The sequence below is a fragment of the Heloderma suspectum genome, chromosome 13 (genome assembly GCF_057233095.1).
Source record: "Heloderma suspectum isolate Gila_16-S chromosome 13, 16-S_ref, whole genome shotgun sequence".
NCBI classification, from domain to species: domain Eukaryota; kingdom Metazoa; phylum Chordata; class Lepidosauria; order Squamata; family Helodermatidae; genus Heloderma; species Heloderma suspectum.
Genome location: NC_139470.1, coordinates 11838172 through 12082027, shown reverse-complemented (window position 1 = coordinate 12082027; position 243856 = coordinate 11838172). Strand labels below are relative to the sequence as shown.

The 243856-nt window shown below is 47.6% G+C and overlaps 1 protein-coding gene across 1 annotated transcript; it reads right to left on the bottom strand.

Annotated features, from left to right (window-relative positions):
- Positions 1-26415: 26415 nt before the first annotated feature.
- Positions 26416-189955, bottom strand: MMP17 (matrix metallopeptidase 17). The gene is made up of 10 exons (XM_084820123.1): positions 189100-189955; positions 65742-65874; positions 57714-57840; positions 49348-49631; positions 47863-48039; positions 46898-46997; positions 41901-41983; positions 34480-34632; positions 31622-31879; positions 26416-30111 (listed from the first exon to the last, which is right to left on the bottom strand). Exons 1-10 carry the CDS (start codon positions 189229-189231, stop codon positions 29777-29779), a joined length of 1782 nt encoding a protein of 593 aa, XP_084676249.1. The 5' UTR covers positions 189232-189955; the 3' UTR covers positions 26416-29776.
- Positions 189956-243856: the final 53901 nt, after the last annotated feature.

Here is a 243856-nt window from a genome sequence, read left to right as displayed (position 1 = left end):
GGGCACCAAGTTACATAAATTTGGCATATGCTAATGTATATGGGGCCATGGTGGCTTAGTGGTTAAGATGCTGAGCTGCAGACCGGAAGGTCAGCAGGACAGCAGTTTGAGACCCGAGTGCTGCGTGAAGGAGTGAGCTCCCGTCTTCAGTCCCAGCTCCTGCCAACCTAGCAGTTCAAAAGCAAGACATTGCAAGTAGATAAATAGGTACCGCCTCGGCGGGAAAGGTAACAGCGTTCCGTGCACCTCGGTGTTCAGTCATGCTGGCCACATGACCACGGAAGCGTCTTCAGACAGCGCTGGCTCTTCGGCTTAGAAACGGGAATGAGCACCACACCCTAGGGTCGGACACGACTGGTTGGGGACACCTTTACCTTTTTTTACCTTTAATGTATATGTATAGATGCAAATTTAGGAAATAATTAATAAAATTTCAAAAGAAATATAGCACATCTTGACATAGCATGGAAGACTGTGACCAGATGACCTGTGTGGTTTGCTCCGTCTCCTGCCCAGGTGTTCTTGACAGGCAACGTCAAGGCCCCGCTCTTCCTTCTGAAGCCCTTGCATGGGAATTCATAGGGAGGTCTGAGAGTGATACTGTCTAGCACCTTGGATCACTCCTTTAGAGTTCTGACTGAAACCCAGAGCGGATTCACTGCCCCACTGACATCGGAGCTACCAGCCTCCACTGGACACTAGAACTTTAGCTTTAGGGCAGTATAGAAATGCAATAAATAAATAAATAAATCGGTGCCCCCTCCAACCACTAGGTAAAACTACCCAACTTGGCATCTATCAACTTTTTCCTTAGCACACCATCGACAACTATCTTCAGCTCTGTCACTAAGAATGACTGCCTATTTTCTCTCTGCTTCCGCTGCCAAAGGAAGCCTGTGTGTTTTACCCAAAGTGGGGAAAATTCTAAATAAACAGCTGGATTTGGGGGGAAGACTTTCTTTCTCCCATCAGCCTTATTTGAATGTCTGCAGACCCTTCCTCCTCTGTCCCATCTCAAGATTGTGATCATGTAGACACCAGACTTCAACGACAGGGCAGTGTTTTTTGTCCCCCCCTTCCCCCCCTCCATCCTCACCCCCAACTTGCTTTTTCTGACATCTTGTCTAATGAAGAGATCTGGAGATCTGGTTTTAAGGTGCCACAAAACTCTTTGCTTTCCCCCCATACCCTCTCTCTCTGAGATGGCCTAATAAAGGTCTGACACTAATATGGGTCTTGATATCTGATCTTGGGTTCAACAAGGAATAGAAGGGGTTCACTCCCCAGGGAAAAGAATTGACAGCCTTGAGGTTTTTGTTATGCACACTATTCATTTTGCTGTGCCCGTTCATGCCTGATTGGAGCTGGCTTATCCTCCTCACACTCTGTTTTCTGCATATCAGTGGGACACACCTACAGTCAGGGCCAGAAATATTGGAACAAGGATAACTGTTTTGGCAGTTGGCCTCTGTACACCACCACACTGAAGTTGAAAGGAAACACACCCAGATGGGAGCCAAGTCAGGACTTTCAGCTGTAATTCAAGGGGTTTGACAAAAATGGGGCATTAACCATTCAGGAAACACACTGGAAAAGACCCTGATGCTGGGAAAGATTGAAGGCAAAAGGAGAAGGGGACGGCAGAGGATGAGATGGCTAGGTAGCATCACCGATGCAAGGAATATGAACTTGAGCACACTCCGGGAGAGAGCGGAGGACAGGAAAGCCTGGCGTGCTGTGGTCCATGGGGTCACGAAGAGTCGGAGACAATGACTGAACAACAGCAACCATTCAGGAAGGACAGCCAGTGGCAGACATACATACCCATCCTTGGTGGCTCATAAGTAATGGAACAAACCAACATCATTTCAAATTTAAGGATCACCTTTAATACCTGGAGGAAAATCCTTTGCAGTCAATGACTGCCTGAACCCATGGACATGACCCAAATGCCGAGTTTCCTCCCTCGAGATGCTTTGCCAGGCCTTTACTGCAGCTGCCTTCAGCTGCTGCTTGTTTGCTGCTTTCTGCCTTCAGTCTTGTCTTCAGTAAGGGAAAAGCATACTCTATTGGGTTGACATCAGGTGACTGACTTGGCCATTGAAGAACATCCCACTTCTTTGCCTGGAGAAACTCTTGGGTAGCTTTTGCTGTATGTTTGGGGTCATTATCCATCTGCAATATGAAGCAGCGTCCTATCAGTTTGGCAGCATTTGGCTGAATCTGAGCAGAAAGTATAGCCCTATACACTTCAGAATTCATCCTGCTGCTTTTATCAGCAGTCAGGTCATCAATAAACACCAGTGACCTGGCTCCATTGGCAGCCATACATGCCCATGCCATAACACTGCCTCCACCATGTTTGACAGATGATGTGGTATGCTTTGGATCATGAGCTGTTCCTTTCCTTCTCCATACTTTTCTCTTCCCATCATTCTGGTACAAGTTAATCTTGGTTTCATCAGTCCAAATAATCTTATTCCAGAACTGGGCAGGCTTTTTTAGGTGTTTGCTGGCAAAGGCTGATCTGGCCTTTCCGTTCTTGAGCGTTACCAGTGGTTTGCACCTTGTTGTTACCAGTGGTTTGCACCTCTGTATTTACATTCATGAAGCGTCTCTTGACTGTAGATTTTGACAATGACATGCCTTCCTCCTCAAGAGCGTTCTTGACCTGGCTAGATGTTGTGAAAGGGTTCCTCTTCACCATGAGCAGAATTCTGCGGTCATCCACTTCAGTTATCTTCCGTGGTCTTCCAGGCCTTTTGCTGTTGCTGAGCTTGCCAGTTAATTCCTTCTTTTCCAGGACGTTCCAAACTGTTGTATTGGCCACTCCCAATGTTTTTGCTATCTCTCTGATGGGTTTAGTTTGTTTCCTCGGCCTAATGATGGCCTCCTTCACTTGCATGGACACTTCTTTGGACCTCATGTTTGGAGTTCCAGTGAATAGCTACCAAATGCAAATGTAACACTCAGAGGCACCTCCAGGCCTTTTATCTGCTTGATTGGTCATGGGGTACCCAGGAAACAGGCCACACCTGGCCATGCAGCTGCTTGTCAGCCATTCGTTCCATTACTTATGAGCCACCAACGATGGGTGTGTGTGTATGCCACTGGCTGTCCTTCCTGAATGGTTAGTGCCCCACTTTTGTCAAGCCCTATGAATTACAGCTGAAAGTCCTGACTTCGCTCCCATCTGGGTGTGTTTCCTTTCAACTTCAATGTGGTGGTGTACAGAGGCCAACTGCCAAAACAGTTATCCTTGCTCCAATATTTCTGGCCCTGACTGTATATCTTGCAATGCCGGCAATGGGTTGGTGGGTTCGACTGAAACTCATACGAACATAAGAAGAGCCCTGCCAGGTCAGAACAAGGGTCCATCTTGTCCAGCATTCTGTTCTCACAGCTGCCTGTGAGATGCCCGTAAGCAGGACTTGAGCACAATAGCACCCTTCTGCTCATATTCCCCACCGACTGGTATACAGAGGCATACCACTTCTGATAGTGGAGGTAGCATAGAGCTATGAGCACTTTGCCTTTGATAGCCTTATACTCCATGAATTTGTCCAATCCCCTTTAAAAGGCATCCAAGTTGGCGGCCATCCCCACAGCCAGCATGGGCGCTGTAACAGCGTGGCCGTTGTGTCAGGGAATGATGGGCGTTGCAACGCAATACCAGCGCAATGCCAACCCAATGAAATGTGTGTGTGTACACACTGCTCATCTGACAAGTGCGCTCTCCTGCTCACAAAAGCTTATGCCACCATGAATTTAAGTGCCAGCAAACGCCTCTGCAACAGACCCAACACTGAGACCGAAAGAGAAGTCCAGCAGCCAGAAACGTTACAGCCCTAATCAGGGCTGGTTTCAGCACCTAGCATCTTTGTAGGGTGGCCAGGTGTCCTACTTTACAAAGGACCATCCTCTACTTGAAGGGCTGTCAGAGGACATGACATGTATTACAAGAGGGACAGCTCACAAGAATCCCCCCCCCCGGAAAATCCATCCCCCCCGCTACTGGTAGCAGCTACACTCACAGGGAACAGAGAATCCGGAGGGGTGATAGTGGCAGATGATGCCACCTTTCCTGCTAATCCCAAGGTCCCAGCGTTTCAACCCTGTGAGCCCTGGCTGCGCTACACAAGCTGGTGGCCTCATGTCCTACTTTACAGTGGACAGTCCTCTATTTGAGGGTGTCCACTGCAAGTCCAATTTTAAGGTAAAGAACTATCAGGAGGGGGAGCAGAGCAGTGGCCTTGAAGTTTTATGTATGTATGTATGTATTACACTTCTATACCTTCTATTAACTGAAGCTCTCTGGGCGCTTCACAAAAAATAAAACCACTAGTATAAAAAACAATCTAAAATATAAAAGCCTAAAACTACAGTATAAAGTACAACCAGCATAAAACCTAGCAGCAATGCAGAGATTTAAAATACAGTAACAGATTTAAGACAGCAGAGCTAAAAAACCCATCATCGTCATCATCTCTTTGCAAATAGAAAACAAACACTGTGGTAGAATGACCTGCGCTAGAACATTTCCTCCTGAATGCTACCTTTCTGCTTGCATGGAGAATGCTACCTTTCTACTTGCATAAGGTTCTCTGGGAGGTTTTAAAATAGTTTTTGGCTCAAAGGAGCATTCCAAAGTGGCATCTTTTGCCTGAATTCTGAACTGGTGCAGTCCTACCAACTCTGGATCTTTCCTAGGTTGGCCATGTGCCCTACTTTGTAGAGAACAGCCCTCTGTTTAAAGATGCTTTTTATTTGAAAGGCGGTCTGGTCCAAGTCTGGTTTAAAGATAAAGAACCCTGAGAAAGGTGAGCAGCGGGGGCCTTGAAGTTGCTCATCAACGGCACCTGGATAGCAGACTGATTCGGCACACAGGTTACCCGGCCACAGTCTTCTCTACTGTGGTGACGTGTGCTGTATTTTCATTTGTTACAAAATTATTTTTAAACATGTATCTTCACATATAAAGTGACATCTGCAGATTTTAATGCAAACACGTGCCCTCTTTTCTCCCTTTCTTGCGGCGATGCATTTTGTCTTTTTTGGCAACGCATCCGTGGCCATCTTAGTCCTGCTGCTGGCCCATTTCTGCACGGTGGTACAAAATTGTGCTCGAGAAGCAACACAGGCTCAGCTGTCTCACTCGATGGCTCAGCTTTGTCCACGCTCCGCAAGCGTTCTCCTGCAGTTCCATTTCGCCAGCACCAGCCCATTATGAAAAGCCAACATCGAGCTCTAACGTTGGAACGGTTGCAAATTTCCAAAGGAAACACCAGCTGAATACGCAAAGCTTGGCTAAGCCTCTGTTTAGCCTGGATGGGGACACATGTCAACAAATCTCTGGGGTCCGCCAGAGCCAAAGATGACAAGGGATGGATGGTAATAGGAAGCCCAGCTGCCAGCGAACAGCTTGAAAGGATCCTCGCCTGCCCCACAGTGAGGGGCTGAAGGTCAGATCATTGCCTGCTACATCTCAGAGCCATTCTATGCATTCAGTTGGATCCAGACTTTGTCATACACACAGTAGACCTGGGGTGGGTGACTTGTGTCCCTCCAGATGGTTTGGCCTACAACTCCCATCAGCCCTAGCCAGCACACCCAGTGGCAAGGGATGATGGGAGTTGCAGGCCAAAACACCACTGCAGTAAACACACTGAAACCGATGTATTTATTTATTTACTTTATATCCTGCCTTTCAGCCAAGAAATGGTGCTCAAGGCAGCTAACGATAAAAGAACAGATTGAAAAATAAAACCTGAATCAAAATGTAACATACAAAACGAAGCAACGAAAAATGCAATTAAAAATACAACGCTAAGGGTGCAATCCTATGCATGTTTAGACAGAAAAAAATCCTACAACTCCCAGCATTCAACACTGGCAATGGGACAACCTCCTTCACCCCACCTGAAGGCAGCAGGATAGCTTAGGGGGCACAAAGCCAACCATGTTACCCACAGCTGTCTGCCCTAACACCTTGCTGCCGCCTTTCAGCCTCTGCCGCCTGAAGCAACTGCCTCACTTTGCCTCATGGTACACCGGCCTTGTACACCTGTCATTGGTAAGTTTCTCCTTCCAGGAATGCTCAAACCCAGCCGGGGATGTGAGCACCCTCAAGTTTGGAAATGACAACTGCCATGTATTACTGCTGACCAAATCCCCTGTCCTAAGTGCTGACGTTTTGTGGTTGTTGTTTTATACCAGGGGCAGCAAACCTCTTTTAGCCCATGAACTGGATTCACTTTTGGAGAAGCTCTTGCAGGGTTGGGGGGGGGGGTTGGGGGGATGCATTCCAGGGGTGGGCGGGGTCAAAGGAAAAGGGGGTGGGTGTCAGAGATGGAGCATCCTTCCCCTTTGCAATCAACACCACAACAGACCATGCTTCAGGCTAATAGGACTTTATTTTGCTAGAGCTTAGTCTCTCAACAAATGCAGATCCAAGGAAAAATCTCAGGCTCCCCCAGGCTCTAAACAACTAATCAACAATCTCTAAGCAGAGGAGTTGAGCCAGAGGGAGAGAAAATTGCCAGCCGTTTGGGGCATGAAACTCCTGGCCAAGCTAGCTTTGCAGTGAAGCCCCTCCCTTAGGGTGGCTCCCTCCTACTTTGGCTTCCAAGACTGGCTATCCAGGCGGAGCATCAGAGCCCTGCCCCTAACTTTTTCTGCTTTGGTTTGCACTGTGCCCTAGAGTCTCTCAAGTCACACCCCTCTTCCTCCTCCTCCTTGGAAACTTGCGTTCTTACGGAGGAGGGAGGGGGCAGGGACTCAGCCTGGGCCATCTGTTGGTCAAGGTCTTGGGAGGACTCCCTTCCATCATCTTGGCTCACTAGGGAGGGTCCCTCCCCTGGCTTCTGATCTAGATGCTGCCCCAACTTTGATTCAGAATTGGAGCTGTCAGACATCTCATGGTGCTTAGACTCATCCACGACAGAGGGGCCAATGGTAAAAAAGGGGAGGCCAAAACACCAACGATACTGGCACATTTTAGCTTGACACACTTATTGCCAGTAACTCAGCTTTAGGAGAGGCATTTCAACCTTTTAGAATGGGGGAAAACTGCATGAAAGCCAGGAAACCAAGAAATGATTGGCGGCCGGGAGAAAGGGGGTGTGGCCAGGGGAAGGGGGCAGGGCCACCTGGAGAACCCTCGAGGGCTGGATTGGGACCCCAGGAAGACCAGATTTCCCCCCCTCTGCACCCACCCTGGCCTGAGGGTCTCAAGCCTGCTCAGGAATCCTGCCGCTTCTGCACTTCCCAGATGAGGTGTGGGTTTAGAAAATAGAATTGGAGAGATTTCGGCCAAAATGTGCCGTATCAGCCCCAAGTCCCCTGGCTCGTAACCCAAGAACCCCCTAACACGTTCCAGCACCCTTCCCTCACCTGGAATGCTCCAGAGGGGTTGGAATACAACTCCCATCATCCTGAGCCATCATCCTTCTTTCAACCATCCCTCAGCTTTCTGTAAAAAATGAAAGTATCGTTCTTCTCCAGCCTAAGCGTGGAAGAAGCCTACCCACAAGTGTTGGATAATAGGAACAGCTCCGCACGCTGTGGTGTCCAGCACCAAGTCCCAGTGGGCCCCAGAATGCCCACGCTGGTCCAGGTGCTGACGCCAGAACTGTTTCAATGTCCGCATCATCTGCCACTCTCTGGGCGGTCATTTGGCTCCCCTTTGGCCTGGAGATGCATCCAGCCCTAGCAGCAACAGGGGTCTAGGTGCCTGCAATATCAAATTTTGAAAAGGAAATCCCATTTTCAAAATATTCCAGAAGGCAAAACAGGGGGGAAATGAGGACAAACTTGTTCCAGATTTACCAGATTACAGAAAACCGTAATTGACCAGTATCAAGAAGGACAGGTTGAGCCTATGTTTTATTGCTAAAGAAACTGACCATCTGAGCTTCCCAGTTTGGCCTTTTGCAAACTGTTGCTCACTCCACTCGTAACCTTAGATTTTTTTTTTTTTTTTAACGCAGGAGAGGAGTCAGGGGTGGTGTGGGACATCTTGCTGGAAGCAAGTGAATTAATGTACCTCCTGACATTTTGAAGCCTTGAGGACAGGTAAAACTTGTCTGCTCTCCTCCTTCGGTGAGTCAGTTTCATTCAAATGTATGAGTTTGGCTCATTTGTCAGGTCCACCAAGAATAAAGCGAAAGAAAAAAATAACAAAATTAAAGCCAGCCACCGAGCGGCTGACGGATCACAAGGGCCTGTTTCAGAAAGCGACACAGAATGTTCGGCATCCTTTGCCTCGGTGATGAGCTAGGAAAAGTTTTAACCTGACTCACACTTGCCAGCTGAATTATGTAATTAAAATAATGGATTGGGCCCTGGAGATGCCCTTGATCTAAGGAATTCATCGGGAGTCATGTGCTAGGCAGCGGTGTCATGGTAAATTTCGAAGTATAGGAGTTCATCATGACAGTTTATGTATACAGACACACATACATCCACCAAAGAACAGCGAGCGGTACATCGCAGAGTGCTCAATTTATTATGACAGGCATAGTTGTAAACCTATGCATAGTTAACATAAGAACATCAGAACGTCAGAAGAGCCCTGCTGGATCAGACCAAGGGTCCATCTAGTCCAGCATTCTGTTCACACGGTGGCCAACCAGCTGTTGACCGGGAACCCACAAGCCGGACACGAGTGCAACAGCACCTTCCTGCCCACGCCCCCCAGCAACTAGTGTACATAGGCTCAGGCGAACTCCAGCCCCTGGATGGATTCCTCTGACATCCCTACTCTTATGTCTCTGCTCAGGTCAGGAGGAGCTGCTTCCTCCCAACTCAGAGAGGGACACCTTTTGAAATCATGGATCTGGCCAGACCTGAGTTTTCAAAGTACTCTGGAAGGGTATGGAAGGGGTTCCAAGAGTTTTTGAAGGGGCAGAGCCTGCCAGAGATGCCCTTGGCTTCATTTCTGGCTTTGTATCTCCTTCCCCTGCCAAGCTTCTACAGGGGTCTGGATCCCACGGCTGGAGTCCTTGGTTAAGAACATAAGAACATAAGAAGAGCCATGTTGGATCAGGCCAAGGATCCATCTCGTCCAGCATTCTGTTCACACAGTGGCCAACCAGCTGTCGACCAGGAACCCACAAGTAGGGAATGAGTGCAACAGCATCTTCCCATCTGTGTTCCCCAGCAACTGGTGTACATAGGCTCATTGCCTCTGGTACTGGAGGTAGCACATAGCCATCAGGACTAGTAGCCATTGATGGTGTTCGCTTCCAGGAATTTGTCCAAACCCCTTTTAAAGCCATCCAAATAAGTGGCCGTCACTACGTCCTGCGGCAGCAAGTTCCACAGTTCAACTCTGCGCTGTGTGAATAAGTCCTTCCTTTTAACTGTCCTGAATCTCCCACCAATCAGTTTCATGGGATGACCCCATTGGGTTTTAGTATTTTGAGAGAGGGAGAAAATTGTCTCCCTATACACTTTCTCCACACCTGGAGGGAGATCTCCAGGTGCAGAACTTCTTTCAGCCTGAGGCCCAATTCCATTTCAGAGAAGCTCTCAGGGGCTGCATTCCAGTGATGGGCATGGTTGAAGGCAAAAGGGGTGTGGCCAAGAACTAAAGACATTAAAAATACCAGCACATTTTAGTGTAAAGTTCTTCCTGCCCATAACTAAGCATTAGGAGAGGCATGTCAACCTTTTAGAATAGGAGGTTGGGAGAAAACCATGCAGAAGCCTGCAAAGTAACAAACCATGGACAGTCGGGAGAAAGAGGTGTGGCCTTCTGGGAAATTCCTGGACTGGAATGCCAGGTGGACAGCATTCGTCCCCCAGGACCTGAGTTCCTGCCCTCTTGCTTCAGACCATGGCCTTAGATGGAGGAGGAACAAGCACAAAAGGAATTTCGTCTGATTTTGTTTACATGTTCCAGGATTGAAACAGAGCTTCAAAAGAATTGTTAATCCTGGCAAGGCAAAGATAAAGGCCCTTCTCACTTGCCCACCTGTGAGACCATTGAGGTGGGTGACCACATGTGAGAGGGCCTTCTCTGCACTGGCCCCACACCTTTGGAATCAGTTGCCATTGGGGGTCTGCCAAGCTCCGTCATTGCAGGCTTTTAAGAAGGCTTTGAAAACATATTATTTTACTCTGGTCTTCTCTTGGTATGATCGCTGTTGCTGCTGTTTTTGTTGCTGTTTTATTGTGTTCTTACTGCTTTATTCTGTTTTTATCGCTTTTACTATTCCATTGGTTTTATGTGTTTTATTGATTTACACTGCCTTGGGAGGGCGTCTGCCCTGAAAGGCTGCCAAGAAATACTTTAAATAAATAAATGAAAGACAAATAACCCTTTTGTCACCATGACATCATGTCAATTTTGTTCGATCATATGCAAAGCAAAATGCCACGGAGCCAAAGTTGCCTGTGCGGGTAGAATATAACAGGAGTGACATCACTGAGAGAGATTCTCTTTTGTGATACATCCAAGAAGCGGGTCATGAGCATCATGCTGCCCTTGAGAAGACTGGAAATGGCAACAGGGCAGAAATTAATTTCAGGGTGTGATGATTCTGATTCATGGGAACTCTTTGTCAGATAACAGAGAAGGAGAAGAAATGCAGGTTCATACAGAGGATAAAATGGAGAGGAGGAGGATCGTGTATGCTCCATTGGGTTCTTTGGAAGAAAAGGCGGGATATACATGTAAATTAAATACTGCTACTACTACTACTGATGATGATGATGTTGGGGGGAAGGTCTGAAATGTTCTCTGACTCCAGTGTTTACCTTTTTTGTACGTATTTGCGACTCAAAATGGATTGCTACTGAGCACCCTTTAAACACACAGAATTTTCTTATTCCTGGGACTGTGGTCCCAGCCAATTAGGGGTCACATTTCCACATCACCAATGAGATCTGACAGTGCTTCCTGTACTCGCTCTGAATGTACGATGCCACATAGCCAATCCCGTTTGCCTACACAGTGACATCATAAAGCCCATTCAGAGTGAGGGCAGGAAGGGCTGTCTTGCACCAGCCTACGTTGTTTCAACCAAACATTTTACCCACCAACTTGGTAGCTCCTGTTTAGGACCATCCATTACAAATTCACTGTTATTTGCCTTATTTATTAATGTAATATATATCCTATCTTTCAGTTGCCAATGGGTGTGTGTGATGAAAGCTCTTGGTGGGTGTAGTGCGGATGATGGAAAATGTCTGGTACTCAGGCCTCTGATACTGTTGCTCTTACTTTAGGCACTATGCAGTGGAGGTCTGGTGGCTCCAATGTCGGTGGGGCAGTGAATCTGCCCCTGATTTCTGTCTGAACCAGTCGGAACTCTAAAGGAGCTATCCAAAAAGCAAAGCACCTTGGATAACTCCTTTAGAGTTCGGGATGGTTCTGTCTGAGACCCAAAGTGGATTTACCGCCCTCTGACATCGGAGCCACCAGCCTCCACCGGCCCTATGAATATATTAATATGTTGATGAAGAAGATGAAGATGAAGGAGGAGGAGCTTGACACAAGCACTCACAAAAGCTCAAAACTTTTGTAACATCTATCAAAGGGGTCCTTAAAGGTCTCTTTTCCCATGGACTGCTTGAAAGGGGCCGTGAGAACCACGGAATCAAGTCCCCTCCCAATCAAATCCCATAACTCACAGTGCTGTGTTTTGTTTTGTTTTTTTAAAAATATCATCGGCCCCAGGCCTGGCTGCCCAGAAGGGCTGCTTTGAGTGGAGGTTTTAAAGGGACAGATTAATGGACTGCATCAGGACTGTATTTTGAAAATCATGGGCCCTACGCCAGGGCTTGGTTAGCCTGTTTGAACATTGGTCAAGATGGTCTTGTTCTCCGTTGGCAGAGCTGGCCCTACACACTTGGCTGCCTGAGGCAGAGCAACGGCAAAAATAGCCCCCCCCCCCCCCGACGCATAGTACCCAAAGACAGCCAAGTGATTTTGGCATGTGAGGCACAGGAATGTCTCACCCCATCCCTGGCTGTAAAAATATAATAATCCCACATGAAATAACAAACACTTTGCTGCTCTTTCAAGACATCCCAATCCTGCTGCCTGATGCAGCCACCTCACTCTGCCTAATGATAGGCCCGGCCCTGTCCGTTAGAAGAAAAAAAATGAATCAAGTGCCAAGGACAGGTATTTCTGACTGTTCTGCAACCTTCCTGCAGCCCACCTGGGTGGAACTTGTGGACCACGATCTGAGAGCCTCTGATCTGTAATGCCCCCCCCCAACATTCCCCCTGCATTGCAGTATTTCAGACAGGACACCAGAGAATCACCCAATGGAGTGGGATGATTGAATATAAGCTTGATTATTGTCTGGGTGGGAACCACCCGGAGCTCCCTGCAGGGTGTCATAGAATTATAGAACAGTAGGGTTGGAAGGGGCCTATAAGACCATTGAGTCCAACCCCTGAGCTTTTCAAGGGAGAGTGAGAAGCAATTGTAAAAACCTCTCTCAGAAGCCATGGGCAGATCGGTAGACTTGTTGCCCGACCTCAGAGCTGTAAGAAATCCTCCCGCCAACCTGGTGCCCTCCGGATGTTTTGGACTTCAGCTCCCGTCAGCCTCAGCCAGCATGGACAATGAATGCTGAGTTGTAGTTCATCAGGAGGGCCCCAGGTGGGGAAAGACTGCTAAAAGAGAGTATCTCTGCTACTGTCAGCTCTGTCACTTAATTAAGGTAGGGTAGCTAGACCTGTTTCTTTAAAGGCATCTGTCATCCTGAAAGAGCAGTTTGAGATGCAAAGACAGAGGTGAACAGACGCTTCGTATCTGGAACTCGGTGCTGCACCATGTGTGTTGGGCAGGGAGAGTACCTTCTTAAGGTGACATCTCCTTTGAGTCACTGATGGCTCCCAAGTTCCTTAGGCTTGGAGGCTTAAAGGCTTCAACCAGCCCTTCCCCCATCCTGCCTTTCCTTTTAATGGCCTTGGCATCTGCACGGGTTGCATGAGCTGTTAGTAAAAGTGGCCAGGTAGTCACTCAGCAGGACAAAGAAGAACAACGTGTGTGTGTAATTCAGCATCATTACACAGGAAACAGGGCAATCTTTTTCATGTAATAAGCATGATGTCATTGTGCCCAGAGAACCTGCTATACTGCTTCACGTTTGCCACAGTCATGAAATGTCATCGTTGTTCTCTCCTAACACAGTTGTGACTGCTGGTTTTCCTCCTCCGTTTCCTAACTGGATTGAGTGCCTCCATTTCTCTAGCAGATTTATTTCAATCCATCCAGCTTGGATTGATTGATTCTCTCTCTCTCTCTCTCTCTCTCCCCCTCTCCCTCTCCCTCTATCCATGCCATCTCCATCCACCCATCTCTCTCCCCCTCTCCCCCTCTCCCTCTATCCATCCATCCATCCATCCATCCATTCCTCTCCCTCTCCCTTTCTCCATGCCATCTCCATCCATCCATCCATCCATCCATCCATCCATCCATCCATCCCTCTCCCTTTCTCCATGCCATCTCCATCCACCCTTCTCTCTCCCGCTCTCCCTCTCTCCATCCATCCATCCATCCATCTCCATCCACATCTATCTATCTATCTATCTATCTATCTATCTATCTATCTATCTATCTATCTATCTATCATCTAATCGCCTATCACTTTTATATCCCAACTTTTTCCACTTAGAAGAAACCTAAGGTGGCTTATATAGTCCTCCACCTCTCCATTTTATCCTCACAACAACCCTGTGAGGTAGGTTAGGCTGAGAGTCGGTGACTGGCCCAAAGTCACCCAGTGTACTTTGTGGCCGAGTGGGAACTTGAACCCGGGTCTCCCCGGTCCCAGCCCAGCACTCTAACCACTACACCACACTGGCTCTCAAAACGGATGGTGCTGTTTGGGCTGCATAAGGATCCACATGCAGAGAACCAAGTTTGCTCAGAGTTGTCATGACCTTGGGGTCTCAGTCCCCCTCTTTGAGGGATGAGGCTGTGGATTCAGAGGAAGAGAAAAAGGGTGTTTTCTTGGAATTGTGATTTTAATTTATCTTGGGCTGCAATCCTATGGATATCCTTGAGTCCATAGGCTAGAGCAGATCTTCTTCTTTGAAGGTGGAGATGGAGGTCTGTGCCCTCAAGACTCCCAGTTGTGGGTGTGGAAACCGCCACCGCCATCCTTGCTGCTCTGCCGACAGTGCTCTAATGACAAAAATGGGGTGTCCTGGGGGCAGATCCAAACCTCTCCCACACCTTCAGAATGGAATGAATGGGAGGGGAAATCTTGGAGGGTGATATCCTCCCATATGTGCCTGCCCGGACCCTAAGGTCATCTTCAGCGTTCCTTCTCCGGGAGCAGCTGCCAAAGGAAGTGAGGTGGGTGGCTACTAGGAAGAGGGCCTTTTCTGCTGTGGCACCCCAGTTGTGGAACAAGCTTCCCAGAGAGGCTCTTCTGGCGCCTAAGTTGTCCTCTTTCCGGTGCTGGGTGAAGACCTTCTTATTTTCCCAGCCATTTTAGTCTTTAAGTTCTGTTGTTTTAAATCTGTGAACTGTATTTTAAATCTCTGCATGGCTGCTAGGTTTTATTTTGGTTTGTACTTTTATAGTTTTAAACTTGTAGCTTTAAACTTTTATGTTTTATATTGTATTTTATGATGTATTTTGTGGGTTTAATTGTTGTGAACCACCCAGAGAGCTTCAGCTATTGGGTGGTATAGAAATGTAATAAACAAACAAACAAATAAGACTAAAAAAAGAAGGAACCCCCTTGAAAATCCCCCCCCTCAACTTCTCCCACTGGCACAAGTCCAGCATGCTTTGAATTTAGCTGTACCTCAGTCTTGGATTCTCCTTGTGCCATCCCTCTGGTTGGAGGGGGAAACAACCCTCAAATAACCCATGGCCTGTTGTTGGGTTATTTGAGGGTTGTTCCCCTCTCAAACAAACCATGCTGCCCTGGTTCAGGCGACTAATAGCGCCCCACACGTGTCAGCATGCATGGCCGATTCAAACAAGCCATGGTGGCTTGTTTGATCATACGAACAGGCCCACTAACTGGGTTCACACAACCCACACTCAAGGTTGAACATGGGTTGCTGTTGAACTGTGGGTTGTTGTTGGATCATGGCTTGTTGTGTTGTGTGAACACATCTGCGCTAACAACCCATACTTTGTTAACCACAAACAACCCACGAAGAGAACCCATGGCTTGTTTTTGGGTTGCAAACTGTGGGATGTTCGTGGTTAACAAACCATTCTTTGTTAGCACAACGGGGTTCGCACAACGCAACAACCTATGTTCAACCCTGAGTATGGGTTGCCATGTTGTGTGAACCCAGGTATTGTCATTTGACAACTCTAGTTATGGGGCAGCTGATAAAACCAGGCTGATAAACACTCCCTCATCAATAAGCATTTCCTCATTCGTATAGTGGTACGTATCCCTGCCTGTCATGCAGGAGACCGGGGTTCGATTCCCCGATGCGGAGGCTTGAATTTTGGCAGGGGCTGTTGCTCAGTGGCAGAACACTTGTTTTGCATGCAGGAGGTCCCAGGTTCAATCCCCAGCATCCCCAGGTAGGGCTTGTAAGGAATCCTACCTGAAACCTCTGCCAGTCCTTGTCGACAACACTGGGCTAGATAGACCGAAGGTCTGACTCAGTCTAAGGCAGCTTCCTATATTTCTAACCAACCAACCAATAAACGCACAACACAGCTTCCCCCAACCTGATTCCCCCCAGATGTTTTGGACAACATCTCCCATCAGCCCCAGCCAGCATGGTTTGGGCTCACAGATGATGGGAGTTGCAATGCAGAAAATCTGGAGAACACAAGGGTTAGATCTACATTAGTGATTTTTCTCGGTGTTGAAGTGCGCCAATAACCGTTGGGGCGCACCACGCATTCTGTTAGACCACTTTTCTACCGTTGTTTCTGGCTTTTTATCCCGCCTTATCCAAAATACGGCAAGAAATGCCATTGTGTGCGCTACAAGGTATAAATGCGCAAGAAGGATACAACGTCACCATGATGGGATCATACTGACATGACACACGGTGTAGATTTAGCCCGGGTTGGAGAAAGCTGGTACAGGGCATCCAGATGCAAAGGAGTAATCTATGCCTTTAATCATTGCGTAGGATAATTTTTGCAAGTGCAGCTTCTGCACCTTTTTTGTACAGCGAGTCAGGGTCTAGGGTCCTTCTTTGCATGCGATGAAAAGGTTATCTGTCCTTTGCTCTCCACTCCCCTGCCCCCGGCACCCCTGAGACTTTGCATAAAGCCTCCCTGTATTCCCTCTTACTCCAGATAATCAAGCTCTCTCTGATGTTTACATCATCCGAGTGTAATGCACCTTATCAGCTGGCTCCGTTGTAATGGCTTTGCTTGGTAAAGTGCATTTTCCAGGAAACTTTCCAACCGTACTGTGCGTGCAGATTCCGAGAGTTATCGATTGACTGTTGAGGCTGCGTTCTCTCTAAGGCGGCAAAGCTTTGGGGACAGGAACACAGCCCAGTGGCAGAGCACGTGTCTTGCATGCAAGACATCCCAGGTTTGATCCCTGGCACCTCCAGGCATTGTAGAATTCTACAACCGGAAGGGACCTTGGAGGTCATCAAGTCCAACCCCCTCATCAGGACTGGAATGCACAGTGACAGCTTCCCTGGCAGATGGCCATCTAGGGGAGATAGGATTTTTTGGTTTCCCAGCTCCGAGCTCATAGACAGTGCTATGAGCTTGTAGTCGGAAACTGTGCTCCTGGCCCCTCTCCCTCCCCCTCATAGCTGGGGTGGAGAGGCGGCTTCCCCTCCGTGCCTGTCCATGCTTGTAACACAGAGCATGGTCAGGGCAAAAAGGGGGCGTTCTAGGGTGGGGAGGGGAGGAGACTGTGGAAGCTGTTTTAGACAGCTTCCTATGCGGTCTTCAGCCCCGTTTCTGCCCCCTCTCTGAAGCCACGCTTAGACACCCAAAATTGGGCATCTAAGGCAAATTGCAGGGCAGCCAGAATCCTCTCCTCCGTGCTTCAGCCGTCCTGCATTGGTTAGGCACTCGCCTCCGACTTCAGAGGAAGTTGGAGGCAACTGTCTGTCTCAGCAGGATTGCGCCCTTAAAGCTCTTACTGCTATAACTAAGGAGGGTTGAAACCTTTTAAAATGGGGAACAAAACTGCACAAATGCTGGGAAAGTGCCAAATGATCAGTGTTGGGGGGAAAGGGGGCGGGGCCATCTGGGGATCCTCAGAGGGCAGGATTTAGCCCTTGGGTCTGAGGTTTCCCATCCCTGTCCTAAGGTTTAGCCAAAATCTGTTTCCTCGCCATTTCCACTCATTGGCTGTAGAAAGTCCTTCTGAAGCAATGGAGAACAAGTCTGCTCCGTTTTCTGCATGACAGCCATATCAAATATGCCTTTTCTGTAGAAAGCTAGCATGTCAGGGAGCCTAGTCTTCTCCTTGACATGCTAGCTTTCTATGTACAGGGATTTTTTTTTCATTTAAAACATGATATAGAGCAATATTCCATCATGTGTGCTCCCATCTGCATGGGTGATCTAGCTCAGACCCAGGCAGCTATCCTGGCAGCTACCATGTCTTTCCTTAATTTTCCCTTCTCCAAGCTAAGCATACCCAGTTCTGAGACCCTGAAGACCTACTGCCATAGAACCTCTGACTTAGCTGGGCCAATGGCCACATGTTCAAACCTGGGTCTGGGCTGGATCACATCACAATGCAGATGGGAGTTCCCATGATGGAATACATAATTTTTTAAATCAAATAATTTTAAAATATCACATAATTTTTAAAATAAAAAATCCTTGCACATAGAAAGCTAGCATGTCAAAGAGAAGGCTAGGCTCCCTGACATGCTAGCTTTCTACCAGAAGGGACTTTTTGATATAGTTACACATGCTGGGTCTTATGTCTGTTGGGAAACACTAGGCTCTGATCAGGAAGCCCCTTCTATCCAGTCCTTGCCATTTGGAAACTCTCTGTAGCAGTGAATTAAATGTCTTCAAGGGCACTTTCATTTATTCTGATATTGTATGTTAGTGTTGTATGTAGTTAAGCTCTAGCATTGAAGCCAGACATCGGGGCTGAGCCCTAGGCAGCCCCACCACAAATTAAGCACCAATGGGAGTGCATGAAAACATACAACCTCCCCCCTAGAGTCTGAAGTGGTACAGTCCAGTAAGGCCTGTACAACCTGATGCAAGGGCAGAAGTGGGCAGGCAGGGACAAACCACTGTGGGGAGAGGGCAAAGGTGATGGTGTTGACTTCAGAGGTTTAAGACACTTGCAAGCAAGAAAGGATGTAGGATTTTCCAGCCCACACTGCCCCAAGGTTTCTGGTGCGCAAACAAAATAACTTAAGTCAACCCTATTTGGTGGGTTTACCAGATGAATAGAGCCGTACAATTGTGGGCTCACCCTGGGCCCCTTCTCCCTGTGTCAAAATGTTTTCCAGACATTCCACTTTAAATCCAGTACAAACAACCACAACACTTACGAACACATCTGAACTACAGCAGTGAACTGCTAATGTAGCTTGGAGCTGGAGAAAGTTTGTCTTGGATTATGCTTGTGGTGGTGGAGCCTTCAGCACTGGCTGAACCACCCTGGCTGCGTGGAATGTTGTACGGCTCTGGGAACAAAACAGTCCTCAGTCCAGCTTCTGTGAGCGAAGGGAACATTGGCAGTCTGGCTGAGATTACAACCTCTCACATTGTTGGGAGCTGAGGGTGGGGAAGAAATCTCAGGATGTAGGGAGCCCAGAGGCAAGGCGGGCTAAAGAAAGGGTGCTGGGTATGGAATGGATTGAGAAAGAGGAACTTGAAAGAAAGGAAGGTAGCTTGAGGAAACAGATAGAAGAGATGGAGAATTGAGGCAAGCAGAGGCCAATTAGGGACTCTGAATTAGGGAAGCCAATTAGGGACTCTGAATTAGGGAGGCCAATTAGGGGACTCTGAAGAGACTACAAGAAGGGAGTGTAGGGGCCTTGAAATTGCCTGTCAACAGGCAGCAGCACCTGGACAGCAGATTGAGCAGACACCCGGGTCACCTGGCCACAGTCTTTCTCCCTATGGTGAGATGTATGTACTTCAATTTAAATTACAGTATTTTTTGTAAATATTTGCATCTATACATTAGCATATGCAAATCCCTGTCCTTTTTGGGATGCGTGTGTTGCATTCCCTCTTTTGGGGGGGATGCTTACCTGGCCACCCTATCTGGGCCCAGGGTCAGCTTCCCTGGGGTGCTTACAGGGGACACACTTGCCTTGAATAAAATGACCTCCGAACGTGCTCAGTGTCAGGGTGGAAACTGAGCCGATGGAACCCCAGAGCAGTCCTGATTCTGAGGAGGAGCAGCAATCTGTGGGAGAGGAGCCAGCTCATCCCTCACAGGCACAGCAGCTGGCAGAGATTCCTCCTGCTGGCATTCCTGAGATAGATAGTGATCTTAGCAGTGAGCAAGTGCAGGAGGGGGGCTTGCTAGATGCTCGACGCAGACGCAGGGAGCGACGAGCGATGGAGGGCTCGGAAAGGAGGCGTAGCGCCCGTTTGGCGCGCAAGCAACGGCTGCCTCCCATGGACCCAAGGGAAAGAGGGAGGATGTCTCCCTAGCCCATAAGTTCAGGGTCTTCAAGGGACTCTCCTTCAAACGGGGATCAACTGCCTACTCGGCGCAAAGGCCACTCCGCTGTTCCTTGCTTAGTCGCTGGTGATTAGCATCTGAAAGAGTCATTAAGTTGTAAAAGGATTAAAGCCTTGAAAAGAATCCTTTCGTCTGTGTCTTGAGTTGGCTATTGGAGTCTACTGAAAGAGGCCACTATGGCGCTCCTGTCACTCAGCCATCTCCAGTAGCAGTGTACTGCCGAGGAAGACTGGTGTTTTGGAAAGCTCATCCACCGTTACTGATCCTCTCATTAAAGCACCCCAGATAAGCATTCAAGGAATCCCAGTGTTATTGAGGGGACACCCTTTCAAAGGCACCGAGCAATGGTGGGAAGTTGTTCTGAGCTTCTGTATCAATGTAATAAATTGCCTTGCTCCATCAGAACAACGTCCATCTAAGGACATGAGAAGAGGCCCACAGGATGAGACCCATCTTTCCCCAACCTAGCACCATCCAGATGTGTTGGACTACAACTCCCATCATCCCCAGACACCATTGCCATTCCCTGTTGCTTTTTCTCCCCAACAACTGAAGTGCAAAGTTATACTGCTGGGCTCAGAAGCTCCATGTAGCTTTCTTGGGCTTGTGGCTCTCGGCAGACCTTCAAGCGGGCCCCAAAGATCGATTTGCTGACCTCAGCCTGTAACTCAATCAGGACTTTATCAGGTGCCATCGTGTGTCTATATTGTTGTTATCTGGTTTTAGGTGGCTATTTTTGATTTGATTCTCGTTTTCTCATTGCATTATTGCGTTTTGTTGTTTAAAATGTACCCGTGGGAGGTTTTCTCCTGAAAAGACAACATATACACCTTCTCAGTCAATTGATTGATCCAATGATCGATCAGTCAGTTCTCTCTGCTGCTGGAGGGATTTTAAAAATGTTGCAGGTAAAGTCTTGGTTCGATTTCATTAGAGCCATGGAGCTGGCCACAGTCCAGAACCGGCCAAGCTAGCGATAAGCCAGGTGGCTGAATGTTCTCCACACCTGCTCTTAATGTTCAGTTGACTTTTTGCTGGGATGCAGCTGGCTGCCAGGCATGCAAGGCTTCCTAGACATTAGCCCATGGAACAAGCATGGCCACCAATCACGGGTAAGAGCAGAGGGGAGCCAAGAGGCTAGCAGATAAGTTTTCATTCAGGCCCTAAATGTAGCACACGAGAGGGGGGAGCTGCTTCACAAACTGATTTAGGGTGATGCAACTTTGTAAAAGCAGATCCTTTACCGACAGCAGGGTCCTGACTGCACAACTTGACTTACACCAGGGGTACAGAACCTCAGACCTGGGGGCCAAATCCGGCCTTGCCTGGGGTTCCAATCCAGCCTTCTGGGGTTCCCCAGACAGCCCAGCCTCCTTCCCCTGGACCCCTTTCTCTCCACCACTGGTCACTGGATAGTTTTTGCCAGCTTTTGCATGCTTTCCTCCATTCTAAAAGGTCAACATGACTCTCCTAAGGCTTAGTTCCTGGAAGTAAGAGGTTTAAGCTGAAATACACTAGCATTTTTTATGGTTTGAACACACCCCTTTTGCCTTCAGCCATGCCTACTGCTAGAATGCAGCCCCCAAGAGCTTCTCTGAAATGGAATTTGGCTCTCAGGGTGAAAGTGGTTCAATACCCTGATTTATGCACATAGGAAGCTGCCTCAGACTATTCATCTATCAAGCCTAGAATAGCTTAACTCTGTCTGGCATCTGTTTTTCCCATCACCTGCTACCTGATATAGATAGATATAGATATTTGCGCAGAATTTGGGAAAGTTAGAAAACTGGTCTGCAAGTTCCATGGAATTGGCCTGACAGTGGAAAAGCCGGTCGGCTCCAGAATCCATGGGTCAGATTCATGAAAGTCCGAACTCATTTGGTTCAGTTGAGGATTTCTCTGACATCGCTAATCTAAATACTGCTATTACGATTAAGCAGCAGCAGCCACAGCACTGGAGGTGTTAGTAAAATGGTGTCTATTCTTCTTCTATCTGGATCAAAAAGCTGACTGGATTCTAAAATAGGTCCTTTCCAACATGGCTGCTGTATTCTTCTAAGCAGTTGACACTCAACCAGAGGTGGGTGGAAGGTAGATCTGGATCTACCGATACAGTCTCTGGCTGATTTGCAGTACATCAGCAAGGGTGACTGACTCTCACATTTTTAACCATAGCAGCAATAAAACATCTTCCTCCCCAACCCCTAAATTATAATGCTGAAATGAAGAAAGCATGGGGTAACCAGGGCTGGGTTTTTATGTGGAAGGACAGTGAATTCTGTTCAGTTTTGGCCTTCGAAAGACAGTCCCGGGCTTGGGAATTCTTTAATTCTGAGTGTATCTTTTGCAGCAGGCCCCGATCGGTAGATCTCGTGGTTCTATTAGATCCCGCAAGCATGACGTCTGCCCACCCCTGCACTAAACCGAGTGCGATCCAGCCAAAGCAATGTGCATTCAGCCCTGCTTGATTTTCGTGTTTTGAGCGTGCACTTAATTTCCCCAGTTGATATCAATGGGGCTCAGAAGTACGTCGACACTGGCTGGATTGTGTCTCGCATTTCTATGACTAATGCACGCCCGAAGTTAGACTTTCCTGCTGGGTCCATTCCATTTCTTTCAGCAAAATCCAGGACCCTATTATTATTATCTGTTGCAGAAAGTCCAGTCTCTTTAGTTTCTGTCTCTGCTGAATTGTCTTTGCTGCCCCCGGCTGGCAGCATTTATTATCCCCCCATCCCACGAGTACATTTAAGGTCAAAGCAGACATCTGATACAGGAAATGGAATTACCCAACTTTAATTTTCTTTTCTTTTTCTTTTTTTTAACTCCAATCAGCTTCTTGTGGCTCCAGGTTGGATCTGAGCAATGGCTTTCAGGGATTCACTTAATACCCCCCTCACACACACAACTAATTTCACAATCTAAATCATCCTTCCTCAACCTGGTGCCCACCAGATGGTTTGGGGCTCCAACTCCTAGCATTCCTGACCAAACCAAATTGTCAAACCAAGGGCCATGCCAGCTGCTGTTGACCATGCTGCTATAGAGCTATGCTGGCTGCTGCTGTCAAATCAATGGCCATGCTGGCTGAGGCTGATGGGAGTTGGAGTCCAACACACGTTGAGTGCATCAGGTTGGGGAAGACTGATCTCCCCCCCCCCCGCTCTCCCCCCAAGTTTCTATTAGTCCCACTGGAGGGATGCTCTGACTTGGACTCCTGCATTGAGCAGGGTTGGACTCAATGGTCTTGTAGGCCCTTTCCAACCCTACTAGTCTAAGATTCTATGGAGGGGAAAAGGTACAATATAGGTATATGTAATTTTTTAATTACACATTGAAGCTAATAACGATTTGAGCCGGAGGAGGTCATTTAGATGTGGAAAACAGTGTGTGTGTGTGTGTGTGTGATTTCTTTCCCCAGCACCACTGCTCCAAGTCAGTGCCTGCGGAGACTGCTTTAAGTTTAAATTTATTTATTTATTTTATTTGGCGATCCACTCACAGATTTACTTCATCAAATCTGTTTTAGCCCTTCATGTAGGGCAGTCTTCCCCAACCTGGCACCCTCCAGATGTGTTGGACCACAACTCTCATAATCTCCTTGGTTTGACAGTAGCAGAGCTGCCGCCAATGCCCAGTATGTTTGGGCAGTTCCCAATGTCCCGCAGCCCTGGGAGGCCCACTGCTGATACCTAGTTCAAGCAACGGGATCACTGCCACACCATAAGAACCTGTGAAGCCACTTTATACCAGATCACACTATTTCTCCATCCAGCCTGCTGTTATCTACTCTAACTGGCAGGAGCTCTCCAGGATCTTAGAGAAAGCTGTTCCGATCCCCTACCATCTGGACATTTTAACTGGCGCTGTCGGCAGTCGAACCTGGCAGGGGCTCCCCCATGGAGCTACAGACCCTCCTGAATCTTTAGCTGTGGTCCAGTCTTCAATTCTGGACCTCCACAGACTGTGACGGAATTGTATAAACGGGTATAGCTACTCAATAGATCTCACACACATGTGGGTACAGAAACTCTGTTTTAAAGTAGTAACAGCAATCTTACTTAATAAGCTTTCTTGTTTTATTTATTTTTAATAAAATACGATATACCTTTGTTTACTTTCCTGGTACCTCTGATCTGTTTTGTCTCATGCCTAGTGACCAGTTACTTTAGGGGAAAAGGTGTATTTTCAACAACGGGGTGTAGTTTAAAGATGGCAGAGGGAGTGAAGGGAGGAATTGCACAGTGGTGAGGAGTGATCCTCCACATTTGGTGGTAGTGGTGGGATTTGCCCTAGCATAGAGGGTCCCACCTTAAAGAGAAGTTCTCTACATTTGGTGGTAGAAGTGGAGTTGCCCTAGAGTAGAGGGTCCCACCCTAAGACCAGGCTCTCCACATTTGGTGTTAATGGTGGGATTTGCCCTAGCATAGAGGGTCCCACCTTAAAGAGAAGTTCTCTACATTTGGTGGTAGAAGTGGAGTTGCCCTAGAGTAGAGGGTCCCACCCTAAGACCAGGCTCTCCACATTTGGTGTTAATGGTGGGATTTGCCCTAGCATAGAGGGTCCCACCTTAAAGAGAAGTTCTCTACATTTGGTGGTAGAAGTGGAGTTGCCCTAGAGTAGAGGGTCCCACCCTAAGACCAGGCTCTCCACATTTGGTGTTAATGGTGGGATTTGCCCTAGCATAGAGGGTCCCACCTTAAAGAGAAGTTCTCTACATTTGGTGGTAGAAGTGGAGTTGCCCTAGAGTAGAGGGTCCCACCTTAAGGAGAAGTTCTCCACATTTGGTGTTAGTGGTGGGATTGCCCTAGAGCAGAGGGTCCCACCCTGAGAGGTACTTCACAGTCTACCATGGCCCATGACTGCTCCAGTGTGCCCCCCCCACACACACTGCCCAGCTGATTGGCTCTGGGAACATTCCAATCAGCATGCTCCTCAGCTTTTCCTAGCACCAATCCACTGGGAAGAGGTGTGTGTGGTGAGTGGAGTGGAGGGAGGGAGGGAAAAGCGGGGATGACTCTTTGCATGGACTATCCTCCCCATGAAAATGGTGCTCCCCCCCCAGCCCTCCAAAGAGCTATCTGGTGGCCTGGGGGGTATGATGGTGATGGGGCAGAAGGTGTGCAGTGTGAGACATCTCCATGCACCATCCTCCCCGTTCTAATCATCGGCCTCCCCCCGCTGCCCAGCTGACTGAGGCTGGGAGAAGCTGAGGAGCCCTGCTGTTTGAGCTGCTCTTCCAATGTCTACAGAACCGATCAGCTGGGCAGTGGTGTGGGAGGCACAATGGACTCTCAGTGTACAGGGGAAATTAAACTCCCCATCCCTGCACCCTGAGAGGAGGGGAGCACACCAGTTGCAGGGGAACACAAGTGGGAAGATGCTGTTGCACTCATGTCCAACTGGTGGGTTTCCCACAGACAGCTGGTTGTCCGATGTGTGAACAGAATGCTGGACTAGATGGACCCTGGGTCTGATGCAGCAGGGCTCTTCTTATGACTTGTGTTAAGAGAGAGAGAGTAGGAGAAAGAGAAGCCTGCATTTGTGTGTGAGAGTGGGAGGCAGACTCTCTCTCTGTGTGTGTGTGTGTATGTGTTTGAGAGAGAGGGAGGGAGGGGGGTTTAATGGGGACACCAGCCTTGGCCACTCCCACTGCCAACTCAGGACCTGCCCATCACCACCTGTGGACACACCCACCACCGCCATGCAGCCAGTCACTGCATACGGCCCTCTGGGTCAAACACATTGCCCACCCATGGACTCTTAAGGCAGGGGTGCAGAACTGCTTTCAGCCTGAGGGAGGGTTTCATTTTGGAGAAGCTCCTGGGGGCAGGGCAGATTCCAGTTGTGGGCAGAGCCAAAGGTGAAAGAGGCGGGGCCAAAACTGCGAGGGCAAACTACCAGCATATTTTAGCTTAGAACCTCTGGCTGCCGGTAATGAAGCCTTAAAAGAAACATTTTTCGAATGGGGAAAAACCTGTGCACAAGCCAGGCAGGCACCAAACCATAGCCATCTGGGGAAGCTTGGAGAGCCGGATTGGGACCCCAAGTGGGTCAGATTTGCTCCCTGGGTCTGAGATTCTGCATATCTGGTCTGAGATGCTCAGATTGTCAGGGGAGGCCTTCTTTTGTATCCTCAGACAAGATCAAAAGAACCTGAAAGGTGCAAAAGGACCCAACGGTGCAAAAGGACCTTTGCACCCCAAAGGACTGGTGCACAGGGATAGGTGCAAAGGGATTCAAAAGTTTTTGGGGTGCAAAAGGACCTTTGCACCCCAAAGGTGCAATAGGGCCCCAAAGGTGCAAACTCAGAGGGCTGGATTGGGACCCCAAGTGGGTCAGATTTGCCCCCTAGGTCTGAGATTCTGCATATCTGGTCTGAGATGCTCAGATTATCAGGGAAGGCCTTCTTTTGAATCCTCAGACAAGATGGAAAGGACCCAAAAGGTGCAAAAGGACCCAAAAGGTGCAAAAGGACCTTTGCATCCCAAAGGATTGGTGCAAAGGGATAGGTGCAAAGGGTGCAAAGGGATTCTAAGGTTTTTGGGGTGCAAAAGGACCTTTGCACCCCAAAGGTGCGGAAGGACCCCAAAGGTGCAAACTCAGAGGGCCAGATTGGGACCCAAAGTGGGTCAGATTTGCCCCCTGGGTCTGAGATTCTGCATATCTGGTCTGAGATGCTCAGATTGTCAGGGGAGGCCTTCTTTTGAATCCTCAGACAAGATCAAAAGGACCCGAAAAGTGCAAAAATGTCAATTATAAGACTATTGGTGCTTGTGCAGAGCAGACCATAAATATGAAATACCCAAGATTTGTTCCAAAGTTTATAAACCAATTCAAAAAACAATTCCAAGATTTACTTGTATATCCCATTGTCTCAAGTTAATAATTTCTGACAAGGATAAAGGCACTCATGCCCAGTAAAGTCAATACAATTGATGGTTCAACCAAAATTGTCTAAGGTCCATTTGGACAATTAAGAGAGCGATGCTACTTGGTCAATGCAATTATCTTTTAAACCAAAACTGTCTTAGGTGAATACACTGTCTCAACATAATAATATTTAACAATACTTATACATCAGGCTGTCTCAAAGTAATACCAGACAATGATAAAGGTGGTCATACATAGGGATGCTGGAGAAATTTGAGATGAACTAAAATGAGTTCCGATTTCTAAGAATCTGACTTGCTGAATCTGCTGCGGAATGACCCCCTCAGGCCATGGGGAGTCTGTGGACTTTTGGATCTTTTAAAAAACTTTTTTTTACTTTCCCGAAATTTACACATATTTGTCGGAAAATACGCACGTTTCTGCTGAGGAAAAGCTGCATGGAATGGGGGACAATATGCTAAATGTTACGTACTAAGGGAAATTATATAAATTGTTACGAAACCTCTTATGTAATTATTTGCGTATTTTTCCGCATGACCCTCCCAAAAGTTGCATCTGTCTGTGAGCGGACGATGGAACAAAAGGCCCCTGACAATCTGCGAAACACAGACGGAGAGGATTTCATGCAGTCCCTAGTCATATATCATAAATAAAGTCAATCTTGGAATCATTTTTCGAATGGGTATATATAAACCTTGGCACTAATCTTGTGTATGTCGTATTTCTGCTCTGCTCCACATAAGCACGAATTGCCTTATTTATTTAATTTAATTTGCAATATTTATAAAACTGCTCCGCATCAAATTGACATTATTGCACCTTTGGGGGTCCTTTTGACCTTGTCTGAGATTTCAATCGGGGGCTTCCCTCCCTTTTTCTTATCTGCATCTTCTTTTGTATCCTGCCACCATCCGGGACATGTTTTATATTTCAGAGCCTGGGAGCGTGCCGTCTGCATTGTAGCCACAGCTGGCATGAGGGACTTGGTGTTGCTGGGCCCCTGCCGAGGCGGACATCTAGGCACGGGGGCCCTCTGCTGGCCACCAGATTTCTCAGGCCGTGTCATTGGTCCTCCTGCTGTTGCCACCTGCCTAGAGGGAGAGCAGAAGCTAGTGGCGGGAGAGAAAAGCAGTGTCAGGAAGTGCCATTGACGGCTCGCTTGTTTGGCCTTCCCCTTGGTGTGGCAGCAGGCGCTGTCCCCTTTCAGCATGCGACTCCTTTGCTGGGGGTACTGCACTGGCTGCATGTTCGCTACCGGGCCAGGTTTAAGGTTTTAGTACTAGAGTACAAGCCCTATACAACTTAGGATCAGGATACCCGAGGCAGCACCTTCTCCCGTACCAACCTGCCTGCTCACTGAGGTCATAAGAACATCAGAAGAGCCCTGCTGGATCAGACGCAGGGTCCATCTAGTCCAGCATTCTGTTCACACGGTGGCCAACCAGCTGTCGACCGGGAACCCACAAGCAGGGCATAAGCACCCTCCCGCCCATGTTCCCCAGCAACTGGCGCACATAGGCTCACCGCCTCTGGTACTGGAGGTAGCATCAGAGGGCTTGCTCCTGGTGGTTCCACCTGGACCTAGGACCCAATTGGAGTCCACCAGGAGAAGAGCCTTCAGTGTGGTGGCCCCCCTTTCTTTGGGACTCCCTGCCCCTGGAGGTCAGGCACGCACCAACACTACGCTGTTTCTGGCACCTCTGGAAAAAAGCACTGTTCCAGGATGTATTCAATAATTGACCAGTCACGGTTTCTACTGGTATTGTTTTTTAAAGTAGCATAATTTTAATTTGGTGTAAAAAAGATTTTAATCTTTTTATCCTTTTACTGTTTTATCTCTTGTGTTCACCACTCTGAAATCTGTTCTAGATTTTATTTATTTGTTTGTTTATTGCATTTATATCCTGTCTTCTTTCCTCTTGCAAGGAACCCAAGGCGGCTTACATTCTCCTCCTCCTCCCCCTCCCCATTTTATCCTCACACCAACCCCCCTGTGAGGTAGGTTGGGCTGAGAATCTGTGGCTGGCCCAAAGTCACCCAGTGAGCTTCCATGACTGAGCGGGGACCAGAACCCGGATCTCCCAGCTCCCAGTCCAATACTCTCACCACTATGCCACGCTGGCTCTCATATGGAGCGGTATACAGATATTGTAAATAAATAAATGTGGCCAATTGTTGGGGAGGAGGAATGGACACCACAGTGGGAATCATGCCCAAAGTCTAAAGAGTGTGGTGACTCTCAGCCTAACCTCCCTCACTGGGTTTTGCAAGGATAAAATGGAGAGGAGGAGGGCCATGTAAACTGCCTCGGGTTTCTTGCAGGAGGAAAAAAGGCCGGATTTAAATGTAGTAGTAGTAATAATCATAATTTTTTTTAAAAGCCTGGAGCCAGCAGACTTGTGAGGAGCTGGCATAACCCTGAGAACTGAACGGACATTGAAGGTGCAGGATATAAATCTCAAAAAACAAAACAAAAAACCCAATCGAAAGGAAAAGGAAAATGCTGGCACCCGGGCTATGGAATTCCCTGGCCCAGGAAGCCCAGTTGGCTTCTGGCAAACACGTCAAACTGGATGCCTCCACGTTAGGCGCAAGATTCAGTATAGCTGTTATCTTATTGCACAACAACTGCGCCATTTCACCCCCCCACTCCGCACATGGAATCCTGGTGCATTTCCACAAAATCCACAACTGCATTTTTGCAATCACACTTTTTTTGTTTTTGCAGTTGCCATGGCAATGGAATCAGCTACCAACACATCCGTTCTCTCTTTCTCTTCAGCCCGGAGTGGTTCTCCGCCTGTGCGCGCGTGTGTCGGTGCGTGTTTTTAATGCCCAAAGTGAGATAATCACCCCTCAGGAATATTTCTGACTACGAGATGAGTCAGAGTCTTTATTCTTTCAACTGTCTGGGGGCAAGGGAGTGAGGAGACGAGGGGGGAAAAGTGAGAAACCCGCAGAGCCTGCTGTTAAAGCTCATTAACTCAGAATAAAATTAAAAACAACCACCACCACCAAAACAAACAGATAAGAAAGAAAGAAAGAAAGAAAGAAAGAGAAAGAAAGAAAGAAAGAAAGAAAGAAAGAGAAAGAAAGAAAATTAAAGGCTGTTCGCTTCTCATGGAGAATCTGAAACTGTTACCACCACGTTCCTAGGAATGTTATGTGTCGCTCATTTAACAGTGTTGCATTCTGTGATTTGTTTGTTTGTTTGTGTCCCGTCCCCCCGCCATTTTGCATCCCTGAATCGCTGCAGCATCGTCTGGTCCATGGGAAGCTCTCGGTCATAGAGGTCCGCGGACCAAAGCCGCTGTCCAAAGGCTCGCCAATGCGAGGCCCGTGTAGAGTCTGAGCAAGGAGCGTGACGGGAAGGCGATGGAGGAGGAGGAGGAGGAAGAAGTGCAGGAGCAGACCTCGCTTTCGGATCGGCTCTCGTCATGGTGCCCCAACTTGGAACGCACCCCGGTCCTGGTGCTCTCGGCCGGCTCGGGTGAATCTGCCTGCATGTCGCTGCACACCAGCCAGTCTCTGGCAGTGGATTGTGGGTAACCTGGCTCAGCTTCCAGGTCGCTGTCCATGACTTTCCAGTATTCCTTGCCCTTGAAGAAGTAGGTTGCTCCTGCAAAAGGAGGCAAAGGGAGATGGGGAATGAGCTCGTATGTGCCAGCGTGATGTGGTGGTTAGAGTGCTGGACTGGGACTTTATAGATCTGGGTTCTAGTCCTCGCTCGGCCATGAAGCTCCCTGGGTGACTTTGGGCCAGTCGCTGACTCTCAGCCTAACCTGCCTCACAGGGTTGTTGTGAGGATAAGATGGAGAGGAGAATCATGTAAGCCGCCTGGGGTTCCTTGCAAGAGGAAAAAAAGCGGGGCAGAAATGTAACAATAAACGAAATAAATAAAAATATGCGTGGATCCCACGGCCAACCAGATGCCTATGGGAAGCCCACACGTGAGATGGGAGTGCAATAGCGCCTTCCTGGGAATAGGGCATGCTCAAAGAGTACAACATGTCGAGTGGCAAGTGTGTGTGTGTGTGTGGGGGGAAATGGAAAACTTGGAGGTTGGGGGAATGGAATGGAGAAGCCTGGAGAGCGGTATGGCCAGCTGGGGGAAAACCTGGAACGCTCCATGGGGCCGGGGCCGGCTCATTTTTGTGGGCCGTTGGGCGAGGCACCCTCAATGGGCCTCCTCCCTCACCGGGTCCACCTTCTCGCCACCACTGCCCGCAGCTGCTGCTGTCCCTCATCCTCTTTCTCATCACTTGCTTGCTTGACAGGCCGAGAGCCAGTGAGCCAGCGGGCCCTGGCATCTCCTGCTCCTCCTTCTCACCACCTTCGTTGTCCGGGCCGGAGGGAGAGGCAGGCGAACAAACAGGCTGCAATGGTGAAGAGGAGGAGCAAGTCCAGGGGGCTGTTGTCAGTGCCCCCTGCTGGGGGGTGGGCCCTTGGGAGATGCCCAACTATGCTGACCTTCGATGCCAGCCCTGGTGGGCCATCCCTTCCCACTCTTCCCCCATCTCTCACTTTCTCCTGCTCCTGCCTGCGTATGCATGCTGGTGGGCACAGCCTAAGCTAGCAGTGGGCGGAGCCGGAGCCAAAGTAGGCGGGGTCAATGCCGGCTCCAGGTTTTGGGGGGCCCTTGGGCCAGGCACTCTCAATGGACCCCCTCCCTCAGTGAGTCCACCTTCTCACCGCCATTGTCACCAGCTGCTGTTGCTCCTCCTCCTCTTTCTCATCATTGCCACAGCTTGCTTGCTTGACAGGCAAGAGAGCCAATGAGCAAGCAGGCAGGGAAACCGCTCCTCCTTCTCACCACCACTGTTGTCTGGGCCAGAGTGAGAGGCAGACGAACCAGCAGGTTGCCATGGTGATGAAGAGGAGCATCTCCAGGGGGATCTTGTCGGTGGGCCCCTCCTGGGGTGTGGCCCGGGGGCAAGTGCCCAACCATGCCTACCCTGACATTGCAATGTTTTGATGCAGGCCTCACTTGTTCCCGTCCAGTTCTGTAGCATTCCGAGCACAAGGCTGTCCCCAGACTTATGCTTTGTATCGCTCCTTACCCCACGCCCCTCCATTCCAGCCTGGTTTGCCCCAGAGAAGCTCCCGAGAAACTCTCCCCCACCACTCACCGTCCGACCACCGCGTGGCATCATCCAACCTGCTGGGAATCCCCTTCCACAACATGGTCTCTGAAGGGTAGCCCGGGTCCATCCTCCGCTGGTGGTCATCGTAGCACCAGTAGAGATTGTCCTTAAAGAAATAAGTCTTGTCGTTCTGGGCCCAGGAAAACGCAGCATCGATGCCTCCCGGTGGCAAGCCAAAATCCGAGATGGGCCGAGGGTAACCTTCTTCCACATTATTGTCTTTGAACACCCAGTATCTGTTTCCTGGGGAGGAGAAACAGGCAGGTAAGTAGCAACGTCATTTCTGCTTTCTGTCCAGTGGAGAGTGGGCTTCTCCCATAAAGCAAGGCTGGACCACCCCATCAGCCACGGTGGCAACCTTCAGCTTTGATTCAAAAATTCAAAAATTTTGAATTCAAAAATTCACCGCCCCTTCAGCCACAGTGGCAACCTTCAGCTTTGATTCAAAAATTCAAAAATTTTGAATTCAAAAATTCACCGCCCCTTCAGCCACAGTGGCAACCTTCAGCTTTGAATTCACCACACACCAGGAAAGGGGAATGAGAAAAGATTCAAATTAATTAATTAATATCCCGCCATTTTTCCTCGTTAAGAAACCCAAGGCGGCGTACATAACCCTCCTCCTCTCCGTTTTATCCTCACAACTACCCTGTGGGGTAGGCTGGGCTGAGAGTCTGTGACTGGCCCAAACTCACCCAGTGAGCTTCCATGGCCGAGTGGGGACTAGAACCCGGATCTCCCGGCTCCCAGTCTGACACTCTAGCCACTGCACCACACTACACCACAAATCAAATACAAATTCACAACTTGAGGATGAATGTTTTCACGAGGATGTGTGTGTTTCCTGCCCTTTATTTCAGTTAGTGATCATATAATAGCAACCTCAGTTCTCTGAGTGCTGATTCTTACATAGCCAAAACAGCACCATCCATGCCCTAGAGGGAGGTATCAACAGACTCAGGGGAGACCTAAGGTTTCCCTGCGGAAGTACAAAAAATCTTTAGGGGAAAAACCCCTTACAAGGCAGGGGAGCCCCAAAACATCCTAACAGAGACTGCGGATGCTCGGTGAGCAGGGAATATTGACCGACTGTTGTGAAATGTGGGGTGGTTGTGAATGAAATGGAGTATCCTGAACAGGAATACTCCCACTGCAAAATTTTGTTTTGGCATGGACAGGAATGTTAGCTGTCCTTCCTAGATTAGCCAGTAGAGGGCAGCATTGCTCGGCCAATGGAAAAAAAACACACAGCCCTTCTAGCATTAGACTTGACATGTATGTTGTTCCATGTGCATGAAATGTTCCCAGGAAAATACGTTTGGAACAGGACCCGTCCCGCAAGTCAGCACATTCCTGCCCTGCCGTCATACTGCAGAGGGAAGCAACAAGGGGAAGAAAAGGAAGAGGATGCAATTCCGGGTCGCTCCAGCTCTTTTGCACAGGAGGTTTCGATTCCAGGTGAGGGAACCGCAGGGCTGGCAATCGCTCTGTGCACGAGCGACAGAACGCAGTGTGGCAGGCCTCTGCGTGTCCCTGCAGGTGCCAGGCGCTGGTGGCAAAGGAAGGCGGCTCAGTTGGAGGCATGCAATGGAAACGACGGATTGAAACATCTCACGGATGGCCAAAGCTTCCTCTAACATGCGTGCAGCACAATGATGTCATCAGCCTGCATCAAGCATCGTTGGCCACCACAGCAGTACTATGCAGCCCAGAGCCCAGAAAATAAAGGCGCGTTCTGCCTGAACCTCTGGAATTCAGTAAAAATACCTGCCGTTAATGGAAGCCATGGGCCTATCTAATCCAGCATCCTGTTCTGACAGTGGCCAGCCAGATGGCCATGGGAAGTCCACAAGCAAGACATGAGTGAAACAGGACCCTCCCACCCACGTTCCCTGGCAGCTGGCACTGAGAGGCATACTGCCCCTGGTACTGGAGGTAACATCAAGCCATCACGACTAGTAGCCATTGATAGCCATGTCCCCCATGAATTTGTCTAGTCCTCTTTGAAACCCATCCAAGTTCATAGCCATCACTGCCTCCTGTGGTAACGCGTTTCATAGTCTGACTATGTGCTGTGTAAAGAAGTCCTTCACTTTTATCTGTCCTGAATCTCCCACCATGCTACTTCATTGGATGATCCCAGGTTCTAGGATTACGAGAGGGAGAAAAAGGTCTCCCTAACCACTTTCTCCACAACATGTATAATTTTATACACTTCCATTATGTCCCCCTTTACCCCCCCTTTTTTCCTAATCTAGAAAGCCCCAAATGTTGTAACCAGTGGGGGCTGGGGGCTCTGATGTCAGCGGGGCAGCAAACCCACGCTGGGTTTCAGTCATAACTCTAAAGGAACTATTGACGTGTTCCACACCTTGGAAAGCTCCTGTAGAGTTCTGAGTGGTTCTGTCTGGAACCTGGAGCAGATTCAGTGCCCCACCGGCATCAGAGCCACCAGCCTCCACTGGTTGTAACCTCTCATCCAAGGGGAGTTGCTTCAGCCCCTCGATGGTTTTGCGAGCCCTTTTCCAGCTCCACAATGTCCTTCCTGAGGTGGTTCATCCAGGACTGTGCACAGTCTTCCAAGGGTGACCGCACCATAGATTTGTACAAAGGCATCATGAACTTGGCAGTTTTATTTTGGATTCCTTTCCTAATGATCTCCAACATGGCACGGGCCTTTTCCACAGCAGTCACACACTGGTTCCCTTCCAGCTGCATACTCTGGATGTTCAAATTTAGTGACGCAGCTTGAACGAAGCTGAAATAAAACGGGGGGAAACAAAGAGCTCTGGGAAGAGAAAGCGGGGGGGTTGTTTTAAACCCCGGCACATGCTTCCTCTCACCTTTGAAGAACACGATCTTATGGTCGTGGGTTCTCTCATACACGGCATCCACGCTGTCCAGGTTGAGAGGCAGGCCCCGCCAGAAACGGTGGATCTGAGCCGGCTGGAGCGAGACCAGGTGCTTGTTACGAGTCAATCTCCAGAAATATTTGCCTGAATGGAGAGTGGTGGAAGAAATGAGTCAATCTCCAGAAATATTTGCCTGAATGGAGAGTGGTGGAAGAAACGAGTCAATCTCCAGAAATATTTGCCTGAATGGAGAGTGGTGGAAGAAACCTGGTTTTAATGTAGCATCTAGAAGTGTGGATTAGGAGCTTGCAAGGTGTCCCCCCTGTGTTTTAGTTATTGTATTCAATTTGTTTTTTAAAAGTTTTATTTGTTGTCATTATTTTTGTTCTTTTTTCAGTGGGCTCTCCCACCCTGGAGGCATTCAAGATGAAGCTGGACAGCATCTGTCAGGGATGCTTTGACTTGGATTCCTGCATTGAGCAGGGGGTTGGACTTGATGGTCTTGTAGGCCCCTTCCAACCCTACTATTCCATGATTCTATGTTCTTATGTTCTTAGAGCAATATGACAATGGGGCCAATTCCCTAGGGAGGTGGTGGGGTCTCCCACACTGGAGGCATTCAAGATGAAGCTGGACAGCATCTGTCAGGGATGCTTTGACTTGGATTCCTGCATTGAGCAGGGGGTTGGACTCGATGGTCTTGTAGGCCCCTTCCAACCCTACTATTCTATGATTCTATGATTCATTTCCCATTGCCTTCAATGGGAAACACAGCTAGCCTTCTGCTGCCTGTATCTTTAGTGCTTTTCATCCACATAACTTGACATTTTCAAACATTCCAGTATCCCCTCAAGGCATCAGGCCTGCCAAACTTCAGACAGATGAGTGAAAAGGGTCCCCATTTCAGAGGCTATCCAAATAAAAGCCCCCCCATTGCTTTCAGTGGGGGACTCAGCCATTCTTCTGCTGCAGGTACCTTTGGTGTTTCCAAACACCAAACACCACAATATTTCCAGGCATTCTGCCATCCTTTCCCAGGATCAGACCTGCCAATATTCAGATGGGTCAGAAGGCTCTCCATTTTATAGGCAGTTTTAAAAGGCCAGGCTGCAGCCTAACTATTATCCCCCCCTCCCCAAAAATGATCTTGCTGTGATCTGTACAGGCCACTCGAGCTGGGCTGCAATTGAAATGAACGGATTTTCATTCAGAGCCCATCTGCTTGAATCCCCATTCGTTTCTGTAATGAAAACAAATGAAACTGAGTTCATTCGTTGTATTTTCCGTTTGCTTTTCAAAACAAATCCTAGTGCAAATTGAATTTGCCTCCCACCTATGATCTTGAAATAGTCTTTTCCAGCTAAGCTAGGATTTCTCTGACCCCCTGAATGCTACAGTAGGTATCAGAGGCCCAAATTCAAGTCAGTGTGTTGTACTGGTTAGAATGCTGCACTTGGGGGATCCGATTAAAGTTTCAGCTTTAAGTGAACCTTGGAAGAGTAGTGTGTGTGTGTGTGTGTATGTGTGTATCTCCTAACATTTGTAGCTTTTAGAGAGGGATTCATCTAAAATATTCAGTTAGGACTATGATGTCAAATCTTAAGTTATTCAGGTATCTTCTGATGATGCTGTGTGTGTGTCTCTTCATAGTGCTGCATTTGCTTTTTAAGGCACACTGCTTTTGAGCGACAAGATTAAAACTCCAAATGCTAGAGCCACATCGAGAGCCAGTGTGGTGTAGTGGTGAGAGTGTTGGACTGGGAGCCGGGAGATCTGGGTTCTAGTCCCCACTCAGCCATGGAAGCTCACTGGGTGACTTTGGGCCAGTCATGGACTCTCAGCCCAACCTACCTCACAGGGTTGCTGTGAGGATAAAATGGAGAGGAGGAGGATTACATATGCCGCCTTGGGCTCATTGCAGGAAAGGCGGGATATAAATGTAACACATAAATAACAAATAAGTCTACCCCTCCTCCATCCTGCAATGTTAGCTGGCTGGCGACCAAGTGGAGGGCCTTTTCAGCTGTGGCACCAGCTCTGATGGTAGTTGGGTGTGGTGTGCCCTCCCTCAGAGAGACTTGTCTGGCATCTGATCTGATGTCTTTATGGCACCAGGTGGTTTTTCAAAAAATTGCCCAGGTCTTCCAGCATGCTACCTAAGCTTGCCTTGACCAGAGATCTTGTAATGATACCACTGTTTTTATTTTTATTGCTCTGATCTATTTTTTTTTACTGTTTCTCCTGAGTTTAATTATATAGATATAAAAGTGAAACCTGCAACAAGGATGCAATGCTCCTGTTCAGGGTTCCAGTTGGCCAGTAAGCCATGCCCGTGTGCTTGCTTGCTTGCTTATTTATTTGTTTATTAATTACATTTCTATACCACCTAATAGCCAAGGCTCTCTGGGTAGTCCACAATGATTAAAACCATAAAATACAACAAGAGAAAACATAATATAAGATTTTAAAAGTTTAAAGGTAGCAGGTAAAACCAAAGTAAAACCCTACAGCAGTTACAACCCAGGGAAATCCTGGGTGAAAAGGTGTGTTTTTAGGAGGCGTTTGAAAAATGCCCCATTTTCTGCCTCCTGAACTGCACGGGGGGGGGGGGGTCCAGAGGGTAGGTGCCACTAGAGAGAAGGTCCACCATCAGGGCTCTTCATGGTGACATCCTGCTCATTTTGGGATGACCAGCAAGGCCTCCTCTGAAGATCTTAGATGTCACCTGGGTATATGTAAGGGAAGGCATTCTGCTAGGTATCCTGGTCCCAAGTTGTTTAGGACTTTATATAACAATAACATAACCTTGTATGTGGTTTGGTAGCTAATAGGCAGCCAGTGCAGTTCTTTTAACACAGGTGTTATGTAGGGATGCCAGAGATATCCGCAACAGAACCAAATGAGTTTGGATTTTTATGAAACCAACCCATGAATTCCACAAGGAACCACCTTTTCCCCCTTGGGTGGATTCTGCAGGCTTGGGACCATTTTTTTTTAACTTTCTGGAATTGAATGCAAATTTTGCCGTAGAAAAATATGCATAAATTACAAAAAAAACCCAAACCCAACAACAACCAACCCTTGCCCCAAATGCCCATTTCCTCCATAGGCTAAAGCGTGAAAATGCACATTTGGGAGAATTTGCGCAATTTCACATAGGGGATTTGCGCAACTTCAGAAACGAGAAAAGATAGGGTTCATCGATGGGCGGACGACGGAACGAAAGGTGCCAGACAATCTGCGAAACACAGAAGGAATAGTTTTACACAATCCAAACATCCTTAGTGATGTGAACGTAGCTAGGTGTTCCAGGGAACACCCTAGCTGCTGCAGTCTGTACTAGCTGTAGTTTCTGAACCATGCACAAGGGCAGCCCCAAACAGAGTGCATTGCCGTAGTCTAGTCATGAGGTTACCAGTGCATGGCTCAGCATGGTTATGCTAGGTTATGTGCTACTCTGTTACCAGCCCTCCTTCTGCAATGCCACTGTTCTATCTGTTTTTCCCTTTGCACCCACTGACCACAAGCTGGTGGAAAGAGACAGCTGAAACTTGTACTTGAATAGCTGAAGGTCTTTGAGGTTTGGCCACCTCTCCAATGGCAACCGCCCGATCTCTGCTTACAGAGCAGAAATCCCAGAGGGGAAGAAATGCTCCACTAACTCAAGATGGTCCATCTGAATTTGTACTCAAGATAGCCTGGCTTTTTACTTCTACAGTTCCAGCAGCTGGTGACGTTGTCTTTCACGACTTTAATGGAAACTGGATCCTAGCCTAATACCGCAGGAGGCAAAACTTCCAGCCCTTAAACATCTGCATGGCAGTTCAGTTCTCTCTCCCACCCCCTTTTTAAATTACAATGATAAGGATTTATGTCGTAGACTGGTAATTATGCACCACTTTGCATATTTGCTCTATATGACACCAAGAAATGTATGAATAATGCATCAGAGTGCAGTCTGGATAGCAGCAATTACAAATTCGTAGACGATCATTTTTTAAAAAAAGGATGGAGGGGAAAAAATATCCCAGTACTCGAATTCAGTGCCCTTTGCATGTTTATGGGAAATACATGCCATTAAATAAAGATGTTCTCTGCATCCCAAATGAGGCTTGCACAATGAAAGGGCCATGTTCTCCACCAATATTTCTGGAAGACATACTGTTCGGTAGAATCATTTCTTTTTTTCCAAATGGGATTAAAAAAACCCAAATTCAAAATGCTCAAAAGCAAATTTGTCGTAACTGTCAAAAACATGAGCGATGCGGAGCTCAGTGGCAGAACACCGGCTTTGCATGCAAAAGGACCCAGGTTCAATTCCCGGTACTTCCGGATAGGGCTGGAAAAGATCCATGTCTGAAATCCTGAAGAGCTGCCAGTCAGTGTAGATATTCCCTGTGGGTAGAGGGACAAGATCTGGGGAAGAAGCTGGCGGGCTGGATGGAGAGTGCCTGCGGGCTGTATGTGGCCTGTAGGCTGGAGGTTCCCTACGCCTGGTAGAGACAATACTGAGCTCAATGGATTGATGATCTGACTCATATAAAGCAGATTCCTCTGTGCCACTGATCTCTTCGGATACATTTTTTCTTAGGCAGTAGCTTTGCCTTGAAACTATGTCTGGGGAATTCTGGCATTCCTTTGATGTTTTTTCAAAGTTGCTTCTCAAGGAGATTAGCAGCAGAGGACAAACTTCCCCCAGAAAATACCCTGCCCACTACTACCATAAATTCATACGTAGCTGCCTGCTGGATTAGACCAAAGCCCGAAGTCCTGTTTCCAACGGTGGACAGCCAGATTTTGTTGTTGATGATGCATATGATCTATGGTAAGTTGTGGCACCAGCGGACCACCCGGGCCCTGGCATCGTGGCCAGGTCTGAGTCCCAAGCCCAATGGATCGGGGCTCCTGAGCCAGAGACCTCTGAGTCAGAAGGTTTGGCATCCATCCAGAGGAAATGACCTTCTCAACTCAGGGACTGCATCCCTTTGTCAACCCAGCAACACAGAGAACATGCCCAGAGCGATCAGTCAGAATGGAGGAGGAGTGCTATGCTCCAAACCAGAGTCCTGTCGCTTTAAACCTTTCATTCATCAAGGAAGGGTGGAGCCAGGGCATCCTGATCTCACTTTTGAAGCATAAAGGCCTACAATTCATTCTGAGACTTCTTTGGAACAAGTTGCTCACTTAAGAGCTTTCCCTGCCCCGTTCTGTCCTGTTTGCTCCTTGTTAAATTCAGACCAGGTTAGGATTAAGGATGTATGGATTTTATTAAATCCATTCCATCGGTGTTTCATGGATTGTCAGGTGTCTTTTATTCCATTGTCTGCTCATTGGCAGAACTGGATTTTTTTAGGGTTGTACGAGAATTGCATTCCACTTGCGCAGCTGTGTATTAGCGCTAATGTGCACTAGCACAATTGTGCATTAGCGTTAATGTGCATTAGTGCAACTGCAAATTTGTGCCCCCCTGACAAAGTAAAAATTGGTCTGCAAATCTGCATGACTCAGAAAAATCCTGTCCGCTGCAGAATCTGCAGGTCAGATTCATAGAAATCCAAATTCATTTAAATCCATTGCAGATTCCTCTGATATCCCTAGTCCAGATAACATCCCACAGAATCAGACTTTGTGCCCTTCTTGTGGGCTTCCCTCCTTCTTTTCTGTCTCCTTTGCATCAACTGCTAGATCAGGAGACCTCAACCTTTTGGGGCCAGTGGGCATGTTTGGAATTTTGAGTATGTGTTGTGGTTGCTCTCACAAAATGGCTGCCACGGTGTGTGTGTGGCCAGTCACAAAACACCCATTTTCCAGAAGACAAATTGGTGAGGCTAAAAGAAAAAAAAAAGTTTGTCCAAGAATGTAAGTACAAGGCAGAGGTGTGGTCTGACTTGCAAAATGCAAAACCTCTGTTTCTATAATTTCTAAAGCACCATGGATATGGGTGGCACTTCTTTATTATGGCTGATGATTATTACCATAACTACTGCTACCATTATTATTACGACGACCCCTCACTGGTTGGCCTTAAGGAACTGATTCGCTTTCAGCCTCAGTTCTCCCATCTGCAAAATGGGGCTAAAGATACTGGCCTGTCATCAGGATTGCTGCGATAAGGTCTGAGAAACGCTTTGAATACTGAAGGCACAGCAGAAATGCTGTTATAAAAAGAGAGAGCTAGCCGAGATGTGCCTGGAAATGAACTCTTGAAGGAAGAAAATATCTTCGCCAAGGAAGCACTGGAAGCTGTCCAACTTTTGGCAGCAAAAGAACTCTCACGGGAGAGCAAGCAGAGACGAAACGGGCTGTACCTAGTTGAGGAGGCTGCTCGGGGGGGGGGCCTCCGTTGCAGCATTCCCCGCCCCCTCCCCCCATCCTGGACACAACTTGCTAGCAGATGTTCAGAACTGTGAAGCCAGATGGGCCACATAATTAAGGTGAGCACCAGGGTGACATTTGGAGTGGTGGGGGCATGTGCAGAGCCTCAGGCTGGGAAGACGAAAGCTTTAGGAAAAGAGCTGAAGGAGGCTCATTGCACCATACTTGGGCAAGTGTTTGGGTCCTGGGAGGGCCCACTGGCGGGTCTGCTGCTCCTGGTGTTGCTGGGTGGTGGCCACGACTGCTGCTGTGGCCCAGGTGAATCACAGAATAGTAGGGTTGGAAGGGGCCTACAAGATCCTTGAGTCCAACCCCTGCTCAATGCAGGAATCCAAGTCAAGGCATCCCTGACAGATGGCTGTCCCGCCTCATCTTGAATGCCTCCAGTATGGGAGAGCCCACCACCTCCCTAGGTCATGCGTTCCATTGTCATATTGCTCTAACAGTCAGGAGGTTTTTCCTGATGTTCAGCCGGAATCTGGCTTCCTGTCACTTGAGCCCATGATTCCGTGTTCTGAACTCTGGGATGATCGAGAAGAGATCCTGGCCTTCCTATCTGTGACAGCCTTTCAAGTACTCAAAGAGCGCTACCCTATCTCCCCTCAGTCTTTCTTCTCAAGGCTAAGCATGCCCAGTTCTTTCAGTCTCTCCTCACAGGGCTTTGTTTCCAGTCCCCTGATCATCTTTGTTGCCCTCCTCTGAACCCTCTCCAGTTTGTCTGCATCCTTCTTAAAGTGTGGTGCCCAGAACTGGACATGGTACACAGATGAGGCCTAACCAGTGCTGAGTAACCAGTGCTGAGGTGGAGAACTTCTGGCTATTTCAGCAGGCTATACAGAGGAAGATGGGAGGGGAAGTGGAGCCATTCCACCAGGCCTGCTGAAAGAATACCGATTTTTTCCCCTCTTCCCTCCCCACCCCTTTTACCTTGTGTGTTGTGTCTTTTTTACACGGCTGCCTCCCATCACATCTACTTTGGCCCTGAAGTGGGGGGCTTAAAAGCAGCATCGTTCAAGGGGGAAGAGGCACGCGCTCACCTTTGAAGAAGAACGCCTCGCCTCGGATCTGAGCCACGGCGTCAAAGTGAGTGTTGCATCTGTTGGGCACGTCTCTTCGGAGCCTAGGGGAAAGAAAAATGGTGTCGTTTATCGTTAGTGATGTCACAGAGCAAGGGCGTCGAACCTCTCTCAGCCATTCAATTCTGCAGTAGCTCTCAGGGGCCACATTCCAGTGGTGGGCGGGGCCAAAGGGAAATGAGGCAGAGCCAAAAATAGCAGCTTCTTTTAGCTTAGCAGAGCCAATGAGGCAGAGCCAAAAATAATGAGGCAGAGCCAAAAATGAGGCAGAGCCAAAAATGAGGCAGAGCCAAAAATAGCAGCTTCTTTTAGCTTTTTAGCTTTAGCAGCTTCTTGTAGAATGGGTGGGTGGGGGAACCCCGGCAGATCGCATACGGCCTCCAGACCTGAGGGTCATATAAGCCCTGTCCAATTGGGCTGGGGTTCCCAAATGCTTGATACCCAGAGCACAGTTTTGTTTTGTGTTTTCCTCGGAGGCACACTTTGCTTTTGCACTCAAAAAGGTTTCTTGGCCACCTCTGAGAACAGTGGTCAGGCACCCTCCTGTAGGATTGTCTGGGGCAAACATCGGGCTTGCTGGATCAATTCTGTTTTATACTACAACCCCACAGCTCACCAACCACAGCCAGATGCAAAATGTTCGTTTGGGGGATAGAGCCAATTACTTAATGAAGGCCATGAGCAATAACACCGGAATGATCTGTGTTCACAAATGAAAAATCTACCTCAGGCTCACTTCAGATCAGGAATGCTCAGAGTCAAACTTAAACCAAAACATTGCTATAGTTAAATTACTGGGAGTTGGGGACCCAGCAAATCACCCAGAAATCTATCCATAGATCCTGATTTACCTTCTGGCCTAGGGGAAGGACTAGGGATGCTGGAGAAATCTATCAATAGATCCTGATTTACCTTCTGGCCTAGGGAATACTTGGGGAAGGAGTAGGGAAGTTGGAGAAATCTGGAATGGTTTCAAATGAGTTTCTATCAATCCAACCTGCAAATTCCGTGGCAGGCCATTTTTTCTGGGTCATGAAGATTCCACAGACTTCCAGACTGGCTTTTCGCTTTGGGGGGAGATTAGTGCTACCACACATTAGCACCAGTACCTATGAGTGCTAATCACTTTGATTTCAGAAAGCCCCATTCTCCCTCTGCTTCAATGTGCTGAAATTCATCCCAAAGTTATCTGAAGACTGTGTCTGCTGTCTAGGCCCATGACCAGGCAAGCTCGGATGCATTCCCCCTGCCCCCATCTGACACATTGCCCTTGAAAGGGCAGAAAGGGATTCTCTGCCTCAACAGAGAATGACGAATGTGGTGAGTGAGAGATCGTGCTGTCGCAAGGAAGGAAGGAGCAAGCTGGATTAAAATTTCATCAAGGGTGAGTTCGCCCAAGGGTGACCGTGAACGAAATGTCTCTGTTACATGCTGAGCGAGTTGCCATGATGCAAGCTGACCTGAGGGCACAGAGAGGGAGCTGAACTTCTCTTGATATCCCTTGAAGGACAAATCTTCCTGCTGGAGAGCAATTTGTTAGGTATTGCCATCTTGGACCTTCACCGGAGTAGCCAACGTTGTCATCTTTTCGGTGCCAGGTTAAGACTTTCCTCTTGTCCTTTCCCTCTTTTCCTAACCCTCTTGTCCTTCCTCTTGTTCTTTCGGACTTTCCTCTTGTCCAACTTTCCTTTCAGTGCCAGGTTAAGACTTTCCTCTTGTCCTTTCCCAGTTTTCCTAACCCTCTTGTCCTTCCTCTTGTCCTTTTGGACTTTTCTCTTGTCCGACTTTCCTTTCAGTGCCAGGTTAAGACTTTCCTCTTGTCCTTTCCTTCTTTTCCCAACCTTCTTGTACTTTCAGACTTTTCCTCTTGTCCTTGTCCTTCCTTTCCTTTCCTCTTGTCCGACTTTCCTTTCGGTGCCAGGTTAAGACTTTCCTCTTGTCCTTTCCCTCTTTTCCTAACCTTCTTGTCCTTCCTCTTGTCCTTTCCTCTTGTCCTTTTGGACTTTCCTCTTGTCCAACTTTCCTTTCGGTGCCAGGTTAAGACTTTCCTCTTGTCCTTTCCCAGTTTTCCTAACCCTCTTGTCCTTCCTCTTGTCCTTTTGGACTTTTCTCTTGTCCGACTTTCCTTTCAGTGCCAGGTTAAGACTTTCCTCTTGTCCTTTCCTTCTTTTCCCAACCTTCTTGTACTTTCAGACTTTTCCTCTTGTCCTTGTCCTTCCTTTCCTTTCCTCTTGTCCGACTTTCCTTTCGGTGCCAGGTTAAGACTTTCCTCTTGTCCTTTCCCTCTTTTCCTAACCTTCTTGTCCTTTCCTCTTGTCCTTTCGGACTTTCCTCTTGTCCAACTTTCCTTTCGGTGCCAGGTTAAGACTTTCCTCTTGTCCTTTCCTTCTTTTCCCAACCTTCTTGTACTTTCAGACTTTTCCTCTTGTCCTTGTCCTTCCTTTCCTTTCCTCTTGTCCGACTTTCCTTTCGGTGCCAGGTTAAGACTTTCCTCTTGTCCTTTCCCTCTTTTCCTAACCTTCTTGTCCTTTCCTCTTGTCCTTTCGGACTTTCCTCTTGTCCAACTTTCCTTTCGGTGCCAGGTTAAGACTTTCCTCTTGTCCTTTCCCAGTTTTCCTAACTCTCTTGTCCTTCCTCTTGTCCTTTCGGACTTTCCTCTTGTCCAACTTTCCTTTCGGTGCCAGGTTAAGACTTTCCTCTTGTCCTTTCCCAGTTTTCCTAACCCTCTTGTCCTTCCTCTTGTCCTTTCGGACTTTCCTCTTGTCCAACTTTCCTTTCAGTGCCAGGTTAAGACTTTCCTCTTGTCCTTTCCCTCTTTTCCTAACCCTCTTGTCCTTCCTCTTGTCATTTCGGACTTTCCTCTTGTCCAACTTTCCTTTCAGTGCCAGGTTAAGACTTTCCTCTTGTCCTTTCCCAGTTTTCCTAACCCTCTTGTCCTTCCTCTTGTCCTTTCGGACTTTCCTCTTGTCCAACTTTCCTTTCGGTGCCAGGTTAAGACTTTCCTCTTGTCCTTTCCCAGTTTTCCTAACCCTCTTGTCCTTCCTCTTGTCCTTTCGGACTTTCCTCTTGTCCAACTTTCCTTTCAGTGCCAGGTTAAGACTTTCCCCTTGTCCTTTCCTTCTTTTCCTAACCTTCTTGTCCTTCCTCTTGTCCTTTCCTCTTGTCCTTTCAGACTTTTCCTCTTGTCCTTGTCCTTCCTTTCCTTTCCTCTTGTCCAACTTTCCTTTCAGTGCCAGATTAAGACTTTCCTCTTGTCCCAGGCATTTGACTGAATATCAAGGGCTTCTTAATGCATCAGTTGAATTGTTTATGGTTGTCATTGATGTTTTAGTTGTTTTATGGAGTTGTGGTATTTTATTGATCATTGTTTTTAGTTTTTAATTTTTTTGTATGGTTTAATTTTGGTGTAAGTCAACTTGGGACTTTTTTTTTTTTTTTGAAGAAAGGTGTCAGAGGGAGCAATCCTATGGCCACTGGACAGCAGCTAGATGGCCACAGGATATGGTGTTTTCCAGGAACTGACCTTGGAGTCCATGCTTCAAGGTTGGTTCCCAGAGAACTGACCTCCCCACACTTCCGTGCTGCCCTGGAGGCAGCATGGAACAGCCCCATCTTCCGTGCTCACAAGAGGAGTGTGAAGTGGCTGAAAAGGAGCATGGCTGGGGGCATTCCAGGGCGGGGAGGGCGGAACTGCCAGTATGACACATCCTATGTGTTGTACAGCAGCCTCCTTCCCTGCTTGGCCCTCCCGCGGCTAGACAGCCGAAATCGGTGGTCTAGCAGAAAATGCAGGGCAGGAGAAGCGTGGAGGGAACAATCCCCTCCGTGCTTCTCCTGCCCTGCTTTGGTTAGGCGGCCGCCTCCGAGTTCATTATTATAACTTCCCTAAGAAATTTTAATAATGATAAGATGATGATAATGAAGATGATATCTTGAGAATAAAAGTGGCTCCTGTAAGTTCAGAGTGCTTGATTATCGATGGTCAGTTGAATGTTGTACCTCAGCCAGAGAGAACTGTGTTCAGATTCATTAATTTCCTTATTTGCTATGTTTAAAACTCACTTTTTAGCTAAAAATTGGCTCCCAAATCATGACATTTTCTAATATGGATATGTTTATGCTGCACAGAAGGTTGAAGAAACAGCAAATGCAAATTTTGAAATTTTCTTCTTTCTGATATTCCTTTAGGGACCATTAGGATCCCATATGTGTTGGACTACAATCGATAGATTGATAGATCGATAGATACTTTGCCCCACTGTTTTTTCATTTTTGCTTGTCTGTTTGGGGGTTCCCAATTTGTTTTTCCCCAGATCATGTTCAGATAGATGTTTGGAAGTTTATTTTAACCTTAGTTCCCTATCTGTAAAATGGGGATACTAACAAACAACAGGATCTAAGAAACCCATAGGTAGGATTTTTTGCTATTAAGCCCCTTTCCTCAGTGCCCAGTGGGTTTCATCTGCTCAATTCAAATTCTAGGCAGTTGCACTGTTCATCTTTTTAAAACTAATATTTTAACAACATTCCAAGTAAAGGCCCCAGAGGTTTCAGCTGATGGGTGGTTGACTTGCATTTGAAATTTGCCAAATGTCCTCTCTTTAAATTAAAACAAAACAAAACTCTGAGAATTCAAAATGTTTGTCATTTTTTTTCCTCTTGGCGCTGGTTGCTAAAAACTGGAGTGTAGACCCAGAAATACACATGCATCCTTTGTCAAAAGACAAAACGTGCTTGCATGTGCTCACATGAACATACACGTGCATGCTCACACAACCCCCCAGTGAAATTCACCCCCCAGATTTGGATTCTGCAATGCAGCTTTTGGAACTTTGGGTTCTGTAATCTGAACGCAACATTCGGTTCTGGAATTCTGATTATGAGTTCTATGTTCATTTCTGCTCTGGTTTCCACCAAAAGAGATAGGGATGGGTTGCTTACACCTGAGGTCAACTTACGGCACAGTGGAACGATTCTCGGGCAAGTCCGGCAAGAGGGGGTGGTCATTGGTTTTTGAGATTTCAGGTTTGGCTGTTGGGGACACAGACTCCCTGACCCCTGCATGCAAAGACAGGGATGAATTAGAGCAGCAACAGATGACTTATTCAGCAATGGGGCAAGCTTCTCAGGGGCTGGTGTCTCCCCTCTCCCAGCTACGATGTCATCATGCCCTGTCCTGAAGAAGGTCCAGATCTCCGGACTCAGGTGATACCAGTAAGCCTATATTTGAGATAGGGTTCAGCACCTTGGATAGCTCCTTTAGAATTCTGGCTGGTTCTGACTGGAACCTACAATGGATTCATAGCCTCAACAAAAGCTGAGCTGCCAGGCTCCACTGTATAACCCCCCCCCACACACACACACAGAGAGAGTTATGGGGAACTCATAATTGAAGAATGCTACCAGGCTATCACATCTCTGTCACCTGACTTACTGCCTGCCCATCCCAGGTACATGCTAGCCCCTATGTCTCATCTCAAAAATTGCTGACCACTGTCCTCTGAGGCAAGCTGTGACACTACAGCTTTTCAATGAAGAACCTTCTGGGCTGACTCCACCCAGGCTGGCCGTTAGCTCCTCCTAGGCAGGAAGGAGTATGAGAGGGCTTCCTGTGTGATGCTTTCCTTCACCAGTAAGGTCTGCTCTACCTGAGCTCTGGCATGGGTTATATTTCTAGTCTTGCTCTTTGGTCCTCACTCCTGTCTTATTCTCCAGTCCTGCATTCCGGCTCCTGCCCTCTGATTCTGATTGCTATTTAGCCCTGACTCCTGACTCATTCCATATTATTACCCACAACCCAGCCTTGACATCTGTGCACCTTACACCTCACCGTACTGGAGAACTATGCCGTCACCTACTGGTTTCTCCACCAGTTCTTCACCCAGCCCACTCAACAAATGGGCATGAATTAACAGCGACTCACCGTACAGCTGCCAGATTCGGACTTTGTCTTCATAAGGGAGGTCGTACTTCAGGGGATCTCCAACAGGTCCCTGGTAGTATGGCCTCATGATGGACTCTATGGCGGAGATGTGGGTCAAGCCAATGGCATGGCCAAACTCATGGACTGCCACAGCAAACAGGTCCATCCCGTGGGTATCTGAAAATAATTGGGGGGGGGATGTGAATGAATAATTATAGCCCATCCCATATTTTTGTAGCAGCATATACGTATCAGATTCTGTCTGTCTGCGCATCTGTCCGTCCATCCATCCATCCATCCATCCATCCGTCCATCCACACACACATACACACACATATTCAGTATGTAATGTGTTCCTGCCACTCAGATCTTTCCCATCTCTCCCTCCTTATTTCAAGTTATAATTGACAACTTTATACCTAGTTTCTATTTCAAAGAAGAAGACGATGAAGAAGACAAAGAAGAAGAAGAGAATCGCAGGGTTGGAAGGGGCCTATAAGACCATGGAGTCCAACCCCCTGCTCAGTGCAGGAATCCAAGTCAAAGCATCCCTAACAGAAGAAGAAGAAGGGGGAGGGGGAGGAAGTTGTTTGGATACAACCCAGAGGCCACAAGGGAGATTGATGAAGCAAACGCACCAAGGAGATCTCTCTCATCCTTCTTAACCCAAGCAGAAAACAGGAGCGGTCTTTTAGCTTTTTATGCTCTCTGAGTAATGAAAATTTTTTGCTTCTCTTACGACATGTATGTATTTCTGAATTTCCCCCTTTCCTTCATGACGACTCATTGACACCATCCAGAAAGAGATTTTCAATTTTTTAAACCCCGCCACCGTTACTTGTCCCAGCAGGATATAGGAATAAGACATCATCTGCTTTCAGAAGACCCCGTGCCAAACTGACAACCTTGGAAGTATTTTTGTATCACCTGCCAGGGTCGGCGGGACAGGGTGGGATGAAATCCATAAAAGATGAGGCACCAGAGAACTCTATGCTTTAGTATGCAGATGGAGCTTTGCTTCTGGCATGCTTGCATCTGGGAGCTGCGGGTCCCTCTTGACATAGCCACTCACAACCAATGGCCCTGGATTAGACATCTGCAGCTTTAAGGTATGTGACACACATAGCTATGGGGGAGCAAGGTGGGGCCAAGCCCCTTTCCTGGCCTCTTCTTGAATGAATCCAGCTTTCATTTAACCAAACCCCCCAAGGCCCTAATCCTCAAGTCTAGTCTGAAGCTGCTGCCTGGCTGTTGCTGGTCCAAGACCTCCTTCAACTTGAGTCTAACTCCTTGGATGGACAGCTCCCCTGCTGCTTAAGCACACCTTTACTTGGACCTATTCTCGCCACTAGTTGTCCCACTGGAAATTCTTTATTTCCACAGTGATCTATCTTCCTTTCCCCCTTTCCCTTTCCATTTGATGGCACAAATGGAGGGAAATAAGGCACTCCCGAGAATGTCTACTTCTCTCTTACCCTGACGTACCTGATGATCGGAAAGTCCAGTATTCATCATCATCAAAGTGAGTGTCTCCAGCAGTATGGTGTTCCCCGGGGAAGAAAGCATGCGCCACTGTACCACCGGGACCATCGAAGGGGTATCCATCATCGTGATCTGTTTTGGAAAAGTCAATCTGGATGTCTGCATTGTTGCCGGCGACTTCATGGAAATTCAGCGGCGTGATGTCGCTCCACACCTTCAGGGCGTAGTACATGAGGGCACGGACAGTGTCATGGCCCAGATGAGATTCCTTGGGGAAAGTTCGGACTCTGGAATGAAAGAAGCAAGCCAGTGATCAGAAAAGTAGCCCTTCTTTTGATAGCCATGCCAAATTGACCACCTCTTCCTTCCCTCACCCCCACGTGCTGCTACCCCGAGCAAATTTGGGGCAAATTCCACAGTCAGCGGGGAGTAGAAAAAAAACAAGAAAAGAATCGGGAGACGTTGCCCATGTCACATTGAGCTTGACCCTATGAAGTCACCTTGTTGGTTGGAAATACTGTGAAGGTTTCTGTGCGTGGACGTGCGCTGTTACCTGGTTATCTACCGGCAACAGCTTCGTGCTAAACCCTTTCAGACTGACGGCAGAAAGACAGCTGCAGTATTTGATGGTGAAATGAGTAGAGGGGAGAAGCTGAGAAGCTGCACTCGACTCCGGAGGGACTCTGCAGTGTGCGTGCTCGGGACAAACCACAGCTACTGGCTGATGAGAAGAGCAATGAGCACGGAAGTCCCCTGGCACGTTGGTCAATGCCACTGGTTTTAGTCTTGTTGCGATAAAGCCCAGGGATCCTTTTCCGGAAACCTGTTGCTTTTAATTTGGTCGGTGCAAAGGAAGCAAATCCAGTTATCTCCCAGCACCATGGGTCTGGAGCTGGTTAATAGTTTATTTGTGCAAAGCCCAAGAGTCCAATTGGACCAATTCATTAGTCTGAAACGTTAATTAATGGATCCCCATGGGACGCACAGAAAGCATCGAATGCTTTGTTATCTCTAAATGCAGGTGAAGTTTTGCTTTCTCTGCCATTGATGGCATGTGAAAGTAAGATCTTCCAGCCCCCCGCTTCCCCCTGCCCTGACTGTCCATCTGCCCCACTGCAGGGATGCCTCAGTCAGACTTTCTTGTATAAAATAAAATCCCGCTCTGGGTGTTAGTTCATTTATTTAAAGCAGGGGTGTTAAACCTCAGTGCTGCAGTCAAATCTGGCCTGCCCAGGTCCCAATCCAGCCTGCTGGGGTTCCTTTACCCTGTCTGCACCACCTTTCTCCCAACCACCGACTGTTTGGTGGTTGCCCAGCACTGGACACTTTTCCCCCCTCTGGTCTAAAAGGTTGAAATGCCTCTATTAAGGCTTAGTTGCTGGCAGTATGAGTGAAGCTAAAATATGCTGGTATTTTGCCCCACCCCTTTGCCTTCGGCTCCACCCACCACTGGAATGTTGCCCCTGAGAGCTTCTCTGAACTTGAATTCAGCCCCAGGCTGAAAGAGGTTCAACAGCCCTGACTTAAAACATCTACATGCTGTCTTTTATCTTTTATCCTATTAGATATCAGGACAGTGCCCAAAGCATCAAAGCAAACAATTCACAGGGGCGTTGCCAGGAGTGGGCATCACTGGGCAAGTGCCCCCCAGACTAGTTGCTCTTTATCTGAGTGCTGGACCCCTGTGGTTACGTGCAGGAAAGTCACTTTTCCCATGCCCAGGGTGCTTTTCTTTATTACTCTCTGTCTCTCTCTATAAGGGGCAGTTCTCCATGACATCACTTCCTTCTGTCAGTGACAGAATAGGCTGGGGAACAGAACTTTGGAGCTGGGAAGTAGCTGATGAGAGGTTCCCCTCCAAACAATGGACATTGGCATTCCGTGCTGATTTCGCTGCCATGATTTTAACAGAGTCAGAGATGGATGTGACCAGAATGCCGTCTAGCCATGTTATCACGGGTATCTTTCAGCGTGTACCACCTGAGGAAGTGGACAAACTGCTTGGAGGGTTGAGGCCCACCATTTCCCCTCTGGATCATTAGGCCGGGCTTCAGAGCTTCTGACCTCTCCATCAACCAGTGGAGGCTGGTGGCTTCTATTTCAGTGGGGCTGTGAATCCGCTCTGAGTTTCAGCCAGAACCAGTCAGAATGCCAAAGAAGCTGTCCAAGGTGCTGAACCCATTTTGGGGATAGGGTCCAGCACTTTGGAGAGCTCCTTTAGAGTTCTGACTGGTTTGGACTGAAACCCAGAGCAGATTCATTGCCCCACTGAAACACTGAAAATTGCCCCAGCCTCCACTGGCACTAACAGACATTTTTTAACAGCCCCACATTCCTGACTTCTGCTTTTGTGCTCTCTGCCACCCCTCCTCTGCCTGCTTCCATTTCCAGCCTTCTCACAGAGCCAGGAAGCCTTCTGCAGCTCACTCATCAACGACATATGGACTGACAGCAGGAGCCATTGATCCATCTCAAGGAGCACCTCCAGCAACACCAGACAGGCCGCTTAACAAAATCAGCCTTGGATGGCCTTCTCTGTGTCCCATCAGCCAGGACAGCTAGGCTGGTGAGGACAAGGGAGAGGGCCTTCTCTGTGGTGGCCCCCACTCTGTGGAACTCCCTCCCTAGGGAACTCCGCCATGCCCCCTCTTTAATGAGCCTCCGCCATGCATTAAAAACGTGGTTGTTCAGACAGGCATTTGGGGTGGGTTAGGGTATTTTTAAAAATATGATGTTTTTATTGTAGAATTTTATTGTTTTAAACTGTTTTTATTATTGTACATCGCCCAGAGTGGCTGGGTGGCCAGCCAGATGGGCAATTAATAAATTTAATTAATAAATAAAATAAAATAAAATAAATAAATAAAACGGCAGCTTATGCTGCAGGCAGCCCAGGAACATGAGGCGTGGGGCTCTGTTGCTGTGGGGACAGTCATGGAAGTGGCACACGCAGGTCTTTTGAAGGCTACAAAGCCGTTCAGGAAGGGACAGCAACTTGGTGGTCCTCCTGAGTGTTGTGCTGGCATCCCTGGTGTGCCCCTCTTTGGTGTGCCCCTCAGGGCCAGAGGATGCTGGTGGCTCTGATGTCAGTGGGGCTATAAATCTGCTCTGGGTTTCCATCAGAGCCAGTCAGAACTATAAAGGAGTGATCCAAGGTACTGGGCCCAACCCCCAAATAGGTTCAGCACCTTGGAGAGCTCCTGTAGAGTCCTGACTGGTTCTGATGGAAACCCAGAGCGGACTCTCAGCCCCACATTCATCGGAGCCACCAGCCTCCACCGGTTAGGACACTCCTTCCGCAGAGATGAAGACAGGCGCCCAGAACATTTTGAAACTCAAGCCTGAGTCATATGCTTCCCGACGGGCGTGGGTGCCGCTTCCTCGTGTCTGCATCCAAAACATACTGTGACAATGTCTAAATTTGCCCCAGAGCTTAAGAGAGAAGCTTGGCGTGATGTAGTCAGCTGCAGGGAAGAATTATTTTAGACTGCAGGTCGGGGAATTGATGACTCAAGCGTTATCCCGGGTGCTGTCAATTTCGGGGCTGGTGCCAAAGCTTGGCACTGCTGGCCACTTGCTGAGGGACATGCCAAAGTGGGGGGGGGCACTGGCAATCCCAGAGCCCCCTGGCTGTCCTGCTGCTTCTCTCTAGTGCTGTTCCTGCCTGCTCACCCCACCTCTCTGCATGTGCAAGCACTTGCTTGCTTGCCAGGCAGAGAGCCAGGGAGCCGGCAGGCAGGGGCATCTCCCGCTCCTCCTTCTCACTGCCACCATTGTCTGGGCCAGAGCGAGAGGCACGTGAACAAGCAGAGTGCAAAGGTGAAGAGGAGGAGCAACTCCAGGGGGCTCTTGTCTGTGGGCCCTTGCTGGGGTGTGGACCCTTGGCAGGTGCCCAACCATGCCTACCCTGGACGCCGGCCCTGAAATCAAGCCCCACTTGTGTGCAGTCATGTGTGATGAGAGCCAGTGTTGGACTGGGAGCTGGGAGATCCGGGAGATCTGGGTTCTAGTCCCCACTTGGCCGTGGAAGCTCACTGGGTGACTTTGGGCCAGTCACAGACTCTCAGCCCAGCCTACCTCACAGGGCTGTTGTTGTGAGGATAAAATGGAGAGGAGGAGGATTATGTACGCCGCCTTGGGTCCTTGGAGGAAAAAAGGCGGGATAGAAAGGCAATAAATAAGTAAGTAAGTAAGTAAGTAAATAAGGGCAGGTGTATCCATTTCATGCTGTGCGAACATGTAGCAGGAACTGACAACAGCTGCCACAATGTGCCTTTGCGTGGGTATTAATACTGAGAATGGTGGGTTGGGGAGGGAACACTTCCCCTCCACCCCTGATTTGCTCCACGGTTACTTGGTGACTCCACAGTTACAGATGGCAGAATAACTGGTTCTTTCTGGGTAATGCTGTCAGCCCCCAATTCATGTTAGCAGTAGGGGGTGTTTCCTGCTCCTCGCTGTGACGCAGTATCCTCCCCCCGCCCCCGCTTGGCTGTAGGTCTAACTGGCATTTCAAAGCAAGCTGAGAGGCCCCGAGCCTGAGGAGGCTGTTTTGTCTTTGAAAGAATTTTCAGATTTGATGATTTAGAAACAGAGAAATTTGTCCTTTCAATGAGATTGACAGCACCCTGGGATGAGTCTCCAGGAAGGGGAGGACCCACTCGCTGCTAGACGGAGAACACTGAGTCAGCTTGCAGGCCAGGGGAGGAAGCGGCTCCCGCTTGCTTCACTGTATCTATGCAAAAGAAATCTGGCAGGCAGTGTTATTTCTGGGCCACGTCTTGGGAAAGATGAGGAATGATACCTCCCATATGCTCTAATTGTCCCTGTTAATCAGGGGCAGTATCTGTGTTCCGGTAGATCAGTGTCCTAATTTTGCATCTATTTTTGTCTTTGGATGATGCCTTCTTCAAATGTTGTTTAGTGGTTGAAGCTGCTGGAGCGATCGTTCTTCAGGGTCTGTTCTGCTCCCTCCCCAGGATCTGTACAAAAACTGTTTTCAACTGGTGGGATAAAAATCTGAGGTGAGCCAGGAGCTTTGGGACAAACCAGTAGTCAGGACCAAGGAGTAAGTCTGGACCAAAGCACAAACCAGGAGGCAGGGTTGAGAAGCAAGCCTGAAGGAATGAAGAACAATTCAGGACTGGAGGATGAACCAAGAGGCAAGACTGAAGGCCAAGCCAAGGGTCAGGGCTGGAGGAAGAACCGGGAGGCAAGACTGAGGAGCAAGCCAGGAGTCAGGAGGACCGGAGGATGAACCAGGAGGCAAGACTGAGGAGCAAGCCAGGAGTCAGAACCAAAGCACAAACCAGGAGGCAAGGTGGAGAAGCAAGCCTGAAGTCAGGAACAAACAGTAAGTCAGGACTGGAGGACAAACCAGGAGGCAAGACTGAGAAGCAAGCCAGAAGTCAGAACCAAAGCACAAGCCAGGAGGCAAGGTGGAGAAGCAAACCAGGAATCAAGATCAGACAAAGAACCAGGAGGCAAGATTGTGGAGCAAGCCAGGAGTCAAGACTGAAGGATAAATCAAGAGGCAAAACTGAGGAGCAGCCTGAGTCAGAACCAGAGGAAGAACCAGGAGGCAAGCTTGAGGAGCATGCCAGGAGTCAGAAATTAAGGACAAAGTAGAGGGCAGGGTCAAGAAGCAAGCCAGAGCTCAGGACTGAGTGCACGGCAGGCCTGGGGCACAAGCCAGGAAACAGAACTGAAAGTATCTAATCCAAGATGCTTTTGAAGTACCAAAAGTGAACACATTTTTTTTTAAACAAACGCTCTGCTGGGAAAGAACTCTCAGAACATGCCTTTTCCAAATGTTCACGGAGAAATCTCCTAATTATTGAGACAATGCCAAGTTGAGCTGAGGAAGCTCAGTACTACACAGGCATGATCAAAAAACAGAATCCAGGCATACAGAAAAAGGCCCTTGTCCATTAAGCACAGACTAGAACAGAACACTGAGGAACATACCACTGGGAACAAAGCCACATTCCCAGAGATGGCTCTAAAGGGCTGTTTTCAGCCTGTAATTTCTATGACTTGAGTCATTTTCACCATCTTCTCTCGGGCTTCATATTCCCCAAACACCCACATTTCGCCAGCAGCGGTAGAGGGCAATGTTGCCACACCAGCAAATTCTGAAGAGGTCGAGGATGGAGAGATTTGCTCTGCAGTGCCCTAAGTTCCAGAACACCTTATTCCCCATGGAGAGAAGAGCTCCAGCTAATGCACCTCTTAAAAGTCCGAATGACGGAATAAATCAAGTGCAAGCCCCGGATTTATCTCTTTTCCACTTGATCTCAGTTCAGCCTATTGAGGACTTTGGTAACTATATTTTTCCGGAGCTTTGTAGGACCATTAAACAGAGCGTCTCTCATTGGTCTCCTTGCTTGAAAGTGGTGCTAGAAATGTCCTAAGAGGAGTCAAGACCCATCCACGGATGACCATCCATTTCTGCCCTGGGCCCTTCCTATCCAGATCCTAAGTTCTTAGAACTTCTAGTTGGGGATATGGATGCTTGCGGGTTTCATTCGGTCTGCGTTTTTAAGCAAACCAACCAGATTCACCCTTCTCAGATTGACGTGTGGATCAGAACACAGTTATCCTTAGGGTTTTGGGCTTCCCCGAATGTTGCAATCCAGTTTGCTGCTCCAGAAACCCCCAAAACAGAAACAGGATGGATGCAGAAATGCACATTTTAGGGTAAGATGCATACAAAAATATGTATTTAAGATAAAATGCACAGAAAAATAATGTAAATTTTCATGTTATTTTTTCCGTTTAACTGCAGATTGAGGAAGAAATGAGTCAGAACTGATTTATGAATGAACACATCCCGAACTGGAAGGAGACTGCTCTGTTCATCCCTAGTTGGGCGGCTCCTTATGAACAGATGAAACTGCCTTATACAGAGCCAGACGATTGGTCCACCTAGCCCAGCATTGGCCAGTGATAGTTATTTATCATATATATTATATCTTGCTTTTCAGGATAAAGCCTTACAAGGTGAGTTACAATATGCTGGTACTTTTGGTATCTTGGCCACACCCTTTTTGCCTTCAGCCCTGCCCATCACTGGAATGTGGCCCCTGAGAACGTCTCCAAAACTGAGCTCTGCCCCCAGGCTGAAAGAGGTTTGGCAGCCCTGCGTGAAACAAACCATTTTGTTTAGATGATCCCATTAGTGGGAGGAGCCAACAATCCCCAGAAACCCTGGTTTACTGGATCTCAGGCAGAGGCCTTTGTCATGACCCGGGAGTCCAGCAGTGAGATGGACTCTGACGCCAAAGATCCGGTGGTGCCAACAGAGGAAACTCCAGGTTTGAGCATCGCTGCAGAACTACCAGAGACCCCTGAGCCCAAGCCTTCAAAGACCCCTGAGCCTCCAGAGACCCCTGAGACTAGCTCCAGCACCGGACTAGCACCCTCATCTTCAAGAGCCCCACATTCCAGGGAGCTAACGTGCCAACGCCGGCAGCATGCCAGGCATGAACTCTTGGAGAGACGGAGGAGTGCTAGGCTACAAGCCAGGGGCCTGGCCCTTGAAGGCTTCCATTCTGAAGGAAAGGGCGGAGTCTGGGGCTGCAGCATAAAAGGCTCCAGACTGGCCGCAGACTTTGTTGGAGCAAGCCACTCACCGGGAGCTCTCCTGGGCGCTGCAACCCCTGCCTTGACTCCTTGAGTGGCGCTGCAACCCCTGCCTTGACTCCTTGAGTGGCTTGTTGGAGCAAGCCACTCACCAGGAGCTCTCCTGGGTGCTGCAACCCCTGCCTTGACTCCTTGAGTGGCTTGTTGGAGCAAGCCACTCACCGGGAGCTCTCCTGGGCGCTGCAACCCCTGCCTTGACTCCTTGAGTGGCGCTGCAACCCCTGCCTTGACTCCTTGAGTGGCTTGTTGGAGCAAGCCACTCACCGGGAGCTCTCCTGGGCGCTGCAACCCCTGCCTTGACTCCTTGAGTGGCTTGTTGGAGCAAGCCACTCACCGGGAGCTCTCCCGGGCGCTGCAACCCCTGTCTTGACTCCTTGAGTGGCTTGTTGGAGCAAGCCACTCACCGGGAGCTCTCCCGGGCGCTGCAACCCCTGCCTTGACTCCTTGAGTGGCTTGTTGGAGCAAGCCACTCACCGGGAGCTCTCCTGGGTGCTGCAACCCCTGCCTTGACTCCTTGAGTGGCTTGTTGGAGCAAGCCACTCACCGGGAGCTCTCCTGCGCGCTGCAACCCCTGCCTTGACTCCTTGCTGCCCTGCCTCTTGCTGCCTGCTATTGATCACTGTGGGCTTCTGCTCAGCCCAGAACAGGACAGTCTTTTACATCCCCCACTACCCAGCCCTTTTTAAGCCAAACTCCCCACAACACCAAAAGGCTTTAACTCCTACCTCCAAGACAAATTCCTCTTGTTCCACTTAGTCACTGCCTGAGCGTGCCGCTTCCTCCTCGCCTCCGATTCAGCAAGATCAGGTAAAGAGCACCGAGGCGTCTTCATCAATTTCAGTGTGGCTTTGTCTGTGTTTCCAAAAAGACCCCCAAAAGCAAGCTGCTGAGAAGATGGGTCTCTACCTTAATTTATATATTCGTTTACGACATTTGTAAGCCACCCCACAAGACAAAGTTTTCTGGGTGGCTTAACAATAAAAGAAACATGAAAGGCAATTTAGATACGAAGCAGAACATCAAACCACAAAGTCGAAAGCAACATAATATATGTCAAGAAACAAAACTCACAGCAACCCCCTGAAGTTAAAAGCACACACATAGATTTGAAAATTGAGAGTTCCAGAATACATGAGTCATTTAGGGCACAGGCATATGCATGTTTAGATAGGAAGAAGTCCTACAACTCCCAACATTCCCCAGCCAGCCATGCTGACCGGGGAATGCTGGGAGTTGTAGGACTTTTTTCTTTCTAAACAAGCCTAGGATTGCACCCTTAAAAGGCTAAGTGAAAAGAACAGGATGGCTTGCCAACATTACCAGTCTTTTCCCATTGTGGCATCTCATCTATGGAATAGCACCCACCCCACCCCAAGAATTTCCTTTGCCCCTTCCATTGCCTTCTTTTAAATGGGTTCTTAAGACCATTTTACTCTGGAGGACATTAAACAAAATCAGAACCTATGGTTTTATTTATTTGTTTTGCTTTGCTCTCTGCCAATAGAGGGATTTTTTTTAAGTACTGCAGTGTGTGTGTGTGTGTGGTGTTTTGTTTGTATGCCACCTTGAGTATGATTTATCATAGAAATGTGAGAGATAAGTGCAGAATCAATTATTCAATCAATATGATTTGCTCAAAACCAGGAATGGAGAACTGGAACTGGAGCACATGCATGTAGGAAGGTGTGCGGCTGCGCAGTGCTTGTTTCTAATTCAGGGTTGGGAAAATTGCCTAAACTGCTTCAATGGAAAAGCTTCCCTCCCCCAGCGAATGCAGGTCTCTGACTCATTATGCGGCTATTAATGTCACAATAGTTCCATTTGCTTCTTCTATCCTTTTTGTGATTAGAATCAGGGGTGGGGGGAAAGGGGGACCCCTTCCATCACATCTCCATCCCCTAGCCCCTCCACAAGTCAGGGGAGCACATGATCAGTGGAGGGAGTGTGCAGGAGAAGCCTGATGTACTCCTGTAGCAGGGGTCATAGAATCATAGAATAGTAGGGCTGGAAGGGGCCTATAAGACCATCGAGTCCAACCCCGGTATGTTGAACCTCTTTCAGCCCAAGGGCCAAATTCCATTCTGGAGAAGCTCTCAGGGGCCAGGGGTGGAGCCAAAAATGCCAGTCACTAAGGATTAGGAGAAGCATTTCAAGCTTTTTGGGATGGGGAGGGGGCGGCGAACTGCACAAAAGCCAGGAAAACACCAAATGGTTGGTGGTTGGGGGAAAGGGGGTGGGGCCAGGGGATGGGGGCATGATCACTGAGGGAGCCCCAGAGGGCCAGGTTGGGAAGCCAGGCATGAAGTTGTGCACCCCTCTCCCGTGGGCCTCCCATGTTGATCAGCGTTCTAAATTGCCTAAACAAGGACATGCAGGGCGGCAGGGCCTGGTGACAGGGATGCGATGGGAAGAGTGGGATGAGCCAGCAGGAACCCATTCTCCCCCTCATCATGTGAGCCACAAACACCTGAAGAGGGCTATAACGTTATCTGAGAGGGCTTTAACATTAGTATCTGCAAAATGAAGCAGACATCCAGAATTATGGGGGAGGGGGTTCTGTTCTGTTTCTTAAGTAAAACCAACGTAATTCCCAACATGAAAACATTAAATGTAATATATATCTGGATCATTAAAAAGTAATATACATGAAGGGAGGGAGGGAGGGAGAAAGAAAGAGTACGAAGAAAAAGAAAGTGAAAGAATGAAAGAGTAAGAAGAAAAAGAAAGTGGAAGAAAGAAAGAAAAAGAAAAGAACGTGAAAGAAAGAAAATGCAAGAAAGAAAGGGAAAGGACGAAAAAGAAAGATGCCCTAACTTTATTCAGCCAGTCACTTCTGCAAATTTTCTTTCAACCTGCCTTTTAGAGGCAATGGATTACATGCTCTGTTTTAAATTTAAGTGGTGTGCAGTTCCAATTTCAACAGAAGTGGAGGCCAACCAATAAAAACAAACCATCCCTACTTTTTGCTCCAAGGCACCTTAGTGCATCCGATAAGACAGAGAAGAAAAATAATTACATGTATTTAATTAAGAGCCAAGAAGGAGAGTCCCAGCAATGTGGTGATATGGGGCGGGGGGAAGAGAAATGGCCTGGAGAGCTATTGAGAAAGACTCCATGCCTGCTGCTCAAAGTCTGAGTCACCCAAAGCTCCCAAGGCATCTCCCCACAGCTGGCAAAGCAACAGGCCTCTGGAATTAGGAGATTCTCTCCAGACCAAACATGACTTAGATGCAATCTGTGCTCAAAGTCTGAACATTTTGCGATGTGATTTGTGGACACAAAAAATGTGTTTGATAGCATGCTTATATTTGAAAAATGCACATAAAAAAAGAGTCATTTGAAAAATGTGCACAAATATGCTTTAGTCAGTGGGGGAAGGGTGTGTCCATTTCAAAGATGCGCACAACCGATGTGCACATTTGGGAAAATATGCACGAAAATATGCACAGATATGCATGCAAAAAGGACCCCCCACACACACACAATCTGATATGGACTCGAGTCGGAATGAGCTTTAAGATAGAATTCGGAAAACGTCAGCAAGCTCAACTTTTTCTGGTTCGCACATCCCTATGCAAGCCTAGATGGACTGATGGTCTCACACTGGAGAAGGCACCTCCCATATGGTTTCACTGCATATCAGCTCAACTGATATTGACCAGTCAAGTCCTATCAATCTGTTTTGGAGAGGAGCCATCATTCAATGGCAGAGGGAAAGCTTTGTGTGCAGAAGGTCCCAGCTTCAAACCCTGGCGTCTCCAGTTTGAGAACACAGATGAGGATTGGGTAGTAATGTATTTCCTTCTATGATGTATGTCACCCTGGGACTTTTGGCTGTAGGTGACATATACATTGAATTAATCATCAGCATTAGGTAGTAGATGATGGGGAAGAACTCTTCCTCCATGAGACCCTCTTCAGCAGAGGGCTGGATCTGAGAATGATGGGCAAGAGAAGAGTGTAATCTGTAGCGGTAGGGGGTATAGCATGTGGGATGGAGAGCTTAACACCCACCTCTTTTCCCCCGCAACCCACATCTCCCATTTTTTTCCAACTTCATAGCAGCAGTTTCTAAAGCTCCACTTTGGATTAAATCCTATCCACGTTTAGGCAGAGAAAAGGCCTACAACTCCCAGCATGCCCCAGCCAGCCATGCACATCCTTGTCCCGCATGTACCTGCTCAGACCCTTAGATCATCTTCAGTGGCACTTCAAAAGGAAGCTAGGCAGGTGGCTACAAGACAGAGGTCCTTCTCAGTGGTGGCACCCCGCTTATGGAATAAACTCCTCAAAGAGGTTTGCGTGGCACCATTGTTATCTTTTTGGCACCAGGCAAAGACCTTTCTTTTCTCCTAGGCCTTTTAGAGTCCTAGTTCTAGGTTATTCTGGCTGTTTTATCGATGCCTGTGCTGTTTATTGTTTATAATATTGTATTTTATTCTTTTAAATATTTGTATAGTATTTTATATTTCAAACTGTGTTTTAAAATGGCATTTTAGTTTTTTAGCTGGGTATAATCCACCCAGAGAACAGTAGTTAGTGGATGGATTAGAAATATACTAAACAAATAAGTAGGATTGCCCCCTTAGTGTGTGTGTATGTGTGGGGGATGGGGTGGTGGGAAGTGAACACAGAATCACAGAGTTGGAAGGGGCCTAGGAGATCATCCAATCCACCCCCTGTGCAATATCAGAAGGGTCCTGACTTTTTTCTGGACTGCACCCAGGTTGGTCATAGCTGCTAACCAGAAATCAGCAAATGAACTTTCTCTTATCTTATGGAAATAGAAAAATTGGGAACTTGCACTAATGGAGAAATTCTCTAAACATCTTCAGGTACAAAGAGGCCAAGAAGAAATGGCCACTTTTTAATGGAATATGGTATCCATTCATTGAATTCGCTAATACCGAGAAGGATACATGACAACCTCGTAAGACACACAGAACTCTATGGTGTGATCTAGTATGATGATGAGGGATAACTTTATCAGATAATCTTGCTTGTACCAAATAGAGATCCTGAGTGGTCAGAAAGACTGTAAAGAAGTTAACTTACATGTGATGTACTTAAATTTGTTACTGTTCATTGTTACTTTGAAAAATTCAATAAAGACATTTTAAACATCCAAAGAAGAAGAAGAAAAAAGACGGGTCCCGTTGGATCAGATCTAAAGGTTGGTCTAGTCCAGAATCCTGTTTCACATGGTGGACTGACAGATGCTTCTTGGAAGTCCTCAATCAGGGCATGAAGGGAGCTGGCCTCCCCAGAATTTAGGATTTGGGGGTACACTGCCTCTGAACCTGGAGGTGCCATTCAGCCACCGTGGCCAATAGCTACTGAGAGACTGCCGTCTCCACATCTCGTGGCAGTGAGTTCCGTAAGTGAATGTGCCATTTGTGAAGAAGTATTTTCTTTGGCCTATCCTGAAAGTGGTGTGTGTATAGGGGGGTGGGGCTTGCAGGGGGAGGAGTAAATGTGGGACGGAGTGGGGGCTAAGCATCTCTCTCTGGTCATTGCAAATTCTGTCCCCTTGCTACTTCGCAGCTGTTCAGCGACAACATGGGCTCCCTGACCCAGATCTTCTGCTGAATGCCTGGTTTGTTTGTTTGTTCCGTTCCGTTCCTTTCCTTTCCCATCTCTTATGAATATAGCAATTATACTTAACCTTGATTAGAAACCTCCAGGGCTAAAGAGAAAAATAAAAGTAGAGGACAGGATGGGGCGACAGCAAGGAGAAAACAGCCAGGTGTGGAAGGATTTATTTATAGACAGATGTCATAGTCTAACCCAAATCCTTAGAACTGCGTGTCTTTCAGCAAATCTGTTTACTGGCTGGAGTTCACCACCCCCTCCTGATGAAAACACATACAAAAACACTCCTTTTTCTCACCACAAACCAGAAGAACAGGGACATTTAGCCACAAAAGAAATGACATTTTAGCTCTGCTGAAGGTCAGCTTTGCTGGAGTCATTAGTAGGGACTCTTTTCCCCCCCTTCAGTTTTGTAAAGCAATTAAGTTTGGGGTGGAGGAAAGGGAAGGGAGGAAAGGAAAAAGAAAGAAAGAGATATCTGTATGGTTTGTGTGTCACAGATGGGGTCAGGAGAGGGGGGAGAAGCACAGAGACAAAACACACTATGAAACACCACACGGCACCCCCCAGAAGCGTGCAAGGCTGGTGAAATAATTGCCCGCCTCGGGTTGTCGACCACGTGGGGTGACAAAACACCTGAGCCATGTAATTGCTTCCTCGAAACGGCAAGAGCGGCCGTATGGCTCTCGCATGCGTGCACACAACCTCGCTCTTCCAAAAGAAGCTGCAGGCTGCCCAGGGGAGCAGAAGTGGGAGAAAAGAAAGCGGCATCCCCTTTATTCTGGATGCCTGCTGGGCTGGAGGATGCATGCCGGGAAAGGTCACTGGCTGGCCGGAGACTTGGTCTGATCCCTCGATGTGAGTGCCGACTGTAGCTCCCTGCCTGGCCTGCGCCACATTATGAGTCTCTGCACATAGCTGTGTGCAAAATACAATTCTAAGGTGGTATTGAGCGCTGCCTGCAGCTTCCTGAGAATTTCAGCTGTCGTAAAATGCATCAAGTTTCTAGCCCCTACGGAGGAGAAAAATTATGTTCGGGCAACGGGTGAAGGAATCTAAAAAGCCAGAGGTGTTGTTCAATAAGATTTGCAGTGGTGGGGGTTGAGGTGGGGGCTTCAGTGCCATGCATAGCTCCTGGCCCCTTCCCATGACTACTGAGAGGCAGCGTGGTAGAGTAGTTACACAGGACCAGGGGAAACCATTCAAATTCTGATGTGGCCAATGAGGCTTACTGCGGCTACAATCCTACGCACATTTATTTATTGAGTTCAGTGGGACTTACTCCCAAGTAAGTCTGTAGAGGACTGCGGTCTGTGTGGCCTCAGCAAGTCATTGACTCACAAGCTAATGCAGCCTTCTGCAAACTGATGCCCTCCAGATGTGTTGGACTTCAACAACCATCAGCCCCAGCGAGTATGGCCAATCGTCAGGAATACTGGGAGTTGCAGTTCAAAACATCTGGAAGGCACCAGGTTGGAGAACATAGGCCAACATGACCTGAGAAGAGCTCTGTTGAATCGAATCAAAGGCCACCTCCCCATATCTACTCCAACTTTTTGTTTCCCAGTGGCCAAAGAGATGTTTCTGGCAAGTCCAAAAGCAGGACATGAGGACAATAGCCCTCTCCCTGCTCCTGTTCCATGGTGACTGGCATTCTGGCCTCTGATCCTGGAGATATAACCCTACACTGGATTTTTCCCTCTCCCATACTACTAGAATATTGGGTCCTCCCATAAAGCCGAGTAGTGGGAGATCCAGGATGGATCAAAGGAAGGACTTCTTCTCCCAGTGCATCGTTAAACTATGGCATTCGCTACCACAGGATGTAATGGTAGCCACTGGTTTGGATGGCTTTAAAGGGGGACTGGACAAATTCAAGGAGGACACGGTTGCTACTTACAATGGCTCTGTACTACATCCAGTACCTGGGGAACACGAGCATCAGGGTGCCCTTGTGTTCTTATCCTACTATGTGCTCCTCCTGGACATCTTGTTTGGCCACCATGGGAACCAAAAGCTGGACTACATGGGCCTTTGGCCTGAGCCAGCAAGCTCTCCATATCTTCTTAACAAAGTTGATGCGGTATCTTAAAAGCTAACCTACGAAGGTATACCATTTGTGGAGTTGAGTCCAATTCGTCAGATGCAGCTCATGAAGTGGGCTGTAGACCAGGAAGTCTTGTGCCTTCATAAATCCGGTAGTCTTTAAAGTGCGATGATAGCACAGTTGGGATGTTCACTCATGTGATGAACAATTGCATGTAGGGAGAGAGTAGCCCCATCCCTGTTGTCCATGCATCAATGGTGGTGGTGGTGGGGGGACACATCTAGAGAGCAAAGCCTGCTATCCACACCTTAAATTCTTCCCCTCGTGATTTGGGATCCTGTGTGATCAGGGTTCCAAATCACTGGGGGTGTTTGTGTGCAATGCGTATGCAGTAGGTTCCCTCTACAGAGAATCCCCTGACATGTGGATGCTGGGAGGCAAGTCCAGGAGGAGGGACCCATGATGGCAGAGATGGGGCCAGTGTGTGGGGTCCTGCTCTCCCCCTCCACATTTTTGTCAATCACATGAGCGAACACCCAAAGTGGGGTATGAGCAGGGGTACAGAACCTCAGGCCTGGGGGCCTAATCCAGCCTGCCTGAGGGCCCAATCCAGCTCTCTGGGGTGCCCCAGATAGCCACACCTTCTTCCCCTTGCCCCAATCCTTTCCCCCCTCCCACCAATCATTTGGTGGTTTCCAGGCTTCTGTGCAGTTCTACAAGGCTGAAATGTCTCCCTGAAGACTTACTTACTGGAAGTATGAGTGTTAAGCTAAAACAAGTTGGCAATTTTGACCTTGCCCCTTTAACCTTTGGCCCCGCCCACCACGGGAATGCAGCCCCTGAGAGCTTCTCCAGAATGGAATTTGGCCCCTGGACTGACAGAGACTTGATGTCCTTGGGCGTATAGACTATCGTTCTGCCTGGCTATGGTTCATCCTGGGTTTTGGGTGGAGAGAATTCTTTCCCATTGGCTGCTATCTCATCCTTTGAACCAGAGGTGGGCAGGAATCGAACCCGGGACCATTTGCCCACAAAGCTTGCACTCTACCCTGAGCCACTGCACAATGGAAGTGGCAGGTTATTTCTTCCATTCCCACCCCGATTCCTCACTGACCTAGAACACCTGTGGCGTCGAGGCCCCCGAACTGTTGCATGGCCATGATGGCCTTGGTGAGTTCTTCTTGTGTCTGCAGCTGTCCTGTGATGGGATCCGGAGGGGGCAGATAGCCGAATTTCGTCAGCCAATCCTGTTAAAAACAAAGCGAGGGGGGGTGCGGGGAGGGGGGGAGAGAAAGAGAGAGAGAGCGATTCAGTACAGCAAAGGGTCTTTCCAGTTTCACTGCAACCGGTCTCTCTCATTTGCATGTTTATACCCAGCTTCCCTATTGAATGGCCCGGCCCTTGTTAACAAATGGATGCGTCACAACGGATCTCCGTCCATTACTTTAAGTAATGGAATCCGCCGACCTTCACGCATCCGGGGGCTGATGTTTAATTTTCCCAACCAGCGGTGAAAACACCTCTGATTACAGCGAGAGCAGTTACATCAAACCCGGGATCGCACCTCCATCTTTGGTTTCCAGCCTTGTCGTCGTCTGGGGCTCATCAGAGAGCAGCTGAACCGGCGGGAGGGAAGCAGAGAGGCCAAAGTTAGATGCTCCCGATCTCCCAGTTTGGATGAAAGGAAGGGTTCCTTTCGGAAACGCAGGACGTGCTGTATACAGACGGCAGGATGATACATTACGACAGACAAATGAAGCCACGGGCAGATGCTCTGGGACCTCACGGAATCAAAGGGCAACTCACGTCTGACTTGGGATGTCAGAGGAATCTGGTCGGAGGTTGGAACTCGATGAGCTTTCATTGGCTCCCCGCTCCCCTTCTCCAAACTTTGGCTCATCTTCCGCTAGCTGGCCCGACTTGGTCTGCAGCGAGTTGGGTCAGCTAGCGGATTTTCTGTATTTTTAATTTATATGCGGAAATAGACATCTCCGCAAATTGTGCCCGTGATTCCTGCAAAGGTCTATTCCCACAAATTTAAAACAGATGGGAAAAGTTCATAGATTTGGCGGGAAAGCTCACAAATGCATGCTGAGTTGGGTGCACCGTGGCCGTGGAACGTCAGTGAGCCCCCAAACAGCTGGATTTCCCAGTGATGGACATCCCTACATCGGACGTTTAAATGGTCTGTTGATGTGAATGAGAGGCAGGTGCTGATCATGGATGGGACAGCCAGTTTGGTGTAGCAGTTAAGAGAGCTGGAGCAGCATTTTAGGGGCCCTAGAGCAGCCAATGCCCTCAAGAGCTGTTGGATTACAACACCCACCATCCCCAGTCAGCTGGATGATGGGAGGTGTAGTCAAACCCATCTGGAGGTTGCATCAGGCTGGGAAAGGTAGGCCCTACAGCATGGCCTCTCTGTCACCCTCTGTGACTGCCTGGGCGGTTTTGACGGAAAGGGAAGAGGGCAGTGGCTGTGGCAGGAACTGAGGTGTAGTGGTTAGAGCAGGCTTCTCCAATCTTTTGCACCTTCCAGATGCCTTGGACCCAGATGCCTTGGGGGGTCGGGTCTGTGGGACCCCTATGAGGTCTGTTCTGCCTCAAAATGGCTGCCTGAGGTATTGTGGGTCTGTGAGACTCCTACGAGGTCTGTTCTGCCTCAAAATGGCTGCCTGAGGTATTGTGGGTCTGTGAGACTCCTACGAGGTCTGTTCTGCCTCAAAATGGCTGCCTGAGGTACTGTGGGTCTGTGAGACCCCTACGAGGTCTGTTCTGCCTCAAAATGGCTGCCTGGGGTATTGTGGGTCTGTGAGACTCCTACGAGGTCTGTTCTGCCTCAAAATGGCTGCCTGAGGTACTGTGGGTCTGTGAGACTCCTACGAGGTCTGTTCTGCCTCAAAATGGCTGCCTGAGGTACTGTGGGTCTGTGAGACTCCTACGAGGTCTGTTCTGCCTCAAAATGGCTGCCTGGGGTATTGTGGGTCTGTGAGACTCCTACGAGGTCTGTTCTGCCTCAAAATGGCTGCCTGAGGTACTGTGGGTCTGTGAGACTCCTACGAGGTGTGTTCTGCCTCAAAATGGCTGCCTGGGGTATTGGGGGTCTGTGAGACTCCTACGAGGTCTGTTCTGCCTCAAAATGGCTGCCTGAGGTACTGTGGGTCTGTGGGACCCCTACGAGGTCTGTTCTGCCTCAAAATGGCTGCCTGAGGTATTGTGGGTCTGTGAGACTCCTACGAGGTCTGTTCTGCCTCAAAATGGCTGCCTAGGGTATTGTGGGTCTGTGAGACTCCTACGAGGTCTGTTCTGCCTCAAAATGGCTGCCTGAGGTATTGGGGGGGAGTCTGTGAGACCCCTACGAGGTCTGTTCTGCCTCAAAATGGCTGCCTGAGGTATTCGGGGTCTGTGGGACCCCTACGAGGTCTGTTCTGCCTCAAAATGGCTGCCTGAGGTATTCGGGGTCTGTGGGACCCCTACGAAGTCTGTTCTGCCTCAAAATGGCTGCCTGAGGTATTGGGGGTCTGTGGGACCCCTACGAGGTCTGTTCTGCCTCAAAATGGCTTCCTGAGGTATTGAGGGTCTGTGAGACTCCTACGAGGTCTGTTCTGCCTCAAAATGGCTGCCTGAGGTATTGGGGGTCTGTGAGACCCCTACGAGGTCTGTTCTGCCTCAAAATGGCTGCCTGAGGTATTGGGGGTCTGTGGGACCCCTACGAGGTCTGTTCTGCCTCAAAATGGCTGCCTGAGGTATTGGGGGTCTGTGAGACCCCTACGAGGTCTGTTCTGCCTCAAAATGGCTGCCTGAGGTATTGGGGGTCTGTGAGACCCCTACGAGGTCTGTTCTGCCTCAAAATGGCTGCCTGAGGTATTGGGGGTCTGTGAGACCCCTATGAGGTCTGTTCTGCCTCAAAATGGCTGCCTGAGGTATTGGAGGGGAGTCTGTGAGACCCCAATGAGGTCTACTTTGCCTCAAAATGGCTGTATGGGGGGGTTGAACATGTGACCACAGTGCTGGCAGCTACAGAGGCCAGTTTTTTTAAGCCATTGGAGGTTGGTTGCTGTGGGATTGACTGCACAGTAGGCAAAAGCAACTGCTCCCAGAATTAGCAATCCTTGGCTGCCTACCCAAAAGGTAGATCCTATGCCTGCTACAGGATGAGTATGATGGATCTATGCAGCAAGGGCAGATTTTCCTGCTGTCCCACTCACCCACCCCGCACCACACAGTTCGAAGGGGCCAAGTGTGCTCTTTCGTTTCCATTGCTCCTGCATTTTCATCCTACGTCTGTCTTCCATCCACGGAGGAGGCAGGGGCTCAGCGGTGACTGGCATGGCAACGGCAGCTTTCTTGATCGGTAGACAAGACGTATCGAACTATTGAGCAGCTAAGGGTTGCTGTTGCGCTGGGCTTTTAACTTGGTCAATACCCCATTAACTTCTCTCTTGCGATGATGGATGTCAAACGTCAGCATCAGGTTAAAACCTGAGCGCTGGGCTGCTTCATAGCTCAGTTACACCCCAAAATGCTACTGGGATGGCATAGCTGATAATTCTCACACTCATACTGCTGTGCAGGGAACAGTGGTGTATGTACAGGTCTCCCTCCCTTCTTAGTGAAGGCTGGTGGCCCCGATGTCAGCGGAGTGGTAAATCCGCTCCAGGTTTCAGTCGGACCCAGTCAGAACTCTAAAGGAGCCATCTAAGATGCTTCACACCTTGGATAGCTCCTTTGGAGTTTTGACTGGTTCTGACTGAAACCTGGAGCGGATTTACCACCCCACTGACATTGCAGCCACCAGCCTCCACTGTTCTTTCCTTCCTCCCTGCACCCGTCACTTCCTTTACTTTGTATTAAGTATTAAGGCCACGGGTGCAGGAACTCATCATTGAAATGCCTCTCCCAAGGTTTAATTCCTGGCAGAAAGAGCTTTAAGCTAAAAAGGCTGGTATTTTGAGGTTTAGGGCTTGCTCCCTTTGCCTTCGGCCCTCCCCGCCACTTGAATGTGGCCCCCCAAGAACGTCTCCAAAATGGAAACCAGCCCTTGAGCTGAAAGACAGTCTGCACCCCTGATTTAGGCCTCTACCATCTATTCGGTCACCCCACCTCTTGTGCAAAACTGAGGCAGCGTTGAATGGAACCCACACCATTGCTAACACAGCGACCACACTCATAAGAACATCAGAAGAGCCCTGCTGGATCAGACCAAGGGTCCATCTAGTCCAGCATTCTGTTCACACACTGGCCAACCAGCTGTCGACCAGGAACCTACAAGCAGGGCATGAACGCAACAGCACCCTCCCACCCATGTTCCCCAGCAACTGGTGTACATAGGCTCACTGTCTCTGGTAGTGGAGGTAGCACATAGCCCTCAGGGCTAGAAGCCATGGATAGCCTTTTCCGCCAGGAATTTGTCTAACCCACTTCTAAAGCCATCCAAATGGGTGGCCATCACTATATCCTGTGGTAGCAAATTCCATAGTTTAACTATGCACTGACAGCAACCCCCTGGATTTGCTCCTCCATTTTGCCCTTGCAACCTGCTTGTTCCCCGGCCTCTCACTCTGGCCCAGACAATGATGATGGTGAGAAGGAGAAGCAGTAGATGTCATGGCCTGCCTGCTCCCTGGCTCTGCCTGTCAAGCAAGGAAGTGGTAGCAATGATGAGAAAGAGGGAGTCATTGCAGCTGGTGACAATGGCCATGAAAAAGTAGACTGACTTAGGGCAGAAACCTGGCTAGCTGGTGTTCAAAGTAAAGCACGGGAGACACCTTCCCCAGCCTCATGAGCTGGGAACTTTTCAGCTATTATTGTTCTTCGGATTTATTTGGGCTACAAGGTCCGGGCAGTATGCCAGTGCAGAGAACTGTTTACATATATCCCCCCCTTTTTTCCTCTCTTTTTCTTACTTCCTCTTTTTTATATTAGACACGATATACTGTATAATAAAATTCCTGTTTGTGTGTGTATAGATATGTACACATCCATATATAGATTTAGAAATGTTACTAACTAAAATATAGTTAGTATAAAATATATTAGTGATTTGTTATTATTTCTTATCCTTTTTAATTTCCTTCCTTTTTAGTATTATTACTATCATTATTATGAGACTTTGATTAGTATTATTTTTGGCTGGCTAAATTGTTAAGCTTTACTATTATATGTTAACTGAAGGGCAATATATGGTTCTTGGAAATGAATTGTAGGCTTGCTCCCTTGCTATAAGAGTGATGATGTGATACTGAAATGTAAGGTTGATTATCTATACTGTACTGAATTGTAATATTGGCAATGTTATAGGTATAACTTTTAAGTAGAATGATATTTGAAGTTCGTGTGTAATGGAGTTTAAATTGAATTCTTTTAAATAACTTTTAAAATATTTTTTCTTTTTCTTTCTTGCTTTCTTCTTCCTTTTCCTGTCCTTTCTTTTTCATTAATGCTGTGTCCTCCTAAGAATACTGTATTGTTGGACACTGTAGATAATGACTAGGTTGTTGGTACTGTTTATTTCATTTATAAAGATTAAAAATAGAATTAAAAGTATTTTTTTTAAAAAAGAGAGAAAGTAGACTGACTTAGGGAGGGGCCCATGGGGGGTGTCTTGCCCAAGGCCCACAAAACCACCTAGCACCCCTCTCTCTCTCCCCCTCTCTCTCTCTCCTTCTTTCTGACTTCCAAGGCCAGCCCAAGACATTTGGCTGTTTGAGGATGGTGCCCTCTACCATTCCATGTTCAAAATCCAACTGGACTGTTTCCTCAACACTGACAATGGGGCAGCATCCTTCGCCACACCAGACAGCAGCAGGCTAGCTTAGGAGGGGACAGAGCAGGCTGCTTAGTATACAGCTCTATCCATTGAGACCTTGCTGCCCCTTCCCAGCATCTGCTGCCTAAAATGACTGCCTCGCTCTGCTCAATGGTAGGGCTGGCCCTGAAGCCTTCTCTCCCTCTTCTTCCATTGCATCCACCCATTCCTCCTTGTATCTATTGCCTTCCCTCCCTCCTTATCCAATTCACTCCATCTTTCCTTCCATCCATATCTCTATCCTCCTTCCTTCCTTCCTTCCTTCCTTCCTTCTTTCCTGTGCAATCGATCCAATCCAATCCAATCCAATCCATCCCCCATCCCTTCCTCCTTCCTGATTCCATTAGGAACCACCCTGCCAGGAGAACGCCGACCGCTCCAACGCCCGGCAAGGTGACGTCTTGATCACGCTCTGAGTGTACTCTAAAAGCCAGCCCAAATGCTCCACATCAGCAACTCCCCTCTCCCTCTGCCCCAGAGCTGCAATGATTTGTTGCTTTGCATGGCAAAAGTATTTGTGGCAGAAATTAGATATACAGTTTGCGCCTGATGGTTCCTGAGAAATCATCCCTGACATGCAAGCCGACGCGGGCCCATCGATTGCCAAAGCTTGGCGGAGTGTAATTTGGTTTTCTCCGCAACTATGGAGCCGCTGTCATTTCTCCTCTAATTGTTAAGGAATCTTTGATATGTGGCAGAATTTGCTAATTTGGCTACATTTGGAGCATTTCTGGAAGGATAACATTGCCAGTCCCATAGATAAAGAAAGCACATATTTCAAAACTCTCTCTCTCTCTTTGCACGTGACAGAGAATAGAAATGTTTAGCATTTAGATTGTTTTCCAAATTAAGAACATAAGAAGAGCCCTGTGGTATCAGACCAAGGGTCCATCTAGTCCAGCATTCTGTTCACACACTGGCCAACCAGCTGTCCACCAGGAACCTACAAGCAGGGCATGAGTGCAGCAGCACCCTCCTGCCCATGTTCCCCAGCAACTGGTGTATATAGGCTCATTGCCTCTGGTACTGGAGGTAGCACATAGCCATCAAGACTAGTAGCCATTGATAGCCTTCTCCTCCAGGAATTTGCCTAACCCCCTTTTAAACCATTCAAATTGGTGGCCATCACCACATCCTGTAGTAGTGAATTCCATAGTTTAACTATGTGCTGTGTGAAGAGGTCCTTCCTTTTACCTGTCCTGAATCTCCCACCAGTCAGCTTCATGGGAGGACCCCGCTGGTTTCTACTATTTTAAGAGAGGGAGAAAAATGTCTCCCTGTCCATATTCTCCACACCATGCATGATTTTGTAGACCTCTATCCTGTCTCCCCTCATCCTCCTTTTTTCCAGGCTAAACAATCCCAGCTGTTGTAGCCTTCTCTCATAGGGGAGATGCCCCTTGTCCCAGCCCCTTGATCATTTTAGTTGCCCTTTTCTGCCACAGTCAGTGTGATCTGGTACAGCCCTCCCCAACCTGGTGCCATCTAGTTGCCTTGGGCTGCAGCTCCCATCATCCCCATCTAGGATGGCCACCAAATCCCCAATCAGCCAGGATCTACTGAGCTCATAGGATGACACTGGGCCAGTCATTATCCCTTTGCCAATCACAATGTGAAATTGCTGAAGTACAATTCATCAAGAGATTTGACTGGGTCTCCTGCGGTTTGAATCAGGACAAAGGATGTGTTGTTGTATTCAAAACCACACGGCCTATGTCAATCGGCTCTCCGCTACAACGCTGTCTGTGTTATCACCCAACAACATTTTGTGAATGGCTGCTGTAATCATCACTGTCTACACATTCCGTATTTCAATTCCCTCTGACAACACAGTTTACATCTCCCCTGACATCCCCCATATCCTCAGGATGTGTATATAAATCTGCCAGATTGAGGTTCATGCTTCTGATGAAGGAGACAGTCTCCACAGAAGATTAAGCCAGAATAAATGTGTTGGGTCTTTAAGGTGCCACAAGATCCTTTGTTGTTTTGGCTACCTCACAGGATTGTTGTGAGAATAAAACAAGACGCCCCCCCCCCCAGTTTCTCATGAGAGCTGGGGACTTAGATTTGGCCCCTTTAACAAAGTTGAACCAGTGAACATGTATTCCTTAGTAATAACATAAGAACCTAAGAAGAGCCCTGCTGGATCAGACCAAGGGTCCATATAGTCCACCATTCTGTTCACACAGTGGCCAAACAGCTGTCGACCAGGAACCCACAAGCAGGACACGAGTGCAACAGCATGCTCCTGCCCATGTTCCCCAGCAACTGCTGTACATAGGCATACTGCCTCTGATGCCAGAGGTAGGTAGCACATAGCCATCAGGAGCCATTGATAGCTTTCTCCTCCAGGAATTTATCTACCCCCCTTTTAACGCCACCCGAATTGGTGGCCATCAGGGAAAATAGTGTCTAAGATATGTGGGTTCCATGCCACGTTGGGCTTTATTGGTCAACACCAGCACCTTGAAGTCCACTGGCAGCAAAGACAGTCGACAAAGTCAAGGATGCTGCATGTGTCTCAGTCTTCTGAAATGTAACACAACAGCTCCATGGGGCAGGATAGATTGAAATTAAATAGGCTGCATCGTTCTGCACCAGATGAAGCGTCGGCATCATCTTCAAGGGCAGCCCCATGTCAAGCACACTGCAGTAGTCAGGTCTGGAGGTTGCGGTGGTATGGATCAGTGTGGCAAGACCCCCTGTCCTTACAATAACCTTACAGAAGAGGGTAAACAGACACACCTTGACTTTCCCAAAACCATGACTCTCCAGTGAATGGGGATTTGGACCCAGGTCTCTCCAATCGAAATCTATCACTCTGTATTTATTACACGATACTGCCTGGTTCCAGAGTCTCTTGAGCTCAACGCACATACTAATGCAACACGGTCTCGTTTTCACAGCGTCTGCAGAATATTTGACATGCAGAATGGTTTTCTTCCAGTTCTAAAAGTTCCCCCCGGAAAGCAACTTTTAAATAATAATAATAATAAAAAATCAGATGTTCCAAGATTATTGCTGAATGCTAAAGAGTTTACCAAAACAAAACAAAAAAACCCTTCTGCCATTGTTTTGACGTTCAGAAAAAAAGAAAGAAGTTAGAAGTGCTGGAATGGCAAAAATGTTCAAGATGTTTTTTTCTTCTCCTTGAAACTTTGCTTTGTGTCACTCCCCATGGTAAACACAGCTGGGGCAGCATGCTGTCGCATCCTTTGGTGCTGAGCAGAGGGCTGATTTAGATTAGAAACATATCTTCTAGTGGAATAGTGGTGACATATGGAGTTTGACCCTATGCTTACTTTAATCAGAACGCCCCCCCCCCCGCCCTCCCCAGGTCCATAGGTCCCTTCAAATATCCAGGGAAGATAGAGAAGATTTGTTCTCTTTTGCTCCAGAGGGCAGGCCTGGAAACACTGGCTGGAAATGGCAGGGAAGAAGATTTTGGCCGAGCGTTAGAAGAAAAGTTCCGAAGCAGAGTCTGGACAGACGTCTATCAGGGAAGTTCAAGTTGTAAGATTCCTGCATGGAGCAAGAGGGGTGGACTAGAAGACCTCAAAGCACCCTTCCAACTCTATAGCTCTATGATTTAATGGCAACAATGGTAGTTCTCCTAGCAGTTTGCAGGTTGGGGGGAGATCTTCCTCAGGAAAAGCACTGGTTAGGCCTCATCTGGAGTACTGTGTCCAGTTCTGGGCACCACACTTTAAGAAAGATGCAGACAAACTGGAGAGGGTTCAGAGGAGGGCAACAAAGATGATCAGGGGACTGGAAACAAAGCCCTATGAAGAGAGACTGAAAGAACTGGGCATGTTTAGCCTTGAGAAGAGAAGACTGAGTGGAGATAGGATAGCACTCTTCAAGTACTTGAAAGGCTGTCACAGAGAAGAAGGCCAGGATCTCTTCTTGATCCTCCCAGAGTACAGGACACGGAATCATGGGCTCAAGTTGCAGGAAGCCAGATTCCGGCTGAACATCAGGAAAAACGTCCTGACTGTTACAGCAATACGACAATGGAACCAATTCCCTAGGGAGGTGGTGGGCTCTCCCACACTGGAGGCGTTCAAGGCGAGGCTGGACAGCCATCTGTTGGGGATGCTCTGACTTGGATTCCTGCATTGGGCAGGGGGTTGGACTCAGTGGTCTTGTAGGCCCCTTCCAACCCTACTATTCTATGATTCTATCCTTGATGCTCTGACTTGGATTCCTGCATTGAGCAGGGGGTTGGACTCGATGGCCTTGTAGGCCCCTTCCAACCCTACCATTCTATGATTCTATGAAAAGGCTAACCTCTCTCCCTGCATGTCCTGCTGCTGTTCTTAATTGCACCCTCCTTCTGTAGAGCTGGCTTCCCACCTTACTTTAGTCTCCGTGTGTGTGTGTGTGTGTGTGTGTGTGTGTGTGATTTAGCAGGGGGGCGGGGAGAAGCAGCTGGGTGGGAATTTTTAACCACCACCCAAACTTGGTGGTCCTGATCCCGATCAGGGCCCCACATGCTTACACTAAAATAAAGAAAGAAATGAAAAGAAGTACTATCGACACGCTATGCGTTTACCATAGCGTGTAGCTTAGCCCTAAATGCAGAAATGTCTATCATGCATTGTCAGTATTGCCCCTTACTCTGAACTCTCAGCATCTGCACAGCTGAAATGGGGACCTCTGCTTTGGATTCGAAATGGCTCTATAATTTTGTCCCCAAGTACTGGTTATTTAAAGGTGAAGGGTTCATACATCTCTGTCACTCTCTGTCTCTGTCTCTCTCTCTCTCTCACACACACACATACACACTCCCCATGAGACATATAGTTCAGTCTCTGATGTTTCATTACTGACATTGCTTAGTTTCAAATCAGCATTTTGTTTCTCTCTCTCTCTCTCTCTCTCTCTCTCCTGCCAGGATGCAGTTTAATAAAGCACTTTGATAGCCCTGGGGCTCAGTATGCATTTCTTTTAGAAGGCAGATGCATGGATGGAAATGCTGTAATTTTCAAATCGCTCGGTTTAATGTGTTTTCCCTCTATGTTTCCCTGCTGCTTTCAGTGACCAACGTACATTATTGGAAAAGATGTTTTAGAGGGAAATGCTTTCAACCTTCAAATGCTGAAGTTAAAAGTGACCCCCAAACGAACGGCACCTGCAGCTCAAGCTGGAGTTATATCAGCTTCTTTTACTAACCAGAGTGAAGTTTTATTACTCTGCTGAAGTTCATTTGTTTGTTTGTTTATTACATTTTTATACCATCCAATAGCTGAAGCTCTCTGGGTGGTTTGAGAGATAGAGCTTGGTGTCATCCACATATGGATAACACCTCTGCCCGCACTTCCGGATAACCTCCCCCAGAGGTTTCATGTAGATGTTGAACAGCATGAGGGATGGAAGAGAACCCATGCTGTTCAATGGGCACTTAGAATCATAGAATCATAGAACAGTAGGGTTGGAAGGGGCCTACAAGGCCATCGAGTCCAACTCCTTGCTCAGTGCAGGAATCCAAGTCAGAGCATCCCTGACAGATGGCTGTCCAGCCTCTACTTGAATGCCTCCAGTGTGGGAGAGCCCACCGCCTCCCTAGGTAATGGGTTCCATTGTCGTATTGCTCTAACAGTCAGGAAGTTTCTCCTGATGTTCAGCCGGAATCTGGCTTCCTGTAACTTGAGCCCATGATTCCGTGTCCTGCACTCTGGGATGATCAAGAAGAGATCCTGGCCTTCCTCTCTGTGACAACCACAGAAGTTCAGTGGGTGCTTAAAGAAGCTGTGCATGGCCATGGAAGAATGAGAGTCTCACACTGTCAGTCAAGAGTCGGACGTACTCATTATGCAGAATATTATTTATATTTTTTTATATATATATATATATGTGTGTGTGTGTGTGTGTGTGTGTGTGTATATATATATATATATATATATATATATATATATATATAAAATTATTATTAAATTTATTAATCGCCCATCTGGCTGGTCACCCAGCCACTCTGGGTGATGTACAGCGTATTATAAAACAGTTTAAAACAATAAAATCCTACAATAAAAACGTTTTCTAAAATACCCTAACCCACCCCAAATGCCTGCCTGAACAACCACGTTTTTAATGCACGATGGAAGCTCATTAAAGAGGGGGCATGGCGGAGTTCCCTAGGGAGGGAGTTCCACAGAGTGGGGGCCACCACAGAAAAGGCCCTCTCCCTCGTCCCCACCAGTCTAGCTGTCCTGGCTGATGGACAGAGAGAAGGCCATCCAAGGCTGATCTTGTTAAGCAGCCTGTCTGGTGTTGCTGGAGGCACTCCTTAAGATAGGCTGGGCCAGAACCATATAGGGTTTTAAAGGTCAAAACCAACACCTTGAATTTGGCCCGGAAAACAACTGGTAACCAGTGTAACTCCTTCAGCACTGGAGTGATATGATCTCGCCGGTGGCTGCCTTTAATCAGGTGAGCCGCCGCGTTCTGTACCAGCTGCAGCTTCTGAACCGTCTTCAAGGGTAACCCCATGTAGAGTGCATTACAGTAGTCTAAACGAGAGGAGACCAGGGCATGTACTACCGATGGGAGCAGATGGGCGGGAAGGAAGGGGCGCAGCCGCCGTATCAGATGGAGTTGATACAGTGCTGTCCGGCTCACAGCTGACACCTGAGCCTCCATGGACAGCTGGGAGTCCAAAATGACCCCCAGGCTGCGGACCTGGTCTTTCAAGGGTAGCCGTACCCCATTCAACACCAGGTCAACACCCCCCAGCCTCCTCTTGTCTCCCACCAAAAGTACCTCGGTCTTGTCAGGGTTCAGCTTCAGCTTATTCCTCCCCATCCAGCCACTCACCGTCTCCAGACATTTGGACAGGGATTCTACGGCCAACCTTGGTGAAGATTTGAACGAGAGGTAGAGCTGCGTGTCATCCGCATATTGATGACACCACTCCCCAAACCTCCTGATGATAGCCCCCAGAGGCTTCACATAGATGTTAAATAGCATCGGGGAGAGGATGGAACCCTGTGGCACCCCACAAGTGAGTAGCCACGGGTCCGAAACCTCCTCTCCCAGTGCTACCCTCTGGTACCTGCCGGAGAGGAAGGACTGGAACCACCGCAATACGGTGTCTCCAATGCCCAACCCCTCCAGGTGGTCCAGGAGGATACCGTGGTCAACGGTATCAAAAGCCGCTGAGAGGTTGAGGAGAACAAGGAAGGAGAATGAAGTGGGGAGATAGAATTCTGCAGTGCAACACTGCAGACTCTAGGGATGGAGGTAGGGATATTCTTAAATGCATAACCTGATGTAAAACCAACATACATAAAACACCCTCCCTGCATGTAGTAAACAAGCACAATGGAGGCAGAGCTATGCACAAAGGCGTTCTCTAGAATGCTAGCTAACTACATGCATGGATGTGTGTTTTTATACCTGGGGGAAGGGTTAAAAGGTGCCATCTCCCCCATCTGCAGTCTAAAGTGGTACAGTCCAGCATTTCACCAGCACATTCTATTATTGGTTGATCAATTTTCAAAACTTCTAATGTGCACCTTCATCCAAACATCTTAAAAAAATCCAAATATCCATCCAATATTAAAACAAGAATAATCAGCCAAAGCAACATTACAAGAAAGCTAGTGTGGTGCAGTGGTTAGGGTGCTGGACTGGGTTCTGATCCTCACTCAGCCATGAAGCTCACTGGGTGACTGACTCTCAGCCTAACCTACCTCACAGGGTTGTTGTGAGGATAAAATGGAGAGGAGGAGGATCATGTAAGCTGCCTTGGGCTCCCTGGAGGAAAGGCAGGATATAAATGTAATCAATCAATACAATTTGAGAGGTAATAAACAAAAACTATTCAAACCAGCTAAAACGGGGGGGGGACTTTTGGGTCAGTGGGCACATTTGGAATTTTGAGACAGTGTCATGGGTGCTCTCGCAAAATGGCTGCCATGGTGGGCATGGCCAGTCGCAGAACACTCATTTCCCAGAAGACAATTGGGTGAGACTAAAAGAAAAGTAATTTACCCAAGAACCTAAGTACAAGACAGAGGTGGAGTCTGAGCTCCGAAACACAAATCCACCCTTTTGAACCCAGATAAAGATGACGCTGGATGGCAGCACTCCACTTTGAGAAATGCCAGATTTCCAGGTTAAAAAAAAGTTTTACTTTTTAAAAAAAAGTCTTAAGAAATAAAATAAAAATCAGGAGGGGCAGGGAGCCTGGCAGGTGCCAGGTGAGGTGTCCATGGGAACATTGGCCCTTACGGACACCATGTTGGAGACCCCCAGAGCTAAAACCATACATTTAAAAGAAATTTATTTCTCCTATTTTAATCCTGTCCTTCCTCTCCAAGGTGCTCGGGATGGCGTGCCTTGACCTCCTCTTCACTACAATTGTATTCTCACAGCAACCCTGCCAGGTTCTCAGGTTAAGCTGAGAAATAATGACTGGTCTAAGTGAGCTTCATAGCCGAGTGTAGGGGTGAAGGTTGGAGCGCTGCTTTGTGTTCCATGGGTAGCTCTTTGGCGTCCTCCTTTCAGGAAAAAAAGGCTGTTCCTTTGAGAGGAAAAAACACTCTGCACATGCCCAGAGCTACCCAACCCAAGATGCCAAGTTTTCTGAATGCTAAAGCCAGCAACCCTGCTCTCTATAGCTGGGGGTCAGGTCCCTCACAGACACAACTGCCAACACAAAGTTGCATCCCATTAACGTCTGCTCCAAATATCCAGATAGGAATTTAGTTCACCTTTCAACCCTTCAGCTCGGCAGAAAGAGAGTCCTGTCTTCATGCCAAGGGAACAGCTTTTGTTGATGTTAGTTTGGCAATTTTTCCTTCTTCGTGCTAGTTCTTACAATTATTTCCAATCCAAGCTAGGAACAATGGCCATTAATTAGAAGAACACATATGGAGTAGTGCTCGCTTTCGCGCTCTCTCTCTCTCTCTCTCTCTCTCTCTCTCCCCCCCCCCCCCAAGGAAAACGTATTTTCTGGTGAATTTAATTTCTTCTTCTTCTGCTCCTCATTCTTCGGCCATTCAAGGGCCAGTGCTTTTGCTCCAGAGGTTGATACACACCTCTCTAATGAGCCACCATCTGCAGATCATCAGCTGATTAATTCATTAGGAGGAGGAGAAACAACATTGGACTGGGCCCAAGTGGCAGTCACTGAACCAAGAGGGTGGCTTCATTAGCTGAAGCCAAAGGAGTTCACTTGAAGCCTGGAGGGTTGTTGTTTTTTTTGAAAAAAATGTTATCTCAGCTTGTCTCCAAGACTGGGATGCCACTGATAGAGGAAACATAGCTTCCAAAGAAATCCCCCAATCCCGCCTTCCCCAAATTGGAGCTCTCCAGATTGTTTTGGATAACAACTCCCAGCATTCCTGTCCATTAGCCATGCTGACTGTGGGGTGATAGGAGTTGAAGTCCAAAACATCTCAAGGTCACCGATTTGGGAAAGACTACCCCGATCTCTTTCCAGCCCTTTGATGAAGGTGCAACTAGGGATGTATGGATTGTATAAAATCCATTCCACCTGTTTCATGGATTGTCAGGCACCTTTCGTTCAGTCATCTGCTCGTTGGCGGAATCAGATATTTTTGTTTCCATTTGTTTCCAAATGCACATTTGTGCAAATGTGCATTTGCGCAAATTCAGACCTGCAAAAATGCACAAATTCCCTCCAAGCATGCATTTTCACACTTCAGTCTATGGAGGAAATGCACATTTTTGTCTCTTTTTTTAAAAAAAATGTGTATTTTTGTATGACGAAATTTGCACAAAATTTGGGAAAGTGGAGAAAACCAGTCTGCAATTCTGCAGTATCGGTCCGACAACAGGGGCAAAGCCATTCTGCTGCGGAATCTGCAGGTTAGATTCATGAAAATCCAAACTCATTTGGTTCTGTTGTGGATTTCGCTAACATCCCTAGGTGCAACTGATACTTCCTAGCCTTTGCCATGCTGCAGAAAACGCTCCCTGAACCACATAGTTCTCAGGGGACACGTTCCAGTGGTGGGTGGGACCAATAGCAAAAGGGGTAGGGTCAAAACACCCCAAATATCAGCATATTGTAGCTTCAAGCTCTTAACTGCCAGGAACTGAGCCTTAGAGAGGCATTTCAACATTGTAGAATGGGGAAAAAACTGCACAAAAGCCAGGAAGCCACCAAACGGTTGAGAGTCTGCACTAGTAAACATGCACTAATCAGTTAATAGGCTGAGAGTCAGTGACTGGCCCGACGTCACCCAGGGAGCTTCATGGCTGAGTGGGGACTAGAACCCAGGTCTCCTGAGTCCCCATCCAACAATCTAACAACTAGGGATGTATGGACTGTGTAAAATCCGCTCCTTCTGTGTTTCGCAGATTACCAAGCGCCTTTCGTTCCATCATCCGCCCACAGTCAGATGCGAATTATTTTTTCCGTCAAGGGGAAAAATACGCAAATAATTACATAAATATTTACCAAAGTATTTACATAATTTACCTCAGTACGCAATGTTTCGTGTATTGTCCTCCATTCCATTCAACGTTTCCTCAGCAGAAACGTACGTATTTTTCTATGGGTTTATATGTGTAAATTTCGGGAAAGTAAAAAAAATCATCTGAAAGTCCACGGCCTCCACATGGCCTGAGGGGGGCGTGCCACAGTAGATTCCGCAGGTCAGATTCTTAGAAATTCAAGCTCATTTTGATCTGTCTCAAATTTCTCCAGCATCCCCACTAACCGCTACACCACACTGGCTCTCTTCTGGTCCGGAAGCATGCAGTAAGATACTGGTGGGGCACACATTACAAGTAGATATCCCTCTTTTCTTTCATGGAACCCATGAGTGTACAGGGTACTCCCCACCTGCCCATTTATCCTCACAACAACCCTCTGAGGTAGGCCTGAGAGACAGTGATGGGTCCAAAGTCAGCCACTGAGCTGATTTTAACCTGAGTCCCTGTACATCCTAGCCAGATGCTCTCACCCTAACACTTCAGTGGTACTCAACATCCTCCCTAACAGATAATAATGGGCAAGACCAGGACTGGGTTAGACCAGATAATAAAGGGCTAGACTGAATTCTGCAGCTTGGGGGGACCTACATGGGCCCCTTTGGAACCCTGTGTGAGCCGCAGCCCTCTCCCCACTTCCCAAAGTGGCTGCCAACACTAAAACATAGCAATTCTGCTGGGAAACAGAGAGTGCAGGGAGTGGGCACCTTATTTCCCAGCAGGACCAGCCCACCAACAGCCCATCGGCCTGCTGTTTGGCGGGCTGTCTGGAGACCCATTCGGCAGTGCAACAGGGTGCATGAGGGGAGCGCACACCTCACTTCCCAGCAGAATTGCTGCGATTTCAGCAGCAGCAGCAGCAACAGTGCTGGTGGGTCCTCCACAAATGGCTGGTGGGCCATGTGTTGCCCACCCCTTGTCTGGATGGGCCAATCGTCTGACCTGGTAGAAGGGAACTTCCTATTCATGCTGTGCCAAAAAATTTTCCGGACCATTTTCATTCAATTTGATAGAAGTGGCTTTTGAAAAGAAATTCAATGGTGAAGACATTTCAGAGAAATTCTCATGGGTTGGGTTTGGGTTTCTTGGGTTTACCTTGAGCAAGAGGTGCCATGTCCCCTCCCTTTGCAATCAACACACTCCGGGAAACAAAGCTTCAGGCCAACACTATTTTATTAGTAAATGACTAGCTTCTTTACAAATGCAGATTCTAGGACAATCTCAGACTGCAATGAACCAGCTAATCCACACATCTACGAACATCAATACAGGATATGAAGTGGAAGTTAGAGACAATGCCAGCAGCCTGGGCATGAACTTCATGGCCAGACTAGCTTTGCAGGGATGCCCCTCCTTTAGGGCGGCTTCCTCCTATGTTGGCTTCCATGAGTGGCCAACCTGGTGGAGTGTGAGCCCTGCCCCTAACTTTTCCTGTTTTGACCACAACAGACCCTAGTGTCCCTCAGGTCATGCCCCACACCCTTCTCCCTCCTCCTCCTCTGAAACTCGAGTTCTCATGGTGGAAGAAGGGGGGAGCAGTTCAGACTGAGCGATCTGTGTGTCAAGGTCTTGGGAAGAAAGTCTCATTGTATCTGGGCTCACTAGGGAGGGTGCCTCCCTCTGTTCTGGCTGTTCCCATTCTGATTCCGAATCTGAGCTGCCAGACATCTCCACACACTCAGATTCATTCCTGACAGGAGGTGGCCAAGGAGGGAGTGCAAATGTCCCATTTTTCATTGTACAATCATCTCTCTGGCTGCCTGTAGCCTGCTCAGCATCCTTCACTTCAATTGAAGCCCAGTTTAAGGCACCATGAGGTAATTCCTCCCATGGGGCTTTTTCAGATCAGGATGTGCAGGCAGCCTGGGAGGCTCACTTTTCAGATCAGGATGTGCAGGCAGCCTGGGAGGCTCACTTTTCAGATCAGGATGTGCAGGCAGCCTGGGAGGCTCACTTTTCAGATCAGAATGTGCAAGCAGCCTGGGAGGCTCACTTTTCAGATCAGGATGTGCAGGCAGCCTGGGAGGCTCGCTGTGATGAGGTACACTCAAAACCACCACAAAAATAAACTATAAAACATCCTGAATGAGGCAGAACAATGGAAGCCTCTTTCATGGAGGGGGGGAACTTTCAGGACATTGGAGGACAGATTTTGGCAGAGCATGAGCTCCCCCTCATCCCTGGAGCTGGGCACAATGCTCCCTCACCTGCCCTGAGGTGGATGCAAACTGGGGCCCAGCCTGCCAAGACAGTTGATGCTGTTGCAGCATGAAACCCCCCAAAGCCCTTACCAAGAATGAAAGAAGCTGTGCTACAAGCCCTGCCAACGGGGAGCCCGAGCTGGGAGAAACGGTTGAGAATTTCTCTTTCCCCCGGAGAAGTTTGTTTAATTTTTCCCCTGGTGGGCAGAGAAATTGGGGAGATGATTTCAAGAGGCCATATGCGCACAGCTCCACTTCCTGTGCTCCATCTCCAAATGTCTCCTTTGCCAGTTTGACAAAGCACTGAATGCAAGACACTCGGCTGGGACCAAGCTGGTTCCTGCCCCAGAAACTCCAGGCCTGGATTTCCCAGGTCCGCAGGTGGTTAGCGATGCAGATATCATCACCAATCACCTGGAGAAGAAACAGGCCATTCGGATGACAGCCCATCATCTCTAAACATGTTACGGCTGACAGGAGAGAGAGGGAGAGAGAAAGTCACTATCTTCCTTCGATACCTTTCCCTTTATTCCTAGCCCGCAAGGGGACAGCTGACTTTCCACGCCACTCACTGCTTGATGCGTTTCAACAAACAGAAAGTCCGAGTGGCCTACTCAATAAATCTGCAGCCGCAGTTTATGAATGCCGTGACTTTTGCTTGGCTTCCAAATCTTAACAGGTGCGTGCTGGTATCCCTCCATCTAGATCCAACAATCCTGCCACTATGTCACTCACCATATGCTGCTATTTATTATTGTTGTTGTTATTATTAACTTTTTAATTATTATTATTTTTTACTCAGTGAAATCATTAATAAGCTAGTCAAAATGCCATGTGTGAAGGCGAAGGTGTCAAAGAGGTCACACAGAAACAGATCCCACTTCTCTAAAGGGTGAAATATTTAGATCAGCCTTTGCCAGGGGAGATTCCTTTGTGTGTGTGTGTGTGTGGGGGGGGGAACCCTGGAGAAGTTTATTTCTGAAATCTCTTTATTGGCAGATCAAGTTCCCAAAAGAAATAAAATAGACAACGTGTCTGGATGGTGCAGTTTTTGACTGCACAAGGAATGGCACTCAGAACCTAAACACTGGAAATAGAAGGATATATGGCTGTACATAGAACCATAGAATCATAGAACAGTAGGGTTGGAAGGGGCCTATAAGACCATCGAATCCAACCTCCTGCTCAATGCAGGAATCCAAGTCAGAGCATCCCTGACACATGGCTGTCCAGCCCCATCTTGAATGCCTCCAGTGTGGGAGAGCCCACTACCTCCCTAGGGCATGTGTTCCATTGTCGCATTGCTCTAACAGTTGGGACATTTTTCCTGACGTGCAACTGGAATCTGGCTTCCTGTAACTTGAGCCCATGATTCTGTGTCCTGCACTCTGGGATGATTGAGAAGAGATCCTGGCCTTCCTCTCTGTGACAGCCTTTCAAGTCCTTGAAGAGCGCTATCCTATCTCCCCTCAGTCTTCTCAAAGCTAAACATGGCCAGTTTTCCTAGAATTTGCTTCATAGAATCATAGGGTTGGAAGGGGCCTACAAGACCATCGGGCCCAACCCCCTCCTCAATACAGGAATCCAAGTCAGAGCATCCCTGACAGGTGGCTGTCCAGCTTCATCTTGAATATTTGAATCGAATTTAGGCATGACATATACAGAGGGCGGGTGCTTGCCTCTTAAAGGGCTGCACAATGATAACAGTGTGTGCTTTCAGCCTGATGGGGGGAAAAAAAGGTCCTGGATTTTTATTTTTTTATTAAAAAGAGCTCTTTGTCTTATGGTCCACTCAGGAACATGTCATGACACACCTGAAGATCAGTGTCCAGGTACAGTTTAGCAGTGCCAGCTCCAGCTGTTTGAGTGTCCTTGGGCAAGAGACCCTCAGTGGTACTCTCCCTCATTGAGTCTACCTTCTCACCACTGCGGACACTAGCAGGTATTGCTCCCCCCTTCTCATCATTGCTCCCGCTTGCTTGCTTGGCTGCTAGGGAGGTGGTGGGCAAGTCAGCCGTGGCATCTCCTGCTCCTCCTTCTCACCACCTCTGTTGTCTGGGCCAGAGTGAGAGGCAGGCGAGCAGGCAGGTTGAACAGACAGGTCACAATGATGAAGAGCCAGGTGGGTCTTGTCAGTGGGCCCCTGCTGTGGTGTGTGCCCTCACCAGGTCCTCGACCATGCTGACTCTGGATGTACCATGCTAGCGCTGGGTTTCGCCAGATCATAGACCTGACACTAGGGGTCTGTGTGTATGTGTGTGTGTGTGTGGGGAGAGAGAGAGAGAGAGAGAGGGAGGGAGGGAGGGGGAGAGAGGGACAGAGGGAGAGGGGGAAGGGAGGGGGAGAGGGGGAGGGGGAGAGGGGGAAGGGGGAGAGAGGCAGAGAGGGAGAGGAAGGGGAGAGAGCAGGGAGGGGGAGGGGGAGGGGGAGGGGGAGGGAGGATGGGGGGAGAGAGGTGGAGAGGGAGGGAAATTTCTGCCCTTAACAGAGCACCTAATGAGGAATCTTATATGTATAATTCAAAGTTGGGGGTGAGTTGCTCATCCCTTTTTGACTGCCTTCCCTTTGACCAGTTCTCGTGAAGCACACTTCATCGGCAAGCTCTTGAGATGCAGTTTCCATGAATAACATCAGTTTGCACTATAACTCATAGTTGGGAGTTTATTTATGTCCATAAACTCTGATTTCATTTTTCTCTGCAAACTCTGTTTGCAGGAAACCAACTGCTTGCTCCAAATCATCTGAAAACTTGTTGGCATTATACAGCCCAAATGATCCAACGGAACAGGAGTCCACTATTCTGGGCTGTCCTTGGTAGCCAAGCCAAAAATTCTGATCCCCCGCATCCTACCCCTGATCTTCTGCAGTACCCCACATCAGGTCAGGAACAATCCCCCAGCCCCACCTGGACACAGGGGCAGTGAGCACCCCCACAGTTGCCCTGCATCAGGGCATAGTTTTGGCACAGGGTCCCATAAGCACTCCCAATGCCTTAGCAGCCCAGCAACAACATGGCAACCCCCCAGCCTTCCTTGCCAGTTTGGAGCTGGGGAGGGGGACCGGGATGCACTGCCTCCTCTGAAGCTCCATGCAATGGCTGGGGATGGTCTGTATCCCCTCCTCAGATCCAAGCTGAACAGAAAGGCTGGGGCAATTCTCATCAGACTCGCCAGAGGGTGATGAGACACTCACCGTGGCGAGCTGAATTGTGGATCCCTATGCGAAAGATACAGAAAAAGGGCAACAAGTTGAATCCTATGTGCCACTGGTCGACAACATTGAACAGTGCTGCTGCTGGCTGTTGTTCCCCCCGCTCCAAATCTCTGTGCATTTAACGGTACGCCCTCGCTCTCTCTTTCGCTAGGTTAATGAGTTGCTTTTAAACCCTGCGTTTCCCCCTTCGCTACTCAATTAGCCATGTCTTTAGCGATGTGGCAATTTCCTGTTAATGTAGGCTAATAACCTCCTTTGCTCAAGAGGACTGTTCACTTCACATTGGCCATGTTCATTTCATCCCCCTGTGGCGTTATGTGTGTGTGTGTATCGCTGTCGTTGTTGCACACCGCTGCCGTTCCCAACAACACGACGGCAGCAGTTCTGCCCAGTGCAGGAAAGGCAACGCATCAAATCCAGACACCTGTGGGATGCTTCCAAAAGGGGAATAAGTGTGAGCTTGCAAATAGCCACTCGCCTACAGCAGGTTGGCTTGACCTGCAGGCAACGAGGAGGAGAGGGGGGTTGTTCCCCCTTCTTCCAGGTGGTTGGTATGCAAGAGATGACTCACACTGATGATGCGTGGGTAGCAGCCAAGCTGGTCACCTCTGTGATTTGTTTGCAAGGCTGTCTTAACCAGTATGCCTGCAGCCGAAAGCTATGCCGCGGGATACAAGGACACGGCAGCCTACAGAAATCAGCGGGGGGGGGGGGGCTGCCCATGCAGAATCTCTGGATAGTGCACATGCAAGGTTTGAGACGTGCTGACGGTGCTTATGGAGACTCATCATGGCAGTGCCCATAACCAGTTGAGGCTGGTGGCTCTGATTTCCGTGGGGCTGTGAACCTATTCTGGGTTTCAGTGCAAACCAGCCAGGACTCAACAGAGCCATCCAAGGCGCTGAACCTATTTTGGGGATAGCATCCAGTGGCTTGGACAGCTCCTTAAGAGTTCTAGCTGGTTCTGACTGAAACCCAGAATGGATCCGCAGCCCCATGGAAATCAGCGCCACCAGCCTCCACTGCTTACTGATGTGCACAAAAGCATCCTGTGTCGAAAAATATCCAGGATGGAATTAGATGAGATAAATCAGGCGTGGGCAGAAGATAGATCCTGATTGACTGGTTTTACCGTGGCCTTCTCTTAATAGGCCTGCTATTGTTGCTGTTACCACCATTATAATTGTTGCTGGTTTTATTGTTGGCTTTTATTGTTGCTTTTATTGTTATCACTTTTAATATTTTAACTGTTTTTATGTATTTTCTTGCTGTAAGCTGCTTTGGGAGGGCTTCTGCTCTGAAAGGCAGCCAAGAAATGTTTTAAATAAAATAAAATAGATAGATAGATAGATAGATGGATCTCTGGGTGATTTCCAGAAGGCCAGCAAGGATTTCTGACACCCAGTGGTTCGGCAATTGCAGCAACGCAACACCTCTCCCCACCCCCCCGAATTGTGCTGCTGAAATGAAGAAAGCTTGAGGTAACCAGGAAGGTGCTTTGTGCATGGGAGGCCTGTGAGCTCCATTCAGTTCTGGTCCTCAAACTAAATTTCTGGGATCAGAATTCTTGGATTCCAACTGTACGTCTTTGGCACCAGGCCCTCCTTGGTGGGCCTCAGGGTTCTAGTAAAAATTAAAGGAGATCCTGCAAGCCTGAAGTCTGCCCACTGTGGTCCATTGAAATCGAGGAGGTAGGGTGATGGGCAGATATTGGGGACAATTGAAATGGCTATACAAGGGGTAGGCAACTTGGTGCTCTCCAGATGTTTGGGACAAAAAAATCCCATAATCCCCGATTATTGGCCATGCTTGCTGGGGTTTATGGGAGCTGTAGTCCAAAATGTCTGGAGGGCACCACGTTGCCTAACCACAAGAGCATGCAGAAATGCAGCATCTTCATCTTAGCTTTCCCCAGTCTGACCTTCCCATTGGGCTGCATCCAAGACCAGTGGGCTGAAATAATACACCCCAGAATCTGTCATCTGGGAAAACTCCATAGCTATTATGGAGTAATCATAAAAAACATACATCTGGGATATAAGAAGAGCAAAGCAAAAGTCCCTTTAGTTCAGTCTTCCCCATCTGGGTGGCCTCCAGATGTTCAGGACTTCAACTCCCAACAGCTACAGACATCATGGCCAAGGGAGTGGATTTCTGAGAGTCCAAAACATCTGGAGGGTACCAGCTTGTTGGGCAAGGCTGATCTAGTGTATCTGGTGCTCTCCAGATGTTTCCATAGGAGCCAGCCAGATGTTTTGGACAAGCCCACAAGTAAGGCATGAAGGCAACAGCCTTCTGCTGCTGTCCCCCCCCCCAGCACTGCCCTGGAAATAGTACACTGCCTCTGAACATGGTAGCTCTATATAGCGATGGTGGTTAACAGCTGTTGACAGTGAGACCTGCAACAGAATGTTGCAGCGTATCATCACCTCCTAACATGCAGTGCTCCTGTTCAGGGTTTCTGCCAGCCAGTCAGCAGCGCCCTCCTCCAGGATACTCTATGGCAGCCTTTCCCAAGCAGGTGCCCTCCACATGTTTCAGACCACACCTCCCAGCATCCCTTGCTGGCTGGGGCTGATGGGAGCTGAAGTCCAAAGCACCCGGAGACCACCAGGCTGAGGAAAGCTGTAAGGAGCTCATTTTATGGTGTTCCATTTTATAATTTACTTATTCATTTCATTTCTACACGGCTCAATAGCCGAAGCTCTCTGAGTGGTTCACAGAAATTAAAACCAGAAAGCACACAGTAAAACAATATGAAATATAAAAGCGTTAAAACAATATAACAATCCAACCAGAATACAACCAGAATAAAACCTAGCAGCAATGCAGATATTTAAAATACAGATTTAAAACAGAAAAGCCAAAAGGCTAGACAGCTAAAATGCTAAAATGCCTGGGAGAATAAGAAGGTCTTCACCTGGTGCTGGAAGGAATAAACTGTAGGCGCCAGGCAAACCTTACTAGGGAGCTCATTCCACAGCTGGGGTGCCATAGCAGAAAAGGCCCTCTTCCTGGTAGCCACCTGCCTCACTTCCTTTGGCACAGGTGTTTTCCCCATCTTTGCCCCATTTTCCTTTTTCCAAATAACACTTACAATTCCATGGCTACTAATCATGCTGTGCCCTTACTGGGATGTTGTTTCCTCCAGGGTCAAGCACCCTCCGTTCCCTGCTACCTGATCCCTTCAACTGGAGATCAAACCTGGGACCTCCTGCATGCAAAGCAGGTGTGCTCCCACTGTTGAACTACAACTCCCATTATCCCCAGCCAACATGCCCAGCGGCCATACTTGTCCTATTTCCACCAGTGTGCCGGCGGGACTGGGGTCTGGCAAATCAGTCGCTGAAGGCACAGTAGAGAGGCAAGCAGAGCCAGAGTTGACAAACAGCCTGAGCCAGATCCAGAGTAACAAATTGCAACCCAGGCAGTACAGATCAAAGGGATGACGCAAAAACAGTAGCCAAACCCAGGCCAAGGTCACTTACAAAGTGAGGTCCAAGCAGAAGGAAAGGTCCAGAGACAGCACAGCAGACGGGAGCCAGAGTCCAGCCCACACGTTGTTTCCATCAGCTTCTGTAAGCCTCTACCGGGCTTTTTGTCCCACCTAAGCCCCAGCTGCAGTCATTCACTTTGACTGCAGAGAGTCCTCTCCCCATGAGGAGGGCCCTCTACTCATGTGTAGGGATGTACAGTTTGTGTAAAATCCATTCCATCTGTGTTTTACAGATTGTCAGGAGCTTTTCATTCTCTCATCTGCTGATCAACCGAATCGTAGTCCCCCCCCGCATCTGCACAAATTCGCATCTGCACAAATTCGCATCTGCACAAATTCGCATCTGCACAAATTCGCATCTGCACAAATTTGTGCTTGCAAAAACGTGCAATACCGTGGGGGAAATGCGCGTTTTGGCCAGTTGTTTTTTTTAATGCATATTTTTCTTTCACTAAATTTGAGCAAAATTCTGAAAGTTGGAAAACCAGTCCGCACGTTCATGGAATCCGCCGGACCAGGGAAAACCAGTCTGCTGCAGAATCCATGGGCTGGATTCATAAAAATCTGAACTCATTTGATTCCATTGAGGATTTCTCCAACATCCCTACTTGTGAGAAGCCCCGTTCCTCCTGGGTAGACTTCTGCTGCAGCCTGGCACTTTGTCAAGGTTCTCTGAGTTGGGCTTGCCTCCTCTGGTGCCAAAGCTCCCTGGTACTTGCGGGAGGGCACTCAGGCTCCTCCTCTGAGACAGACCCCCCTCTCCCCGAAGGGCTGGGACCTCAGCAGTCTCCTCTCACGGCACGAGCCCTGGTAGGGCCTGGGCATCGTCCCCTGTTGGGGTCTCTAAATCCTCCTCCTCCTCCTTGAAGTCTTCCAATGGGGGCATGACAATGCTGGCTGGTGCTGATGGGAGTTGTAGTCCAGCACATCTGTTCAACCAAAAGCTATCCTTCTAGAATGTAAACCCATTAGATCCAATCCTGCCTTCTGGAGAGGATTGGATCTAATGGATCCAGTGTAGAGAACAAGCCTTTGCTTTCTTCTACACAAGAGTCCCCAATGGTCTCCTTACGCATACCTTAAGCATGGAGGATGAAGGTATTGACAAGAAGGCCATAGCGCAGAGGCCATGCATTACATGGATGCCTCTTCTGCTGAACATCTTGTCTCACTTTGGGCTGGACAACACGTTATCTCTGGTGCAGCTGGCTAGAGAGACGATGCAATCTGCTACGATGTTCACGTTGGGACAATCTGACCCTGGGGTGCAATGTTGTCTTAATTTATTTCCAGCAGCAGTTTTGACTGCACGTGTCAAAAAGGGAACATCTGCACCTTTCCGAGTGGCACTGGGCTCTATAAACACCCATCACACCACTTTGGGCAGGCGGGCCTATTCTCCTAGGCCTCCTCGATCACGTTCCGTTTGTTTAAGCGCACGGAAGGCAACTGTCGGGGCCCTGCTGTCTCTTGCCCAAAATGCCAAGAGACTAGGGCGGAATCCAATCGAGTCACACGGAGAATCTGTTCCCACAGTTATGCTCACAAACTATTACAGCTCCAAGCGCTGCCAGATGGAGGGAGGAAGAATAAATGCCAAGAAAGAAAAAGAAAAAAGAAAAAAACACCCTACACGCTCCCAAGTTCACAATTAACACACGCCCTGACAAATGTAAACATGCTGTTACTTATATGCAATATCAGCATCAGTTTCGGGTTTGGGGGACCTTTGGGCAAGATGCCCTGGGAGGGGAGCTCCCTATGTAGACTTGGCTTCTTCTCATCGCTGTAGCTGCCTCGCAATTATTTACCATGTCCCTCTGGGCCCACAGGGAGAGACAGAGGTGAGCAGAGGCTGTTGGGTTTTCTCTTGAGCCCTATTTCTGCTCACCTCCTGGTGCAACAAAGAGCTCACAGGGTCAAAGCACCAGGACCCTTTGAGTAGCAGGGGTGACAATGCCATCTGCCCTACCTCCCAGACTGCCCTGTTCCCTCTGAGCTTAGCTGCAAGCACTGGAGGCTGGGGGTTCCAATTTTGGTGGGGCTGCGACTCCATGCTGGGTTTCAGTCAGACAGTAGTACCCAATGTTAGTCCTACATAGAATAGACCCACTGAAATGAATGGGACCATGATGTAGCTATCCAAAGTGCTGAAACCAGCTTGGTGACAGCGTTCAGCACTTTGGATAGCTCCTTTAGAGTTCCAGCTGGTTCTGCCCAAAACCCAGAATGGATTCACAGCCCCACCAAAATCAGAGCCACCAGCCTCCACTGGTTACAGGGACGGTTATGATGAGTGTCTGTACTTCAAAATGTAGCGCTACACCATGCTTGCTAGTAGGACTGTGCATGGACCCCCCGATCCTACTTGGAGGCTGCTTTGGGGCTTCCGAGGCGGGCCCGATTCACCTCGGGCTGCTTTAGGGGTCCCCGACTTCCTTCGGTCCATGAACCGAAGTGGGATTCGGACATACAAATCCTGCTTTGCCCCTTCCCAAATTGCCGCCAAGCCCCCAGCTCCTTTCCTGGGCCCTTGTTCCTTGTGGGGGGAAGCCACCGCCACCGGGGGGGCTGCTGCTGCCCCTCACAGCCTGCCAACTGCCTTTTCTGCCCTCTTTGCAAGGCGGGAAGAATGGGCAATTGGCGGGAGGCACTGGCCATCCGTCCAGCCTGCATGGCCTCCTTCCATGCATGGAAGGAGACCATGCTATTTGGACAGGCACGAGGGCAGGAGTTGTCTGCCAGCCGCACTCTCTCCCTTCCTTGCAAGGAGGGCAGGGTGCCCGGCTGGAGGACGACTCCTGCCTCTGCTCAAGCCTTCTGCTTGCAAGGAGTCCCTGAAGGCTTGAGTGAGGCCAGCACCGGCAGTTCATAATGAGGGCGGGCTGCTGCCGGGCCACCAGTGCTGCTGGGGAAGCCGCCGCTGCCGCTAGTTCCTAGGCCCTCCTAGGTGCAGACGCCAGAGAATGGGGGAGCCATTTTAAAATGGCAACATGAAATACAGGGAGTCTCCATTTTGAAAATGGCTCCCCTCCTTCCGGAACAGCAACATGGCTGCTGGTGCATGTCCAGAGGGCCCAAGGAAGGAGCTGGGGGCTGGGTGGCGGCATGGCAGCTGGGCCTCCGGATAGCTCCAAAGAACACTGGTGTGCTTCAGAACAACCCAATCCGCTTCGGACTGCTTCGAGCCCCCTCTGCCTCGCCTCGGAGGCTGCCCGAAGCGGCCCGAAGCGGCCCGCTTTGACTCGGAGCTCAGGCTTTGGGCTGAAGTGGTGCACAGCCCTACTGGTTGCCAGTGAAACCAATGCGCTAATATTGTCCAACATGCATTTTGCTGACCACCAAGCCTCAGGAAAAACATGAAGTGTCAGGAAAGGTGGGGAATTATTCCCTGGCTCCTTTTCAGGGAACGAGGAGTCTGACAGCTTGGGGAAGGCAGGTTTGCCGACCTGGCCAGGCCCTGTTCATCCATTTCACAGCTACGTGGATGACTGACAGATGGGGAGGTCGAGCGATTGCTCCTTGCGGTTCTTCAGCAGCCGTAGCTAGAGAAGAGCATCCTTCCACGCTCCCCCGACCCCCGCTCCGGCCAACAGGCACAGTGAAACAGCGAGAAGCTTTGGGAGCTAAAAACACGAGGCAAACATAATTAATTTCCCCCACCTTACTGCTGTTAAGCGGGCGAAAGCTCTGCAGAAATCAATCATGCTAAACTCTTGTGTGTGGTTTAGCGGTACGTATTCTACAGGCTGGGAGATAGGAGGGCAGAACCTTTAAAAGGAGCGCTCCTGGGCCTTGATCTAAATTGGAAATCAGCCATGGGGGTGAGGAGCAAGTACAGACGGCTACAAAACAGCGGCAAGCCATCACAGAATCATATCTATTCTGTGAGTGACCACAGCTGTGATTTTATCAGAACTCAGTTGATCAGAACTGTGTTTCTTTTTTAAAAATCGTAATTACGCGAACGTGGTTTTTATTCTTTTATCCTATCTGATCCTATCTGCTGTTCACCGCTCCAAATCTTCGGATGTGGAGTGCAAAACAGAGATTACATTTTCAGACTTTCTGGCACAATGTGTGACTTCCTTTGGTTTCTTTCACTTTTGCATTCAAGGATGGTTGCCCACGTTCAAAACACATCCAGGGGCGTATCAGCTGTGAGTGGTGGCTCATGCACATTTTAAATGCATCAGCTTTTCCTAGATATATTTTTCTTCAGAATACATTGTGTTTTCACTTCCCATGGACTGACACCTTCCTGACGACGCATGAATGCTAGCTGTTGCATCGTGCAGCTTTAGATAATATATCTTACACGACAGGCCTGCAACAAAATGTTGCAGCATATCCTCGCCTCCTAACAGGAGTACTTCAGGTTCAGGGTTCCAGCCAGCCTCCCCTTGGACACTCAGCTCCACCACCCCCTTCCAGTCTCCCATTTTTCTTTTTCAACTGACACACAACATTCTGTGGCTACGACATCTGCTCTGTCCTCACTGTGTTGTTATTCTTTGTGGGGGGTGGGGGTGGGATTGCACCTTCAGGGGTTTTAAACACATTTCTTTTTGTATTACTGCAAACCTCAGGGTTCCCCCATGCATGCTGATACCTACCTCTCGGCTCTCGGCAGCCCTGTTTCGGCTCCATTTCTATCAACACTCACCACCGGAGTTTGCTTTTAGAAGGAACGATTGTTCTTTTTAAGTGAACTGCGTTGATTATGCTGAAAAGCAGTATAAAGACCCCTTAAATAAAATGCACAAACCATAACATAGGCTTATGGGGTGCAGGAGGTAACGAGTCTGCCTCCTAAGCCGGGGTGGTGTAGTGGCTAGAGCGTGAGACTAGGAGTCAGGAGACCAGGGTTCTAGTCCCCACTCAGCCATGAAGCTCACTGGGTGACTTTGGGCCAGTCACAGACTCGCAGCCCAACCTCCCTCACAGGGTTGTTGTTGTGAGGATGAAATGGAGAGGAGGAGGATTATGTGCGCCGCCTTGGGTTCCTTAAGGAGGAAAAAAGGCAGTATATAAATGTAATGATATGTAAATAAGCCCCAGTTTTGCATCTGGCTCCACCCCTCTGCAGGGCACTATTTTGTACTTGGCTTGAGTTGATGGATCTTGGGTTTCTAGTAAAAACAGAGGAGACCTGGGAATTCTGAAGTCTGCCCACACCTGTTCTCAATCATACTGTAAATGTCCCCTTGGATACAATTTTACCAAAGGTGGTATACAAATGTCTTAAGATGATGGTGATGATGGTATAAGAGTGAACAAGCCCTTGGTTAGCTAAGCCGAGTCATCACTCCATTGCAGAGTGATGGGAATGATTTGGTATTGCTGCCTCCTGCTAGAAAGGCAGCTAGCAGAGAAAAACAACCAAAAAGCAGAGCAGAATGAGTGTTTACCAGCCCCACGTGCACACAGACGATTTAGTAAAAAAAGAAAAGAAAAAAGGGAGACCAAACTCTTTCTTTGGTGCAGGAAAGAAAACAGCTATACTCACAAGTATTCTTGCACATACAAATGCAGGCACAGCATAGGGTTTCCAGAGAGTTTGTTCAGTCCATGTTATGTTCTTTTATACAGACATGAGCAAGACAGAAAGCCACATGCTTTTGGCAATGGTGGAAGATTGGAGGTGGGGAGGAGAAGCAGGAAGCCACACCATAGGCTACAGAGATTCTAAGGCCAGCTATGCCCCCAATTTCCATGAGCTAACTGCAGCACTGCCCCCTTCCTGTAGCTTGCAGACGAGGTTGCAATATTCGCAACACGGAGCATATGCTTTGCACAAAGAAGGTCCTGGATTCATTCCCCAGCATCTCCAGTTAAAAGATCAGGAAAGGGTGGGAAGAACCAGCGGAGCTTAGGGCAGGCAGTACCTGGCTAGATGAACCTGTGATCTGACCCAGTAGAAAGCAGACTGGTATGTTCATATACCCATCCTTAACAGCAGTCAATGTCAGATTATTCGCAGCATGGAAGACCCACTCTCGATTGCTTAACCACCGCTCAGACATCAGGATTGTTTCATCTGCCTTGACCCTTATCTGCAAGGCTGACCTAAATCATGTAGCAACAGCTCGTTTCTGACTGCGAACAACTCGCCAAGGAAATGGTAGTAGGTGGAATCACACTGAAAGAAGATTGTGGGATGGGGGGTGGGGAGAGACACACACACGACAGACAGACAGACAGACACACACACACACACGTTTGATGTGTCTGATGTGTTTGATTAATGGGATGCTTAGGAGAACAACAGAAGTTCAGCTCCCAACAATCAATCTTGATTAAGAGGAGAGAAGGACGAGGGAAGTACTGAGACAGCTTCACTCCATCCTTTGATGATCTACTTCTTCAAAACATATCCCGATGAAGGGCTTTTTTTTTTTTTCCCCCTCCCAGGAAGACTGCTCCAACTTCAGAGTTCATGAGTACGTGTAGGAAGTGAAGTGTTAGATATATCTTAATGAGCAGCTCTCTTGAGAAATCTCAGGTCAGCAGCAATTCTCCTGTACAGCAATTTCAGATGGACAGTCATTTCATACAGGCAACCTCTTCGTTTCCCAGGGAATGGGCCATCGCGATGGAAAATCTTCACTATGTTGGCAATTGGGTTATTGCCTTAAAAAAGAGGAGGGGGGGCAGAGCCGTCATGCCATCAACAGCTATGCAACAGGCATTCTTAGCTGCTTGATAGCCAGAGAAATGTGATTAGAGAGGGAGTCTTGACTAGAGGGGAAACACTTGTTAATTCCTTTACAAATTTCAAATTGTGGTCTCGTCCCCATGTAATCCCATGTTAAGTCACTGGGGGGGGGTGTTGAAATTGACTAGATAGGACTGCAAAGTTCTGGTCTAGTCAACTGCACAATTAAGGAAAATAAAAAGGAAGAAAGAACGAATGAAGGAACGAACGAAAGAAGAATGAACGAAAGAGCGAACAAAAGAGCAAATGAAAGAGCGAACGAAAGAATGAGGAAGGAAACCTGAATGATAGGTAAATACTGAGATGGAGAATTATACTTGCTTTTTTCTGTCCCAAATTTTATTTATTTATTTGATTTATTAGCCGCCCATCTGGCTACCCGGCCACTCTAGGCGGCATACAATACTAATAACAAATGTACATAATCAACTGAACAACAACAAAATAACAAAACAACACTGCTCTAAAAAACCCTAACCCACCCCCCAAATGCCTGCCTGAACAGCCAGGTTTTTAAAGCTCGGCGGAAGCCCATCGAAGTATTCCAAGTGTAGCTGCACCATAGGTTTGTATTAAAGCATTATATTGGCAGTTTTTGTGTCAACGCCTTTCCCAATGATCTCAACACTGAATTGCCCCTTTTTACAGCAGCCGCACATGAGGGGACATTTTGATCAAGCCATGTGCCCCAACCTCACGACCCCTTGCTTGGTCAGCCACAGCCAGCTCCGCACCCCCCCCCCCCGGCCAGGAAGCCAATGCCCTGGCTCTGCTGATCTTGAGCCCCCCAGGCAAAGGCGCAGCACAAAGCCCTCCGTTCTCCACTTTGACTTTTGCAGAGCATTCATGATGTTTTCCTCTGTTATATGCGCCACTTTGAACCTGTAGTAGAAAAGCACGTCTAGATATCCTGGAGTTGAGCCCGTGTCCACCCTTGGTCGTGTCATTCTTTTTTTCTTTTCTTTTCTTACTAAACTAAAATGCCACGAAGCATTTCACCTTCTCAGAGATGGTGGCCAAGCCCCTGATCATTTTGATCAGCCCTACAATACCCGACTTCCACATGAAGAGAGCCAGCGTGGTGTAGTGGCAAGAGTGTTGGACTAGGATCTGGGAGATCCGGGTTCTAGTCCCCACTCGGCCATGGAAGCTCACTGGGTGACTTTGGGCCAGTCACAGACTCTCAGCCCAACCCACCTCACAGGGTTGTTGTTGTGAGGATGAAATGGAGAGGAGGAGGATAATGTAAGCCGCCTTGGGTTCCTTGCAAGAGGAAAAAAGGTGGGGTATAAATGCAATAAAGAAAGAAAGAAAGAAAGAAAGAAAGAAAGGAAGGAAGGAAGGAAGGAAGGAAGGAAGAAAGCTATGCTGGATGGGGAATACTGGGAGTTGTAGGACGTTTTACTGTCTAAACATGCAACGGATTGCAACCTAAGTCACCGAATGTTCACCAGCTAATTTGCTTGTATGAGTAACTAAAGGTCATTTTTGTGGGCTGACTCTGCTTTGGGTGGTGCCGTGAATCATTGCAACACTGGAACAAAGGAACAGTGCTAGCTTCAGTTTTCAAAGATACACTATATTAGTATTCCAGTTTATTTCTAATGCACACAACACATGGCATTTTTATGTCCCGGAACTGACTGTCTGTTGTTAGTCACAAATGTCAACTAATGTATTCTTTTAATTAGCTCATTGCTGCACCAGTCCCTTATCAATGACATGATTCTCGTTGCTGGCTTTCCCCCACTCTTTGCCTTTATTTAGTAAATGCCGTGAGAAGACCGTTTGGCCAGGATTAGTCAGAGGTGGGCTGCAGGATGTTTTCATGCAGGAGAGGATCACACTATCCTGGAGGTCTAGGGCAGGACTCAAGAGGGAAGGAAATAAACAGAGGGAGCTCAGTAGGAGTTAAAATGTGATGGGTAGTGGTGGTGCTGGGTGGATAGGATGATGTGATTATAAGGACGTATTTGGAAGGTTTAGATGAACCATGACATTCTATCACTCTCATTCCCTCTATTTCCAATGTTCAGGCATGAGTGCCGTTAATTATATAGCCATAATGGCACCCTCTATGCACAAGAGGGAAGTATAAGCAAGGGGAGTTCAGTAGGAGTTAAAATGTGACTGGCAGTTGTGGGGGTGGTGCGGTGCGTGGATAGGATGATGTGATTATCAAGAGGTACTTGGAAGGTTTAGATGAACAGTGACATTCTATTGCTCTCATTCCCTCTATTTCCAATGTTCGTGCATGAGTGCCGTTAATTATGTAGCCATAATGGCAGCCTTCATGCACAAGAGGGAGGTATCGGGAGGAGTGGGAGAATTCCAGGGTTTGCAGAAGTACAACAACAACCTTGTGGGGAAATAAGCCCTAACGGGGGGTGGGGAACCCCAAACAGCCCAGTGAGGGTGCAGCGAGCTCAGTGGCCACAGAATTCCAACTGACTGAAACCAGATGGGAGAATGGAATGAAGTGCGTGTGATGCCAACCATGCGCATGCAAGTAACCCAACAGGGTCAATCCCATGAAGCTGATTGGTGGGAGATTCAGGACAGATAAAAGGAAGTCCTTCTTCACATAGCACATAGTTAAACTATGGAATTTCACTACCATGAGACATAGTGATGGCCCCCAATTTGGATGGCTTTAAAAGGGGGGGTTTGACAAATTCCTGGAGGAGAAGGCTCTCAATGGCTGCTAGTCCTGATGGCCATGTGCTCCCTCCAGTATCAGAGGCACTGTCAGAACTGCAGCCCTCCCTCTATGCAATCAACAAAACAGAGACTCAAACTTCAAGCTGATAGCGCTTTATTATGCTAATGGAAAGCTTTTCCGCAATACCGACTCAGTGATGCTCACAGGCTGCCCCAGGGCCTAAATAGCTAATCCTGAGCAATCTATTAGGTATGACTATCAGGACGTTGCCTCTAAATTGACACCTATGGTGTCAATTTAGACTTGAAAGGCTGCTTAAGCCCCCCGCCCCAAGATGGATCCCTTCTCCGTTGGCTCCGGTGGGTGCCTTATCTGACGCAGCATCTCAAACCACTCCCTAACTCCACCCTCTTTGACCAACGATTTTGACTTCGCATTGACCAAATCGTGCCCCCCTCCTCCTCATGGTTTCCCATGGAGTGGGGCAGAGGAAGCGACATCTTGGTCTGGGCCAACTGTTTGTCGAGGCTTTGGGAAGATTCTTCCCCAACTCCTGGAGACTCTTGGGGAATTTCCTACCCTGCTCTCTGGTCTAACTGTTCTAGTTCCAACTCTGAATCAGAATCAGAATCATCAGAAAACGGAGGAAGCCTAAGCGTGATGCCTAAGCCCAATCCTAATAGGCCGTATGCTGGGGATCATGGGCAAGAGAGTGATGTTGCACTCATGTCCTGTTCATGGGTTTCCCACTAGATCTTATGGTAGTGAATTCCATAGTTTAACTATGTGCTGCGTAAAGAAGGGCTCCCGTCCAATGAAGGTGAGTTAAGTTTGCTTGGGAAGGGAAGAACCAGCTCATGCTGAACTCAGTTCAACACAAAAGCATGGGATCTTATTTGGGAAAGAGGAAAAAAGCAGAGCCTGTCTAGGAGTGGGCAGATGGCACTAGGCCAAGTGGATCTGTGCACTGCAACCGACTGAGCCTTCAAAAGCTGGGCAGGTCTGCCCTTATGGAAGGACACAGGTGGCAGATTTAATTCAGGAGTCTTCAAAATAGCAGGCCATCAGATCAGAATGCATTGTAAACCGCAGCAGTGTTAGCTTCTGATGGACAGGTTTGGGGGGAGTCAAAGGAACAAAATGTATTCCCATCATTTCGGTGCCATTTAATCTGACTAAAAGCAATAAAGCATGCACATACACAGACACACACACACACGGAGACACCAGCTGGAAAAAAAGCCCATGGTAACTCCAGCCCACTTAGCTCAGCAGGTCAAATTTTAATGGGCCTCTCCATTCGTGTTGAGAAGTTACTGTGTTACGGGTGGCTGTTCTGTGCTCCTTCAGGTTTTGGAGTGGCAGGTGTAACTCCTTCAGAGCTATTCCCGCAGGGCGTTGCTCTGGGATGGCTTTGTAAGGTGACCTTTTCAAAGGTGCCGAACACAGCACGTGTGGAGTGGGCAGGGGAGAGATTGCTAACAGGCAGGGAAAAAAAGCACCCGTCAACGCTGATAAGGAATGTCGCAGCCAGCTTGATAAAGGAAGTCCAGAGTTAAGAGGGAAAAAGACGACAGAGGCCTACAGAAGGGAGTCTGTGCAAATGATAAAGGGAAGATCTCTCTCTTGATAGGAACATACAGATGGAGAGAGACGTCGGGGAGGGATAACTGAGATAAGGCGAAGGCTTAGAAAGGAAAATGGACAGAGATTTGGTCTTGAGGGGGTGGGGGTGGGGGGAAGAACCAGAGAAGTGATGGGTAAAGAAATGTGCTGCTTATTTCATTCCCAGCCTGCCTGTCACCAGGCCCCTGAGGCAGCTCACAAACATCAATTAAGACCATACATAAAATCAATACAATAAAGAACCATGCTAAAATTCAGCAGCTGGATGTTAACATCACAAAAAGTGTGTGTGAGTGTGTGTGTGTATGAGTGCATGTCTGCATGCGTGCATGTCTGTATGTGTGTGTGTGTGTAGTGGGGGGAGAGATGAAAACAAAGCCAAAGCAAAACAGGAAGGCTGGGCAGCATGCCGAAATGCCTTTAAAGTTGGGGCCAATTAGGCCTTACAGGTAAGGTTTCCCACAATCTGGTTGCCACCTCCAAGAAGGCCTCATCCCACATCCCAGCCAGCCAGACCTCTGATCCCAACAGTATTCAAGGCAGAGCCTCTGATGACCATCAAAGGGGTAGGGGCAGGCAAGTTATGTGGGAGAAGATGGTCCTTCAAATGTCTTGAAGTTAAGTTCAAATGTCTTCAAGTTATGTGGGAGAAGATGGTCCTTCAAATGTCTTGAAGTTAAGTTCAAATGTCTTCAAGTTATGTGGGAGAAGATGGTCCTTCGAATGTCTTGAAGTTAAGTTCAAATGTCTTCAAGTTATGTGGGAGAAGATGGTCCTTCAAATGTCTTGAAGTTAAGTTCAGATGTCTTCAAGTTATGTGGGAGAAGATGGTCCTTCGAATGTCTTGAAGTTAAGTTCAAATGTCTTCAAGTTATGTGGGAGAAGATGGTCCTTCAAATGTCTTGAAGTTAAGTTCAAATGTCTTCAAGTTATGTGGGAGAAGATGGTCCTTCAAATGTCTTGAAGTTAAGTTCAAATGTCTTCAAGTTATGTGGGAGAAGATGGTCCTTCAAATGTCTTGAAGTTAAGTTCAAATGTCTTCAAGTTATGTGGGAGAAGATGGTCCTTCAAATGTCTTGAAGTTAAGTTCAAATGTCTTCAAGTTATGTGGGAGAAGATGGTCCTTCGAATGTCTTGAAGTTAAGTTCAAATGTCTTCAAGTTATGTGGGAGAAGATGGTCCTTCAAATGTCTTGAAGTTAAGTTCAAATGTCTTCAAGTTATGTGGGAGAAGATGGTCCTTCAAATGTCTTGAAGTTAAGTTCAAATGTCTTCAAGTTATGTGGGAGAAGATGGTCCTTCAAATGTCTTGAAGTTAAGTTCAAATGTCTTCAAGTTAAGTGGGAGAAGATGGTCCTTCAAATGTCTTGAAGTTAAGTTCAAATGTCTTCAAGTTATGTGGGAGAAGATGGTCCTTCAAATGTCTTGAAGTTAAGTTCAAATGTCTTCAAGTTATGTGGGAGAAGATGGTCCTTCAAATGTCTTGAAGTTAAGTTCAAATGTCTTCAAGTTATGTGGGAGAAGATGGTCCTTCAAATGTCTTGATCCAAAACCATTTTCTGCTATTATGGGTGGATGAACTGTGTCATGGGAGCAGGTAGTGAAGGTTTGTGGCACATGTGGACAGGAACGGGAGGCCCGCGGGTCACCAAGATACCCACTAGTCATGTGGTCTGCCACAAACGTTGATACCCCTCCTCAGATTTTGCAGTCCCAGGCAGGCAGCAAAAATCAGGAGGCTCTTTGAGCCCCCATTCGGCTACCACATATGGCCAGCAGGCTGCATTTGGCTCAGAGGAACATAAGTTTTGCAGGCCTGGCAGAGATTGAAGCACATACTCCAAGGGATGCCTGGATTTTGTGAAATCTGTCGTGTGTGTGTGTGTCATGGGTTGTGTGGTGGTGTTTGTTCCAGCATTTGTTCACAGACGATTCGAATCCTCCCATTATGTGGAAAAATACACAAATAATTCTGTAAGAGCATTCACAACAATTTACATAGTTTACCTTAGTACATAACATTTAGTGTATTGTCCCCCCATCCCATTCTACTTTTCCCTGTGTATATTTTCCAGTCTCAGCAGAAATGTGCATATTTTCCTAGGAATAAATGTGCATACATTTTGGGAAAGTAAAAAAAAAGGATCCGAAAGTTCACGGACTCTGGGCAGCCAGAAGAGGCCAGTCAGCAGCGGATTCCACAGGTCAGATTCTTAGAAATCCGAAGTCATTTTAGTGTGTCTCGAATTTCTCCAGCATCCCTATATGCTCCTGCTTGCCTCTCCTGCACTGATGCTTCCGTCCAGTAAAATAGAACCAAAAACACGGACTGAGGATTGTATTAGACGCCCCAGTTCTCCTCAAGTGCGTTCCCTGAGGCTCAAGGGGTGGAGCCTGGCAGTTAGGGGGTGGAGCCTGGCAGGAGAGGGTGGAGCCTGATAAGGTAAAGGCAGAGCCTAGAGGTGCCTGAAAGGGACAGAGGATTGCACCCAGTGGGTGAAGAGAAGAATCTGGCTGGACATGGGCAGAAGGGGCAAAATGAACAGCAGAAGTTCTCAAGCCAAGAATAAAATATGCCCCCCCCTTCTGATGCTAGTGTCAGGGTGGAAACTGAGCCGATAGAACCCCAGAGCAGTTCTGATTCTGAGGAGGATCAGCAATCTGTGGGAGAGGAGCCAGCTCATCCCTCACAGGCACAGCAGCTGGCAGAGATTCCTCCTGCCGGCATTCCTGAGATAGATAGTGATCCTAGCAGTGAGAAAGTGCGGGAACGGGGCTTGTTAGATGCTTGACGCAGATGCAGGGAGTGACGAGCGATGGAGGGCATGGAAAGGAGGCGTAGCGCCCATTTGGCACGCAAGCAATGGCCGCCTCCCGTGGACCCAAGGGAAAGAGGGAGGATCTCTCCCGAGCCCATAGGTTCAGGTCTTCAAGTGACTCTCCTTCAAACAGGGATCAACTGCCTACTCGGCACAAAGGCCACTCTGCTGTTCCTTGCTTAGTCGCTGATGATTAGCATCTGAAAGAGTCATTAAGTTGTAAAAGGATTAAAGCCTTGAAAAGAATCCTTTCGTCTATGTCTTGAGTTGGCTACTGGAGTCTACTGAAAGAGGCCACTAGGGTGCTCCTGACAGCTAGCCCCTCACCCTGAAGATGCTATGGAGAGGACAAACCTCCTAGAATGTCAAATAAAACCCTGAAACCTGGCACTTACTTGGAGTTCTGCTTGTATATGTCCACATGCTATACCATCACAACACAATAATCAGCGTTCACCTCCTTAAAAAGCCATGTGCATCTCAGAAGCACTATTTCCATTTAAAGTAGGTTAGAGTCAAGTGAACGGTACTAAAGTGCACTGAAGTGCATTGCACAGTTACTCCTCTACCTGCCAGCAGATGGCACCAGTGCTTTCCTTGGTTCTGTCACAAAGAAATACTCAAGTTCAAGGAACAGTAAATGACTTTGTCGGTGTGGGTGTATGCACACGCCCTGAAATGGCAGAAGGAAAAGAGATGATGGTGGGTGGGTTTCACACACTGGTGCGGATATTTTCACCGCTACTGAGAATTCAAACTAGCCACGCCTAAATGCATTGTTGGCGAAGCTGCTGAAAAGCGGAGCCAAGTTTCAAAAGGTTCATGTCCAAAGAAAATGCCAGCCCGCGATGCCTAGACGTCGAATGCTGTTTGGGCGAGAAACTCCGAATAGCTTCCAAATAGCGGCCGTCTTGCTCCCCAGTGCATCACACAACGAGGCATGACATCTGGTATCAAAGTGGCAAATCTGATCGGGAAACAAATTTACGCCATATGGACCAATTTCACACCGGTGTGCTCCTGAAAAGATGGCCGTCTCCATTGGAGCTTGCCTAAACATGTGCAAAACCCACTGAGCCTTGAAAAGGGAAGTGAAGAGATACTTGGGGGGGGGGAGAGAGAGAGAGAGAGAGAGAGAGAGAGAGAGAGAGAGAGAGAACGCTGCAGGCAAAGTGTCACCATGCCTGGAAACTTTGAAATGTGCGATGCAAGACTGAGTTGTGTTCGAGGCAGAAAACAGACAGATCTTCGTCATGATGGGCCATGATATTGTTCCCAGCAAAGAGGTATCCCTTGTGTACTGATTCTGTCAGGGCCCGGTCAAAATAGATTCTTTTAGATTACCAAGATGAAGCAAAGCCACTCATGCAAAAGGATGACAGTTTATTGACAGAAAATAGATGCAGAATCAATGCGCAAAGGAAGCTCACACCTGTCCTCAGTTGACAAAGCAGGTGACAGTCACAAGCTGGGTGTCCACCTGGGACCCCAAGATAGCCGAGAAGTTGTTCCTAGAGCCCCAAGTTTCTCCAGGCTGGTAGTGCACCCATGGAGTGAGACCAGAAAGCAAACTAGCTTGCTTGATTTTATAGGTTTCTCCTTCAGCTCAGTTCAGGAGCCGATAGGCTACCTCTGCCTATCCCAGATGGAGGTGGAGGAACGACTCTCTTTCTCATGGAAAGTGAAACCTATCTCATCTTGGATGAGCTAATACAGCTGGCCAGAACAGCTCCAAGGTGAAAGGTGTGAATTACTAGCCTGTGTGAAAGGGCTTCTTTAATTATAAAGCTGCTGGCTAGGCCAAACTACACAGGTCTCTAGGTGGCTACCAGCAGCATACAGGAATTTATTTATTTATTTATTATTAAATTTATTAATCGCCCATCTGGCTGGTCACCCAGCCACTCTGGGCAATGTACAGCATATAATAAAACAGTTTAAAACAATAAAATCCTACAATAAAAACGTTTTCTAAAATACCCTAACCCACCCCAAATGCCTGCCTGAACAACCATGTTTTTAATGCACGACAGAAGCTCATTAAAGAGGGGGCATGGCGGAGTTCCCTAGGGAGGGAGTTCCACAGAGTGGGGGCCACCACAGAAAAGGCCCTCTCCCTCGTCCCCACCAGTCTAGCTGTCCTGGCTGATGGGACGGAGAGAAGGCCATCCGAGGCTGATCTTGTTAAGCGGCCTGTCTGGTGTTGCTGGAGGTGCTCCTTAAGATAGGCTGGGCCAGAACCATATAGGGTTTTAAAGGTCAAAACCAACACCTTGAATTTGGCCCGGAAAACAACTGGTAACCAGTGCAACTCCTTCAGCACTGGAGTGATGTGATCTCGCCGGCGGCTGCCTTTAATCAGGCAAGCCTCTGCGTTCTGTACCAGCTGCAGCTTCCGAACCATCTTCAAGGGTAACCCCACGTAGAGTGCATTACAGTAGTCTAAACGAGAGGAGACCAGGGCATGTACTACTGATGGGAGCAGATGGTCGGGAAGGAAGGGGCACAGCCGCCATATCAGATGGAGTTGATACAGCGCTTTCCAGCTCACAGCTGACACCTGAGCCTCCATGGACAGCTGGGAGTCCAAAATGACCCCCAGGCTGCAGACCTGGTCTTTCAAGGGTAGCCGTACCCCATTCAACACCAGGTCAACATCCCCCAGCCTCCTCTTGTCTCCCACCAAAAGTACCTCGGTCTTGTCAGGGTTCAGCTTCAACTTATTCCTCCCCATCCAGCCACTCACCGTCTCCAGACAGTTGGACAGGGATTCGACGGCCAACCTTGGTGAAGATTTGAATGAGAGGTAGAGCTGCGTGTCATCCGCATATTGATGACACTGCACCCCAAACCTCCTGATGATAGCCCCCAGCAGCTTCACATAGATGTTAAGTATCATCGGCGAGAGGATGGAACCCTGTGGCACCCCACAAGTGAGTGGCCATGGGTCCGAAACCTCCTCTCCCAGTGCTACCCTCTGGTACCTTCCAGAGAGGAAGGACCGGAACCACCGCAATACGGTGTCTCCAATGCCCAACCCCTCCAGGCAGTCCAGGAGGATGCCATGGTCAACGATATCAAAAGCCGCTGAGAGGTCAAGGAGAACAAGGAAGGAGCATTCACCCCTATCCAGAGCCCTCCTCATATCATCTACCAAGGTGACCAAGGACATTTCTGTCCCATGCCCAAGCCTGAAGCCCGACTGAAATGGGTCTAGATAATCAGTTTCTTCCAAGTGTGCCTTCAACTGCATCGTCCCCACCCGCTCAATCACCTTGCCCAAAAATGGCAGATTTGAGACTGGGCGAAAGTTGTTCAGAACTTGAGAATCCAAGGAGGGCTTCTTTAAGAGTGGTCTTATCACTGCCTCCTTGAGGGCTGATGGCATCACTCCCACCTCAAGGGATGCGTTCACCACCACCCTGATCCCCTCACCCAGTCTCTCTCTGCAGCCCATAATGAGCCAAGATGGGCAAGGATCAAGTAAGCAGGTGGTCGGCCTTACAGATGAAAGCACCTTGTCCACTTCATCAGGAGGAAGAAGCTGGAACCAATCCCACAAAACCGGTTTGCCACAGGCCGCCTCTTGCTCACTAACTGTATCCACAGCGTGCAGAGTAACACTCCTAATCTGATCAATTTTATCTGCAAAGTGCCTTGCCAAAGCCTCACAGGAGGCCTTAGAATGCTCCAGTGGTTCCGGAGCCACAGGACTGACCAGGCTCCGGACTACTTGGAACAGCCTCCTGGGGCAGCACTCTGCAGATGTGATAGAGGCAGCATAATATTCCTTTTTTGCTGCCTTCACTGCCACGTGACAGGCTGAAGATACAGCTCTAGCCTGTGTCTGTCTTTGGAGCGAGACATCCGCCACCGGCGCTCTAGCCATCTCACCTCCTGTTTCAGAGCTCGTAACTGCGGATTGAACCATGGTGCAGTCCGAGCCCTGTTCAGGGGGAGAGGGCGTTTCGGAGCCACCTGATCTAATGCCCCAGTGATTGCGGCATTCCAGCCACCCACCAGGGTCTCGACCGAGCAACCATTGGCATGCTCCAGAGAATCCCCAAGCGCGTTCAGGAATCCATTTGGATCCATAAGACGCCTGGGGCGGACCATTTTAATGGGTCCTCCACCCCTGCGGAGGGGTTGTGGAACCGAGAAGTCCAACGTCACCAGATAGTGATCTGACCATGACAAGGGGTGTGTGGATATACCCCCAACTTCCAGATCACTCCCCGCTTCTCCAGAAACAAACACAAGGTCTAGTGCATGACCGGCTACATGGGTGGGCCCAGTTAGAATATGGTGCAGCTCCCAGGAAGCCATGGTCTCCATAAAGTCCCGAGGTGCCCCAGTGAGGATGGCCTCTGAATGTACGTTGAAGTCTCCCAACACCAATAAGTTAGGGGACTGTACACGCACATCAGAGACCACTTCATGCACCTCGGCCAGGGAGTCAGTCGTGCAGCGGGGTGGATGGTACATGAGCAGAATCCCCAAACTGCCCTTCGGGCTCAACCATGCTGTGACGCCATGCTGTGACGTCCACCTTATTGCTCACCAACAAACTCACTACACCCTGCTTCTTCGAGGTTCTTGTGTAGCTAGTTGCCAGGAAGCAATAGGGGGGGTTCTTAATACAGCTGTGCCCAAAGGGCCTCTCAAAATTCTCCAGCCTATTTGTGGGCAGAGAAATTGGGGGGACAATTTCACCCAATTTCTCCTAGGGGAGGATAAATTCTTGGACCGTTTTTCACAGACGGGGCTCACCACTGGCAGGGGTTGTAGCACAGTTTCTTCCATTTTTTTCCTGAGGGTTTTTGGTTTATTGCACTGCTTCTGCAGTGGGCAACGGCACCAACTGTGTTGAGGCTTCCACTTTTTGAGGCAGGACTTTAAATTGTTTCAAAGTTTTGTCCTCTGGCCAGGGGGCAACCCTATTCCTTTCAAGGAATGGGAAACAGCTCTGCCCTTTCCCAGGGTGCTTCACTGCACCATGGAGAGAACAACATCCTGTGTAGAAAGCTCAGCTGGATTCTGGTACACCCTCCCTGGGGGTTTCTGGATGTGATCTAGCCTGTGAGGAAAAACTGGGGAAATGTACTGCTGCCCATGAATCTTACATGTACGGGGCAGAAGGCAGCCCATTCCTTTCCCTGAACAACTTTTACAGGAGCGTTTGCACAACATGTTTTCATGTTATGGATGTTTGGATTCTGTAAAACCATTCTGCCTGAGTTTCGCAGATTGACAGGTGCCTTTCGTTCTGTTGTCTGTTCATTGACGGAATCCAGTTTTTCCAATTTCATAAACTGGCACAAATTTGCGTTTGTGCAAATTCACACTTGCAAAAATGTGCAAATCCCCCCCCCTTGCACATTTTCATGTCTTAGCCTTTGTGCATTTTCAGCCTGTGTTGTTTATTTTACATATTTTTCTACAACTAAATTTGCATGAAAATCCGGAAAGTAAAAAAAAAAAAGGTGCACAACTTTGCAGGATCTGTGTGACTCAGGAAAACTCATGAATACATAGGTCAGATTCATAGAAATCCAAACTCATTTGATGCCATTGCGGATTTCTCCAACATCATGCCATTGATGCCATTTGATGCCATTGATTCCATTTCTCCGACATCATGCCATTTGATGCCATTGTGGATTTCTCTGACATCATGCCATTGATGCCATTTGATGCCACTGATGCCATTTGATGCCATTGATGCCATTTCTTCGACATCATGCCATTTGATGCCATTGCGGATTTCTCTGACATCATGCCATTGATGCCATTTGATGCCATTGATGCCATTTGATGCCATTTCTCCAACATCATGCCATTTGATGCCATTGCGGATTTCTCCAACATCATGCCATTAATGCCACTGATGCCATTTGATGCCACTGATGCCATTTGATGCCATTGATGCCATTTCTTCGACATCATGCCATTTGATGCCATTGCGGATTTCTCTGACATCATGCCATTGATGCCATTGATGCCACTGATGCCATTTGATGACATTTCTCCAACATCATGCCATTTGATGCCATTGCGGATTTCTCCGACATCATATCTCTGACATCATTCTTTCTCCATGTGGACATGGATCAAGAAAGCTACCACCGTCCCTGCATTTCCAGCCTTCCCCCTTCTCCTGCTAAACAAGGATGTGTAGAGAGGGAATGGTTAGCAGTGGCAGATTACTCATAATGTTAAGAATTACATAATGTAATCCTACAGAAGAGCATTGAACAACTGTCACCACCTCCGTCCCCCCATTCTCTCTCTCCCTTTTTTTCACCATTATGCAGAGCACTAGTAATTTCTGGCTGATGGGCTGAGCATTTTACACTTCCGGAGGAAATAATCTACTGTGCTGCTTTCCAGAAATAGCCCCTGAAATGCTGGATGCACCCCCAAATCTTCCAGTATTTCTTGCTGATGCTCCCTCAGAGAGGAAGTGGCCAGCACAAAAGGTTCAGGTGTGCAAGCATCACGTTGAAATGGACACCTGCAGGACACAGCCCATGATAATGGAATACCCCGCTGTTCAGAAGTCTTTCGAGATGCTTTGCACTTAAAATCTCATCAGCCCCACCCAGCACAGCCAATAGTCAGGAATGCTGGGAGTTGTAGTCCAAAACATCTGGAGGACGCCACGTTGGGGGAGGCTAGTATAAGGCAATGTCTCTTTTGTACCGAGCCTACGATGCCAGTGACACCGCATCAGCGACTCTGGAACTGTGGTCTGCATTGAGCTTGCAACTGTTTGACACAGCTTAAGGTTAGAGTGCCTACTTTGCATGCAGACAGTGCCAGGTTCAATCCATGGCATCTCCAGGTAGGGCTGGGAAAGCTTCCTGTTTGAAATCTTAGAGAGCTGCTGCCAATCTAGATGGACCAATGGTCTCATTTAATATAGCAGAGGCGGTCAAATGTCAACCTTGCAGCACCTGCTTTGCTGTTTTTCTAGAACCACAGCATCCACCAACTAGAGCCAGGTGCAAAACAATTGTGTGTGCAAGGTGGGAGGAGCTAGATGCTTCCGTCCTGCTTGCTCCTTCCTTTGCTAGCTTTCTACATGCAGGGAGGTTTAAAAAAAATGCACATGAGAGTTCAAACACATGATCCCCCTCCTACAGTTGGAAGTGGTATAGTCCACTCTACCACCACAGGACTCTACCACCGCGTTCTGCTGCATGGGTGAACCAGGCCTAAGATGGCTTTAAAAAGGGGATTAGACAACCTCATGGAGGAGGTGAGGACTACGAAGAGCTATGAGCCATGACAGCTTCAGGTTCCTTGTCAGTCTACCAGGGAATAGCAGCCATTGGGTAACAACAGCAGGAGATGACTATTACCTTTACCTCCTGTTTGGGGGCTTTCTGGAAGTTTCCCTACCAGTAGGGAACAGGATGCTGGACTTTGGGTCTGATCCAATGGAACTCTTCTTCTGTTTTATCATCTGGAGGGAGGGGAGGGGGGTCATTACCCCTTAATCATGGATGAAAAATCTCCCCCAGAGGGAAAGCGGCATGAACATAACACGAGCTCCCATACACCTGAAAGATGGCTGATGGTTATAAACACAGATGCACAGCAGCAAAACAGAATGAGCTTGCCTCAAGCCAGGAACGGAGTACACCAAGAAATCACACAACCATGGGAAGCTTCCTTATACCGCAAGGGCAGGCAGATCTATCAGTAGATTTCTGGGTGATTTGCAGTCAATTGGCAAGGGTTTCTGACTCCCCATACTTTTAACAATATAACCACGGCGAGTAAAATTGCAAGTAAAAAAAAGAATACGAATTCTCTGCTGCTGCCTGATGTTGACTGCTTATTTCCCAGCCTCTGTGTTCATTGCCTGTAAAGTAGCTGTCTTTGACAGAGACTTTGTACAGCTCTGCTATCCAGTTTCAGTGCTTCATTAGAATCCCTGATCTAAAGTAACTCAGATGCAGATTTGTTTATGAGAGGTCATCCCAGTTTATGGCTCACGAGCTGCAATCGATAATTGGCTCCAGTCTCTTAACCAGCATTTTGCAACTAGCTCCTTTTACTGGGACTCCCACACTCACAAGCTCTAGTTGCTGGATCTCTGAGTTTTAGTAAAACAAACAAACAAAAAACATAGTAGATCCCACAACCATGATGTCTGCACAGCTCTGGAGTAGACTGAGAAACAAGAGGAAAGGCAAGAATCACCAACTCCTTCTCATAAAAACGGACATCAGAAGTCATAGGAAGCCGTAGAAGGAGACAGAAAGTAGACTGGGATCTGCTGAAGGTCTCTGGGTGATTTGTAATAGATTGGCACTCACACAGGGCTTGGATCTAGACTTGCTTAGGGATGACCCATTGAAATCAATGGGGCTTCAGTCACTCATGACTAACTTAAGTCCCTTTGATTTCTATTATTATTATTATTATTATTATTATTATTATTAAATTTATTAATCGCCCATCTGGCTGGTCACCCAGCCACTCTGGGCGATGTACAACATACAATAAAAACAGTTTAAAACAATAAAATTCTACAATAAAAACGTTTTCTAAAATACCCTAACCCACCCCAAATGCCTGCCTGAACAACAGCATTTTTAATGCACGACAGAAGCTCATTAAAGAGGGGGCATGACGGAGTTCCCTAGGGAGGGAGTTCCACAGAGTGGGGGCCACCACAGAAAAGGCCCTCTCCCTCGTCCCCACCAGTCTAGCTGTCCTGGCTGATGGGACAGAGAGAAGGCCATCCGAGGCTGATCTTGTTAAGCGGCCTGTCTGGTGCTGCTGGATGCGCTCCTTAAGATAGGCTGGGCCGGAACCATATAGGGTTTTAAAGGTCAAAACCAACACCTTGAATTTGGCCCGGAAAACAACTGGTAACCAGTGCAACTCCTTCAGCACTGGAGTGATGTGATCTCGCCGGCGGCTGCCTTTAATCAGGCGAGCCGCCGCGTTCTGTACCAGCTGCAGTTTCCGAACCGTCTTCAAGGGTAACCCCACGTAGAGCGCATTACAGTAGTCTAAACGAGAGGAGACCAGGGCATGTACTACCGATGGGAGCAGATGGTCGGGAAGGAAGGGGCGCAGCCGCCGTATCAGATGGAGTTGATACAGTGCTGTCCGGCTCACAGCTGACACCTGAGCCTCCATGGACAGCTGGGAGTCCAAAATGACCCCCAGGCTGCAGACCTGGTCTTTCAAGGGTAGCCGTACCCCATTCAACACCAGGTCAACATCCCCCAGCCTCCTCTTGTCTCCCACCAAAAGTACCTTGGTCTTGTCAGGGTTCAGCTTCAGCCTATTCCTCCCCATCCAGCCACTCACCGTCTCCAGACATTTGGACAGGGATTCGACGGCCAACCTTGGTGAAGATTTAAACGAGAGGTAGAGCTGTGTGTCATCCGCATATTGATGACACTGCACCCCAAACCTCCTGATGATAGCCCCCAGCAGCTTCACATAGATGTTAAATAGCATCGGGGAGAGGATGGAACCCTGTGGCACCCCACAAGTGAGTGGCCACGGGTCCGAAACCTCCTCTCCCAGTGCTACCCTCTGGTACCTGCCGGAGAGGAAGGACCGGAACCACCACAATACGGTGTCCCCAATGCCCAACCCCTCCAGGCGGTCCAGGAGGATACCGTGGTCAACGGTATCGAAAGCCGCTGAGAGGTCAAGGAGAACAAGGAAGGAGCATTCACCCCTATCCAGAGCCCTCCTCATATCATCTACCAAGGCGACCAAGGCCGTTTCTGTCCCATGCCCAGGCCTGAAGCCCGACTGAAATGGGTCTAGATAATCAGTTTCTTCCAAGTGTGCCTTCAACTGCACCGCCACCAGCCGCTCAATCACCTTGCCCCAAAATGGCAGATTTGAGACTGGGCGAAAGTTGTTCAGAACTTGAGAATCCAAGGAGGGCTTCTTTAAGAGCGGTCTTATCACTGCCTCCTTGAGGGCTGATGGCATCACTCCCTCCTCAAGGGATGCGTTCACCACCGCCTTGATCCCCTCACCCAGTGATTTCAATGGGGCTAATATCTAGAGTGGACACATCGAAATCAAATGGTCTCAAGTTGGTCATGGGATCCAACCCACAGAATTGAAACTTTCACTTGTATAACATCGGACCAGTATATTTTCATGATACTTTTAAAAAAAATTGAGGTATTCATAGAGTGGAAAAATAGAATACCTATAAATGGCCTGATACGTCAATCTAATTCATTTTTCAACAGTCATTAGCTGGCATACACTTAATTCATTGCCTTTCCAATTTCCCTTGTCATCTTGCAGTCCCCACCATTTCCTCTGTTCTTCTGTACTGTGTCATCCTTTGCCTCTCCTAAAATATTCATACCAATTCTGTTACTCTCTATGAAGAGAGAAAGAAAATGAACACAACATGCTTCACATGCTTTTATAATGCACCCAGCCAAAGATTTATGCTAAAAAAAATCAACAAGCCACACACACACACACACACACACACACACTAAACATAGACATCTGTGCAGTGTTGAAAGACATTCCCTTCATTTTGAGATGTCAAATGGGATTAAACTGCAGAGGTCTTTTTCTATGAAAGGATGCCCTGGTTTTTGCCTTCTTCTGAAATATTCAAGACACACCTGCATAACCTGCATTTATTTTTCAGTCAGGTTAATTTTCACACAGCCAGTTCCTCCCTGCCCCCCTAACATGTGGCTGCCTTGATGTGGTGCAAGGCATATCTTGTAGCCTTGCTGCTAAATTGCTCCACAGATTCTGGGCAGTGTGTGTGCTCCTCTCTAAGCAAAATTCCAGATGGATTATTATTTATTATTTAACAAGTGCCTTCAAACCTTTGTCTGTTGTCTTTCTGCCTGACAGCAGGCTAACAGTAAGGGGAAGAAAATTAATACGCCATCAACAAATATAAAGTCCTGAATTTAGGTACACGTTTTCTTCAAAGGCACATGTATAGCATGAAGGGAGACCTGTCTTGGCAGCAGTTCATGAGCAAAGGATCTAGGTGACTTGGCTGATCAGAAGGTGAATATGAGCCAACAGGGTGATGCTGCTGCTAAAAAAGCTAATGCAATCTTACCTACTGTTCAGCTCCAGTTCACAAGTCCCCTCTGTTTTGAGCTGCTTAGGTGGCATTGGGAGTACTGCGTCCAGTTCTCCTTGCCGCATTTTAAGAAGGACTTTGACAAACCGGAGCATGTCCAAATGGAGTTAAAGGGGTCCGGAAACCAAGTCCTAAGAGGAACCATTGAAAGAGCTGGGGATGTTTAGAACGGCGAAGATTAAAGGGAGGCATGTCTTCAAATATCTGAAGGGCTGTCATGGAGCTGACTTCTTCTCTGTTGCTTCAGAGGGCAGGGCTAGGACCAATGGGTGGGAATTGTAGGGAAGCAGATTTTGTCTGGGGCCACGGTGGCTTAGTGGTTAAGACGCTGAACTGCAGACTGGAAGGTTGGCAGGTCAGCAGTTCGAGACCCGAGTGCTGCGTGACGGAGCGAGCTCCCGTCTTCAGTCCCAGCTCCTGCCAACCTAGCAGTTCGAAAGCAAGAAATTGCAAGTAGATAAATAGGTACCGCTTCGGCCGGAAAGGTGACAGCGTTCCGTGCACCTCAGTGTTCAGTCATGCCGGCCACATGACCACGGAAGCGTCTACGGACAGCGCTGGCTCTTTGGCTTAGAAACGGGGATGAGCACCACACCCTAGAGTCGGACACGACTGGTTGGGGACACGTTTTAGATTTTGTCTAAACATTAGGAGAAACTTCCCAATGGTATGAGCTGCTTGACAGGGGAGTAGACTGTCTCAGGAAGTGATGGGCCCTCCATTGTTGAAGGTTGGACAACCAACTGTTAGGGATGCTGTGGGTGCTCTCCGCATTGCAGATCCAGCATTGTGCAGGAGGGAGGACTAATTGACCTCTAAGGTACCTTCCAGCAAGAAGATGTGATCATTTAAAAAAAAAAACTCACTTAAAATAAATTAAAAACTAGGTAGGACCTTTGTGCCCCAGAAGGACACCCCCTTTTGAACATTTTTTTAAAAAAAAATCATAGGTAAGAAGTGGATAGGGAATGAAGTTTAATCGGTTGAGGGGGAACTATGATGGTGGTGGTGCCACCCGTGTTCACAGGCAGCCTAGACAGGTCACTGCTCCCAAGGAACTCACAATCTAAACTATATTATTTATTACTACATTCCTATCCCACCTTTTTTCCTCTTGCAAGGAACCCAAGGCAGCCCACACAGTCTTCCTCCTCTCTGTATTTTCCTCACAACAACCCTGCGAGGTAGGTTAGGCTGAGAGTCAGTGACTGGCCAAAGTCACCCAGGGAGTTTCATGGCCAAGCGGGGACTAGAACCTGGATCTCCTGACAAACGGAAATTGAGAGATTCCTTCATCCCTACCTCTGACAGCTGCCAAGGGGTCAGCCCTGACACCCTTCCTTCCTCATGCCAGGACGTTCAACTGACCCAACCTACAAGTCCTCTTCCATCTCCTCCTAGGGAGAAATGAAAGAAGTGGAAAGACCTCCCCTTTCTTCCAGCATTCCCCAACCTGCTGCTCGCTAGATATGGAGAGATGTAGACATAGATATATAGAAAGACCTCCCCTTTCTTCCTGCAGTCCCCAACTGCTGCTCTCTAGATATGGAGAGATGTAGACATAGATATATAGAAAGACCTCCCCTTTCTTCCTGCATTCCCCAACCTGCTGCTCCCTACATATGGAGAGATGTAGACATAGATATATAAAAAGACCTCCCCTTTCTTCCTGCATTCCCCAACCTGCTGCTCTCTAGATATGGAGAGATGTAGACATAGATATATAGAAAGACCTCCCCTTTATTCCTGCAGTCCCCAACCTGCTGCTCCCTAGATATGGAGAGATGTAGACATAGATATATAAAAAGACCTCCCCTTTCTTCCTGCATTCCCCAACCTGCTGCTCCCTAGATATGGAGAGATGTAGACATAGATATATAAAAAGACCTCCCCTTTCTTCCTGCATTCCCCAACCTGCTGCTCCCTAGATATGGAGAGATGTAGACATAGATATATAAAAAGACCTCCCCTTTCTTCCTGCATTCCCCAACCTGCTGCTCTCTAGATATGGAGAGATGTAGACATAGATATATAGAAAGACCTCCCCTTTCTTCCTGCATTCCCCAACCTGCTGCTCTCTAGATATGGAGAGATGTAGACATAGATATATAAAAAGACCTCCCCTTTCTTCCTGCAGTCCCCAACCTGCTGCTCCCTAGATATGGAGAGATGTAGACATAGATATATAAAAAGACCTCCCCTTTCTTCCTGCATTCCCCAACCTGCTGCTCCCTAGATATGGAGAGATGTAGACATAGATATATAGAAAGACCTCCCCTTTCTTCCTGCAGTCCCCAACCTGCTGCTCCCTAGATATGGAGAGATGTAGACATAGATATATAAAAAGACCTCCCCTTTCTTCCTGCATTCCCCAACCTGCTGCTCTCTAGATATGGAGAGATGTAGACATAGATATATAGAAAGACCTCCCCTTTCTTCCTGCAGTCCCCAACTGCTGCTCTCTAGATATGGAGAGATGTAGACATAGATATATAGAAAGACCTCCCCTTTCTTCCTGCAGTCCCCAACTGCTGCTCTCTAGATATGGAGAGATGTAGACATAGATATATAGAAAGACCTCCCCTTTCTTCCTGCAGTCCCCAACTGCTGCTCTCTAGATATGGAGAGATGTAGACATAGATATATAGAAAGACCTCCCCTTTCTTCCTGCAGTCCCCAACTGCTGCTCTCTAGATATGGAGAGATGTAGACATAGATATATAGAAAGACCTCCCCTTTCTTCCTGCATTCCCCAACCTGCTGCTCCCTAGATATGGAGAGATGTAGACATAGATATATAAAAAGACCTCCCCTTTCTTCCTGCATTCCCCAACCTGCTGCTCTCTAGATATGGAGAGATGTAGACATAGATATATAGAAAGACCTCCCCTTTCTTCCTGCAGTCCCCAACTGCTGCTCTCTAGATATGGAGAGATGTAGACATAGATATATAGAAAGACCTCCCCTTTCTTCCTGCAGTCCCCAACTGCTGCTCTCTAGATATGGAGAGATGTAGACATAGATATATAGAAAGACCTCCCCTTTCTTCCTGCAGTCCCCAACTGCTGCTCTCTAGATATGGAGAGATGTAGACATAGATATATAGAAAGACCTCCCCTTTCTTCCTGCATTCCCCAACCTGCTGCTCCCTAGATATGGAGAGATGTAGACATAGATATATAGAAAGACCTCCCCTTTCTTCCTGCAGTCCCCAACTGCTGCTCTCTAGATATGGAGAGATGTAGACATAGATATATAGAAAGACCTCCCCTTTCTTCCTGCAGTCCCCAACTGCTGCTCTCTAGATATGGAGAGATGTAGACATAGATATATAGAAAGACCTCCCCTTTCTTCCTGCAGTCCCCAACTGCTGCTCTCTAGATATGGAGAGATGTAGACATAGATATATAAAAAGACCTCCCCTTTCTTCCTGCATTCCCCAACCTGCTGCTCTCTAGATATGGAGAGAGATAGACATAGATATATAGAAAAACCTCCCCTTTCTTCCTGCATTCCCCAACCGGCCGCTCCCTAGATATGGAGAGATATAGACATAGATATATAGAAAGACCTCTCCTTTCTTCCAGCATTCTCCAACAACCTGCTGGTCTCAAGCTAGGACTGACGAAAGTTGAAGCCCCAAAGATCTGAGGGGCACCATGTTGGGGAAAACTGCCTTAATCGCTCTTCTGCCTCATTTTGTGCCACTCCCATCAGGAGTGACATGTTCAAACTGCCCCTCCCTGAACAACACTGGTCCAGCTGCAACGATGACCCTAACTCAGGGGTGTTGGGCCTTGGCTTCACTTTTCGACTGCAGATGCTGTCCCAGCACAGGGGAAGGCATAAGTGCACAACCCTCTGCCAGAGCCCTGTCCAAGCGCTGGCATGCCGTGGTTGGTGGCATGTGGGTCCGCCTGTGTCTGGCCGCCCACCTCCCTGTGGCTTGATTAAGGAAGCCCGCCTCCATTTGCAAAACAGCATTTAAACAGAAAATTAGCTTCCCGGGCACTCCTGCAGAGAGTAAATAGGCTGTCGCCATGCATTTGCCAACAGATTGACCCTGATTGAATGTGACAGCTGAGCCATTGGCTCGAGAGAGAAACAGGGAGCCAGATCCTGGGAATGAGCCCCCCCTCCTTCTCAAAAAGCGGCATGACCAAATACATTCTTTATTTTAAAGAAAAAAGGCACGCTTTATCCTGTTAACCATTCATTCCTGGGCAGTGGAGGCTGGTGATGCTGTTCTCAGTGGGGTGGTGAATCTGTTCCAGGTTTCTGTCGGAACTCTAAAGGAGCTCTCCAAGATGCTTCTGCGCCTTGGAAAGCTTCTTTAGAATTCCAACTGGTTCTGACTGAAACCCAATGAGGATTTACCACCCCACTGAGAACAGTGTCACCAGCCTCCACTGTTCTTGAGCCAGCATCCCTATGGGAGGAAGCGTTGACGGATAAAAGAGGCCAATGGTAGACAGGAGGTGTTGGTGAGGTGTACCGCCTCAGTGAGAACTAGGCCTCAGTCATGACTGTATCCCTTCAGAACCCTTCTCCTGACCGGCATTCTCCCCTCTTCATCTATTTGTCTGTTATTTGTTACATTTATATCCCACCTTTTCCTCCAAGGAGTCCGAAGTGGCTTACATGGTCCTCTCCACCTGTTCTCCCTTTCATCCTTACAACAACCCTGTGAGGTGGGTTGGGCTGAGAGTCTAGACTGGCCCAAAGTCACCCAGGGAGCTTCATGGCTGAGTGGGGACTTGAACCCGGATCTCCCGAGTCCCAGTCCAACACTCTAGCCACTACACCACAACTGGCTCTCAGAACCAGAGTTCTGTTCTGGTTCAGGAAAATGTCAAGGTTCAGTCTAAATTTTGGTTCAGGCTTGGTTTGAGAGTCTGGTTTGAATTCTGCGGTGGCTGCATTTTATTTTTATTTTGCGTGGCCTGGGTTTTTTGTTGGTTTGAATCATCTGTTTTATTTTACCTGTTTCCCATTGAATTCTAGTTGCCTACACATTTGGAAGCGAGAATTAGAAATTCAGGCCCCTCCCAAGCCTTGCACAAGCCTCTTTGGGGGCGGGCGGGGGGAGATGGCCTGGGCCATTTGTAGCAGCCAGAATTAGGGACACCTTAAGCCCTCTCCGCACTTCTCCTGGCTGCTCTTTCCTCCTCCGTAAGTCAAGTGGGTGGGTGGTGGCAGGAGAGGAGGGACCCCCCCTCCCGTTTTGCCTTTTATATTTTTTATGGAGGTCTATTAAAGATGGAAAGACTCTCCTGGGAACAAAAATTGGCCCATCATTTAGCAGTGTAGCTACCTTTACAGCAAGCTCAGACAGCTGTCAGTTTAAAAAGAAAAAAAAGGAAGAAAAAGGAATTGAGTTATTCCTGCTCTCCCCCCCTCCCCCAACAGTCCATTGACACCTGGCAGCTGAGAGATGTACCAAAAAAGACGATAAGGCTTCAGATGGCTGAAAATCTGATTGACTTTGATCCAGCTTGGAAAATAGCCACAGGTCGGGCTACTTAGAAGGGGAAATTATGCTAAGTGGAAGGCGGTGGGGGGGGGGGGGGTTGAATGTATTTAAGAACTGCTCTTTTGAAAGTTTCCATTCTTAAGTATTGCAGAATCTTTAGGCCACATGTGGTAACTCAGCCAAGTAAGTTCTTCCCTGAAAGAGAGACGGTGGCCAGTTTTGTGAAAGCCGACAAAGGGTTGGATCCAGATTTAGAGAGAGTCGGGAGTAGGGATGTCAGAGAATTCCGCCACAGATCCCAGGGAGGCCGAATTCCAGTGAATTCAGCCCCCTGGAATCTGTGGCAGAACAAAGCAACCCCCCCTGCCACCCTGCAAAATGGGCCCGGAACGGAGCCTACCTTGTGTTGGCCGTCCGGTGCTCTGCGAATGGCAGCCGTGTCTGCGGCCGCCATTTGCATTCCGTCAAATGGCCGTGATAGGCTACGTAAGTATTTACGTAGCCTATCACGGCAATAGGCAAGAACGCAAATGGCGGCCACCATAGCCGCTGCCATTTGCGCCCCTGTCTTTTGCCGTGATAGGCTACGTAAATATATACACAGCCTATCATGGCAACAGACAGGGACGCAAATTGCGTCCCTGTGCAGCCCACTGGCCGGATGTCTGGCTGTGGGCGGCCCTGGCCAGTGGCTCTGTGGAGTCGCTGCAGAGCGGAGCTGGCTGGGGAGAATTTTGGGGGGAGGAACGGAACACCTCCCCCCAACCGCGAATGACTCCACGCAGAACAAGGTAAGGGATTTGTACATCCCTAGTCGGGAGGCCCTGATGAATGGGGTGAGCTGTGGTGTGTGTGTGTGTGTGTGTGTGTGGAGGGGGGATCCTGCAAAATTGGGTGGAAAGACCTTCTGTGAGCAGAGCCCTTCTTCTTGCAGAAAGTCCCTTCCTTTTGTGGAAGGCCAATCCTGGATCCATCTCAAATTCTTTTACTGTCCAACAGCGATAAATGGTGCCCCAATATATCCATGTATCTATTAAGGCTGTAGTCTTAAACACACTTTACTGGCAGTAAGTCCCATTGAGCACAATAGGACTTACTTCTGAGTAGACATCCACAGGATTGTACTGACAGTCCCTAGGGCAGGGATAGGCAATAGGGTGCCCGCCAGATGTTTTGGGCTACAATTCCCATCAGCCCTAGCAAGGATGACCAATATCCAGGGATTGTGGGAGTTGTCACCCAAAATATCTGGAGGGAACCAAATGTTTTGGATGAGAAATTCCATCAGCACCAGCCAGCATGGGTCATAGTCATAACTATGTGAGTCGTAGCCCAAAATGCCTGGAGTGCACCAGGTTGCCCTAGGGATTAAAGCCCATTGATTCTTGCTTGTCTGATTACTGATCAAGCAATTGTCATATATTTCATATCGATAGATTTGAAAAATATTTATATAAACTTGCAAACCAAAAGCACTGACCAGCTTCTCTTTGCATTTCAGACTGCAAATGGCATCAAAGAGTCCAAGTCAGGTGGCAACTCTAAATATTGAGTCCCAAATTTGCAAAAAGTTGGAAGTCAGAAAACCAAAACCCATTGTAAATAAACGGCAGCCTTCCCCTGGAATGGTGGAAAGCTTAATAGGAAGAGACAGCAGTGACAAGAGGAACAAAACAGGTCTGAGGAGGGACAGTGTACCTGTTACAAGGAGGAATGGGGAAAAGGTTAGGAGTTAATCTGTTTACATAGTGTGGCTATACGAAGGAAGAAGGCCAGAATGAAAATTGCTGGTTAGAGATCAATCTTTGTTTGCTGAGCGCCTGGCAAGGGAGAGGTACAATTTGAAGCCATCCCACAGTTACAGTGTTGTCTGCCTCTATCAAACTGATCTGTTGTATCCCCCAGAGGCTAACTGGAGAACTTGCGTGGCGTGTAGAATCTCCAAATAGAGATGTGAAGGTCCAGGAAAAAAGATATGGAAACATCTGGGAGGGTTTTGCCTTCGTGTCTTTTTCCAAGTCAGAACAATAGTTCATTTAACCTGGTGGTCCCCAGCTTAGAGTTCCCATTTAGCCTGGTGGTCTCCCACCTCAGGTTGCTGGACTCAGGTTGGCATCAAGGGTGGGCATGGTTGGGCACCTGGCAAGGACCCACACACCAGCAGAGGCCCACTGAAAAGAGCGCCCTGGACGTGCTCCTCCTCTTCACCGTTGTGGCCTGCTTGTTCACCTGTCTCTTGCTCTGGTGGTGAGAAGAACGAGCAGAAGATGCTGGTGACTCCTTGCTCTTTGGCTCTCGGCTAGGCAAGCAAGCAAGAGGTAGCAATGATGAGAAAGGAGAAAGAGGATGAGGTGCAAGAGGAGTTGGTGACAATGGTGATGAGATGATAGACTCACTGAGGGAGGGGGCCCATTGAGGGCATCTTGCCCAAGGACCCTCAAAAACCTAGAGCTAGCACTGCTTGGACGACCCTCATTATGCTGATCATTGGATATGCTGGCTGGGGATGATGGGAATTGTATTCCAACATCTGATTTGGGAAAGGCTGATTCTAGCCCAACATTTTTTATTCCAGCCTCCCCCAAACTGTCACTCCCATCATCCACAGCCAGCATCTCCGGTAGAGAAAGGTCTTCCTGCATCAACTGCTACCTGACCCTTTTAACTGGAGATGTTCAGGATGGGGCTTGAGGCCTTTTGCATGCAAAACAGGTACTCTACCATATGCCCCCTTCCTTCTTTCCAAACAACCTGTGAAATACTTAGAAAAGCACTATTTTGAAGAATATCGCAACAGCTAACACATGCTGCAAAGGTCTTAGATCCAAGATGCCAAACATAAGTCATGTTAGCGATGGTGTCATGGTTACCATCTTCTGGATTACGAAGGATAACTCTTGAGACTTGACAACGGAACTGTTTTCTGCCTTGCCGCCTCCAGCACACCTCCAGGGGTTTGATCCCAAATTAGGAATCTGCTAAGCATATTGCTCCTGTAACATGGAAGGAAGGCCTTTGAACAACACATTTTCTGTTTCCTCCTGCTTCTCACTTGTGTCAAGGTGCCTCTACCACATCACATCTAATAAACAACGGATGTTCACAAATACAATCAAAGAACAGGCTAATGTGCGCAGAAGCTTCTTCTCAGTTCAGTCAAATCTTCTGTTCAGAAAAAACATGCCATGGGCAACGAACACACACAGCGGTTCCAGGAGCTGCTGGGATCTGTGTGCCGCTGCCCCCTGTGGGAAGCCACTGAACTGCAGTGGCAGCTTCTCAGTGAAGCACCTTCAGATTCTGGACTGACTCCACCCACCCAAGCTGGCCGTTTAACTAGCCATTGGACTTCCTGGACTGGAAGGAGTATAAGATGGCTTCCTTTTGTAGTTGCATCCTGCTTGAGCAACATCTCACTGAGCGCTGGTATGTTCCTCTATCCTTGGTTAGTCTCTGGTCTTTACTTCTGGCTTGCGATTGTGTCTCCTGGTTTAGCCTTTGGATGTGACTTACTCTTCAGTTTTGACTACTGGCTTTGTTCCGTGTCTCTTGGCTTCTTGATTCCTGGCTTACCTCAGAGTGCTGCCCAATCTGATCAGGCATGGCATCTTTATTTCAGGCTCTAAATACATGCTATTGCATTCTTAAGATCATCTGAAGAGAGCCCACCATACACACAGGTGTATGGGTGTGGACTCTCTTCAGATGTTCTCATAGACACATTGTCATGGACCATCCTCCTCAGAGGATTCCAACCCCTGATCCTCAGAAGGGGTTCTGGAGTCAGCAGGAGAACACTCAACCACAGAAAGGCATCACTAGGCTTCAATCTCCCCAGGACTTAGTATTCCAGAGGAACCCCAGCAGAAGGCCCCCGCTGTGCCCAGAGAAGGTTGCATTACCATCCTCTAACTCTGAAGACGTGGACCATGAAGACACGAGCATGCTACAACCACATCATCGCAGCCTGAGGTTGCTGATAGGGATGGTGGAGAATTTCGCCACGGATTCCAGTGAGCCTCCTGCCCCCCAGCAGAATCCCCCTGGGACGGCACTTGCCTGGGGCGGACGCGGCGGATTTGGTGGTGGCGGCAACTCTGGCAGCTGGTCTCCTGGCTGGCCGCGGCAGGGCTGCTGCCGCCGCCATTGTTGTTGGCGAAAAATAGAGAACGCAAATGGCGGCCGCTATAGCGGCCGCCATTTGCGTATGCTGCGGGTTTTTTTTGCTTTGAGGTTAGCCGTGATAGGCTACGTAAATTCTTACGTAGCCTATCACGGCTGTCTGGCTGGACGCAAATGGCAGCCGCTATGGCAGCCGCCATTTGCATCTGCACCAGGCCGTCCGCAGCCAGAAATCCAGCTGTGGACGGCCCTGGCCGGCTGCTCCACGGCCTGGCTGCGGAGCGGAGCTGGCCGTCGAGGATTCCAGGGGGGAGGAGCGGATCGCCCCCCCATCGAGGATTCCGGGGGGAGGGACGGAGCGCCCCCCCCCACGAACGATTCCGCGAAAAGGTAAGTGACTTTCGTACATCCCTAGTTGCTGAAACATACCAGAGCCCTTCAAGGATCAGAGTCTCAGTCAATGTAGAGACAGAGCTAACCAGCCTAAAGGCTCGTAACTTCCTACTTAAGCCTCAGTGCTATACCTTGCTCTGCTCTTTGTTGCAGCGAGGCGTAGACAAGCCTGACCGGCTTCTAGCACCAGCATCACTCAGAGCTTTCCATGGTGCTGATCTGTTCCTGTTCCAGAAACCAGTTCTTGCTGATTGTTTCCGAAACCTGACCTTCCAGAAAACCCCATTTCACAGAAGTACTTTGCAATACCGGCCTCACCAACACCCCAATGATGCTGAGCCTTTGGCACAACAGAAACAGAACAGAACACACATCTGAATTGGGGTGGATCCTGCCACTTCTTTCTTCCCCCCAACATCTGCTACTTTATTGTCCATGCTTTGTGCTCTGCCCACAAATTCAATGCCGCCCCTCTCTAAGAGCCTCCTCCTCCTCCTCCTTCCCACCACTGCCCAATCATGGAATGATCTCCCCACCAAGGGCCTTCTTGGTGGTGGCCCCCCAATTAGGGAATGATCTCCCCACCAAGGGCCTTCTGGGTGGTAGCCCCCAAATTAGGGGAATGCTCTCCTCACTGAGGGCCTTTTTGGTGGTGGTCGTTCTCAGTGTTGGTCCTCCAATTGTTGAATGCTCCCCCCACTGAGGGCCTTTTTGGTGGTGGCCCCCCAATTCCCTCTCCTCCAAAGATGGCCTTCTCGGTGGTGACCCCCCCAATTAGGGAAAAATCTCCTCAATGAAGCACAACTGGTGCCAGCATTGTTATCTTTTTGGCATCAGGTTAAACCTGCCCTCTTCGCTCAGGCATTTGGCAGCGTAGAATGAGTCTTTAATCAGGACTGTCTCTGGCTGATCGTTTAAATGTTGTTTTCAGGTTTACATTGTCTCTGTGTGTGCTCTCCGTTAATATGGTTTCATGTAAATGGTTTTGCACTTTGTATAATATATCTTTAATGGCTTTTTAATCTTTGTGAATCACCCAGAGAGCTTTGGCTATGGGGTGGTAGAGAAATATAATAAATGGAATGAAATGCCCATTCACTTGCCTCTCCCTTTGGGGCCCAGTGAGCACCCCCTCCCACGGATGGTGAAGAGGAGGCGTGTGGAGGTCCCTGCTCCCGCTCTTTGCTCCTCTCACGATGTGCAGCTTGGAGAGGGCAATGGAACAGTCTGAAAAGAGCCCTTCAGGCCTTCAGCTGAACACATGGAGGTCAGGTTGGTGCAATCCCATTCTCTCCCCCACCCCCAATGTGTTGGGAGGGGCTGTGGCTCAGTGGCAGAGCCCCTGCTTTGCATGCAGAGGGTCCCAGGTTCGATCCCCGGCATCTCCAGGGAGGGCTGGAAAATGTCCTGCCTGAAACCCCGGAGAGCCGCTGCTGCCAGTCAGCGTCGACAATACTGGGCTAGATCGACACAGGGTCTGACTTGGTATAAGGCAGCTTCCTGTGTTCCTGTGCTCATTAAAAGGCCTCAATGGAGCTTTCAGGAGCGATGTATCTTTCAGATTTGGGAAATACTTCCAAGTGAGCCTATCATTTTCAAGGCAACCATATTTATATAGATAGCACAGGATATAAATAAGACACTTGGAAGGAACTCCCACTGAGCTGAAGGGGGGCTCATAGGAATGGAATTTACCGGGAATAGTGTAGAGAAGTTCAACATTACTCTGAAGTTATCCGGACATCCAAATTTATCACTACTTCTTAATTATACGGTAGGACTATTTATTTTTCTAAGCTTTCAGTCTAAAAATATATGTGCTCCATCTGTTTCTACATGGTAATGTGCATCTGTTTCTAAGCCCAAATAATTACGGTGTTGATGGTTTCTATTTTCAACTTTTATTTCCCCCCCGACCCTGATTTTCTTAACTGGCCAAAACTCAAATGTAGTACGTGTTTGGCAGCTCTTGTCTCTATCACCAACAATAATTTTAATTATCATTCGATCAACATTACAGGATTCATACTTTTTGATTTCATAAATGTACTCAAACAGTACAATTTTGCACACTCAGGTATACACCAGAGGTAGGTGATCTGGTGTCTTCCATAAGGCTTTGAACTACAAATTCTATCAGCCCCAGCCAGCATGGCCAACTCCAAACATGGGAGGTGTAGTCCAAAATCTCTAGAGGTCACTGGGTTGCCCATCCTAAGCAATACAGGATTCCCAAGTGGTTCTGGCGTGGCTTCTCCTTTCGCAGCTGACCAATGTCTCTGCTCCATAGGAAACGCTTTAAAGGCTTCCTGTTCACGCTGGAATTTCACTTGGGCAATTATCATGTTTCCTGGCTCTTGACTTGGCCCTGGGCTTCTGCTCAATAGCTGCTTACAGCTCAGCCCTGTCCATTTGCTTGCATTCATCCCTTTTTATATTTCCTGCCCGTCTGTTGTCAGTACTCTCAATATTTAGGTTGTAAGCTCTTTGGGCTAAGGACTATTATTATGTTTATTATTATTCTGCACCTGATGGGTCTATGTACATTAACAACAACAACAACAACAGGACAGGGAATAATTACATGGTTCCATTTGATTAAACTTCTTCACTGGATCCAAGAACAGGAATTCTTCCAAGTCCTCCTTTATACTCAGCTGGCTAGTCCTAGGCTGTACTGCCAACCCTATGTGACATCAGAGCAGTTAAGCCAATGGCTGTCTGTAGGAACAGCAGGAACAGCGTGATATCAGGGGTAATCATCCATTTGTAGCCACTGGCGACGACCTTACAAGTTTTGTTTTATGCATGTTACCGCTCATGCAAGAACTCAAGCCTGATGTTGTACCACTTAGTCAAACAAGGATGAGTCTGTTGTCATACAAACTGACCTTGCATTTTTTCACAATGGACAATTGCAGGCATTGTTTACTTGCTTCCTTGACTGTTTCGCTCCCTGCAGGCCCCAGCATATAAATTACACATTCCTTTCTCTCTTCATATCATGTGTGCTTGGCATCACTGATGTTCAGGCTGACAAGGAGACAGTTATTTTGAAAATTATGCAACCTGGGAGCAATTTGAGTGTAAACAATAAAAAGCGGTGGTAGAAATGGGAACATACTATTTATCACAGGAATTCAGAAACAGGGAGAGAGGGGGAGAAACTTCTAAGCACAAGGAATAATACTCCTGCTACTCCTGCCACTGTCTTGTGGATTGGCAGTGTAGAAAATGGGTTAATGCACAGACCTGGAAAGTGTAATTTGTCATGAACACCTGTTACTATTTCTTTTCGGTTGGATCAAGGTACAGTCACACTTACAATAGACCCATTGATATCAAATGGACTTATGTTGGTCATGACTAATGGAAGTCCCATTAATTTCAGTAGGTCTGTTCTAAGTAGGACTCAGTCTGGATCCAACCCAACATTCATTCATTCATTCTTTTATATTTTTACATTTTTATCTCCTCCAAGGAGCTCAAAGCACTGCACATAGCTCTCTCCCCTCCATTTTGTCCTCTCAACAACTCTGCGAGGTAGGTTAGACTGACAGAGCACGACACACACAAGGCTGTATTTCCCTGGTCCTAGTTTGGCACACAAAACACACCATTGTAGATTTCAGCATGTCCCAACCTGGTGCCCTCCAGATGTGTTGGACCACAACACCCATCCATTTCCAGCCAACACGGGATACTAGATGATGTTCCAGGACAGCAGCAGCTTTTGGCCACTTTTGTTCATTTATTCAAAAGATGTATCTTGGTCGCCTTGGTAGATGATATGAGGAGGGCTCTGGATAGGGGTGAATGCTCCTTCCTTGTTCTCCTCGACCTCTCAGCGGCTTTCGATACCGTTAACCACAGTATCCTCCTGGACCGCCTGGAGGGGTTGGGCATTGGGGACACCGTATTGTGGTGGTTCCGGTCCTTCCTCTCCGGCAGGTACCAGAGGGTAGCACTGGGAGAGGAGGTTTCGGACCCGTGGCCACTTACTTGTGGGGTGCCACAGGGTTCCATCCTCTCCCCGATGCTATTTAACATCTATGTGAAGCTGCTGGGGGTTATCATCAGGAGGTTTGGGGTGCAGTGTCATCAATATGTGGATGACACGCAGCTCTACCTCTCGTTTAAATCTTCACCAAGGTTGGCCGTCGAATCCGTGTCCAAATGTCTGGAGACGGTGAGTGGCTGGATGGGGAGGAATAGGCTGAAGCTGAACCCTGACAAGACCGAGGTACTTTTGGTGGGAGACAAGAGGAGGCTGGGGGATGTTGACCTGGTGTTGAATGGGGTATGGCAACCCTTGAAAGACCAGGTCTGCAGCCTGGGGGTCATTTTGGACTCCCAGCTGTCCATGGAGGCTCAGGTGTCAGCTGTGAGCCGGACAGCGCTGTATCAACTCCATCTGATATGGCGGCTGCGCCCCTTCCTTCCCGACCATCTGCTCCCACCGGTAGTACATGCCCTGGTCTCCTCTCGTTTAGACTACTGTAATGCGCTCTACGTGGGGTTACCCTTGAAGACGGTTCAGAAACTGCAGCTGGTACAGAACGCGGCGGCTCGCCTGATTAAAGGCAGCCGCCGGCGAGATCACATCACTCCAGTGCTGAAGGAGTTGCACTGGTTACCAGTTGTTTTCCAGGCCAAATTCAAGGAGTTGGTTTTGACCTTTAAAACCCTATATGGTTCCGGCCCAGCCTATCTTAAGGAGCGCCTCCAGCAGCACCAGACAGGCCGCTTAACAAGATCAGCCTCGGATGGCCTTTTCTCTGTCCCATCAGCCAGGACAGCTAGACTGGTGGGGACGAGGGAGAGGGCCTTTTCTGTGGTGGCCCCCACTCTGTGGAACTCCCTCCCTAGGGAACTCCGTCATGCCCCCTCTTTAATGAGCTTCCGTCGTGCATTAAAAATGTTGTTGTTCAGGCAGGCATTTGGGGTGGGTTAGGGTATTTTAGAAAATGTTTTTATTGTAGAATTTTATTGTTTTAAATTGTTTTTATTGTATGTTGTACATCGCCCAGAGTGGCTGGGTGACCAGCCAGATGGGCGATTAATAAATGTAATAATAAATAAATAAATAAAATGTATAAGCCGCCTTTTAGGGAAAACTGTCCCGAAACAGCATACCAAATTTACAAGCACACTTAAGGATAAACGATGATAAGGGAGCAATCCTACGGCTGCTGGACAGTGGCTAGATGGCCATAGGATTGGTTGGTTCCTGGGGAACCGCCTCCCCACCCCTTCCCCCTCCGCCTCATAGGCAGTGGGGATCGTCCCCGCACTTCACACTCAAAACAGCAACACAGAGTGGGGGAAGGGGGGTGGTCCCGGGAGTGGGGTAGGGAGTTCCGAAGTGCTGGTACGACACTTCCTGTGTGTCATCTGGCCTCCCCACCTCGCACTCCAAGGTCTTGTGGCTAGACAGCTGAAATCGGACATCCAGCTGTAAATGCAGGGCAGCTGGAGCATAATAGCATAATTTTAATCTGGTGTTTTAATCTTTTTATCCTTTTACTGTTTTATCTCTTGTGTTTACCACTCCAAAATCAGTTCTAGATATAGTCTACAGATACTGTAAATAAATGAAAAAATAAATAAATCTTGGTAGGGGCTGATTATCCCCATTCTAATGGCAGTCACTCCTGGGGAAATTCTAAGTTCTTTCTTGGTTGGTTCCTGTTCCTCTGGAAATACGTTAAAGCTAGGGTGCAGGACCTCAGGTCAGGGGAGCAAATCCACCCCCTGGGGTCCCAATCTGGCTTTCCAGGTTTATCCAGAGGACCCACATCTTTCCTCCAACCACCAACAATGTTGGTGTTTTCCCAGCTTTTGTGTACCTGCCTGCCCCCAATCTAAAAGGTTCAGGTGCCTCTCCTAAGCTTAGTGACTGGGAGTAAGAACTTTATGATTAAATATGCTGGTATTTTTGGCCCCACTCTGTTTGCCTTTGGCCCTGCCCACCACTGGAATGCAGCCCCGAGAACTTCTCCAGAATGGAATTTGGCCCTCAGGCTGAAATAGGTTCAACACCCCTGCCACTACCCCATCTAGTTTAGCTCTAACTCTGCTAGTCTCTGTAGCTTCCATGCTATGATAGCGCAGTGAAATCAAAGGCAAGGATGCACGCTCCATCTTCCAAAGGTGGGCAGAAGAGGGGATTTTTTAGAAACCGCACCTTCACTCACCTTGATAGAACAATGACATGATAAGCAGCATCTATTCCCTGCTCCAAGATTTCACAAGAGATCTGGGAGGAGGCTGAAATGTTGAACTTTCGCATGTCCATGTACATATGTGAACAGCTTTTTAAAAAGGCACCCCCAACCCCTCTCCTCAAACGCCTTGGTGTTCAATTTCATTGCACTGACAACCAGTCATTTGCAAAACAGTGAACTGGTCTGTAAAGCTAAAACATATTTGACTAAAATACAGCCACTGGTTACATCCAGAAAAACAACAAACCTTAAAATGTAATATTTTAAACCTAAGACCAAACCATCTTAGCTTGTCTTACGTTGAACTAAACAAAATTTGGGTGTTTGAACTCAAAGTCCCTTGTCTCACTTTCAGAGCAGAATTAATATATTTCGCCGTTCAAAAAGCAGCATAATAATCCAATCCATTTAATAACATAAACACCTTATCCCTTGATGTTTCCAACCTCTTCTTCTTCTTTAAGGAGTGGAAAAATATATCTGAGTCTCAAATCATCCTATTTAGCACACTCTAGCAGAAAGTGAATGTGATCTTCTACTGTCTTGCAGCCAAATGGACATGGTTATACCAGAGAAAGGGCCAGAAAGGGACTATTATCCATTGTCAATAGGGACAGTTTTTTAAAAAGGAAAATACAGACAGCCCTGAGTATATCACAGACAATTCACAGGTTGTACAGTGTCTCTATTATTACTTTGGCATTCGACTACTAAAAGGAATGTTATATAGGCTTCTGCCCCAGGGAACTCCATGGCAATGAAAGATCTTCTGGCTGCTGCCAGCCCTACCATTACATTGCCACTCAAATCCCACCACCAACCACACACACACACACACACACACACACACACACACTACCCCTTTGAACTATTTATTCTGCCCTGCAGGTCTGTAAATCCATTGTGCTTCCTCTCTGCCATCTCTGTCTATCCCGTCTGGGTCTTGGAGCTTCTGACTCACTGAAGTAAAGCCTACAAATGTTTGACACAGGAAGCTGCCTTATAGCAGGGGTGGGCAGAAAGTAGACTGGGAACTGCTGGGAGATCCGCAGCTGATCTGCAGTAGATAAGCAGGGGTTTCCGATTCCCAATCATTTTAAAATCGCAACAATGAAAAGGCCTCCCTCTGTTAAATTAGGCAAAAAAGCTTGGGGAAAATGTCTGTGAAAGCATCTGTGTGCAAGCTCCAGTTCTGGACCTGAAAGAAATCCCTGGGCTGATGCTCAGAGGCACCTTGGTGCAGGAATCTACGTCCACCTACCTGAGTTGCTGTTTTGCACCTGAAACTTATGGTGCATTGGTGGACCTCAGGTTTCTAGTAACCCCCTGCCCCCAAACAACGTATCGATCCTGGAAACCTAAAATCTGCCCACTCCTGCCTTATATCCATCTAGGGCATGGATTGGAGGGGCATGATGCAGCCACCTTGCTGAAGCTAAGCAGCCCTAAGTCTGCTCAGTGCCTGGATGGGTGACCATCTGGGTACCCCACATACATCATCTTTCAAGGAAGATAGATGGGTTTATAGCTGTGTGCAAATGGCCTATCAAAATCCCCCACCCTATGTGTGGGCAGAGAAATTGGGGTTACCTTTTCACTGAATTTCTCCAGGGGAAGGAGAAATTCTTCTGCAGTTTCTTGGAGATGGGGATCACCATTTTAGTGCTGGTTGTAGCAGTTTCTTCCTTCTTTTCCTTAAGTGTTCTTGGGGTTTTTTTGTGCTGCCACTGCTAATGTTATTGTGTGGGTTTTCCCCCCTCTTACGCATCTCCCCATTATGCAGCCTCCCTAGCTGCCCACATGGGAAAATGCCCATGGGAGGAATTAACTCATGAAGTCTTCCTCTGGGCTTTAACTGAAGTGCAGGAAGATGGGGAGGCTGCTGGAGAGATAACTGTACAACAAAAGGGAGGATACTCACACACACTCCTTGGTCGCCTCTAAAGTAAGATAAGCACAAGAACGCTGAATCCCACCCATGAGAATTCCTCCAGAATTTTCTTCTCCTTTGAGCTGTTTTTTTTTTTTTAAAGCAATTCATTTTCTCTCACATTGAATGAGAATGGTCCACCCCGCACACCGCAAAAACAAAACACAAAAGTAAGGAAATGTGTAGCAGAGAACAACAGACGGTTGGTCCATCTCTGTTCAAAGTTATTTACTTGTATGGCTGCTAAGTGAGCCATTGGGAAGAGTACCATCTGCATGCTTTTCTGTATATTTGCACAAGTCTTGGGGCTAGGGACTTCCTTTAAACAAGAAAAGAAAAAGAATAAGAATGCTGAAGATTCAGGCCCAAGTAGGTAATTCTCCAAGTAAGGAGATCAGTGCCATCTCCAGTTTTTCGAGGGCCCTTGGCCAAGACACCCTCAATGGGCCCACTCCCTGACTACGTCTATCTTCTCACCATTGTTGTCACCAGTTGGAATGGCTCTTCATCCTCTTCCTCGACCTTGCTACCGCTTGCTTGCTGGACAGGCAGAGAGCCAGTGAGCAAGGAGGCCGTGGCATCTCAAGCTGCTTCTCCTCCTCACCGCCTCCGTTGCCTGGGCCAGAGCGAGAAGCAGGTGAACAAGATATGGCGAAAAGGAGGAGCAACTCCAGGGGCCCTTTTCTGTGGGCCCCTGCTGGGGTGTGGGCCCTTGGCAGGTGCCCAACTATGCCTACCCTTGATGTTGGTCATGGCTATTTATTTAGTACATTTCTAATCCTCCCAATAACCCTGGGTGCACTACAACCAGTTCAAAAACTAAATTACAACCAGTTCAAAAACTAAATTACAACCAGTTCAAAAACTAAATTACAACCAGTTCAAAAACTAAAATGCCATTTTAAAACAGTTGAATATATAAAATACATACAAACATGTTAAAACATAAAATACAATATAAGAAGCAACATAGAGTACAAGAATCGATGAAACAGCCACAATAGCCTAGCACCAGGTCTTTAAAAATGCCTGGGAGAAAAGAAAGGGCTTTGCTTGGCTACAGACCTGCTTCCCATTTACTCCCACTCCTTCCTACCCTCTACCTGCTATCCCAGCTGCACCTTTGGGGTTATAAGGGGAGGCTTGACACTCCAAAGGCAGTGAATCCTACTGGCACAAGGAGCCAGTAGCTGGTCGAGGCCTCAGAAGACTGGAAATGAGATGCGTGGGAAAAAAAACAACCAATGGTACACGCCAAAGAAGTGGAAATTTAGCCAAGGCCCCCAGAAAATGGTAGTAATCCTGTATAATTAGTTTATTTACCAGTTATTGGTGCCAGCACCATGGGTGAAGTGGAGGCCTAAAAGCATTTTTGAACAACAAAAGTGAACTGCCACGGATGACCTAAAAAAGCATAAAATTCAGAATTCCCCATCTGAACGCCATTCCTTGGCTTTCCTTAGAATGCAGAGGAATGGATGCCATGATGATAGTGTGTTCTTCAGAATTGTTTTACACACACACACACACACACACACGGAGAGAGAGAGGGAGGGAGAGAGGGAGCTACTGTGTATTCTCTAACCAGGCAGAGATCAAGGAAAAGGGCCCAGCGTAGGATGCCTTTCTGATGCTAGATTCTGCTTTTTCCTATAGTACTGAGAAGTTTTTTAGCCATTGCTCCAGGGGACAGCGGGAAAGGGATACACAACTGAGAGTGTCCCTAGAAAGCAAGGAGGATATGCCTCCCCTTCACAGATTAGGGGTTAAAAAATGCAACAGGAAGCCAAGGACACTGGAGGGAGGTGGAAATACGTTCTTTCTGCCACTGCATAAGAAGCCCACATGGCACAAACCACAGTGCTTGGGAAAGATTCAGGAACTGCCTTCCGCAAGAGGAAGGGTTCTGCTTGCAGAAGGTCCCTCTGCCTAATTTGGGGGGATCACCCCCCCCCACACACACACACGCACTGGAACACATCCTATTCAGCAGGGTCTCCTGACTGTCTGTGTAGCATTTTCAGGGAGCTTGAGGGGCTGCTGCAAGAAAGAGGGGGTGGTGGGGAAGTCTGCTTCCATCAGCTCGGTTGATCCAGATTAAATCTGGATCCAACCCCTAGTGTGTGGCATAATGGCTAGAGTGTTAGAATTTGGAGGCCCACCTTCAAATCCCTGCTCAGCCATGAACGAAACTCACTGTACCAATCTCAATCTCTCACTCTGTCTTTCCCTCAACCTGCCTCACAGGATTGTTGTGAGGATAAAAAGGGGGGCAGGTGGAAGGACCATGTATACAACCATGAGCTCTTTGGAGGGAAGGCGGGATAAAATCTAAAAATAAACAAAAGAGAAAAGGTGGTGAAACAGTTTCTGAAGATGTGCTGGACTACAACTCCCATCATCCCAGCCAGCAAATACTTGGTCATGCCGTTTGGGGATGATGTTGGTTGCAGTCCAGCATATCAGATGGCATTGGGTTGGGAAAGACTGGAATGAGGCTCTCTCCTTTGCCCTTCTCATTATTCACCCAATAGCCTATTTCTCTCCCCTCCAGCAAGAAGATAAAAGCTACTTACCTAAAGATTGTTTAACCCATTTCAGCTGAATGTTGATTTTCAGCGCTCTACCACTCCACTCCTTGCTGCCCTGTTTCACCGTGCCTGAGTATGCCTAGAATGCATTTTCCAGCTGGGAGCATGGAATCTGTAGCTTCCCCTGCCTCCCGAAGTGAATCGGGAGGCAGAGAAAACCACACATCCCATGCCCCCCCTCGAGGAAACAGACACTCCTGAGGATGATTTCCACTCCTGAACAAGCCCTTCCCATCACTGCTTACCCTTGTTTCTTTCTCAAAAGCACGGCGGGTGCTTAAGAAGTGGGTGAGGGGAACTCTGGGGCAGCCTGCCGCACTCAAGCCAGTTGTTGTTTTTCAAGCTTGGCTCAGGAATAGTCTCCAACATTATCAAGGAAAGCTTGAAAAGTAACCACTGTTTTCCAAGGGGAATTTGTCTCCCATCGTTACATATATCTGATGAAGCTCATGAATGCTTATGCTACAATAAGATGTATTAGCCTTGAAGGGGCCATAGGACTCTCTTGTGTTATTTCAGGTGGCTCGAAATTACCGCATTTGTCAAATGCCTGATGACGTTTCGTTTCAGCCACCGATTCCCCTGAGGAGCATTGAGGGCTGCCCCTGGTGCAGGTTTCCTCCTGCTGCCGTTCCCCTTTTATCAAGGGCTCGGAAGTGTACTTTTGCTCTCAGAGATGGCCACTCATCTCCATCACAGATGGCTGCTGTCCAATTTCTGCAAAATGCTGCAGATCTCTCCCCGCCTCCAACACGCTCCTTTGACACTCATGAGTCCCGCGGCCGGTGCGGGGAGCGCATGAGCCTGAGTGTCGTCCAGCAATGATTAATTGGCCTTGTTCTCCATGCACGGATGGCTTGCTCCTCTGGAGGTCACGCTTTGCCCTTCTCTAAGCGGAAAGCGGCAGCGTTCAGTTCCACCTCCTCTTCCACCTTAGCACCTTTCAACCTTCCTCTGTCACTTTGAACATAAGTACATAAGAAGAACCGCGTTGGATCAGACCCAGGGTCCATCCAGCCCAGCATTCTGTTTACACAGTGGCCAACCAGTTGTCGACCGGGAACCCACAAGCAGGACATGGGTGCAACAGCACCCTCCCACCCGTGTTCCCCAGCAACTGGTGTACATTTCCCCAAGCATGCTGATACCTCTGTCTTATGTGTGGGTGGTGCCATTTTGTCAACAAAAGGAATGGCACTCCCAGCCTGAAATCAGAAACAGAAATCAGAAATAGAAATCAGAAAAAGAAAATGACTTGGAGGAGGAGGTGCAGGGAATGCTGATCACATTTGCAGATGACACAAAATTGGGCGGGATAGCTAATACTTTGGAAGACAGAAACAAAATTCAAAGTGATCTGGATAGACTGGAGCGCTGGGCAGAAAACAACAGAATGACTTTTAATAGGGATAAATGCCAAGTTCTGCATCTAGGAAAAAGAAAGCAAATGCACACTTACAAGATGGGGGATACGTGGCTCAACAGTAGTACAAGTGAGAAGGATCCTGGAATTGTTGTAGATTGCATGCTGAATATGAGCCAACAATGTGATGTGGCTGCAAAAAAGGCAAATGCTATGTTCGGCTGCATTAATAGAAGTATAGCTTCCAAATGACGTGAACTACTAGTTCCCCTCTATTCAGCACTGGTTAGGCCTCATCTGGAGTACTGTGTCCAGTTCTGGGCACCACACTTTAAGAAGGATGCAGACAAACTGGAGAGGGTTCAGAGGTGGGCAACAAAGATGATCAGGGGACTGGAAACAAAGCCCTATGAGGAGAGAATGAAAGAACTGGGCATGTTTAGCCTTGAGAAGAGAAGACTGGGGGGAGACAGGATAGTGCTCTTCAAGTACTTGAAAGGTTGTCACAGAGAAGAAGGCCAGGATCTCTTCTTGATCATCCCAGAGTGCAGGACACGGAATCATGGGCTCAAGTTACAAGAAGCCAGATTCTGGCTGAACATCAGGAAAAACTTCCTGACTGTTACAGCAATACGACAATGGAACCAATTCCCTAGGGAGGTGGTGGGCTCTCCCACACTGGAGGCATTCAAGATGAGGCTGGACAGCCACCTGTCAGGGATGCTCTGACTTGGATTCCTGCACTGAGCAGGAGGTTGGACTCGATGGCCTTGTAGGCCCCTTCCAACCCTACTATTCTATGATTCTATGATATACCGAAGCCTGATGCCCAGGAAGTCTGTGTGAGAGCTTTATTACATGGCCAGGAGGAGATATTTTGTTATGTTGCGAGGCTTGCCCCCAAATGGGACAAATGGGATCCTAATGAGATTTGTTTGAAAAGGGAAGGTGCCATGTATGCAGCGGGAGTCCTGGACTACTTGATCATGGTCAAGCGATTGTAGGCAAACAGACAATATTGGCCTGGTGAATCGATCAGTCTGTCAACTCAGGCCCAGTATCCTGTTTCCAACAGTGGCTGGCCCAAATGCTGTCAGGAAACCTACAAGCAGAGTACAGAGGCAATAGCTATTCTACGTTTGCCCCCAGCAACTGATATTGGGAGTGGCATTTCATGCTTTGCAGACGGTTTGCAAAATTTGAGCAAGGTGAAATGTTAAGCTAGTAACCACAAGCACTTTAAGCCAAGGGTGGGTAGGCGACGGGGATACATAGGCAGACGTCTGGGTGATTTGCACTAGATTGGGCAAGGGTTTCTGACTCCTTCATTTTTGTTGGACAACAAAACGACTTTCCCCCTGAACTAAATTAGGCTGCTGAAATGAAGAGAGCTTGGGATCATCAGGAGGGGACTTTTGTGGGAAAGGACTGTGAACACAATTCAATTCTGGTCCCGAAAACCAGAAAAGGTCAACTAAAATTATCAAGGGGCTGGAGCAACTCCCCTATGAGGGAAGGTTATATCAGCTGGGGTTGTTTAGCTTGGAAAACGGGGCGAGAGAGGGGAGATGTGATAAAAAAAAAGGTAAAGGTGTCCCCAACCAGTCGTGTCCAACTCTAGGGTGCGGTGCTCATCCCCGTTTCTAAGCCGAAAAGCCAGCGCTGTCCGAAGACGCTTCTGTGGTCATGTGGCCAGCATGACTGAACACCGAGGTGCACGGAATGCTGTTACCTTTCCAGCCGAGGCGGTGCCTATTTATCTACTTGCAATTTCTTGCTTTCGAACTGCTAGGTTGGCAGAAGCTGGGACTGAAGACGGAAGCTCACTCCGTCACGCAGCACTCGGGTCTCGAACTGCTGACCTGCCGACCTTCCAGTCTGCAGTTCAGCGGCTTGAGACCTTTTTCTCCCTCTCTCATAGTATGAGAACCCAATGAGGTCCTCTCATGAAGCTGATTGGTGGGAGATTTAGGACAGGTAAAAGGAAGGATGTCTTCACACAGCACATAGCCAAACTATGGAATTTGCTTCCACCAGATGTAGTAATGGCCACCACTTTGGATGGCTTTAAAAAGGGATTGGACAAATTCTGATGGCTACATGCTACCTCCACTATCAGAGGCAGTCTGTCTATGTGCATCAGTTGCTGGGGAACATGGGTGGGAGGGTGCTGTTGCAGTCATGCCCTGCTTATGGGTTTCCCGTGGGTAGCTGGTTGGTCACTGTGTGAACAGAATGCTGGACTAGATGGACCCTGGATCTGATCCATCGTGGCTCTTCTTATGTTCTTAAAACCATTTCCTAGGCTCAGTATGTGTTCAGAGGCACCCTGTTTTCCAGTTCCAAGTGGATATCTTTTCCACCTTGCATCTGCTTGGTGGATCTTTGGGTTCTAGTAAACAACAAAGTAGACTCAATGAGAATGAAGTCTGTCCCGGCTTAAGGCACTCCAAACAGCTGGGACTGGGAACAGAAGCCGTCTGAGCTGTGGCAAAGGTAGAAAACTTCCTTGCCACCAGGAGGTTGGTTACAAGTTTGTGGTGCTTGTCACGCTCCACGATGCTCAAAACGCCCGCGATAGCAGCACGCCCAGGGAGTTTGACAGAAAGGGCAGTTGCTGGTAAGCCTGATGAACATAAGGATGCATGTCATGTATTGAAGTGGGCAGGAAAGATGAGTAAACTCACAACATATCACCAGGAGCTGCGAGGCAGAGCCTCGAGGCAGGGGATATGTTGCATTAAATGGTATTTGTGGAAGCATAAGGGGAAATCTGGCTCTGATGTGACCCTTTCTGGCAGGCAGAAATTTTGTATGACATAGGAAAAAAGAGACAGTTGCCAGTTGAGTGGGTGGGGAAAACACGTAACCGACCATTAAGTGCAGAGACAAAAGTAGAACCAATTCTGTACAGAAGTTGGAGGGCCATTGCTATCACAACTCCTCTGCATTTATACGTTTAACCCCCCCCCCCCGGCTTCTCTTCCTTATTTCTATCATCTCAGGAAGGATATTTTATTATTGTTACTGTTAAATTTAGGTGTCGCTTCACACTGCAAAAAAGCACCCTCGAAGCGACTTACATGCACAACACAGGCTGCCTTTACACTCAAGAAAAACCCCACAGTCCTCCCGTTGTAGAGCCTTTCCGCGTTTACAACGGGCTCCCAGACAACAACCACGTGTTTGCTGAGAATGGAAGCTGTAAATTTTCAACGTTCCATAGAGATCAATGAAACAGCGCCATCTAGTGGCTGTTTTAATCACGTAACAATCCAACTTAAATAGATAGTTCATTATTCCCGGATCTTTTTGAGATGAAATCACCAGGAAATACCTCTGGATGTGCCTGGAAGTTGACGATGTCATGAAAGGGACCCGCAAACGTCCGTGAGTGAGCAATCTCAACAGCAGGATAAAAGCTCTGTGTGAAGAAGCTCACAGAAATCCATAATTAATATAACAGAAAAAAGCCCAAAATCACTATATGCCATATCCAGCACAATAATACAAATAAAAATGAACACCATAAAAACATAATCTAAAAACACTACAATACAATAAGTGTTCATTCACAATACACAAAAACTCTCCCCTCCCACCTCAGTACAGCCTAGAATGAACAACACAAAAGCAGACCACAACAGTTGAGCCATAACTAATGCCCAAATACCCAGGGAAAATAAGAACTTATAACTTCTTCACAGGCCTAGTGTAAGGAGTTTGGCTTGCCACAAAAAGATAAACATGACTGTGGGAGGTAAAATGGTTTTCCTGCTAAAGCCAGCAGGCTGCTTTGGGCTAGTTTCTCTCTCTCAACCTAACCCACCTCACAGGATTGTTGTGAGTATAAAATGGAGTGGAGGGGGAGAGGATCCTGTATATTGCATTGTGACCCTTGGAGAAAAGGTGGGATATAAATGGAAACAATAAATAAAATGTGCATGATTGAACTCACAGAAAGGGGTACAGAGACAGGGAGAACATCTGATAATCTCTGGGAATTCGTAGAAGACAAGGCTCCTGATTTAGTGGATCAGGGAGAGGGCTCAGTCACAGAAAGGCATTACGATGTTTTCACCTCCTTAGGACCTAGCTCTCCTGGAAGGTCCCAGAGATCAGTTCCCTGGTGTCCAGAAGAGGCTGCATTGCCGTCCTTGGATTATAGCCATGAAGATGCCATCATTCATTGCAACCCAAAGCTGCTGAAACAGACCAGGCCCCTGTAAGGGAGAAGGCCTCAGTCAATAGAGAGGCGGGGCTAACCAGCCAAAATGATTCCAAAACCATACTTAAAGCTCACTCACAATCTGCTGCTTGTTGGAGCAAGATATAGACAAGCTTGTGTCGCTTCCAGCCTCAGCCTCACTCAGAGTTCTCTATGATACGGTTCTATTCTTGTTCCTACTTCTCTGGGAAACCTGACACCTGCTTTGTCAGAATCTAACTTAATATGACTTGTCACAAGTCCTAAATGTGAACCAGATCCATAGCAGACATCTTGTAATCTGGATACCATAGTGGTAAATGATACTAAGCCCTCTGTGTGAGAGAGTTCATTGGTTGAAACACAACAATCTAACTGAAGATGCACCAACATGACCATGTAATTAATCATCCAAACATCTTGTCCAGACATCAGATCCAAGTGTATTCAGCTACACTGAAGGGATGTTTTACACATGCCCATTAACATGACTTGATTTCTCAATGCTTGAGGACACACAGCTGAACATGTGAACTAATTCTGTTGAAAAAAAGCACTGTGCTCAAAGAGCTAGGAGGTAATATGAAAATTTGCATAATCATGCTGGATCTGTTTTGGCTTGTTCATAACCACTTGATGAGGCAATTGTTCACTAATAGAGATGCATGTGTGAACCAGACTTGGGTACTTAAATGGCCACCTTCTCCCATCCAAACCTGCCTGATCTTTGATTCATGCAAAAGCAGCTGTGACCTCATAAGAGAATCGCGCCTAAAAAAAAAAAAGTATTGTAGAGCTGGAAAAAGTGCAGAAAAGGGTAACTACAATGATCAAGGGGCTGGAGCAACTCCCCTATGAGAGGTGACAACAGCTGGGATTGTTTAGCTTGGAAAAAAGGAGGGTAAGGGGGAGACATGACAGAGGTGTACAAAATTATGCATGGTGTGGAGAACATGGATAGGGAGTCATTTTTCGCCCTGTCTCATAATACTAGAACCCAGGGTCATCCCATGAAGCTGATTGGTGGGAGATTCAGGACAGATCAAAGGAAGGGCTTCTTCACAAGGCGCAGAGTGAATTTGCTATCACAGGATGTAGGGATGGCCACCAATTTGGATGGCTTTAAAAGGGGGCTGGATAAATTCCTGGAGGAGAAGGCTATCAATGGCTACCAGTCTTGATGGCTATGTGCTACCTCCAGTACCAGAAGCTTTGAGCCTATGTGCACCAGTTGCTGGGGAACATGGGTGGGAAGGTGCTGTTGTGCTTGTGTCCTGCTTGTGGGTTTTCTGTGGGCCATTGTGTGAACAGAATGCTGGACTAGATGGACCCTGGGTCTGATCCAGCACGGCTCTTCTTATGTTCTTATGAAGCTTTCCACTGTGGCAATGGCTGGGAGTGGGGAAAGAAGGTCCATGATCAGTTCTCCTCTTCTGCACTTGTAGCTCTGACAACAAGCATGGAGGAGATGATCTGCAGCTTCCTATGGTGCCTCAGACGCTGTTTAGGGGCCACAGGATTGCTCCCTTAAACTAAACTATGCCCGTATTTTGGCCATGCCCCCTTTGTCTTTGGCCCCACCCACCACTGGAATGTGGCCCCCAAGAGCTTCTCCAGAATGGAATTTGGCCCTCAGGCTCTAAGAGATTCAACCCCTCTACAATTGACAGTGTAGGGAAACCAGTGAAGGCTGGCGGCTCCGATTTTGGTGGGGCTGTGAATCCATCCTGGGTTTTAGTTACAACCAGCCAGAACTCTAGAGGAGCAATTCAAGGTGCTGAACATATTGGGGGGATAGAGTTTGGCACCCTGGATAGCTCCTTTGGAGTCCTGGCTGGCTCTGACTGAAACCCAGAATAGATTCACAGCCTCACTGAAATCGGAGCCACCAGCCTGCAGGGCCAACAGCTAAAGTCCATCAGAACCAGCCAAGGCTTGAACTGAGAGGCTCTCTGTGCTGGGGTCCCCATTCCTCCTCTACTTCCTTGCTCTCCTGCTCTCATCCTGGCTCCGCCATCTGCTCAGCTTCTCTGCTCCTGCTTGCATCCAAGCTCCAATTCCCCTTCGGACAGATATCTGGCCTCATCTGCTAGTCTGTAGTCAACACTGTCTACGGACCAGTCCTCCTGTGGCTCTGCTCCAGTGCTGGCTGAGGTCCCCAACCCAACCAGGACCACTACACCCGTTCTTAACGTGCCCGGCTGCCAGCAGCCCAGCTCCGACAGCTTTTCGGCTTGGCAGTGCTAATGTTCGAAGAATGTGCAGCTGTGGAAATCAGAAGAGAGAGGCCACGGCTTGCGAGGGAATGACCTTTTTCTGGCGTCCACCAGGGGTCGCCAGGGTACAAGGGAAAGAACGATTTCTCGGGTTCCCTCCCTGCGGAGAGTTGCTCTCTGTTCCCCTCTCCCCTCCCCCAGCTTTCCAAACACATGCAAAAGCTGCCTCGAGATTTATGGGAGTTGTAATCCAAGCCTCTTTGGCTGGAAAGCCGAGAGGAACTAAATCACAGGAGGGCTTTGACAGGCCGGCAAGCAGACGTGAGGGGTGGAGCTCCCCAGAGTTCAGTGCAGCTCCGGTGGCATTTTGTGGGCCATCTTGAAGAACACCCCGTAAACCCTTCCTGTGGGATTCCTTTCACGGGGTTGTGGTGGAGCCCTATTGAGCCCTTTAGCCATGTCTGGAGGGCATCACGTTCCCTACCCTTGGGTTAGAACAGGTATGGGCAACCTGGTGCCCTCCAGAGGTTTTGGACTACAGTTCCCACAATCCCCTGGCAATTGGTCTTACTGGCTGTGGATGATGGGAGTTGTGGGTCCAAAACATCTGGAAGGCACCAGGTTGCCTGTCCGTGGGTTAAAGCATCAGACAAAGGTAACCCAAGATTAGTATCCAATGTTAGTCCTCCATAGGGTGTTGTTGTTCAGTCGTTAAGTCGTGTCCGACTCTTCGTGACCCCATGGACCATAGCACGCCAGGCCTTCCTTCATTGATCTTACATTCCAGGTTCCTAAACAATATTATTCTTTACAGCATCGGATTTTCTTTTCACCACCAGACACATCCACAGCTGAGTGTCCTTTCGGCTTTGACCCAGCCTCTTCACTCTTTCTGGCGCTACTTGGAAATTCCCTCTGCTCTTCCCCAGTAGTATATTGGACACCTTCCGACCTGAGGGGCTCATCTTCCGGTGTCATCTCTTTTAGCCTTGTGATATGTTCCATGGGGTTTTCTTGGCAGGAATACTGGAGTGGGTTGCCATTTCCTTCTCCAGTGGACCACATTTTGTCAGAACTCTCCACCATGACCTGTCTGTCTTGGGTGGCCCTGCATGGCATAGCTTATGGCTTCACTGAGTTATGCAAGCCCCTTCGCCACAACAAGGCAGTGATCCATGAAGGGGCCTCCATAGGGTAGACCCACTTAAATGAACAGGACTTAAGTTAGTCATGACTAACTAAAGTCCTATTCGTTTCAATGCATCTACTCTAAGTAGGCCTAACATTGGATACTACCCTCAGATTCTATTCTCAATTCAGCCATGAAACTTGTTGGATGACCTTGAGCGAATCACTCGCTCTCTCAGCCTAACTTACGTCACAGGGCTGTTGGCCTTCCAAGGATAAAACAGGGTCTGGAAGAACTATTCGCTTTTATTTTAAAGAATTCTATCCAGCCTTTCTTTTCTTTTTAAAGAACACCCCCCACAAGTGGCTTACAGAAACAAGACTGCATCGTAATATTTAAAAACAATTGATCACAACACCACATATCTAACGATGAAAACAATCTTAAAAACCCATGTTTTTCACACTATCATCATAACAAAAGCAGCAGCAACAATAATAATGTAGCATTTTAAGACAGAAGAAGCATTGGAAGGTTTCTTTGCTACACATTTAGAGGAAGATAAGTGTCACCCCACCGCCCCCAGGAATGAAAGTCCTTTTCAGAGCTCAGTGGGCGCGATGAAAGTTTTTTCAGGCACCCGAGAATCTGTTCTCTTCTGTTTGGGGCAACATAATAAACCAACAGCCAGTATCTTTCTTTCTTTTTTAGTACAGCAATAAAGAAAGGGAAACATTTAAAAAAAAAATCAAGTGAAAGATCAACTAAAAGCTTTTTATTTTTAAGCCATGTTTTTATAAGCCGCTGAAAACACTAGGGTGTCGAGAGCTGATGGATCTTGAAAGGCAAAGTGTTCTATAGATAGGCGCCACTAGAGAAGTGACTGTTAACTCCCCCTTGACTTCTTCCTAATTTAAATTGCCTCCCAACCCAGAAGCTGGTGCTTACTCTACTGGGTAAAACAACAATGGGTTAGGTTCCCTAAGCTTCCCAGCAGGCCTTACTGGGGAACCTGGCTGGCTGGATGAGACTCACGGGCCAGGCCTTCTGCGCCCTGCCTGGTTTTCTTAAGGTGCAATCCTATGCAATTTTTAGACAGAAAAAAGGCTTACAATTCCCAGCATGCCCCAGCCAGCATGGCTGGCTGGGGCATGCTGGGAGTTGTAGGCCTTTTTTCTGTCTAATCATGCATAGGATTGCACCCTCAGAGGTTCATATTTTCCATTTTATTGTTGGTTGTTTAATAGTGTTGTTACCTGTCCTGGGATTTTATTTGTTTATTATTATTTTTGTTGAAGGGAGGATATAAGTAGAACTAAATTAATAAAATAACATGGACCAGGATACTTCCCGCCCCTCTCATAATACTAGAACCCGGGGCCATCCAGTGAAATGATGGAGAAATGTGAGATGGACTAAAATGAGCTTGGATTTCTAAGAATCCGGCATGTGGAATCCACTGCAGAGCGCCCCCCTCAGGCCGTGCGGAGTCCGTGGACTTCCGAATCTTTTTTTTTTACTTTCCTCAAATTTACACATATTTATCCATAGGAAAATAGACAAGTTTCTGCTGAGGCTGGTATATGCAAGGAAAAGTTGGATGGAATGGGGGACAATACGCTAAATGCTGTGTACTAAAATAAATTAGGTAAATTCTTGCGAGACCTCTTACGGATTTATTTGCGCATTTTTCTGCACCATGAAAAAAAATTGGATCTGTCTGTGAGCAGACGACGGAACAAAAGGCACCTGACCATCCTCAAAACACAGACAGAGCGGATTTCTCACAGTCCAGCCATCCCTGCTGCTAGTCCAGTATCAAAGCCAGGTTGTCTCTGCATGCCAGTTGCTGGAGAACATGGGGGGAGGTGCTATTGCACTCACATCCTCCTTGTGGGGTTCTCATGTGCATCTTGGCGGCCACTGCGCAAACAGAACACTAGAGTAGACAGCCCTTTGGTCTCATCCAGCAGGGCTCCTAATGCTTTAATACCACATTCCTGAGCCAGCTGGGTGTCTGAATCCATCAGATGCTGCCTGGATGATCTCAGCATGTTTACTATGGCCCTTTACCTCTTTTAGGAATTCTCTCCGCTTGCTCCACCATTAGCAACACAGTTGGCTTCTTAGCCCTGCCTTCTCACCCAACGGCTGCACTTGGAAGATGCCGTTCCAAATGCCTCTTTTTCCTCTTCATTTCCCCTCCCGCCATGTGGAAAGAAATTAACCAGAGAACAGTTTCCCGGCAACGGGACAATGCACACCACAACGACCGTGGTGAGGTCACTGCCGAGCCGGTTCTCAAGGCAGCCTCAGACCAATGGCAAGTGAAAGACAGAACGAAGGAAAATTGGCACAAGACACCAAAACGGCGCATGGCTGACCAGCAAGGCTGCTCTCACACATCTTGGCTGTTGCTGCGAAAATACACCAGACCTTTGCTTCACCTTTGCAGCCAGTGTTCCCCAACCTGGAGCTCCCGAGATGTGTTGGACTGCAACTCCCAATTATGGGAATTGTAGTCCAACACATCGGGAAGGAAGCCAGGTTGGAGAGGGCTGATCTAAGCAAGGAGAGACTTTTAAACATAGGAAGAAATTATATATGCTGCCTTTCAGCCCAAGAAAGGCTGCCCCAAGGAGACATACAAATCAACGCATGTAAAAGAATAAGAACAACATTACAATAAAGAAAGACGACGAGAAAGGACTTAAAAACAGGAGGAAAATAATCTTTAAAGGGCAAAGAGCAGCCTGACATTTCAAAGCATTCAGATGCCCACCAGGTCCAGAACAAAAAAGAAGCTGTAATGAGAGCCAATGTGGTGTAGTGGTTAGAGTCGTGGACTGGGGAGAGCTGGGTGAAGCTCAATGGGTGACTTTGAGCCAGTCATTGACACTTAATCGAACCTACCTCACAGGGTTGTTGTGAGGAGGAGGGTTACATAAGCCACCTTGGGTTCGTTGCAGGAGGAAAAAGGGTGGGATATAAATGTAAGAAATAAAAATAAAATAACTAACGGGCAATTTAAAACTAAACAATGGGGGAGTGACTCTAACATAATACTAAGAATAATAAATAATAATCAATAGTTACTAACTCACACTTAATAATTAATAATTCATTAATGTTGATGTATAATTAATTAATATTGAATACTGGTATTTAATAACAATGGCAGCAGCATTTAAATAGTCATCTACAAAGTAATCCTAACCTCTACTGAAGGCTAGGCTGAGGCAGAAGTGCCTGAAGCTGGCATAGTTTCCTCTCATTGGCTTCAAAGGGACGGTTGGGGAAGAATTAGATGTTTTAAAAGCCAGGAAAATGATCCCCCCTTCCCTTGCTGGCCGCAGTGAGTTAAGAACATAAGAACATCAGAAGACCCTGCTGGATCAGACCCAGGGTCCATCCAGTCCAGCAGTCTGTTCACACAGTGGCTAACCAGCTGTCAACTGGGAACCCACAAGCAGGGCATGAGTGCAACAGCACCCTCCCACCCATGTTCCCCAACAACTGCCTCTGGTAGTGGAGGTAGCACATAGACATCAAGACTAGTAGCCATGGATAGCCTTTTCCTCCAGGAATTTGTCCAACCCCTTTTAAAGCCATCCAAATGGGTGGCCATCACTACATCCTGGGGTAGCGAATTCCATAGTTTCACTCTGCACTGGGTGAAAAAGTCCTTCCTTTGATCCGTCTTGAATCTCCCACCAATCAGCTTCATGGGAGGACCTCACTGGGTTCTAGTAATTTGAGAGGGGGAGAAAAAGGTCTCCCCATCCACCTTTTCCACACCATGCATGATTTTGTAGACGTCTGTCCTTTCTCCCCTTACCCTCCTTTTTTCCAAGCTAAACAATCCCAGAGGTTGTCACCTTCTCTCATAGGGGAGATCCTCCAGCCCCTTGATCATTTTAGTTGCCCTTTTCTGCACTTTTCCCAGCTAAGTTGCTAAGGCTTGGAAACAGATAAATCTTTCAACACCCCCCCCATCCCCCAACACATACTTTGCCAGGTGGCAATGCTGTACCCACTTACCCAGGAGTAAACCCTACTGCAGTCAACTGGACTTCTGAGTAGACATGCATAGGATTGCACTGCCAGGGTGTTTAAACACTCGCTTACATGTACATCTCAGGAGTGCTGTCCCCAGAGAGGTTCACCTGTCACTGACTTAGTCATGGACTTTCTGGAGACAGGTGAAGACTTTTATATGTGTGTGTTTCAATGTATATGGACCTTTTAGTTGCTGGTTGAAATGCATTCTCACCCTCTTGGATCAGACTTTATATGATTTTAACCTCTACCCATGTTGTTAATTCAGTACCATTTTAAATGTTTTAACTGATTGTTTTATTCATTACTAACTACTCTGGGAATACTTTGGGGTTGGAAGACTGGAGTATGATGGTGTGTGTGTGAGAGTGTGTTTACATATCAGTAACCTTTATAACAAACCTGTATGTTACGTCAGTATAATCATCCCAATATTGCAGATGGGAAACTGAGGCTCAGACTTTGTGGCCTGCCTAAGGCTTCCAAACAGCAGAAACCAAGATTCCAACTGGATATGTCCTCATTCATAGCTCAGTCTCTTAGCCACTATGCTAATTTTTTCAGGAAGATCTTAAACAATATAGGCTAATATTTAGAGGGTTTAGGCTTACTTATTTTTTATATTTCTAATCTGCCCAATAACTAATGCTTACAGTATACACATTTATTTTCTCCTACTGTTCAAGCACGTTTTGTAGGCTTTTTGAAAAACCATCAAGGAACCCCACACAACCTTTCTACCAAATGACAAAAAGAACACAACGGATATACCACACACAGAGATAACTTTTTTTCCCCAAGTGCCTTCAGTTCTCTGGCAAAAACACAACACAGTCTGTCTCCAGCTTGTTAGAATGACACTGGGAAGATCCGAGATGGTTCTACGTTGCCTGAAGCAACGGTTCGTTCTGCCTCACTTGGAGAAACCTGCTAGGAAAAGTCAATTTAGTTTTGTTTACACCAGCATTGCTTATTGGCAAAACTAAATTGCCCAAATCCAACTGATGAGAAGTGTGTGTGTGGGGGAAATCAGCCATCTGTGCAGAGCTGGACAGAAGATTCCAGAAAAGGTCTTATACCCTGACTGATCCACTCCGCTCAAGACATGCCTGTGCTACAAATTCCAATGGACCTAACTGCTGCAATGTCTTTCGCAAGGATACCTTGGGAGTTCTAGCCTCTGCCGGTTTTAGGGATTGGAAGGGCCCTGGGGAAGACACCCTCAAAGGGCCTCCTCCCTCACTGAGTCTACCTTTTCACTGCTCTTGTCACCAGCTGCTCTCAGTCTCTTTCTCACCATTGTGACCACTTGCTTGTTTTATAGGCAGAGAGAGCCAGTGAGTAAGTAGGCTGTGGTATCTGCTACTCCTCTTTACCACCGACACCATTGCCAGAGCAATAGGCAGGGGAACTTCAGAAGAGCCATGCTGGATCATACCAAGGGCCCATCTAGTCCAGCATTCTGTTCACACAGTGGCCAACCAGCTGCCCCAATGGGAAACCCACGAACAGGACAGGAGTGCAACAGCACCCTCCCACCCATGTTCCCCATCAACTGTGTACACAGGCATACTGCCTCTTACACTGGAGGTAATCTATAGCCATCAGGACTAGTAACCATTGACTACCAGCAATTTTTGCTTCTGATGTCCTTGCTTCTGCTCAAACATGCAAAAAGAATATTTGAAGGCCTCACCCACTGTGAGATCTGAGAGCCACAGATGACCTCTGGAATGCACAGGACAGCAGAAACTGTAATCACTGATGCGTCTGCTTTTCCCTACTGCTTGGAACATCCAAACTGACTACAGGGACATTCTAGCTATGCATTCTGGCCAGCTGGACAGAACTAATTGGTCCCTATCATGTGGCCATGCACAGTAACCCAAACAATGCCCCTGAAATGATAAGAACATCAGAAGAGCCTTGCTGGATTAGACCCAGGGTCCATCTAGTCCAGCATTCTGTTCACACAGTGGCCAACCAGCTGCTCACGGGAAGCCCACGAACAGGACAGGAGTGGAAGAGGGACAGATCACTCTTGTCAGAGATCTGAACTGAACCTTTGCAGAGGTCTTTTGAAGTCAGTCCAGGGACCTCAGGTTGACCACCTCTGCCCTTGGGAAGCCAGACAACAAAGGAAGGGCTGAGAAGAGGGGAATCTGAATAAGAACATAAGAAGAGCTCTGCTGGATCAGACCCAGGATCTGTCTAGTCCAGCATTCTGTTCACACAGTGGCCAACCAGCTGTCGCCCGGGAGCCCAAAGCAGGACACAAGTCCAACAGCACCCTCCTGCCCAAGTTCCCCAGCAACTGGTGTACATAGGCACACTGCCTCTGATACTGGAGGTAGCACATAGCCATCAGGACTAATAGCCATTGATAGCCTTTTTCTCCATGAATTTGTCCAACCCCCCTTTAAAGCCATCCAAAGTGGTGGCTGTCACTACATTTGGTGGTAGCAAATTCCATAGTTTAACAGGTCACAAGGGTGAAGAGCAACTCCAGGGGCTCTTGTCAGTGGGCCCCTGCTGTGGAGTGGGTCCTTGGCAGGTGCCCGACCATGACTACCCCTGACACCAGCCCTGGTTGAAGCTAAGAAGTCTCAAATTCAGGAATGTACCATCTGCAGCACATCTAAAGCAGGCATGGGGAACCTTCAGTCCACAGGCCTTATCCAATCTGAGAAGGCTCCCTCCCTTGCCCTGACCCCTTCCCGCCTCCGAAACCTCACCTCCGGTTCAGACAGGGAGATGCTGGGTCAACGGAGCACAGGGAAAGCAATCAAAAGATGCCCAGAAACCCAGGAGGGGATAGTTTAATGCATTTTGTTTATTTCACCTGTGATTTGGGTTTGTGAGCCTTTATTTTGTTGGAAAGGAGATTGTCACACCAGGCTGTTGTATCTCTCTGAGTAAACAAGAAAGATCACAGCCGAGGCGTGATATGGATGTGTTAACAAAATGCTGTCAACAAGAAAAGAAGCCTTTTGAGCAATGTCCCCCCCCCTTTTTTTTGCCAGCTGTCAGAAGTGCTTTTTGGAGGTTGCCTTTTCTCCCTATAAAACTCATGTACGTGGTTTCACCACTCTTTGCTTTAAATACATCAGCAGTACAAAGAAATGGAATGGGACAATCCAGTCACGTCAACCTGCAGAAATATTACATAGCAGAGGTGTGTGTGTGGGGGGGGGGGGCAGGGCGGCGGGGGGGCTAAGATACAGAGGGAATAAAAGCCAATTTAACATCAGAGAATTTATCAAACCAACCATGATTTCTCTCAAGCGGCCTTGGCTACTGTCGTTCTGTAACCCTAATCTGCTAAACGGGGAACACAACAGAATAGAAGATAATAAGCTCCCAATACAGCGATGTGGTAACAAGACTATCACACCTCAACTGGAGCCAAGATCCAGAGTTCCAAACTTCTCTCTGAAAGGATCATCTCTTGGAAAAGGACATTAGTATTGCAGGGATAAAGAAGTCTTTGAATCATGCATTCACCCCCACCCCCCCCGGTCAAAATAGCAGTAAAGACAAAGCTTCAAGAGGCCTTGCTTGACATATTGCATCACAATACAGTTTTGCCTCACCTTCAACAAGGGTGCGAGGCAAATGAAGAACCGTGTTGGAAATCTAAAGCCCAAGGCCCAGTGTCACGAGCAGCTGGATTGGGGTGCAGCTGCCTCATGAGGTGACCAGGGGAGGCAACCTGGTAAGTCTCAGGTAGCAGAACCAAAAGGTAGGGTTGGTGGGAGCTGATGTTCAAAACATCTGGAGGGCCTCAGGTTGCCTATTCATTTGTGTGGCTGCCCAGTGTGATGAACCACTGAACTCCAAGTATCAGCCTTCTCAGTAAAGTACCTTCAGGCCCTGGACTGAATCTGCCCACCTGGGCTGGCCATTGGATCCACCTGGGCAGGAAGGAGTATAACAGGGTTATCAATCACGGGGCCTTCCTGTACTCTGCTGTGCTCCTGTATCCCTGGTCGTTCTTTGGCCCTGATGTCTCCCTTGCTCCACAGCTCAGTGGTAGAGCCCCTGCTTTGCCTGCAGAAGGTCCTGTCTTTGATCCCCAACATCTCCAGGTAGGGAAAGGAAAGAATCCTGCCTGAAACCCTGGAGAGCCATTGCTGCCACTCAGTGCTGACAATACTGGGCTAGCTGGACCCAGGGTCTGACTCAGCATAAGGCAGCTTCCTATGATTCTGCCTCCTGGCTTACCCTCTGGTTCTGACTTGCTCTTCAGCTCCAACTATGGGCTTGTCCTTTGGCTGCTAGCTCACTTCGCACTGAGCCTTTCTACATGAGGCTTTTATTGTGCACTTGTGATTGCTCACTCACGGTGGTTTGCGGGTCCTTTATACGACATCGTCATCCTGCAGGGCCTCTCCCCTGCTTTGTGGCCATTATCATGGTTTTTTTTTTCTTAAAGGGGAAAGTCTGGTCTATCCTGAATGGTGCCATAAACTCTCCATGTAATTGCACAATTCTGCTATATCACAGCACCATCTAGTGGCTGTATAATGAAACATAACAAAAGGCAGAGAAAGAAACCCCCCGGGGGAAAAAAAAGAATGCATAAAGGAGCAGATCTTAATCCCACAGAGACTCTGGAAGCAGAAGTCCTGGTAAAGGAGCAGGATAAAAGCCTCATATAGAAATGCCCACTGTCACAGCCCAGCGTAGCCCTCACAGCCGGAGACAGTGAACAGGGTTTTTAAGAAAGCTGAAAGCAATTTCAGATAGAGATCAGCTCTCACCATGCTGCACATGTATGTTTTGTCCCACTGTCATATGCAGCCACACAGGAAGCTGTCTTATACTGATTCAGATCAATACTAGTCTACTCTTGTCGAGCTTGAGTGGTAAAAGCTCTCCAGCGCTTTAGACCAGAGTATTTTCCTAGAAATGCCAGGGACCGAACCCAGGACCTTCTGCATGCAAAGCATGTGTTCTACCACCAAGCCTCGCTGCTTTCCAAATCACCATCACAAGGGGTGGGTAGTTCTGTTGCATACCCTGCAAACCCCTCCATATGCATATAGATGCTGTAAAAAGTAAGCTTTGGAGATGTGAGAGTCAGACATGCCCCCAATTTCCATTCAGGGACAAACAAATATGTGCCCCAGTTCTTAGCAGTTTGCAGTGCCTGCACACACACATGCGCACACACACACACACACGCACGTTTTCATGAGGACTAGAAACTTAACTTGTTTCTTTCCTCCCCCAAAAGAAAACGGAGATTCCCAACATGCTGGATTTTGCACCCAATACCAAATACCTGGTACAGAATCATACAAGCAGAAGGAACCTTAAACATCTTCTAGTCCAGCGGTGGGGAACCTCAGAACAGGGGTCAAATCCAGTGGAGGATGGTGGCTCCAATTTCGGTGGGGCTGCAAATCCATTCTGGGTTTCTGTCAGAACTGGCCAGAACTCTAAAGGAGTTGTCTGAAGTGCTGAACCCTAGCCCCATAATGGGTTCAGTGCCTCAGATAGCTCTTTTAGAGTTCTGTCCGGTTCTGACGGAAGCACAGAATGGATTCGCAGCCCCATCAAAATCAGAGCCACCATTCTCCACTGGAAATCTATCACACCCGGGGCCCAAATCTGGCACACCCAGATTCCTCAGATGGCTACCCCTGCCCTCTTCCCCCAGACCACTCATAGTTTGATGGCTTCCCAGCTTTTGTGCAGATTTCCCCCCATTCTAAAAGGTTGAAATGCTTCTCCTAAGGCTTAGTTACAGGCAGGAAGAGTTTCAAGTTACATTATGCTGGAATGTTTTTTGTATTTTTGGCCCCACCCAATTTGTCTTTGGCCCCACCCACCACTGGAGTGCAGCCCTCGAGAGCTTCTCAGAAACTGAAAAATGTTCTGCACCCCTGATCTAATCTAACCCTCCTGTTGACATGTTGCAGCACCTCCAATGGATGGCCAACCAGTTTTTGCTTAAAAACATCTTAACATTGCAGATACACAGGTTTCCTACCTCACAGCTTGTCTTCCTGAAATGGGGAGGTGGGGGAAAGAGAGAGAGAGAGAGAGAGAGAGAGAGAGAGAGAGAGAGAGACAACCACCACCCTGGTTTTTGTACAAATACTTTTCATCTCCTTCAGAGACTTTCCTGCTAAATGTCACATCCTACTCGGTCATTAAGGCCAATCAAAGCATCAGCATCTTCCTTAAAGGCTTCACTTCTTCGCGAACTTCCACATCTCCTCCTTGTCATGTACCCTGGATTTCTTCCGCAAAACGAAAACGTCACTCGCAAGTCCATTAATCTAAATCTTGACTGTTTCGGCTTTGCCAAAGTACTTCTCTCTCTCTCTCTCTCTCTCTCTTCGCCCCCGCACTTGCGTGCTAAACCTTTGTTCCGACTGGGGCTGCGGTGTTTAAGTGTGCCTGAGAAAGTGGCTTTACTTTTCTCCTTCTTTTTAAAATATATTAAATCTCTTAATTCTCTGACCCAGAAACCACAGACAATCCTTATTAAAATAAAAATAAAAATCTGGGACAACCCCGCCCCCCCGAAGTCAGATGCAAACACACAGAGGAAGATTCTCAGAGAGTTTCCCAAATCTGCCTATTTAAAGTGATTCCGATTAACAAGGAAGCATTGGTAGGAAAACTCTTTCCACCCAGATCTCAAGTTATTTCCTCGCCATGACCGATCTCCTGTTTTCAGCATATATTCTTCTGCTCTCACAGATGGTGGAATCTTTCTTTGCTGCCTTCCCGGTGACTTACACACCACACGGTCACACAAAGATCTGTCTATTCACGATGAACCAAGAGCGCTAAACTGGGCACTTTTCGAGTCCACAAAGAAAGAAATGCAAGCCCAACACCTGTCTGCTTAAAAACACACAATAAAAAGACTCCTTCTGTTGCCTTAGATCAGCCTTCCCCAGCCTGGTGACCTCCATATGTTTTGGACTTCAACTCCCATCAGCCCCAGGGGCAGTGGTCAGATATGCTGGGAGATGTAGTCTGAAACATCTGGAGAGCACTAGGTTGGGGAAGGCTGTTGTATACTGAGAGAAGCAGGTGTAGGCAATCCGGTTTGGACTACAACTCCCATTATTCCCAGCCAGCATGACCAAGGGTCAAGGATTAGGAGAGTTTATGCTTTAATTAGAGTCAGTGTGGTGTAGCGGCTAGAGCGTTAGACTGGGAGACAGGAGACCCAGGTTCTAGTCCCCACTTGGCCATAGAAGCTCACTGGGTGACATTGGGGCAGTCACAGACTCTCAACCCAGCCTACCTCACAGGGTTGTTGTTGTGAGGATAAAATAGAGAGGAGGAGGATTATGTCCAGAGCCTTGGGTTCCTTAAGGAGGAAAAAAGGTGGTATATAAATGAAATAAATAAATAAATAAATACCATGGAAGTATATATATATTTATGTATTTATTTATTATTTTAGTATATATGTATGTATCATATACTTACATTATATTTTTATGTATCTATTCATTTATTGATCCACCCAAAAACAGATGTATTCTGGGCAGATGACAAATTGTAGTCCAAAGCATGTAGTCCAAAGCATCGGTTGCCACCCCCTGCTCTGGCTCGAGGATTTCCTCCCTTAAACAGCAGCCTGACTCTGGTGAAGCTTTTCCTGATACGGAGAAATATGGTAAGCAAAACTTCACTTGTTAAATTAGTCTTTGCCAACTTCTCTTCCTTCAGGTTCCTGTTTCTCAGCTCATCATGAACTCCATCGTCTTCCTTCACCCCCATCCCTAGCCCTGCTTATAGAATCCTTGCATGTTTACGGAATGATAATCTCTGCCAAACTGAATATTAGTCCTTCCCTCACAGAAGCTGAACTGCGTACATTCTGTTGCCGAAGGTTTTCTTCCCTGAGCTGCTGGAATGTTGACGACATCACATCAGCTTAGCCAGTATGAGGCTCCGCTGCAGCAAAAGAAAAAAAAGGGGGGGGGCAATATAATCTAGATGAAGACATGTTTTGGTCTTGTGTCTGTTTTCTTTAGACATTTTTGAGAGCAGCTACACATGTGGAATACAGATGGCCCCAATACTTTCTGATGTGTTTGTACAGGTGTGAGTACAGAAAATCCGAGTAAACACAACTTCTGCTGACAGTACTGAAGGAATTTATTGGATTCTCTCGAGGCTTTGCTGGCTCTTTCGGACTAAGCAGAACATAGTCTTGGCCCAGACACTGAAGTCAGCAAATCTGATTGCTGAGAGCAGACATTGTGGAGAAGTCGCACGTTCCAAAACCAGCCCGGAAAAGCAGAAGCCTCTGCCAGCAAAAATGTGGGAGCCAGTTTGCTTAAAGGTGGAAACTGTAACTTGTGTCTCAACAGCACGCTGATGGCAGAAGGGGTTTAAGCTGCGGCCAATGTAACTGTCAGAAAAATCAGGATGGGGGTGGCCAGGACTGTGCACTGCCTCCCCCAGTTCCCATCAGGCACTGCTTCAAAAGTCCACCGGACTGAGGGAACAACTGCAATTCAGTGAACAGCCCTCCTCTGCATGTTGTGCTCGTGTCACACATTAACTCCTCCATGGGAAGGGGTCGGCGATCCTTTTTCCTCCACCACCCCCTGTCCAAGAGCCCAGCTGGTTGAAGCCCTATGCATGGAGGCCAAATCTGGCCTGTCCAAGATCCCAAAATGATCATGCTCCCTTCCCTTGGCCACCTTCCCTTGGCCACATCACCTTTGCCTCACCTGTTCAGTGGTTGCCCCCCCCCATTCTAAAAGGTTGAAATGCCTGTCTTAAAGCTGCCTTACTGGCATTTTAGCTTCACACTAAAATATGCTGGCATTTCTCCCTCTCCACTTTTGCCTTTGGCTCCTCCCACCACTAGAATTTACCCCCTGCCCTCCCGCCAAGGGCTTTTCTGAAAGATCCAAAGTCTCCAGCCAGCACGGGTGAGGGATGAGGGGACTGTTGTCCCAAACATCTGGAAGACACCTCATTGGGGAAGGCAGGGCTAACATCTTAGAAGGTGTATCTTGACATGTACTTTGCCACTCCGGTAGTCTACCGTTGGGAAGATTGTAGAAAACCAGCTTGTACCAGAAGAGACCCTTGGTCCATCTAGCCCAGTATTCTCTGGACACAGCTTTTTAGGGCTTTGGAAGAGATCTTTCCCCATCAAGCACCACCTGACCCTCTTAACTGGAGATGCTGGGGATTGAACCTGGGACCTTCCGCATGCAAGGCAGGGGCTCTGCCACTGAGTTATGGGCCCTTTCTAGCTTCTAAAGCAGTTTATACTGAGTCATTGGTCCATCTAGCCCAGGATTGATGACTTTGACTGGCAGCCACTCTCCTAGGTCTCAAGCAAAGGAAGTCTTCATCACCTGATCCCTGATCTTTTTTTTAAAATTGGAGATGTCAGGGATTGAACTTGGGACTTTCTGTATGCACAGCAGCTGTTCTACCACTGAGCTATACAAGGCACAGAGGCACAATCACTTCACCATCTGTAAATGCTCTGGGGAAAGGTTGCCTCATCCATATTTATTTGCCCACTTCCCCCCACAATTGCATGAATCAACCTGAAGTACATAGGAAGCTGCCTTATACTGAGTCAGACGATTGGTCCATTTAGCCCAGTATTCTCAACACTGACTGGCAGCAGTGGCTCCCCAGGGTTTCGGGCAGGATTCTTTCCTAGTCCTACCTGGAGATGCTGGGGATCAAACCTGGAACCCCCTGCATGCAAAACAGGGGCTCTGCCACTGAGCTGTGGACCCTTCATTCCTAAGAATTTAGGAATGAATATAACACCCTTGTCTAATTAATAGTCCAGGTGCATATTTGGCTAAAAAGGAGCCCCTGTTCACATTGGCAGTGTGGACTGCATGGATCCAATGCTCAATACCCAAATGCCACCAATTAACCAGGTGTCAGGTTCATGCCAGAATCAACTCCAGATCAGCCAAGCAACACCAGACCAGCCTAAAGTTAAAATCTTGTGCTGTGTGGATTTGCCAGACAAATATCAACACAGCTTCCCAGGAGGCAAACACAGAAGAAAACTTTATTCTCAAGTTATCTATGGGAGTGGAGGAGGTCCCTCTGGTTCTACTTCCCAAATTATCACCTCAACATGGTCACTTCGGGTTAGGATGGGCAAACAGAGTCAAAGTAACGGATCAGCCCGGAGTTTGGGCCAGATGCATGCCATGTGAGAATATAGCCTTTTGTAACATCGGGGAGATGTGTTGGCAAAATTCCACTGCTTCCCCTCTGAGTTCCCGGGAAAGGGCTTGTTGAAAGCAAAGTCTCATTATCGTGAGTAATTTAGCTTAACTACCCACAGACATTCAAAAGGCCAAGCTCACAATAGCAACTAAACAGAGGACAATAATTGCATCACCATTTCAGGACGTCCATTCCCAAAGCTCAAAAAAAGAAGTTGCCATCTTTACCAGACAGAGCTTAACCCCCCCTCCACCACCACAAATCCACTAAATTAAAATACATGATTAAAATGCTTTCCACAGACCCCCCCCCCCAACCTGGCCTGTCTGAAAACTCCCAGCCAACTCTTTGTCAAACTGATTTAGCCTGCACTGTACCTTGGCTCCGCAAGTAGCCTTAAATCGTAGCCTATATTTTAACGCGGAACATTTAAACAGATTTGGAAGAAACACTTGAAGCAAAACGACCGGCATTACTGATTAGAGATGCAGTTATGTTGATCATTTTAAAGACCGTGTACATTATTCACATTTGTCTTCTCAAAAATTTGTCTCACTTAGAAATTTTGAGAGGTCTCCTCAAGCACTCACCAGCATGACAAAAATGTATTTTCTCCTTAAGGGACATTCTAGGTTGGGTTACCTGTGGCTCTTGGGATGTTGTTGGACTACAACTCCCATCAGCTCTAGCCAACACAGGCAGTAGAGAGAACTGATGGGAGTTGTAGTCCAACAACACTTGGAGGTCCACAAGTTGTCCATCCCTGACTGAATTCAAAATGGTACATCCTTTTACCACAGACAACACCCTAGTTCCATACAAAGATTGAGGCTTCATGAATTTTAAAGGAGATGCTTCATCAGTGAGCTAAATAATAAAACAGATGAGTGACAGGCACTTTTTCAATTATATATAATTATAAACCACAAATAAAAGCACAGAAGCAAAAAAAATTGCAATGCAAAAAATCCCACAGCAGGCCATCAACTCAATTATGACACCATTGCTAAGATATCCAGTACAACTGATAATTCCAACCTAAGTGGATTCCAATAACTTCAGTACATTTTCTTTAAAACACGGCTCTGTTGAATGAGTCTTTCTGAGCCACAGATGTTTATGGTTTGCAGATTTCTTCTTAAGAATGATTTTCCATATTTTCCTTCTCCAAGTTTTCACAGATGGAAGTTGATCTGTTCTCTGTTCTTGCCAGTAAGATTTGTATCGTTAATGTATGAGTAACCACAACTATATATTCTTTTCTCAACTGTCATTTTACACACCCCAAAAGAACAGACCAAGTGTATTGCATGACCTATATCTTTAATACTTTGTAGGATAACCTCTCAATATTTCTTGACACAACTAACTCCATTCCCACAAACATGAGCAAAAGTGCCTTTGCCTTCTCCACACCTCCAGCATACATCTGAAACATTTGGGTACATTTTTTTGATCATCTTACTGGAATAAACAGCCATCTATATCAGGGATATTGAACTGCAGGTCCACAGGTCAAATCTGGCACACCTGGGTTTCCCAGATGGCCACACCCCCTGGCTACACCCCCTTTCCCCAATCACCAATCACTTGGTGGTTTCTCAGTGTCTGTGCAGCGTTTTCCCCATTCTAAAAGGTTGAAATGCCTCTTCCAAGGCATTACTAGCAGTAACAGCTTTAAGCTAAAACACACCAGAATTTTTGGTATTTGACTGCACCCTCATTGTATGGATTCTATATAATGAGTGCATTCAGACATAATGCTAAACCATGGTTTAGTGTTACCAGAACAATCCTAGCTTCCCTCTGGGCTCATGTACCGTCCTCCCTCTCCAGAGCAGTTCTGAGGAAAACATTAGAAACTCCCATTTCCATCTTAGATTAGCTGCAGTTTAGTGTGTTATCTGAGTCAGGAACTGTGGTTCTTTTTAACTGGGTGAAAACAAGCCAGCTTCATAAACTATGGTTTGAAGTTGGCTTGTTTTCACTAACCAGAATTAAGATGAATCACAGTTTGTCCAGGTTCGGATGACACAGCAAGCTCCAGTTAATCTCAAATGGAAGAAAAACCTTCTGAACTTCTCTTTACAGACACACCAGAGGGAGAAGGCCCAAGCACGGGAGAGGTTAGCCTTGTTCACATCATGCTAAAGTACGGTTTAGCGTTACATCCAAACCAGCCCAATCTCTTATCAAGATTTGCTTTAGAAGTCACATGCAACAGAGGCCTTGTTGAATCTTCCCATACTTCCACCCATGAATCTCTACTTGTATATAAAGAGTAAATTCTCTTTCCCTATTTTCCTGGAAAGAATTGTTCCTCTCACCAACTTCACTCAGTATAACAATCCTTTTTTCTCCCGAACCCTGAAATAATTAACCTCTTAAAAGCAGAAAGAGATCTACCGATTTCCATCGCTCATACAGCATTTCGATATGACTTCTTAATGGCAAATATTGGACAAAATGGTAGTTGAATATTGCCAACCCTCCAAGAGTAAGCTGCACATAAAAGAATACAGACCCACGAGAAAGAAAAGTCACACATCTGGGTAAAGTGGCCCTCTGCTTTACCTCTCCACAAACCAACCATGTTTACTATGACAAGAGAGAAACATCTGGGACTAAAGCCTGCGTATATTTATCCCATACTTTCTACACAGTAGTTCTGACCTCATTCAACCCAGCCTTCCCTCATGCTTGTCTGTTCATCCATATCCAATCTGATAATGGGATATAAATTCTCAGCTGTTTTACCGCCCACGGTGGTGAGCCCTTGAATATGTGAAAACACTGTACCGATGCTGCCAAAACATCTGCATGATTGCCAGTTGACATTTTCCATTCCCCACCCCAATGAAACAGTCATATCCATACATTCAATGGAGATCAGCATCTTCTTTCAGGAGGTGTTCAACCCTCCCCTGGTCTGATGAGGACGGGGTGAGTGTTTGAAGAAGGTTTCCTCTGTACTGGAATCCTATCCTTCTTTGGAACGTAATGTATTCCCTTCTCCTCACTCTTTCAAGTGTCCCATTCACCCCTTTGAAGGGAAAGCTACCCAACACTTTGACAGCCACGGAATTAATAAGAAGAATATTTATATCCTGCAGAAGCCCACATGTCTTTGCTTCAAGAGCTCACACTCCAATAGGTTTCTTAGGCCTCATAACAGCAGCCACTTATGAGCTGCCCCAAATGAGGACATGTATCATCTAAAAAGAAGACCAAGAGAACAGTGATTTGCATAACATTTGCATATACTAATTTATATGTATGGCTGCAAATTCAGAAATCCTTATTCTAATTTATTTATTTACAATATTTATATACCGCTCCACACCAGAAGATTTTGAAATGGTGAAAAACAAAGATAAAATAATAAAACACCAGGTTAAAACAGTCAAAACATTCTTTTTAAAGACAAATTCCAATAAGGTCGAATTTAATAAACTGCAGCTGGTCATGCAAGGAAGACCTCTTGAAATAACAATGTCTTCAGGAGGCGCCAGAAGGGAGACAACATTTGCACCTGCCTGACCTCCAAAGGCAGGGAATTCTGCAGGAAAGGGGACACCACACTGAAGGCTCTTCACCAAAGATACAGTTCCTCTTACTATACTGTGGAAGACTGTGACCAGGTGACCTGTGTGACTGTTCAGCCTGCTCTCCATTTGCTGCCAACTGTTGATGGGGGACAATGTTAAGCCTATAGTAGGGAAGAGCCATGGCTCAGTGGTAGAGCACACACTTTGCATGCAGAAGGTTCCAGGTTCAAACCCCGGCATCACCAGGTAGGGCTGGAAAAGTCTCCTGTCTGAAATCCTGGAGAGCCACTGCAAGTCAGTGCAGACTAGGGATGGTGCGGGTGCACAATTCCATCCGGGAATCCGGCGGACCCCCCCCCCCGCCCATACCCCCAAGCCTCACTTGCCAAGCCCCTGCCCCTGCTCTCTCCCAGCCTGTGCTCAGGGAGTGGCCTGTACTCACCCCAGCAGTCTCATCGAGCTCCGTGGTCACCATTTCTCAAAAAATAAAATGGTGATCGCAAAATTGTGCATATTTGCATACCTAAAATGTGCATTTTGCAAATGCGCATATTTGCGTGCGCACAAAATGTGCATTTTTGCAAAAATTTTGCATTTTGTGTGTACGCAAAATTGTGCATTCACAAAAATGTGCATTTCCGGGCATACGCAAATATGCGCATTTTTGTGACCACCATTTTATTTTATTTTTAAATGGTGACCACGGAGCTTGACTAGGCTGCTGGGGAGAGTGCGGGCTGCTCACCCATGCGGGAAGGGCTTGAGCATGGTCCGGGGACTGGCGAGTGGAGGCAGGGGCTGTGTGGGCATCTGGATGGGGGTGGGTTCACACATCCCTGGTGTAGACCAAGGGTGGGCAGCTTGTGGCCCTCCAGGTGTGTTGCTTACAATTCCCATGATCCTTCACCTTTGGCTATGCTGTCTGGGACTGATGGGAGTTGTAGTTAAAACATCTGGAGGGCCACAAGTGGCCTGCCCCTGTTGTAACCAACTTGGTGCCTTCATCACCTTTGTTTCTCTAGTAGTAGAACTGGGATAAGGCTTGTAGACAGAAGTGTTGATCGCCTTTCGGTCAGGAGGCCGAATTCAAGGTTGGAGAAGCTCTTAGAGGCCACATTCCCATAGTGGGTGGGGCTGAAGGCAAAATGGGGCAATGCCTAAGAGAAAACGTTGGTGCCAAGATACCAAGACTACCCTAAAAATGCCTCCATATTTTAGCTTAAATCTCTAACTGCTTTAACTAGCAACTAAGCTAGTGCTGTGCCGGAAATTTCTCACACATGTTTTTCGACCATTCTCATTCAATTTGAAAGAAGAGAAATGGCTTCCAAAAATAAATTCAAAGGAGGAGACATTTCAGAGAAATTCTCATGGGTTGAAGTTGGGTTTCTTGGGCTTACCTTGCTTAGGAGGTGGCCGAGGAGTGAGCCCAAGTGTCCTGTTTTTCATTGTACAGTCATCTCTCCGGCAGCCCGTAGCCTCCTCAGCTTCCTATACTTCAATTAAAGCCCAACAGAAGGCAACATGAGGCAATCCCTCCCATAGGGCTTTTTCAGATCAGGATGTGCAGGCAGCCTGGGAGGCTTGCTGTGATGAGGTACACTCAAAAACATCACAAAAGTAAATTATACAATACCCTGAATGAGGCAGAACAATGGAAGCCTCTTTCATGGGGGGGGGGGATGTCAGGGTGGAAACTGAGCCGATGGAACCCCAGAGCAGTTCTGATTCTGAGGAGGATCAGCAATCCATGGGAAAGGAGCCAGCTCATCCCTCACAGGCACAGCAGCTGGCAGAGATTCCTCCTGCAGGCATTCCTGAGATAGATAGTGACCCGGGCAGCGAGAGAGTGCGGGAGGGGGGCTTGCTAGACGCTTGACGCAGACGCAGGGAGCGACGAGTGATGGAGGGTGCGGAAAGGAGGCATAGCGCCCATTTAGCGCTAAAGCAACGGCTGTCTCCCGTGGACCCAAGGGAAGGAGGGAGGATCTCTCCCTAGCCCATAGGTTCAGGGTCTTCAAGTGATTGTCCTTCAAATGGGGACCAACTGCCTACCCGGAGCATTGGCTACTCTGCTGTTCATTGCTTAGTCGCTGGTGATTAGCATCTGAAAGAGTCATTAAGTTGTAAAAGGATTAAAGCCTTGAAAAGAATCCTTTTGTCTGTGTCTTGAGTTGGCTATTGGAGTGTACTGAAAGAGGCCGCTAGGGCGCTCCTGACACGGGGGGACTTCTAGGAAATTGGAGGACAGATTTTGGCAGATCACGAACTCCCCCTCAGCTGCACACAATGCTGTCCCACCTGCATTGCAGTGGATGCAAAGGGGGGGCCAGACTGCCAAGACAGTTGATGGTGCTGCAGCAAAAATAACCCCAAACCCTTAGGAAAAAAAGGAAGAAGCTGTGCTACAAGCCCTGCCAATGGGGAGCCCTAGCTGGGAGAAACGGTTGAGAATTCCTCCTCCCCCTGGAGGAATTTGGTGAAATCGTCTCCCAATTGTCTCTGCCCAGAAGTAAGGTGGAGAATTTCAAGAGGCCATTTGCACACAGCTCTAAAAAATACCACCATATTTTAGCTTAAAGCTCTAACTGCTTTAACTAGAAGCTAAGCCTTTAGGAAGTGTGGGAAGTAGGACGTTAGGCTAGATGGACCTTTGCTCTGATCCAACAAGCCTCTCCCTATGTTCCTCATCTGTTCTCCCAATTCTCTGGAGCAGCTTCCCACTTGGAAGACAAACAATGACAACCCCCCCCCCCGCACTTCATTGCAATTCCAGTATAGGGGACAAATATCTGGTCCAGAGGTGCTGAACCTCAGGTCAAATCTGTCCCTGTAGAATCCTCACATAGTCACTGTCAGGAGCGCCCTAGCAGCCTCTTTCAGTACACTCCAATAGCCATGTCAAGACACAGATGAAAGGATTCTTTTCAAGGCTTTAATCCTTTTATAACTTAATGAGTCTTTCAGATGCTAATCACCAGCGACTAAGCAATGAACAGCGGAGTAGCCTATGCTCGGAGTAGGCAGTTGATCCCTGTTTGAAGGAGAATCACTTGAAGACCCTGAACTTATGGGCTAGGGAGAGATCCTCCCTCTTTCCCTTGGGTCCATGGGAGGCGGCCGTTGTTTGCGCGCCAAACGGGCGCTACGCCTTCTTTCCACGCCCTCCATCGCTTGTCGCTCCCTGCGTCTGTGTCGAGCATCTAGCAAGCCCCCCTCCCGCGCTTTCTCACTTCCAGGTCACTATCTCAGGAATGCCGGTAGGAGGAATCTCTGCTAGCTGCTGTGCCTGTGAGGGATGAGCTGGTTCCTCTCCCACGGATTGCTGATCCTCCTCAGAATCAGAACTGCTCTGGGGTTCTATCGGCTCAGTTTCCACCCTGACAGTCACCCCCCCTTCCTCCTTTCCACAATCACCAATGGTATGGTGATTTCCCAGATTTCACACAGTTATTTTCCCCATTCTAAGAAGGTCAAAATGTCTCTCCTAAGGTTTTATTACTGGCAGTTAAGAACTTTAAGCTAAAATATGCAAGCAGTTTTGCTTTTTTAGTATTTTTGGCCCCACCCCTTTTGCCTTGCGAGAATGCCTATATATGCCTGCCCGAGGTTTGAGATCTGTTGGAGGAGCCCTCCTCTGTGTCCCACCAGTGCGAGACATATACTATGGTGGGACATGGGACAGGGCCTTCCGTGCTGTGGCACCCCGCTTGTGGAATGCCCTCCCCTTGGAGGCTCGATTGGCACGTACATTGGTTTCATTTCAGCACGAAGTGAAAACATGGCTTTTTACCAAAGCCTTTGAGGGCTAAATGCATAAAGTAGCACACTGTTTTAATTGTTTTATTGTTTTAGCTTTTAAATTGGCATGAGCTTGCATAATGGTTTAATATGTTTTTAACTGTTTACATTATTTACTGTTTTATACTGTCTACATGGATTTTATCTGCATGCTGCCCTGAGATCCTAATGATATGGGGCGGGATAGACATGTTTTAAATAAAATAAATACATAAGTGCAGCCTGCAAGAGCTTCTCCAAAACAGAATTCGACTTTCGGAATGAAAGAGGTTTGACAGCCCTGGCCTGGTCAATGCAATTCCATTATAGAGGAGAAACATGCAGTCAACCCAATAAACAGTTCAGTCTAATCCCCAAAGAAAAGCCTGCTGCAACCATCCAAAAATCCTGTCCCCAAAGGGTCTCTCTCAACCAGCCTCTGCTTGATCGTCTCCATGGATGAACATCTTAACTTAGTCACTATTGTTACACTGCGAAGCGATGGGGTTCGGAGAGGGGCGGGGGGAGAGATAGTGTAACACCTGCTGTTTGCTCTGTCTCTATCATCCAGCTAAGATGCAGAAACAAAGTGCAGCCTGCAGCCGTGTCTCCTTTGGGACAAAGCTGTTGCAAGGGAGTCTGGGAGAGGAAGATGCTTCCGTGTGGCCTCTAGTTCTGAATACAAAAGTCTTTGTATTCCCCTTAGAACTTGGATTCACCAGAGGGGAACTGACAACAGCAAAATGAAAGGAGACATTTGAGCAAGCGAGTTTCAAAGGGAAAGTTGGATCTAGGATTGCTAATTTCTCAGCAAGTGAGAGGATGATGGTGATGACGACAATAATGTATTTATATTAGGGATGTATGGATTATGTAAAATCCATTCCATCTGTGCTTCCTGGATTGCCAGGCACCTTTTGTTCCCTTGTCCATTCATCGACGGAAAAGGAGTTTTTTTCTTTGCTGAATTTGCACAAATTTGCATTTGTGCAAATCTGCACTTGCAGAAAGGTGCAAATCCTCTCCAAATGCACAAATCCTCCCCAAATGTGCATTTTCACACTTTAGCCTAGGGGGGAAATGTGCATTTTTGACTGTTATTTTTTTTTTTATGTTGCATATTTTTCTATTACCACATTTGCGCAAAATTTGGGAAAGTCAGAAAGACAGTCTGCAGGTCCATAGAATCCACCCCACTGGGAAAAACCCCTGTATCTGCTGTGGAATCAATGGGTTGGATTCATAACAATCCATACTCATTTCATTCTGTTGTGGATTTCTCCGACATCCCTAATTTATATCCCACTAAGGGATATAAATACATAGCGCCCAGGGTAGCTAACAACCTGTATTAAACACAGTACACCACATTAACATTAAAATAGTAACTTTAAAATCACAAAAATATAATAAAATACAATAAAACCGTCAACACTATCAATCATTATGCAGGAAGGAGAGAGAATTGCCCTTTGCTTCAACAGACAGGGAATGAACTATGTAAAACAGCAACAGATCATTTTTTCTTTGAATGGAAGTCACCTCCAAATCACAAAGAAGTGGGAGTTTTGGGGGGGGCAGGGGGATGTCTGAGTGCTAAGAACAATAGGGGGCAAAATATTCTTCCACTGTCCCTATTGGATCAGGAACCGTTCCCGTTTCCTGATCTCCTTCTCCAGTGGTATAGTGGTAAATTGTGAATTGCAGGAGCTCATCATGATAGTCCCCATAGCTACACCCCCAAAGTGAGGCAAAATATGCAGGCAGCTGTCTATGAACCAGTTCTATGTCAGGGTGGACACTGAGCCCATAGAATCCCAGAGTAGTTCTGATTCTGAGGAAGAGCAGTCGCTCCTGGGAGAGGGGCGCTCTCCTCTTTCCCAGGACCAACAGCTGACGGAGATTCCTCCCACCAGCATTCCTAGTTTAGTTAGCAGTCCAGGGAGTGACCAAGCACAGATAGCAGACTTGGTGGATGCGCGATGCCGATGCAGAGAGCGGCACCAAATGGAGGGCGCGGAAAGGAGGCGTAATGCCAGGTTGGTGCGCAAACAACAGCTGCGCCCAGAAGATCCAAGGGAAAAGGGGAGGGACTCTCCCTAGTCCTTAAGTTCAGGGGTCTGCCAGTAATTCCCTTTCAAACGGGGACCAACTGTTCCAACGTAGGGCATAGGTACTGTGCTGCTCAGATCTAGTTGCAATCAGTATAGTTGTTAAGTTGTAAAAGAAGAATAAAACTTTGAAAGGAATTCCTTTGTCTGTGTCTGGACTTGGCTACTGGATTAGACTGAGAGAGGCCTCCAAGGAGCCCCTGACATTCTAGCAGTTTTCATCTCCACTAGGAGCAGGTCTTTTGGAAAGTGAGTGGGTCTTAATTGTCCGTTCAAGATCAACCACCACAAAAGTCTTTGAATCCCAGCATGGAAGAATACATTGCTACTGGGGAAATAATCCATTTTCTCCCAGCTACTGCAGGGACTGCAGCTAAACTCAGAGGGAACAGGGATGTCTGGGAGGTGGGGGGAGGTGGCAGCTGACATCAGCGTCCCTGCTCATCAAAAAGTGCCGGTGCTGCGAGCCCTGGTTTCACTACATCACTGACCACTCCTGGCAAATCTCTTGGCCCTATTTTGCCTTCTGCAGAATGCCTTTCGAAAAAGAAACTGAGGATGCTACTAGCTTCCTTCCTGCTAAGTTAGCCAACGGACCGCAAAAAAGAAAGAAAGAAAGAAAGAACAAGAATCAGTTACAGTTGGTTTACTAGCAAGTCCTGCTTCAAAAGCCAATGCAAGACAGACTAAATCCTACGGTTTGCATTGCCAACTATTCAGCCAGTCACTGGAGCCGCACCTTTAAGAGCAGCCCCATTAGCTGCGGGAACAAGTGAACAATAGCATTATCCTCTACGCCATGACCCAGATGAAGAGAAAAGCACAGCAGCGAGAGCTCATTGAGAAGCCGGCAACCCATAGATCCAGCTGGTAGAGATGAACATTCAGCAGTCTTTAAGAGTGGAAAGTGATCACTGATGGGAGAATGGTGGAGTTAGGAGCAGACAAGAGCATCTGTTAGGTGTGTGTTGGAGGATATGGGGCAAGTGGGTAAGAAGTGCTGAACCCTCTTCCCCTTCCATCAGTGGCTAACTTTCTCCTCTGTCCCATGCCCCTGGTCATCCAGTACTCAGAAGTATACTGCCCTGTGCTTATGAAGACTCCATTCCTAACTATTGTGGCTCATGAGAACAAAAGAAGAACCTTACATAGGAAGCTTGCTCATACTGAGTCAGACCCTGGGTCCATCTAGCCCAGTATTGTTGACACTGACTGGCAGAAACTCTCTAGGATTTCAGGCAGGATTTCTTCAGAGCCCTACCTGGAGATGTCAGGGATTGAACCTGGGACCTCCTGCGTACAAAGTAGATGCTCTATCGCACTGAGCTATGGCCCCTTCATTCCTAAGGAAATTTAGGAATGAATATAACTCACATGTCTAATCAATAGCCCAGGTGCATATTTGGCTAAAAAGGAGCCCTCGTTCACGTTGGCGGTACAATTGGGCAGATCTTATACTCAGTACTGAAATGCACCAATTTATCTTGGGTCGAGTTCTTTCCGAGCCCTACCTGGAGATGCTGGGGATCAAACCTGGGACCTTCTGCCTTCAAAGCAGGTGCTCTACCACTCAGCCACAGCCCCTCCAACTGTGTATATGCAAACTGTGTATATGCTGATGGTAGCTGCAAGCCAAAACAACTGGAAGGCCACAAGTTGCCCAACCCTGATCTAATCCGATATCTTTTTTTTTAACCATAGCCTACCAGGTGCTTCTGTGAAGCCCACAAATGAGGCAGGGTGAATGGAAGAGCAGTCCTGTTGAATCAAACAAAAGGCCATTATCCTGTTCCCCATGATGCCTCTGGGAAGCCTACAAGCAGGAGATGAGCAGGATATGGCCACCAGCAACTGGTATTTAGAGGCATGCCACCTCTGATCCTGGAGGTAGCTTATAGCCATCATGACAGTCTCCATGAATTCCATAGAATCTTATGAGTTGGAAGGTACCATAGAGGCCATCTAGACCAACTCCCTACTCAGTGCAGGACCTGCAATGCAGGATACAGTTACAGCATCCTTGGCAGATGGGATCCGTTCTGCTTAAAATACCTCTTGCAGAAGAGAGTCCATGACTTCCCAAGGCAGCCTGTTCCACTGTTGAACAGCTCTTCCTATTAAGACATTTGCCCTAATGTTTAGTGGTAATCCACTTCCCTACCATTTCTACCTATTGGTTCTAGTCCTGGACCTCTGTCTAAACTGGTGGCCATCACTGGATCTTGTGGAACTGAATTCCATAGTGGACATCAAGAGTGGGCAGAAAATAGATCTCCAGATGTTTTTGAGTTCGACTTCCTGCATTCCTGACCATTGGCCATGGTAGCAGAGAATTCTGGGGGTCCAAAACAACCTTCTACCCACCCTGGGTTACATGGTGCACTGCATAAAGAAATATTCCCTTTTGTCCATCATGTATTTCCCATCAGATTCCCCAGCAACTGGTATCCAGTAGTTCATATTACTTCTGAACCTGAAACAGCTAATCACCATCAGTCTTACCATCCTTGGAAAAAATGTAGGAAAGGGCAAATAAAATGATCAAGGAGTTGGACCAACTCCCCTATGAGGAAAGGTTACAATGACTGGGACTGTTTACCTCAGAAAAAGGCGAGTAAGGGGAGACGTGATAGAGGTATATATTATTATGCATGGTGTGGAGTTAATGGATAAGGAGACATTTTTCTCCCTCTCTCATAATACTAGAACCTGGTATCATCCCATGAAGCTGATTGGTGGGAGATTCAGGACAGATAAAAGGAAGGACTTTTTTTCAAACAGCACATAGTTAAACTATGGAATTCACTTCCACAGGATGTAGTGAGGGTCACCAATTTGGATGGCTTCAAAAGGGGATTAGACAAATTCTTGGAGAAGGCTATCAATGGCTACTAGTCATGGTGGATGTATGCTATCTCCACCATTAGAGGCAGTATGCCTATGTACACCAGTTGCTGGGGAACATGGGCAGAATAGTGCTGTGGCACTCATGTCCTGCTTCTGGGTTTCCCACAGGCAGCTGGTTAGCCACTGTATGAACAGAATGCAGGATGAGATGGATCCTTGGTCAGATCCAGCATGTCTCTCCTTATGTTCATATGTTACGTGAATGCTAACCATCAACTTGATCCCTTCTTATTCGAGGAAGTGTCTGATTCATTTCATTGGCTGGGGCTGCTCTCTCAAAAACTAAGGGCACAATCCTATGCATGTTTAGACAGAAAAAGGCCCTACAATTCCCAGCACTGTAGGACTTTTGTCTGTCTAAACATGCACAGGATTGTGCCCTAGCTAGTGAAGAATGTAAAAGGTTGTAAACAACCTGGATCATAAGACAATGCAAGGTAATGAAAACGTGCATGATCGGTCAGTTTTAATATTGCTTTGGGCAGCTTTGGAGATGTCATGCCATCATATTAAAAAATCAGTTGGGGGGCAGGGAACAGAGAGAAGGGAAGGATTCCAAAGTTTAATTTGGTTAATATCATCGGTATGCTTCATCCCAATCCGTTGCAGTGCCGGACGAGTCTATAACTCTGCTGCTGGCTTTACTTCTTCTGATCTTTTTTTTTTTTTAATCACGCGGAATGGTTTTTGAACTGCAATTTTCAGAAAATAAGAGATGGGGGGGGAGGGAGCCATCATCTGAAGTGGGAGAGAGCTCTATTGACATTGTATTTACTGCAGAAGGTATTCGGAGACATAATATTCCTCCAAAGGTTAGTGTGGCATTCTATTGCTGTCGCTTTCATGCTTCCTGGTGTTCAAATATTATGGCAGAAACCCTTTGGCGGCATTGCCGGGAGGTCATGCGTTTGACAGGAATGGATCCCCAAATAAGACGTCTTTGAGAGAGATTGTGGTCTCTACAAGGAGACCCCCCTCCCAAGCGCCAACCCGCCCAAACAAGCTGCTTTTGTATCTGTCTCGTACTTTCCACTCAATCACCGCCGATTATCGCATCCTCTGCCAAAACAAAGACCTCTTTATTCGCCCAAAGTGCCTGCTTCATTCCCAGTCCCACCCAGCCAAGATGACCCGACGGATTCATCGGCTCAGCTGTGAGCCACTGTGGTGAAGTACATGGGTGGGCGGAAGGCAGACTGGGATTTCCTGCTGGATTTCTGAGCAATTCGCAGTAGTTCAGCAAGGATTTGAGATTCCCCATAGTCTAAGCATAGCAACCGCTAAAAAGCATTCTCCCTCCTCCCTCCTGAGTAGATTGCTAAAAAAGAATGCTGAGGGAGGGGGAACCAGGAGGGGATTTTCGTTGGAAAGCAGGGCCGGCACCAAGGGTAGGTATGGTCGGGCACCTGCAGAGGGCCCACACCCAGCAGGGGCCTGCTGACAACAGCCCCCTGGACTTGTTCCTCCTCTTCACCATTACAACCTGCTTGTTCACCTGCCTCTCATCTGGCCTGGGCAACAGTGTTGGTGAGAAGGAGGAGCAGAAGATGCCATGGCCTGCTTGCTCCCTGGCTCTCTGCCTGTCAAGCAAACAAGTGGTAGCGATGAGGAGGAGAAGGAGGAGGAGGAACAATAGCAGCTTGTGAGAAGGTAGATTCACTGAGGAAGGGGGCCCTTTGGGGGTGTCTTGGCCAAGGGCCCCCTGAAACCTGGAGCCAGCACCATTTGAAAGGACTTGTGAGCTTGGCTCTGGTTACGGATCAAAAATTCCCAGGCTGAGCATGTGCTCAGAGGCGCCCTGTTCCTTAAGGCTAAGCCTGTCCCGAGCCACTGTTTTGCACCAGGCTCTGCTTGTTGGGCCTCGAGGTTCTACTCAGTAATAAAGAAGACCCCACAAAGTCAAATGTCTGCCTGCTTCTGGGGTAGAGGGTAGAGTGTTCGACCAGGGAAGCCCACCTTCATTTTTTGGTTATATTTAGTGTTCTGTGACCTGATCACTTTTGCTGAAAGGCGGTTTATAAATATCCAGATAAATAAAATAAATGATCATTATCTCCACTCAGCCATGGAGCTCAGTGGGTGACCCTGGATCAGGCATTCGATCATTCTCTGTCTCTCTCTGCCTCTCCCTCTGTCTGTCTCTCTGCCTACCTAACTTCCATAAGAAACTGCCTTATACTGGATCAGACCTCTGGTCCAGCTAGCTCAGTACTGCTGACACTGACTGGCAGCACCAGCTCTCCAAAGTTTCAGGCATTCGATCATTCTCTGTCTCTCTCTGCCTCTCCCTCTGTCTGTCTCTCTGCCTACCTAACTTCCATAAGAAACTGCCTTATACTGAATCAGATCTCTGGTCCATCTAGCCCAGTATTGTCGACACTGACTGGCAGCACCAGCTCTCCAAAGTTTCAGGCATTCGATCATTCTCTGTCTCTCTCTGCCTCTCCTTCTGTCTGTCTCTCTGCCTACCTAACTTCCATAAGAAACTGCCTTATACTGGATCAGATCTCTGGTCCATCTAGCCCAGTATTGTCGACACTGACTGGCAGCACCAGCTCTCCAAAGTTTCAGGCATTCGATCATTCTCTGTCTCTCTCTGCCTCTCCCTCTGTCTGTCTCTCTGCCTACCTAACTTCCATAAGAAACTGCCTTATACTGGATCAGATCTCTGGTCCATCTAGCCCAGTATTGTCGACACTGACTGGCAGCAGTGGCTCTCCAGAGTTTCAGGCATTCGATCATTCTCTGTCTCTCTCTGCCTCTCCCTCTGTCTGTCTCTCTGCCTACCTAACTTCCATAAGAAACTGCCTTATACTGAATCAGATCTCTGGTCCATCTAGCCCAGTATTGTCGACACTGACTGGCAGCACCAGCTCTCCAAAGTTTCAGGCATTCGATCATTCTCTGTCTCTCTCTGCCTCTCCCTCTGTCTGTCTCTCTGCCTACCTAACTTCCATAAGAAACTGCCTTATACTGGATCAGACCTCTGGTCCAGCTAGCTCAGTACTGCTGACACTGACTGGCAGCACCAGCTCTCCAAAGTTCCAGGCATTCGATCATTCTATGTCTCTCTCTGCCTCTCCCTCTGTCTGTCTCTCTGCCTACCTAACTTCCATAAGAAACTGCCTTATACTGGATCAGATCTCTGGTCCATCTAGCCCAGTATTGTCGACACTGACTGGCAGCAGTGGCTCTCCAGAGTTTCAGGCAGGCATTTTTCTAACCCTACCTGGAGATTCCAGGGATCGAAACTGGGACCTTCTGCATGCAAAGCATGGATTCTACCACTGCTCTACTTCTACAAGCCCTACCATGCAGGGTGGTTGAATGAAAATCCATGCACGGGTAACCTCAGGATTAGACTACTGTAATGCAACCCACGTAGGGCTGCCCGTGTGCGTGGTTCGGAAGCTGCAGCTACTGCAGAATGCAGCAGCCAGGGTGTTCACTGGGACCCCCGGCTATGTTCACGTAACAGCTGCGTTCAAAGAACTGCACTGACTGACTATCAGCTACCAGGCAACGTTCAAGGCTGTGTCGTTGCCATACAAAGGCTGAAACAACTTGGGGCCAGGATATCTAGCAGAGCCCCTTCCCCTATGTCTACCCAGCCGACCTTAAAGATCTTCAGAAGGGGCCTTGCTGGTCCTTCCGCAAGCAACAGAATATCGCTGAAAAATTATTCCCCGCGCAGCTTGGGAGGCAGAAAATGTTTCAATCACCACCAGAAAACGTACTTGTTCACCCAGGCCTCCTCCGGCTTGTAACGATTTACAAAGTATTGTATGCTGTTCCATCTTACTGCTCCTTATATGGTTATTGTAGCCATGATGATTTTTAATAGTGCGTTTTAGATGTGGGGATTACATTGAACGGTATAGAAGTATTTCTAACAAAATAAATAAATAAATAAAAATGGAGGAGTGGAGAAAAACTACGCAAGCAGCTCTGCACTCTTTGGAGGAAGGGAGAGATTAAAAAATAGTGGAAATAAATACATTGAAAAGTGACCCTATGAGACAAGACACATTCAACTTTTCGGGATGTTTCCCTGACCCTCTTTTCCAGGTATTGAGAACTGTAAATGAGACATAGCTTCTGGTACCAACTGAAATAAGACCGAGGCTGCAATCCTATACACACTTCCCTGGGAGCAAATCCCATTGAACTCAATGCAGCTTGTATGGGAGTAGGAATGTATGGGACTGCACACCTTGAATATTTTTGTGTGTATGTACGGAATTGCATCTATGGGATTGTATGGGAGTAGGCATGTATGGGATTGCTCTGCAGATCCCATCGAGTCCGATGGGCTTATTTCTGAGTAGACACGCACAGGAGAGTGCTTTTACAACACACTCTTCTGCATGTTGTTGTGGATTTTGCTTCGAGCTATGGTTCTGTATTTAGGAAGACTTTGGTTGCCAGTTAACTTTTTGTAGCAAGTTAAACCCTTTAAACAAAGAGTACAGCGTGATTTGCCACAGGCTGGGTTCAGTCTTGGTATTGTACTGGGAAGAAGTAGTAAGGAAAAAATCTATAGATCCTTTTTCAATTTTTATTCAATACCATATATTCTTAATAAAACATGACACCAAAATACAACCATGTAGGTTAAAACTACAGTAACAAAAATGCATATGGTTCTAAAATCTTAGCTGAAGAGTTTAAGGGGGGAGCTTTCTAAGTCCAAGTCTCTTATCTAGCTGCCCAGCTGATAGGTAGGTACACAGGCATTGATGAGCTTCTGGATGTTAAGCAGCTGATAGATATGCCATATATATCAGAGCATGTTTGTATTAGAGATGTACAGATTCTGTTAAATCCATTCTGTCTGTGTTTTGCAGATTGTCTGGTGTCTTTCATTCTGTTATTTGCTCATTGACAGAATCGGATTTTTTTTAGGGGTGTACAAGAATTTTGTTCCACTTAGTGCAAATGCCCCCCTCCCAGTAAAAAAACAAACAAAAAACCAGTCTGTAAGTCCATGGCATCCACATGACTCAGAAAAAGCCAGCTGACTGTGAAATGCAAAGGTTGGATTAATAGAAACCAGAACTCATTTGAATCCATTCTGGATTTCTCCAGCATCCCTAATTTATATACTGTCTACAGCATTACTTCATTGTTTACTATCCCATGAAGAGTCGGACATGACTGAACGACTGAACAACAACAACAACAATATTTGATCTCAGTCTTAACTCCTCAGAAATTCCAATGAGATTAAAAGGCTTAAGGTGAACAGATATATTTCAGGCTAGACAAAATTGATTCTAAATCCTATCCTTGAGAAAACAACACCATTTACTACTTAAAATTTAATTATATCAACTTTTCTGAACACCAATATTTCAGATTTGATAGTGTATATCTTATACAATATTTATTGTCCATTAATTATCAACCATTAACTGAACACTAAGCACACCTTTGACCTAAAGTAAAAAAGTAATTTTGTTTTACCACCCAATACTCTTGCTTCCTCAAATAGCTGTTGATCTTGAGTGATTGGCATTAACTCTGCATTTTTCTTTAGATATTATCCAGGCCTCTTTGCCAATTAGTTCTTGATGATCGTTACCTTGTCGTGGTGCTGGAGCTTGAGCACCTCAATGACGTCATGAGCTAAACCGTGAAGGGACACCCAAGACAGAAAGGTCATGGCAGAGAGGTCAGACTAAATATGATCCCTGGGGAAGGAAACGGCAACCCACCCCAGTATTCTTGCCATGAAAACTAAATGGAGCAGTACAACCAGAGATATGTCGGTATACCATCGGAAGATGGGACTCCCAGGTCAGAAGATGGTCAAAATGCTACTGGGGAGGAACAGAGGATAATTTCAACTAGCCCCAGATGTGATGACGCAGCTAGCTCAAAGCCGAAAGGACGGCTAGCAGCCGATGGGGCTGATGGTGAACGATGAATCCAATGTTCTAAAGATCAACACACCATAGGAACCTGGAATGTAAGATCTATGAGCCAGGGCAAATTGGATGTGGTTATTGGGGAGATGTCAAGATTAAATATAGACATTTTGGGTGTCAGTGAACTGAAATGGACTGGAATGGGCCACTTCACATCAAATGGCCACCAGATCTACTACTGTGGACAAGAGGACCACAGAAGAAATGGAGTAGCCTTCATAATTAATAATAAAGTGGCTAAAGCAGTGCTTGGATACAATCCAAAAAATGACAGAATGATCTCAATTCGAATTCAGGGTAAGCCATTTAACATCACAGTGATCCAAATATACGCCCCAATCACAGATGCTGAAAAAGCAGAAGTAGATCAGTTCTATGAGGATCTGCAGCACCTACTGGATAGTACGCCAAAAAAAGATGTTATTTTCATTACAGGAGACTGGAATGCTAAGGTGGGTAGTCAAACGACACCTGGAATTACAGGCAAGCATGGTCTGGAAGAACAAAATGAAGCAGGACATAGGCTGATAGAATTTTGCCAAGACAACTCACTGTGCATAACAAACACTCTCTTCCAACAACCTAAGAGACGACTTTATACATGGACTTCACCAGATGGTCGACACTGAAATCAGATTGACTACATCCTTTGTAGCCAAAGGTGGCGGACATCTATGCAGTCGGTAAAAACAAGACCTGGAGCTGATTGTAGTTCAGATCACGAACTTCTTACTGCACAATTTAGAATCAGACTAAAGAGAATAGGGAAGACCCACAGATCAGTTAGATATGAGCTCACTAATATTCCTCATGAATATGCAGTGGAGGTGAAGAACAGATTTAAGGGACTAGATTTAGTAGATAGGGTCCCGGAAGAACTGTGGACAGACGTTCGCAACATTGTTCAGGAGGTGGCAACAAAAAGCATCCCTAAGAAAAAGAAAACCAAGAAGGCAAGATGGCTGTCTGCCGAGACACCGGAAGCAGCCCAAGAAAGAAGGAAGCAAAAGGCAACAGTGATAGGGGGAGATATGCCCAATTAAATGCAAAATTCCAGAGGTTAGCCAGAAGAGATAAGGAATTATTTTTAAACAAGCCATGCGTGGAAGCGGAAGAAGATAATAGAACAGGAAGAACAAGAGACCTCTTCCAGAAAAGTAGAAACATCGGAAGTAAATTCCAGGCAAAAATGGGTATGATCAAAAACAAAGACAGCAAGGACCTAACAGAAGCAGAAGAGATCAAGAAAAGGTGGCAAGAATATACGGAAGATCTGTATAAGAAGGATAATAATATCGGGGATAGATTTGATGGTGTGTAGGGATGTACGAAAGGTACTTACCTTTCGCAAATTATATTTACGGTTAGGGGGGAGGCGTTCCGTCCCTCCCCCCGGAATCCTCGCTGGGGGGGAGGCGCTCCGTTCCTCCCCCCCCCCCGGAATTCTGGCTGGCCGGCTGTGCTCCGCAGCGATTCTGCAGAGCCGCTGGCCGGCTCCGCCAGCAGCCGGACATCCGGCCGCTGGCTAGCAGGGACGCAAATGGAGGTGGCCGTAGCCGCCGCCGTTTGCGTCCCTGCAGTTAGCCGTGATAGGCTACGTAAATGTTTACGTAGACTATCACGGCTGAGTAAAAAAACCAACCCCCCCCCACGCGTACGCAAATGGCGGCGCCCATGGGCGCCTCCATTTGCATTCCTTATTTTGGCATATCTTAGTCTATGTAAACATTTACGTAGACTAAGACAGTGAAAATAAGGGGAACACAAATAGCGTAGCGTCTACGCTATTTGCGTTCCCCTTATTTTCGCCGTCATAGTCTACATAAATGTTTACGTGGACTAAGACGTGCCAAAATAAGGAACGCGCGTTTTTTTTTTACTCAGCCGTGATAGGCTACGTAAACATTTACGTAGCCTATCATGATGTTTTTTAAAAATCTAGCCGTGATAGACTACGTAAATCTTTACGTAGCCTATCAAGTTTTGTGTTTTTTTTAACTGGAAATGCCGGAGCCGCCGCTGGAGCCACCACCGCCAGGAAGATCCACCCCAGGTAAGTCTCGTCCCAGGGAGTGGCGGGGGGGTGGCAGACCGTTCCACCACCGATTTTGGGGGGCTGAATGTGCTGGCATTCGGCCTCCCTGAGATCCGTGGCGGAATTCTCTGACATCCCTAATGGTGTGGTCAGTGAGCTAGAGCCAGACATCCTGAAGAGTGAGGTTGAATGGGCCTTAAGAAGCATTGCTAATAACAAGGCAGCAGGAGATGACAGTATCCCAGCTGAACTGTTTAAAATCTTGCAAGATGATGCTGTCAAGGTGATGCATGCCATATGCCAGCAAATTTGGAAAACACAAGAATGGCCAACAGATTGGAAAAGATCAACTTATATCCCCATACCAAAAAAGGGAAGCACCAAAGAATGTTCAAACTATCGAACAGTGGCACTTATCTCACATGCCAGTAAGGTAATACTCAAGATCTTGCAAGGTAGACTCCAGCAATTCATGGAACGAGAATTGGCAGATGTACAAGCTGGGTTTAGAAAAGGCAGAGGAACTAGAGACCAAATTGCCAATATCCGCTGGATAATGGAGAAAGCCAGGGAGTTTCAGAAAAACATCTATTTCTGTTTTATTGACTATTCTAAAGCCTTTGACTGTGTGGATCATCACAAATTGTGGCAAGTTCTTGGTGGGATGGGGATACCAAGTCATCTTGTCTGCCTCCTGAGGAATTTGTATAACGACCAAGTAGCAATGGTAAGAACATACCACGGAACAACGGACTGGTTTAAGATTGGGAAAGGAGTACGGCAGGGTTGTATACTCTCACCCTACCTATTCAACCTGTAAACAGAACACATCATGCGACGTGCTGGGCTTGATGAAGCCAAGGCTGGAGTTAAAATTGCTGGAAGAAACATTAACAATCTCCGATATGCAGATGATACCACTTTGATGGCTGAAAGTGAGGAGGAGCTGAGGAACCTTATGACGAAGGTGAAAGAAGAAAGTGCAAAAGCTGGGTTGCAGTTAAAGCTAAAAAAAACCAAGATTATGGCAACCAGCTTGATTGATAACTGGCAAATAGAGGGAGAAAACATGGAGGCAGTGACAGACTTTGTTTTTCTAGGCGCAAAGATTACTGCAGACGCTGACTGCAGCCAGGAAATCAGAAGACGTTTACTTCTTGGGAGGACAGCAATGACAAATCTTGATAAAATGGTGAAGAGCAGAGATATCACACTGACAACAAAGGTCCACATAGTTAAAGCAATGGTATTCCCCCTAGTAACCTATGGCTGTGAGAGCTGGACCATAAGGAAGGCTGAGTGAAGGAAGATAGATGCTTTTGAACGGTGGTGCTGGAGGAAAATTCTGAGAGTGCCTTGGACTGCAAGAAGATCAAACCAGTCCATACTCCAGGAAATAAAGCCAGACTGCTCACTTGAGGGAATGATATGAAAGGCAAAACTGAAGTACTTTGGCCACATAATGAGAAGACAGGATACCCTGGAGAAGATGCTGATGCTAGGGAAAGTGGAAGGCAAAAGGAAGAGGGGCTGACCAAGGGCAAGATGGATGGATGATATTCTGGAGGTGACGGACTCGACCTTGGGGGAGCTGGAGGTGGCGACGGCCGACAGGAAGCTCTGGCATGGGCTGGTCCATGAAGTCACGAAGAGTTGGAAGCGACTGAATGAATAAACAACAACAAACCAACTACCCAGAATTCCTTGCAAACCTGGTTATGTCTTATGTATCTTCTCTTGAATACAACCTCTATTCCTACTGACGTATCCTTAAACATCTTCAGTGGTTCTTCACTTGGCATTTTATAGAAAGACGTCTTATATTTCTTTGAAAGAGGTGGCACAGCAATTTCTCAACAGCATCCCTGGCAGTTCCAATGCAGCTATAACCAGCCATGTCCCAGAGATATGTCATAATGTCTACTCAGACATAAGTCCCGCTGAGTCCAAAGATGCTTACTCCCAGGTAAACATGTAGCCTAAGTGCCATTTTTCAGGAGCAACTCCAACTTTGACAGAACGCCTCCCTGATGGAAGCCAGCTAAGCTCACATCATTGGGGATTTGGGGTCAGTGGTGGGGAGGGAAGAAGTCAGGAAGCTATGATTCCTTACAAGGGAAACCGTGGACATCAGTGGAGGCTGGTGGCTCTGAGGTGACTCCACTTCGGGTTTCAGTCAGAACGCTAAAGGGTAGCACCTTAGATAGGTCCTTGGGAGTTCTGACTGGTTCTGACTGAAACCCAGAGCGGATCCACAGCCCCACTGACATTAGAGCCACCAGCCTCCAGTGGTGGACATACTCCGATTATATCTGAGTGCTCAAAACCCATTTAAGGTATTTATCCAGCTCCTCTTTCCTCGAACTGTGGCTGTAATTTATAGTGGTTTAATGTCATTTTACGACATAAGCCCACTTGAAGATCCCTGGAAGACTGCAGAAGCAAGGCTTAAAGGGTTTTAAAAAATAAATTACGTACATAAATAAGAAGAGGCCAAGGTTCACTTGAAGCCCTGGATCCCATTTCTCCTGCAAACAGTATAACCATCTCCAGGAAGTGGCAAACCTAATGCTGTATCCCTCACCTTGTGTTAAAAGAGGGGAGGTCTGGCTGACATGCTTGCTTCCCCACAGACTTTTAAGAGTACAGTCCCAACTTCCAAAACAACCACTGTAATGATAAACCGTTGTAATGATGGCCTGGAACATGTCTGAATGAATCCTAAATAGTCCAATTAGACAGGAAGCACCATTTCCAGAGGGCTTATCTGTTTGCATGTATTGATCATTCCCCTTTTTCTAAAGTTTTCGGTCTCTCTGTCTCTGTCTCTCTCTGTCTCTCTCTCTCTCAGCTGGGTGCCAACAGAACTTCAGTTACAATTAGGCTTGCTGAGTTTGGGGGGGGGGAGGGGAGGGGTGATGGTTCTTCAAAATTTCTTCCTCCAGGGCTATTCCATATTATGCTCACAACATCCTTGTGAGGGAGGTTAGGTTTGAGAGATGGTGACTGGCTCAGCATCACCCAGTGAGTTTCAGGTAGGGGTGCTGAAGAAATTCAAGATGGCCTAAAATGAGCTCGGGTTTCTAAGAATCCGACCTGCAGAATCCGCTGTGGAGGCCATAGACTTCTGGATCCCTCTTTCTCTCTCTCTTTTACTTTCCCAATATTTATGTATATTTATTCATACGAAAATATGCAAGTTTCTGCTGAGGAAAAGTTGGATGGAATGGGGGTACAGTAAATGTTTCGTGCAAAGTTAAATTATGTCCACTGTTAAGAAACCTCTTACATAATTATTTGCGTATTTTTCTACATGACGAAAAAAATAGATCTGTCTGTGAGCAGACGACGAAACAAAAAGTGCTTGACAATCCGCGAAACACAGACGGAGCGGATTTCACGCAGTCCATACATCCCTAGTTTCAGGGCTGAATTTGAAACCAGACTGTCCTGATTCGAGACCAATGATTTACCTCTGCTGATCTTCCTACTATACCACACTGGTTACTACCGCACTGCACCAGTGATTACATTTTAGTTTAGTTTAGGTTTAGTTTAGTTTAGTTTAGTTTTAGTTTTAGTTTTAGTTTTAGGTTTAGTTTAGTTTTAGTTTAGTTTAGTTTTAGTTTAGTTTTAGTTTAGTTTTAGTTTAGTTTTAGTTTAGTTTTAGTTTAGTTTAGTTTAGTTTAGTTTCAGGGCTGAATTTGAAACCAGACTGTCCTGATTCGAGACCAATGATTTACCTCTGCTGATCTTCCTACTATACCACACTGGTTACTACCGCACTGCACCAGTGATTACATTTTAATTCTGCCTGGCTGCCAAAAAGCTCAGGACAATCTACATAGTTCCCTTACATTGGGAACCAAGTTAGGACCATAGGAAGCTGCCTTATACTGAGTCAGAGCCTTGGCCCATCTAGCCCAGTATTGTCGACACTGATTGGCAGCAGCTCTCCAGGGGTTCAGGCAGGATTCTTTCCTTGCCCTACCTGGAGAAGCCGGGGATCGAACCTGGGACCTTTTGCATGCCAAGCATGTGCTCTGTTACACTGAGCTATGGCCCCTCCCTTGAAGCCGTTACTTGAACCAAGGCTGGCGTCAAAGGCAGGCATGGTTGGGCATCTGCTGAGGTGCCACATCCTAGCAGGGGCCCCTCTGACAAGGACCCCATGGAGTTGCTCCCCATTTCACCTTTGCAACTGGCTTGTTCACCTGCCTCTCACTCTGGCCCAGACAACAGCGGTGGCGAGAAGGAGGAGCAGGAGATGCCACGGCCTACTTGCTCCAGCTGCTGCCAATGGCAATGAGAAGGTAGACTCCATGAGAAAGGGGGCCCATTGAGGATGTCTTGCTCAAGAGCCCTCCAAAATCTAGACTCAATCTGCCTGCATCTGTACAAACCTCCCCAAGCGTGAAGATGCGCTACAGCGACTTTGCTGATGTGCCCGCCGCTAGCATCAATTAGATTAGCGGGCACAAGAAAAAGGTCCTTTTCAGTGTTGGGCCCCTCCTATGTAGAACTCCCTCCCCCAGAATATACATGGGCTCCCTCCCCATCTTCTTTTAAAGGCCCCTTCAAAACCTTTTTTATTTCAGTCCACCTCTGGATAAGGAGTGCTTTTAGTCTGTTCTGCAGAGGTTTTACCTTTCAGTGGGCTGGCTTTGAATTGTGAACTCTTTCAAAGCATCAAATGTTTCATCATTAGCATGCTGCCTCCTGAATTGGGTTTTTAATATTTTTGCCCTTAATATTCAATGCCATTTTGGAAATTATAGACAGCGAAAAGCAATACAGAAGTACCGGAAATAAAAGACTTTATCCTCACCAACAGGAATTTGTTTTGTGGTTTTACTCTTCCCAACTGCCATGCCGGTGTATGTGTGTGTGGGAGACTGACAGGGGGTGGGGAATAAAGCCCTTCCTCTCTGTGTGCTGTTGCCCTGATCCTGTTTACTTTTAAGAAAGGAAAACCCTGTGTGGAGCTGCCTGCGATGTATTCCACTAATGTGTAGCTTGTTCCTAAGAGTGAAGATCTAAACTAAGGACTTCCCGTTCCAACTTCAACAGCTGCTCCTCACTGGCCCTCAGCTTTATCCTCTCCATGTATGGCAGGTGAATCTCTCAGAGGCAGCCAGCCCATTCCAGTGTACCATATTCAGAAGAAACATGGGAGAAAGGAGAACAGGCAGCATAACTACTGGGAATCGCAACCGAGATTCTAAGTATGCTTGCTTGGAAGGCAGTTCCTCAGAAATCCGTGGAACGTCCACCCAAGGAACAGTATTTAAGGGCGCAATTCTGTGCGTGTTTACACAGAAAAAAAGTCCTACAACTCCCAGCATTCCCCAGCCAACAGCAGTGGGTTAACCTTAAAAACTTCGATGTTTAAAATAGGGCACTACTTAGTATAGAGGGGCCATAGCTCAGTGTGATGGAGCACATGCTTTGCATGCACTAGGCCCCAGGTTTAATCCCCAGCAGGTAGGGCGAGGAAAGAAACCTGCCTGAACCCCTGGAGAGCCATTGCTGCCAGTCAGTGTCGACAATACTGGGCTAGATGGACCAAGGGTCTGGCTCAGACTAAGGCAGCTTCCTATGTTCCAGATGGTAAGGGTAATGTTCTCGGGCATATGATACAAACCAATGGTGAAAACCATTGGTGGTTTTCCTCCATGTATGGGGCGCCCAAGTACAAAAAGGTTCCACCTGGATGGAGGAAGATAAATCCTCAATGGTAAACTTATGTACTGTGAAGTACAAACTTGCATACTCCCACACTGTGCAGCCCATTTCTGTGCTGTCATTCAATTAGGGATGACTTTTCAGACACCATTGTGTTTTCTGGGTTCTCATTCTAGGAACATATGGGGGTGGGGAGGTGGAGAAGAAGATCCTTGGAAACACCTATATCAGACCCAAGCCCAGCCTTCCCCAATGAGGTTCCCCCCAGATGTTTTGGACTACAACTCCCAGGGTTCCTGACAGTTGGCTATGCTAGATAGGGCTGATGGGAATCGAAGACCAAAACAACTGGAGGGGACCACATTGGGGAAGGCAACTCTAACCTGTGAATTTTAAGGTCATCATTTGGATCCCAGTTTAGGGCGCAATCCTATGCATGTTTACACATAAATAAATCCTACAACTCCCAGCATTCTGTCTAAGGGATGCTGGGAGTTGTAGGACTTACTTTTGTCAAAACATGAATAGGATTTCACCTTTAGTCATAGGGTGGATCACCCCCTGTAATCAGTGAGACAAGTTAGTTTATCAGGCCTAACTCAAGTCCCACTGTTTTCAACGCTTCTGCTCTAAGTATATGACTAAATCTCGATCCAGCCCAATAAAAATAACACTTAACTCTGATATAACACTTGAGTCATCAAAGGGTTCCACGTGCATCATCCTGCCACTCCTTAACATCATGCTGTGAAGTTTGCCACTGTTTTATTTGCCCATACCGCAGAACGTATCTCGTTGAAGAGCACCTTGGGAGTCCACAACAGAGGCAATATAGAAACCGGAAACGTCTTGGTTCACAACTCATTCTTGTACTTAATTTATGTATTGGATGGATATCCCGTCTTTCTTCCATCGCAGAACTCAAGGCAAGGCGCATGGCATTCTCAGACAGTCTCTCATCCAGACGCTGACCAGACCCAGCCCTGCTTAGCTTCAGCAAGCCAGGTTACGTGCCCTGAAACTATGCCCTGAGCCCTAGTTTGAGCTAGTGAAGCATACTGGCCAACTACATTCATTTAGACCTGGCCATGCTGGCTGGGAATTATTTATTTATTTATTTATTTATTAGATTTCTATACCGCCCCATAGCCGAAGCGCTCCGGTTAGATGGCATCCCCCCAAATCAAAATATTGAGTTGATCTGAAACCATCACTTGCCTGTCCCACATGCCTTGTGACTTCCTTTATCCCCTCTCAGACATTTTGTTTCCCAGCACTCCAAGGAACCCAACACACAAGTCATCTCTTCTCTTGATCAGAGCACAAATGGAGAACTGGCAGTCCAAATGACCCTTCCCCATATCATCATCCCCATCCAGCCCCTGGAACCTGCCAAGCTTTATTTATTTGTAAATTTATATCCCACCTTCCTCCCATCATGGAACTCAAAATGACACACAGAGGGTCATGTGTGTCAGGATGGTTTCCCATCCAAGCTCTGACCAGCCATAGATCTACTAAGCTTCAGCAAGGGGTTTGTAACAGAAACCATGCGCTGGGACATGGCACTCAACGCATGGTTAGAAAAAATGAAAAACAATAAATGTCTGCTCAGTTTCCCTCGTGACAAAAATAAAACCTGCTCTGAAAGGTTGTGCATGTCATACTTGTAATATCTTTCAATATCTTTGGGTTTTGCCTGTGGCTACTCAGGGAAGCCATGGCTTCCATAACTGTGAAGACCCCTGTCCTAGGTAGAAGAGGGTTTCTTACAGAACCTTCTCATCCATGGAGAGGGACAGAACCAGTGGAAAAATGTATTTCTTCCCCAAAAGGAGAATCTGGGCAACAGAGTGTCCCCTAGGAACACATAAGCAAGGAAAGCTTTCCCAAGCCAGGAGACACAGATCCTTCCTGCATTTCTGGAGGGTGCAGCATCAGGGTTGACCAACATCTGTACTAGCAACGGAGCTAGCAAGCCATTGCCAACTACTAAATATCTTTCGTTGCTCAGAAGCAAACACACAGACCCTAGAAAGAGCTTCCAACAATTACCCAAATATGGACAGATTGGAATGAGCACAATGCCTCAGCGACACCAGTTCTGGGTACGGCATGAACGCCAACCGGTTCATTGAGCCATCTTGTAGACCGGTTCGGTCTCCCCAGGGTGAATTTCTATTGTACAAAGAGATCGCCTCCTCTTTATTAATACAATTATGGTCGTTTGGACATGGGGCAGCAGGAAGAGATTATTTACATATTTTTTCATGAGGAAGCAGAACCATCTCTGCCTGCATAACAAAGGAGAAAAAATACCCACGAATTTAACCACACAATTCTACAGCCAGTATTAACAATATGCACATCTCTGTATTCACAAGAGATCAAGCCATTCGTATGAACAGGTGACTCAGTCAGCCCTAGATCCAAAGTGGCAGCAAGTTGATTGATTTTTCTCTACCAAGGGATTTAAAAGCCTAGGGAAAGTTATGGTTCCCTGAGGGTGGGGTGGGGGAGCGGGGGGGGGGGATTGCTCCCAACTGCAGTGCTCTCCCCCCAAAACCACGCGGATGGCCACAAGCAGGTGACTAACAGCGCAATCCTTTCCGTGCCTACTCAGAAGTAAGTCCGTGCGCCTGCCCCAGTTCACTGGGGCTTACTCTCAGGTAAGAGGGCAGAGGGCTGCTGCGACCTTCTGCCCACTTACCTAGGAGTAAGTGGGGACACTGTGGGGGCTTACTTCCGAGTAAGCACGTGCAGCAGGACCTCCTCCCCACAATGACACACACCTTTCCCCCCCCCCCGACACCCTCGTGCAACAACGGCAAAGAAAAAAGTCCCTTTGAAGATCTACTGCGGCTTGCTTCCGAGTAAAACATGCCCAGCTGCAAAGGTCCTTGGAAGCACGCGTAAAAATAAAATAGAACGAATACATATACAAATAAATAAAGGAACAACCTGTTCCCTCCACAAACACACACTCTTTCTCTCTGCCTGCCAGCAGTTCAGCTGATCACACCAGCCTCCTAAGCCCCCCAGGGACACACACACACACACACACTCACGCCCGCAGGAAACAGGCGAAGTCCTTCTCCTTGATGGTGTGACCGCTGCTACCCCAAAGCGGAGAAGCCAGGAAGCTCTATCAGTCGCATCCAGAAAGAAGTAACGCAGCGAGGGCGCTCGGGGGGATTTTTTTGCCCCCTCTCCAAAGCTCGGGGAGAAAAAGAGCCCACAACTTCCATCCTTGCGGCCATTGACAAGGAAGGAGAAAGCCGGCTCCGTTTCCCCCCCCCCCGGGGGATTAACGGAGAAACTGGGGGCTCTTGCTTACGCCGCTCCCCCCACCCGCCTTGCGTCCCCCCCCCCAAACCCCTTCCGAGGGGGAAAAAATAATTCACATTTGTTTTTAAACCATCTGGAGGATCAACTTACGACTCCCAGCGTAATCTCCTCGGCGGTGGCTGTGGGCGCTGCCAAGGTCCGCCGCGAAGCCAGGCAGACGGCGAGCATCAGAAACATCTCCTGGGGGGAAGCGCTTTGCCTGGGGGCCCCGCTCCACAGCATGCCTCCTCTCCGGGCTTTAGTCCGCCGCCGCCTCCGGCTGCTCCGAGGAGCGGGGGAGCAGAGGGCGCCCGGCTCCGGCGATCCGCAGGGGGGAAGAGGCGGAGGGCGACATCCGAACTCGATCGCCCCCCCGGTTGCCGCCGCCGCCGCCGCCGCCGTCGGGACTGGCCTCGCCAAGCGCGCGCGTCAAGACGCGTCGGGGCTCGGCGGGCGCATTCCGCGGTGCTGTCCCTCCTCGCAGACGCCGGGACGGGGAAAAGTGCGCGGGCGGGGGGCGGGGGCGTTTAAAAACAATAATTTAAAGGCAGGTAAAAGCGGGGGCGTTTAAAAATAATAATTCAAAGACAGATCCGAGAAGGTGTTATTTACCCACCCCCGCCCCAACTTTTCTTCGTGCGCAACCGGCTCCCCTTCGATGCCCAGCTGTGCGCCTTGCGGGGTTGGGGAGGTTGCTGGGGGGCGGGGGGGCAGGCGACAAAAATAAATAAAATATCGCCGGCTTCGTAAATCGCAATAAAAAAATTCGCTGGCAGGTTTTCCTGCGCGCGTTTCCCACCCCGCGTCGCCGCTCCCCCCTCCCCCGAAAGCTACAATCCAGCCCCGACGTGCGCCCTCGCCAAGCCTCCTCCGGAGCGCCGAGATCGCCGCCGCCCGGCGCCGTCGAGGAACCAGCAGCAGAAGCGACCGCGGGCGCCGCGCAGCCTTCGCCCGCCTCTCTGAGCGCGCCGGAGCCCGGCCCGGGAAGTCCTTCAGATGAGGAGGAGAGGAGAGGCGGAGGAGGGAGGGGCCAAGGGGAAAGAGGCGGGGCCCGGTCGGACTCGGGAAAGGTTTGGCGGGGGTGGGGGGTGCTTTCGCTGGTGGCTGCCGGCCCTGGAGGCGGCCGTTGGCTGCGATCGGACGCGCGCTTCCTCGCGAGGAGGCCCCCTCGCGGAAGGCAGCCGGGCTTCCTGGCCGCGCGCGCCCACTGCGCTTGGAAAGGCTGCGGTCTCGCACGCGTCTTCCGTGGGGAAAGAAAGCCCGGTTGAATTCACTGGGGAGGGCGGCTTCCTTGCGAGTAAGGCACACCCAGCCGGATAGGACTGCCAAAACGCAGGGCGATGCGCCTCCCCCCACCCTCGCGGAAGGCGGAAAACGGGCGCGGATCCCACGGGCAAGGCTTCCCTTTGGCCTCTTACTCAAGAGGAAGCCCCGCTGCGAGCGGCGGCTGCCGACCCTCTGGCGTTCATTTTCTTTACTACTGCAACAGCAAGCGTCAGCACATGCTCCCTGGTAAGGGTTAAGTTCCCCTACTACTTGCAAAACACAAGGAAAATGCAATATTAAAATACAAGCTGTAGAATTCAGTGAGCTGCGTTCAGTGTTAGTCTACCTTAAGTCCCATTCATTTTAATGCAACTACTCTAACTAGGACTAACATTGGATATTTTTAATTTCACACACACACACACACACACACACAATATATATATATATATATATATATATATATATATATATAAAAGTATTTCTGGTGGAGGAAAAGGCAAAAACAATTAGGAGCTCATTTTAAGACAAAACAAAACACACACAGCTTTCAGGCTTCTCCAAGGTGGTGCGCTCCAGATGTTTTGGACTACAGTTCCCAGCATTCCTCACCATTGGCCATGCTGGCTGGAGCTGATGGGAGCTGAAGTGAGATGTAAGTTGTTGTTGTTTAAATCCTAGTTGTTTAAAGGTCCTGAGTGAATTTAAAAACGGTATTTGCCTGGTGCTGAAAAGACCACCAAGGTGGCCTTTATGGGGAAGCAATTCCACAGCCGGGGTGCCACCACTGAGAAGACCCTCTCTCTAAAAGCCACCTACCCCATCTCATTTGTCAGGGGCCCATGCGTCAGGCAATCTGAGGAGGATCTTTACAGTTTGGGCTGGTATATAGGGGAGAAGATTATTTTCCAGTGTATATTTCTGGCTCAGGTTAATATACCCTCAACATTTCAAACAGTTGTGCAAAGCCCCTATATCCACAACCAGGATTAGTTTAATTGTGAGCTCCCCCCAGCTCCATGGTGCTTTACCACAGTTTGTCAAGCTGTATTTACACTGCAGTAGCCCATTCTCCTCTGATTTTGAAGGGTGGACTCCCTTGCCCTCTTTTGGGTTAAAGTACATTGTATTTCTTTTTAATTATCTACTCGATGATTTCTAAACTGTCTTCAGGGCTGGCCCTCCTATGAAGAGGGGTGAAGCCCTTGCCTCAGATGGCAGAGCAGAAGGAGTGGCACACTACATGCTCATCCCCAACACCACCAGGAGGCCCCCCTGCAGGTGCTACTGCACAGGTGCTGTTGGGTGGGTGCTCCAGAGAGCCCTGCCAGCCGCTCCCCCACTGTGCCATTTGCCACAGTGGGAGAGTGGAGCCAACAGGGCTCTCTGGAGTTGCTGCCCAGTTCAGCAGCACAATACCGGGCACTTCAGAGAAGCCCCACAGCCCCAGTCATAGGGGGAGAGCAGCCAGTGGGGCTCCCTGGAACAGACACCCACCTTCCAGCTCACCTTGAAGCTTCTTTCAGGGTGATCCAGAGACAGGTGGGAGGTCTCTCTGAAGAGCTGTGTCAGTTGTAAAAAGTGGCCAGCGTGGCCTGGCCAGGCCCAGATGCCTGGCTCTGAGGGGTCCTTGCTTGGAGCCAGGCATTGTGTGAGGGAGTGTCCCTGGAGATCACCTGTACCATGGACCATCTTTAGGGATACCCCTCCTCCCTCCATGCCTGGCACTGAGGAAGGACCCCAAAGAGCCAGGCATTGGGGCCTGGCTGTCCCTTTGCAGAGCCACACCAGCCACTTTTTACGGCTGACACAGCTCTGCCGAGATCAGTGGCAGTCATGGCAGTGGTGGCAGCGATGGAGTCAGTGGAGGCTGGTCACTCTGATTGTGGTGGGGCTGTGCATCTCTTCTGGGTTTCAGCCAGAACGCCAAGCCAGAACTCTAAAGGAGCTATCCAAAGTGCTGAATGCCACCCCTAACATAAGGTCAGCACCTTGGGTAGCTTCTTTAGAGTTCTGGCTGTTTTCTGACTGAACCCCAGAATGGATTCATAGCCCCACCAGAATCGGAGCTGCCAGCCTCCACCGATGGAGTAGTAGGTGGAGTGTGGGGGGAGTTGTGGCATGTGGTAGGCGGGAGGCACAGCAGAAATATCCATGTGCCTCCCCCCCCCCCCTGAGGCAGCAAGAGAGCCTGGGCTGACCTTGATTGTCTTTCAGGACATTCGAGCCTTTCCATGGCAGCACCCCATTTTCAAACCAAGAAATAAGAATATATAAAAAACCACCCATCTTAGAAGTACATCTGCCTTCCCCTACCTGGTGCCCACCAGATGTGCTGGGCTGCAGTTCCCAGCATCCCCAGTCAGCATGCTGCAGGCCAACACATCTGGAAGTTGGGGAAGGCTGAAATACGTACAGCCCTTCCAATGAAGAGTACAAAGTAAATCCAGGGACAAAAATGTAGGGTGAATTCCTATACATGTTTAGACAGAAAAAAGTCCACCAACTCCCAGCATGGCTGGCTGGGGAATGCTGGGAGTTGTAGGACTCTTTTCTGTCTAAACATGCATAGGATCATGCCCTAAGAAAATGCAGCTTGAAATGTCAACACGTCTTTAACATCGAGCAGCAGCAATGAATAATGATGGAACCACATGAATTTCTCAGAGGTGAAGTCCATCAATGAGGGGCCACCATGCAGAAAACCCACGAAGTCCTGGCACCCATGAAGTGATAAGCCACAGAGTACGGCCTCAGACCTCCATCTTAAGTCAGGGACCAATGGATGGAGGCAGCCTTCATTGCCCAAATCCTAGTCTAAAGGTGCAATCCGGTGTGGTGCAGTGGTTAGAGTGTTGGACTGGGACTCAGGAGATCTAGGTTCTAGTCCCCACTCAGCCATGAAACTCACTGGGTGACTTGGGCAAGTCGCTGACTCTCAGCCTACCCTACCTCACAGGGTTGTTTTGGGGATAAAGCAGAACCGCCTTCGGTTCCCTGCAAGAGGAAAAAAAGATGGAATCGAAATGTAATCACCATCATCCTAGACCCACTTACCTGGGAATAAAGAGGGTCCGAGATAGAGGGCTACCACTCCAAAAGCAGGGCCCAGCCATTCCGTCTCTTCCTCCTGAACAGATTTTTTTGTGGAAAGAAAAAAGATAGATGCAGTGGTGGGAAAACATGGGAAGGTTACAAGAGGAAGACATATTTTCTGGACTCCTCCGGGCAGAATGATGGCGTGATAACAGTCTTATCAGAAGTGCCCCAGGATTCTGGTTGTTCTATTCCATTCCCCTTCAATCATCCCAGACTTCAGCTTACCGTGAGTTTGTCTTGAGTTGCTCCTCATATAAACACTCGCTCCGCTGTTAACCCTGGGTAATTGCTGGTGAACCCCGTGCTGAAAGGGTTTGACGCCCATACCCTGACAACGACACAGGTACTATTATCACGGTCGGACTGCGACAATTTGCTTTCTCTCTCTAGACCGGAGGAAAGCAAATGATGCTGGTTTCAGCTGTGCCAAGGCAAATTTATTTTAATAATTCAAACACTTCCAGGGCAAGAGATGCTTGCCACAGGCTAAACTCACAACAGCTTTCTCCCCCCCCCCCCGCTCCAAGGCCTGTCTCTCTTGTCTTCTTGCTTCCCAGAATCACGGTTCTTCATCTCTTGCAGAGAACTTCAAGCATGCTCGGCCCCATGGAATCGCCATGGCCTGCAACACAACCTTCCCTTTGGTCTGGCAGCAGCCGGGCTGGGGGTTAGGAGTAGGGATGCTGGAGAAATTCGAGACAGACTAAAATGAGCTGGGATTTCTTAAGAATCTGACCTGTGGAATCCGCTGCAGAGCGGCCCCCTCAGGCCATGCGGAGTCCGTGGGCTTTTGGATGATGTCTTTTACTTTCCTGAAATTTACGCATATAAATTCGTAGAAAAATACGTACGCTTCTGCTGAGGAAACATTAAAAGGAATGGGGGACAATACGCTAAATGTTGCGTACCAAGGCAAATTATGTAAATGCTTATGAAAATATTTATTTATTTATTTCATTTCTATACCACCCAATAGCTGAAGCTCTCTGGGCAGTTCACAAAAATTCAAACCAAAAAGCACACAATAAAACAATATAAAATATAAAAACATTAAAACCACAATATAACAATATAACAATAAAACCAGAATACAACCAGAATAAAACCTAGCGGCAATGCGTAGATTTAAAATACAGATTTAAAAAAGCAAAGCTAAAAGTCTAGAAAGCTAAAATGCTAAAAAGCCTGGGAAAATAAAAAGGTTTTCACCTGACGCCAGAAGGAATACAATGTAGGTGCCAGGCGAACCTCACTAGGGAGCTCATTCCACAGCTGGGGTGCCACAGCAGAAAAGGCCTTCCTCCTAGTAGCCACCCACCTTACTTCCTTCGGCAGGGGCTCATGGAGAAGGGCCGCTGAGGATGATCTTAAGGTCCAGGCAGGCACATATGGGAGGAGGCGATCCTTCAGATAAAATTATTACTTATGTAATTATTTGCATATTTTTCCTCATGACGAAAAACAATATTTGCACCTGATCTCGTCTGATCTCGGAAGCTAAGCAGGGTCAGCCCTGGTTAGTACATGGATGGGAGACTGCCTGGGAATCAGGCTTCCCCCTGGTTCGTAGTTGGATGGGGGACCGCCTGGGAATCAGGCTTCCTTCACTGAGCAGGGGGTTGGACTCGATGGTCTTGCAGGCCCCTTCCAGCCCTATGATTCTATGACTTCTATGACAATCCACGAAACACAGACGGAGCAGATTTTACACAGTGTGTACATCCCTAGTTAGGAGACATGATCCAGCCGAGCAGCCATTCCGATGAACTTTGAGTACCGACAGAAATCAGCATCAGGTGTTCTTAGGTCAGCATTATCCTGCAAGCAGAACAGAAGGGCCAAGAGCGCAAGGGGCGTGCGTCGGCGCCTTTGAGGCTACCTGGGCCCAACAGCAGCAGACACAGAGACTCGATGCAGCTGGGGAAGGTGGCAGCTGCCAGGAAAAATCCCCATGCAACAATACACCAGTCAAACCACAAAGGTTCTGAAGCACGTTCTGTGCTGTGAAAGCATGTCAGTGCAGCTCGTAATATGGAATTTATTAGGACTGTTCCATATGTGTGGAACTGTAAGAGCTGGATGAGGCTTTGTAGCCATTTAGTTGAATCCCTTGCTTAATGTAAGAAATCCAGAGCTACAGCTTCGCTCAATCAATCAATCAGTTATTATTATTATTATTATTAAATTATTTTTGATTATTTAAATTATATGAGAGGGCAATCCTATGGTCCCTGGCTGAACATCCCAGGGACCACAGGGTTGTTCGGATTCCCCCTTCTGAGGTCGGAGACAGTGCAGTGACCTTGGAAGTGGGGGTAGCAGATCTGCCCCCCTGCCCCCTCACAGCCATGTGGAAAGAACCACAGAGGCTGCCCTCCGAGGTCAGAAAAGTGACCTCAGAGGAGGTGGAAAGGGGGTGTTCCAGTGGGCAGGGAGGGGAGGAGGCTGGAAAGGTTAGGATACAGGTTTTCCTGAGCCTCTTCCAGCCTTCTTTCCTCTCTCTCTGAAGCGCCTGCGGTAGATGGACTAAAAAGCCCATCTAGTGAAATCTGCAGGGTGGGAGGATGAGAAAGCAACAATCACCTCCTCCACTCCTCCCATCCTGCACTGGATGATTGGACACCCCTGAGTTCAGGGACTTCCAATCCTCAAGTATGCAAGAGAGCCAGTGTGGTGTAGTGGCAAGAGTGTTGGACTGGGAGCTGGGAGATCCAGGTTCTAGTCCCCACTCGGCCATGGAAGCTCACTGGGTGACTTTGGGCCAGTTACACATTCTCAGCCCAGCCTACCTCACAGGGTTGTTGTGAGGATAAAATGGAGAGGAGGAGGATAATGTAAGCCACCTTGGGTTCCTTGCAAGAGGAAAAAAGGTGGGGTATAAATGCAATAATCAATCAATCAATCAATAGGATTGCATCCTTAAATTATTTTAAATTATTTTTAAATTATGTGTATGTATGTATGTATGTATGTATATGTATGTATGTATATATATATATATATATATATATATATATATATATATATATCCCCATCTCTCACAAGGCAGCTTACAATATGATACAACAATGAACATAAAAATTACAATTAAACACACACATGCAGCAGGAGTAGCAGCAAGTCATGATTTTTAAGCAGACTGGAATAAATGTGTCTTCAGGGCTTTTTTAAAAGCCAGCAGTAATGATGTCTGCCAAGGTTACCCTTATGAACTGGATCCCCTGAGCAACTCCTTAAGGATCTCTTGGCTCCTTAAGAGTCTCACCTTCCTTCTTTTAAACTTCCCCTTCCCAGTAATGTGGGGTTTGGGCTGTAGATGTGGGGTGACTGACACTCCAGACACAGCATTTAACCACAACAGTTTACTAGTAGATTTAAGGCAAAAAAAAAAAAACTACAGCTAAAAGTATTTACACAATAAAGCTGAGTGATACAAAATGCATGAAAAGAAACTAAATGTTGCAAAACTCAAGTTCCTTTACCCTAGCTGTCCTTAGACTTTTCTAGGCTGCTTCTTCCTGCTCACTCTTCAGACTCTGCTCTCACTTCAGGCTCTGGCTGTCTCTGCTCTTACTGGCTGTCTCGCTCTCTTTATATACCCTCTTCCATTAAAACTGAAAGTACTGCCTCAAATCTGAAGAAATGAAACTTAAGTGGAGAAAGTGACACTTCACTGGAGAAATGAAATGACTCCTCTCAGCATTACCCCCTCCCAACTGAAAACTCCAGGCCTCTAAGCCTGACAGTTTTTCCCATTTGTAGACCTCAAACCTTTATGAGGTCATATGTATCTCCCTAGGGGGAAGGAATTCCAAAGGTGTGGTGCCACCACTGTGAAAGCCCTTCCCTTAGTACCTGCCTGACTAATGGCTGTTTCTGGTCAGCCCCAGAGTAGGCTGTTCAGCCTGTGTTTGAAAACCTCCAGCAAGGGAGAGCCTGCCACCCCTCTAGGTTATTGGTTCTACAGCCAAACTGCCTTTACGGTCAATATGATTCTCATAATGTTCAACGAAAATCTACCCTCCTGTAACGTAAGCCCATTAGACCTAGTCCTGCCCTCTTAGGCAGCAGAGAACAAATCTTTTCCCATTGCTGTGTGCAGCCCTTCAGGGATTTGAAGAGAGCTACTATGTCCTTGCTCCATCCTCTCTTCTCTGCTTGAAATAAATCCAGTTCCTCTCGTGTAGGACTTTATTTATTTATTTATTGCATTTATACCCTGCCTTTTTTCCTCTTGCAAGGAACCCAAGGTGGCTTACATTATCCTCCTCCTCTCCATTTCATCCTCACAACAACAACCCTGTGAGGTGGGTTGGGCTGGGAGTCTGTGACTGGCCCAAAGTCACCCAGTGAGCTTCCATGGCCGAGTGGGGACTAGAACCCGGATCTCCCAGCTCCTAGTCCAACACTCTTGCCACTACACCACACTGGCTCTCTACTGACTTGTTTTCTGACCATCTTGCCAGTGAATTTGTAGATTGCCATTGTGAAGTGATTTGCAAGTCCTTTTAGGTGATTTGATCTGCATGTGCTCCAATGGTCCCAATTTATCCATGATAGCCCCAGTTTTCTAGTTCCTTGCAAACCACTTTCCCTATTTAGGAACACAAGAAGTTGCCCTATACTGAGTCAGACCATAGTTCCATCCAGCCCAGTATTGTCGACACTGACTGGCAGCAGTGGCTCTCCAGGGTTTCAGGCAGGATTCTTTCCTCACCATACCTGGAGAAGCCCGGGATCGAACTTGGGACTTTTTGCATGCAAACCATGTGCTCTATCTGTTACACCGAGCCATGGCTTTTGGGGAATGCCTAATTGGTGCAGTCTGCAGTTCTTCCAGTTTTTCAGCCTTCCTTCTCCAGGTCTCTAAACATTAAATGAGAGGTTGTGTCTTCATTCTGGCTTCCCAAGGTAAGCAGGGGAGCTGTCCAGCAGTCAAGCAGAGATACTGGGAACAGCAAGGGAGGAGCTGTCCAGAAGGTACCTTGCCTAGACACGTGTCTAGGGAGATGGTTGCGTCAGCCGTTTCCAGGGAGCAATGGAGGGTTTGCAGCAGGGGTCCCCAATATGGTGCCCATGGGTGCCATGGTGCCCACAGGGCCTCCAATGGTGCCCCAAAAGCCTCCCCCTCCCCGCCCCTGTCAAAAGAATTGTTTGAAGAAAAACCTTGAAAAATGTTAGGGCAGTCTTCTTTCTCTCCTTCTAGCCTCTAGCCTTGTTCTTCCTCTCTCCTCGCCTTGCTATAGCCTTGCTATTTCTCCCTCTAACCTCCCCTCCTCTTTATCTCACTGTTTTTCTCCCTCTTAGCCTCTAGCCTTGCTCTTTACCCCTTTGCCTTGCTATTTTCCCCTCCCACCCAGCCCCTAGCTTCGTTTTTCTCACCACACCCCTTTGCCTCGCTATTTCCCCCACCCTCCCAGCCTCTAGCCTTGCTCTTTCTCTACTCCTTTGCCTTGCTATTTCTCCCACCCTCCCAGCCTCTAGCCTTGCTCTTTCTCTACCCCTTTGCCTTGCTATTTCCCCCACCCTCCCAGCCTTTAGCCTTGCTCTTTCTCTACCCCTTTGCCTCGCTATTTCTCCCACCCTCCCAGCCTCTAGCCTTGCTCTTTCTCTACCCCTTTGCCTCACTATTTCCCCCACCCTCCCAGCCTCTAGCCTTGCTCTTTCTCTACCCCTTTGCCTTGCTATTTTTCCCACCCTCCCAGCCTCTAGCCTTGCTCTTTCTCTACCCATTTGCCTCGCTATTTTCCCCACCCTCCTAGCCTCTAGCCTTGCTCTTTCTCTACTCCTATGCCTCGTTATTTCTCCTGCCCTCCCAGCCTTGCTCTTTACCCCTTTGCCTTGCTATTTCCCCCACCCTCCCAGCCTCTGGCTTTGCTCTTTGTCCCCCATATCTCTTTAGCTCACATTTGAATATCCAAGCTCCCACATCAGCAATTATGTAAGTAGCCACATCCTCCATGGGAGCCGTTCTGTGGTGGTGCCCACAGCAATGTCTCAAATTCCTCAAAGTGCCCACGGGACCAAAAAGGTTGAGGACCCCTGATTTAAATACTCAGCCTGGCTGACTTGCCCTTCCTAATGGGTGAGTACATGTGGGGCCCTGATTCTGACCATGGTTTCTTCCCCTGAACAGAACTCTGACAGGGGATGCTTCGTGCTGCCAAGTGAGTGCTGTACCAATGGGACTGAGTTTCTGTTTCATCTTGAAGCCTCCCAGGAGTGCATTTCTGCATATGGTAAAAATTATAAAATGAGCTGTTGTTCAGTCCTTAAGTCATGTCTGACTCTTCATGACCCCATGGGCCATAGCACGCCAGTCCTTCCTATCCTCCGCTCTCTCCTGGAGTGTGCTCAAGTTCATATTCATTGCATCGGTGATGCTATCTAGCCATCTCATCAATAAAATGAGTATCTTTACATAAAATGTACATGCCTGATCATCACCACCCCAAATATACATTCTTACTTTTTAAATAAGAATAACAATATTATTTTTAGTCTTTTATTTGCATGTTTTAACTGTGCTTGAATGCATTTGTTTCATTCTTGTTTTGATCAAGTTTTATTTATGACTGTAAGCTGCTGGGAGTGCCATTTTTCTTGGTAGAAAGGTGGGGTACAAATCAAATAAATCAGGAAGGAAGGAGATTCAGGACAGATCAAAGGAAGGACTTCTTCACACAGCGTATAAACTATGGAATTCGCTACCATAAGATGTAGCGATGGCCACCAATTTGGATGGCTTTTAAAGGGGGTTAAGCAAATTCCTCAAGGAGAAGGATATCAATGGCTACTAGTCCTCATGGCTATATGCTCCCTCCAATATCAGAGGCAGTGAGCCTATGTACACCAGTTGCTGGGGAACAAGGGCAGGAGGATGCTGTTGCACTCCTGCTTGTGGGCTTCCCATGGGCAATTGGCTGGCCACTGTGTGAACAGAATGCTGGATTAGATGGACCCTTGGTATGATCCAGCAGGGCTCTTCTTAGGTTCTTATGAAGGATGCTGTAGCAGGTAGTGCCAGGATGCTGCCAGGATGAAGGAAGAAATGAGGATGAAGGATGAAGTCACTCAAGGATGCTGTGGCAGGCATTGGGGCAGTGCCACCCCAGTGGGTACCTGGCATGCCCATGCCATGCCAGGTGCTAATACCAGAGCTGTTAGTCCCTGTCCCCATCAACTGTTGCTCTCTGTGGGGGGGGTCATTTGTGAGGGCGACAAGCTGCAAGGCCCTTGCTGGACCACCAGATCCCCCCCTTGCCATCTCTACCTCCTTTTGCAACATGGCTGTTCCTTCCACCCCTCATCTTGGCAGCATTCTCCTCTTTCTGCTTGCCTGTACCTCTTAATCTCTCCCTTCTCTTCTGCTATTAATCTTTCATTATAACGGTGTTATTTAACTTGCTAACGTATCCGTGGAGACAAGACGCGCAGGACGGATGTATGTTCTTCACTTCAAATGTGAAGAACATACATTTTTAGATGGAGTTACATTAGGCTTGGCTTGTCAGTCATGATTATACCGTGGGAGAGGATGTGAGGGCTCTCCCGGAGGTTTGTTGGGCTTCTATGGCAAAAGGAAATCGTGCTAATGTGGCGCAGACGTGACATTCAGAACTTATGGTTCGAGAAAGAAACATCAATTTTTGAGCTGGGGGAGGGGAGGGGACCCCCCCTATTTTCCAAATTGGCACTACAAAAGCTTTCCCCAACCGAGGACTATCCTGATGCTTTCAGTTGCTGCTATCAAAAATGTTCCTGACCATCGGCCTCCACTGGATAATGGCACACGTCCAGAGGGTACCAGGTTTGGAAAGTCTGCTCTGTCTGCTTTCCCTGTACCATGCAGAATTTTATAAGCCTCTATCATGCCCTCAACTTCCAGACACTTTGGCTGATCCTCATAGGTGCTGCCTCATCATTTTGATTGTCCTTTTCAGCAGCTTTCCCAGTTCTACAATACCCTTACCAAGATGGGATGGCAGCGTGAGGATACTGACTCCATGACAGACCCCATTCTGTTTTCACAGTAAAAGCTCTGGTCGTCCTGCTTGCAGGGTTGCCCAAAGAAGAGCCCCGGGGATCTAGACCAGGTCAGCTCCAAAATCAAGGTCATAGACAGTCCAAAGCTAAATGCAAGAAGATCCAGAGAAAAGCTGGCATAGCAGGGAGATACAAGTCAGGGAGCGGCTATTCAGGCACTGCTCTAGCACCTAGTGCCTGGAACTGAAGACTTTAAGCCTGAGCCTTCAGAGCCCTGCCCCGGGTGCAGCTGCAGGCCGGTAGTGCTACTTGAGGCAAGGTCTCCTCCTGAGCAAGTCTTGCTCACAAATATACTTTACTCACAAGGAGTCCCCATGTCTTAGGAATGCACTTCTGCAACTGGCTGCGCCTTGACCATGAGATGCCTGTGCTATCTGGGGCTAGATTGCCACTCAGCATCTGCCTCTGGGCCCAAGAGGAGGCTAACTTAGGCATGTCCGCCACTGGGAAATCCGGCACTTTTTTGGATCAACTGAGTTCAGCAGTGTGTACAACATGCTTTGCATCTGCGAGCCAAGCTGCAGGCTGTTCCCTGAACTCTGGGAACTTTTTTGCACATTTTTTTGGGGGGAGGTTCTGCAATTTGGGCAAATTTCTGGGCAATTTGGGCAAATTATGGGTGAATTTGCAGAAATTGTGCAAATTTGGCTGTCATTTGTGCAAATTGCCCAGAAATTTGCACAGATTGCAGGACCTTTAAAAATGTGCAGAATTCCTGGAAAATCCATGAACTGGCCTGACTCACTGCATTTCGAGTTAGGCGCTGGAGCAGGAACCCAAACAAAGCCTGGGGGCCCGAGCCTAGGAAAACTCATCAAACTCCACCCTGCAAATGGATTTCTCCAACATCCCTAGGCTAACTACATCATGAGGGTGTAGGGTCAACGGCCATTTCCCCCCAAGGGTGCAGAATCCCTCTGATCAGCCTTAAGGTCCCCAGACACAGGTAGGTCCTCTGAAATGCTTGGCTGTGGGACTTCCCAGTGATCCTTTGACCAGGAGTCCTCCAGAAAGGGCATGCCATCGGTGAACATTTTTATAAAATTTGGGTTATTGTGTCACTCGGAGCGGAGGAAAATAAATGCAGCATTCCTCCTGGCAGCAGTTGCTGTGTGTGTGCTGTGTAAGAGGGCAATAGCAGGAGAAGATAATGGACCTCGTATCCTTCTTGTGGATTTCCTGGAGACATTTGGCTGGCTGCTGTGGAAACCAAGATGCTGGATAGAGAGACCTTTGGTCTGATCCAGCTGAGCTCTTACATTCTTCTGTGTATTTTGCTCCTAGGCTGCACTGTACTTTAATTTCTCTTTTTGATGTATCCTCTTGATTATTATTTTGGGAAGCTGCCTTAAAAAAAAAAAAAAATCCCAACCCTCTCTTTGTTGTTGTTGTTGTTGTTCAGTCGTTCAGCCGTGTCCGACTCTTCGTGACCCCATGGACCATAGCACGCCAGGCCTTCCTGTCCTGCGCTCTCTCCCGGAGTGTGCTCAAGTCAATATTCATTGCATCGGTGATGCTATCTAGCCATCTCATCCTCTGCCGTCCCCTTCTCCTTTTGCCTTCAGTCTTTCCCAGCATCAGGGTCTTTTCCAGAGAGTTTTCTCTTCGCATTAGGTGGCCAAAATATTTGAGCTTCAGCTTCAGTATCTGTCCTTCCAACGAGCACTCAGGGTTGATTTCCTTTAGGATGGACTGATTTGACCTCCTTGCAGTCCAGGGGACTCGTAAGAGTCTTCTCCAGCACCACAGTTCGAAAGCATCGATTCTTCGGCGCTCAGCCTTCCTTATAGTCCAGCTCTCACAGCCATACATTGCTACTGGGAAAACCATAGCTTTGATTAGACGGACCTTTGTGGGCAAGGTGATGTCTCTGCTTCTGACTATGCTGTCTAGGTTTGCCATAGCTTACCTCCCAAGGAGCAAGCGTCTTTTAATTTCATGGCTACAGTCACCGTCTGCAGTGATCTTGGAGCCCAAGAAAATAAAATCTGTCACTGCTTCCATTTCTTCCCCTTCTATATGCCAGGAAGTGATGGGGCCAGATGCCATGATCTTCATTTTTTTAATGTTGAGTTTCAAACCAGCTTTTGCACTCTCCTCTTTCACCCTCAACAAGAGGCTCTTGAGATCCTCTTCGCTTTCTGCCATTGGGGTGGTATCGTCTGCGTATCTGAGGTTGTTGATAATTCCCCCAGCAATCTTAATTCCGACCTGTGATTCATCCAACCTGGCATTTCTCATGATGTACTCTGCATATAAGTTAAATAAGCAGGGCAACAATATGCAGCCTTGTCATACTCCTTTCCCAATTTTGAACCAATCAGTTGTTCCATGTCTGGTTCTTACTGTTGCTTCTTGACCCTCGTACAGGTTTCTCAGGAGACAGGTAAGGTGGTCTGGTACCCCCATCTCTTTAAGAATTTGCCACAGTTTGTTGTGATCCACACAATCAAAGGCTTTAGCGTAGTCAATGAAGCAGAGATAGATGTTTTTCTGGAATTCTCTTGCTTTCTCCATGATCCAGCGAATGTTGGCGATTTGATCTCTAGTTCCTCTGCCTCTTCGAAACCCCGCTTGTACTTCCGGTAGTTCTCGGTTCACATACTGCTGAAGCCTGGCTTGTAGGATTTTGAGCATCACCTTGCTGGCATGTGAAATGAGCACAATTGTACGGTAGTTTGAACACTCTTTGGTGTTGCCCTTCTTTGGAATTGGAATGTAAACTGACCTTTTCCAGTCTTATGGCCACTGTTGAGTGTTCCAAATTTGTTGGCATATTGAATGCAGCACTTTAACAGCATCATCTTTTAGGATTTTAAATAGCTGAGCTGGAATACTGTCATCTCCGCTAGCTTTGTTGTTACTAATGCTTCCTAAGGCCCACTTGACTTCAGTCTCGAGGATGTCCGGCTCAAGTTCAGTGGCCGCACTATCATGGCTATCAGGGACATTCAGGTCTTTCCTGTATAGTTCTTCTGTGTATTCTTTCCACCTCTTCTTAATCTCATCTGCTTCTGTTAGGTCCCTGCCTTCTTTGTCCTTTATCATGCCCGTCTTTGCACAAAACATTCCCTTGAGATCTCCGATTTTCTTGAAGAGATCTCTAGTCTTTCCCATTCTGTTGTTTTCCTCGATTTCTTTGCATTGTTCATTTAAGAAGACCTTCTTGTCTCTCCTTGCTGTTCTCTGGAACTTTGCATTCAGTTGGATATATCTTCCCCTTTCTCCCTTGCTTTTTGCTTCCCTTCTTTCGTGAGCTACTTGTAAAGCCTCATCAGACAGCCACTTGGCTTTCTTGCATTTCTTTTTCTTTGGTATGGATTGAGTTGCTGCCTCCTGAACAATGTTACGGACCTCCGTCCATAGTTACTCGGGCACTCTGTCTATCAGGTCTAATCCCTTAAATCTATTCCTCACCTCCACTGTATATTCATAAGGGATATGATTGAGGTCATACCTGAATGGTTTAGTGGTTTTCCCTACGTTCTTCAATTTCAGCTGAAATTTTGCAACAAGAAGCTCATGATCTGAGCCACAGTCAGCTCCAGGTCTTGTTTTGACTGACTGTATGGAGCTTCTCCATCTTTGGCTGCAAAGGACATAATCAATCTGATTTCCATATTGACCATCTGGTATGTCCATGTGTAGAGTCACCTCTTGTGCTGTTGGAAAAGCATGTTTGCTATGATCAGCGTGTTCTCTTGGCAAAACTCTATTAGCCTTTGTCCTGCTTCATTTTGTACACCAAGGCCATGCTTGCCTGTTATCCCGGTGATTTCTTGACTTCCTACTTTAGCATTCCAATCCCCTATGATGAAAAGGACATCTTTTTTTTGGTGTTAGTTCTAGAAGGTGTTGTAGGTCTTCATAGAACCGATCAACTTCAGCTTCTTCGGCATCAGTGGTTGGGGCATAGACTTGAATTACTGTGATGTTGAATGGTTTGCCTTGGATTCGTACTGAGATCATTCTGTCATTTTTGAGATTGTACCCCAGTACTGCTTTTCCCACCCTTTTGTTGACTATGAGTGCTACTCCATTTCTTCTACGGGATTCTTGCCCACAGTAGTAGATATGATGGTCACCTGAATTAAATTCGCCCATGCCTGTCCATTTTAGTTCGCTGATTCCCAAGATGTCGATGTTCAATCTTGCCATCTCATGTTTGACCACCTCCAGCTTACCTTGATTCATTGATCTTACTTTCCAGGTTCCTAAACAATGTTGTTCTTTACAGCATTGGACTTTCTTTTCACCACCAGACACATCCACAGCTGAGTGTCCTTTCGGCTTTGGCCCAGCTGCTTCACTCTTTCTGGCGCTACTTGGAAATTCCCTCTGCTCTTCCCCAGTAGCATATTGGACACCTTCCGACCTGAGGGTCTCATCTTCTGGCGTCATCTCTTTTAGCCTTGTGATACGTTCCATGGGGTTTTCTTGGTAAGAATACTGGAGTGGGTTGCCATTTCCTTCTCCAGTGGACTACATTTTGTCAGAACTCTCCACCATGACCTGTCCGTCTTGGGTGGCCCTGCACGGCATAGCTTATGGCTTCACTGAGTTACGCAGGCCCCTTCGCCACAACAAGGCAGTGATCCATGAAGGAGATCATGGTTGAAGGAGATCAACCCTCTCTATGACTTTCCAAAATCCCAGCCCCTCTCTATGATTTTCCTATCGATTTCTCTCCCAGTCCATTCATGGCATTCTCCATGGACCTGGCACAGTTCTTTTACAGGGCTTGGATCCTAAGATTTCTTAACACAGCCTTCCTCAACCTGGTGCTCACCAGATGTTTTGGGCTACAATGCCCAGAATTCCTGACCCTTGGCCATGAAGGCTGATGGGGGCTGAAGTCCATCTGGAAGGCACCAGGTTGGAGAAGGTTGACTGAACATATGACAGGAAAGGGACACCTGTAGCCTTACAGATGTTGTTGCACTGCAGTTTCCATCACCCCCACCATTAGCCATGCTGACTGTGGCTGATGGGAGTTGGAGTCAAGAACATCTGGAGGACCACAGATTTGCCAGCTGTGAAATAAGGATATTCACAGAAGGAAAGTTTTGCATCCTCTCCCCCTGCCCTCAAAAGCCTCTCTGGAGGGTTACGGGGTCTTCCTGCACTATATGAGATGTGTGCTGGGGGAGGGAAGAATTGTCACTCAACTCCCAACAGAGGGATTTCGGGGGTCGCAGATAGCTGCAGAGAGGAGAGAACTTCCTTCCATGAACGTCCTTAAATTAATTGATCTTAGGGTCCCTTTTCCAATCCTCATCCCCACTCTCCCCACCTCAGCTTTCCTCAATGCAGCACCCTCCAGATGTTTTGAACCATGCCTCCCATCATCCCCAGCCAGCAGGGGGATGATGGAAGTTGCAGTCCAAAGCCAATTTGATATATTCTCTTGGTTACCTTGCCTTTAAAAAAATCCCAACTCTGTTACTTTCTCCAGTCCACTCCATGCACGTGGCACTGTTATTTTATAGGGCTTGGATCCTAAGATTACTTAGCCTTCCCCAATCCGTTGCCCTCCAGATGTTTTGGACTTCAGTGCCCAGCATTCCTGACCCAAACTTCCCCCCTCTCCCCATCAGCCTCCCCCAATGTGGCACCCTCCAGATGTTTCGATCCACACCTCCCATCATCCCAAGCCAGCAGTGGGTCATGGTGGGGTTTGTAGTCCAAAACATCTGGAAGGGTGCCGCACTGGGGAAAAACTGCCCACCTGGTCCTCCTGCAAATCTGCTCTCTTTCTTTCCTTCTGTGCTCAGCCGAAACCCCCTGGTGTGTTTCGCCCCCACTCCCTGCGTTCTTCAGAGCTGCGCCTCTCCTCCAGGGAAGTTCTTTCTAGCTTCCGTCAAACTCAGTGACTGTTGAAATGGTCCTAATTATTGGTAGCTGCTTATTAAAACATTCAACCTTTGCCATTTTTCAAATCTCTCTCTCTCACACACACACACAGACACGCAGACACACACCGCCGCCACTGTGTTCCAGTTGTAAGAAGTATTTATCTCGGAGTATTTTGTGGCAAGTCACACATTGCTTAGCAACACCATGCAGAGGGATTTTTTTTTTATTCCCCCATCTAAGTACCTTCTCAATCTTTCTTATTAGGAGTCACACCACTTGGCAGTTGACATGACTGCAGGCAGATCAACATTTTCCTGCAGAGGGACACAAAGCCAGTATGAATAAAACACCATTGACCAGAACATGGGGGGGGGGGAGGGTTGTTTGCAGGGATGCTGTCTCTGTTTTTGTTTAAAAACAGTAATTATTTTAACATGGTGTTTTTATTATTTTATCCTATCAGCTGCTCACCACTCCAAAATCTTTGAATGTGGAGCGGTATACAAATATTGTAAATAGAAAGAAAGAAAGAAAGAAAGAGAGAGAGAGAGAGAGAGAGAGAAAGAAAGAAAGAAAGAAAGAAAGAAAGAAAGAAAGAAAGAAAGAAATCTCCCATCAGCTCCAGCTAGCATGGGCAATGGTCAGGAATTCTGGGAGTTGTAGTCCAAAACATCAGGAGGGCACCAGGCTGGGAAAACTGTTGTACAGAGGGCCTTTCCATCACTTCAGAGAAACACAAGTCAGCATGTACAGGACTGACAGTGTGGGTTCCATTCAGATCTGAGCCCCTGGACCAGTTTTATTTCTTTTATTTCATTTATGTATTACATTTATATCCCATCTTTTTATCATCTTGCAAGGAATGCAAGGCAGCTCACATGGCCCTCCTCCTCTCCATTTATCCTCACAACAACCCTGTGAGGTAGCTCAGACTTTCAAGAATTACAAGTAAACACAAGTAAATAAACAGGACTCCCAGGTTCCTTTGGCCAATGCTGAGAACACTGTCCTCATCCCCCCTCCCTCAGCATGGATTTGGAAACCTTTAAAGCTTTTGTTCAGACTCGTTTGTTCTCACCCCATCCATTGCTGTGGATTTGCCCACTGGATACAGACACTTAAATGCAATGCCATTTTAAAACATCTTGTTTGGTGCAATGGAAGACTCGGATAATGAATACGAAGTGTGCTAATCGCTGTGCAGCCGTAGACACCACACGAGCAATGCTGAAATGTCCCCTCCAATACTGCTAGTAGGTTCAATATCCACCAGAACAATTGGGAGAATTTAATTTTCCAGTCACACTGACGAACTGGACATATCTGCTGCATTATAAAGGCGGCCCAGCTTTTCTGGTTCACTGTTAACTGTTGGATCGTTCTAATCAGCTCTTCTGCCAAGCAATGGTGGCGTTTTACTCTCCTGCATGGCCTCCGTTGGCATTTGCATTGAGCAAGCCAGCTGGTGACCTGCGAAGGGGAAACGGAGGCCTTGCCACGTGAAGGGAATCCAGGCAGGGTAGCCACCTATGGCTCGCCGAAGGAGAGGACAACCGAAGGCACCCATTTGCATAAAACTTGCATATGCTGATGCAGATGTATAGGTGCAAATTTAGAAACCACAGTGCAGAGGAGTGTGACCAGATTGCCTGTGTGCATTGCTCAACCTGCAGTCCGGGGCCTGTTGATGGGCAGCTTCGAGGCCCAGCTCTTCCTTCTGATGGGTCTTTGTCATTTTGCCGGTTTGGGACTGGGCAGCCCTTCCGACAGAAGATGCCTTCAAATGGAGGATCGCCGTCTGTAGAAGAGAACACATGACCACTCCACTCCAGGTGCACCTCCTCTCCTGAGAACGGCCTGGGAAATCAGATGGAAATCAAGAGAGCTCCTTTGGGCAGTGCAGAAGGCACCTCTACCCACTTTCGCTGGCATGCCTGGGATGTCGGGGGCTCAGGTCAGGGTGGTCCAGAGCAGGCACGGGTCAGTTTCTCGAAATTGTAGTCAAAAGGGCTAGGGGGAAAGGCGGCAAAGGCCCCAAATACACACACACCGAAATACCAGCGTATTTTAGGGTATAGCTCTTACTGCCAGGAGCTAAGGCTTAGGAGAGGCATTTCACCCAGTGTGGTGTGGTGGTTAGAGTGTTGTACTGGGACTCAGAAATAGGCATTTCAGAAAAATCCCCAAGAGAACCAGATGATTTTGGATTCTTATGCATCTGACCCATGGATTCCACAGCAGACCAGTTTTTCCCCTGTCGGGCAGATTCCCTGGACTTGCAGACTGTTTTCCTAACCTTTGGCCATTTTGAGCAAATTTCATCACAGAAAAATATGCAACCCACGCCCTCGCTGGCAGAAAATGCACATTTCTCGCATAGATTAAGCATGGGTGTGTGTGTGTGATTTGCGCATTTTGTGGAGATTTGCACAGAGACAGAAGGAATTTACACAATCCATACATCCATGCTCAGGAAATCCAGGTTCTAGTCCCCACCCGGGCATCGAGCTCACTGGGTGACTTTAGGCCAGTCACTGTCTCTCAGCCTAACCTACTTCACAGGGTTGTTGTGAGAGGAGAGGAGGAGGACCATATATGCTGCCTTGGGCTCCTCAGAGGAAAGATGGGATATAAATGTAACCAAGAATATTATAATATTTATTATAATACTATACTACTACTACTACTACTACTAATGTCAAACCTTAGGGGAAATGGGGAAAAATGTGCAACTGCCAGGAAACCAGTAAATAATTGGTGGTTAGGGGAAGGGGGAACCAGATTGGTGCCCCAGTTAGGCTGGATTTGACCCACAGATCTGAAGTTCCACACCCCTGAACTAAAGCATGGACAAGATACCCCAGTACTGACTGGGAGCAACTGGCAGGGATTAATAGTCAGGCTAGGAAAGTCTTTCTAGAAGCTTAGAAGCTCCTCCCCCTCAGGTACTGCATATGGCTCTTAAAGAGCCAGCAGCCTTTTTCTATAGGTCCTGGCTTCTCCCAGGGAGTGAAGGTTGGTAGAGTGAGTAATGGGTTGGGGACTGTTCTTCAGGGGCTTCCTGCTGACTAAGGTAGTCCAAAGTCCACTCCTCATAGTCAGGGAGAGTGGCATCTCTTGGGGGTTGTGTGGGTAGGATATGAGATCCAAGGCACTGGGCCCCAATTCATAAGGACTGGTTTTGGTGCCTCCTAGGAGTCACTGCTGCTGGAGGCTTCTAGAGTCTGTGAGGGCTTCAAGCCCTGGCTCATGACAGAGACAATGACAATGCATGCGCATGAATGCTAAGGCACATGCACCCATGTTGGAGAGGCTTATTGAGAACAGAGGGCTGGCCTGAGACATTTTGCTGCCTGAGGCGAAGACCAAGATGGCGCCCTCTCCCATTCCATGGCCAAAAGTCAACTTGACAGCTGTTGAATCTTACTTCAGTACCAGGGATGGAGCATCTTCCTCCACTGGATCTGAAGGCAGCTGGCTAGCTTAGGGGGTGCACAGCCAGCCATGTGGCCTACAACTCTCTCCTCCAACACTTTCCTGCTGCCTCCCAGCATCTGCTGCCTGAAGCAACTGCCTCACTCTGCCTAATGGTAGGGCCAGCCCTGCGAGAACAGATTGCAGGACAATTAAGAGTGTGAGCGAGTGTATATGGGGTTAGCATATCTTTAACCAGCCCCCAAACAAACACCTTCTGGGCTTTTCAAACAAGGCAGGATAAGCTAATGCAGAGCGGTAGGCAGAAGGGCCTTCTGCAATGTTAAAAACAGAGGCAGGGCTTTGGGTAGTAATCCTTAGCATGAGAACAGGGGGAATTACAGCTTGCTCCTCTTTTCATGTGTCAAATGCTGGAGGGTACGCTGAGGGTGAATTGCAGCCAAAAGGAACTAGGGGATGACTAAGCCAGAGGTGAAACCTGATCTTTTCCCTCTTAATCCATCCTTTGGAAGAAATGAGTGCCAACGTTGTTTCAATGTATGTATCTGTCCTCCCTTGGAGACATCGTCTTTTGTGGACGAGGCTATCGCTGAACTGTTGCCCTCCCATTATAGTCCTTTAATGAGCATTTTGCATTTTCTATGAATCGTGGGGGAAAGGCAGAAAATTGTGTGCCATGCAGAGAGGGGCAGCAGCCAATTTAATTGTCAGATGCTCCAATGTCACCCTGTGGAAATGATAGTGGTGTTAATGCTGCTTGCCCATTGGCAGAAAGGATCACACCAGTGTCCCTCAGGGAATGTTTTTTTATCTTTGTGGGCATCCATTTAAGTGTGTCTTCAGCAGGGGTAATTGACTAGCCCGATGACATCAGAAGGATTCTGGGAACATTGAATTCTGTCTGTCAAATGCCTTTTGCTTTCCTTTCTAAGGGTGGGTGGGATTCAGATAATACCTTGCTGCCACTCCCCACCCCCACCCCCAGGCATGAGCAGAAGTCAGTTCCAACTTGTTGGGTTCCCAGGCCAGAAAAGCTAGCTCTCAGTGTGAGGGCTGGGACTGGGGTGTCAAGTCCAGTGGGGTCAGAGATCAATAGCCACATCCTGGAAGAGACAGACCAAGATTCAAAAGGCCAAAAGGCAGATGCCATGGTCTACAGTGGGTGGGTGATCAGGCTCTGGACTGGGCAATGGTGCAATGGAGCTAGGTCTTGTAGGGATGCAGCACGGACACGTTTTGATTACTGGGGATGCTGACATCCTCTGTGTCATGCCCCCGCTGGAGGAATCCCCATCTGAGGAGGAGCTAGAGCTCTCAGAGACAGACAGTGCCAAAGAGCCACCCCTGTCAGGAGATCTGGGGGAGCCTGGGCCCTCAGAGCAGATCACCGCTGGTCCATCCCTGCAGGAGGAGGGGAGTTCCACATCTAAGGCAGAGGCTAGGCAACCACCTAGCCCTTGAGAGCATTGCTGCCTCAAGAGGCAGGCCAGCAGGGCTCCTCTGAGAAGGAGTGCTTGATTACAAAAGAGGACTCCTCAGGATCAAGGCCCTCCTCCCAAGTAGGGTTTTGCCAGAAGGCCTGTAATGCACTGCAGCTGAGCCCTGGCTTGGGCTTAGAAAGCTCTGGCTATATAATAAGCCTTCAGGGTTAGCCTAGCCAGTGCTGGAACAACATTGTTCATCAGCTTCTCTGCTTTGTACCTTGCTTTCTGGACCTTGCCTTGTGATTGACTTTCTGTGCTACTGATCCTTGGACTCCTGTTTGGCTCTGCTTCTGGACTGTGTATGGTAACTTATTGCTTTGCTGGGCTTTGACCTTTGCTGGATTCCATACTGGACTGGAACTCTGGGGCATGACCATTTTCCTGCTTTGTTGCCTTGCCTTTTGGATTGCCCCATAATTTGCTCTAGCACTGAGTCTGAATCAGCATATCAGGATGATCTCTCCCCACCCCAACCCCTGACTTTCCTGTTCCCTCTCACTTTAGCTGCACTCCCTCACAATAGCTGGGGGAATGGAAGATGAATTTTCCCAGGAACTAGATATTGTTTCCTCTAGTAATGCAAAGTATTTTGGGATGGCTTGGTCTTGAAGGGGCAATTCAGACCCATGAGCTTTAGAAAAGACCTGCTTTTGGTGGAGGTAATGCTGCTAGAACTGGTTTGTTGGTATGGCGGCCGAATTTTGGGACTGTCCTTGAGGGCATGGCTGTGGGCACTGTCATGATGAGTGTCTCTAATTCACCACTACATCACCAGCAGGAAGTTGCCAGCCTGAGAAGCAGAGGAGAGATTGCAGTAGTGACTGGGGAATGCTGGCAATTGTAGGACTTTTTTCTGTCTAAACATACATAGGATTGTGCCCTTAGATTTTAAAGATTAAAACCAACACTTGGAATCGAGGCTGGAAAACAATTGGCAACCCGTGTAGATTTTTTCAGTGTTGGGGTGATATGATCACAGTACCATGCAGCGATTAGCAACCTGGGTTGCCATGTTTTGTGCCATTTGAAGCGTCCTGATGCTCTTCAAGGGCAGCCCCTTGTAGAGTGCATTGCAGTAGTCTAACCAAGGCACAGATAATTGTTGCCAGATCAGACTGACTCAGGAACAGCTGCAGCCTTCAGCTAGGACACTAGCCACTGTTGTGTGAACATGGTCCTTGCCACTGCTGCCTCCCAAAGATCCCAGCACAGCGTAGGATCGGGGAGTGATCGCAAGCTATGAACCTGATCTTTGAAGGGGGAAACTCTGTGGAACTCCCTCCCTAGGGAACTCCGTCATGCCCCCTCTTTAATGAACTTCCGTCGTGCATTAAAAACATGGTTGTTCAGGCAGGCATTTGGGGTGGGTTAGGGTAATTAAAAAAAAAAATTATGGTAGAATTTTATTGTTTTAAATTGTTTTATGGTGTGTTGTACATAGCCCAGAGTGGCTGGGTGACGAGCCAGATGGGCGATTAATAAATTTAATAATAATAATAATAATTAAAATTTAAAAGGTAGATAATTTGTATAGCAAGACAGGACATTTAATTGCTTGTGGGGAATTTTTTTTTTTTATGTCTTCCACCCAGACCTTGGGGGATCCAGACCTAGTCAATTGTGCCACATTACGTTAATATCTATTTTTTGAGATGGAACAGTATAGCAGTATTTGTGCGTATGGCCCCAATTTCTGATTATAGTGGGGGCAGTGAATCCACTCTAAGTTTCAATCAAAACTCTAACTGAGCTATCCAGGGAGCCAAATCCATTTGGGGGATTGGGCTCAGCACTGTGGATGGCTCCTTTAGAATTCTGAGTGGTTTGGGCTGAAACCCAGAGTGGATTCACAGCCCCATGGAAATTGGAGCCATCAGCCTCCACACATGTGTGTGTGTGTGTGTGTGTGCGCGCGCGTGTGTGTGTGTGTGTGAGAGAGAGAGACAGAGACACAGAGACAGAGACACACAGAGGGCTCCTTCACACCGGGTTTTTATCCTGCAATTGAGATTGCAGTGATCCTACCATGACCCTCCTGCACTAAATGCCCTTTGTTCCATTTTTAAATAGCTCATCATCTGCGATCTACCAAATTATCCCCCTTGTGTTCCGTTTCAGTTTCCTCTGTCAAAAGAGTTAGAATGGGAAGAAGAGGAGCGAGATTAATGGAAGACTCGGATACGGGGAGACGGGCGGGAGCACGTGTAAAGGGAGTCAGTGGTGATCCTGCATTTAAAACAGAAGCAGAAAGCCCTGTTTTAAATGCAGGATTTTAGGCTGCTGTAGAAATGCCCAGAGAGAGACACTGAGAAGCAGTGTTGTGTTGGCACTCTCTCTCTCCTCCTCCTCTCTCTCTAGCTCTTTTCAACTAAGTGGAAAAGTTTCTGCAAAACCATTGTATCAAATTGCCTATGAATCTCTTCACTTGAAGTCACTTGTAAATCTTTCTGTTTACCATGATATTCAGAGAATGAAAAGACATCACACACCATTAAGGGCTTACTGAAAACTCACTTTATCATTTTCCTGTTTGTCTTGTGTGTGTCTCTTGTCATTCCAACAGCTTTTTCTTTTCTTTCTTTTCTGAGCCCTGGATATTCACAGCATTGCTCAGTTAAATTTCTGTGCTGAGAGGAAGAAAACGCAGCCCTTTACTTGTGTGCACCTGCCGTTAATGTGTATTTCAATCCATTACATAACCCAAGATTGGAGGGTAGTTATTTAACAGAAAGTCATCCATGGAGATATAAATATAGATTTAATGACACTTTGCAAAATCATCATTGTGCAAGTGAATGGGTTTTGCAGGGAGTCTTTTTCTTTCTTTCTTTTTTAAATATTGATCCAAGCCCCACAGGCCTGCACCATCTCTTCATATAATTCCTGGCTGTGGGGACAACTAGATAGACACTAAGTCATGAAGGCAGCAGTCCTATGGCTGCTAGACAGCGGCTAGACGGCCATAGGATATCTTGTTTTTCAGGAACTGACCTCCCCCCACTTCCGCGCTGCCTCGGAGGCGGTGCAGAATAGCCCCATCCTCTGAGCTCACAAGAGGAGTGCGGAGCGGCCGGAAAGGGGCATGTCTGGGGGCATTCTGGGGCGGGGAGGGCGGAAATGCCTGTACAACACATCCAATGTGTCATACAGCAGCCTCCTCCCCCGCTCCGCCTTCCCGTGGCTAGACAGCCGCAATCGGCTGTCTAGCTGAAAATTGAGGGCAGGAGAAGCACAGAGGGAATGATCCCCTCCCTGCTTCTCCTGCCCTGAATTGGATAGGTGGCCGACTATCTGCATAGGATTGTGCCCTAAGAATCCTAATACGCCAGGCTGCCTGTAAGGCTCCAAGGGCACTCTGTTTTCACTGTGAGCCTGGAAGGTGGAGCTCTGTGCTTCAACGGTGCCCTCCAGGCTGCAGTACTGCCCTGCTGGAGCGTGCCATCAGCTGACCCAAAAACGGCCAATCCCTGCCCACCAGATCCTATAAAACTGTAGCCTCAGAGCTTGTCCTCGTTCTGAGCAACTTGTTTCTGTGAGGACACTATGTTTTTTCGCGCATGCAGTGTAGGCTCTGGGTCTCTGACAGACCTTGGGCAAGGTGCCCTCAATGGGCCACCTCCCTCGGTGAGTCTGCCTTCTCACCACCCTTGTCACCAGCTGCCATTGTTTCTCCTCCGCTTCCTCATCGTTGCTTGCTTTGATGGCGGAGAGCCCACGAGGAAGCAGGCCGTGGCTTCTCCCGCACTTCTTTCTCACCACCACCACTGACTGGGCCAGAGGAAGAGGCAGATGAATAAGCCGATCACAGTGGTGAAGAGGAGGAGCAGCCTTTTGTCAGTGCTGAGGTGTGGGCCCATGGCAGGTGCCCTACCAGACCTACCCTTGACACCAGCTCTGCATGCCTGCTCCCTGACGGTGGTAGCGACGCTCAAAAGCATCAGCGTGTGAAGTCCATTTCTGCTCTCAGTTCCTGACTTTCCTTCCGATCCAGCATAGCAGCTGCTCGAAAGAAGTTGCGAACATTTACACTTTTCTGTGCTGATCTCTTCGATGCTGTAATGAGGACCAAAAGCTATTTGGAGGGGCAGTTCAAGTGAAAGCTCAGAGATTATATTGCCTACAGCTATAGGAGCATTGGGCAAATAAAAAGGAGCCCCTGAAAATGCCGCTGGAGCGAGTGTGCATTTGTGTGATGGGGGTGGGGTGGGGATGCAGATAATGGATAACCAGAAACTGTATGTGGCATTATGATGGTGGAATGCTTTATAAACTAAGAGACTGGCTGCAGCCAATTTAGGGATGAGAACATGTCAATTCCTAAAGCAGCAATAGCAAAGAGGGCTACAGATGCATGCATTTATTTAATTTCTGAACAGCCCAACGGCCAAAGCTCAGACTACAGTGAGCCTGCCCCCCACTTCCAGCTGTGGGTTGGACACACTTTTGGGCCATGCTGCCTGCTGTTAGGGAATGTGACATTGCACCCTGCACATTAGAAGATGATGCTTCAGTCCTGCTGAGTCATTGGAGGATGCAGGACCTTGTTTTTGGATGGCATTCTCAACAGTCTAATGAATGGAGGTATTATCCATGGGCAACAGTAGGACTGGAGTCAAGGGTAGGCATGGTTGGGCACCTGCCAAGGGCCCGCATCCCGGCAGGGGCCCCCTGACAAGACCTCCCTGTATTTGGTCCTCCACGTCATCATCACAGCTTGGTTGTTCACCTGCCTCTCGCGCTGGCCCAGTTAATGGAGGTGATGAGAAGGAGGAGTAGATGCCGCTAACTACTTTGCCCTGGACTCTCTGCCTGTCAAGCAAGCAAGTGGGAGCAACAATGAGAAAGAGGAGGAGAAATAGCAGCTGGTGACAATGGTGGTGAGAAGGTAGACTCCCGAGGTAGGGGAACCATAGGGGGTGTCTTTCCCAAGGGCCCTCAGAAACCTGGAGCTGGGTACCCGTATACTATGTTCCCAACTTATAGCAAGCTTTCTGGAAGAGTGGGAAGGTTTGTTCCTGAGCTGACATTTCTAGGCCAAATTCTTTTCCTCTTTTGATACTGAGCCTGGGCATGACATTAGTGCAGGTAAGCAGAGAGGGGGAGGAAGAGAAAGGAAGAGATGGGGGGAGGAAAGAGCAGAGGAGAGGTTCTAGCTCACTCTTTCATTGGGCTTTCTGTTCCATGGGACTTTAGCCATGTGAGCATCCCTTAAATTAATGCTGTTTAAAATTGTGCGGAAGGTCCATGGAGGTGGACGGCTTGCCTGATTAAATAAGGTTAAATAAAGGGGTATCAATGTCTGCTGTGGAGAGGATGAACGGCAGTAGTTGGGGATGAAATAAAAGCCTGGCTTGGAAGCACAAAAGTCCTGTCAGTTCCCATTGCCGGCATGCTTAGCTCTCCAGGGAGAAATATTTTTAGTCTAATGATCAGCGTAAAAATGAACGGAGCTCTTCTAAACATAACCCTCTGCTTGGAGTTGATTTTCTGGATGAGAGGGGATGAAAAGAACATTAAATAGAACTCCATGTCTTCGCTCATCCAGGTAGAAAAAGGAGCTGGTAGGCTCAGTCTTTAGAATGAGGGAAACCCAAGCTCCACCTCTGAGTTGATTCATATTTTTAATATATTGAACTGGGATCTCCAGACTGCCCAAGGTTGAAATGACAAATGATTAGTGGAAGACCACCCACTTAAATGCACCGGCTTTGCCACAACGTACAAGAAAGCTGTATTCCTGTAATGGGATTGCAAATGCCTGCTCACCTAGGGTCAGAAAGAAGTGTCTCCAGTGACCAGGTGTGTGTCAGGAGTGCCCTTGCTGCCTTCTGAAATCCTCAAGTAGCCAGAATCAACACGCAAATGACAGGGCTCTTTTCCAAGGCTTTATTTCCATTCAACCTAATGACACTTACAGATGCTAATTGCCTGAGCCTAATGAGGGAAACTTAAGAGAGCTGCCTATCCAGGGTTTCTAGCCTTAGGGAATCAGTTGGTCTCTGTTTGGAGGGAAAAGGCAGGAAGCCTCTGAACTTAAGGGCTAGGAGGCGAAAGTCCGCCCCTTTCCCATGGGACATTGGGGCGCAGCTGTTGACGTCGTGCCAAGTGGACTGAGTGCCTCCTCTCGGCGCCCTCCATCTCCTGCTTGTCCCTGCACCGGCGCCTAGCGTTCCAAAGCTCCAATTGTCCCTCCCCCTGCCTGCCAGGGTCGCTCCCACTCTCAGGAATGTGAGCAGGGAGGGACTCTCCCTCTGGCAGCGCCTCTGAACAGTGCGTGGGTTCCTCTCCCACAGTTTCTATCTCTTCCTCAGAATCAGAACTGCCTTGGGGCTCTATGGGCTCCAATCCAACCCTGACATCATGCACGTTTGTTTTTTGTTTTGTTTTTGTAAAGGACGAGAGTCCCTGGATTGATCGACTGATGCAGGGAGTGGTGAGGATCCATTCCTGACTAGCTGGCAATAGGTTGGCATAGAAAGATGAATAGTATAAATATGATGGCTGATCTGGACCCCCATTCCAGTCTCTCCCTCAACTTCATTCCCAACACCTTGACCCATGTTAGGCTCATGTATGCACAGAAGCAGATTTCTGCATTCACATTGCTAGCAGGACGGGGAATTTGCACATTGGGTCCTGTGTGTGATTCCACAATCCACTGACTGCAGATGCAGACGCCTATTCCCTTAATGCATGGGAGGGGGGCCTCTGGCCCACAGACTGGATCCAGGGGAGGCTGGTGGCCCCAATGTCAGTGGGGTGGTGAAGCCACTCTGGGTTTCAGTCAGACCTCTAAAGGAGCTGTCTAAGGTGCTGAACTAATGTTGGGGGTTGGGATCAGCACCTTGGATAGCTCCTTTAGAGCTCTGACTGTAACCCGGAGTGGATTCACTACCCCACTGACTTCAGAACCACCAGTCTCCACTGGTTGAATCCAGCCTGTAGGCCTTCCCCATTCAGGCTGTGAAGGCTTCATGGATTCCCCCACGGGTTGGGCTTGGCCTCCAAGAAGAATTCCTGCTGTTATCTCCAATCACAGATTGGACATAATGGTGGGGGATGTGGCTGTTGGGGGACTCCGCCAGCACTGGAAGACCTGATTTAACGGACCAAAGAGGCTGGCATTGTGCAGACCAGAGAGGGGAGACAGGGGTCTGGGGGCAGGCTCTGCCACCACACCAAAGCGTTGATCTGCACGACTCTGGTTCTTTTTAAACGGCTACAGGAGCACCGTTTTATAGGGACACACAGATTGTGTAAACTCCGTTCCATCTGTGTTTCACGGCACCTTTCATTCTGTCACCAGCCCATTGCAAGAGTAAAAAGGTACAGGTGAAGGTGTCCCCAACCAGTCGTGTCCGACTAGGGTGTGGTGCTCATCTCCATTTCTAAGCCAAAGAGCCAGCGCTGTCCGAAGACGCTTCTGTGGTCATGTGGCCAGCATGACTAAACACCGAGGTGCACGGAATGCTGTTACCTTTCCCGCCAAAGCGGTACCTATTTATCTACTTGCAAAATCTTGCTTTCGAACTGCTAGGTTGGCAGGAGCTGGGACTGAAGACGGGAGCTCACTCCGTCACGCAGCACTCGGGTCTCGAACTGCTGTCCTGCCGACCTTCCGGTCTGCAATTCAGCATCTTAACCACTAAGCCACCACAGCCCCTATTGCAAGAGTAGGATTTGTTTGTTTCTGCATTTGCTGAAATGCGCACTTCCGCAAATACACACTTGTGCAAATGTGCACATTATTTTGTGTATTTTTTCTACTGCAAAATGTGCTCCAAATTCCCAAAGGTTAGACAAACAGTCCACAAGTCTGCGGAATTCTCCAGACAGCAGAAAATCCTGTCTGCTGTGGAATTCGCAGGTTGGATTCGTGGAAGTCTGCACTCATTTGGTTGCATTGTGGATTTCTCTGGCAGCCCTACTGTTTTTACAGTGATGCCCAAGAGGTCATTGGAATATCACATGTACACACTAGGGTCCATTGTTTTGAATGGGAATTGAATGACAGCAGCCTAATGAACTTACATCAGTTGCTGAGAAATCTACCTTCCTTCTGGAGTCAACTTAAAACCTCTCTCCCCCGATGCATCCATCCATGCCAATGCAATTTAGAGGCATGGATCTTTTTATCTGAGAGACGTTACAGGTGTAATAGGATTATCGTGTCAAACCTAATTTGAATCTTCCCCTTAATGCAATCAGATACATCCAGCAGATCTGGGAAAGAGGCACCCTCACTCCAAGGAGAGGGGATGGGTTATTTGGAATAGGATAGGGACCACGGTTGGGCCCTACTGCATTTCCAACCATGGCCGGCTTCTTTTTTAGGGCTCGGCAGCAGAACTTTGTCCTTAGGATTCCCGTTCCCAGCATAGGATACATTGAGGAGATGCAGTTTTAAATCCCACCTCAATGTGGCTGAGAAACTCAAGAGGACAAGGTTAACTGAAAGCAACCTCCATTGACCCTAAAGTGGCAATTGTGGAGCAACAGGAACTTCAAAGGAGATTTGAGTAACAGAGTGCTGAGTCAGAATTCATCCATAAGTTTAATTCTGTCGCCAGAGGCTTGAATCAGGATAAAGGATTTTTATCACACTACATGTGTTAATTGGCTTACCTAGTGCCGGGATATTTGTGTTATCAGCGATAATGACATGGTGAATCACCAGTGTTAATAATAACGTGATTCCAATATCTGCACTTTTTGCATTTAATTCCCCTCTAGCCTCACTGTTTACAATCCTCCCGCCCCCCGCCTGCACCATATATACTGTATATAGACATGAAACTCTATAGAATACAGCATTATTTATTTATTTATTAACATTGATTATTAACAGCTTTTAAATTTGGCTTTTTAAATGGCTGTTATGGTTTTTTAAAAAACACATTTTCCTGTGTCCTGATTTGTTTATAATTTCTGTTTTCTGAATTTCTGGAAACTGCCTTGATTGGTTCCAGAAAGACAGTGTAGAAATGCAAGCAAACAAACACTGCGTTATTTTCTTAAAAGCCATCAAGGTGGTGTACAACGATGTAAAACAATGTAAAGGCATCCGACAAAGTGGACTGTAGTCCACAAAAGTTTGTGGCAGAATAAACGTGTTTGCCTTTAAAGGTGACACAAAGATCCTTTGTAGTTTTACTTCCCCAACCTGGTGCCCTCCAGATGTGTTGGACTACAACTCCCATCACTCCCAGCCAGCATGGCCAATAGAACCAATAGAGCCATGGATTGGAGAAGAGAAGTGTTATGCCTCCTCTGGACCAAAGGATGACCTGGGGGGCCCTGAGCTAAACATCACAGAGACACTGCCTGTGTGTAGAGATCCTGAGGCAGAGGAGGAGGATCCTGGGCCCTTGGGGGAGACAGCCATTGGGTCTTCCCCGCATGGCATAGTTAGACCCCTCTGAGAGGCTGAGTAGCCTCCTAGCCCCAAAGAATGCAGGTTCAGGCTCAGCCGGCTTCCAGGCACACAAGTGCCCACCTGAGGAATAAAGACTCCTTGTGAGTAAAGGTATTCTCATGAGCAAGGGTCTGCTAATGAGTGGACAATTCCTCAGGCAGCACTGATGCTCCTTGGTGGGGCTCTGAAGGCTCAGGCTTAAAAGCCTTCCTCTCCAGGCATTGAGTCTGTGCACCAGCTTGTTTTTCCTGCTGCTAACCTAGTTCTTCTCTGGGCCGCCCTGTGTTTGGACTGCCTACTGACCTTGCCTTTGGAAGTGATCCTGAACAATTCCCTGGAGCTCTATCATTGCACTGCCAGAAACAGGACAGGGTGTGCAAGTAGTTCAAGATGAGACATGGACACCATGGACCACAGGGGCGTTGCTAGGCGCTTGAAAGATTTGGGGCCCAGGCCCATAGGATTAATATCTGTATACAATTCCATATGCTACTTTTATCTTTGCATGCAAACTTGGGGAATAGACCCAGGGCTTGTGCCCCAGGGGGCCACATCTATCAATGCTGCTGATGGGCCATGAGCATCCTCCTGGTGAGGTGACTGCAGGGACCCAATCCTGTGCGACTGTCTGCTATAAAGTGCTGAGCTCAGCTGCAGTTCTATATTCTGTGTAGCTAGCTGCTAAAGAAATCTGAGACTCTCTCTCTCTGGGTGGGATCCAGACTTAGTCATACTCAGAGTAGGTCCACTGAAATGAATGGGACTTAAATGAGTCATGATTAACTTCAGTCTCATTCATTTCCATGGTTCAACTCCAATGATGACTAAGTCTGGGTCTGACCCAACATCTGTGCCACTTGCCTACCCAATCCAGATGCAGCACTCAAACTTTAGCCCTGGTCAGGGGTTGGCACATCTTTTTAGTCCTTTTCCCCAGTCTTAATTTGTCCACCTTTATGAAGATTTTAAAGCATTTTAAATTTGACAAGAACAGGCAACTTTTTATCCTTTCCCTCCAGCTTTGTTTCTGGGGTGTTTTTTTTTTTTTTTGCATGCTGCCTTCCCCCACATATGTGAGATTTTGTAGAAATTGCCATTTTACGATGACGTCAGATCGCAAATCCAGCCCTCGGGAAGAAGAGTTCACCCAGTCCAGTTATTTCAGGAACGTAAGAGCATGTTATACCTTGACTGTGGATTATTTCAACATTGATCCCAGAAGCGGTACAGTATAGGAGGTGGGGGGAACCAAAGAAACAAAGTGAAGAATGGTGAAGAATGGTGAAGAAGTGACGCATTCTTCACCAAATGGTGAAGTGACACATTGAAGATAATTACTGAGGTCGCAAGAGTGTTACTATAGTATTCCCTTTTGACGGATAGTTTGGCCTTGGGATTGACAATGTGATGTTGATGTTGATTTCATTTTGCATTTAACATTGTGCCCCAACGGTTAGTGCTTATTTGATCGATGTTGTCATGCCAGGTGCAAAGCATTTATATTTCAGGGGAAACCTGGGGCCAGTGGAAACTGTGTGCACACAGATGCCTGGAGCCCCTCTATATATCCCTGACAGAAAAATGTGTGGGCATAGAGGCCCATTGCATCCCTCCATGTACCTTTGCAGGGAAATATGTGCCCCCAGAGATGCACTGTGCCTCACCAGACATCTGTGCCTGGAAATGCATGTGCACAGAGACACATTGCATCTCTTTTATCTGTCTATACCCCACATTAGCTTACAATCTAATTTTAAATCAAGCAAGGGAAAGGGAGCAAAGGTAATTTGATGCTCTCCAGATGTATTGGCCTACAACTCCCAGGCGTCCTGCCCATCAGCTACACTGCCTGGGGCTGGTGGGAGTAGATGTCCAAAACATCTGCAGAGTACCAAGATGGGGAAAGCTGGGTTAAAGTAACAGAGAGAACGGAGGGATAGGAAAGTCAAGAGTGTCATTACTAGAGCTGTGCACAAATGGCCTTTTGAAATTCTCCACCTATTTGTGGGTAGAGAAATTGGGGAGACAATTTCACCACATTTCTTCAGGGGAAGGAGAAATTCTCAACTGCTTCTCCCAGCTAGGGCTCCCCATTGCTAGGGCTTGTAGCACAGCTTCTTTCTTTTTTGGTAAGGGTTTTTGGGGGTTTCATGCTGCAGCAGCATCAACTGTCTTGGCAGGCTGGCCCCCAGTTTGCATCCACTGCAATGCAGGTGGGGGCAGTGTGGTGTCCAGCTCCAGGGATGAGGCGGAATTCATGCTTTGCCAAAATCTATCCCCCAATGTCTTGACAGTTTTCTCCCCCTGTGAAAGGGGCTTCCATTCTTCTGCTTCATTCAGGATGTTCTATCATTTATTTTTGTGGTGTTTTTGAGCATAAGTAATCACAGCGAGCCTCCCAGGCTGCCTGCACATCCTGCTCTGAGAAAGCCCTGTGGGAGGAATTACCTCATGGTGCCTTCCACTGGGCTCTAACTGAAGTGTAGGAAGCTGAGGAGGCTACGGGCTGCCAGAGAGATGACTGTACAATGAAAAACAGGACACTTGGGCTCACTCCTCGGCCACCTCCTAAGTAAGGTCAGCCCAATTATCCCAAGCCCAACCCATGAGGATTTCTCTGAAATTTCTTCACCATTAAATTTTGTTTTGAAAGCAATTTCTCTTCTATCGGATTGAATGAGAATGGTCAAAAGAAATGTGGGAGAAATTTTTGGCACAGCACAAGTCGTTTCACACAATTAGACTTCATCCACACATTCTGCGGCTGAAACCCAAGTTTGCTGCCAAGTAGGGACATATGAAACCCCCTTACCTGGAGTCCACAGGGGGTCTGCAGGGAGGGGAGGCGATCTGTCCCTCCCCCCCCGGAATCCTCGCCGGCCGGCTCTGCTCCGTGGTGAATCCGCGGAGCCACCGACCGGCTCTGGCTGCTGGTGGACTTCCATCCGCTGCTGGTCTGCGAACGCAAATGGCGACTGCAGTAGCAGATGCCATTTGCATCTCTGCTCTTTGCCATGATAGGCTACGTAAAGATTTACGTAGCCTATTACTGCAAAGAACAGGGATGCAAATGGTGTCCGCTATGCCATTTGCGTCCCTGCTCTTTGCCGTGATAGGCTACGTAAAGATTTACGTAGCCTATTACTGCAAAGAACAGGGATGCAAATGGTGTCCGCTACGCCATTTGCATCCCTGCTCTTTGCCGTGATAGGCTACATAAATATTTATGTAGCCTATCATGGCAAAGGGAAGGGATGTAAATGGATGCCATTTTCTTCCACAGACTGGCAGCGGACGGCAGCAGACAGACTGGACCCGGCTGGTGGCAAGTAGGATCCGTTCCGGGGCAACTTCGCGGGGTGGCGGAGGTGGGTGGTCCGTTCTGCCTTGGACTCTGAAGGGCTGGATTCTTTAGAATCTGGCCTCATTGGAGTCCGTGGCAGAATTTTCTAACATCCCTGCTGCCAAGGGCAAACAGAGACACCTTGCATCCTCCCATACACCCAAACTAGAAAATAACATATACATGAGAGAGCATTCCATCAGGAAGCTCCAGCAAACTGAACTCTCTGATGAATCGAACTGTATTATTTCAGTGAAATAATTTCAGGCGGTGGGCTCTCCCACACTGGAGGCCTTCAAGACGAGGCTGGACAGCCATTTGTCAGGGATGCTCTGACTTGGATTCCTGCACTGAGCAGGGGGTTGGACTCGATGGCCTTGTAGGCCCCTTCCAACCCTACTATTCTATGATTCTGTGATTCTATGATTTATTTCTCTGAAGTATTTTTATCCTGCTGTTCCGCCAGAGAGAGAGAGAGGCTCTTGGAGTGGTTTACAGTCAATGAGTAGAACAAGACAGTCCCTTCCTGCAGGCTTACAATGTAAAAAGGTGTTTTCCTGACACACAAGGAAAAAAGGATGGGGAGGGAAGAAGAATTAAAAAGAATCAGACTTGTCAGTAGGGCAGAGATCAGCTGCTGCAGGCTGTAAGAAACCTGCCTGCTATTGTCCGAACTTTGTTTTCCTGGCATAGCTGTTGCAGTTCGTAGTGTTCATTAAAGCCTTAATGCATAGGAAAGATTTACTTTACTGGGCTCTGGTTTACACACGACCGAAAGATAATAACTGATACTGTGTCGCAATGTTTGATTTGGCCTATTTTGTAATTAATTTGAAATCTTATAATGTTGGTATCAATGAAATGAGCCATGATTGTAATGAGGTCCTATTATAATGATGTACTGATATGCTTTTTTGTTGTTGTATTGCTGTTTTGTTAGCCACTTTGGACATTTTTCATGGAAAAGCGGCATATAAATTCAATGATGATGACCTCTTATCACCTGCGGGAAGGGGGGGGCGTCCAACTGGAGCAAGTACTGATGTTCATTCTGCTTTCTCCTGCCCCCCTCACTCCTCCTTATTTCCCACAGGGCAGTCAGAGAGCCCTGGAGGGAAGGAGGGAGGGAGAGAGGAGTCCACAATGAAGCAGGCCCTGATGTTCTGCATGTGATGGACATATGTACCTTTAACTCATCAGAGGCCTATGCCTTCACAACAACACCCAAAAGCAGCAATGTGTGAAGTAGCCCCAAAGGGCTAAGCCAAAAGCAAGCAAGCTTGCTTGCTTGCTTGCTTGCTTTCTCTCTCTCTCTCTCTCTCTCTTGCTTGCTTTCTTTCCTCCTCCTTCTTTCTTTTTTTAAAACAAGGATGTGTATTGAGGATAAGGAGTGGAACATGTTTTCCCCATCTGGGACTATTAGCCAGGTGCGCAACACATCTGAGCCAGATTGGGGTCGCAGCTTTTATAAAGTTTAACATCCAGGCAAGCACTTTGTCTTTATGGCACGAGCTCTCGCTCGCTTTATTTTTAAATGCCCTCTGCCATTATCCCTGTTGGAACGTTTCCCCCGTTGACCAAAACACTCAAGCCCTCGCGTTTTCCTTCCTTTTCAGTGAGCGCGGTTGTGGCTAATTCAAGCATGTGAAATCTTTTAAAAGAAGTGGTCTGGAGCAGAATAGATACTAACATGATGGGGGCAAAGGGTCAGAAGAAGAAGAAGAAGGTGCAGAGCAGATAAAAGTCTTGCCGGGGGTGTGGGAGCAGTGGCAGTGTAAGTGTCTAACCCCCTTTTTCTTTTCCATATTCCACATTTGACTATAGTAGAAGGAGGTGGCTGCCTCTGATCATCTGAAACTTTTCTAAAAAAATACACAATTTTTTTTTTTTTAAAGAACAGATTGGGCTAGATCACATGACATGACAGACCATCATTTACCTATGAGAAGCTGTGGTGTGTTGGCCACCATTATTGCCTCCTTCCATATGTACCTGCCTGGACCCTAAAATCTTCCTCAGTGGTCCTTATCCAGGAACCCCTGTCCAAGAAAGTGAGGCAGGGGGCTACCAGGAAGAAGGCCTTTTCCTGCTGTGGCACCCCAGTTCTGGAATGAGCTCCTCAGGGAGGTTCACCGGGCACCTACATTGTACTCTTTCCAGTGCCAGGTGAAGAGCCTTTTTATTTTCCCAGGAATTTTAGCATTTTAGCATTCTAGGTGTTTTTTTTTTTTTTTAGCTCTGCTGTTTGTTTATTCATATCCCTCCTTTTTTCCTCCGTAAGGAACCCAAGGAGGCATACATAATCCTCCCCTTCTCCATTTTATCCTCACAACAACAACCCTGTGAGGTAGGTTGGGCCGAGAGTCTGTGACTGGCCCAAAGTCACCCAGTGAGCTTCCATGGCTGAGCGGGGACTAGAACCTGGGTCTCCTGACTCCTAATCCAACACTCTAACCGCTACACCACACCGGCTGTCCACCATTTTAAACCTCTGCATTGCTGCTAGGTTTTATTCTGGTCGTACTTTCATACTGTAGTTTTAAGCTTTTATATTTTTTTATTGTTTTTATGCGGTACTTGTGGTTTTAATTTTTGTGAACTGCCCAGAGAGCTTTGGCTATTGGGCGGCAAATAAATAAATAAATATCATAAGCCCTGGCTGGTTTTATCATCCAAACATAGGCAACAGGGGTTATGTGAGAGTTAACAACCCCTGCATAACCCTAGAATAGACTGTGAGTTATGCGAGGGTTGATCCATCCTCAAAGAAGCCCTGCCACGTGTTTTTGGATAACATGACAAGCCAGGGAGATCCTCTGGCCAGTGCTCACCTATTCGTAATGGCAGATGGCATGCCCTGTGGTGCCCTGAGGGTTAATTAACCCACGGTGGGCTGTCATGTCATCTGAACTGAGTCATTGGCCGGGTTTGTATGATCACAGCGGAGGAAATAAGCCATGGAGGCTTATTTTCTTCACCATGCATGCCAGTTGCATGCTGGGGGGGTGGGGGGTAATAATTCCTGGCTAGGGATATCAGAGAAACAGAACAAAATGAGTTCAGGTTTCTGTGAATCCAACTCACGGACTCTGCAGCAGAATGGCTTTGCCCCCTGTTGAGTGGATTCTGCAGACCTGCAGATCAGTTTTCTAACTTCCCCAAATTTTGTGCAAATTCTATGGCAGAAAAATGTGCAACTCACCCCCTCCTGCCAAAAATGTGCATTTCCCTCATTTGCTAAAGCATGAAAATTCACATTTTGGGAGGGAATTTGTGCATTTTTGCATATCTGCATTTGCACAAATTTGGAAACAAAAAAAATCCAGTTCCATTGACGGGTGGGTGATGGAAAGAAATCCATGAAACACAGGTAGAACAGATTTTACATTATCTGTCCATCTCTATTGCTGGAACAACTGTGATCATGCAAACCAGGCCTTTGATTGCAAAGACTATAACTGCCTGACTCAAACATGGCCAGAGAAAAGCACAGGATATAGTCCTCCGGAGACTATACAGCTTGGTAGTTCAGGTTGGGGTATAGGGGATGCAAGTTGGAATGCTGCCCTGTGTGAGTAGAAAACAACAACTCCCCATATATAGAAAACTAGTTCCTCAGGGATAAGGTTAAAGCTAGAACCTAGCCCGGAACCTCAGCTAGCTTTCCAGATACAGGGAGTTTCTGCTATGTGGGAAGCATTCAGACATGTGACCGCCCCTGCGCAAAGTGGCCAGGTTGTGTCCCAGGAATGCTGCATCTCTGCTGGAGAGCAATGAGGCTGCAGGGAGGGGATGAAGCTGTGGCATCTCCTGCTCTGTTTTTGAAATGTCCCCATTTGTAGGGCAAGGAGTTCTAATGACTGGGATGGTTGAGCTTTTATAGTGTTCAGCTATGTGTACCTGAGAGGGTTGTCTCAGAGAGGTAAGGACCAAAAGCAAAGGAGGATGGGTCCCCTGCTAAAGCCACCCCATGCACAACCCAGGGGCTGAGTTGGAGGGACCGTAGCTCAGCGGTAGAGCCCCTGCATTGTATGTAGAAGGTCCCAGGTTCGATCCCCAGCATCTCCAGGTAGAGCTGAGAAAGAATCCAGCCTGAAAACCCTGGCGAGCTGCTGCCAGTCAGTGTCGACAATACTGGGCTAGATGGACCCAAGGGCTGACTCAGTATAAGGCAGCTTCCTACGTTCCCAGAAACGCATGAACTTCCAGTCATTGGCGCATCTGTGTGCATTGTGTCAGGAGCCACTGCAGGACTGGGGAGCAGCTCTTGCCTCCTTCCTCCTTTCTCACCAGCTACACCGAGTATGTTTTTGATCAGGAATGTATGGCAGAATTTGCCCAGCCTTTATCATCTTTATCATCATGACATGATGGCTTTCACAGTTCACCATTTTACATGGAGCATCTCTGCGTCAAAGACTAACATGCAAATGGAGGAGAATTCTGGGTCTCCCCCCCCCCTTTGTGCGCTCTCTCCCCCTCCCTCTTTTATTTTATTCTAAAGGTCTTTTGCTTTTATCCTGTAGGAAATGACTCCTAATTGGCACATAATTGGGATTGATCTAAAAGCTTCCCTCCTGCAATCAATGCAAAAATAGGTATGAAGAAGAAATACACCTAATCAAACAACAAAAGCCAAGGGAAGTTATCTTAAAGACTGCCGCAAGAAGGCTTCTCCTGTAAGGAGAGGAGGGAAAGAGAACAGCACGGCAGGAGAGAACTCCAATGGAAAGTTTTCATTTCTTGCCCATTACTGTGATGGCTGGGGCTGCTGTTCCTAAGGGGATGAGTTAAGGCTCCATGGTTTGGTCTCCAACTGGTTTCTTAGGACCCACTGCTGCCTGACCTAAGGTTGGTCACAACCAGTGATGTCATGGTAAATGCTGATGTTCAAGAGCTCATAATGACAGCCCCAATAGCCACGCCTCAAAGGAGTGTCCGTAGTTATGCCCCCAAGGAATGTCCACACACACACTCATTTCAAAGCTCTGGGTGGTTAGCAAAAAATTAAAACCCTAAAATACAACATGGCAAAACATAGTACAAAGCCTTTAACATACAAACTTGTAAAATAATTTAAAACAGCTACAATAATATTAAGCAATCACATGCACACATCCTCTTTTTTCTGTTTTTTAATACTTAAAGACATTAACACTCCAGTTAAAAACTCCATCATAAAACACAGACATCCAAAACAAAGCAACCACTAATAAAATATTACAATTATGTTTATAGAGTGTGACTGCAATCCTATACATCGTTACCTGGCAGTAAACTCCAAAGAACTCAGTGGTGCTTTATTTCAGATTGCATCCCTTGAAATTATAAAACACACTGAGCTTTAACAAAAGATTTCAGCCAGCTGAAATGCAACCTTTTAGCTTTGAATTAGAAATGCAAACCAGCTGGCATTTCCATTGAAAGTGCTAGGGCGAAGTAGGAACTTTATCAAAGAAAAGGAAACCCTTGTCCAGCCTCTTGTTTGATTATTTCCCACATTCTCTGACTCCTCTTCTATGCTCATCTGTCACAAACAATAGTGAAACTTGAAAGCCTTGTCATCACCCCATTCACTTGCCAAAGCAAGGGGAGCTTGTCAATCACCCTGGCACTCCAGCAGATGATGTCATTGCTCTTGCTTGGGGAAAAAAGTACCAGAGCTGTGCTCTTCTGTGTCCTCCCTGTGGAGTTCATTGGTAGAGCCCCTGCTTTGCATGCAGAGGGTCCCAGGTTCAATCCCTGGCATCTCTAGGTAGAATGAAGAAAGAATCCTGCCTGAAACCCTGGAGAGCTGCTCTCAGTCAGTATAGGCAGAACTGAGCTAGATGGACCAAGGCTCAGACTCTGTATAACAGTTTTCTATGTTCCTATGGCCACTGGTCAAAACAACAGATTACTGCCATACAAATATATGGTGGGAGGGAGAGAGAGAGGGAGTGCTGACATCCCAATGTTTGGACTAAAGGTTTGGGTTCCCAATCTGAAAAGGTTGAAGACTGCACTACTCCTTCCACAAAGAGAATTCCCAGTTTGTTTACCTGGCTCCTCTGTGTTTAAAGGTGTCTTCTGTTCTAGCGAGCGGGTCGACCGAGAATAAAAGAAAATCAAAAGGCCACAGTAATGTGTTTCCTATCATATTTCTGTGAGTGGACCTGTCAGGGTGGGTTGCCCTGAGGAAATACTTGGCCAGCAACCCTGGCATGAAGAGTGTTGATTGCCTGTAATATCCAGTGATGTGTGTCCGTGGGAGCAAAGAAGGCCAGGTGATGGTCGGAAAAGGTGACTTATTGGGACTTCACCCTCCTCTCCGGCAGGGGGAGCAGCAAGGTGTTTCTGGGTGAAAAAGAGCAGTAGACTGTCCTGGGAGACAGGGCCTAAGAAAGACACAGAGAGCTGACTTTGATAGCATCGTAGAGTGCTGGCTGTTTCCTGTCTCCACAAAGAAGCCAAATTGGGGAGGCACTGTGCCCCTACAATTTCTCACCCCACAGAGCAGTGGCTTGAGGGGGAACATTACATATGCCTATATTATGTTGCCTTTGGAGAGGCAGGGTGCAAATTCAACACTCAAATAAATTGTGCTACCTAAAATTAATCTCCAGCTTGACTGATGTGAGAACTTCCATGTCTTTTCCTTTCTTTCATCCTTCCATCTTTTCCTTCCTTCCTTCACCTTCCTTCCTTTGCCTGCCTGCCTTCCATTCTCTTTTCCATTCTTTCTTGCCCCCTCCCTCCCTCCCTCCCTCCTTTGCCTTTTCTTTTTCCTCCCTCCCTCCCATTCTCTTTTCCATTCTTTCTTTCTCTCTCTTTCCTTCCATTTCCTGTCCTTCCTGCTTGCCTGCCTGCCTTCCTTCCTTCCTTCCTTCCTTCCTTCCTTCCTTCCTTCCTTCCTTCCATTTCTCTTCTTTCCTGCTCTGTTCCATTCTTACTTTCCTTCCATTTCCCTCCCTCCCTCCCTCCCTCTCCCCTATCTCTCTCTGCTTTCCTTCCCCTCTTCCCCTTTCCCTACTACATATACCACCCTTCGTAATATATCTCCCAGGGCAGTTTGCAGCAGAAATGGGTAAACAACAAAATACCACAAAGCAACTAAGACAGCACAAAACACCTCAAGGTGCCAGAGGGAGCAACTTGAGTAGTTGAGAGCACCTAGGAGAATCCAAGCCTGGAGAAAGGCCCTAGTAGAAAACATCCAGGCAGGCTGATGTGGGAGACAACGATCCTCAAGATATCTGGGCCTGAACGTCTGTTCTCTGCTGGAATTCTCTGCATGGTGTGGAGAAAAAGATGTTTTTCTGCCTCTCCCCATAACACAAGCATTCAGGGTCACCCATGAAGTTGACATACAGCAGATGCAGGACAGGCAATACCAAAACTGCTAATTCATTTCTGGAATTGGCTGCCAGAAATGTGTGAGTTGCATGAATCACATTCTGCCATTATAATCAGAAATCGGGGCCAGTAGGTCCGACAGCTTATACTGAAAAAAAAAAAAAAAGGCTCAACAGATTGATCTAAAACTTGGCAGTGTAGGAGAGGTTGGTTTGAGGATGGTCCATGACAATTTTGGGGGTAAAAGGGTGAGAAATGGCTTATTTATAAGAGTGCAAATTTTGACAACTGACCTCCAGAAGTTTGACAGGTATTGTCTGTTTCCTTTCTCATATACTTTGCTGGGGTTAAACTTGATGGTCCAATTTATCTACATACAGCAGCTTTCAGGAAACAGTTTGTTGTGGAAGGTCTAGTAGACACCATGCTCTAGTAGTAGGGTAACATGTTTGTAGTTGCTTTAAAATGTAGACTAATGGATGGAGAGTAGAGTTGGGGCAGGGGGATGAAAAGCCTAGGAACACATCACCACCTAGGGAACATTCCAGTTTGCAGGTCTGGTGGCTCACCACACAGGACAACAGCCCCACACAACTCTACAGGGCTTTCCAGTTTTAGCCCAACCCAGTCAGTGCCTGACAATGTCACATCAAATTTAAATGGAATTGATCCATCAATTAAAAGCCAGAGAAATGCTTTGACCCAGAGACATCTTTCAGCTGCCGACAGCCCTTGTCTTAAGTGAGTTACTGGCTCTGCACTTGCAAATGTTCTCTCAGCAGTCCAGCAATTTTTGACTGAGTGCTCTGGGCATAAGACTCAAATAAGGTGGCACTGTCTTTGAAAGGGACTCTCGCTGGAGAGATTAGTGCATGTTTCTGTGTGTGTGTCTACTATGTTAGCAAAGCTTCAAGATGGTGTGTTTGATACAGCGTCAGGATAACCAGATCAAAACACCACCTGGAGTTACAGGAAGCCAGATTCCAGCTGAACATCAGGAAAAACTGACTGATAGAGCAATATGACAATGGGACCAATTACCTAGGGAGGTGGTGGGCTCCCCCACACTGGAGGAGTTCAAGACGAGGCTGGACAGCCATCTGTCAGGGATGCTCTGACTTGGATTCCTGCATGGAGCAGGGGGTTGGACTCGATGGCCTTGTAGGCCCCTTCCAACCCTACTATTCTATGATTCTATGGACTGAGTGAGTATGTGTGTGTGTGTGTGCATGTGTGTGGTGGTGGTGGTGGTGGTGGTGGCGGGGCTGGAGCAAGGTTTTCTTTGTGCATGTACATCAGGGGCGCACAACCTGCAGCCCCCAAGGCTTTTACTGCAGCTCCCTAAGAGTGCCCTGATCGACACCCCCCCCAGCTGCTGAATTATGCCCCTGCCTGATATTTGCATTGGAAGAAAAGCTCCCATTCACACCAGTGGAAGCTCCCCCCTCCAGTGCAAACAGCAGGCACACACACACACACACACACACACCCCAATCTGGATCAGGACCACAGTGGGGGCAAGCCTCCCTCAAGCTAGGGTCCTGATCAGCTGGACCACCCTCAACAATAACCTGCTGCCAATGGTTCTTGGGAGAACACAAGCTCCTTAGAAGTATAGGTGGGATGCAAGGGAAATTGGCCTTCATTAGAAACACCACTACTACAACCAAGTGAAACTCGCCAGCTTCGAAATCTCTGGTGTAATGGCCAGAATCCCTGAAAAGCAGATTTTTTTTTAAGCCTCTCTAATCACAGCAATGAAGATTATAGCTGCAGATGACACACCCCATTCATTTAGGCTATAACTTCAATTAAGAGGATTCAAATAGATTTCATGGTTGGAGTTAACACTGGAATGGCAGGTTTACTAGTTTTAAAATAAATAAATAAATAAATGAAATAATAGAAAAGGGTAGGATTGCTCCTTTTGCCCACTATATATTACAGTGTGTTTCTCTGTGGTCTTGTTTTAGCTACAATTCTATTGGCACCCACCAGATGTGTTTGTCATTAGAGGGAGTTACAGCAGCAGCAGCAATATTAGAATTCCGTTGGCACCCACCAGCTGAGCTTGTCATTAGAGGGAGTTGCAGGAGCAGCAGCAATATTAGAATTCCGTTGGCACCCACCAGCTGAGCTTGTCATTAGAGGGAGTTGCAGGAGCAGCAGTAATATCACTGCTACTAAATAACAACAGTGATGATGCATATGATGATTAACAACAACAGTGACAACAATAATAGCATTAGTGATAACCAGGGAAGTACAGAGCTGGAATCTTACATATTAATAGTGAACACTTTCTGAGTGTGGATCCTACATAGCCATCTTGCTACACAAGAAGGACATATTAGCAGGCTCAGAAGAAACCCAAGTACAGAAAAAAGGGGGGGGCAAAGTGGGGTGGAAACCCCACAAAACCAGCCCAGTGTAGACTGAACATGCTCAGTGGTCATGGAACGTGGCTAACTTTGGGGACAAAAAATGGAAAAATAGAGGAAAGGAATGGAATGGAGCATCCTGCATAAGAGCACAGCTGACTGGCTGGTGGAAACCCTGATCTTTTTTTACAGGTTCCACTTGTGGATTTCTGTCCACTAATGAGACTGGCCTGTTAATGCTTCCAGCCATTGTGATGGGAAATGCTGGAGCAGGATTAATCTTCATGGCTTCTTCTTTCCAGCATCTCTTCCATGCCCCTAAACAAGTGATTATTGCTGCCAGACCACTGCAATTTCCGTGCAGTAAAGCATGTAGAAATCTGTTACCTCCTGTTTGTTCTTAATATGGATCATTGCTTTTTTTACCCATTGCAGTAAAAAGCCAAGCATAAAAAGAAAAAGAAAAAAAGGAGACCGTCCCACAGGACGAATCCAATACATTTACCCAGCATCTGGCAACAGATTGCTGTGATCAGAGGCAGAAGCCAACAAACAAACAAACAATGAACTGAATCCAGGAAGCCCAGTAGAAATTCTTGGTTCTCTTTCAAAGGAGAATCACACTCGCTCTTGGAGAGCAAAGCACAGCCAGAGCCAGAAACTTTGTTGTGGTTGTGAAGCTGCTCCCGGCAGCCATAGCTCAGTGGTAGAGGACATACTTTGTATGTGAAAGGTCCCAGGTTCAACACCCAGCATCTGCAAGTAGGTCTGGGAGGAAAGACCCCTTTGTGAAACCCCCGAGAGCCACTGGATGTTCCCTTAGACCACGGCATTGTGCCATCTAGCTCACTAGGATCTACACTAGCCTTCTTCCACCTAGTGCCCTCTAGATGTTTTGGACTTCAACTCCCAGCAGCCCCAGCCAGCATGGCTTATTATTTATTTGTTTGTTTCAATTTCTATACTGCCCAATAGCCAAAGCTCTCTGGGCAGTTCACAAAAATTAAATCCAAAAAGCACACAGTAAAACAATATAAAATGTAAAGGCATTAAAACCACAGTATAACAATGCAACCAGAATAAAACCTAGCAGTGATGCAGAGATTTCAAATACAGACAGCAGAGCTAAAAGACGAGGAAGCTAAAATGCCTGGGAAAATAAAAAGGTCTCCACCTGGTGCTGGAAGGAATACAACGTAGTTGCCAGGCGAACCACAGGCTAATAGTCAGGAGTTCTGGGAGTTGTAGTCCAAAATACCTGGAGGGCAGCAGTTTGAAGAAGGCTGTCCTAACCAATAGTGACCAATATTGATCAATATTGCTTCACTATAAGGCAAATTCCAATATTCGTTTGGTGGCAAAGGCAAGGTGAGTCTTTGCCCCCCACCCCCATCTGTTTAACTTTTGAATAGCTTGTATTTTTTTCTTGCATTTGTGTAGCCCATTTCACAATGATGCACAATTTGCATGGACGATTATCCCTGCCCTACGAGACAATGAGTGTGTATGTGGCCCAATTGCTTGATTGTGGAATGGACAGGGTTATCCTTGCTCTATGAGCATCTCTACACCAGCCTTACATCCCGCATTTAAAAGGGGGCTTTCGGCTTCCATTTTGAAGGCAGGATCACAATGGACTCTCTTCACACGTGCTTCCTTTCCCTCTCCCTCTTCCCCTTATTTGAGTCTTGCATAGGTTTCATTATCTAGCTCCTCTACTTGCACCTTTTCCTTTTTCATGGAGGGAACTCAAGCAGAACCCATGTGTGGTAATTTAATAGCTCATTATCTCTGATCTTTTTAAAAGAATGGGAAAGACTAGAGATCTCTTCAAGAAAATTGGAGATCTCAAGGGAACGTTTTGTGCAAAGACAGGCATAATAAAGGACAAAGAAGGCAGGGACCGAACAGAAGCAGATGAGATTAAGAAGAGGTGGAAAGAATACACAGAAGAACTATACAGGAAAGATCTGAATGTCCCTGATAGACATGATAGTGCGGTCACTGAACTTGAGCCGGACATCCTCGAGAGTGAAGTCAAGCGGGCCTTAGGAAGCATTACTAACAACAAAGCTAGCGGAGATGACAGTATTCCAGCTGAGCTATTTAAGATCCTAAAAGATGATGCTGTTAAAGTGCTGCATTCAATATGCCAACAAATCTGGAACACTCAACAGTGGCCGCAAGACTGGAAAAGGTCAGTTTACATTCCAGTTCCAAAGAAGGGCAATGCCAAAGAGTGTTCAAACTACCACACAATTGCGCTCATTTCACATGCCAGCAAGGTGATGCTCAAAATCCTACAAGCTAGGCTTCAGTAGTATGCGAACCGAGAACTACCGGAAGTACAAGCTGGGTTTCGAAGAGGCAAAGGAATGAGAGATCAAGTCGCCAACATTCGCTGGATCATGGAGAAAACAAGAGAATTCCAGAAAAACATCTATTTCTGCTTCATTGACTACGCTAAAGCCTTTGATTGTGTGGATCACAACAAACTGTGGCAAATTCTTAAAGTGATGGGAATACCAGACCACCTTACCTGTCTCCTGAGAAACCTGTACGAGGGTCAAGAAGCAACAGTAAGAACCAGACATGGAACAACCAAGTGGTTCAAAATTGGGAAAGGAGTACGACAAGGCTGCATATTGCCACCCTGCTTATTTAACTTATATGCAGAGTACATCATGAGAAACGCCGGGTTGGATGAATCACAGGTCGGAATTAAGATTGCTGGGAGAATTATCAACAACCTCCAATATGCAGATGATACCACCCTAATGGCAGAAAGCGAAGAGGATCTCAAGAGCCTCTTGTTGAGGGTGAAAGAGGAGAGTGCAAAAGCTGGTTTGAAACTCAACATTAAAAAAATGAAGATCATGGCATCTGGCCCCATCACTTCCTGGCATATAGAAGGGGAAGAAATGGAAGCAGTGACAGATTTTACTTTCTTGGGCTCCAAGATCACTGCAGACGGTGACTGTAGCCATGAAATTAAAAGACACTTGCTCCTTGGGAGGAAAGCTATGGCAAACGTAGACAGCATAGTAAGAAGCAGAGACATCACCTTGCCCACAAAGGTCCGTCTAATCAAAGCTATGGTTTTCCCAGTAGCAGTGTATGGCTGTGAGAGCTGGACTATAAGGAAGGCCGAGCGCCGAAGAATTGATGCTTTCGAATTGTGGTGCTGGAGAAGACTCTTACGAGTCCCCTGGACTGCAAGGAGGTCAAATCAGTCCATCCTAAAAGAAATCAACCCTGAGTGCTCATTGGAAGGACAGATAATGAAGCTGAAGCTCCAATATTTTGGCCACCTAATGCGAAGAGAATACTCTCTGGAAAAGACCCTGATGCTGGGAAAGACTGAAGGCAAAAGGAGAAGGGGACGGCAGAGGATGAGATGGCTAGATAGCATCACCGATGCAATGAATATGAACTTGAGCACGCTCCGGGAGAGAGCGCAGGACAGGAAGGCCTGGCGTGCTATGGTCCATGGGGTCATGAAGAGTCGGACACGACTGAACGACTGCACAACAACAAGGGTCATTAAGTGTGAGAGATGCCCTGGAGGTTCACGACGTCATCTAAAGGGCCCGCAAACGTCCGTGAGTGGCAGGATAAAGGCTCTGTGTGAAGAAGCCCTATGAAGTGATGAATGCGTACGCCTCCCACTCGCTTGCACCGATTGCAGAATGGATAATTATCCCTGCCCTACGAGATGATGAATGCATATGCAGCCCAGTCACTTGCACCCATTAAAGAATGGATGTTGATGTCATCAGAATCTCCACCAACAATAAAACTAAGAGAAAACGAATCAACATTAAAGACACAGCTTTACAAGTGAAATGTCAGTTCTCTTTCTGTTTCCACTCTTGAATGGATAATTGAGTAGATAGCCCACAGCAGGTGTCCCAACAGGCAAGGTACCCTTGGTTTGCCTACTCCTAAAATGATGCAGTAATGATTTGCATAGGTTAATCTGAATATGGGAGTGGTGGAAGCATTTCCTGCAGCAACATATTGGGCTGTCTCCCATCTCTAGGCTTCTATTAGTAAATAGAGCTTGTATTCTTGAAGAATTTATATATGGTTCTGGCTGACATTAGATGCTACCCTCCCAGTAACAAAACTGTAGAGTTGGAGAGCACCTTGTAGGACATCTAGTCCAACTCCATGATCAATGTAGGAAATTCAGAAGTATAGCATCCCCAACAGGGGGCTGTCCAGCCTCTGCTTGAAGACCACTGGTGAGAGAGAGCCCACCCACCCTCTGGGTAATTGGTTCTGTCAAACTGGTCTTACCATCAATACGTTTCTCCTGATGTTCAACCAGAATCTACCATCCTGTAACTAGGAGTGTGTGGATTTCACTAAACCCATTCCGTCTGTGTTTCACAGGCTTTCAGGCATCTTTCATTCCATCAACTGCTCATGGATGGAATTGGATTTTTTTTTTACGGATGTCCAAGAATTTTGTTCCACTTGCACCAATGTGCATTAGCGCAAATGGGAATTAGTGCTAATGCGCATTTTTGCAAGTGCGCATTTGCACAAATCCCCCCAAAAGTTAAAGATTGTCCACTAATCTGCAGAATCCACATGACTCAGAAAAAGCTGGTCCGCTGCAGAATTTGCAAGTCTGATTCATAGGAGCCAAATTCATTTGAATCCGTTGTGGATTTCTCTGATATTCCTAGCTGTAACTTAACTCCATTAAAACTAGTCCTGCCATCTTCTTTGCAATAGCTTTTCAGGTAATCGAAGAACGCTGTTTTGTCGTCCCCCCCCGCCACTCTTCGTGTCCCCAAGCTAAACATAGTGAGAGCAGCAAATAGCAAGCTTGGTATTGTGGCAGCTTGGTGCCAATTTTACATCCTCCACAACAACTCAGATGTAGCATCATTTTGGGGAATTGTGGGGGATGCAAAATGGCAGCCACCACAAAAAAAATAATGATGATTGAGAGTATCTGAAGAAATTCTGCAAAGTGGCCTTCTTCTAATGGGCAGGATGAGAAAGATGTCTTCTGAGAAATGCCAGCCCCTCTCTGGAACATGAGATATACCAAAGTACTTTTTATGCAGGGGTATGCAACCTGTGGCCCTCTAGATGGTCTACAACTCCCATCAGCCCCAGCCAGCATAGACAATGGTGATGGATGATGGGAGTTGTAGGTCAAAACACACATTGCCCACCCCTGATGAAGAAAGATAGATGGAGGGAAACACACCCGGTGTGGATTTCTAGGTATCAAATAATTCCCTAGTTTGGGAACAATCAAACAGCAAAGCAAAAAGGAGAGCTCTCAGGAATAACTTTACAGGCTTGAAAAAACAGGCAAGAACTCCCCCTTGCACCCCTGCTACCACCTATTAAAGCTGAAAAAACCACTCTGATTTTAAAACTACCAAGTAATGCCAGGAATTTTCAATGAGTTCTGCAAATGGAAACCGATATATATATATATATATATATATATATATATATATATATATATATATATATATAAAATCTCTTCTGCAAACCACTACATTAGCCATCTTAGCACACTTAGGCAAAGTGAAAAGCTGGCCGATTTTCATGCATTTGAAGCAATCCCCCCGGGCACGTTGGTACTGCTGATTGTGTGTGTGCATGCACGCACATCCAACAGGAATTCTATTTTTCATCTCAGGTCCTTTCGAGGCCAAATGTCACTCAAGAAGCAAAGGATCTCCTTGACTCCGAGGCGGTCGGAAATTATCCACCCTAATTCACAGCTCTGCCTCGAAGCACTTACTCCACTCTCAACTGGGAGAAAATGCAGATCCCCTGCGGGCAAACAGGCTCTTTCGAAAAGACGACCCATTGCACATTTTGAAAAAGTCCTCATCCCCTTGAGACCATTCCCCACATCAACTCCCACTTCCTGCACTCAACTCAGAGTTCAGCCAGATGTTCCACTTTCTCAGTTCAGAAGCCAACCACCTGAAGATGCTGGCACCCATCTCTCACCACCTGTTTTAGGTCGGCCAACAAGGCACCCTCCGTGGGGCCCCTCCCTCAGTGAGTCCACCTTCTCACCACCATGGTCACTGGCTGCTATTCCTTTTCCTCCTGTTCCTCATCATGGCCACCCCTTGCTTGTTTGACAGGCAGAAGGCCCATGAATGAGTCAGCGGTGGCAACTCCTCCTCCATCTCACTACCAGAATCTGGTCCAGAGCAAGAGGCAGGTGAACAAGCAGGTTGCAGTGGTGAAGAGCAGGAGCAAGTCCAGGGGGCTCTTGTCAGTAGGGATGTTGGAGAAATTCGCAATGGATTCAAATGTGTTCGGACTTCTACGAATCTGACCCATAGCTCCTGCAGCAGAACAGCTTTTTCTGAGTTGTGCAGACTTGCGGGCTGGTTTTTTACCGGGGGATTAATACAGATTCACACTTATGCTAGTGCAGATTAGCACTAATGCAAATTAGTGTGAGTGGAGCTAAATTCTCATACATCCCCCCCATCTGATTCTGTTAATTAACGGACAAGAGAATGAAAGATGCCTGACAATCCACAAAACACAGATGGAACCGATTGAACAAAACTCATACATCCCTACTTGTCAGTGGGCCCCTGTTGGGGTGTGGGCTCTTGGCAAGTGCCCAACCATGTCTACCTCTGATGTCAGTCCTGGGTCAACACATATACCAGACTTCCCCAACCTGGTGCCCTCCAGATGTTTTGGACTTCAATTCCACCCAGCCCAGTATTGTTCAATCTGGTGGGTAGCAGCTGTCTCTTTACCACTGTGTGTTTCACTCTGGATGGAGACATGTCTGAATAGCATCTGAATTTTATATTTCCCAAATGGGATATCCAACATTTTCCCCTTTCTTGTTCCCAGTGACTCTGGGAGCAGCTCCTGGTCCTGCCTTGTAATCATCACATGACCAGCAGAGCATAATTTGTATGTCTGCTGACCCCTCCTCTTCCTCCACTTCATCTTGGGACTCTGAACACACAGATACTGTGACTTCACCATCAAGTCACATTTTTTTTTCTCCTCCCCTATTGCCCCCCGCAACCCCCCCGCCTTTTGTAACATCTTGCTGTAAGGGAAAACCTCCCACTCCAAACCCTGGCTTCAACCATGGCCTATAACATAGACCACAGTGTAGCAGGCTCGACCCAGAGTAAAGAAAGAAGACCCAGATCTCTTCCATGTACTGCATTATATACCCTCTCAAAGTTGGTGTCCTCCCCTCTAGTATATATTCCAAAATCTTCACAACTATTGGTCCATGTCATTCTACATGTCCCATCTCACGACATTTCCCAAATATTCTCTCCTACCTTTTGCTTACTGCAAAACAGGTCTAAGTTCTCCTTTTATGTGGTCAACAGCTCCTCTTTTCTTCCCTTTATTTCCTAAAACCAGTTAGAACCAGCTCTGTTCTTCACCCTTCAACTGTCCTGTGATAACCTCTAAGGGTGAGCCACCTCATCCCTAGAGATGCTTTTAATACAGTGGATCTTACTCCCCTACTTGCCTCGTTGCCCATTAGCTTTAACCCCCTCCCCATATTGTACTCAAATGTAAATTGCAAGGCCCAAGGAAAACCCTTACATTGCCCAGTGAAGAGATCTGGAGATCTCAAAAGCTTGCACATTTTTTTTCTGAACTTTTGGATGGCCTAATAAAGGTATTACACAAATATAGATTTCTGGAATTTTTCTTAGGGTCAACAGACTACCTTTTTTGCTGTTTTTCAAGGTGTCAGGTTTTCCTCAGAGCTAGAAAGTTTGAAAAGAAAAAAATAACTGTTCTGTTACCTGTGGTCACCTGAAAGATACAGAGCAGCCTTCCCTAATCTGGTGCAGTCCAGATGATTTGGGCGACAATCCCCAGCATTCCTGAAAACTGGCCATGCTGGCTGAGGCTGTTGGGTGTTGAAGTCAAAGACTTCTAGAGGGTGGAGAAGACTGTTAGAGGGGAAGCTGTCCTCAGAAAACAAGCATGGTCAGCCCAAGTTATTTTGCTGCCTGAGGCAGAGGCATAAGTGGTAAGCTCCCTCAAGTCAAGGTATCCAAGGCAGGAGATCCATCAAGTGCCTCTCTCTCTCCATGGCAATAAAAATACAACAGCAACAAATTAAGGGCGCAATCCTATGGGGATAGATGGCCTGCCCAATGCAGGGCAGGAGAAGCACAGAGGGGATCGTTCCATCCGCATTTCTCCTGCCCCGCATTGGCGGCTAGACAGCCAATTCCGGCTGTCTAGCCTCGGGAAGGCGGAGCACAGGAGGAGGCTGCCAGACAACACAATGGATGTGTTGTACCGGCATTTCCGCCCTCCCTGCCCCTGAACGCCCCGTTTTGGCCACTCCGTGCTCCTCTTCCAAGCGTGGGGCGCAGGGCTGTTCCACACTGCCTGCGAGGTAGTGCAGAAGGGGAGGGGGAAGTTGGTTCCCCGGGAAACCACTATGGCCGTCTAGCCACTGACTAGTGGCCGTCGGATTGCTCCCTCCATCACTAACAATTTGCGGCACTTTCACAACACCCAAAGTCAGCAACCGGAAGTGTCCCCCTCACTCTGCCTAACAGTAGGGCTGGCCTTGCAAACAGGAAATCATATACCAGCTGGTGATCAGCATTTCGCATCATCCCACTGGGCTGATCACCTTCACAAAGTAAAGTTTTAGGAACGGCTGCATTTCCTGAACAGATTCACAGCCTCTTTTGTCTCTTGACAAGGGAGGGGAAAACACCTGAGATGCAACCCTCAAGATTCTCCTTGCCTGGGCAAACATGCATTTATTTTATTTTCAGAGCAACGTTATGATTTGCCTCCAAGCAATCCAGGAGTGGTTGGCTCTTAGAGAGAAGCCAACCCTTTCTCAACACCCTAATGGATATATGTGTGGGCAGCTTCAATTTATGACCAGGCCCATTTAGACAGACTTAAGGGTCAACTAAGTGGTTATTAATATTACATATGGATAGGAATTAGCTGCAGAACCTCTTTGTCCATCACCTCAGCAATGCCATGAATGCCTCCATTGTGGGGTAGAACATTTTTCTTTCTTTCTTTTTAAAGGATTGGATGGCAAAGTCCCATTAAGAGAGAGAGCTTTTGCTGTTGATTTGGTTCTGGTCCTCCAGGTAAAGCTGAAAAGCAATATTGCTCTGGGTCTTTCCAAAAGAATGACCAAGAAAGGGCAAGCTCCTAAGAACGTGAGGTG

Excerpts from the sequence above, each read along its gene's own strand:
- MMP17 (XM_084820123.1), bottom strand. The coding sequence starts at position 189,231 with ATGCTGTGGAGCGGGGCCCCCAGGCAAAGCGCTTCCCCCCAGGAGATG. Across the intron at positions 49,632-57,713 it reads AAGAGGAATTTGTCTTGGAG|AGTCCGAACTTTCCCCAAGG; the intron begins GTAGGAGTTAAA and ends CTTTCATTCCAG. Across the intron at positions 41,984-46,897 it reads GAGAATCGTTCCACTGTGCC|GCTCCGAAGAGACGTGCCCA; the intron begins GTAAGTTGACCT and ends TCTTTCCCCTAG.